The sequence below is a fragment of the Copadichromis virginalis genome, linkage group LG7 (assembly GCF_057382275.1).
Source record: "Copadichromis virginalis isolate Kocher_CV1m ecotype Utaka linkage group LG7, C_Virginalis_male_GT1.1, whole genome shotgun sequence".
In the NCBI taxonomy this organism is placed as follows: Eukaryota; Metazoa; Chordata; class Actinopteri; order Cichliformes; family Cichlidae; genus Copadichromis; species Copadichromis virginalis.
This window is the reverse complement of record NC_140624.1, coordinates 61446825-61698895: the sequence shown is the minus strand read 5'-3', so window position 1 is coordinate 61698895 and position 252071 is coordinate 61446825. Positions and strand designations below refer to the sequence as shown.

At 39.9% G+C, this 252071-nt stretch overlaps 6 protein-coding genes and 3 long non-coding RNA genes across 13 annotated transcripts; 4 read left to right on the top strand and 5 right to left on the bottom strand.

Annotated features, from left to right (window-relative positions):
* The first annotated feature begins 1359 nt into the window (after nucleotides 1–1359).
* LOC146706437 (uncharacterized) lies at nucleotides 1360–3731 on the top strand. 2 transcript variants are annotated; one of them, XR_014921547.1, is made up of 4 exons: nucleotides 1360–1674; nucleotides 2538–2586; nucleotides 2755–2818; nucleotides 3220–3731. It is a non-coding gene; the product is annotated as an uncharacterized LOC146706437 (long non-coding RNA). The 2 variants fall into 2 exon arrangements; XR_014921546.1 differs by lacking the exon at nucleotides 1360–1674 and having other exon boundaries at nucleotides 2083–2586.
* An 8238-nt stretch (nucleotides 3732–11969) lies between these two features.
* On the bottom strand, nucleotides 11970–24146 carry LOC146706436 (uncharacterized). Of its 2 annotated transcripts, XR_014921545.1 has the most exons (5): nucleotides 18689–24146; nucleotides 14223–14336; nucleotides 13002–13552; nucleotides 12619–12942; nucleotides 11970–12519 (listed from the first exon to the last, which is right to left on the bottom strand). It is a non-coding gene; the product is annotated as an uncharacterized LOC146706436 (long non-coding RNA). The 2 variants fall into 2 exon arrangements; XR_014921544.1 differs by having other exon boundaries at nucleotides 12619–13552.
* A 20865-nt stretch (nucleotides 24147–45011) lies between these two features.
* LOC146706435 (uncharacterized) lies at nucleotides 45012–46894 on the top strand. The gene is made up of 3 exons (XR_014921543.1): nucleotides 45012–45387; nucleotides 46253–46301; nucleotides 46459–46894. It is a non-coding gene; the product is annotated as an uncharacterized LOC146706435 (long non-coding RNA).
* A 45899-nt stretch (nucleotides 46895–92793) lies between these two features.
* st3gal2 (ST3 beta-galactoside alpha-2,3-sialyltransferase 2) lies at nucleotides 92794–113983 on the top strand. 2 transcript variants are annotated; one of them, XM_085464599.1, is made up of 8 exons: nucleotides 92794–92826; nucleotides 94690–95376; nucleotides 101733–101792; nucleotides 102228–102361; nucleotides 104027–104206; nucleotides 104520–104565; nucleotides 105406–105525; nucleotides 105612–113983. In XM_085464599.1, exons 2-8 carry the CDS (start codon nucleotides 94978–94980, stop codon nucleotides 105783–105785), a joined length of 1113 nt encoding a protein of 370 aa, XP_085320725.1. In that variant the 5' UTR covers nucleotides 92794–92826; nucleotides 94690–94977; the 3' UTR covers nucleotides 105786–113983. The 2 variants fall into 2 exon arrangements, 1 of the variants encoding a protein (XP_085320725.1); XR_014921542.1 differs by lacking the exon at nucleotides 92794–92826 and having other exon boundaries at nucleotides 94907–95376; nucleotides 105612–108512; nucleotides 109354–113983.
* Nucleotides 113984–114485: 502 nt separating this feature from the next.
* aars1 (alanyl-tRNA synthetase 1) lies at nucleotides 114486–138212 on the bottom strand. Its single transcript, XM_085464596.1, has 20 exons — nucleotides 138134–138212; nucleotides 135594–135749; nucleotides 135227–135415; nucleotides 134452–134597; nucleotides 131199–131390; nucleotides 126249–126393; nucleotides 125828–125973; nucleotides 125589–125697; nucleotides 124871–125021; nucleotides 124024–124148; nucleotides 122434–122578; nucleotides 122171–122349; nucleotides 121347–121460; nucleotides 121004–121210; nucleotides 120716–120900; nucleotides 117093–117201; nucleotides 116530–116643; nucleotides 116220–116426; nucleotides 115698–115811; nucleotides 114486–115603 (listed from the first exon to the last, which is right to left on the bottom strand). Exons 2-20 carry the CDS (start codon nucleotides 135735–135737, stop codon nucleotides 115424–115426), a joined length of 2901 nt encoding a protein of 966 aa, XP_085320722.1. The 5' UTR covers nucleotides 135738–135749; nucleotides 138134–138212; the 3' UTR covers nucleotides 114486–115423.
* Nucleotides 138213–138311: 99 nt separating this feature from the next.
* exosc6 (exosome component 6) lies at nucleotides 138312–140698 on the top strand. 2 transcript variants are annotated; one of them, XM_085464598.1, is made up of 3 exons: nucleotides 138312–138444; nucleotides 138720–139045; nucleotides 140029–140698. In XM_085464598.1, the coding sequence occupies exons 2-3, from the start codon at nucleotides 138768–138770 to the stop codon at nucleotides 140573–140575; spliced, it is 825 nt and encodes a 274-aa protein (XP_085320724.1). In that variant the 5' UTR covers nucleotides 138312–138444; nucleotides 138720–138767; the 3' UTR covers nucleotides 140576–140698. The 2 variants fall into 2 exon arrangements, with proteins under 2 accessions (XP_085320724.1, XP_085320723.1); XM_085464597.1 differs by having other exon boundaries at nucleotides 138312–139045.
* Nucleotides 140699–141928: 1230 nt separating this feature from the next.
* psme3ip1 (proteasome activator subunit 3 interacting protein 1) lies at nucleotides 141929–147109 on the bottom strand. Its single transcript, XM_085464595.1, has 7 exons — nucleotides 147033–147109; nucleotides 145161–145292; nucleotides 144971–145069; nucleotides 143825–143946; nucleotides 143356–143489; nucleotides 143134–143219; nucleotides 141929–142939 (listed from the first exon to the last, which is right to left on the bottom strand). Exons 2-7 carry the CDS (start codon nucleotides 145285–145287, stop codon nucleotides 142692–142694), a joined length of 816 nt encoding a protein of 271 aa, XP_085320721.1. The 5' UTR covers nucleotides 145288–145292; nucleotides 147033–147109; the 3' UTR covers nucleotides 141929–142691.
* Nucleotides 147110–155515: 8406 nt separating this feature from the next.
* Nucleotides 155516–210671, bottom strand: cpne2 (copine II). Its single transcript, XM_085464594.1, has 16 exons — nucleotides 210415–210671; nucleotides 204497–204690; nucleotides 195805–195984; nucleotides 195543–195617; nucleotides 194790–194861; nucleotides 193364–193447; nucleotides 193100–193189; nucleotides 192701–192799; nucleotides 190815–190901; nucleotides 186992–187051; nucleotides 172029–172162; nucleotides 170806–170860; nucleotides 170334–170385; nucleotides 166803–166936; nucleotides 158434–158670; nucleotides 155516–156863 (listed from the first exon to the last, which is right to left on the bottom strand). The coding sequence occupies exons 2-16, from the start codon at nucleotides 204671–204673 to the stop codon at nucleotides 156756–156758; spliced, it is 1644 nt and encodes a 547-aa protein (XP_085320720.1). The 5' UTR covers nucleotides 204674–204690; nucleotides 210415–210671; the 3' UTR covers nucleotides 155516–156755.
* Nucleotides 210672–211775: 1104 nt separating this feature from the next.
* Nucleotides 211776–249846, bottom strand: nlrc5 (NLR family, CARD domain containing 5). The gene is made up of 56 exons (XM_085464593.1): nucleotides 249785–249846; nucleotides 248659–249008; nucleotides 247451–247501; nucleotides 244968–245036; nucleotides 242489–242674; nucleotides 242135–242289; nucleotides 241477–241608; nucleotides 240825–241140; nucleotides 239587–240055; nucleotides 239252–239414; nucleotides 238851–238981; nucleotides 236572–236797; nucleotides 236254–236495; nucleotides 233549–233632; nucleotides 233368–233451; nucleotides 233165–233248; nucleotides 232979–233068; nucleotides 232657–232707; nucleotides 232544–232573; nucleotides 232074–232157; nucleotides 231747–231830; nucleotides 231542–231631; nucleotides 231321–231401; nucleotides 230992–231075; nucleotides 230271–230354; nucleotides 228163–228252; nucleotides 227220–227267; nucleotides 227085–227114; nucleotides 226908–226991; nucleotides 226730–226813; nucleotides 225634–225723; nucleotides 225412–225471; nucleotides 224885–224968; nucleotides 224664–224747; nucleotides 224171–224260; nucleotides 223989–224054; nucleotides 222551–222634; nucleotides 221907–221984; nucleotides 221667–221753; nucleotides 221477–221530; nucleotides 221265–221312; nucleotides 220908–220991; nucleotides 220728–220811; nucleotides 220568–220651; nucleotides 218409–218483; nucleotides 218184–218261; nucleotides 217986–218069; nucleotides 217403–217492; nucleotides 217203–217286; nucleotides 215796–215879; nucleotides 215439–215522; nucleotides 215258–215341; nucleotides 215086–215163; nucleotides 214046–214129; nucleotides 213811–213894; nucleotides 211776–213705 (listed from the first exon to the last, which is right to left on the bottom strand). Exons 2-56 carry the CDS (start codon nucleotides 248990–248992, stop codon nucleotides 213624–213626), a joined length of 5808 nt encoding a protein of 1935 aa, XP_085320719.1. The 5' UTR covers nucleotides 248993–249008; nucleotides 249785–249846; the 3' UTR covers nucleotides 211776–213623.
* Nucleotides 249847–252071: the final 2225 nt, after the last annotated feature.

The window sequence follows — 252071 nt, the reverse complement described above, 5'->3', positions numbered from 1 at the left end:
TCACACTTATCAGTGGCTCATGGTTGCTTAAGGCCTATGTCTGTACTTGACCACAGAGGCAGAGCATCATTCAACCTCAGTTCAAATATTATTCCTTAAAACTTGCATAGATCACCAATTATGAATGACGATTGATTAAATATTAAGTGGTGTATGGATTGCAACAATAATAGCGAGTGTGTAGATTATATTACCTTTCCTCAGTTTATCACATTAAATCTCAGCTTACTAGTGACCCAGCATTTTTCTAAGTACAGAAGTGCTAAACAACATCATTTTTTCAAGTAATATAAAAATCATCTTTATATATTACCTTTTTAAACATCCCATTTTTCTTTCTAATGTCATTAAAACAATTTTGCACATTTGAATAACAGTAGTCAGACCTCCAGATCTTTTAAGCTTTCAGTTTTTTTCTCAGTGTCACACATGGATTAGTTTTCGTCTCTTTCAATAAGAAAGTCAAATCTTCAAACCCTAAAGCAATCTTTGTTTCTTTCAATCATTCCAATATTTTTCATCTTCTGTTATATAATTGCAGTTAACCAGGGCTTAGCTACTCTGATCTACAGCAATTTTGGGGGTGTGGATACCCATTTTCTTTTTTTCACAGGTGCGGAGCCTTTTTCTACAAAATTACGAATAAACTGCATTTTTTAAAATTACCTTTAACATAAATGTAGACTGACAAGTAACTCAACCTTTAACACAGTGATCAGTAGAGAAGAAAGAAAATAACCCATTTCAAAATTTGTAGTTCAGATCAAAATTATTGTTCTGATTAAGGAAACAGTAAATCTGGCCACATTATTGTCCCGATCCTCCAATTTTCCCTTTCCAATGTGACTAAATTAAATTAAATTTTTTTTAAATAAAAGCAGTTGCACACCCAGATATTTCTTACAGTAAAAATCCTCCAACAACCTTTCAAAAGAAATTTTTTTGTCTTTCCTCAATTTTGAGACCAACTGAACCCACAAACCTGAAGCTGCAGACCCCAAACTAACCAAATTTAATGTTTCCTTAATCAGGACAGTAATTTTTAAGTTTTTATGTGTTATGTTTACTCACAGTTTTGATGCTTGCTTCTTCGACTTGACCCACGATTAGCTCTGCACCATCGCTCTGCTGTTTTCTCTCTCCTCATGCTTCTCCTTCGTGCGTCCTGTCCTCAAATATAATCCAACCTGCCTCCTTGTTTCCTCCTTGACTTGTATTCGCAAAATTTCCAGTTAAATTAAGAGTAATCCAGAAAAGTTTTCCTGCTTCAAAAGCTCTTCCAGTTGCCTGTCTTCTTGTCCTCCTTCAAATGTGCATTTTATGAATTTGTATTTATTTGACTTCATATTGCCATGACAACATAACACAGAGCATCATGGTAGATTAAAGCAGGTGGTTCTGTCCGCTACAGAAATGCTGATAAACTCAATTTATTTGAGTTGTCTTAACTTAGAAAAACTAAGTAAGATGGAAGTTTTTCTTCTCAGTGTGGAAGGATGAAAGATGTGTTTTGAAAATGCCACGTCACTACCGTCCTCCTCCCTAGCACGGATCAGTCCGCATGTTCATGGTGCCAGCATTTTTTATGGAATATGTTGAGCAAACCTAGAAAAGCGTCAGCTCAAGGGATTATTGTTGTCATTGCTGTGGATCTTTACCTGATACACTGACTTGGTGAGTAAATGTTTACTCTTATTCAAACTGATTTTGTGGCTTCTCTTAGTTTAGAACCAGGTTTATAATCGTGCTAGCTAGTTAGTGTTAGCCTAGCGTTGCTGCTGCGGCTAGGCTCATGTTACTTAAAAATTAACACCACAGCCTTAAAAACCTTATATAAAAATATGTCTGTGAAATTTTCTGTTGATTGTTTGAAATAAAAAAGTGAGATAAGAGCCCAGACAAAATTCTTCGGGGGTGTGAAAACAATAAGCCAAGAGTTAGCTGTGCTCGCGGACTCTTATCAAGCCTTGACCTCCCGGTCAGCTGGGTAACAGAGCTCTCCGAAAACGTGGAAGCACTTTTGCAAATATGTGATATTTTGATAAATTAAGTAGATATTTGAGCATTACACAGCTACATTCTCCGCTGAAAATATCTTAAAAGGTTATTTTGTGACCCAGAAAGGGTAATCTAGGGGAAAGGAGGATCGCATATGTCGGCCACGGTTGTCGGAGCCTGTGCGTACTTGTAAGCGCGGAGGAGCGCGGCTAAAAAACTTAGTACTTTTTCTGGGTCACAAAATCAACTTTTAAGATATTTTCAGGCGAGAATGTAGCTGTCGAAAGTTCAAATATCTGCTCGATTTATCAAGACATCACATATTTGCAAAAATGCCCCGACGTTTTCCGAGATGTCCATTTTTTCATGCTTTGTGGCACCTTGAACATCTGTGGCATCTATTAATGTCAAATCTAGCCTTTATTTAACAACATAAGCAAACTCTATGTTACAATGATTGCACAGCCATTAAGGATCAAATCGGTTTCTGAAAAATGTTCTGTTTTTTCTCCCTCTGCTTGCTTCATACTGTCTTTGAGGCTCGGGACCAGCACTCCTGCTGTTGGACAGAAAGACATCAACTCAGTGGTAAGTATTTTGGTTTTCCAATATATTAGCAACTGTCAGTGACATTTATATTATTCAGGCTGAACTTTAAGCATACTTTAGATCAGCCTGTTTTACTTATTGTTTTATTTGTTTTTTGGTTTGGGGAAGTTGTTTCTTTACTGATCTTTTCCTGTCTTCTGTTATTAGACTTGAGATATGACTGCACTAGGCTGTTGCTGGTGACTCCAGTTAATTCTACAAGACATGCTGTGTAAGTAAACAAACAACAACAGTTTGGTCTGCATTTCTTGAAAGATCACATCCCCCAAACTTAGTTTAGAGGGTCTACACTGAATATAGTGAAGTCTGCAAGTTTTCTAACAGCAAAATTTGTTTTGTGCCCAAATCATTTTGCACATCATTAGAATGAAAGTTATTGGCCATGTTTGCATAGCCCTTTTTAAAATGATGCTTTCATGACATTATTGTGTGTCGGGTGGGGGTCAGGGCTATCCAGACTGACAATTGGGACATTGAATGTCACCTCTCCAGTGGGGAGGGAGCCTGAGATTGTCCAAATTGGAGTCTGTTTTATACCAAATGCAGAAAAAAATGTTTTAAGAAAGCAATTCAGCAGTTCATGTTCCAAAAAATATGATTGTTTGCTTGTAGGACACCAGGAGAGATGAGTCCTCCGTCACAGATGGTGTGGTCAGTGAAGATGGTCGCCTGCAGGTTCAAGCTCATTGCATCTCCAACCCACATCCACTGCCACTGTACTTAAGGGAAGTTAAAGACTTTCTTCTGCACCTACATTTGGATCACCTCGATCCATGATAGTCATTCAGGCAGTAATGCCTGGACTGGAAACAAGCCATCCTTAAAACATTACAACATTCCAGCTCATGTGTTGGAATGCAAAACAAATGTGTTGTTTAAATTAGAGACTGCACTTGTGACAGAACAACAAATATTTTATTTTGATTATATAAGTAATGTAAGTACAAAACAAAGTTGTGGTAGGCCTAAACTTATTTTCAGAATAATTACATCTGCGACCTTGTTTCATTGTAAGATTATAACAGTGATGGCAATATAATTGTTTGTTGTTCAGCAGAACAGTGTCCAGTATGTTGGCTGTTATACTTTGTGTTTGAAAATAAAAGTTGGTCTGATTTTAACATCATGACAAAAAGTGTTGTTAATTATTTTTAATCATATTCAGGTTACCACAAATTGTTTTTTCATTTAGTTGAACTTGAAATGTTTGTCAGTAAGTAAACAATTAGCACTGTACAGTCAGAAATATCAAGTTATTCTTAATACTGCAGACTTGCACTGTATAAGTTGTCCTAACAGGCATCTTAAGTAAGCTTTACTTAGTTTTTTTGAGGCAATGAGTTTCCTTAATTTTTTTGAGTTCTGGGAACTAACAAGGCTTTACAGTGTACTCAAAATGAGTAAGTTGCCCTAACTTGGTCAACTTACATAAACTTGATCCAATTTTCTTGAGTTCTGGGAACAAATGAGCTTGTACAGAGTACTCAAAATAAATAAGTTGTCCTAATTTAGTCATTTTTAGCTAAGCTTTACTCAATTTTTTTGAGTTCTAACTAATTCGATTTTACAGTGTGTAAGAGCAGGAATTTAACTACAAACTCTCATAGTTCCCATCAGTATCATTCATTCTGCTCTGCCTCAATGGTCACAGTGGCTAGTTTAAGTACGTTTGCCCCATAGAAATCCACTGATGTTCAGTGAGTCCCTTTGATACATGTTTAGACCTTCATAATTTTCAGGGTGCATGAGTGTTATATCTCCATCTCATCCTAAACATTTTACCAACATGTAAAAGGCATACGTCCACAAGATTTTGATTTTTTTTAATTGAAACTTGTTTTATTCTGAATAAATGTGTGAGATGGCCCTCGGGCCTCTAAATCCACGTCCAGGTTTGGGTGACTACTTGGATTAGGGGAGTATTATTTAGAGCAATGTTTGTCACTTTGGTTAATTGCTAAACTCAGGCCGTTTTTGTTCAGTCTTTTTCTAACTGAGCTTTCACATTTAACATGCTAACTGAAGCCTGTAGAGTCTGAGCTGTAGCTCTTTTATTTTCTGTATTGTACAGTCTGACTTAGGGGTGGATTTGCTGGGATTGGTGACTGCGTTGCATGTTTTGAATAATCTTCTTCAGAGTAGACTTTTGGTGTAAGCTGATAGTGAATGAAAAAAGCTATAAAAAGCTGCTGTGGTTTTAATTTTCCAAGAGAGGTAATGCACATAATGCAGAGACGAGCGCACGGGGGATATCCAAATTCTAGGAAGGCAGCCTGCTGCTGTACACAGGCGGATTCTTCTCAGTCAGAGTTCTTAACAACTTGACTGTTTTCTCAAACCCCACACAGAGTGCTGTTTCCATTCTGGGAAGTCTACTCATTGGTGTAGGCAGCTCTTCAAATTATAAGTAGCTATATATGAGCAGCTATATTAGCTTTGACTTATCATGTGTTAAATATTATACTTTCCTGGTTTAAAATTTATGATGGCTCAAAATTCAAACCTTACAAATTAAAACCCTGAATCATCACCACCTGTGTGAACTACAAGGGTGCCATCCTTTTTCTTTTCAATCCATTAAGTACCACATTTTACACACTGAGCAAGAAAGGAAGTGAGCTCTTCATGGTGACCCCAGAAATGTTAATGTATCACTTTCTAGCATACTACTGACACTGCTCGACATCTTTTTCTTTTTTTTGCGTGTCCCGTTTGGTTCTTTTGCCATCAGAATTATTGTGTAAAGACAAAGAAAGATGCCCAACAGATTTACTTTACCAAATGGACCATCCCAGCCTTGCCTTAATGATCTATTTGATTCACCTTTGCTTTTGTTGTTTATTTTGTTTTATTTTCACTTGCTAAACATGGGACAGATTTGACTGCGGGAAAGAAAACGGAGAAAGAAAGAGGAAAGGAAAAACAGCAGGGAAGAGGAACGTGATAAAGGACAAAAAAGAAAAACAAACAGACAAAAAAATACATATATCAATCACCTGGATCACCTGTCAGGAAAGAAAAAAGAGAAAACGAGCAAAAAAAAAAGAGAGCAATATAATAAATAACATCATCGCGATGATCTATGTGAATATAACAGTAAATACTAAATATTGAATATTATTGTGCAGCACGTAAGATCGACAGCACACAGTGTGCTTTGAGGTAGGAGCCAGAGTGACAGGGGGGGTCACTGCTCGACATCTCACAGTACAGTATAAGAGTCCCGCCACAAGGAGACACAAAAGGCTTTCAAACCAACAGTTTCTGCTTCCAAAGTGGCGCCAGCCGTCACCACTGATCATCGTACTTATGTAACATAGACTGTGGATGCATGTTTAAGTTGATACATCACTTAAAGCCACCACTGTTCAGGCATCACATCTGTCCATTAGGTTTCCCTTTCATACTCAACATTTTTATCCCTGGGTACTAACTTTTTTGTTTTTGCTGACTGTTTATTTATTTGTTTGTTTGTCTAATGCTCTTGTTGCACTGCTAAATAGGCAGTAGCCAATATGATTTATAAAGGGATTATAAAATCTAAGAAATTACTGCATTATTTTACTCTTATTAAACTCACTTTCCTAAAAACTGATTGCAGCTTCTACTTTGTGATGTCAATGTTATGTCTCTAAATTATTTCATATCATTCATGGGAGATATGCTTGATAAATGATAAGTTAACAAGTCACTGCTACCAGCCTAATCAATTCATTGGGGCGACCTGCGTGTTATGTTGCATTGTCTGATTTGGTCATAGTGTGTAAACACCTCTAGAGGCCACTGTTGTATAGCTGCTGCAAACTGAACGTGCCCGTACCAGAGGTTATACTTAAAATGGCAGCTGCCAGGAAGTCTCTTTGGAAATTTGTGTTCGCCCTTTATGAAATAGATATGTTGTATTACAAGGTACTAATGCACCCTTGCATTGGTAAAATAAATTCTACTAGAATAGCTGATACTCCCTTACAGAAGATTTATTTTGACCTTTCTAAAGCCTTCTTTAAAAATTAGAAAATAAAATGAAAACAGGCATATCAAAAAAAGCCTACTAGAAATACTTCTCTGCATTACATCCTAACACTTGGCTAAATCCTAATATGTAATTCTGGTTTAATAGTTTATTTCACTAAATGTGATTATGCACTGAAAAAAAACATGTTGGTTTAGATAATTCAATAGTGGACACTGGTTGCACACAGATGTTTTGCTTTGGCACGAACTTAAACTATTGAGGTGAATTAACACAAGTTATTCATATTCAATAAACCTGTGCAATTTGTGTTGATAAAATATGATTGAAACATGTTTTGGTGAAGTAATTTGAGCTCCTGGATATTTTAATCCTTCACAATTTTCACACTTTATTCCAACACTATTCAGTAACTTTTACCCAAATACTATTTGGTCACTGAAATACTATATGTTATCTTGTCTGTGAAGGTTCTCAGTCATCCAGGTCATCGTAGTCAAAGGAGCTTGCAACTTCTTTAAGTTACGTCTTCAAGTAACTTAAAGAAGTCCAGATGCTTTTCTTTGCAAGCTTCTTTAACTACATGTTATCTTCAAATTACATGTTGGTATTACATTCCAAATATTTTCCAGTGAAAGCCTTATAACAGATTGTATTGTTCTCTTCCAAGATTGTTGCCAGCATCCCCTAGTAACCTTTCAAAACAAAAACGCTAATATCACTGCAGTGACAGTAGGTAAACCAGGGGTCTCAAACTCACGGCTCAGGGGCCACCTGCGGCCCACGTCACCCCTACTTGCCACCCTTACTGTTGACGTGAAGAAAGGAAATGCAATTTGGCCCTTGAAGTTAGTTTTTGTTACGGGGGATTTTGTGGAAATTGAAAATAAGTTGTTTAAAAAGCAAAAATGTTTTAAAATGAGGGCAATATGAGCAGAGAGTAAAAACATGTTGAGGGATTGGCTGTATTAGTTCAGTGAGAGAGTTATATGTAAAGAAAACAATTTTCACTAGCAGTCAAAAACTAATGTGTTCACTTATGTCTGCATTTTTATTTTGTTAAATATGGACAAAACTATTGTAGAAATGCTTCCACGTGTCTGGCCAGAAAGAGAGTATCTTTCCTTTTTATTTGTTAGTTCAATAACAAGGTTTCAGTTAGTTAAGAGTGAGAAGTTTTTTGCATTCACATTTGCAGTTTTGTTATACAATATTTGAAACTTAAAACAAACAAACAAAACACTACATTTTCTGAAAGATTTGTGGGTGTTTTCTTGTTTGTTTGTTTTTGTACTACTTGAACACTAAAGTGGCCCTCCAATGACATGACAGTACCAGCAGTGGCCCACAGCTCATTTAAGATTGACACCCCTGCTTTAAGGTGTTATTATGTGGATATGTTGGTTTTATTTAGTTGCTGTCAACAAGTGGAAGGTAACCTAATGAAGCCTGTTATTTCTTTCTGTGGCTCAGAAGTTGGAAATTTCAATAACAGTGCGTTATCCAATTACTCAGATTGTCAGAGGAGTTCACATTTCCCTATATACTCGATTAAAATACCCCATCTTCGATCCATCCCATACAGGTCACCCTGACAACACTGAGCAGTCCCTTCAGTGACAGGCTGCTGCTGCTGTCAGACTGTACACTGCACAACAGCAGTGAATGTACACCACATATGAACACACTGGGGTCTTTACATATATCAGTGTGCAATACTAAATACCTGCTACTATTAACACCCAAACACTGCACTATGTTTCATTCTTCTTCTACTAGTAATCTGTATAATTGCATCATATATGTGTATATATGTATGTCTGTATATGTATGTGTGTGTATTTGTGTGTGTGTGTGTGTACGTGTGTGTGTGTATGTGTAGATAGATAGATAGATAGATAGATAGATAGATAGAGTGATTTACATATACAAGTACATATCTATTCATTGTACCTGCATAGTCTATATTTCTTCTATTTTTGCAAAGCATTATTGCTGTTAGGTATGCTGCATGTGTTCATTTGTTCCTGCCTTGTGTACTCTGCTGCAGTAACAATTTGAATTTCCCAACTTATCTGAACTGTATCTAAACCCAGCTGATATCTGGCTACATTTTCTGCTGAGCATCCAAATCACACTGGACTGAAGTTTACACTGTATAATGCCTGATTTCTTGTAAATATTTAACGAAATCTATCTTGATAAAATGCTTAACAGGCCACAGTGAACAATGGAAAATAAAATTTAAATAAATAATTAAAAACACTCAAAAATATATATTTTTTAGAGATGTCTTAACCTGGTTATGATGTACCATCCAGATGAAGTCGTGAGCCAAAGATCCTTTAAGTTTCATCAATGAACTTACCTTTTCCTACATATGAGAAATGATCTGGTGTGAAGTAAATCGGGTTTGTATATATGTAGCCTCAGATGAGCATGAAACTTCATTTTTGACCTGCTTAATAGCAGTCTCAAATATTAAAGTCTATTAAATCAATTAACCAATGCAGCAGCTAAAATATGACACCAAAGGCCACTCTTTTTTTTTTTTTTTTTTGTGTCCCGTTTGGATCTTTAGCCATCAGAATTGTTGTCTTAAGGCCAAGAGAGATGCCAAGCGGATTTATTTTACCAAGTGGATCATCATGGCCTTGCCATATTGGTCCATTTGATTGACCTTTATTATAATTATGAATTTATTTTATTTTCGGTTGCTACAAACGGGACAGACATGACTGGGGGATAGGACAGGGAGAAAGAATGAAAGAAAGAGAGGGAGAGAAAGAAAACCAAAGGGGAGAAGAGAGGGTGAGAAGGGGGGGAAGAAAGAAAAAAAAAAACAAAAAACAAAAAAACAAACAAAGCACCTGGGTCACCTGTATGGAGAAAAAAAACAGAAGAGAAAGCAAACAGCAAAGAGCAACATAATAAAAAAAACGGCACAATCACAATAAACTAGCTAGCAGTAGATATCAGTAGATACTAAATAATAAACGATATTGTGCAGCACGCAAGATAGACAGCGCACAATGTGCTTTGAGGCAGCAGCCAAGAAAGCTGTAGTCCGCGTCTGTGAATACCCGTGTGTACACCTGTGTGGATCAGCATGCTTGTATTCCAAAGGTTTCTCCATGTAACGATCTGCTAGGGAGTGTGGGGAGCCACAGCCCCGTCCTCCAGGGCATGAAGCAGGTATGGAGGAGATCAAAACTCCAGACATCCAGAGGCCCCCAGAACACAAGAGACTATGGAAGACCAACAGAGGGGCAGCCGCGCCACTGTCCCAGTAAGAGCTGAGGAGAGTCCCAGATGAGGGTTCACCGAGCAGCCGCGGAGCAGAAGCCAGGGGGAGTTGCAGTGACGCGCCCGTGAGCTCCGCCGGCAGCCAGCTGTGCCTGAGTGACCGAGCCCCAGGCCGAGAGGCCGGGGGCACCCCACCTCCGAAGTGGCCCAAGCGAGCCCCAGGCCCCAGGCCCCGATAAGCGGCCGCCAAGGAGTGAGCCGGCGTGTACCTGGACGCCCATCCCCAGACACAAAGAACCACCAACGCACCGATGTCTGAGGGAGTCCGCCACTGGCAGGGGAAGTGGTGGTGGGGGGAGATAGGCCTCCAAACCTTGGAGGGCCTGAGATGTCCCCAGAGAGGTGGCGTCTGATACCCAACCTGACATATAGACACAGACATACAGGCACACACAGACACAAACATCCATTCCCCCCCTCATGCTCTCATATGCACTTACTCCACACTCAACCAACGTGGAGACAGACATAAAGAGACGCTGTACACACGATCACACTCCCCAAGCGTACTCTACGAACCGGGTCTAGGTACCCTTGCCCCTGGAGGGGGGAACTGCACCCAGATCCAGGTGGTGTTACCCTTTTCCCTGCGGTGGGGAGAGGCAGACTGCCCCGACTCCGTAGCAGCAGGGAGGCCCCACACTCCAGACCGCAGTCGGACGGCCAACTCCTCCTAGCCCTCCCACTCCAGCAGGCCGCAGAGAATGGGGGTGGGAGAAGACTCCAAACCTCCCTCCACCCGCTCATTGTAGTGTTGATGCATGTGTGTTCTAAGGTGCATTTAAAACCCAGGAGGGCATGGAGCTACCTGCCAGAGAGCAGCAGGTAAGCGCATAGTCCCTCCTGATAGCCCTCAATGTCTACGTGTATTTAAAATTGAGAGGTGGGCAACGACGCCAGGGGTGAGGTGTACACCCTGATGGTAATTTGGACTCCGTGTATCGTGCCCACCCCCAAGATCCTATATGTATGTGTAATGAGAGTGTGAGTAATGTGAATGTCTAAGTTGTGGGATAAAATTGAGGCAGAGGCAGCCAGAAGGGGACAGAGGGGGGGGGGTAGCCTCCTCTGCACCCTGGTGACATACCCCTACTCCAAGGCCCTGCATGTGTGGGTGGTTGTGGTGGAGCGGGAAGAGGGAGGCAGCTGGAGATGGGGAGGGAAGGAAGGGAGGGGCAGGTAACCCCTCCCTGGGGCCAGCTCCCCCGCTGACCCCAGTAGGCACTCCCACACTCCGCGACCCGCCAGGGAAAGGGGGCCCAGGCCCATCCAGACCGGGGCCCAGTGCAGCAGCGCCTCCCGGCCCCACAGAGCCCGGGACAGTCCACCCAACCCCACCACAGAGAAAACTGCACCCACCCCACCATCCACTCATCTTCCAGACTACATAAGACAATAAACGCCCAGGCTGAGATCTTCCTCCACCTCTCCTGTATCTCCCCCTCCTGCAGAGAGAGTTCCTGAAGAGAGGAAAGCTCCTGCAAGATGTGACTATCTCCCCCACCAGTTGAAGAGCCCCCCAGGTGGCTCGACGCACCGGCGGCACCCTGCTCCAGGGCTGGGCCCCCATGCACCCACCCGCCCACAACCCCGGCAACACACCAACCAGGACCCAAGCCCCCGAGGCCCGGCCCGGGCCCCAGCCCAGAGACGGAGCGCCCCCAGAACCTCACGCCCATCCCGGACCCACCCAGGGGCAGCAAAGGCCACTCTTAATACAGACAGAAGTCAGGTAGTCAAAAATCTCTTATTCTGCTTTTTGTATTCTGAACTTCTTGAGTGGACAGCCAACAATCCTACAAATAGACTAGAGGATGTGCCTGAAATGTTTGTTAAAACAAATAACTGGACCTTAGTTGTTAAGCTCAATGTTCTGACTGTCACATGGAGTCTTTCAGGTTGTTTTACGTTTACTATCACAAATGAATGTTTTTTCCCCTAATGAATATACATTTTAGGTCTAAAGTGTCTAAAATCTGCAGTTTTGGAATTTTTCATGTGGATAACAAAATTAAAAAACAAAGAAAAAAAAACACTCCAAAAAAACAAGTGATACATGTGATGAAGGACTGACATAATTTGATTCATAAGACTTTATTTGATATTCACATACTGTAAGCAGAAAACAGCTTTAACAAAGCAAACTTGATGGAAAGGACTAACACCAAGCTTATCCATCGTTAAAACTGAAAAATCAAACCAAAGTAATAAATTACAGATCTCCCTTAAATGTAAAGTGAACTTTCTAATAGGCTCTTCTGGCCTTTGTCTGCAGTCATAAAACATGGCACGCAAGGTACCCACAGCTGTTTTGTCCCCGTACAGTTCTTTAAGTTGAAGAAAGATCTTATCTGGCGTATCCCGCTCCACTTGCTCCAAAATAAGAATTTCACGTTGTGGTTCTCCTAATGCACTCAGCACAAAATCACACTGCTGTTCTATAGACCACTTTTGAGCATGGAGCATTGCACTAATCTGGCTCTCCCGGTCTTCGTAATTCGTGTTAAGCCACAAAATTCTGGTACACAGGGTGCACCAATAAAAAATGGTGACACCATATTAACGGTTTCAGATAGTTCATCAGCCATATTGATCAGTCTAAGGCAGGTGGTTTTGTATGCTGGTCAAAAATCCTGTCGACAAACGTCAAATGTTACGTATGGTTCACAATGACTCCCGTACAAGAACGTAGTAAGGTCTAATATTGACCAGTAAGAAACTACCACACTCACACTGCAATGGGGTCCACAAGATTTAGTTTTCTTCCTCCAAGTCAGACTACAGGCTGAGGACACAACTCCGGCCTGGAATCCAAGGCCCAAAGCCATGAACTTCTTCTTTTTGCATGTTGTTGTAAGTTAAAATCCTAATAAAACATCTAATTATATATTTACCTGCTGACTGCAAAACAGCCACCACACCTCCGGCTGTCACTTCTCCTCCATTAGAAGCTGCAGCAGACGACATCATGCCTGCAGCGCAGGAGCCTGCAGCTATTCCAGCTGAGTTGAAACCTGCAACTCCCAGAAGAGCAGGAGCAGTGACTACAGCACCTACTGCAGGAAGACAAGACATGTATCAGACATGGATTGGGCTTTGATTCAAATTAGCTTACTTGCTCCTGCAGCAGTACACACAGCTGTCACTATAACACAACATAAGAACACACATTAACATCTAACTGGGCCATAGCTCAGCACACAGCTGATCAAGGATTTAGATCAAGTAACTGAGCTACAGAGAAGACGGGGAGGCTCTACGCTACGATGGAGTATTAGAGCCACAAGAAAAAAGTTGTTGATATGGACATTACTGTCCCACAACAAACTGCTATAATTACTGTTTCTGCTACAAAATTCCTTATTTAGATGAGTTAGTGAAACAAATTGATCAGCCATTGTGTGATACAACATTCAACCTCTTTATTACACGAGGATGTAACCATCGATAACCTTGCATCTGTCCATTAGATCGTGGCTCAAGACTTGGCAGTTTGTCTTGTAATTGGAAGGTTGCCGGTTCAAGCCGCGGCTCGGACAGTCTTGGTCGTTGTGTCCTTGGGCAAGACACTTCACCTACCGCCTACTAGTGGAGGCCAGAGGGCCCGATGGCGTGATATGGCAGCCTCGCTTCTGTCGGCCTGCCTCAGGGCAGCTGTGGCTACAACTGTAAAAAAAAGCGCTATATAAATGCAATCCATTATTATTATTACCAGCCCTTTTTTTGGTACAACCTAATACTTATCACCACACTGTGTTTATGAGCTAAAACCAGGGAGTTTTAGCTCATGAGCTAAAACTCCTGGTGAAAAGCATTTTAAAGTTGTGTTCTGGTTATTTTAGCTCATGTTTCCTTCTTGCTAAAACCAATTCTGAAGTACGATTTCACCAACTCAGATGATATACAGTAGCAACCATGGCAGCTTGCCTTGAGACAGCTGTAATCTCCACATTTTGACTTTATTCTCAAAATGATCGATAATACCTTTCTTAACTTTGCCCTAATACTACATCGTATTATCCTCACTGCAGCACAGTTACATGTAATTGTTTCAGGAAGAAACACTTGGTTACTGATCATCAGGATGCTTCACAATGAATACATGTATTGATATGTATTTACCTATGAGTTTTAGAGATAAAATAAAAATACATAAATAAGCAAATAGGTTTGTTAAATGCCCGGCTGTGATGGCTAAGGCTGTCACTGAAACACAAGAAAGAAAACTAAAGATCTCACCACAGCTCAGTCTGGAAATATTAAGACATTTTCTGTAATGCTAGAATCATCAACTCATATAATGTAGAGATGATCTGAAAAAGGCAGCTGTACTCACATAGACCCATTGTTCCACTCAGGATGAGAAACCTAAGATTGGACTGTGTCTTAAACAGAAGTGAGCATCAGCTGTTATTTCCTGGATAATGAAACTGAATGGGCGTCACTGGGTCTGTGAAGTAAATAAACTTCCTTTAGTCGTCATAGAACAAGTGATTGTGAGGCTGGATCTCAGGAGGTTTGACATATTTATTTATTTTATGTTTTTTATTATGTATTTCACACATGTGTTATTTCAAGGATTGTTCTTTCTATTTTAATCCTTATGTTAAATCAACTGCTTAAAATAAACACAAACAAAAAGGAGGTTATGATACGGAGCGTGTTTGAATGTTATTTGGGTCACTGAAAATGTGTCTGCATTATGTGTGCCCTTTCTTTGGGGTGTGGTATGTAACATAAGAAAGACCGCAGGTACCAATTAGTGTAGAATTTCCTCACATACTTGAGTCATACCTTGATTCTGGTTTAATGTTGTTAAGAAAAATAGTGAGAAACAGAAATGGAAATAAAATGGGTGAGTATAAAAGGCTTATCACAGCAGACACAAGAGCAGAAGGTGAGAGGAGTTATAAAAACAACCAACGTCTGAGAAGCCCTGGACAGGAGATCCTATGAAATGGCAGCACTGGAGATCATGACAAGACACACGTTCAGGAAAGTTTATTACACTGCATTTAATCCCAGTCATTTTCAGAGAGAGATTAAAGGTTGAAGACTGATTTATAACAAGTCCCCACACAAACATAGATAAAGCACTAAAAGTGCCTCACTGACGAGCAAGAAGTGCAATAAATAAATGAGAAGTGATACATGCTGTATGGGCGTCGCACATATGACGAGTTAGGAGTGAGAACGTGTTGATCTGCAGGGAAGCAGGAGACTGTTGTTATAGAGTGGATTGAGGATTTTTATTCTTTATTTCTATTTTTCAAGACTTTGTGAATTGTCTTTTTTTAAATAACTTGGCTTACCCTTTTTGGTTTTGTTAATATTGGCAATAGTGTGAAGTACTATTGTTGGGTTCGAATATATTTATTATATAGGTCATCCAGTTAAGGTAAATGTCATGTTTTGAATTGTTAGAATCTGATGAGCATTATTTTATTTTATTTTTTGTTGTTTTGTTTTTCTGTTTTCCCCCTGAGAGATTACCACCTTAACGTGGTCAGGCGGTGTGATGGCTGCAGTTACAGCCACACAGTGGTAATATCAGTGTAGAGGCTTACACACAACACTGCATCCACATTGGTCTTTCTTTAAATATAAGGTTTAATTTACAGGATAATAAATAACTGGTTTTGGTCTCAGTTAGGTTTTTGTGTGCTTTACCCCTTTTTGTGATTTTTGTGGGCTGATCAGCCACTATTTAAGTTTCCCCCGTTGTCTTCTTTAGTGAGGTCAGTTTGTTTGAGGTATCAGTATTGGTTGTTGTTAACTTTGAGTAGAGTTCTGTTATTTTGACCTCTTTTATGGGCACATATGATTTTTTTTGTATAATTTAACCAACTATGTTGTTGGGTTAAATAAATAAAAAAATGGGGGGGGGGGGGGGGGGGGGGCTGTACTGCAGTGGCCCTGAGAGGCCAAACGCAAACCATCAAAAAGGAAAGTTATGAGTTTAATGTTAAAATACGAGAGCGTTTCTCTCGTATCTGTCCTGATACTGCTATTTCATCTGCTATAAACAATAACCATACACTATTATTGCAATCTATACTACAGCTCAAAAGTCTGTAGAGAATTAAAAATGTCTTATTTTCTGACAACAGTAAAAATCGTTTAGAAGTTTTACTAAATTAATCAGAAGCGTAAAGAAATATAAATGATTAATGGTAACATTTATCATAAATCACAAATGAGATTTAGTGGAATATCTACTTAGTGTTGTTGAGACGTCGGTCTCTCCGATTCTTTTTGTCTCAGTAGAGATCACGCAGAGATGTTTCCAAATTTCACACAATCCTTTTATTACCCATTTTCCTTACAGATGCATCTGGAGATCAGCACACTGCATCCTGTGCAGTCCTACTCTAAAGGCTGATCTGAAGAGTTTCACACAACAGCTACAGTTATAGTCTCTGGTCTCCAATTTCTACAGTAAATCCCCCACAATGGAAAAACACTGGTAAAGTGGCCTGGGGTGCTGACACCCTGACCCCCATCTCCTTTTAAGGTAATGTACATTGGCAATTGTCTGCCCCTCACCCTCAGTAAATCTTGCTACTGTCCTGTGTTTGGGGTTAATTGCCCCACTTCCCTGCACCCCAGTTCTTTGTTCCCATCCCAGGACTATTTTCTATTTTCTAATCTTAAATCCTATAAACAACAAAATCATACTACGACACACACTAATAAACTACATTCACTATGACCTCAATACCTATTAGACAGTCCATTATTTCTACAGTGTACTGTTATGAAAACAACAGAATGATGATGAGACACTGTGGTAAAGTCTTACAGGTATATTTGCAGATAGTTATCAATACAGGATAAACACTGTGGGCTCCAGGAGACGGGGCAGAGGTAGGGAAGGTTGTCTGGAGGCACACTCAGACACTGTCACAGAAGGTCATGGAGATCCGTAACACTTAAACGTCTGCACAGAAACAAAGAGTGAGCAACCCATCTTGCCTCAATGATTACCGCCCAGTAGCACTCACCCCCATCATCACTAAGTGCTTAGAGCGACTGGTCCTAGCACACTTCAAATCCTGTCTCCCCCCCACCCTGGACCCCCACCAATTCGCATACCGCCGGAACAGGAGCACAGAGGATGCAGTCTCCATCGCAATGCACTCTGTCCTCTCACACCTGGACAACAACAACACCTACGCCAGAATGCTGTTTATAGACTTCAGTTCAGCATTCAATACAATCCACCCCTCACAACTCATCAGGAAACTGACAGACCTGGGTATCAGTTCCCTCATCTGCAAATGGTTACTGGACTTCCTGACCAACCGCCCCCAACATGTCCGGCTGGATAACCGCTGCTCATCTACCATCACAATGAACACCGGTGTACCACAAGGCTGTGTGATGAGCCCTTTCCTCTACTCCCTCTTCACCCACGACTGCAGACCTGCTGATGGTTCCAACACCATCATTAAGTTTGCAGATGACACCACGGTGATTGGCCTCATCAGTGACAACGATGAGGCCGCCTACAGGGAGGAGGTGGATCGTCTGGCTGAGTGGTGCGACAGAAACAACCTGCTGCTTAACACCGAGAAGACCAAGGAGCTCATCGTGGACTACAGGAGGAATGCTGACCCACATCCACCCATCCACATTAAGGGGACGGCTGTGGAGCGTGTGAGCAGCTTCAAGTTCCTGGGAGTCCACATCTCCGAGGATCTCACCTGGACGACCAACTGCTCCAAGCTGGTCAAGAAGGCTCACCAGCGCCTCTTCTTCTTGAGGACTCTGAGGAAGAACCACCTGTCCTCAGACATCCTGGTGAACTTCTATCGCTGCACCATCGAGAGCATCCTGACCAACTGTATAACAGTCTGGTACGGGAACTGCTCTGCCTCGGACCGGAAGGCGTTGCAGAGGGTCGTGAAAACTGCCCAGCGCATCGCCGGAGCACCACTTCCTGCCATAAAAGACATCTACAGGAAGCGGTGTCTGAAAAGGGCTGGGAAAATCATCAAAGACCCCAGTCACCCATCACATGGACTCTTCACCCTCCTGCCCTCTGGGAGGCGCCACAGGAGCCTCCGGACTAAGACCACCAGGTACCGGAACAGCTTCTTCCCCACAGCTGTCAGACTCCTGAACTCTGCCTCCTGACATCTGACCCACGTTAAACTCATGGACTGAACATACACACACCCACAATGGACAACTGTACCCTCAAACACAATAATAACATGGACTGAACCACCACTCACAACCACTAGCACTTTATACAGCCTCTGTAGAAACTATCTACACCCTCACTTATCTTAACTGCACTACTGTATAGCTCTGTGTAAATAATCATTCTGTACATTCGATAATTTTTAATCCTACAACTGTTTACAACTTGCATAGTTCCCATTTCTGTATAGCTGTATATCCCAGATTCTGTAAAGTTATTTATTTCATATTCTGTATAGTTTTTCATATTTATATCCTGTTCATATCCTGTACATAGCTTGTACTCACTACAGCCTGTACATACTTATAGTTATAGAATATTCACAACCTACTTCATACCGTGTACATTATAACATACCATAATAGACCCATTTCTGTAATATACTCACATATCTATATTATTGCTAATATATATTGTAATATATCTATATCACTAAAGCACTTCTGGATGGATGCAAACTGCATTTCGTTGCCCTGTACCTGTGCATGTGCAATGACAATAAAGTTGAATTCTATTCTATTCTATTCTATTCTATTCAATTCAAAGGCAAGAACTGATGGAAAATGTGACATGACTGTGGCATAATACGTTACCTTGGTACTGCAATGATCTGGTTGTTTAGAAGCCAGCATGAAGACCTCGCGAGGAACAGGCGAGTAATCAGCTGATTGTTCACAAGTGACTGAGGGACGGGAAGATGGAGGAGCATCCCCTAAAAAAGACAAGCACACGGACAACAACACAGGCATACACCGAAAGAGGAGAGAGAAAGAAGCAGGCCAGCAAAAGAGAGCAAGGGAACCATGACATCTACTGAGGCCCATTTTTATTTGGTACATCGTATCACCAGATGTCAGTTTGTGATGTTAGATCCCAACTTGTCAGTGAAGAAATCTTTTTCCAAAGATATCAGCACAAACCAAAATCATTGTGTGGATTAAAAAGAGCAAATTGTTGAAGTTTGTGATGGATCATTCCATTTTCTGTTTGCACTTGTCAGATGTGTTGCAGGTATATAACCATGTGATCAGTCCATACAGCAGTGATCGTTACTACAAATGGGCCCATGTATAAGTGTGTAGATATTTCCTAATACATCATGGGTGATTTAACATAAATGATTCATTAAACACACATCTGTGAAAACATTTCTGATAAATTTCATGTAATATTATGTTAAAGTAAATGTAAATTATTAATTAAAAGACGACTGTTTCAATCTGACCACAAACCTTTGAGCAGTAGTGTCACGCTTATCAGTGGCTCATGGTTGCTTAAGGCCTATGTCTGTACTTGACCACAGAGGCAGAGCATCATTCAACCTGCCAGCTGCCTATCTTGGGAGCTTTTCAAGGATGACAGACTCCACTTTCTCTGCAGCAAGACAGCTCATAACTTTTTTACAGTGTCTCCCTGTCCTCAGACTTCTATATATTCTTCTGTAATACATAACTATACACTATCATTGCAATCCACACTACAGCTCAAACGTTTGAAGTCAATTTTCACCTGGTTTATAACCATGTGATCTGTCCACACAGGAGTGATTGTTTCTAAAATTTGGCGCACGTATAAGTGTGTAGACATTTCCTAATGCATCATGGGTGATTTAACTTCAATGATTAATTAAACAAACATCTGTGAAAACATTTATGATCATTTTCATGTAATATTATGTTAAAAGTAAATGTAAATTATTAATTAAAAGACAACTGTTTGAAACTGACCACAAACTTTTGAGCAGTAGTGTGTGTTGTATGCATGTGTCTGTCTGTATCTGATCAGGATTTTGTCATCAGTTTCAACAAGACGCTCATTTTTTAGCTGTTTCTGTCATCAAAATTGAGTTGGAGTGTTTTAACTCTGATGGCAATCTCTCCCTAACAAGTCCACTTTATTGCGTGCTCATTTTCTCCTATTAGTTGCTCATACGTATATAATTAGGAAACATGCATTAAGTCAGTGGTCCTCAACCTTTTTTGCGCCACGGACCGGTTTATGCCCAACAATATTTTCACGGACCGGCCTTTAAGGTGTCGCGGATAAATACAACAAAATAAAACTAGTACCGGTACCGGAAAAAAAGAAGATTTATTTATGACACACTTGAAAAGACCCAGGGACACCGAGTTAACGATAAAAACGATAACAAAATAACGCTGAAAACCGATAAAAACCCTGAAAACCATACATTTCACACCTGAGCCTCAACTCTCGCGGCCCGGTACCAAACGACTCACGGACCGGCACCTTTCCGAGGCCCGGGGGTTGGGGACCGCTGCATTAAGTGCACTAATTTCTCACACTTATCAGTGGCTCATGGTTGCTTAAGGCCTATGTCTGTACTTGACCACAGAGGCAGAGCATCATTCAACCTGCCAGCTGCCTATCTTGGGAGCTTTTCAAGGATGACAGACTCCACTTTCTCTGCAGCAAGACAGCTCATAACTTTTTTACAGTGTCTCCCTGTCCACAGACTTCTATATATTCTTCTGTAATAGATAACGATACACTATCATTGCAATCTACACTACAGCTCAAACGTTTGAAGTCAATTTTCACCTGGTTTATAACCATGTGATCTGTCCACACAGCAGTGATGGCTACTAAAAATGGGCCCATGTATAAGTGTGTAGACATTTCCTAATGCATCATGGGTGATTTAACATAAATGATTCATTAAACACACATCTGTGAAAACATTTCTGATCATTTTCATGTAATATTATGTTAAAAGTAAATGTAAATTATTAATTAAAAAGACGACAGTTTGAATCTGACCACAAACCTTTGAGCAGTAGTGTGTGTTGTATGCATGTGTCTGTCTGTATCTGATCAGGATTTTGTCATCAGTGTCAACAAAACGCTCATTTTTTTTAGCTGTTCCTATCATCAAAAATTGAGTTGGAGTGTTTTAACTCTGATGGCAATCTCTCCCTAACAAGTCCACTTTATTGCGTGCTCATTTTCTCCTATTAGTAGTTCATAGGAGTCTAACTAATGAACTGTATGCATGTTTCCTAATCTGTCACACTTATCAGTGGCTCATGGTTGCTTAAGGCCTATGTCTGTACTTGATAACAGAGGCAGAGCATCATTCAACCTGCCAGCTGCCTATCTTGGGAGCTTTTCAAGGATGACAGACTCCAATTTCTCTGCAGCAAGACAGCTCATAACTTTTTTACAGTGTCTCCCTGTCCTCATACTTCTATATATTCTTCTGTAATAGATAACTATACACTATCATTGCAATCAAGCTATACTACAGCTCAAAGGTTTGAAGTCAAATTTCACCTGGTTTATAACCATGTGATCTGTCCACACAGCAGTGATTGTTTCTAAAAATGGGCCCATGTATAAGTGTGTAGACATTTCCTAATGCATCATGGGTGATTTAACATAAATGATTCATTAAACACACATCTGTGAAAACATTTCTGATAAACTTTGCCTAATTTTATGTTATAGCAAATATAATTTTAAAATTAAGACAAGAATGTTTGAATCTGACCACAAACTTTTGAGCAGTAGTGTGTGTTGTTTGCATGTGTCTGTCTGTATCTGATCAGGATTTTGTCATCAGTTTCAACAAAACGCTCATTTTTTAGCTGTTTCTGTCATCAAAATTGAGTTGGAGTGTTTTAACTCTGGTGGCAATCTCTCCCTAACAAGTCCACTTTATTGCGTGCTCATTTTCTCCTATTAGTGGCTCATACGTATATAATTAGGAAACATGCATTAAGTCAGTGGTCCTCAACCTTTTTTGCGCCACGGACCGGTTTATGCCCGACAATATTTTCACGGACCGGCCTTTAAGGTGTCGCGGATAAATACAACAAAATAAAACTAGTACCGGTACCGAAAAAAAGAAGATTTATTCATAACACACTTGAAAAGACCCAGGGACACCGAGTTAACGATAAAAACGATAACAAAATAACGCTGAATACCGATAAAAACCCTGAAAACCATACATTTCACAACTGAGCCTCAACTCTCGCGGCCCGGTACCAAACGACTCACGGACCGACACCGGTCCGAGGCCCGGGGGTTGGGGACCGCTGCATTAAGTGCACTAATTTCTCACACTTATCAGTGGCTCATGGTTGCTTAAGGCCTATGTCTGTACTTGACCACAGAGGCAGAGCATCATTCAACCTGCCAGCTGCCTATCTTGGGAGCTTTTCAAGGATGACAGACTCCACTTTCTCTGCAGCAAGACAGCTCATAACTTTTTTACAGTGTCTCCCTGTCCTCAGACTTCTATATATTCTTCTGTAATAGATAACTATACACTATCATTGCAATCTACACTACAGCTCAAAAGTTTGATGTCAATTTTCACCTGTTTATAACCATGTGATCTGTCCACACAGCAGTGATGGTTACTAAAAATGGGCCCATGTATAAGTGTGTAGACATTTCCTAATGCATCATGGGTGATTTAACATAAATGATTCATTAAACACACATCTGTGAAAACATTTCTGATAATTTTCATGTAATATTATGTTAAAAGTAAATGTAAATTATTAATTAAAAAGACGACAGTTTGAATCTGACCACAAACTTTTGAGCAGTAGTGTGTGTTGTATGCATGTGTCTGTCTGTATCTGATCAGGATTTTGTCATCAGTGTCAACAAAACGCTCATTTTTTTTAGCTGTTTCTGTCATCAAAATTGAGTTGGAGTGTTTTAACTCTGATGGCAATCTCTCCCTAACAAGTCCACTTTATTGCGTGCTCATTTTCTCCTATTAGTGGCTCATACGTATATAATTAGGAAACATGCATTAAGTCAGCGGTCCTCAACCTTTTTTGCGCCACGGACCGGTTTATGCCCGACAATATTTTCACAGACCGGCCTTTAAGGTGTCGCGGATAAATACAACAAAATAAAACTAGTACCGGTACCGAAAAAAAGAAGATTTATTCATAACACACTTGAAAAGACCCAGGGACACCGAGTTAACGATAAAAACGATAACAAAATAACGCTGAAAACCGATAAAAACCCTGAAAACCATACATTTCACACCTGAGCCTCATCTCTCGCGGCCCGGTACCAAACGACTCACGGACCGGTATCGGTCCGAGGCCCGGGGGTTGGGGACCGCTGCATTAAGTGCACTAATTTCTCACACTTATCAGTGGCTCATGGTTGCTTAAGGCCTATGTCTGTACTTGACCACAGAGGCAGAGCATCATTCAACCTGCCAGCTGCCTATCTTGGGAGCTTTTCAAGGATGACAGACTCCACTTTCTCTGCAGCAAGACAGCTCATAACTTTTTTACAGTGTCTCCCTGTCCTCAGACTTCTATATATTCTTCTGTAATAGATAACTATACACTATCATTGCAATCTACACTACAGCTCAAAAGTTTGATGTCAATTTTCACCTGTTTATAACCATGTGATCTGTCCACACAGCAGTGATGGTTACTAAAAATGGGCCCATGTATAAGTGTGTAGACATTTCCTAATGCATCATGGGTGATTTAACATAAATGATTCATTAAACAAACATCTGTGAAAACATTTCTGATAATTTTCATGTAATATTATGTTAAAGTAAATGTAAATTATTAATTAAAAGACAACTGTTTGAAACTGACCACAAACTTTTGAGCAGTAGTGTGTGTTGTATGCATGTGTCTGTCTGTATCTGATCAGGATTTTGTCATCAGTGTCAACAAAACGCTCATTTTTTTTAGCTGTTTCTATCATCAAAATTGAGTTGGAGTGTTTTAACTCTGATGGCAATCTCTCCCTAACAAGTCCACTTTATTGCGTGCTCATTTTCTCCTATTAGTGGCTCATACGTATATAATTAGGAAACATGCATTAAGTCAGCGGTCCTCAACCTTTTTTGCGCCACGGACCGGTTTATGCCCGACAATATTTTCACAGACCGGCCTTTAAGGTGTCGCGGATAAATACAACAAAATAAAACTAGTACCGGTACCGAAAAAAAGAAGATTTATTCATAACACACTTGAAAAGACCCAGGGACACCGAGTTAACGATAAAAACGATAACAAAATAACGCTGAATACCGATAAAAACCGTGAAAACCATACATTTCACACCTGAGCCTCAACTCTCGCGGCCCGGTACCAAACGACTCACGGACCGGCACCGGTCCGAGGCCCGGGGGTTGGGGACCGCTGCATTAAGTGCACTAATTTCTCACACTTATCAGTGGCTCATGGTTGCTTAAGGCCTATGTCTGTACTTGACCACAGAGGCAGAGCATCATTCAACCTGCCAGCTGCCTATCTTGGGAGCTTTTCAAGGATGACAGACTCCACTTTCTCTGCAGCAAGACAGCTCATAACTTTTTTACAGTGTCTCCCTGTCCTCAGACTTCTATATATTCTTCTGTAATAGATAACTATACACTATCATTGCAATCTACACTACAGCTCAAAAGTTTGAAGTCAATTTTCACCTGTTTATAACCATGTGATCTGTCCACACAGCAGTGATGGTTACTAAAAATGGGCCCATGTATAAGTGTGTAGACATTTCCTAATGCATCATGGGTGATTTAACATAAATGATTCATTAAACACACATCTGTGAAAACATTTCTGATAAACTTTGCCTAATTTTATGTTATAGCAAATATAATTTTAAAATTAAGACAAGAATGTTTGAATCTGACCACAAACTTTTGAGCAGTAGTGTGTGTTGTATGCATGTGTCTGTCTGTATCTGATCAGGATTTTGTCATCAGTTTCAACAAAACGCTCATTTTTTAGCTGTTTCTGTCATCAAAATTGAGTTGGAGTGTTTTAACTCTGATGGCAATCTCTCCCTAACAAGTCCACTTTATTGCGTGCTCATTTTCTCCTATTAGTGGCTCATACGTATATAATTAGGAAACATGCATTAAGTCAGTGGTCCTCAACCTTTTTTGCGCCACGGACCGGTTTATGCCCGACAATATTTTCACGGACCGGCCTTTAAGGTGTCGCGGATAAATACAACAAAATAAAACTAGTACCGTTACCGAAAAAAAGAAGATTTATTCATAACACACTTGAAAAGACCCAGGGACACCGAGTTAACGATAAAAACGATAACAAAATAACGCTGAAAACCGATAAAAACCCTGAAAACCATACATTTCACACCTGAGCCTCAACTCTCGCGGCCCGGTACCAAACGACTCACGGACCGGTACCGGTCCGAGGCCCGGGGGTTGGGGACCGCTGCATTAAGTGCACTAATTTCTCACACTTATCAGTGGCTCATGGTTGCTTAAGGCCTATGTCTGTACTTGACCACAGAGGCAGAGCATCATTCAACCTGCCAGCTGCCTATCTTGGGAGCTTTTCAAGGATGACAGACTCCACTTTCTCTGCAGCAAGACAGCTCATAACTTTTTTACAGTGTCTCCCTGTCCTCATACTTCTATATGTTCTTCTGTAATAGATAACTATACACTATCATTGCAGTCAATCTACACTACAGCTCAAAAGTTTGAAGTTAATTTTCACCAGTTTATAACCATGTGATCGGTCCACACAGCAGTAATGGTTACTAAAAATGGGCCCATGTATAAGTGTGTAGACATTTCCTAATGCATCATGGGTGATTTAACATAAATGATTCATTAAACACACATCTGTGAAAACATTTCTGATAATTTTCATGTAATATTATGTTAAAAGTAAATGTAAATTATTAATTAAAAGACAACTGTTTGAAACTGACCACAAACTTTTGAGCAGTAGTGTGTGTTGTATGCATGTGTCTGTCTGTATCTGATCAGGATTTTGTCATCAGTGTCAACAAAACGCTCATTTTTTTAGCTGTTTCTGTCATCAAAATTGAGTTGGAGTGTTTTAACTCTGATGGCAATCTCTCCCTAACAAGTCCACTTTATTGCGTGCTCATTTTCTCCTATTAGTGGCTCATACGTACATAATTAGGAAACATGCATTAAGTCAGCGGTCCTCAACCTTTTTTGCGCAACGGACCGGTTTATGCCCGAAAATATTTTCACATACCGCCCTTTAAGGTGTCGCGGATAAATACAACAAAATAAAACTAGTACCGGTACCGAAAAAAAGAAGATTTATTCATAACACACTTGAAAAGACCCAGGGACACCGAGTTAACGATAAAAACGATAACAAAATAACGCTGAAAACCGATAAAAACCCTGAAAACCATACATTTCACACCTGAGCCTCAACTCTCGCGGCCCGGTACCAAACGACTCACGGACCGGTACCGGTCCGAGGCCCGGGGGTTGGGGACCGCTGCATTAAGTGCACTAATTTCTCACACTTATCAGTGGCTCATGGTTGCTTAAGGCCTATGTCTGTACTTGACCACAGAGGCAGAGCATCATTCAACCTGCCAGCTGCCTATCTTGGGAGCTTTTCAAGGATGACAGACTCCACTTTCTCTGCAGCAAGACAGCTCATAACTTTTTTACAGTGTCTCCCTGTCCTCAGACTTCTATATATTCTTCTGTAATAGATAACTATACACTATCATTGCAATCTACACTACAGCTCAAAAGTTTGATGTCAATTTACACCTGTTTATAACCATGTGATCTGTCCACACAGCAGTGATGGTTACTAAAAATGGGCCAATGTATAAGTGTGTTGACATTTCCTAATGCATCATGGTTGATTTAACAGAAATTACACACATCTGTGAAAACATTACTGATAAATATTATGAAAAATTATTTTAAAGTAAATGTAAATTATTAATTAAAAGACGACAGTTTGAATCTGACCACAAACTTTTGAGCAGTAGTGTGTGTTGTTTGCATGTGTCTGTCTGTATCTGACCAGAATTTTGTCATCAGTGTCAACAAAACGCTCATTTTTTAGCTGTTTCTGTCATCAAAATTGAGTTGGAGTGTTTTAACTCTGATGGCAATCTCTCCCTAACAAGTCCACTTTATTGCGTGCTCATTTTCTCCTATTAGTGGCTCATACGTACATAATTAGGAAACATGCATTAAGTCAGCGGTCCTCAACCTTTTTTGCGCCACGGACCGGTTTATGCCCGACAATATTTTCACAGACCGGCCTTTAAGGTGTCGCGGATAAATACAACAAAATAAAACTAGTACCGGTACTGAAAAAAAGAAGATTTATTCATAACACACTTGAAAAGACCCAGGGACACCGAGTTAACGATAAAAACGATAACAAAATAACGCTGAAAACCGATAAAAACCCTGAAAACCATACATTTCACACCTGAGCCTCAACTCTCGCGGCCCGGTACCAAACGACTCACGGACCGGTATCGGTCCGAGGCCCGGTCCGAGGCCCGGGGGTTGGGGACCGCTGCATTAAGTGCACTAATTTCTCACACTTATCAGTTGCTCATGGTTGCTTAAGGCCTATGTCTGTACTTGACCACAGAGGCAAAGCATCATTCAACCTGCCAGCTGCCTATCTTGGGAGCTTTTCAAGGATGACAGACTCCACTTTCTCTGCAGCAAGACAGCTCATAACTTTTTTACAGTGTCTCCCTGTCCACAGACTTCTATATATTCTTCTGTAATAGATAACTATACGCTATCATTGCAATCTACACTACAGCTCAAAAGTTTGAAGTCAATTTTCACCTGTTTATAACCATGTGATCTGTCCACACAGCAGTGATGGTTACTAAAAATGGGCCCATGTATAAGTGTGTAGACATTTCCTAATGCATCATGGGTGATTTAACATAAATGATTCATTAAACACACATCTGTGAAAACATTTCTGATAATTTTCATGTAATATTATGTTAAAAGTAAATGTAAATTATTAATTAAAAGACAACTGTTTGAAACTGACCACAAACTTTTGAGCAGTAGTGTGTGTTGTATGCATGTGTCTGTCTGTATCTGATCAGGATTTTGTCATCAGTGTCAACAAAACGCTCATTTTTTTTAGCTGTTTCTATCATCAAAATTGAGTTGGAGTGTTTTAACTCTGATGGCAATCTCTCCCTAACAAGTCCACTTTATTGCGTGCTCATTTTCTCCTATTAGTGGCTCATACGTATATAATTAGGAAACATGCATTAAGTCAGCGGTCCTCAACCTTTTTTGCGCCACGGACCGGTTTATGCCCGACAATATTTTCACAGACCGGCCTTTAAGGTGTCGCGGATAAATACAACAAAATAAAACTAGTACCGGTACCGAAAAAAAGAAGATTTATTCATAACACACTTGAAAAGACCCAGGGACACCGAGTTAACGATAAAAACGATAACAAAATAACGCTGAAAACCGATAAAAACCCTGAAAACCATACATTTCACACCTGAGCCTCAACTCTCGCGGCCCGGTACCAAAAGACTCACGGACCGGTACCGGTCCGAGGCCCGGGGGTTGGGGACCGCTGCATTAAGTGCACTAATTTCTCACACTTATCAGTGGCTCATGGTTGCTTAAGGCCTATGTCTGTACTTGACCACAGAGGCAGAGCATCATTCAACCTGCCAGCTGCCTATCTTGGGAGCTTTTCAAGGATGACAGACTCCACTTTCTCTGCAGCAAGACAGCTCATAACTTTTTTACAGTGTCTCCCTGTCCTCATACTTCTATATATTCTTCTGTAATAGATAACTATACACTATCATTGCAATCTACACTACAGCTCAAAAGTTTGAAGTCAATTTTCACCTGGTTTATAACCATGTGATCGGTCCACACAGCAGTGATTGTTTCTAAAAATGGGCCCATGTATAAGTGTGTAGACATTTCCTAATGCATCATGGGTGATTTAACATTAATGATTCATTAAACACACATCTGTGAAAACATTTCTGATAATTTTCATGTAATATTATGTTAAAAGTAAATGTAAATTATTAATTAAAAGACAACTGTTTGAAACTGACCACAAACTTTTGAGCAGTAGTGTGTGTTGTATGCATGTGTCTGTCTGTATCTGATCAGGATTTTGTCATCAGTTTCAACAAAACGCTCATTTTTTAGCTGTTTCTGTCATCAAAATTGAGTTGGAGTGTTTTAACTCTGGTGGCAATCTCTCCCTAACAAGTCCACTTTATTGCGTGCTCATTTTCTCCTATTAGTGGCTCATACGTATATAATTAGGAAACATGCATTAAGTCAGTGGTCCTCAACCTTTTTTGCGCCACGGACCGGTTTATGCCCGACAATATTTTCACGGACCGGCCTTTAAGGTGTCGCGGATAAATACAACAAAATAAAACTAGTACCGGTACCGAAAAAAAGAAGATTTATTCATAACACACTTGAAAAGACCCAGGGACACCGAGTTAACGATAAAAACGATAACAAAATAACTCTGAATACCGATAAAAACCCTGAAAACCATACATTTCACACCTGAGCCTCAACTCTCGCGGCCCGGTACCAAACGACTCACGGACCGGCACCGGTCCGAGGCCCGGGGGTTGGGGACCGCTGCATTAAGTGCACTAATTTCTCACACTTATCAGTGGCTCATGGTTGCTTAAGGCCTATGTCTGTACTTGACCACAGAGGCAGAGCATCATTCAACCTGCCAGCTGCCTATCTTGGGAGCTTTTCAAGGATGACAGACTCCACTTTCTCTGCAGCAAGACAGCTCATAACTTTTTTACAGTGTCTCCCTGTCCTCAGACTTCTATATATTCTTCTGTAATAGATAACTATACACTATCATTGCAATCTACACTACAGCTCAAAAGTTTGAAGTCAATTTTCACCTGTTTATAACCATGTGATCGGTCCACACAGCAGTGATGGTTACTAAAAATGGGCCCATGTATAAGTGTGTAGACATTTCCTAATGCATCATGGGTGATTTAACATAAATGATTCATTAAACACACATCTGTGAAAACATTTCTGATAATTTTCATGTAATATTATGTTAAAAGTAAATGTAAATTATTAATTAAAAGACAACTGTTTGAAACTGACCACAAACTTTTGAGCAGTAGTGTGTGTTGTATGCATGTGTCTGTCTGTATCTGATCAGGATTTTGTCATCAGTGTCAACAAAACGCTCATTTTTTTAGCTGTTTCTATCATCAAAATTGAGTTGGAGTGTTTTAACTCTGATGGCAATCTCTCCCTAACAAGTCCACTTTATTGCGTGCTCATTTTCTCCTATTAGTGGCTCATACGTATATAATTAGGAAACATGCATTAAGTCAGTAGTCCTCAAACTTTTTTGCGCCACGGACCAGTTTATGCCCAACAATATTTTCACGGACCGGCCTTTAAGGTGTCGCGGATAAATACAACAAAATAAAACTAGTACCGGTACCGGAAAAAAAGAAGATTTATTTATGACACACTTGAAAAGACCCAGGGACACCGAGTTAACGATAAAAACGATAACAAAATAACGCTGAATACCGATAAAAACCCTGAAAACCATACATTTCACACCTGAGCCTCAACTCTCGCGGCCCGGTACCAAACGACTCACGGACCGGCACCGGTCCGAGGCCCGGGGGTTGGGGACCGCTGCATTAAGTGCACTAATTTCTCACACTTATCAGTGGCTCATGGTTGCTTAAGGCCTATGTCTGTACTTGACCACAGAGGCAGAGCATCATTCAACCTGCCAGCTGCCTATCTTGGGAGCTTTTCAGGGATGACAGACTCCACTTTCTCTGCAGCAAGACAGCTCATAACTTTTTTACAGTGTCTCCCTGTCCTCAGACTTCTATATATTCTTCTGTAATAGATAACTATACACTATCATTGCAATCTACACTACAGCTCAAAAGTTTGAAGTCAATTTTCACCTGGTTTATAACCATGTGATCTGTCCACACAGCAGTGATGGTTACTAAAAATGGGCCCATGTATAAGTGTGTAGACATTTCCTAATGCATCATGGGTGATTTAACATAAATGATTCATTAAACACACATCTGTGAAAACATTTCTGATAAACTTTGCCTAATTTTATGTTATAGCAAATATAATTTTAAAATTAAGACAAGAATGTTTGAATCTGACCACAAACTTTTGAGCAGTAGTGTGTGTTGTATGCATGTGTCTGTCTGTATCTGATCAGGATTTTGTCATCAGTTTCAACAAAACGCTCATTTTTTAGCTGTTTCTGTCATCAAAATTGAGTTGGAGTGTTTTATCTCTGGTGGCAATCTCTCCCTAACAAGTCCACTTTATTGCGTGCTCATTTTCTCCTATTAGTGGCTCATACGTATATAATTAGGAAACATGCATTAAGTCAGTGGTCCTCAACCTTTTTTGCGCCACGGACCGGTTTATGCCCGACAATATTTTCACGGACCGGCCTTTAAGGTGTCGCGGATAAATACAACAAAATAAAACTAGTACCGGTACCGAAAAAAAGAAGATTTATTCATAACACACTTGAAAAGACCCAGGGACACCGAGTTAACGATAAAAACGATAACAAAATAACTCTGAATACCGATAAAAACCCTGAAAACCATACATTTCACACCTGAGCCTCAACTCTCGCGGCCCGGTACCAAACGACTCACGGACCGGCACCGGTCCGAGGCCCGGGGGTTGGGGACCGCTGCATTAAGTGCACTAATTTCTCACACTTATCAGTGGCTCATGGTTGCTTAAGGCCTATGTCTGTACTTGACCACAGAGGCAGAGCATCATTCAACCTGCCAGCTGCCTATCTTGGGAGCTTTTCAAGGATGACAGACTCCACTTTCTCTGCAGCAAGACAGCTCATAACTTTTTTACAGTGTCTCCCTGTCCTCAGACTTCTATATATTCTTCTGTAATAGATAACTATACACTATCATTGCAATCTACACTACAGCTCAAAAGTTTGAAGTCAATTTTCACCTGTTTATAACCATGTGATCGGTCCACACAGCAGTGATGGTTACTAAAAATGGGCCCATGTATAAGTGTGTAGACATTTCCTAATGCATCATGGGTGATTTAACATAAATGATTCATTAAACACACATCTGTGAAAACATTTCTGATAAACTTTGCCTAATTTTATGTTATAGCAAATATAATTTTAAAATTAAGACAAGAATGTTTGAATCTGACCACAAACGTTTGAGCAGTAGTGTGTGTTGTATGCATGTGTCTGTCTGTATCTGATCAGGATTTTGTCATCAGTTTCAACAAAACGCTCATTTTTTAGCTGTTTCTGTCATCAAAATTGAGTTGGAGTGTTTTAACTCTGATGGCAATCTCTCCCTAACAAGTCCACTTTATTGCGCGCTCATTTTCTCCTATTAGTTGCTCATACGTATATAATTAGGAAACATGCATTAAGTCAGTGGTCCTCAACCTTTTTTGCGCCACGGACCGGTTTATGCCCGACAATATTTTCACGGACCGGCCTTTAAGGTGTCGCGGATAAATACAACAAAATAAAACTAGTACCGTTACCGAAAAAAAGAAGATTTATTCATAACACACTTGAAAAGACCCAGGGACACCGAGTTAACGATAAAAACGATAACAAAATAACGCTGAAAACCGATAAAAACCCTGAAAACCATACATTTCACACCTGAGCCTCAACTCTCGCGGCCCGGTACCAAACGACTCACGGACCGGTACCGGTCCGAGGCCCGGGGGTTGGGGACCGCTGCATTAAGTGCACTAATTTCTCACACTTATCAGTGGCTCATGGTTGCTTAAGGCCTATGTCTGTACTTGACCACAGAGGCAGAGCATCATTCAACCTGCCAGCTGCCTATCTTGGGAGCTTTTCAAGGATGACAGACTCCACTTTCTCTGCAGCAAGACAGCTCATAACTTTTTTACAGTGTCTCCCTGTCCTCAGACTTCTATATATTCTTCTGTAATAGATAACTATACACTATCATTGCAATCTACACTACAGCTCAAAAGTTTGAAGTCAATTTTCACCTGTTTATAACCATGTGATCGGTCCACACAGCAGTGATGGTTACTAAAAATGGGCCCATGTATAAGTGTGTAGACATTTCCTAATGCATCATGGGTGATTTAACATAAATGATTCATTAAACACACATCTGTGAAAACATTTCTGATCATTTTCATGTAATATTATGTTAAAAGTAAATGTAAATTATTAATTAAAAAGACGACAGTTTGAATCTGACCACAAACCTTTGAGCAGTAGTGTGTGTTGTATGCATGTGTCTGTCTGTATCTGATCAGGATTTTGTCATCAGTTTCAACAAAACGCTCATTTTTTTTTAGCTGTTTCTGTCATCAAAATTGAGTTGGAGTGTTTTAACTCTGATGGCAATCTCTCCCTAACAAGTCCACTTTATTGCGTGCTCATTTTCTCCTATTAGTGGTTCATAGGAGTCTAACTAATGAACTGTATGCATGTTTCCTAATCTGTCACACTTATCAGTGGCTCATGGTTGCTTAAGGCCTATGTCTGTACTTGACCACAGAGGCAGAGCATCATTCAACCTAGCAGCTGCCTATCTTGGGAGCTTTTCAAGGATGACAGACTCCACTTTCTCTGCAGCAAGACAGCTCATAACTTTTTTACAGTGTCTCCCTGTCCTCAGACTTCTATATATTCTTCTGTAATAGATAACTATACACTATCATTGCAATCTACACTACAGCTCAAAAGTTTGAAGTCAATTTTCACCTGGTTTATAACCATGTGATCTGTCCACACAGCAGTGATGGTTACTAAAAATGGGCCCATGTATAAGTGTGTAGACATTTCCTAATGCATCATGGGTGATTTAACATAAATGATTCATTAAACACACATCTGTGAAAACATTTCTGATAAACTTTGCCTAATTTTATGTTATAGCAAATATAATTTTAAAATTAAGACAAGAATGTTTGAATCTGACCACAAACTTTTGAGCAGTAGTGTGTGTTGTATGCATGTGTCTGTCTGTATCTGATCAGGATTTTGTCATCAGTGTCAACAAAACGCTCATTTTTTTTAGCTGTTTCTGTCATCAAAATTGAGTTGGAGTGTTTTAACTCTGATGGCAATCTCTCCCTAACAAGTCCACTTTATTGCGTGCTCATTTTCTCCTATTACTGGCTCATACGTATATAATTAGGAAACATGCATTAAGTCAGCGGTCCTCAACCTTTTTTGCGCCACGGACCGGTTTATGCCCGACAATATTTTCACAGACCGGCCTTTAAGGTGTCGCGGATAAATACAACAAAATAAAACTAGTACCGGTACCGAAAAAAAGAAGATTTATTCATAACACACTTGAAAAGACCCAGGGACACCGAGTTAACGATAAAAACGATAACAAAATAACGCTGAATACCGATAAAAACCCTGAAAACCATACATTTCACACCTGAGCCTCAACTCTCGCGGCCCGGTACCAAACGACTCACGGACCGGTACCGGTCCGAGACCCGGGGGTTGGGGACCGCTGCATTAAGTGCACTAATTTCTCACACTTATCAGTGGCTCATGGTTGCTTAAGGCCTATGTCTGTACTTGACCACAGAGGCAGAGCATCATTCAACCTGCCAGCTGCCTATCTTGGGAGCTTTTCAAGGATGACAGACTCCACTTTCTCTGCAGCAAGACAGCTCATAACTTTTTTACAGTGTCTCCCTGTCCACAGACTTCTATATATTCTTCTGTAATAGATAACTATACACTATCATTGCAACCTACACTACAGCTCAAAAGTTTGAAGTCAATTTTCACCTGGTTTATAACCATGTGATCTGTCCACACAGCAGTGATGGTTACTAAAAATGGGCCCATGTATAAGTGTGTAGACATTTCCTAATGCATCATGGGTGATTTAACATTAATGATTCATTAAACACACATCTGTGAAAACATTTCTGATAATTTTCATGTAATATTATGTTAAAAGTAAATGTAAATTATTAATTAAAAGACAACTGTTTGAAACTGACCACAAACTTTTGAGCAGTAGTGTGTGTTGTATGCATGTGTCTGTCTGTATCTGATCAGGATTTTGTCATCAGTGTCAACAAAACGCTCATTTTTTTTAGCTGTTTCTGTCATCAAAATTGAGTTGGAGTGTTTTAACTCTGATGGCAATCTCTCCCTAACAAGTCCACTTTATTGCGTGCTCATTTTCTCCTATTAGTGGCTCATACGTATATAATTAGGAAACATGCATTAAGTCAGCGGTCCTCAACCTTTTTTGCGCCACGGACCGGTTTATGCCCGACAATATTTTCACAGACCGGCCTTTAAGGTGTCGCGGATAAATACAACAAAATAAAACTAGTACCGGTACCGAAAAAAAGAAGATTTATTCATAACACACTTGAAAAGACCCAGGGACACCGAGTTAACGATAAAAACGATAACAAAATAACGCTGAATACCGATAAAAACCCTGAAAACCATACATTTCACACCTGAGCCTCATCTCTCGCGGCCCGGTACCAAACGACTCACGGACCGGTATCGGTCCGAGGCCCGGGGGTTGGGGACCGCTGCATTAAGTGCACTAATTTCTCACACTTATCAGTGGCTCATGGTTGCTTAAGGCCTATGTCTGTACTTGACCACAGAGGCAGAGCATCATTCAACCTGCCAGCTGCCTATCTTGGGAGCTTTTCAAGGATGACAGACTCCACTTTCTCTGCAGCAAGACAGCTCATAACTTTTTTACAGTGTCTCCCTGTCCACAGACTTCTATATATTCTTCTGTAATAGATAACTATACGCTATCATTGCAATCTACACTACAGCTCAAAAGTTTGAAGTCAATTTTCACCTGTTTATAACCATGTGATCTGTCCACACAGCAGTGATGGTTACTAAAAATGGGCCCATGTATAAGTGTGTAGACATTTCCTAATGCATCATGGGTGATTTAACATAAATGATTCATTAAACACACATCTGTGAAAACATTTCTGATAAACTTTGCCTAATTTTATGTTATAGCAAATATAATTTTAAAATTAAGACAAGAATGTTTGAATCTGACCACAAACTTTTGAGCAGTAGTGTGTGTTGTATGCATGTGTCTGTCTGTATCTGATCAGGATTTTGTCATCAGTGTCAACAAAACGCTCATTTTTTTTAGCTGTTTCTGTCATCAAAATTGAGTTGGAGTGTTTTAACTCTGATGGCAATCTCTCCCTAACAAGTCCACTTTATTGCGTGCTCATTTTCTCCTATTACTGGCTCATACGTATATAATTAGGAAACATGCATTAAGTCAGCGGTCCTCAACCTTTTTTGCGCCACGGACCGGTTTATGCCCGACAATATTTTCACAGACCGGCCTTTAAGGTGTCGCGGATAAATACAACAAAATAAAACTAGTACCGGTACCGAAAAAAAGAAGATTTATTCATAACACACTTGAAAAGACCCAGGGACACCGAGTTAACGATAAAAACGATAACAAAATAACGCTGAATACCGATAAAAACCCTGAAAACCATACATTTCACACCTGAGCCTCAACTCTCGCGGCCCGGTACCAAACGACTCACGGACCGGTACCGGTCCGAGACCCGGGGGTTGGGGACCGCTGCATTAAGTGCACTAATTTCTCACACTTATCAGTGGCTCATGGTTGCTTAAGGCCTATGTCTGTACTTGACCACAGAGGCAGAGCATCATTCAACCTGCCAGCTGCCTATCTTGGGAGCTTTTCAAGGATGACAGACTCCACTTTCTCTGCAGCAAGACAGCTCATAACTTTTTTACAGTGTCTCCCTGTCCACAGACTTCTATATATTCTTCTGTAATAGATAACTATACACTATCATTGCAACCTACACTACAGCTCAAAAGTTTGAAGTCAATTTTCACCTGGTTTATAACCATGTGATCTGTCCACACAGCAGTGATGGTTACTAAAAATGGGCCCATGTATAAGTGTGTAGACATTTCCTAATGCATCATGGGTGATTTAACATTAATGATTCATTAAACACACATCTGTGAAAACATTTCTGATAATTTTCATGTAATATTATGTTAAAAGTAAATGTAAATTATTAATTAAAAGACAACTGTTTGAAACTGACCACAAACTTTTGAGCAGTAGTGTGTGTTGTATGCATGTGTCTGTCTGTATCTGATCAGGATTTTGTCATCAGTGTCAACAAAACGCTCATTTTTTTTAGCTGTTTCTGTCATCAAAATTGAGTTGGAGTGTTTTAACTCTGATGGCAATCTCTCCCTAACAAGTCCACTTTATTGCGTGCTCATTTTCTCCTATTAGTGGCTCATACGTATATAATTAGGAAACATGCATTAAGTCAGCGGTCCTCAACCTTTTTTGCGCCACGGACCGGTTTATGCCCGACAATATTTTCACAGACCGGCCTTTAAGGTGTCGCGGATAAATACAACAAAATAAAACTAGTACCGGTACCGGAGAAAAGAAGATTTATTCATAACACACTTGAAAAGACCCAGGGACACCGAGTTAACGATAAAAACGATAACAAAATAACGCTGAATACCGATAAAAACCCTGAAAACCATACATTTCACACCTGAGCCTCATCTCTCGCGGCCCGGTACCAAACGACTCACGGACCGGTATCGGTCCGAGGCCCGGGGGTTGGGGACCGCTGCATTAAGTGCACTAATTTCTCACACTTATCAGTGGCTCATGGTTGCTTAAGGCCTATGTCTGTACTTGACCACAGAGGCAGAGCATCATTCAACCTGCCAGCTGCCTATCTTGGGAGCTTTTCAAGGATGACAGACTCCACTTTCTCTGCAGCAAGACAGCTCATAACTTTTTTACAGTGTCTCCCTGTCCACAGACTTCTATATATTCTTCTGTAATAGATAACTATACGCTATCATTGCAATCTACACTACAGCTCAAAAGTTTGAAGTCAATTTTCACCTGTTTATAACCATGTGATCTGTCCACACAGCAGTGATGGTTACTAAAAATGGGCCCATGTATAAGTGTGTAGACATTTCCTAATGCATCATGGGTGATTTAACATAAATGATTCATTAAACACACATCTGTGAAAACATTTCTGATAAACTTTGCCTAATTTTATGTTATAGCAAATATAATTTTAAAATTAAGACAAGAATGTTTGAATCTGACCACAAACTTTTGAGCAGTAGTGTGTGTTGTATGCATGTGTCTGTCTGTATCTGATCAGGATTTTGTCATCAGTTTCAACAAAACGCTCATTTTTTAGCTGTTTCTGTCATCAAAATTGAGTTGGAGTGTTTTAACTCTGATGGCAATCTCTCCCTAACAAGTCCACTTTATTGCGTGCTCATTTTCTCCTATTAGTGGCTCATACGTATATAATTAGGAAACATGCATTAAGTCAGTGGTCCTCAACCTTTTTTGCGCCACGGACCGGTTTATGCCCGACAATATTTTCACGGACCGGCCTTTAAGGTGTCGCGGATAAATACAACAAAATAAAACTAGTACCGGTACCGAAAAAAAGAAGATTTATTCATAACACACTTGAAAAGACCCAGGGACACCGAGTTAACGATAAAAACGATAACAAAATAACGCTGAAAACCGATAAAAACCCTGAAAACCATACATTTCACACCTGAGCCTCAACTCTCGCGGCCCGGTACCAAACGACTCACGGACCGGTACCGGTCCGAGGCCCGGGGGTTGGGGACCGCTGCATTAAGTGCACTAATTTCTCACACTTATCAGTGGCTCATGGTTGCTTAAGGCCTATGTCTGTACTTGACCACAGAGGCAGAGCATCATTCAACCTGCCAGCTGCCTATCTTGGGAGCTTTTCAAGGATGACAGACTCCACTTTCTCTGCAGCAAGACAGCTCATAACTTTTTTACAGTGTCTCCCTGTCCTCAGACTTCTATATATTCTTCTGTAATAGATAACTATACACTATCATTGCAATCTACACTACAGCTCAAAAGTTTGAAGTCAATTTTCACCTGTTTATAACCATGTGATCGGTCCACACAGCAGTGATTGTTTCTAAAAATGGGCCCATGTATAAGTGTGTAGACATTTCCTAATGCATCATGGGTGATTTAACATAAATGATTCATTAAACACACATCTGTGAAAACATTTCTGATCATTTTCATGTAATATTATGTTAAAAGTAAATGTAAATTATTAATTAAAAAGACGACAGTTTGAATCTGACCACAAACCTTTGAGCAGTAGTGTGTGTTGTATGCATGTGTCTGTCTGTATCTGATCAGGATTTTGTCATCAGTTTCAACAAAACGCTCATTTTTTTTAGCTGTTTCTGTCATCAAAATTGAGTTGGAGTGTTTTAACTCTGATGGCAATCTCTCCCTAACAAGTCCACTTTATTGCGTGCTCATTTTCTCCTATTAGTGGCTCATAGGAGTCTAACTAATGAACTGTATGCATGTTTCCTAATCTGTCACGCTTATCAGTGGCTCATGGTTGCTTAAGGCCTATGTCTGTACTTGACCACAGAGGCAGAGCATCATTCAACCTGCCAGCTGCCTATCTTGGGAGCTTTTCAAGGATGACAGACTCCACTTTCTCTGCAGCAAGACAGCTCATAACTTTTTTACAGTGTCTCCCTGTCCTCAGACTTCTATATATTCTTCTGTAATAGATAACTATACACTATCATTGCAATCTACACTACAGCTCAAACGTTTGAAGTCAATTTTCACCTGGTTTATAACCATGTGATCGGTCCACACAGCAGTGATGGTTACTAAAAATGGGCCCATGTATAAGTGTGTAGACATTTCCTAATGCATCATGGGTGATTTAACATTAATGATTCATTTAACACACATCTGTGAAAACATTTCTGATAATTTTCATGTAATATTATGTTAAAAGTAAATGTAAATTATTAATTAAAAGACAACTGTTTGAAACTGACCACAAACTTTTGAGCAGTAGTGTGTGTTGTATGCATGTGTCTGTCTGTATCTGATCAGGATTTTGTCATCAGTGTCAACAAGACGCTCATTTTTTAGCTGTTTCTGTCATCAAAATTGAGTTGGAGTGTTTTAACTCTGATGGCAATCTCTCCCTAACAAGTCCACTTTATTGCGTGCTCATTTTCTCCTATTAGTGGCTCATACGTATATAATTAGGAAACATGCATTAAGTCAGCGGTCCTCAACCTTTTTTGCGCCACGGACCGGTTTATGCCCGACAATATTTTCACAGACCGGCCTTTAAGGTGTCGCGGATAAATACAACAAAATAAAACTAGTACCGGTACCGAAAAAAAGAAGATTTATTCATAACACACTTGAAAAGACCCAGGGACACCGAGTTAACGATAAAAACGATAACAAAATAACGCTGAAAACCGATAAAAACCCTGAAAACCATACATTTCACACCTGAGCCTCAACTCTCGCGGCCCGGTACCAAACGACTCACGGACCGGTATCGGTCCGAGGCCCGGTCCGAGGCCCGGGGGTTGGGGACCGCTGCATTAAGTGCACTAATTTCTCACACTTATCAGTGGCTCATGGTTGCTTAAGGCCTATGTCTGTACTTGACCACAGAGGCAGAGCATCATTCAACCTGCCAGCTGCCATCTTGGGAGCTTTTCAAGGATGACAGACTCCACTTTCTCTGCAGCAAGACAGCTCATAACTTTTTTACAGTGTCTCCCTGTCCTCATACTTCTATATATTCTTCTGTAATAGATAACTATACACTATCATTGCAGTCAATCTACACTACAGCTCAAAAGTTTGAAGTCAATTTTCACCTGTTTATAACCATGTGATCTGTCCACACAGCAGTGATTGTTACTAAAAATGGGCCCATGTATAAATGTGTTGACATTTCCTAATGCATCATGGTTGATTTAACAGAAATTACACACATCTGTGAAAACATTACTGATAAATATTATGAAAAATTATTTTAAAGTAAATGTAAATTATTAATTAAAAGACGACAGTTTGAATCTGACCACAAACTTTTGAGCAGTAGTGTGTGTTGTATGCATGTGTCTGTCTGTATCTGATCAGGATTTTGTCATCAGTGTCAACAAAACGCTCAATTTTTTTAGCTGTTTCTGTCATCAAAATTGAGTTGGAGTGTTTTAACTCTGATGGCAATCTCTCCCTAACAAGTCCACTTTATTGCGTGCTCATTTTCTCCTATTAGTAGTTCATAGGAGTCTAACTAATGAACTGTATGCATGTTTCCTAATCTGTCACACTTATCAGTGGCTCATGGTTGCTTAAGGCCTATGTCTGTACTTGACCACAGAGGCAGAGCATCATTCAACCTGCCAGCTGCCTATCTTGGGAGCTTTTCAAGGATGACAGACTCCAATTTCTCTGCAGCAAGACAGCTCATAACTTTTTTACAGTGTCTCCCTGTCCTCATACTTCTATATGTTCTTCTGTAATAGATAACTATACACTATCATTGCAATCTACACTACAGCTCAAACGTTTGAAGTCAATTTTCACCTGGTTTATAACCATGTGATCTGTCCACACAGGAGTGATGGTTACTAAAAATGGGCCCATGTATAAGTGTGTAGACATTTACTAATGCATCATGGGTGATTTAACATAAATGATTCATTAAACACACATCTGTGAAAACATTTCTGATAAACTTTGCCTAATTTTATGTTATAGCAAATATAATTTTAAAATTAAGACAAGAATGTTTGAATCTGACCACAAACTTTTGAGCAGTAGTGTGTGTTGTATGCATGTGTCTGTCTGTATCTGATCAGGATTTTGTCATCAGTTTCAACAAAACGCTCATTTTTTAGCTGTTTCTGTCATCAAAATTGAGTTGGAGTGTTTTAACTCTGGTGGCAATCTCTCCCTAACAAGTCCACTTTATTGCGTGCTCATTTTCTCCTATTAGTGGCTCATACGTATATAATTAGGAAACATGCATTAAGTCAGTGGTCCTCAACCTTTTTTGCGCCACGGACCGGTTTATGCCCGACAATATTTTCACGGACCGGCCTTTAAGGTGTCGCGGATAAATACAACAAAATAAAACTAGTACCGGTACCGAAAAAAAGAAGATTTATTCATAACACACTTGAAAAGACCCAGGGACACCGAGTTAACGATAAAAACGATAACAAAATAACGCTGAAAACCGATAAAAACCCTGAAAACCATACATTTCACACCTGAGCCTCAACTCTCGCGGACCGGCACCTTTCCGAGGCCCGGGGGTTGGGGACCGCTGCATTAAGTGCACTAATTTCTCACACTTATCAGTGGCTCATGGTTGCTTAAGGCCTATGTCTGTACTTGACCACAGAGGCAGAGCATCATTCAACCTGCCAGCTGCCTATCTTGGGAGCTTTTCAAGGATGACAGACTCCACTTTCTCTGCAGCAAGACAGCTCATAACTTTTTTACAGTGTCTCCCTGTCGTCAGACTTCTATATATTCTTCTGTAATAGATAACTATACACTATCATTGCAATCTATACTACAGCTCAAACGTTTGAAGTCATTTTTCACCTGGTTTAAAACCATGTGATCGGTCCACACAGGAGTGATTGTTTCTAAAATTTGGCGCACGTAGAAGTGTGTTGACATTTCCTAATGCATCATGGGTGATTTAACATAAATGATTCATTAAACACACATCTGTGAAAACATTTCTGATAAACTTTGCCTAATTTTATGTTATAGCAAATATAATTTTAAAATTAAAACAAGAATGTTTGAATCTGACCACAAACTTTTGAGCAGTAGTGTGTGTTGTATGCATGTGTCTGTCTGTATCTGATCAGGATTTTGTCATCAGTTTCAACAAAACGCTCAATTTTTTAGCTGTTTCTGTCATCAAAGTTGAGTTGGAGTGTTTTAACTCTGATGGCATTCTCTCCCTAACAAGTCCACTTTATTGCGTGCTCATTTTCTCCTATTAGTGGCTCATAGGAGTCTAACTAATGAACTGTATGCATGTTTCCTAATCTGTCACACTTATCAGTGGCTCATGGTTGCTTAAGGCCTATGTCTGTACTTGACCACAGAGGCAGAGCATCATTCAACCTGCCAGCTGCCTATCTTGGGAGCTTTTCAAGGATGACAGACTCCACTTTCTCTGCAGCAAGACAGCTCATAACTTTTTTACAGTGTCTCCCTGTCCTCAGACTTCTATATGTTCTTCTGTAATAGATAACTATACACTATCATTGCAATCACGCTATACTACAGCTCAAAGGTTTGAAGTCAATTTTCACCTGGTTTATAACCATGTGATCGGTCCACACAGCAGTGATTGTTTCTAAAAATGGGCCCATGTATAAGTGTGTAGACATTTCCTAATGCATCATGGGTGATTTAACATAAATGATTCATTAAACACACATCTGTGAATACATTTCTGATAAACTTTCCCTAATTTTATGTTATAGCAAATATAATTTTAAAATTAAGACAAGAATGTTTGAATCTGACCACAAACTTTTGAGCAGTAGTGTGTGTTGTATGCATGTGTCTGTCTGTATCTGATCAGGATTTTGTCATCAGTTTCAACAAAACGCTCATTTTTTAGCTGTTTCTATCATCAAAATTGAGTTGGAGTGTTTTAACTCTGATGGCAATCTCTCCCTAACAAGTCCACTTTATTGCGTGCTCATTTTCTCCTATTAGTGGCTCATACGTATATAAATAGGAATCATGCATTAAGTCAGTGGTCCTCAACCTTTTTTGCGCCACGGACCGGTTTATGCCCGACAATATTTTCACGGACCGGCCTTTAAGGTGTCGCGGATAAATACAACAAAATAAAACCACAGAGGCAGAGCATCATTCAACCTCAATTCAAATATTATTCCTTAAAACTTGCATAGATCACCAATTATGAATGACGATTGATTAAATATTAACTGGTGTATGGATTGCAACAATAATAGCGAGTGTGTAGATTATATTACCTTTCCTCAGTTTATCACATTAAATCTCAGCTTACTAGTGACCCAGCATTTTTCTAAGTACAGAAGCGCTAAACAACATCATTTTTTCAAGTAATATAAAAATCATCTTTATATATTACCTTTTTACACATCCCATTTTTCTTTCTAATGTCATTAAAACAATTTTGCACATTTGAATAACAGTAGTCAGACCTCCAGATCTTTTAAGCTTTCAGTTTTTTTCTCAGTGTCACACATGGATTAGTTTTCGTCTCTTTCAATAAGAAAGTCAAATCTTCAAACCCTAAAGCAATCTTTGTTTCTTTCAATCATTCCAATATTTTTCATCTTCTGTTATATAATTGCAGTTAACCAGGGCTTAGCTACTCTGATCTACAGCAATTTTGGGGGTGTGGATACCCATTTTCTTTTTTTCACAGGTGCGGAGCCTTTTTCTACAAAATTACGAATAAACTGCATTTTTTAAAATTACCTTTAACATAAATGTAGACTGACAAGTAACTCAACCTTTAACACAGTGATCAGTAGAGAAGAAAGAAAATAACCCATTTCAAAATTTCTAGTTCAGATCAAAATTATTGTTCTGATTAAGGAAACAGTAAATCTGGCCACATTATTGTCCCGATCCTCCAATTTTCCCTTTCCAATGTGACTAAATAAAATGCAACTTTTTTTTTAAATAAAAGCAGTTGCACACCCAGATATTTCTTACAGTAAAAATCCTCCAACAACCTTTCAAAAGAAATTTTTTTGTCTTTCCTCAATTTTGAGACCAACTGAACCCACAAACCTGAAGCTGCAGACCCCAAACTAACCAAATTTAATGTTTCCTTAATCAGCACAGTAATTTTTAAGTCTTTATGTGTTATGTTTACTCACAGTTTTGATGCTTGCTTCTTCGACTTGACCCACGATTAGCTCTGCACCATCGCTCTGCTGTTTCCTCTCTCCTCATGCTTCTCCTTCATGTGTCCTGTCCTCAAATATAATCCAACCTGCCTCCTTGTTTCCTCCTTGACTTGTATTCGCAAAATTTCCAGTTAAATTAAGAGTAATCCAGAAAAGTTTTCCTGCTTCAAAAGCTCTTCCAGTTGCCTGTCTTCTTGTCCTCCTTCAAATGTGCATTTTATGAATTTGTATTTATTTGACTTCATATTGCCATGACAACATAACACAGAGCATCATGGTAGATTAAAGCAGGTGGTTCTGTCCGCTACAGAAATGCTGATAAACTCAATTTATTTGAGTTGTCTTAACTTAGAAAAACTAAGTAAGATGGAAGTTTTTCTTCTCAGTGTGGAAGGATGAAAGATGTGTTTTGAAAATGCCACGTCACTACCGTCCTCCTCCCTAGCACGGATCAGTCCGCATGTTCATGGTGCCAGCATTTTTTATGAGCAAACCTAGAAAAGCGTCAGCTCAAGGGATTATTGTTGTCATTGCTGTGGATCTTTACCTGATACACTGACTTGGTGAGTAAATGTTTACTCTTATTCAAACTGATTTTGTGGCTTCTCTTAGTTTAGCACCAGGTTTATAATCGTGCTAGCTAGTTAGTGTTAGCCTAGCGTTGCTGCTGCGGCTAGGCTCATGTTACTTAAAAATTAACACCACAGCCTTAAAAACCTTATATAAAAATATGTCTGTGAAATTTTCTGTTGATTGTTTGAAATAAAAAAGTGAGATAAGAGCCCAGACAAAATTCTTCGGGGGTGTGAAAACAATAAGCCAAGAGTTAGCTGTGCTTGCGGACTCTTATCAAGCCTTGACCTCCCGGTCAGCTGGGTAACAGAGCTCTCCGAAAACGTGGAAGCACTTTTGCAAATATGTGATATTTTGATAAATTAAGTAGATATTTGAGCATTACACAGCTACATTCTCCGCTGAAAATATCTCAAAAGGTTATTTTGTGACCCAGAAAGGGTAATCTAGGGGAAAGGAGGATCGCATATGTCGGCCACGGTTGTCGGAGCCTGTGCGTACTTGTAAGCGCGGAGGAGCGCGGCTAAAAAACTTAGTACTTTTTCTGGGTCACAAAATCAACTTTTAAGATATTTTCAGGCGAGAATGTAGCTGTCGAAAGTTCAAATATCTGCTCGATTTATCAAGACATCACATATTTGCAAAAATGCCCCGACGTTTTCCGAGATGTCCATTTTTTCATGCTTTGTGGCACCTTGAACATCTGCGGCATCTATTAATGTCAAATCTAGCCTTTATTTAACAACATAAGCAAACTCTATGTTACAATGATTGCACAGCCATTAAGGATCAAATCGGTTTCTGAAAAATGTTCTGTGTTTTTTCTCCCTCTGCTTGCTTCATACTGTCTTTGAGGCTCGGGACCAGCACTCCTGCTGTTGGACAGAAAGACATCAACTCAGTGGTAAGTATTTTGGTTTTCCAATATATTAGCAACTGTCAGTGACATTTATATTAATCAGGCTGAACTTTAGATCAGCCTGTTTTACTTATTGTTTTATTTGTTTTTTGGTTTGGGGAAGTTGTTTCTTTACTGATCTTTTCCTGTCTTCTGTTATTAGACTTGAGATATGACTGCACTAGGCTGTTGCTGGTGACTCCAGTTAATTCTACAAGACATGCTGTGTAAGTAAACAAACAACAACAGTTTGGTCTGCATTTCTTGAAAGATCACATCCCCCAAACTTAGTTTAGAGGGTCTACACTGAATATAGTGAAGTCTGCAAATTTTCTAACAGCAAAATTTGTTTTGTGCCCAAATCATTTTGCACAACAAATATTTTTATTTTGATTATATAAGTAATGTAAGTACAAAACAAAGTTGTGGTAGGCCTAAACTTATTTTTAGAATAACTACATCTGCGACTTTGTTTCATTGTAAGATTATAACAGTGATGGCAATATAATTGTTTGTTGTTCAGCAGAACAGTGTCCAGTATGTTGGCTGTTATACTTTGTTGTGTTTGAAAATAAAAGTTGGTCTGATTTTAACATCCTTACAAAAAGTGTTGTTAATTATTTTTAATCTTATTCAGGTTACCACAAATTGTTTTTTCATTTAGTTGAACTTGAAATGTTTGTCAGTAAGTAAACAATTAGCACTGTACAGTCAGAAATATCAAGTTATTCTTAATACTGCAGACTTGCAATATTAGTCATCTTAAGTAAGCTTTACTTAGTTTTTTTGAGGCAACGAGTTCTGGGAACTAACAAGGCTGTACGGTGTACTCAAAATGAGTAAGTTGCCCTAACTTGGTCATCTTACGTAAACTTGATCCAGTTTTTTTGAGTTCTGGGAACAAATGAGCTTGTACAGAGTACTCAAAATAAATAAGTTGTCCTAATTTAGTCATTTTAAGATGAGCTTTACTCAATTTTTTTGAGGCAATGAGTTTCCTCAATTTTTTTGAGTTCTGGGAACTAATTACATTTTACAGTGTATGTTAATAATCTTTAAACAGACACTCCCTGATCCTGTAAGAGCAGGAATTTAACTACAAACTCTCATAGTTCCCATCAGTATCATTCATTCTGCTCTGCCTCAATGGTCACAGTGGCTAGTTTAAGTACGTTTGCCCCATAGAAATCCACTGATGTTCAGTGAGTCCCTTTGATACATGTTTAGACCTTCATAATTTTCAGGGTGCATGAGTGTTATATCTCCATCTCATCCTAAACATTTTACCAACATGTAAAAGGCATACGTCCACAAGATTTTGATTTTTTTAATTTTAATTGAAACTTGTTTTTTTCTGAATAAATGTGTGAGATGGCCCTCAGGCCTCTAAATCCACGTCCAGGTTTGGGTGACTACTTGGATTAGGGGAGTATTATTTAGAGCAATGTTTGTCACTTTGGTTAATTGCTAAACTCAGGCCGTTTTTGTTCAGTCTTTTTCTAACTGAACTTTCACATTTAACATGCTAACTGAAGCCTGTAGAGTCTGAGCTGTAGCTCTTTTATTTTCTGTATTGTACAGTCTGACTTAGGGGTGGATTTGCTGGGATTGGTGACTGTGTTGCATGTTTTGAATAATCTTCTTCAGAGTAGACTTTTGGTGTAAGTTGATAGTGAATGAAGAAAACTATAAAAAGCTGCTGCGGTTTTAATTTTCCAAGAGAGGTAATGCACATAATGCAGAGACGAGCGCACGGGGGATATCCAAATTCTAGGAAGGCAGCCTGCTGCTGTACACAGGCGGATTCTTCTCAGTCAGAGTTCTTAACAACTTGAGTGTTTTCTCCAACCTCACAAAGAGTGCTGTTTCCATTCTGGGAAGTCTACTCATTGGTGTAGGTAGTTCTTCAAATTACCTATATATGAGCAGCTATATTAGCTTTGACTTAATATATGGTGTGTGTGTGTGTGTGTGTGTGTGTTTGTTTGTGTGTGTGTGTGTGTGTGTGTGTGTGTGTGTGTATAAATAGTATAAATAGTATACTTTCCTGTTTTAAAATTTATGATGGCTCAAACCTTACAAATTATAACTCATCGCCACTTGTGTGAACTACAAGGGTGTCATCTTTTTTCTTTTCAATCCATTAAGTACCACATTTTACACACTGAGCAAGAAAGGAAGTGAGCTCTTCATGGTGACCCCAGAAATGTTAATGTATCACTTTCTAGCATACACTTGACATTGCTCTACATTTTACAGTGCAGTATAAGAGTCCCGCCACAAGGAGACACTAAGGGATTTCAAGTCAACTGTTTCTGCTTCCAAAGCGGCGCCAACCGTCACCACCGATGATCGTACTTATATAACATAGACTGTGGATGCATGTTTGAGTTGATACATCACTTAAAGCCACCACTGTTCAGGCATGACATTATAGGGGTTGAAAAAAATGCAGTCTTTTATTGTAGAAGTGCTGGACTCAACCTGGTGGTGGTGTGATTGTGATAGATAGATAGATAGGTGTGTGTGTGTGTGTGTGTGTGTGTGTGTGTGTGTGTGTTATTGGGAATGCAAGAACACCAAACAATCGCATTTTTGTTATATATTGCTTAACAAATATATCAGACCACCATGCACGAATTTCCAAATGTGCTATTTTAGAAAAAAATTGGAAAAAATAGTAAAGCATATTATTGTTTTTTTGTGAGAATGACATCTTACATTTGATTGAGCTACCTTCAAACTTTAAAGTAAACATTTCAATGTTACAATGAAATCCTATGCTGCTACTACCTATAAAAACAGAGGAAATATCTACCTATATCATCTGCCCGTTAGGTTTCTTTTTGATACACAACATTTTCATCCCTGGGTACTAACGTTTTTTGTTGTTGTTGACAGTTCTCAGGAGGGACCTACAAGAAATAAGGGGTCAGTTATGAAAACTTCACTGGACATGGAAAGCGCAGCGTATATAAGCTACTTATAGAACAACGTGATTTATGGGAGGTAGGGTAACGGGTGTCAAACAAAGGGCCCAGGGGACAGACGCGACCCACAAAAGGTCTAATTTGTCTCATTGGATGGCTCAGCATGTGACAACTACAGTGAAGTAATTAATAAATCTATGCTGCAAACCCAGGTTTGCTGATCTAAGTTCAAAGTCTTTTTAGAAAGACTATTTGGGCTGTTCTTCCATTTTGTAGAAACAATACTTTCTGTTGTGTGGCAACATTGTTTTTCACTTAGGAACAGCATTTTAAAAAAATCTTATGGTTCACGTGACACAGAGCTGTTTTTATTTACTTGTCTGGAACACTTGAGATGCAATCGAGCTATATTTAGCCCTTGATAAGATGTGCTTCATATCCCTTGTGCGTAGAAAACGGGAATCTCTCTTCAAGGGGAAAAGTGGGATTAGTAGGTGGGGTGGTCCTAATGGTAAAATTAGTAAATTCAATACAAATAAAGTAAGAAATGGTATATGAGATAGTAAGAGCAAAAGAACATGAGGACATAAACATGCAATTATTTTGCAAACTTGTTTCTGAAAAAATCAAATCAAATAAAAACAGCTTCTTCTTTTCTTAACCACCCATCCAAAGTTTTGTCTAACTAACTTAAAATGAAATGGAGAAAAGCCCAACTTTTGAGATAATAACATGAAATTTTGAGTTATAGACACAAATAAATAATGTATTTTTAAAAAGGTTTTTATCAATGGCGGAAGCAAGCTTTCATGTTTTTGATCTTAATTTATGAGTCAAAATAAAATGCATAAAAAGCAAAACAAAACAAAAAATAAATAAAGTGAAGTTCATGAAAAATAATACAGCTTTTAAATATTTTGCTTCCCTGGGAACTCACTAAACCCTTTATCTAGTCTTAAACCTAAAAGAAACGTTTCCATACCTTTTATTTTAATTTGTTTTCATGTATGTTTTACTTAAAGTCAGCTAGTCCCCGTAATGTGCGCTAATCCCCCAAATAATCCCTTAAAATCCAACGCAGTGTTTAATTGTGAAAAGCTGGAACAGGAAGTTGTAGATTTATGCTGGTTAGCGTAACAGCGGTTGCCGCCGGGGTCTACGGGACCGTCCCTCCCAGGAAGACAGAACCCGACACCGCCTCCTGCTCCTCCTGCCTCCGTCGTTGAGGGCCGTCCTGGAGAGCGGTCCGCCGTCTCTTCTTCGTATTGGACACTGTGTCATCACTCATTTTTATTCAGCGAGCTGGTTAGCAGGTATTAGCCACCCAAACCAAAGACTGTGTCAACATCTGGTTGCTTCTGCAAAGCTAAGCATAAACCGCTAATCTTTTTTTTCTTTTTCTTTCTTTTTTTTCTTTGTTTCAGCCTTCTCTGTCTAATTCAGTTGCTTGTTTTGGCTTTTAGCCAGAGAGTGTGTGAGGGACACATTTAGATTCAGACAACGTGACTGCATGCTACGAGCGACAAGAAATAACGGAAAGCAGGAGCAGCGAGAAAGCCTGAAAAGGACCGATTGTTGATTTCACCAAGATAAACAACTGGCACAACAAGGTGAGCCTCGGAAAACAACATTTGCATTCAGCTACATGATCACAGATTGATTAAACATTCATTTTGCTGTGGCATCATTCCCATCGAGTGTCAGATGCTGATGTCGGAGGCCATCGGCTATTTGCATTTCTCTGTGCTCGGCAGGAGATTCATTGTAGCTGCTGACCTGCCTGACAGTGTTTCATCTTTTGTTGTTGGTTTTTTGTTTGTTTGTTTGTTTGTTTGTTTTTACCGGCCTGATGGGAATCAGTTGAGTAAAACAATAGGCGTACACTTTGGCTGACTCAAGCTTTGATTTCCTTTGAGTTGAACTTTATTACAATACCAGGAGAAAAGTTGCAGTCAGATATGCTACATTATATCATGAAGATCATATTCAGGAAATACCCAGGGCAGGCAACCTTTTTTTTTTTTTTTTTTTTAATAACTGCACTCTGAATTTTCCAAGAAATACACTCAGGGTGTAGGCAACGCATGTTAGTATTGTTCAACATTTGCTCTACTTTATGATACACAATGACATTTAATAGAGTGACTTTCAGTACAGCTTGACATTCAAGCATCTTTTCCTCTATCTTCATCCTATCTTCCCTTTCTCTTTCCCTTCCCTTTATTTTCCTCCAGTCCACCTACATCTCCTCCTTCCCTACATGTCCACTCCACCTCCTCTTCTCCGTTTCTTTATGCACTTGACACCCCCTTTTGCCCTTGTCCACATTTCTCCACCTCCCCTTCTGTCCTCTCAACCCCTCATTCATCTCTATGGCTCTCTCTTTTCCCCTTCATTGATTTGCCCGGTGGCGTTGCTAAGAGACGACCGCAGTCGGAGCGCTGCGAAGGATAGAGTAGATGACAGACAGTTTTACCTGCTCAGAAAAGGAAGTGAAGATTGAAACAGGAGATTCTCTGTCAGATATCATGTGGCTTTGGTATGTAATAGTTGAAGCTGGCTGGTTGTGTAAGAAAGTTGCACCAGTAGTTTACAAAGAAACACGTGAGTTTGTGGAGGTTTTTTATTCAGTTTTATTTGAACATGACTGCAGTTAAGGATTATTGATTAATGTGCTTTTATGATTACCTTTTTATATGAAACTGAGAAAATGGAAGGAAATGTCTGTAACTGATTGTCTGGAGTCTAAAATAAGCTTTTCAAATGTTTCATATTGTAGAGCTGAATCTGAAAATTTGACAGCTCTATTGCTTTTTTTATAGTATAGTTTAAAAAAAAAAGTGTCCTGCAACTAGATTTGTCAAAAAAAATTGATACTCTGATACAAAAAAATTGTATTGAATTAATAGTCATTTGTAAAAGTACCAACAGTGCCATCATTCAGACAACTATAATCAGTTGTCTAATAGACAAATTAGCTTTCTGTTAAAGTAAGAAAAGTTTAGCAGCAGCTAGACAGAAACAGTGGAAACGTGCACTACAGACTCTGTTTGATCAGCAGTGAAAACATGGAGCCAAATCACTAAAGCACTGCTCTACCTCAGACGTCTTAAATCATTGTTGTTACAAAGAAACCAAACACTGCCTGGTGTGAGTTTTTTTTATTTTCTTTGCTACCTACGAGAAACTTAAAATATTTGTCCTATTAGTTTTTAATTATATGATATAAATTTATATTATTTTTTGTATTGCTCTGGTGTTTTTCTTTTCTTTTTTAATGCCTCTTTATTGTTTGTAATTTCTTTTCCCTGTGGCATCAAAAATGGCATTGAGTAATGGGTATTTTCCTTGGTGTCAGTATTATGTTTGAAATTTCAGTATCATGACAACCCTACTTACAGGTGCAACTTACTAAGTTTTGACTTAATGCAATGTTGGCATAAAGCCATTCCGGGTCATGTTAAAATCTTAAGATGAAAATTTATATTATTCTGTCTTATTTTGGTATTTATTTATTTATTTTGCCCAACTTCTTATGTGGAAGTGTCTACAGGACTGGTAGTTTTAAACTTGAATAACCTGAATATACTGCTACTACTAATAATAATAATATGGATAATTATAGTAATAACAATTGATAGCAGTGAACAGAAATTTTCATTCACATTTCCAACATAAAAATATGTATAATAATAGATTTCAATCAGGGAAAAAAGCAGAAAGGAAAAAAAAAACCTCTTAACGCTGTTCTTTTTTTAGCAGCAAACACTGTGCCCATTGGAGCACAACAAGACTTTGTCTTCTAAGAACACATAGGGCTTAAGTATAAGCTGGGATGTAGCCTTTCAATCTGTGGTGAGAGGTGAAAAAGTTACAGGCTGGCCTCTTATTGTGTAACCAATTAACTGTTAAACAGAGGTGTCCGGAGATAGTCACTCAGAGCATTAAAACCTAAAGCTAACAGTGGCATTGGTATCTGAACACTACACTACTACAGAGAAACATAAAACCTCAGCCACACCCTGCCGACACCACTTTTTTATTAACTTTTTTCCTATATTACGAGATAAATCTAAACCCCCCGCTTGCATCTTATATATTCTTTTAGGATACAATTTTTAAGCTTTTTTTGTTTTTGTTTTAAATTGGTGTTTTTAATAATGAATGTATGAGTTACCGCACACCATGTGGCTCCTGTGCATTGGGCATGATTGTTAAATTCCCATTTTTTTCCTTGTTTTAAAAGACATGTATGAAGTCTTTCATAATTTTAAACATCTTTGAAGAAGTCTCTGCTTGTTAATGTAGAAACTAGGAATTCTAAAAGTTCTTAGAAACCCCTTTGTGGGGTAATTTACAGTAATTGGTAAAACAATAGTATTAAAAATACAAAACTTGCACATTCGGGCCACAGGAGTGTCCCAACACCCACTCACTCTTTTAATACTTTTCTCACTGTACAATGGGACTTTTCAGACGTTACCCAGTGTAACTCCAGCAGTGTTGCCAGCTGTTCACCATTCTGCTCTTCCTTGGTCCCCACACACAGTACTGCATAAATAAGAGAGGCAGAATTAGAAAATATTCACCAGCTGTGCCAGCCAGCATCTCCCTGGCACAGCCCTATGAAACCTTCACTCCACCTTTCCCGCTGCAGCTGAGCCACAACCTCATCCCATCACAACCTCGTACACAGTAACACATTACTTATAACATATAACATTATAGAAATACTTTTACATTAGCAGAATGAAGAACTGATTGGGGTAAAAATGGAACCAAACAAGGCAAAATAAAGCCCAGGGCAAAAAAAAAAAAAATGGCATTAGTTAGCTCTCAACTGCATGAAGTGTACACACACAATAACAAATATCAAAAAGAACTAAAAGAAGTTTACTGGACAGTATCCTTGGCCACACACCAGTGAATACCAGTAACTGGGCACAGTAGAGTCTGAGGTCGTTTGGAGGGTCATTGGACACTAATAGAAACCATATGTTAAAAATGTTTGACATGTGTAATTTTATATTGTATTTCTTCAAAGGCACACAAAAAGTATAAAAACATGTAGTTCACTTTGGATGTCTTAATTAAACTTTTAATTTTTTTGTATCATTTAGTAACAGTGATGTTGAATTTCACTGACTTTTGAGTCTAACAGTATTGCAGTGTTTGTAGCTGAGTAACCAGTAAAAAGGTTTTCCTTTCTATCTGTTGCCTCAGATTCTTTGAAAGCTTGCAGAAGTTTAAAGTGCTATCATTGGCTGTGCAGTTTAAAAAAAGCTTACAGAACTGTATCAATCAGCAAAATAGCTACACAAAAAAACAAGACCTAAACAACCGATGTACATAGCAGACTTATAAATATTTAGTTATATTTAATATTTAAAGATTTTTTATATGCAAGCACAGTAAATGTATCCCTAGAATTGGGATAAGTCCATATACTATGAAAACACGGTACTTGGTAATTGCATTTTTGCATTTGAGGCACATTTTTCATCTGTCATGTGGTGCAACAGACTAGCAGACTTTGTATTTTAAAATGATTTACTTCAAATGAAAGCTGTGAGTAGTTCTTTTAATCTTTAGTTCTGTACATGCTACAATACTTTATCTACACAAAGCCTATCATGCAGTTAATACAACCTTTGACAAGTGAATAAAATAACCACTATTACAATGCAAAGCTTTTAATGTGTCAGTGGTAATAAAATTTGAAAGGGTCTACATGTAAACATGTCACACCACAAAACATGAAAAAGCCCCAGTGACCTTGGAGATCCAACAAAGTGCCACGTAATGAAAATAATTGTTACTTAAAACCTTCTTGATGTGTCACTTGTTACTTTACCATTTGCAGTGTTTCATCACAACCTATCCAGAGAAAATGTATTCAGTCAGAGCAAACACTGGTTTGTTGTTATGAAGCGCCTTGAGGCGACTTTTGTTGTGATTTGGCGCTATATAAATAAAATTGAATTGAATTGTTATTATGTACAGACTTTAGAACCAGAGTAATGGAGGTGCACCATACAAAAAAGGCTTCACTAATGGTCAAGTTATAGTAGTAGTTATGCCAAGTTATTGGACTAGTTACTACTAGTTAATGCAGTCACAGACTGTTTACAAATGAGATCAAGTCTGCAGCGCTTCCAAACTAAGTAAAGATACAAGTGCAGTTTTTACCCAAGGATCATGAGATCTGTACACTTAAGCTGGTAAACTTAAGTGTACAGCAAGGAAGTTGCTAATAGGATTGTTACCTTTAAACCATGTGTTAACACACACACTTGCCCTCTCTCCCTCCTCATCACTACATTCTCAGAATAACAAGAACAGATTTGAAATGTAAATCCCTTCTGCTGAATGCCATCTCAGGGTCTGTGACCAGCCAGCCACATCAGCACCGACAGTGTCATTGCTAAAAGTACTGTTAATGTGTTAAGTACATAATAAAAGGGATTCACTTACAAACAATAGTTGATGGATTTATCCATCCATCCATTCGCTTCCGCTTGTCCTTTTCAGGGTCGCGGGGGGTGCTGGAGCCTATCCCAGCTGTCATAGGGCGAGAGGCGGGGTACACCCTGGACAGGTCGCCAGTCTGTCGCAGGGCCAACACACAGGGACAGACAACCATTCGCACTCACATTAATTCGCACATTCACACCTAGTAACAATTTGGATTATCCAATTAACCTATCCCCACAAGCTGCATGTCTTTGGACGGTGGGAGGAAGCCGGAGTACCCGGATGGATTTATAGTAAGATTTTTTTAAGTTTTGTTTTTTATTACCCGTCAGGCATAAAAGGCTGATGGGGTATTGTTGTCAGGGCTGGCGGGCCACGTGGGCACCCATGTTTATGAATGTGAGGAGACATAGGAGGAGAAGTAGGAGCTTCAAATTGATACCATGAGTGCATCTACTAAAAATCTTAGATGAGTTCAGAGGACGTTTTCTGAAAACTTTGTGAATGTGATAACTTGAGGACAAGACGAGGTAAGATTTTGAAATTGATACTATAGGTGTCTCTACTAGGGAGCTAAGAGGTAGTTCTGATGGTTGCCGGTATTTTTAATAGTATTATTTTATAGTTTTTAGTTGTGCGTTATGACCAAAAATTTGGGTAACTGTATTTTTTTTAACTTTTTTTTTTTCAAAACACAGTATAGTATTTTATTAGTGTTTAGACTTGATTATGAATTTTTCACAAGTGGCACTTTTTTTTAGGTTTTCAATGGCTTTCTCTTCCATCAGGAGTGTATAGAAAAGGAAAATAAAATACTCATAAGCTCTACTAACCTAAAGTAATTCAATTCAATTCAATTTTATTTATATAGCGCCAAATCACAACATAAGTCGCCTCAAGGCACTTCATAGATACAGAGAAAAACACAACAATCATATGACCCCCTATGAGCAAGCACTTTGGCAACAGTGGGAAGGAAAAACTCCCTTTTAACAGGAAGAAACCTCCGGCAGAACCAGGCTCAGGGAGGGGCGGCCATCTGCTGCGACCGGTTGGGGTGAGAGAAGGAAGACAGGATAAAAGACATGCTGTGGAAGAGAGACAGAGGTTAATAACAGATATTATTATAAGTAAATATTAGACACAGGAACTCAGTCTTTAACAGGCTGCATATTCTGATTTGAGGTTGCATAAGATCCACCTTTTTAATGTTCATTTGCATCTCTCTGCTAATTAATGTTTCCACCGGAGCATTTTGGAAGCAAACACCATTTGGAATTGTTCTTCCAAGCTTTGTGGTTTAGAGTACTCTGTTTTCATGAAAAAGCCTGAGTTTCATCTTTTTTTTTTGTCTCACCTGGTTCCCTGCTGCTGTGCTCGGAAATGACTAGAAATAAAGTAAAATGAGCCTCATTCTTTAAAACACAAAAAGCTCCTCTTTCAGTCAACACTTTTTAATGAATTTGATCACCTAGTAGTTGACTGATGATTTCCTATCCATCCTCTGAGTGGAATATTTCTGTTTACCAACAAATAATTCAAGGTTTTAAGATGAACAAATTTTAAACCGCAAAACATCATCATCAAAGATTTCTTAAGGCAGTGTGCTGGTAGAAATCTGTCTGTGTCAGCAAATTTAGTGCTTAATGAGGCTAAAAAACTGTAGGATCTGTGTTCAGTTCAAACACCACCTTCAAGCTAATGGCCTCTGGTGAACTTCAGTTTATGTGCCTATATGAAACACATCCTTTTGCATCAGGCTAATTTCAGGTGATGGTGGGGGGTAAAGTGAAAGTTCTCCAGGTTCTGAAACTACATTGTTGATGTTGAAAGCATAGATGTTTACACACACACACACACACACACACACACACACACACACACCTACAGACACAGACACATGCACATGCACATACACACATTCATACATGCGGATAAATTCACACAGATAATCCCATCATCTTAAACTACTTACAGTAACTGTATTTCTTTCTCTCTGCCATACACATGTGTACACTTACTCTATCCAATCACTGTAAACCACTTAACTTTATCACACATGCTTAATTCCTTTATTTACACAGTTAAATGAATTAACTGTGTAAAAAAAGCCCTACTGAGTATAAAAGCAAAGATGGTCTTAAACTTTGCAGGGTACTGCACTCTTACTGTATTTATATATATTACTGGAAATCAATCGACTCTCACTTTAGTGTTAATCTTTGTTTGGCAAATCATCAAGGGTTGTCTGGTATTGCGGTTTGTCTCTAATTATTTCTCCAATAGAAATCACATAGCTGCTTAGACCATCCAATGAGATAACACAGCCTGTGTCAGTCCATTTGTTTCCACTCTGTTTGTCTAGTTACTAATCAATGTTTTGTGTAACTGCTGACAAAAGTACACATAATCATCACTGAAGGTCAGAGAAGGATAATAATGGTCTTCGCTCCATTTAATTACTATCTAAGTCAAATCAATGTCACAGTTAAATTGCATTAAGCCCAAAACTGCCCCACTTTTTAAACATTTGATATGATCAAATGTTTAAACTGAGAAAATGTACCATTTAAAAAATAGCTTATTTGGAATTGATCACAGCAACACATTTATAAAAATAATTTGGGGGCAATAAATGGCTGGAAAAGTAAGAGTAGTAAAAAATAAACATAGGAAATTTTGCAGCTAATTCAGTTTATTGGTAACAGGTTGGTAACATCATTTAGTATGAAAAGAACTTCTTACAGAGGCAAAGGTAAAGATTGGCAGAACTATAAATTGTGAAACAATTTCAGAATAATGAAATTGTTCTCAGTGTAAAAATCCAAAAACTGTTTAATATCTCGTTATCTACAGTAAATAATATAATTAAAAAGATTTGGGGACTATGGAGAAATCTCTGTCCTTAAAAATCAATAATGGATACCTGTCATCTTTGGGCCCCCAGGAAGTACTGCATTAAAAAGGCATGAAAAGGCAAGATTTTGTCTTGGAATTCACTGCACAGTTTGCTGTGCCATTCACAAATGTAGGTTGAAGCTCGAGAATGCAAAGCAGAAGTCATATGTGAACATGGTCCAGAAATACTATCATCTTCCCTAGGCCAAAGCTCATTTAAAATGGACTGAGGCAAAGTGGAAACCTGTTCTGTGCTGAGATAAATCAAAATTTAAAATTCTTTCTTGGAAACACGGATGCAACATCCTCTGGACTAAAGAGGTGAGGGACATCTCATTTCAGAAGTCTGCATCCCTTAGGGTAGCTATGGAAATGGTAGCTTGCACATTTAGAAAGGCACCATTGGTGTTGAAAAGTATATACAGGAACCGGGGAAAGGCCTTGCATATTTTAGCAAGACAGTGCTAAAATATGCATGCTGCATATTGCAGATTTTACATCAGTCCAGGTGTTGAAATGGCCTGTTTGAAGTCCTCACCTCTCACCATTTGAAATTTCAACATTCCTCTCCTAAAAGTCTAGCAGCTGGTCTCCTCCATTGCCAAACTATTGTTAAAAGAAGAGGGGATGTTAAACAGTGGTAAACATAGCTCTCTCCCAACTTCTTTGAGACATGTTGCTACCATCAAATTGACAGCAAAATGTCTCAATTGTCACCAACTATTTATCATTGGAAATAAGCTGTGACTATGTACACATAGAGTAGAGCCTTTGGCATCATTTTTTTTTTTTTTTGCTGCACTTGTCCTGCACAAATAAAGAATTAATCAAGTTAACAATAATAAAAATGAATCAATAAAGTTGTTAAAAGATTTTTCTGCTACATCTCACAGTATTTACTTGTGCTTAAAGCCACATAGAATATAATTATAAAAATTTAGATAGACGTAGATCACATTACGTGTTCATAATATAAGGGACCAGAGCTGACATCAAACTCTGTGCTTCAAGTAAGTGAAGGTTGACGGCATGTCACACTGTGTGAGACGGGTCTAATAAAATCTAGGTCTCAATCTGTGTCATGCTGTACGCCATTAAGGTATGTCATACTGTGAGAGTGTGTGGTGTATGATGTTGCGACGGTGAAGGGAATAAAGCACATGATGGCAGAGATGCATCATCAGCTTGTGTCATCCTTGCATCTGTTCCACTCTTAGGCTTTAAAAAGTACAGCTTCATAAGATTGGCAGATTCTTACAATCTCTCAAGTGTCCCCTCTCATCCTCTACATCTCTCTCTCATTCTCCCTCTTTCTTGGCTTTTTAAAAGTAGACTGGAGCCAACTGAAATGGTTACCCTCTGATGGATTTTATGAAGGTTTCAAGGAAAGATGTAGACTAAAAGCATCATTATATACCATTAAAATGTGGACAGTTTTCAGCTGCCAAGACCAGACTACGAAAGCACGATGAGGAGAAAACAACGCAAAAAGCATACTGCCGTCTTGATGAAATCACTGCCCAAACAGCAGATTATCTTTCACAGCAGTCAAAAGCTTTGCTTTGCTTTGAGCCGAGGGTACTTTAGAACTTGGGCTCAGCCAAATAATATAATTATAGATCACTCCTCTGCTCACACACCCTATTCTAAGGCTGCAGCCGATGATCTTCATCATATCATTAAAAATCTGCAGTGGCAGGACTCAGAAGCCTTTTCCAATCATGTCTAATTAACTCATCAGGAAAAGCTTCAAATAGGTTAATCTATATACCTAGGGAGCAGACATAGTTTTAACACAGCATCACAAACCTAACTGGGTTCTCTTCTCTTCTCCTCTCTACATCATACCTTTAGCATGAAAACAGTTTATTATTGGATGAAATTCTTTTCTTTTTTCATTTTCTGCATGGGTTCCGTACTCTTCTTAAATCCTATCCACGTATTTTAATGAATCAGTCTCTTGTATCTTGTTTTTTTCCACAGGGACTTCGAACTGGGTTAGCACAGAGGTTATGCTGTTGATATAGCCTCAAATAAGGTTACTCTTCGTTCTCATTCTGCCCCTCTCCAAATGCATTACTCACAAACGGGGATTGCTCAATTGCACAAGACACTCACAGGCCGTGTTCACAGAATAAATAAGTAGACACACGGCATTGAGGTGTCAAACTGCTGTTTTGTTTTCCTGGGAGGAAAGCTTTGGTGACAGTCCTGGTAGATAGAGAACAGATGGGATTGGTAACAAATGCACTAGTTTCCAATGAAGAATAATGTGTTCAGAAGCACTATTATACAGCTTAAATATTTGATTTGCAGATGACCAAGGTGTAGCCTACCAAGTGTATGCTTGCCTATGTGAGAGAAAATCTCTTAAATTGGTTCAGTAAAGGAACCAGGTTAAGATTTGATGTACATAATAAAATGGGGTTGGCAAATCATTGGACAGCAATTGGCTTGGAGTGATTTGACTTTTATCTGCATTCATGAACAAATCCTGAAAGATCAAAACAGATTAAAACTGAAATCTTAAAATCTTAACCCAGTATTTGCATTTTGTTGCCAACACAAAACAAAAGAGCATTACAAGTTGAGTTGATGGTAAGTTAGAGGTATTGATCAAATCTCCAGTAAGACTTTTAATTGTGATTAAAGCTTTTTATTTAAACTTTTTATTGGTCAACAAAAGTCATTGCTAGCCTTAATAGTGCATTGCTTATGTTGCAAACAAAGCCATTGCATAGTTTGCTAATAAAAGACTTTTTAATAAGAACCAGCATCAGTAGGAAATGAAGGAAGATGTCATGTAAAACAACCTAGATATGGCTGGAGGAAAGTATTAAAACCCGATTCTTTTATCCCCATGATAGAACAGAGAAAACCCGACTCATAGTGGTCAAAACATTTATATTGTGTGTGTCACGTCGTGACACTCCTCCTTGAATCGCAACCTTATCGTGGTGGAGGGGTTTGTGTGTCCCAGGGATCCCAGGGGCTATGTTGTCTGGGGGCTTTTGCCCCCTGGTAGGGTCTCCCATGGCAAATTGGTCCTGGGTGAGGGACCAGACAAAGAGCGATTCAGAAGACCCTTATGAAAAGAATATCAAGGGAACAGTTTACCCTGCCCGGGATAGGGTTACCGGGGCCCCGCCCTGGAGCCAGGCCCAGGGAGGGTGCCCGAGGGCGAGCGTCTGGTGGCCGGGCCTTAGTCCATGGGGCCCGGCCGGGCACAGCCCGGAGAGGAGACATGGGCTCATCCTCCTGCAGGCCCACCACCCGCAGGAGGCACCATAGGGGTCGGGTGCATTGTGTGCCGGGTGGCAGCCAGGAGCGGAAGCCCTGGCGGACTGACCCCCGGCTGCCAAGACTGGCAGTAGGGACATGGAATGTCACCTCTCTGGTGGGGAAGGAGCCTGAGTTAGTGCGTGAGGTTGAGAGGTACTGGCTAGATATAGTCGGGCTCACCTCTACACATGGCTTGGGCTCTGGAACCAGTCTCCTGGAGAGGGGCTGGACTCTGTCTCAGTCTGGAGTTGCCCCTGGTGAGAGGCGGCGGGCTGGGGTGGGTATTCTAATATCTCCTCGGCTTGCTGCCAGTACGTTGGGGTTTTTCCCGGTGGACGAGAGGGTTTGTTCCCTGCGCCTTAGGTTCGGGGAACGGGTCCTGACTGTCATCTGCGCTTATGCGCCGAGTGGCAGTTCGGAGTACCCAGCCTTCTTAGAGTCCCTGGGGGGGGGGGGTGCTGGAAGGTGCTCCACCTGGAGACTCTGTTGTCCTGCTGGGAGACTTCAATGGTCACGACAGCGAGACCTGGAGGGGCGTGATTGGGAGAAACGGCCTCCCTGATCTGAACCCGAGCGGTGCTTTGTTTTTGGACTTCTGTGCTAATCACAGTTTGGCCATAACGAACACCCTGTTTGAACATAAGAGTGTCCATAAGTGCACGTGGCACCAGGACACTCTAGGCCGTAGGTCGATGATCGATTTTGTAATCGTATCACCAGACCTGCGACCATATGTTCTGGACACTCGGGTAAAGAGAGGGGCTGAGCTGTCAACTGATCACCACCTGGTGGTGAGTTGGATCAGGTGGCGGGGGAGGACGCTGGACAGACCTCGTGCACCTAAACGCGTAGTGAGGGTGTGCTGGGAACGTCTAGCAGAGGCCCCAGTCCGCGAGATCTTCAACGCACGCCTCCGGCAGAGCTTCAACAGCATTCCGAGGGAGACTGGGGACATTGAGTCCGAATGGACCATGTTCAGCGTCTCCATTGCCGAAGCTGCTGCATTGAGCTGCGGCCGCAAGGTGGTTGGTGCCTGCCGTGGTGGTAATCCCCGAACCAAATGGTGGACACCAGAGGTGAAGGGAGCCACCAGGCTGAAGAAGGAGTCCTATCGGGCTTGGTTAGCCTGTGGGACTCCGGAGGCAGCCGACAGGTATCGACAGGCCAAGCGGAATGCGGCTCGGGCAGTGGCTGAAGCAAAAACTCGGGTGTGGGAGGAGTTCGGAGAGGCCATGGAAAAAGACTTTCGGACTGCCTCGAAGAGATTCTGGCAAACCGTCAGGCGTCTCAGGAGGGGAAAGCGGTGCTCTACCTGCACTGTGTATAGTGCCGGCGGAGCGCTGCTGACGTCGACTGAGAAAATTGTCAGGCGGTGGAAGGAATACTTTGAGGACCTCCTTAAACCCACTGACACGTCTTCCGAGGAGGAAGCAGAGTCTGCGGATGAGGGGAATGACCCGCCAATTTCCGGGGGCGAGGTCACTGAGGCAGTTAAACAACTCCATCCATCCATCCATCTTCATCCGCTTTATCCGAGGCCGGGTCGCGGGGGCAGCAGCCTAACCACTTCAGCTAAATACTTCTAATTTATTTTCCCAAACCACCCGGAGCCGCAAAATAAAGACTAAAGAGCCGCGGGTTGCCGACCCCTGGCCTAGGGTATAACATAAGTAATTATGCTAAACAGAACGAAACCTTTCAATTGCCCAACCCTATCTGTCCCCTCAACGGGTTGTATGTTTTCAATGTTTCCTTATTATTTTGTCATAATTACTTCTATCCACAACAAATAAATCAAACTCTAAGACAGCACCTGTGAAATGTACTAAATCTACTTCCTACACCCCCTTTTCACCCAGTTAAATTTTCTTTCAATCCCAGTTTAAAACCTGACTTCCCTCAGTGCTCACTGTAAACTCCAAACAGATACAATTAGCTTTTCTGGTAGAAGGTCCTAGATTATTTTGTCAATCTTTGGAAACATCCTCTATAGAGTTAACCTGTTTCATCTTTAAAACCTAGTCCTGGTTTCTTCGCCCCATATTGGGCATTTTCATAGGCTAGAAATCCTTCAAACTATTGCTAAAGTCCCTCTCATCACACTTAGAATCACCCAAAACATACTTGTGATAGACTATTTTCATCAAACCTGCTGTTTAGAATCAGAAAGAGGCAGTAGACCGCACCCTGTTAAGTGCGCATACGACCTCAAACTGAAAGAAAAACAATTAAAACCTCTAATAAATTTTCACATTACACACCAACAGGTTCAGCGATGTTCACAACAATATATTTATAGAATCACCAATGATTAAAGGATTTCACAACATGCACACTTTCATTTCAACACACACTCTCAGCATTCTTTCAGCCTTTAAATCACTGTTAAATTGCAAAGTTCTTTTAAATGCCAAAAATACTTATTTTATATTACAAAGACGTCTTACAATTTTACAACAAACAGATGGATCCCTGACAAACTCAACACAAGAACCTAACCAATTTTGACAAATTTAATAAGCGTCCAGCCCTAAGGTCCAACCTTTTTGTGATCAGTTAACCAGTATCATTTCCAAACTGTGCCTGGCCCGATTTCTAAACACCGTATTTGAATTTTTAAAAGTGTCCAACGCCCGAGGTCCAACCTCTGCTGCCCAAAAAAGTGCAGATACCATTCCAAATGGCAAAGTGATCCAATCACTGGCGATTTTAAACCAAGGCCCCAAGTCTTGGCAGGTGCCACCTGGAGTAATCCTCCTAGAGGGTCTTTTTACACGTCTGTAAAAAGCGAGAGGTCTCCACCTCTGAGCTTGTGCACTTCTTAGAAGTCCCAGACTTCTGTTCTACAGTAATTTTATTATAATTTGAAACAACCAAAAGTCCACCAGAACTATTTGACCGATGCAGGTCCAACCTTATGATCAATAGGGACTCAAACCCATAAAAATGATCAATTACCTAATATCCTAAACACACATTACTTCTTTTTCTCTTTTACCATGAAATACCATAGTCCTTTTAACTCAGTACTGTCATTCTCAACGTGTCATTATCATTATTTCAAAGCTTTACTTTATTCTCAAGAATTTAGTTTTACCACTAATGAGCCAATTTAATAGTTAAGATTGTCAACTCAGCGAACAGATAATTTAGAATTCATCCAATATGCATAGATTTGCTTTTTCTTTGAACAGGTTTGTACCTACCTTTAAATCTTTTTAGACCGGTCTCCTGTTCGCCTCATATCAGATCCAACCTTTGGCCACATTTGTTATCTCTGTTGCAAAGGGAACCGGACAGAAACACCAAATATTAAAACCCAATTCTTTTATCCCCATGATAGAACAGAGAAAACCTGACTCAAAGCTATGACAACAAACTTAGATTAGATCAGATTTAATGCCAGAGAATGTGGTTCAAAATATTAAACATATCAGTTTATCAGCATTTTCCTGCGAACCTGATACGTCGAAGGTTCTGCATTGGTGTCTTTTGAGAATCATCCCTTTAGCTTTACTAGCAGATGTTGGTATACTGTTCAATAAGAAAAAAGAAATCATCAGTTTCAGAAATCCTAGAATTTCCATAGCCGTCAGAGGTAGTGGTCCCAACTTTGGACTCGGTCTTTTTGCTGGTGCCAGATTTTGAGTGTTTGTTTGATGAAACTCAGTGGAACTGGCTCGGCTCTGGCCTTTTTGCTGAAAAAGGAGGAATTCATGAGCATATATCTTGGTTTTTAGTTGATAAAGAACTTGATAAAGACTTGCAAGGCCACAAATCTGTATTGGTTTATGTGTCATGTATTTTCTGTTACTCTATTACCATATTTGTGTAAAGCCATACATCAAAGAAAGAGGAAAACTTCTCTTGTCAGCATGAAGACTGTCTATATCTAGCCACTTAAATCTTGTATTTCCTGCCTTCCCTCCAGGTACCCCCTGAGCAAGAGCAGCTACCAATAGTATAGTAACATCTAGCTTTTTTATTTAATATAGTGCCATATGCCACTGCAATTATATTTAAAAAAAAAAAAAGCAATTCTAGAGTTAGTCTTGGTGATGAATTATGACAGACACTGTTTAGTCTGTCCAATATAAGAAGCTGTGCCTCAAGTAATTTATGACTGGTTTGGAAAAGTCCTTGTGAAATGCAGCTCATTGATTGCTGTAGTGTATTTCCTTGCTTATCTATATTATGTCTGTGATTGAATGAACTGATAATTTTTCAATTTGCACATCAGTTCATCAGTGGCCTGTTCTATGTGAAATTACATGGCACTCTTGGGATCTACATTTTTTTCAAGTGTGTGTGTGTGTGTGTGTGTGTGTGTGTGTGTGTGTGTGTGTGTGCTTGTGTGTAACCAATGAGTCAAACAGCTTTTGTGTTCATATGTCACACTTACTATGTCTCCAATCCCTACCCCACACCTGTTCCAAATAGGAAGGTAGACAGAACCATCGGTCAAAGCAGCTCATTTGCCATCTGAAGGTTTTGTTCTCTGAGGATTATTGAACCTTCTTTAAATGTCCCGTCTTTACCTGTGAGCCCACGACAGCCTGTGTCTCACCTTGTATGCAGGTTAACATTTCCATACTGTTTTGGCGATAGCTCCATATCCATAATAAATACTGGTAAAATTAAACTGATCTTAGTCAGCTTGAACACCACCACCAGAAATGCTCATGTCACAGATTATCACGCCTCCCTCTCCAGCATTTTCCAGTTAATGTGACTTGAAAAGAATAAGCTGCCGGCTGTGTTCCTCAAGTTTAGAGAAAGCAAGTTTCTTTTCTTTCTGCCTGTCTTTCTTTTGTATGGCAGCACAGACGGGAGGAGTTCCCAGGGCTGATGTCTGTCAAGCGTTCACTTCATCTCATCTGTCTCCCAGAAATCTTCTCATCTTCTTTGTCTCTCCTCATCCTCACATCTCTCTATGCAGTGTGAAAGAAGCACCCAAGGGAGAGAGTGAGCAGGAGCAAAGGAATCCCTTCAGCTCTCTTTTCAAGAAATTTGTAGGTCTGTGGCCCAGTTAATCGACTTCCCCCTAAAACTGTAGACTGATCCCTCCAAACTGCTACCTGACTTGAATTTAAGATGTGCATATTATTTCCCTGTGGTTTTGTAAGCAGGACATGAAAGCTGTTGTTATTTAAACAATGTTTTATGTAAGCGGCGTCATATGAGATCAGTCAAACCCCACCTTTGGATTTCAAAAAATTCTTTTAAAGAAATTTTGCAAATCAAGATCAAAACTGTGATTGATTCACATAACTGATTTTAAGATTATTGTCATGGCAACAGATTCTCTCACAGTAAGGTTTTAATGAACTCCAGTATTGTGTCATTAGAGGCCTTAGGGGATATGTGTTTACTATTGTCAGCATTTCCTAGACACAGATTTTTCATGTCCACCCAGGTATATTTATACCTGCCGGCTCTTTTTTGATATTTTTTATTTTTATTCCCTTTAAGAGAATGACACCAACTGCAGTTACATTACTACTGGACAAACCTCTGTCTTATTTTGACAGTTCATTTGCAGCTAAATAGCTCATGTTCCTGTCTTAAGTTTGCTTATAGTTGGTTCTCAATATTATTCAGCTCCTTCTTCTAAGGGTCTTTCACCCAGACTGCTCATTGCTTTGTATCCTGCAATTGGTTGTGTGTTTTGGCTACCCACTCATCCCTTTAAAGTGCGAACCATGAAATAATTGCCAGAAAATCGTAGTTAGTTTTTTTTTTTTTTGAAGGTGTTTATTGAACCATCTGACCAAAAAAAAGTTTATTTGCATATATTTGTGCATATATTTGTGTTAATTTGAATCATATTTGCTACATCTGACATTTTTCTTTTGTAATTTATTGTTTAAAATGTTCTGTGCAGTTTATTTTACAGAGTCTCAAAAACTCTGAAAAAGTCATGAATCAAACATGAAACACTTGGCTTTAAAGGGTTTTTTGTGTATTCACAACATCATGTCAGTGAATTGTAATCTTTGAGATAAGATGAGTTTAACTAGCTATGGTTATTTCTGTCATTGCTGAGTTTTATTAACATCCCATAGTCTTTGGTCAACACATTGCTCCTAGTCTTTTCTTGTGTGGACATCTGTTGGGAATGATGAGTCTAAGGAGTTTGGCTGCAAAAAAGGAGCAGGTCAAGAGGTGATCATGTGCTGCAGCTGAATATGGAGCATTGGTGCTTACTGGTTTCAAAGATAGCACAGCTGAAGTCTGACCACGGACAAAATATATTGTGGTGTGCGTGTGTGTGTATTTGCTTTTACTTAAACTTTTATCTGATAACATTTAATATTTCGTTAACAAAGTATGTCTCCTTTTGCACAAAGATACCCCTCCTCCCCCAGCCCATCTCCCCAACACTGTTATCTTTTTTAAAGCTTGTTGCTTTCAGTCTTTATCTTTGCAACAGTGACATAAATGGAATGTTTGTTGTGGTGGGTTTTTTTTCCTCTGATGAAGCTTTTGCAAAATGACGCCAGACGCGTGTCTCAGTATTTTACTTCAGTTGTTGCTGAGGCTAAAATTGCTATAGACTAATTCTGTTCCATGGACACGGGCCTTTGAAAACAAAACAAACACTGTTCAGTCTGTTCATCCAAACCACAAATGATTAACTATGCTCTCCAAATTTATGTTGGAATGCATTTTCCCACAGGCTGACACTGCTTCTGGCACAGAGCTCATTCTTTGTAATTACTACTGCTAATCTAAAGCTTCTTTTCCCGTCTCACATCTGTTTAGTTTTGATTGAACTGACATGACACTGTGTTGGTTCAGTTTCTGTTAAAGAATGCAACTTTTACTTTGTGCTTTGTCTAAAGGTGATTAATAAACTATAATTTATGGAAGATCATCCAAGTTACTTAAACATTTTAGGGGGGGGGGGGTGTCTTTTCAGCCCTTATTGCGAGAAGACAGTGAAGAAAAACAGGGAGAAAGACACTCGGTAAATGGTCCTATGGTGGATTCAAACTTGGGCCTCTGCATTATAGGTCACCTGCTCAACCCAGTGAGCAAAACCAGTTCCCAATTTAGGTCTTTTTAATTAAAGGAAGTCATTGTTTCATTAATGTTTAGTTGTCTCCTTGTTAGTCATAATTATACACCCAGGTTTTTGGTAGTATATGCATCATGATAAACCAGACACAAACAACAGTCAGGCTGCTGTTTATCTTGTCATTGTCATAGATGAATGATAATTGCTGAGGCCTCATTTACTCCTAAAGTTGTGGTTCTCAATATTGTTGGAGCCAGCTCTCCCCACATCTATTCAACATGTCCTAAGCTACCCTGTCTAGTAAAATGCAGACTAATTGACCTCCCTGAATTTTAATGTTAATTTGGGTGAGGTTTTTTATATGTTCATGAGTGTATTTCTTCTTCTTCTTGGTATTATTTTGTATTATTCTTTAAATATTTTTATTTGGCAATTTTAAGAATATTGTATCAGTGGTCAGAAGCAACAGCCAGTCAATGAGAGAAGCCATCCAAGAAAAGAAATCTAAATCTTCTAGAGTGGAAGAAAAGGAGAAGGTTTTTTCTTAACTTTCAAAGATATAAAGTTAAACTGGTTAGTATAAACCTGCACTTGTGCAGAGCTGCTGTCAGGTGTATTGCGCCCAAGGATCAGAAATTCCAAGTGATAGGAGTGCTATAACTTGTCTAACATTTATTTACATTGCTAAAGCATGTATTTTGTCATTTATATTCCACAGAGAATGGGAAAAGAACCTCCTTCTCAGCTGGAATCACTGCATTGTTGCTGTGACTCCAGCAGTATCCCAGGTGGCAGATGCCCAGTTTTAAAGCAGTGCCTAATTTGTAAATCAGCATGGTTCCAAACACAGGGAGGATGCTGTTTTAGCTCCATAACAGAAGTATGAGGATTAAAGTGTGTCTAATAACTTCCCGAGACTATGAAGGTGACAAGGAGCTGCCTCAGAGCACACTTCAAGAGCTGTTGTTTGGAAATCTTTTTTTTTTTTCTTTTTGTACAGTTGCATTCTTCTAGAAGGATGGTGCAGGCCACCGTCTTTTCACCTGAACATCTCAAAGCTTCTATCTCATCCTTCAACTTTCTTTGGCCTCCACTTGCTAAAATCAAGCCAGCACTGGCTGTCTAGAATATTCCTCTACTGTTACACAGCTTGACAATGCTGCTGTCCCACCCATAGCATTGATTGGATATTGTTTGTCTTCCCTGTTGCTCAGTAGATGGGTTATTTAAGTGAGAAACTGTTTATTTCGCTTTGCACGATCAGATAGCTCAATGGAGTGAACATATTAAACTCTATGGACCCAGAAAAAAGTGCTACAGATCTGCCTGCTAGACACTATAAGTGCATTGGTGCAGTGTCCCTTTTATTTGCATATACTTACACTGAAGGGTAACATTGTATTAGGTGCCCACATGTTTTAATCTCCAATGTGTTGTGCTTTACAGGTGGCCTAGATTCATGTCTTGGTTTAACGGACTCTGATACACTAACTTTATGAAGTATACTGCAGGAGAAGTTTAGTGTGCTGAAGTTTTATGTGGTTGAATGTAGCTTTAAATTATTGCCTCTGAAGTTGAAATCTCGGCCTCTCTTACACCATTATCACTTTTTAAGTAACTGTTATGTTTCATCTTATATTGTCGTCGTAATTGTAGTCTACAGTCCATATAGTAATGTGTCATTAAATGGAGGGAAGATAAGAAGACTGCCTGCCATCTGTGTACATACCAGATAAGAGATGGCTATGCTTGTAATGGTAACATTGTTCACAGAGCGTAGGCTTGGGTGACTTATGTTATCACTACTGGGACAGAGCTTCATATAGCACACAGGCAGCCCAGGGGTCTTCTGAGGCAGCCTTGCCGACAGAGTTTGTATCAAGGGCTGAATTCCAAAACAGTGTCATCCCCGCCTTCCTGTGTTTGGATGGATAGTCTCTGCAGCAGTAGCAGCTGGCACCGGGCCTCGGGACGGAGGACTATCCTCCTCGTCTTCCCTTTATTATTCCTCTCGCCTCTCTGAAGACTCAAGACTAATGGAAAGAAAAGGAAGGCAGGGGAGTGGAGGAAAAGCCCAGAGACACAGAGGTACCAGAGACATGAGAGGGGGAGAGAAAAACGGTGCGTTACATTTAGAGGTGTTTCTAATGTCTCCCTTACATACACAAAGAGAAAAAAGATTACACTAGACTTTTTGCAGTGCACAGTACACTGACCTCAGTATTAAAGCATAAAATATTATTAGGCTATTTCTCAGTACTGAGTATTATAAGCATCAATGTAGACACAAAAAAGGCTCTCCAACAGCCGGGTGAACCGGGTGAAGGGTGTATCTAACAGTTTAGCCACAGCATGTATTTTAAAACGGTGTGTTTTACAGGTAATAGTACAAGTAAACATTCAGCAAATGTAAACTATCTCACCAGGCTTGAATGAGACTTCTGGAGTGTAAGTTGCATAGCTGGGCAAAGACGTGTTCTTGACCTTAAAAGTAAAAGCGGCTACTATACATATACATTTAAAACAAGACTTAAACCTTTTTTCGTTTTTTTTAAGTGGCCTATGACTTCAGCAGCTTCCCCTTTATCTCAATGTTTAACCCTTTATTAAACCATTTTCGTCTTTTTAAACTGATTTGTTTTCATAAAAAGCAATTTTCTATTTTAAATTGTTTTTGCAATTCTAAGGGGTTTTTTCCCCCCCTAATGTCACATGTTTTAATTTATCTTGATAATAATTTTTTTTGTGCCATCTGTTCTTGTTAAGTGGGGTTAGAGTCCTCAGAATTCAATTTTCTTGAATTCTTGGGAGGCTTGATGAGATCGGAACGAGGTTTGTAATGCATTTTTTTTCTTTTCTTTTCTATGCACTCTGAATTGCTTTTTGTCTCAGTAGTGCTAAACAAATAAGCTTGCCTTGTCTTACCTCGGCTGTTGCAGATAATCACATTTTAATCAGTACCTTGAGTTTGGTAAGGCACACCATGTACAACATTCATAATTTAGTTAGAAAGATGACTAACAACTGAATTGGAAAAGAGAAATCTTTGGAACAGCTAAAGATTAATAATAAATAATTTAAAAATTACAGAATTTATTTAAGAATTAAAATGAGTGGGGGATTAGCCAGTGGTTTAAATACAGTAGTATATAGCCAACTGATGTGTTTGGCACAACAAAGAACAGATTCAGATAGCTGCATGTAAGCATAAAGTACATAAAGTCCCCATGTTTTCTAGCTTTACATGATGCCCCGAGCAAAATAATCTTTATTTATCTTATATTGAGCTCCTTAGTTCATCCACTGTCTGAAAAAAGTTGTTTTTTTTCCTTCTTTCTCATTAAAACCAACTTCCCTTTAAACCAGTTTTTTTCTGATTGGCTGTTGCTCGCAAACAGACTATTTTAACAGCAGGGGGTTGGTCCTTTGTGCTCCTGTGCCTGAGATGATCATATTAAGCATATCACCTCACTTTCACACCATACAGCTACAAGGGTAGAAAAAATGTCTGAAACTGAGCATTTAGAGCTGCCTCAAGGAGGAAATTCTGACTCATGTGGATTGATTGTACATAAAGGACAGAAAATAAGAAAAGGCACAGTAGGTTCACTGTAAAGTTGTCCCATAACCTTTCATCTTAAAAAGGGTTTTTTTCAGCTGAGCAGCATATCATCTTGGACTTTAGGGATGTTTACTAGAGATGTTGATGTACCAAATGCTTAACAGTCACCTAATATCACCAGATGGGAGTTCACACAGTGAAGTATAGTCTCTGCCAATATAGCAGAACTTGTCTTTGACAGATGAAAGCTGTGAACAACAGGTGACTTTGAAAGGAAGAGCAGTGCTCAGTGTTGTTGGAAGGTGCATCTAGGTCGAGGAGCACTCACCTAAATGCAAATTACAGAGCAATGCAGCATGGTGCAAAGATTAAAACCTCAGAGGCAGTGTTAGAGCATCTCTGCATGGCAGCAGGAGTTTTGATTGATAGAAGACTAAAAAAAAAAGTTTTTCTGATGCAGGGAGAAATTTAGACTTTTATCTGAGGAAGAATGCCAGACATGATTTGAGATTTTGACTGTGTGTTGGCACAACAAAAAGCATGTGTGACAGGGTGATAGAAGATTGTGAAGTTGAACAGTGTTGTAACAAATAATCAAGATCCAAAGAAACTTGTGACACAGAAGTGAAATTGAAAGCAGCAAGAGGTGAAACCGGAGGTGATAAAAGTTTGAAAGAATGATAGGAGAGGGAAGCTATAGATTTTTAAGAGTCACACTGTTGAATAGGAACTCTGCAGGAAACCGTTTGAAAGAAATTACTCATTTTAAACTTCTGGTGGCATGACTGAATAGAATTTACCTTTTCTTAAAAGAGAATTTAATATCAAACCCTTCCTCGTAGAGTGTCTTCAGAGTAAAAGACAGTAAAAATAGTGGGATTATAAGGAGCCAGAAAGAAATGCAAGGAAAATGGTTTGGTGGGGTCGGGGGGTAGGGGGGTTGAGCTGGGAGATGAAAACAAGAAAAAAAGAGATTCTTTTTAGCGATAGACCTCTTCGCCGCTACCTAGCTATTCAGCTGTCAGAGAAGAATTATTGTTAAGTGCTCTTTAAGTGTGCCTATTTTTTCCAGTGATTGGACAAATGCGATGCTATCCAATACAGAAACAATGTGTAACGACTCATAAATCCGAAAGGAGAAGGTGGAGGGAAAAGGGAAGGCCATGTTCTTTGACTTGAGAGCGATGACTCAGTGGTCAAGTATGTCTGTGCTATCAGATTTAAGATCGTAAAGTAGTAGTTGTCCAATGGAGGGAAAGATAAAAATGAATTATAGGACAAATACAAAATGGAAGGTGGTGGTGGGAAAGAGGAGAAGAGGCAGTCAGACAAATTGCAGTTTTGTGGAAACTTTTAGGACAGAGTGAGGGATTAGTATTGATCACTGGTTACAGGAGAAGCTGACCATTGCATAAGACGGGAAGAGATGGGTGTGTATGAAGCAGAAGATGCATAGAAATAAGGTTTGATGTAAAATGAATCAAGCATTTTTAAATCCATTCGTTTAAGCCACATGGCTTTTTCAGATTGCCATGTTTCATTTTGGGGTGTGAAAACAAAGCTATTAATGCTTCTGGATCAAAATCCAAATTCTTTATTACTTCTTTTAGTTATTGATTTCAGAGAAAATTAGATCTAAACAGGTTTTTCTGCATTAACTCATCTGCCCCGAGGACAGTGTTGAAATAGTAAATAAAAGACTTCCATTCATTGTAGTGATGAACACAAAACTATGCCACAACCCCTAGAATGTATATAAAAGATGCGCAATGCCTATCTGGCATCACCTATTGGTTAAAGAAGATCCGATGTGAAGCCTCAAGCTGAGCGTTTTGGCTATCGCCATCAAGTTTAGGTGTTTTAAAACTGAATCTGACAAGCGCGCATGCCTGAGAAACCAAGTGACTGCACATTCACGGGCTAGTGACTTTCATCCATCACAAGCACCTGCTTTAGTATCCTTTTTCACTTTAATGGGAGCCATATTTTACAAAATCAACATCGGATTGTATAAATAACAAAATAAAACTGGCATTTCATTCCATAATCTGACTCAGAAAGGGTTTCAGAAGGCTAGAGAGCATTTTTTTTAAACAAAGCTTTTGTTATGGCTTTATGTTTCAGACAGGTGCACATCTGCTACAAAGTACCTTTAAAAGAATTTCTGTTCCTGTAGTTTTGGCAAAAACAATCGTTAGCATGACTGTTTACTAATAGTAGAAAATCAGATTATAATTTTTTGATTGTGTTGAGCAGTTTTCCGAAATTGTTTCCATTCACAGAAATAAAGAACTTGCGACATGCGGTGATACCTTAAATGAACAGTCAGAGGTGGTTTGTTGCAGCATGTTGTGTGTACGTTAAAGAATTCTTTAGAAAACAGTCAAATTAAAGCACAATTAGAACCGTCATGGCATGATTTTGAATATACATCCCTAAATAAAACCTAGGAGTCCACCAAAGAGGATTGCTAGTTAAATATTTGGATTTTTACTTGTACTTGAAATATTTTTGGTTCCAGGGACAAAACCTATTAATACACGCATTTTCAGTGACGTATATAGCAGTTCAGCTGTATATTGTATCCTCAACATGTCGAATAAGCTAGTAACACACTTACAGAATCAGAGGTTGTAAGAAAAGTGATGTATTTAAGTATTACTGAGTCTGGTTTGTTATCTTTTCTGGGTTGAATGAGATGCTCCATTAGTTCTGCTGCTTTTTACCCTAACTCATTATCATTTTAATAACTAATGTAACTCAACTGTACAACATTCTCTTAATAACAGAAACTGATCAATTGCACAACAGGGAAAAGAGCATTAGTTTAACTTATTAAGTAAATTTGTTGTTTGTGTTTTGTTGCATTTGATGAGGCGTGCAGGAGGAGTCATGATGCAGTTGTTTATAAATTCCCAGCAACAATTTATTTGAAAGCATTACTTCACTTAGTAAACTATGAATATTTTAGCATCCTACTTACTTAAATCAGCGGTGTATAATTAGACCTGATTCAGTAAAAATTGCAAAGGGGAGATTGGTACAGTGGGACCTAAGAACCTGCAGTTGTTGTCACATAGACCAACAGATTGAATATCCGTGATAAAATTACCCACACTAGATAATACAAGGGTTTCACAGGATGCTGACAGAAACGGACACATGAAAAGGAAAATTGCCATGCCATTGCCGGTGGAAAAGGGTTCACGTCATGCTGATGGTCAGTGTGAGCTGAAAGAATGTGAGTTTGGCAGAGTCTCAACACAGCTGTGGTGTGACAGGGTCAGCCGGTGGAGTTGCAGCTTTGCAGTATGCTTCGTATCTGGGATAAGAAGTAAAACATTTCCCCTGTTTTAAATGAACATCTTCTCTTGCGAACAAAGGATGTCTTGTCAGGTGCTACCTCGTGATAATAACTCATTTTACAGAGTGGCCATTGTTCTGGCATTAAGTTGTAAATTAGGTCCAGGAAATGGGACGTGTATCTCACAGTTTTGTGGCATAAATGAACAGAGAATTAACATCTTACTGGCCTTTCTGTGGTTGTGTGTCTGCAGTTGTATTACGCATGTTTTGGGAATGCAAATCTATTCATCCAATGTGTGGGTGCTCATTTAGCTTTTGGGTAATCTCACGGCATGGTGGCACATGGTGTGGAGTTTGCATGCTCTCCCCATGTTTGCGTGGGTTCCCCTGGGTACCCCGGCTTCCTTCCACAGTCCAAAGACATCCAGTTAGTGGGGATAGGTTAATTGGAAACACTAAATTGCCCATAGGTGTGAATGCGGGAGTGAATGTGAGTGCCATTGGTTGTCTCTGTCTATGTGTTAGCCCTGCTGCAGACTGGGCCCTGAAAAAGGGAAGCGGAAGCTAAAGGATGGACTTTAATTTAGGCTAAGACTTACCCTGTGCATTATTTTAACTCAGGGGTGGTTTAGCAATTGTCCGTTTTTTATGCTACATCTCATTAACTTGAGTCTTCGGAGGTGATAGTAACACAACTGCGATAGTCACAGTTCTAAAACTAAGATGCAATCCAGAAACGTTTATGGTTTTGTGTCAGGGTTCTGGTTTCCAGTTGTCTTTCAGGAGCTGTAGCTGTTAAAACCTGTCATTCTTATTTGTATTAAAATAATATCCAAGACTATATTTCCTGTGCATTAAGAATGATTTTTCATGCATATTTAGGCAGACACCTCACCCATCCCTAACACAACACATTCCTGTTAATAATAAAAAGGCTAACAGAGGTGATTGAACCATCTTTTCTAATGTCTTCTTGGAGTTAAGATGTTTAGCATAGTTCATGAGTTGGTTCAGGAATTAGGCCCTTAGAAGAAAAATATATATTTGTATATTTGTATTTGGCACCCTCTAGCAGAACAGTATTGGAGTGAACATTCATCACTACATCCAGTCACTTCAATCCTTCAATATTTAGATGACACGTTTATTCTCACTTGCCTTGTTTTTTTCTGCCTGTCTCACACAAACAAAATGACACAATATCAGAGTCACACACATTAAGAGTTGAACATTACTCATTTGATTTCCTCCAGCAGCTCTCTCTCTCTCTCCTTCCCTGTGTCGTTTTTTTCTCTCTGTCTCTGTTTCATCCTCCATCCCCACACATCTACATTCCTTTAGCCCCCCTTTGCTGCTGCCTGACAGCTGATTAAACTTGCTGAAAACAATGATTGATAGCCCAGACTCACTAGGACTGTCATGTACAGCGAATCCAAAGAGGCAGAATTATTTTCTGGGGTTATTTTTACATCACACTTTCCTTTTCAAATATTTGACCTTTAATAGTTGTTTTTAGAAAAACTGAAATATTGCATTTGGATTTATTTTCTTTGTTGTGGTCCAAGGTGTAGTCCCGCTGGAACACGTTCTGCTCTAAGTGAAGAAAATTGGTTTTTAGCATTATGCTGCTGAATTTGAATCATCATTAAAGTATATTTCGTGTGAGAAAGCAAGGAAAGGCAAACTCAAAGCTGGTCAAAGCTGCCATAATGAATGAAATAAAATATTTAAATGAAGATAAAACATCAAATTTACTGTGTTTTCTCTAGTTATGTTAATTAGCTAAGATTAAATACTGGTCATAGCTTTGTGATTTGTACTCCTACATTACTAAAAGTTTAAAGTGCCTTTAGGCAGCAGTTGTTTTAGTTCACGGCTATACAAAAGAAATTGATTTGAAATGAATTAAAAAGCATAAATTGTACAGGTGCAATGCACAGACAAATGTCAGCTAATTAAAGGGGTAATTAAACACCAGACTTTTAGTCACCAACACTCAAGCACACATATCTTGGATGGTTTGTACTACACAGCAATCAATACTAGTCACATAAAATTAAAAATACTCCAAAAGGAACTAACAGCAAACACACAGGTAAACCCTTACAAGGAATAAGTCCCGATGAGCAGACACTTTGCAGTGGTAGGGAGGAAAAACTTCCTTTTAACAGGATCTGGGATTGAACCATTGACCTTCTGATTAGTGGCTGACCTGCTCTGCCACCTGAGCTACAGCCACCCCAGAAAGTCCCCTCCTCTGAGTTGTTATGAAGTGGGAAACTATCTCTAGAGCTTTTTGTACCAGGCTATGCTTTTCAAACCTTTAATTTTGTACATTTTATCATGGGGTATGTGGGAATTGTCCTTCTTAGAGACAGCCTCAAGTGGCTTCTAGAAGAACTGCAGTCTTTGCCACGTGCATTTGGCTTCGTTTTTCAGCTCTGGAGGTCACTCCTTGGTGTTTGCTTACCCTTAGAATTGAGCCACAACTCAAAGCCTAATCTACTCAGCACAGGATACACAACACTTCAACCCTGCCAAGCTGCCTGCCTCTTTGAATAAAGGTCAGGTTTGTTCTTGAGAGATTTTATGCAGCTTTGCTCAACAATGTCTGGGAATTGTACATATAAAACCAACCATGTTCCTGCATGTGAAGGTGTCATGTCCTGTGTGGGAGGATACGCATAATTCACATTTATTATGCTTTTAGCAACAAGGTAATAACAGTAATTAATTAATATCAATGGTTCAGTGGGCAACACAAACAAAAACACATTTTAACCACCCACAGTGAATGTTCTTTTGACCCCTGTTATAAAATGTCGTTGACAGTCTCGTTACCATATGTCCTCAACATCCTTCAGTTTGCCTTCCCTGCTGAATCCGTGAACTTTGTGTTGTTCCTTAGGATGCAAATTCCCATCTGGCGTGATTATCTCTGTGACTCGTTGTCAGGTTCTGAGTCCTCTGGGGAGACTAGAGCTGCTGCATTTATTTCCAGAGCAAAAAACTTTTAGCCTACCTCGTTAACCTCAGTGTCCGTAATTGCACACTCATACTTAGCAGCTCAGCTTAATTGTAAATTGTAATTTAAAGTATCAGCATATGTCTCTGCTTCAATATGTATGTGTAAAATGATACCAGAGATGTCAGAATATTTATGTGAGTCATTAAATTTAGCATTGCTCAAAAAGTAGCATCTATAGTTCATTAATATAAGCAGAAATATATGATGATGTGATACTTAAAGAGTTTTTTGTGACATTGTTGGAAATGTAAAAACCATCCAGTGACAAACATTAGGTTGTAGTTATAGGTGTTTTTGAATTTGACAGCATTATTTTGGCAGCTGCTGGCCATTTTTTATCATCCCTATTTATATGTATGTGATTGGCCAAATTATAGAACCAGCTCTCAGCATAAAACAATCTGTACCACAGCAAAAAGCACAGTTTTATCTGCATCTTCTACCACTTGCTTTATCATAAAAACTGTATCAGAATAGCCGTATTTGTTCACATTACACTATACAGGTTTTTCTAAGGTGACATTGAACATGTAGCAAAACTAACTGTCCAAGGATTGTAAATCCAGTCGCGCTGTCTACATTTTTTACAGGTCAGGAGACTTTATTCTGAAATTATCCTTTGCCACAGGAGCCAGGCTCATCTAATTATAGACATGCTGACAGTACTAAAGTAAGAAATTGCACTCAGCAAAAGCAGAGCTTGGAATTATTCAAAATGTTGCTGGTGTGGTCTTGGCAAAGACAAAAATAAGAATCTACATACTGCACACAGTACTCTATTTGATTTATACTGACTTCTTGTGTCTCCTCGACATTATTCAACATAATTTTCTGTAAAGATTTAAAAAGAATAAGTTCCTTTAAAGTTTTCTGACTGCTAGGGACTTTAGCTCTACTTCTGGTTGTATCACACTTTGAATGCAAAACTTGGAGCGATCTCTCTTTTAGGCATTAAAGTACAAAGTAGAGACTAAGAAAGGTGGTACATGGGGATCATATTGTGTTTATTTATAGATGTCATTTGAGAGGTTCTGTTGGAAAGCACTTTCTTTGAGAAAAAAGAAAAGTGTCAAGTATTGACATCACAAAAAACTTATGATTAAAGGGCGACCATACCCTGTCAGAAACACTCAGATGGTTAGGTGGATTCAGAGCCCCCTATCCCCCACCACTTTACTCATGTCTAAACTAAAAGCACTGCATCAAACATTCCTGTAACTTTTAGAAACCAACAGTCTGATATCATCTTTCTAGTCTGTTTTTTATCATTTGTTCCAACTCTGTTTGTGGCACTTTTCATTTAAAAGATGCCAGCGAAACACTATGAATGTGTTACAGAGGCTGTCAAAGAATTTGTAGTGTGCCTGTCTAATGTCTGTCATAGCTCTCCTCTTTTTTTAACGCCTGGGTAACTTTAGTTTTAAGGTTTGTGCTTTTTAAACTCAGATATAACCACTTTTGGTACATTTGTCTGCTTCCAAGAGAATGTTACGTTATAGCTCGAACTACTAAAGTACAAAACTGCATTTTCCATAATAAGATAAATAACAGTCAAAAATCATGCCTCCTTGCAAAGTCATCTATGTGCACAGGAAATATACACATTTCAACAAGAACTGTATTACAAAAGTCAGTATGATTGGTGAAAAATAAATCCTGAGTTTCAGTCCTGATAAATTAATGATTTGAGATGGGTCACATCAGTCTGCACTAAATGTTATAGCCAACATGACATTTATAAAAAATACTTTTGCAATTTTAAAATGTACCAACTGCATTTTAAAGAGCAGGTCTTTGGTCATTTTGTGTAATCAGAATGGTTCAGTGACACAATTAACTGAAGGCAGGAGTGAAAAAATAATCTCTTTTCAAAGGATATAGATAGTGGGTTTCCATGGCTACAGCCCAGTTGCAGAGCAGGGCTTTCTGCTTGCATTTATCAAAATGGAGAGAATTTTGAATTTTGCGATAAATAACCCTTTATCTTCTTTTCAGATTAGCCAATCCTTGACTGTGTATGAGATTTTCTTTTCCCATTGTTATTTCAGTTATTCTGTGTTTTCACTTTGTTTCTTTTTGCTTAAGGCTGGTCATGATTTCTTCTATTTCCAGATTGGCAGTGCTGTCGCAGTGTTAGATGTGGAGACACAAAAATAGTCACAAAGATCTAGGTTGTTGCTAAAGGTTTTTTGTGTTCTTTAGGACAAAATATGAAAGGTGTGTATGTTAAGAAGATGGAAAGAGGAGCTCACAAATGAGAGAGAGAGGAGGACATATAGGGGAAAGTTATGAGAATGAATTTTGAAGTTATGAGAATGATTATTACGGAGCAAAGGACAGCTGTGAAGATGATGAAGAGTAGAAATACCTGTGGAAGTATAGAGATGTCTAGGAGAGATGCAGCAGACTGTTTAACCAGATTGCTTAACACGATCCTGGAGAATGAGAGGATGCCTTAAGAATCGAGAAGTATAATAGTACAAGTATGCAAGAACAATGGTGATGTGCAGAGCTATAGCAACTGCAGAGGGATAAAGTTGACTAACCATACCATGAAGCTATAGGAAAGAATTGTTCACGTTAGGGTGAGAAAAGTGGTGATGATCGGCAGGCAGCGTGTTTAACTAACTGAGGTCAACCATGCAAAAGATAAAAGACTGAGCACAAGAGAGTTGAAGCAGTAGTGCAGGGAGGGTAGAGTGGGATAGACAAGATTAGAAATGAGTATGTAAGAGGGACAGCTCAGGCTGAAGACACAAGAGACACAAAAGGTTGAGATGGTTTGGACATGTGCACATAAAAAGGTAGATGATCCACTGTAGCAATCCCTAAAGAGATTAGGTGAAAGAAGAGGAGCATATCCAGGAAGATATTCAATGCAGATGCAAAAACAAAAAATGTGCAAAAGTAAAAGAAAAACAAAAAGAGAATTAAGCGGCACAGCTGTGCAAGTGGATGAAGGATTTTGTAACAGAAGTATGCATTAGGTTCTTCTAAATTTGTCAGCTGAAATCTAAATATAATGAAGAAATGTATTTCTTTTAGATTTTATGTTGATGGTGGCCTCTTGTAATGAAATTGCAGTGAAGCATTATTATTGGAAACAAAGGGGAGAGACAAAAGGTGAGGGAAGGGGGTCATACAGAGAGACAAAAGGGGAAAGAATGGTCCGTGACCATGAGAGGCAGGGGAGGTATATGAGACACCTGTAATAAACAGAATGGCTGATTTTTATTGTTTCTGACTCATGCCATTTGCGGCTGTGATTGAAACCGAAAGACAGAGTGAGGTTGATGGAGGGTAACGGTAAAAAACAATGACAAATGAGACATCCAGCAAGGGTGAGAGAGACAAAAAAGGGAAAAAAAACTGTGATGGAAAATTATTAAAACCTTTTGGACCTCAATCACGTGAACTGCTAATGACAGCTGCCTCCAATGGGAGGATGGAAAGTGGAGTAGAACCATGATGGAGATGAAGATAATGACAGCATCAATCTTTCATTGTCATAAACACAGTCAAACTGCAGACATAATTGCAGAAGATAGAGATGAATGAGCGGGCTGGATAATAATAAGAAACTAATGGTAAAAGATGAGGAGACAGACTAAAAGTGGGTGGTTGGAGAGCCTATTATGAGAAGATGATTGGCAAAGATAATTGAAAATGGTTGGATAACAGCTGCTAATAACATGTTTTTGCTAAGGGATATTTTCCTCTTTTCCTCGCGAGGATTGATTGACCAAGAACAGATATCCAGATAGGTTAATGGCAGGCAGGCAACAACAGTCCTAGTGACAGCACCAGTTAAGGCAAGTAATTAAAGATGGTAATTAAACCTGGAAGGGGACTCATCCAGATGAAGTCGTATAATACACGCTGGCTAACACAGCAAGTTGTTTTGTTGGACACTGAACAGCACCAGACAATTAAAAGCAGCATCGACATAGGCAAGGTGATGTTGTTACTAGATGTGAAGTTAGCTGTAAATGGTTCCTCAGTTCATGCAGCATTATATTTGTTGCGAAATCGATCAATGCAGAGCAGTGTCACAAACCACGGAGGCCCCAGAAAAGTGCAATCAAACGTTGCGTTTATTAACAGCCTGGAGAAAACATCAACATGTGTCTTCTGACCAAAATACATGTTGTGGACACTTATAAAGCAGTGGGGTACACGCCCCCCTATGGCGTCAATGACAGATTAAAATAGGTTCCAGACCTTAGTCACAGTTAATCGTACATCTTGTACATCTTTAATAGCTATAAACAGACATAGAACTTCTCATTTTGATAACACCTTCCATACAAGGTAATAATCTTAAGCCCTCAGGGTCTCTGAGGCTAATTCTTGACTCTGCTCATCTGTTACCAAGTAGAATTAAATGCAACAGGTTTGCAACAAGAAGCTGGAAACATTTGGGCCTCTGCTGAGGCCTATTCCTAGATTATATGTATTATATGTACTGTAAGCATGCATTGCAGTTATCCTTCTATGTTCTAGTTTCCCTCAGCATGTATCACCTGGACAGTCATGCCAGTGAAGCTTAAAACCCTTAATGAACTGAACATCAACTCAAAATAGGCACAGATATGCAATATGTATAAAATACTTCTAACCGTACTTGTAATAAAAGTTAACATAATGGAAGGATCCTCAAATGGACATCTTCAATAAACAACTGTAATGCAGTATCAATACTGTGAGAAATATTATTAGATGAAATAATGCTGTAAAGAATGTTATTAATGCAGGTATAATGATGCAGATTATATGGCAGCAATAAAAGAATTTCTGTATCTCCACATATTATATACATGATTTCATCTATGCAGTGTCATGAGGTGAAGAGTCACTAGTTTACATGTCGAAAGCTTCAAGTGGCTGCTGTTATGCTCAGCCAATACTTTATGACATCGGGATGATGATATTTGTGCAAAATGTACAGCTTCAGTTTACTTCAACATTAAATCTCCCACTCTCAGCCGGAGGAATAAATCTATTTCTTGCTAAAGATATCTCCTCATTTGGTCTTTGGATCAAGGTGGTGGAGAGCACTGTCTGACACATCAGTCTAAAATCTCCTATCATTGAACTCTGCTGGAGTACTAATGCATATGATTCACATCATTTCCGTCTTGTCAAACAGTTCAGTGATTCTCGTGCCTTATGAAAAGAGCTCCTCCTATTAGGACAGAAAATGTTTCTATATTATAAAGGTGATTAACCAGAATAACATGCACTGATCAGAAGTAATTTTTCTCTATTAAGGGACCAGTGCACTTAAACAATGCCATGAAAAATGCCCCCACAGCATAACAAAGCCACCAGATCACCTCTCTGCAGGGGTTCATGTTTTGATTTAATGTGTCGCACATCTGTGCCTACCTTTAAATTTTCAAGAGGGAGTGTTCAGCATATCAATTAAAGAATAAAGCTGGGGATATTTAACATTTTCCCATGGCTAATACAAAATTGATAATATTTTAGTCCACACACCAACATTTTCTGATATTCCTAACAGTCTGTGGCCCATTTATTTCCTGTGAAGATGCAAACCTCTGAAAATTACATCAGAGCTCTGTAATTTCAAACAGGACTAAATAATGAATTTGGTGAGTAGTTGCCATGGATGCACACTTAGTTTGGTATTCATAAAAAATTTGATGAGGCTGAATTTTCATCTCTCGCTGCCAAGTTCTTAAGTTTATAACATTCTTCCCCTTCAGACACAGACATACCTTTAGTGTGAATTAACAATTGTTAACTGTGTGCCGTTTGGCTGCTCCTTCTGTGCCTGCATGCCTTAAGTAGACATGCATGTTAGATTATGGTGGTGATCTAAATGGGCCATAGCTGTGAGATAAAAAGCTTAAAGTGTGTAGAATAAAACTTGTTTTGCATGTGTGGTTCAAGTGCAAATACATTATAGAAGTTTGTGCTTCATTTATGGTGCATGAAATTCTAGTATTGTATTTGTCGGTTACTGAGCACTATTAAGCTGATGTGTGTGTCTATGCATTGCGGTCATACAGTTTATGAATACAGCTTGCTAACAAAACTTGCTAGTATTAGTTGACAAATGAGCCCTCCACAGTCTATAAAAGATAACTTCAACTGCCAAAATCTTGATGTCGAAACTCCAAAACAAAGAGTCCCAAACTAATGTGTCACGTCACAGTGGCTATCCCTGTGTTAAGTATGTAAATTTCATTTGCGCACATAAGCAGCAGTGCTGTGATTGCAGGTTACCTTAAGTCAAAAGGGTCTGCGGGTCAGATTTAAGCCTTCAGGTTCTGTTTTGTTAGATGTAGGGCATACATTACTATTCAAAAGTCTTGAGCTACCTCTCTTCTTTGTACTTTATCTTCAAGAAATGACTTTCTTGAGACTTTATAAAAGTAATAATAGAGACAATAGTTTCCAGGCTTTCTGAAGATCTTTCAAAGTTTGTCTTTGGACATTTGCATTCATTTTCAGTCCCATCCTTGCAATTAATTATTTCTGGAGGAATTATTTGTTTCCTAAACCACTTGGTACTGACAGTCATTCAAACATAAAAAGGCTCTTAAGTGAAAAGATTAATCAGTGTTGCGTCTAGACATAACAGACCAAGTAGCAAATGACCTATTTTAAATTATATCTTTAGGAACCTTTATTACTAGCAGTCTGTTGCAAAAAGAAAGAAAAAAATAAATATTTGTCTGTTTGTTTTCCATGTGAATCTATGAAAATTGCCAAAGACAGTTTGACAGGCATAAAATTCTTTTTTTTGCTCAAACAAGGTGATTCCCAAAGAGCTATTAGCTACAAATGTGGCATATCTTGTAATTCATTTGAAAGCCTGATGCTTAACCTTGTCCACCCCAGCTGTGAAACTCAGAAACCAGTCTTACTTGTTATCATCTATCGTCCACCTGGGCCTTACACAGAGTTCTGTCTGATTTCTCAGACTTTTTATCTGATTTGGTTCTCAGCTCAGATAAAATAATTATTGTGGGTGATTTTAACATCCATGTAGATGCTAAAAATGACATCCTCAACATGGCATTTAATCTGTTATTAGACTCAATTGGCTTCACTCAAAATATAAAAGAACCCACCCACCACTTTAATCACACTCTAGATCTTGTTTTAACATATGGCATAGAAACTGAACATTTAACAGTGTTTCCTGAAAACCCTCTCCTGTCTGATCATTTCCCGATAACATTTACATTTACAATAATTGATTACACAGCAGTGGAGAGTCGACTTTATCACAGTAGATGTCTTTTTGAAAGCGCTGTAACTAAGTTTCATGAAGAAGGGAAACAGGAAGAAAAGGTTGAGGTACATTAAATTACACAACAGTGTAATTTTAACAGTTCCTTCATTTTCAGCACGACAATGATCCCAAATATGCTGACAGCACAGTAAAAGCACAACTGGATATAAAAAACACACAGTGGAACAGTACCGAGCATGAATCTCATGGTCTTCAGTATTATTGAAGCAGTGTGGGATCATCATGACAGAGAATAGTACAAAAAGGCAGCCGACGTTCAAAGAAGAGCTTTGATTGGTCTTCAAGAAGTCTGGAGAAGTATATCTGAAGACTGCGTAAAAAAAATTACAAGAAAGCTTGACTAAGAGAGTTCAGGCTGTGCTAAAGAATCAAGGACTCAGAACTGACTTTCAAGTTTATTAGAATTGTATAAACTGTGTTTGTGCACCACATACTCTAGTTGCATTATGTTTGCATCAAGAACAATGCAAGAACTATGGTGATGTGCAGAGCTATAGCAACTACAGAGGGATAAATAAAGAATAAAAGAATTGTTGAAGTTAGGGTGATGATCAGCGAGCAGCATGTTTAATTACCTGGGGTCAACCATGCAAAAGATAAAAGACTGAGCACAAGAGAGTTGAAGCAGTAGTGCAGAGAGGGTAGAGTGGGATAGACACGATTAGAAATGAGTATGTAAGAGGGACAGCTCAGGCTGAAGACACAAGAGACACAAAAGGTTGAGATGGTTTGGACATGTGCACATAAAAAGGTAGCTGATCCACTGTAGCAATCCCTAAAGAGATTAGGTGAAAGAAGAGGAGCATATCCAGGAAGATATTCAATGCAGATGCAAAAACAAAAAATGTGCAAAAGTAAAAGAAAAACAAAAAGAGAATTAAGCGGCACAGCTGTGCAAGTGGATGAAGGATTTTGTAACAGAAGTATGCATTAGGTTCTTCTAAATTTGTCAGCTGAAATCTAAATATAATGAAGAAATGTATTTCTTTTAGATTTTATGTTGATGGTGGCCTCTTGTAATGAAATTGCAGTGACGCATTATCAAATCAAATCAAAATCAAATCACTTTTATTGTCACATCACATGTGCAGGTACATTGGTACAGCACATGTGAGTGAAATTCTTGTGTGCGAGCTTCACAAGCAACAGAGTTGTGCAAAATACAATAATGTAAACAAGCAAAATACAAGAATGGCTACATCTGAAACTAATAAATATATGTACAATATATAATAGTATATGCATTTCTGGATGTGTATACTAAATATTTTTCTACGTGTGTGTGTGTGTGTGTGTGTGTGTGTAAACATATTTTACAAATTAAATAGAGTAAACAATAAGTAGAATATTTAAAATAAATAAAATAAAATATACAGAGTGAGACATGTGCAAAACAGTGGCATTACTGTACAGTATGGAGTGCATAATGTTAAAGTTCCAGTAGTGAAGCTGAGGTGTCTATGAAGTGTTCAGCAGTCTGATGGCCTGGTGGAAAAAGCTGTCTCTCAGTCTGCTGGTACGGGACCGGATGCTGCAGAACCTCCTTCCTGATGGAAGCAGTCTGAACAGTTTATGGCTGGGGTGACTGGAGTCCTTGATGATCCTCCCCGCTTTCCTCAGGCACCGCTTCCTGTAGATGTCTTGGAGGGAGGGAAGCTCACCTCCAATTATCCGTTCAGAGCACCGCACTACTCGCTGGAGAGCTTTGCAGTTGTAGGCGGTGCTGTTGCCATACCAGGTGGTGATGCATCCAGTGAGGATGCTCTCAATGGCACAGCGATAGAAGGTCCTGAGGATGCGGGGGCTCATGCCGAATCTTTTCAGTCTCCTGAGAAAGAAGAGGCGCTGCTGCGCCTTCTTCACTGTTTTGTTTATGTGTACTGACCACGTAAGATCCTCAGCCAGGTGTACGCCAAGGAACCGGAAGCTGCTCACTCTCTCCACAGCAGCGCCGCTGATGGTGATGGGGGTGTGTACTTCTCTGCACCTCCGGAAGTCCACTATCAACTCCTTTGTCTTTGCGACGTTGAGGGTGAGATGGTTGTCTTGACACCAGTGGGTCAGGGCGCTGACCTCCTCCCTGTAAGCTGTCTCATCACTGTTGGTGATAAGACCCACCACTGTAGTGTCGTCCGCAAACTTCACAATGATGTTGGTATTTGTTAGTGGCTGTGCAGTCATAGGTGTAGAGTGAGTACAGGAGAGGGCTCAGTACACACCCCTGTGGAGCACCAGTGTTCAGTGTGACGGGGGATGAGGTGATGCTGCCCAGTCTGACCACTTGGCGTCTGTCAGACAGGAAGCTAAGGATCCAGCTGCAGAGGGAGCTGCTCAGTCCTAGATCCTGCAGTTTCCTGTCCAGCTTCGAGGGAACGATGGTATTGAATGCTGAGCTGTAATCTACAAACAGCATTCTCACATACTCTTCTCCAGGTGTGACAGGGCAGTGTGTAGTGTCAGGGCTATGGCATCATCAGTGGACCTGTTGTGGCGGTATGCGAGCTGTAGAGGGTCCAGTGAGTCGGGTAGTGCAGAGCAGATGAAGTCCCTGACCAGCTTCTCGAAGCATTTGCTTACGATGGGGGTCAGGGCTACAGGTCGCCAGTCGTTCAATGAGGAGATGGTGGAGGATTTGGGTACAGGGACGATGGTGGCCATTTTGAAGCAGGCTGGGACTACAGACAGAGAGACTACAGACATTATTATTGGCAAGAAAGGAGAGATGCAAAAGGTGAGGGAAGGGGGTCATACAGAGAGACAAAAGGGGAAAGAATGGTCCGTGACCATGAGAAGCAGGGGAGGTATATGAATTCAATTCAATTTTATTTATATAGTGCCAAATCACAACAACAGCCGTCTCAAGGCACTTTGTGAGATAAGGTAGACCCTACAATAATACATACAGAGAACAATCCAACAATCAAATGGCCCCCTATGACCAAGCACTTTGGCGACAGTGGGAAGGAAAAAGTCCCTTTTAACAGGAAGAAACCTCCGGCAGAACCAGGCTCAGGGCGGGGCAGGGCCATCTGCTATGACTGGTTGGGGTGACAGAAAGAAGACAGGATAGAAGGCATGCTGTAGAAGAGAGACCGAGATTAATAACAAGTATGATTCACTGAAAATATGAGACACCTGTAATAAACAAAATGGAGAACGGAGAAGTATTTCTGAAGACTACTTAAAAAAATTACAAGAAAGCTTGACTAAGAGAGTTCAGGCTGTGCTGAAGAATCAAGGACTTGGAATTGACTTTCAAGCTTATTAGAATTGTACAAACTCTGTTTTTGCACCGCATACTGTAGTTGCATATATGTTTGCATCAATTTTCCATTTTCCATGATTGGTGATTCAAGACTTTTGCACATCACCATAATCTGCATTAATATATACCTAAAGAATTTGTGAATGAAGCAACTTTTAAAAAAAATTGTCACATTTTCAGTTAATACAGATCTTGAACAGAGCTGTCAGTTTCTTGGGGCACATATTCAGTGTTAATACTAATGATTATGCTCATATTCACTGTTCTTAAGTAGTCCACTGAAATGTGACATGAAGCTGCTGCCAGGACATAGAGAACTGTCTGCCACTTACATGGACTGTGGAGCATCTGTGCTCAGCTTTGAACAATAAATCTCTAAAATCTATTTGCAAGGGCGTAGATTTGTTTTTGTGTTAGTCATTATTTTCTTCAATCTTTGGACAACTTCACCTAGGAAATAAACAAGATTGACTAGACCCAGGGTATCATAGGTTAGCGTGCTGAACAGGAGGCAGTGTAAGAGAAAAACACTGAAATTTTCTGACACCTGTTCACAGCCTTTGCTACAGAAAGAAGGGTGACTGGAGGTATCGGGTGATAATTGCTAGCTGTAAAACTGAGATGGCATCAGACTTGCAGGAATTTGACAGGGAAATTGCTGTGCCAAAAGCAGAAAATAGAGAGAACGAAGGTGGGGGACGTGGGAGAGGTGATTGACAGTTGAAAGTGGTGTGCTCTTATTAAAGCTGGACTGAAATCAATGCAACAGAAGTGTTAGCATTCAGAAAGCAGGGCAGTGTACAAAAACTGGACAGCATACAAATCACAGAAGTCAAGTTCACATCCTGAAAGCTGCTCCTCAGGTGTATAAATGTATTAACACTCAGACAGGTGATGTGTCTGTGCACATAAAAACGTAACATTTGAGCTGCAGCATGAGCAGGACTCTGTGGCATCAATGTTTCATACATTAACCGTGTTGTCTTGCGTAGCGATAAGCGGCGATAACTGAGGAGAAACATGCATTTGTTTAGTGAAAACTGGATGCAGTGAATCATTTAACAGGCGATTTCATTGACAGCTGTGTGGACTCTAAAGGACAGTATAGATAACCGTGGGAAATCCAGTGGAAAATCCTGACAGCTGTTTCACTAACAGCTGCCACGGTGGAGCTCTTTCTGCATTTGTCCTTCCCTCTCTCTCCGAAATGAGTAATAGATACAATAAAGAATGCTCTTGGTTGCATTGGCAGAATTTCCCATTAAAGCCAAAGGGGCAGAGGCGAGCTTCATGCTCAAATTAATTGTTTCCCTTGGCTTTCAGTGACAAATGGAAGGAATTCTAACAAGAATTTATAGGGGAACCTGAAAAATGAATTCGAACAAGTGTGGAAAAGCCGACCAGCTACACCATACTGTAAACGTGCAGCTTGTTGGGATGTTAGAACCTGTGCCAGCTCTATACAGCTGCATATGTGTGTTGTTTATTAATGCACTTTTCCAACAAGTGGGTGTGCAGTTAAAATAAAAAGACCAAGTTATAAAATAAGATGAAAAAGTTCTAGCACAGAAGCATGTGGACGTATACAGCAAATATAGAAATGCAACTTAACAAGAAAGAAAAATTATGTCAACTGGAACCAAAGTCTGCCCTAGTTCTCTTGCACTGATTAGACGGGTCAAGGTTGGGGACTGGTTTGTGTTGCTGTAACAACTCTGCATCACTTGCTGGCTGCCATGGCAATGCATCAAAAATAGAGTAGTGGAAAATGATCGTTGGCTGCTCGGTGGGTGTGTTGGTAGGTTGATGGCACAAAAGAGAAGCAGACACACATCACATCATATAATTACTTCAGTCAGACTGCTCATAACCTCAAATGATTCAGTTATTACAGCAGAAGTAGTCAGATATCGGTGTCTAGGCTCCGAGCTCATCTCTCCTCGCACATGTTACACATAAGATTGGGGAGAGATGAGTAAATGTCCCCCCTGAAGCCGACAAATGGATGCTGGGGCAGTGGAGGGGTTGAAACAGCAGGCAGAGATGAAGGGAGAGGTGGGAAGTGTGCAGCTTAAATAGACAGCCAAATTGGGAGGTTGTGTTTGGTATATTATGTGACTAGAGTGAGCAGGTTAAATGTGCAAGCTTTGCTCCATTTATCACATCCTTATAATTAAAGGTGACAAAGAGGAGAGCATTCCACTACACAACTACATATTGGGATATGCAATAAGAATTTGCAGCCCTTCGTTTCCCAAATGATGTCCCTCCTTATTTATAATGAACCGCTATAAGGTTTGGCTTTGAGAAAATGCAAGAGAGGGGCTTCAGCTACCACTTGCCGATTACACTGCTGATTATTTTAGATTTTTTAATCCACTGAAGGCTTAGCGTGTGAAATGGCAGAAAATGAACACGACAACAATACGACAGATGTGATGTGGCTTCCGTTCTGATTTCCTTCTTAAATTGCATTCTTGCCTTAATTTAAAGTACTCATCTGGAAGTCCAGTCCAGTGTCTTTTAATTATCATTTTCAATATTATTATCATTGTTGTTTACAGCAAGAATCAACTCAAGAGTTTAAAAGCTTAACCAAAATCCCCCACAGTGATTATTCAGTTGCTAATCTTTCTTTAGAGCCAATGACGTTAGGCAGTTTAACTCACATTTCCTCATGCAGCCGCCTTCTTACAGGACGAATAAACATTGCAGTTCTAAAAATATTTTTGTTTAACCAATCCGCCAGCAAGAAACACTTTCTATTGTGCTTTTTTTGTGTCATTTCCCAGACACGGGCGAAATGTGTCCAAACACCCCACTGAGTTTAAACCTTAATGAGCAGGACTTAATTAGTCTGTAGCCTCAGTTGTCTCTCTCTCAGTCATCTACACTGAAATATTGCTGTGATGCAAAATTGTGCAACCTGACATTTTATATTGAGCTTAGTAAATGTGCCACAGATGCGCGATCATCCAGTACAGCAGCAATAAACACAGAAGACAGCCGATATGACAGGAGTTTGTTTATATGAGGGGCCTGTTTCTCTGCTTAGTATTCTGCCCCCGCTCTTTCAATCTGTATGCTGTCAGTCTGTTTCAGCATTTCCAGTTCAGCATAGTGACATTTTGAAATGTATTCACTTCCAATCAAGACACTCAGAAACAGGGGACACCAAGTCTTTCGTCCCCCCCTTCCCCAAATGTTCGCCCTTGTCTGTAGTGAGTGAATGTCTGAAAGACAAATTACGAAAGAAGAGCAGAATCAAAGTAAGAATGAAAAGAAAGGGAGAAGAGAAAGCAGAAATAAGGAAGAGGTTAAATGAGATGGCTTGAAGTGAGTGGATCAAAGAGGAAGATTAAAGATATCGATGCGGTTAATGAGACTAATGGCGTTCTTTTATCCCTATTTCTCTGTTTCTCCAGGTCTTCCAGCTGAAGAGGAAGTGAAACTTCTTGTTGGACATGGGAGCTAAAAGTTATGAAACACTGCACAAAACCAGATACGGACATTTGATCATGAAATAACCAGTTTCGTAGCTTTGCTGGAACCAATGATTTGCAGTTTAAAGATCCAGAGACACTTAGACATTAACATCTGCTTTTTAGAAATACAGAAGCATAACTTTCTCTGCAGGTGAGCAAAGCAGGTGTTTTTAGGGCATCTAACGAACATGAGCAGGGCAGACAGCTGGCATAAAGTGGGCGCTGCAGGGGTCCTAACCTTAGATTACAGTTTAACAGATTAGAGCTAAGCAGCAACCACCTTAAGCTCACCAGCCCCATGAAACTCACGCTTCTAGCCAACAGAGCATGCACAAAAACATCTGCACACAAACACACACTCACTGGCACAGCTGTAGAACACAATTAAATTAGTGCATTTGGCAGACGGTGTGCAAACCTAGCTTTGCACCATACACACATTAAATCACAGGCATAAAGATGTGCACATACACACATAGTCTGGGGTAGAGGACAGATGCTACGCCCTCCCCTCCTCCCGTCATCCTCTCAAAGCCAGCTGGAGAGAAGATGAGATTTGGGGCTGATTGGTTTTGTCTATTTTTCCATCACGCCCTGTGCGCCTCACTCCATCCACCACTTTCGCCTTTCCACGGCGCAGCCTCATCCATGGACAAATAGTCATCATAAAAATCTGACATCTGTACCAGTTTGAAATGAACAGTGACAGGACTTCTTGACTGATTTTTATTTCTGAACTGTGGATGCCAAATTGGTGAAACATCAGCGAGGTGATAGAAGGAAATGCTGTATTCCTTTACAGCGTGTGATGAAAACTATCGCAAAGGGTTCTTTTTTATACACTTCTTTTTCATTACAATTTCATCATAACACACAAAGAACTGAAACTTTCTATACTAACTTTTAAGACGTTGTGTTTGAGGAGAGCGTAAAGAAGAGCCACATCAGAGGAGAGCTTTAATCTTAACGCAGTTGTTCTCAGTCAAGTAGCTCAGCGTTCCTCAGTGGCAGATTCAGACAATGGAGTGAAAAAGGTAAAAGAAAAAAAGGAGAGACCTTGAAAGAGGGTGACACTGGGCGAGGTGAAACTTGATAGAAAGACAAAAGGAAGAAAATAAAGGAAAAACTGGATTTTTTTTTTTTATTGTCAAGGGTGGCTAGAGCAGTGATGGAACACCCTTCAGGGCAGACCACCTCCCTTCTGCTGCTCCTCCTTCCTTCTTCCCTCCCTCTCTCCACCGCTCTCGACTAGTCTGCTGGCTGTCTTTGGCTACGTCGCTTCAGTGCAAACAGAGAGACGGAGGGAGAGAGAAAGCACAGCGCTGCGGCCAAGCTCAACATTCACACAGATGGCAGAGGAAACGAGAAAGACCTGCCGCATCCAGCTGTTGGATTTCACTGACGATGGATACTGCAGTTAATCAAATAAAAAGAGGCAGGGAAAAGTGACAGAGATCCAGACAGAGGAAGCCAGGAAAGGGAAAGTTATAAAGTTCAAAAGAGGAGGGAGTGGACGAAAGATACAAAGGTGCAAATACGCTGGGATTGTACTCGAAGCTGAAAGAGAGATCACCTCACACTGAAAACAAAGGACCTCTGAAGCAGTCTGGCTCCAGTTGTGTGTGATTCAGCGGCGACTCCTGTGTGTGTGTGTGTGTGTGTGTGTTCGTGTCTGTTCAGGCGCTTCAGTGTGTGAGAGAAGTGCATGGCTGTGGAGCAGTTAGAGAGAGAATCCAGCGGGAGACATAGAGAAAGCGTAGGAGCTCCGGTGAGCGAACAGCTTGACTGTGAGACAGATCGACTCTGACACTATCCTTTGTATTTTTGTGTGTGTGTTTGTGCGTGTCTTTGACAGACCGATAAAGGGAGTGATTGTGTGGTCCATACTGGCAGCCAGGGGCTCGTCCCAGTCACTGTGACCAGACCGTGGTGGTTGCTTAGTGGAGGCACAGGAGGAAGAGGAGGAGGTAGTTGTGGGCTGGGGACAGTGGCAGGCCCAGGGGTGGGGACATGGCCTTGGGGGGGCCGCATACCGTCCTCCACCCTGCACCGGGACAGACGCTGGGGCTGGGGGTCCTGGAGCGGGGGCGCATCCAGGGGAGCTCCCAGAATCTCAGAGCTCAGGCCTTGGTTAAGTGGAGGGATGGTTACAGGTGGAGGTAGTACTGGGGTAGGAGGTGGAGCAGAGAAAGGAGGCAGAGTGAGATGTTCCCGCAGAATCTGGGTTCTCCTCGGCTCCCTGGTTCTCATCTTTCTCACTTCCCTATTCTTGTCCGTGTCCCTTCGCGGGGGCGTCGGATTCAGCTACCTGGAACCACCCGGGTGGGAAGAGTCACGGCGTGTGAAGCTCGTGCCCAGCTACATGGGTGCGCACCGCCTGTCATCACCTGATGCCCCACAGCAGAAGACGTGTGCCTGTCAGCGCTGTGTCGGGGATCCTGGAGTTTCTGATTGGTTCGATGAAAACTACGACCCGGATATCTCTCCTGTTTGGACAAGAGACAACATGCAGTTACCCTCTGATGTCTACTACTGGTGGGTGGTAAGTAACTTTAATCTCTAAAGTTATGTAAGTTAGTAACAGTCTGGAGTGTTTTTCTTTTGTTTTGTTTTTTTCACATCAGCTAAAGCAGTAAATTATTGTAACATATCTCAAAGTCTGGAAAATTAATAACCTCCACAACCAGGGCTCCTACATCTTTGTAAATCTGTACTATATTAGGTGTGGTGACGCATTATTACATGTGCAAGTTTGTTTTGTTCCTGACATCTGTTTGATTTTTTTTCTCAATATTCGAATAAAGCAAAGAGCCTATGCCCTCAATATACTACAAGTTTAATAGCTTAGCTTCTTTGCATATATACTTATTGCTCCTAATCGGTAAATATTAAGCTCTATCCAAGAGCGTGTCAGCTTAGCACAAAGACTGGAAGGCTGGAGACAGCATGGCATTTCCAAAGTAAACAAAATCTTCTTAGCAGTTCTTCTAAAGCTCACTGATTAACAGGTGTTATCGTGTTAGTTTGTTTGCCCCCTTCTAAGTGACAGCACATAATCCCTTGTAAAACCATTATAGAATAAACATGCAAGATATAAGATTAAGATTAATGAACTTTTAGTTGAATTTTGAACACAGCCTGCGTAGTTGATTCCACTGCTTCCTGTTGTTATGTTAAGTGTCTGGCTTTATAATTAACATACAAACAGAATAGTTTGTCCATACGTGATTGATACAATGTGATGTTAATATTAGCAGGGTTTGTGCCTGCCAGAGCTAAATCTCACACTGCTCCTAAGCACTAGAACAAATGCTACAGCTGTTAAGTTAGTTAATGTGTCTTATTAGCATACCGTTCTTGTTTTCACACATGTAAAAATACTTTAAATGATTGTTTTTTAAAAACGTAGTCATAAGGAACCAGAAAGAAATGTTATGAAGTCATACTTTGTCCATTCTTGAGCTATTCGTTCACTTGTGTTCATTAAAATGCCGACTTATCCCTCCACGAGTTACAGCAGCCACAGTTTTCCTGGCAGAAACCCTCAGTGTCATACAGTCTTTAAAACAACTTCATTAGGTAAACTTATAATGTTTACAATGGTTTCATATTTACATGTGAGCAATTAAATAATTTAAAGCCAGGATCTGAATTCACTTTCATAATTATTCATGGAAAAATCCAGCAATAGTAAGGGCAATAAGTTCTCCACCGCCTGTCTGAGCTCTTAGCCCTTTATCTCAGTGTTCCAGGGTCAGATGTCCCTGACTGGAAGGGAAATTGGTATCCAGTGCATGCTACCACAAGTTCATGCAAATTGTAGAAGTTTCCAAATCAGAAATTTAAAGTTCTACTTATAAATGCTATGCTGCGTTTTTTGTATATGTGGTTTAGTTACTTGTTTTGGAGTAAAACACCTGGTTTGCATACTTCACACTAAATCTGCAGACTGCGTTTGGGTGATTTAATGTTTCTAACTTCATAAAGCGAAACACAATAATAAGATCATGTATTATACTACAGCATATAGCATCATTCTCCTCTGAACCACAGTAAACAAAAATAACTTTGTGCCACTGTCTGGAGCACTATCAAGCACTTTCTATTTATGTATATAGAGAGCGTGGGGAGCTGCAAGTTACATGGAAGACATAAGTTTATAGAACACTAACACAGGGGGAGTAACACATAATAATCTTGTCCTCCTCATCCTGCCTCATCTCTGAGCCAACCAATCCCCCTCTTACAAGTCCTACATGCTTCTCAAGTATCCCTGCCAGTCATATGTGATGGTATTTGTGGAAAAGTGGAACAAATAAACAAGGTTGGCCTCTGGGTTTTCCTTAAAATGTTTTATAGTAATGTGTAAAAAACAAACAAACAAACCCCAGAATGAGTTTTTTTTTTTAGTCAAGTGTGAGACACAGGAAGCACTTTAAAGGATCATTATGTAAATGCCTCCTTTTAGTTTGATTTGTAACTATTTACGTACATGCGTTGTCTCTCTATGTCCACTCAAATCTAAGTGCAAATGTGTTTGTGTGCATCTGCAGTAAGTGTCATCCAGTTTAGTGTCCTTCAGTGGCCGGGTTAGACTCTTATTTCAAAGCCGAATCCTCAGCTAAGCTCTGAAATGGCAAAAAACTGCAAACACAGGCCAACAGCTGCCAAGTCATTAGGTCACACAGGGTAACAGGGTGGTGATGAACTGGCGTGGGGGGGGGGAGTGGATAGGAAAGGAATGGGCAGATCTAAAATACATTTATATTAAATTATATTAATTTAATTATATCAAATGTGGTTTCTGAATTTAATTAGTCCAGAAATGTAATCATCTGCTTTTAATGGACTTCCAATAAGTCACATTGCTTGACCACTGTAGGCAGTCATTTTAATGAACGACTTGTGTTGGTTACACCACGTATGTAATGTTGTTATTGCTTGATTTCTAATATATAGCATATACCTTGTGTGTTTGTTTGGCACCATGAACTCCTGACCTTGAAGACCCCTTAACTTGAGGTCTGGAGTGTAGTTTTGGCAGATATGTTAAAATCATTGCTAATGCTAATGGGGAGGACTCTACCTATCTTAAAATACCTTAACATTTAAATTTGGAAACTTCATAGAGAGTTTCCATATTTTTCTCTAAATTTAGAATGTTCCTTAAAATATTGTAAGAATGAACATAATGTAAATTATATTTATTAGCCTCCTATGAAGGCAAAGACAACTCACCAGGCTTTGGAGAGATAAGTGTTGTAGACAGGCAGCTGTCCTTGTTTCTGAATTACTGCAGACACAGTGAAAAGTGCCAGTTTACGTGTTGTCTGCATAAATTTAGAGTAGAAAAATGTCACAGCACCCTGAATGAAGCTTAACAATTTGCCCAGAGTGATCACAAGGCATGTAAATAATTACATTCAAATTCATGCGGCCTCTCCTGCAGAGGGTACTGCGGAGAATAAAAACTTGACTAGAACTTAATTAGAATATTATATCTGTTTGAAAAGAGAAACCCTGCATATCACAGTCAAGAATTGTTGGACTGCTGGAATTAGTTGTGCGGAAATTTGCTGAGAATTACAATCGCAGACATACTCCAGAGTCTTTAATTGAGTCATGCGTGAATTCTGACTTTTTCAAAAGAATTGACATCAAACCTAAAAGGCAAGCCTTATTTAGCAACTACACAATATTTATTCTCTCACACTGCAGTCAGCAGATTTCCACTCTCTAATCAATACATCCATTTTAACTTAACAGGAATTAATGGATGGCTGGGTGGAGAATGGAGAGAGGAATGGCCACAGACCTCAAGAGTAATAATGGCTTGCTGTCTAGTGTCTTGCCTGCTGTTTATATGGTTGTGTTTCGAGCTAGTATTATCTTTGAGCGCTGTAATGTAAAGTAAGGATGACTTACAGTCCTTGCATTTGGGAATCAGAAAACAGAAAAAGACATTGTTTCCTGGTAAAGACTTTTATGAGGCAGACTTCAGCAATTCACAGTAGGGATCATCTTTGTAGCTGCTCCCTAGTCAGTTACCTCCTTTTATTTCTTCTGAGAGAACCTCTTCAGTCCAAAAGTGATTTGTTATGGGAAGTCTATGCACCCGATGCAACCAGTGAAAAAAAACACTTCTCCTTTGTTATTTGATTTGTTTGTTTTTAGTATTGGTCGACTTTCTTTTATTCCCAAATCCAATAGCAGCGCTATAAAGAAATGAAAACAAGCGATTAATGCGTATTCGTGATTGGACCTCTTCAATCAAACCTAATGTGCAAATGTGTACTCCTGCCTCAGGAGAGGCACAATGCAAGCACGCAGTGAAAGAAACATTTTAAGCATTTCAGTCTGTTGCTGTAGACACAAACTCTCCAATGTTATAATTGTACTTTTTAAGGTAATTTTACAATTTCTTTTAAAATTTGCACACTGGGCATCTGTCTCTAATTTTATAACAGGGCTAATTTTGAATATCTAATGTGGCTTCTGGAAACAGCAGTGAAATCTTGTTTCAATGGAAAAAGAAAAATTAGAGTTCCTTGGATGCAGTTGCCAGGAAACTTTGGGAGTCAGAAGACGGCTGACATGAAGGAAGCTCGACAGCATCCAGCTATGCTGCCAGAAAACAAACGCCAAAAATTAGTAGCCCCTGAACAACAGCGGTATCGAATGCCAAGCTGGCTCTGGCATCATATATGCAGTCAGAGACCGAGGAAGGCAAAGGGATGCATGGATCAAGGAGGATTGAAAAAACAGAGACAAAGACACAATAGCAGAGAGGCAACAGCAAGAGAAACAAAGTCAGAAGGTGTGAAAGAAAGATTAGTGGACTCTGATCAGGGCTTATGATCTGCCTCGTGCACAAGCAACCCAGAGAGAAAAGGAGATGAAGATAGACAAGAGGAGCAGCAGTAAGGCAGAGCGGAAAGGGGAAGTTAAAGAGCAGGAGTTAGACATGCGGGCAAAAAGGCTGATAGAGAAGATGCATGAATGAAAATCTTGAAGACTGAGATCTGTGTTGGAAGAAGCGAATTAAGGGCACTGGTGGGTGCAAAGGAAGGGGTGACAAAGGAGTGTGAAAATGAAGATTGCTGTGTGTGGGAGAGACAGAGAAAAGATGGTTATGGATAGGAGGAGCCATGCTTCAGCTGCCAATACCCCGATGGATATCCATAGGATGCCATAAGCTGCATTCTTTGTTTATAGGTTGTTGTTTTGTTTTGTTTTTTTACATTTGTGCAGGTGCTTGTTTTATCTTTTCACGCATGATTGCACATTTGCCTGTGTGGTTTGGCAGATGCTCAAATGAGCCAGGATTTATTTTTTGCCTCTTAATTGGACAACTTCTGTTTGTTAGTTGGTAAGCATCATCATACCACAAAAGGGCACTCAAACCGTGATCCAGAGAAATGAAAAACACTCTTACTGACATGAATAAAGCAAACAATTTTTTTTTCTTAACTGTAAACATGTGGCTTCAATATACTTCATGCCCTTTAAGATCACTTGTCGATGTAAAGCGACTGGTGCCTGCCCAAGAAAGCTTTGAAGTTAAAGGATAAGTTAAAAAACGGGCATTTCGTGAGTTAAAGCTTTAAAAATGAAGGGTGCCTCCATGCTAGCAACACTGAGAGGCTATAATTAGGCACAGCAATGCTTTGAGCTAAATGCTAATGTCACGATGCTAACATGCTGGAAGCGATTAACATTTTAAAATTACCATTAAACCAAAGCAGAGCTGAGGTTGATGAAAATCTGGTTAGTGTTTGGAGGGGCGTTTTTTGTTTTTAAGTATTTGATTAAGTGAAATTTACCAAAACATTTACCAAGAAATTAATATTTTCACATGTGGCAGGTGACACCCAGATTGTTCTGCTGGTGCTGCTGTCACTTTTTTCGCCTATAGATGAAACTAGTTTGCACGCTCAAGGACTCAAGAAGTAGTCACGCCCATGGTCTCTTACCATAGTCTCATGTGTTGAAATGCCATAATTTATTATGAGGACAAACATGCCAAGACGGTTTAAGCGCTTTTTAAAGTTCACCGGTTTAAAAGCTATTAAGGCTTCACATTAAAACGGCTTCAAAAGTCAGCAGCCACAGGTCAGAGGGTAGACTGATACTTCTGTGCTCATTTCAAATGTGCCCTGTAAAATGGTGGAGCTTTTAAGTATGGTAATTTTGTGAGGTGCCGTGCTTTATTTTTTTTCTAAGTGACCTTCCTCATTAAAATTATAATGGACTCTGTTTAAGCTAAAGCGCTTAGATTATTATTCATGTTTTCTGACAAGCTGATGAACAATGCATTAAACCCATTTTCACAGTAGCCAAAGGCAGGAACTTAATCTGAGGGTGTTTTTTTTTCAATGTAAAACACCAGTAGCTTCACATTTATGGTGTTATTTATCCATTAATCCTCTGACAGACAGCTAGCTTAAGAGCGACCTATTGTATCACTCTCCTCCTCTCTTCATCTTTCTCTGAGCTATGTTTAGATCTTATTTTTCCTCTTCTGTGCACCTTTACATTTACCAAATCTTTTTTTTTAATAATTTACTCTGAAACAACCTTTGCTTTCTTTTCTTTTTAAAAAAGATTTTCTCACTCCGCTTGTTTTTGACATGTGGACGGCAATGCCTCAGCTCCTTTGACCACAGTCTGACTGCATCCTGTCAGTCTGACACGTAGCTGTTACCTAAACACACACGCACACACTTAGGCACAAGCATCTGCTTATTTTCTCTTGAATGCAGGCGAGTGCATGCATACACATGCACACGGGCACACAGAATGTAACTAAATTTAAAGTCTCTTGTCAGATATGATTTGTCTGCAGAGGAGAAACTACACATCCTAACTATCTCTCTCTCTCTCTTGTTCTCTCTCTAGATGTTACAGCCCCAGTTTAAACCCCACAGCATCCAGCAGGTGCTGCTGAGGTTGTTCCAGGTATTTTATATTATTAATTCATCTTTCCTTTGCCGTAGTGCTTTCATATCAGCCAAGTCATTCATTCAGACTTCCGTCCAAAGACTGAGTGGAGGGGGAGCAGATTGTCTTTATTTGACATTTGGTTTATCTCAAACCTGGCTCATTCCTCACCAGCGCGTCCGTATGACTTTTTTATATTCAGACTCTCAAAGCACTTAAAGTGCTTTCCCATAAGGATGTAGGTTTAGTCTGGCTCCCTTAGGGCTGAAGTGGTTCATGTATTTTTCATGGAGATTCTCATAAAGAATTCACCCCAATATTGAGAGCTGCATGTATTTTCACAGTCAGGTCTGAGCTGCAGTTTAGGTCGTTTTATGTGTATTTGTGATGTATTTAATTTCCTCCGTAGCTTCGGTCCAGTCTGCTTGATTTAATCATGGTTGTTTATCACAGGTGATTCCCGGAAGGTCGCCGTACGGCTCGTGGGATCCGGGACGCTGCCTGCGCTGCGCTGTGGTGGGGAACTCCGGGAACCTTCGCGGGGCCAGATATGGCGCAACCATTGATGATCACAACTACATTATGAGGTGAGAGAGACGGCTGCAACGGATAGATGAGCAGAGCAAGACAAAACAGAGTGGATGCAGGGCACTATTAGATAAAAGCACGACTCAAAGAAGTAAAATTATGCTGTAAGACCAAAGCTTGGAGGTGAAGGAGGGAGAGGAGAGGAGGGAGACAGCTGGAGGGAAGAAGAAAAAAGAGTTTATGTGGGGATTACACTGTATTCTCACTCCGCTCAGTATGTGCCATTAAAGTTCCATCATCATAGCCATCTAGATTGTGTGTGCATGTGTGTACAGGATGGGGAGGTGTACTTACAAAGAAGCAAACAGCAGATATGTGTGCGATAGCAAAAGTAATCCCAGCGTTTGTGTCCCGAGACATTTGAACTTATAGGCTGCGTCTCTGTCTCACACACACGCCCATGCACAGAGGCACATAAATCCTTTTGTGTCAGTCTGCTCCCCAGCTGTTTCCGAGCCGCATTGACGGATCACAAAGCCTGATTGTTCTTAAACAATCCAGCTCATGAGCACAGCTATATGTAGTTTCCTGCACTGCGCGCGAGTTAGTGTCGAGGACACATGCCGGTGCCATGAAACACTCAGCAGGAGTGACTGATATAATGTGTTTTTGCCTGCCATAGGCAATGGAATCCATTAGAGCTGCATTCTCAATAGACCCGTGTGGGCAGCCTGCAACTTCCATCTCCTGCTACGATTTCTTAATGCTGTGCTTTGATTTTCATTTGTTTTTCAACCAGCTTGACCCACAAAAGTCCCCCTCACTATCACCACCCACCGCCTGTCTGCGTGCTTTTTAACTCCTGCTGTGTGAACAACATCTGTTTTGTTCACTGGCATATGGTAAGGTGAAGTCAGTAGCCACCTTTTTAATTCCAAGTGCAACCAACTGTTTACATAAACGGATCACTCCTCCAGACAGTGAGTCACAGCTACTGTAAATACAATGAATGGCTCAAACGCAGCTGAGCGATTAGTTACTGTCTGACTGATTTTCCTGCATATAATATACATTACTGTATACTCTGCATATGTGTACTTGATACAGTGTGACTGTGATAAACGTAAAGTGTTTTCACTGCTATGGGAGCTGTGCTATGATGTAGAGAACAAGTAAACAAACAGTCGCTGAGAACAGCGCTCTATAGGTGAAGAACTTGTTTGTGTGACCTTGAATCAAACTGCATTCAGCAGCAAAACACTGAAACACTGAAATCACCTCAGCTGTAAAGTGTGACAAACTGAGCCCATTTTCTTTTATGACATGCTTTATTTTTACTTTATTTAAGTTAAGCACATTTTAAACAACTGTATTGTTTGCTCTCAAACTTATTTTATCAGTTACAAAATTGCTGAATAACACGCAAGCTGATATCTGTATACCAATATATCTGCCATAGACCCATAATAGCCTAAATTAGTATCTATATTGAGCTCTATGAGGTCATGAAGTCATTCTTCAAGAAATTGATTCCAGCAACATGAGCAGGAATTGCATCAGGAATTTGGCAAGTCAGTGTGAAATTAAATCCATGTGAAGGTACTCTGGCACCAGTTTGAGTCCAGCTGGAGGTAAAACCCAAGGCCTCACACACCAATTTCTAACAGCCTGTGACCTGATGATGTTCATCTCTCACGCTGTTCCCCCGTCACACTCTCTCCTAGGATAAATCTGGCACCCACAGTGGGCTACGAGGAAGACGCGGGCAGCCACACCACTCACCACTTCATGTACCCAGAGAGTGCCAAAAACCTGGCAGCCAACGTCAGCTTCGTGCTCGTTCCCTTCAAAACACTGGATCTGGTCTGGATCACCAGCGCTCTGTCCACGGGCCAGATTCGATTGTAAGACGAGACACGTGCACGCAGATATGCATAAGCATGGATTAAGACATGTCAAATACTGCTTGCAGCACAGGGATGTTGAAACTTGCCATTTGACTTCAGGGCACACAGACACACAGAAGAGTATCTTTGGGGAATAAATAAAATTTTCTTAACACACATGCACTGACACGTGGAGTGGAGATGTGAGAAGCCAGAGAGTTTTTGAGGTGGAACAATCTGCCAGCTGTCAATCATCCAGAATTCATAGCTCCAGCAATCACATAAAGTGCTGATTGAATGTAGTCAATCAATTTCTCTCTCTCCCTCTCAGTACTTACGCTCCAGTGAAGCAGTTCCTCCGAGTAGATAAAGACAAGGTATGTATTTTCATTGAGTGCAATTAATTTTGGCCATTTTCTCACACACACACACACACACACACACACACACACACAAAGAGGGAACCTGGTCTGCTACAACTGTTTCGCCCCATTCCCATTGTTGATGAAGGATTACAGTTGGATTATAAACCCTTCCTTTGTTTTCACTAATCTGCTCGTTTTTGGGTATTTTTAATCCGTGAAAATAAATAAACTCAGACTAATCCCTGTCATGTGAAGACTTGGCAAATATCTTCGCCTGGTCAGAGACTCAGTTTTAATTTATTTAAAAAAATTTTTTTACAGCATCTTTGTGGCCGACCCAAAATTATAGATTTAAAAGACTTACTCCCCCACTGTGGGTGGGGGAGTAAATGGGGTTCTAAGCAGCCTCTCTAAGCCCAGTTTGTTGCAGACTTGAGTATCACCTAGAGGTAGATGATAAATTTCTAATTACTATTCATTCCCTTAAGAAGTCCTTGAATCTTTCACAGTGATCAGAACTGCAGGGAGTATTAAAATTTAACTTGTTCTGTGGGACCGGTGGAATATGCAGCGTCTATAATATGCACGGGGTTATCTTCCCTGTGTTAAAGTGCAAACATCTGTTTAACAACCTTCATTTTGATGAGGAATGACCTTGAATTTTACTCAAGTTGGAACGATGTGGCTTTGTAGTTGAAGCAGAGGTCTGCAGGTCTCGCTGCCCGAGGCGGTGCTTTTAAATAAACAAGAAATTCCACAGTTTTCTTGTAGGACTTTTGCTTTGATTTCACAGTGAATAAGACTTTATCTTATGGTATCTTCCCTTTCTCTACATGTCCCTCCATGACCCAGGTCCAGATCTTCAACCCAGCATTCTTTAAATACATCCACGACCGCTGGACTAGACATCATGGCCGCTACCCCTCCACTGGGATGCTAGTGCTGTTCTTTGCTCTGCACGTCTGTGATGAGGTCTGTTCTTCTTCTTTCTCTCTCTGCATTTGCATCAACGTGGCACTTGTGTCCTATGTCTTGTTTTAACTTCTGCTCTCCTCTAGGTGAACGTGTTTGGTTTCGGTGCAGACAGCCGTGGAAACTGGCACCACTACTGGGAACAGAACCGCTACTCCGGAGAATTCAGGAAGACCGGCGTCCACGACGCAGACTACGAAGCCCAGATCATTGAGCGGTTGGCCAAAGCCGGCAAAATCACAGTCTTTCCTGGAAAATAACCAGCAAACCAGCCTGCATATATCTAAAGTTTAGTGTTAGAGGGCTGGTTCAGCAAACAGACACTATACAGGCTGCTTACATCATGTTTTTGCTTTCACTTGCCTGCACAAATTTAGGTTCTCAGCTGAAATAAAACCAAATGGCTACGGAAGACGAGACAAAGTGATCACAGTTGGTACTCAACACTTTACTCCGTTCACTTTCCCCTCATATTAAATGAATGCCCTCTGTTGAGCTGCAGGTCGCATCTGTTAAGTAGCTACGAACAACTATTGTGTAGATCCAACGTGACTCTTTTCGCTGCTCTAAAAGTGGGAGTTGAGACTCAAATTAGAAGCAAAAGGCTCAGGATTTCACGTGGGCTGCGTTTGGACTGAAAGTCAAGGCAAAGGACAGTACAAACACAGGTATGAGGGCCCATGGAGGAAAACCTAACCAATGACAATAAATACTGACTTTGTTTGCAGCGTGGAGGATGCTGGAGAAGGAAACGGAGGAAAAACATGTCCCACTTTTGGACTAAATCCAGAGGAAATATTCACCTTGGATGACAACCTAATCCTCAATAAATAACAGAGACACGCCATCATATGTACTGAAAAGACGACAGAAGCTGAACGGTCAGCGTCTAGAGAAATGTTGTTCTACATCGTTTGTTGTTCCCCTTGTTAGGTACAGACCTTCAGAAAAGGCTGAGGTTGCAGACGCAAAAGTGTAATGTTGGACATTTAAAGGACGCCAGAACTTAAAAGGCCACTTCATAAACAGTTGTTCTTCTCAAATCTTGACAATTTTCACTGTAAACTCATATTTATGTGGTTTCTACTGGAGAAGACAGTGTTATAAGGACTTTGTCTGACAGTGATGGGTTGTAAAATGGTTCCTTAAAAGACAGTGTGTGATTGCTCTGGGTTTATAGCATATGACTGTCCTCTAAAGTCCCCAGAGTCCTTACAGTCTCAGCAAGGCATTAGCACCATGCAGCTGACCCACAGAAGCACAATGGAGACTTTTGCCTTTCAGCCATTCTGACTCAGAAAGATTACTGCAGCACTAGCACCGCATCCTGCTTTTAAATGCCACAACAACCACAGGCCCCTGCTACAGCCTTTATTCACATTCAGACTCGGAGAGGAAATGTTCTGGGAGAATGACGCTTTGACTGTGGTGAGGCCAAAAGCCCATCTCCGGGGATTTTATGTTTGGATGGAGGCATGCTGGTGTCTGGGCCCCGAGTTTAATCCTCATGTGGTCTGTCCAGGTCTAATTTGGGAGAAGAGGACTAAAAACAAAGAGCTGGGGCTTGTAGAAACAGACTGACAAAGCCGGCATGAGAAGCAGAAAACGAAGAAGGCGTCGCGTCGCTGCTGTTTATGTGCAGCCGCTTGCACAGTGCTACTCAAACTCACCGCTCTGGTTTGGAAAAGATGGAGAAGCTAAGACTTCTGGCAACCTCCCACACCTCAGTGGAGTTAGAAACTGTTCGGAGCACTTCATCCCAAATTAAGGCCCATTTAATGGAGTGAAAGAAACCTCCACCAGATATTAGAGTTATTAACTCATAAGTAGCTCAGCATCATTAACCACTAGCTCCAGTCCCTCTTCAACCAATTAAAACTTTCAGCTGTGTCTGGAGGGGGCGGAGCTACCAGTCGCCTTACACTTGACCTCTCTGCCATAAAACTGCACATCCTGTCCCGTTGTTTTCATCGTGATGACATCCCACCCCCCCGCAGAACGCAGAGTTCATGCTTAGCTTTGTTTGATTTGAGGGATTTACAGGATCACCTTAGAAAAAAAATGTGTTTCTGTCACCATCAAGTAGTAGTGATTTACTTGTGATATTCGCCATTGTTAGTTGATATGTCTTTAACAAGAAAACAAGCAAATGATAGTTTAGGATGTGCTGCTAGACCATTTCTAGAGGAGAGGTAGATGGGCGAAAGTATTTGGTTTAAGCTGAGGTTGTAAATTCATCCTTGGAGATGTGGTCATAAAGAGGTGGAGGCTGAAAATGAAAGGTACTCAGGGTTCCTACGCAGGTCTGTAAAACATGAAGAAAAACTGGCAGAGTGAACTCAACTCGCTCTTCACTCGCACCTAATGCAGTTATACTGATTTGAATCATTATCGTAAACGCAGCATTTGTACTGAGAGCTGTGGCTTTGAAACTTTATGTGCTTTTCTTTGTTTTCTTTCATATATATAATGTTACAAATATGGATGCCCATATTAAATATTGCCAAATTTTCAAGTAATAAGGTAAGCTTCTATAAAAGTAACTGCTGTGAGCTCTAATCCCAGATGTTACACAGTTCTAAAGGCTTAGTTTAATGTTTTTTTCTGCTCTTGTGTCAATCTGATGTCAGCTTGGTGCATATTTCCTTATATGGTCAGCCACAGCTCTGGCTTTCCTACAATCCGGATGTTCAGTCTGACGTCACTAGCCGTGTCTGGGCCTAAACTCCGCTGCAGGTCCATATATCAAATGATCACTATGGCATTACTGAGAGTTGAAAAACTGTCTAAAGTCTTTCATCTTTAATAAAATGATCAGCGTTCTGCTCTACCAGGTGTAACAATTGAGTTTAACATCCAGGCATCCATGAAAACGGAATTTATGACATTTAACGGAGTTAGAAGTTAGCAGGGAGTTAGCTCGCTAGCTTCTATCTAAATACAATATAGCATGTCCTGACTGCGGGGTTTTGGAAACAAATTAAAACGTACAGCTCTGCTATCACTTCCAGCATAAATGAAGACAGAAAACTAGACAGCAGTGACGTTTGTAGGGTTACTGAAGTTTGGCTAGCTGGTATATAATGATGTGCTACGTGACCGCTAGCAACACAGCTATGTTAGCATAATATAAACAAGCTAACTTTTTTTCCACTCGATAAAAGTTAACGTGAGTGTTCTCGGTGGTCAGGAACAAATGTAATTGCATGGCAGGATGCTGTAAAAGGACCAAACTTCAGCCAGGAGAACAACTGAGATAATCCATCCACAATACGAAGTTAGTCATTCATATACTGCTGCATGGGCTGGGCTGTAGTTACATCCTAAGGTTTTAAAAACTGAGCTTAAATAAATGATTAGTGGTAATAAAAGCCGAGGGAGGTCAACAGTGATCACTGACTGTTTTAGGAGCTTTTTGAGATCAAATAGAAGAAAATACATAACATTAAACATGTTAACAACACAAAAGCCATATTAAACGCAGACTACTTTAGACCCGGAAGTAGGATTCGTCGCGTCATCACTGAACAACCAGATAAGAAGGCAAGGGTGCAAGACAGCCAATCACAACAAAGAGGCCAGAATGTTTCATTTAGATGATGCGCTGGGTGGCTATTTAAGATAAGATAAGATAAGATAGAACTTTATTAATCCCTCGGGTGGGTTCCTCTGGGAAATTCGAAATATTTAAAGGGCCAGTATAAGGTAAATTATTGAAAACATTTTTTAAACTGCTAATCAAGCAGAAACCACAACAGAAAATGAGCATTAATGGCCCCTTTTAACATTTTCTTTAAATTTCTTTGATAATATTTCTGTCAGTCACAGGCTCGATTCAGTGGTGAGTTGTCAAACTGTAAGTCATAAATTACTTAAAGGGTCTAAACACTTAGTTTCAAATTTACATATTTCAAAAATAGTATTAAATATTTATGAGGAAACCAACAACATTCAGAGTTAAAGGCATCCTGTGGAGTTTTTGACCACTGGCAAGATTATGGAGCAGCGTGTCCTGTTTTCATACATCTAAAATTAGAAAATGTAGTAATATAATGGTTTTCCCTGCTGATGGCTTTTAGTTTTTTTGTTTTGTTTTGTGTTTAAATCAGCTTTGTTAATGTTTTACGAATAGGAAAAAGCATTGAGCTGGGCTGTTAGATCTGCAGGATATGCTTACAGAGAAACAAAACCTCTGCAGGCCCTGTCGCCGCTGTTGCTCTATGAGGTTCCCAAAATTCACCAGCAGTGTTTTTATGTTTTTTGTTTTGTTTCATCTCACATTTTTCCACATCCGGCCTTCCTATTTTAACCCAGGGCAAACAGCACAGACAGACTCATAGAGCATGCTGCTCTGTGAGAAAAGTGCTAGGTACAGCTTGAATATTTTTCTTTATGAGTCAGCGTGTATTTAGTGACTCATAATGTGGCATGCGCTGAGTTAAAATACCAAATCTGACACCCCCCTAAAAATGGTTATGAAGATTTGTCAATAGAAGCTGCGTAGGAACTGTGAGCGCCAACTTCTGCAGCACCTGCTTCATCCATGTGAAATAAGACCTGTGTGAGAGAACAATCACATCTCTCCGAGATTGTTGTTATAACTTCGGGGATATCATCCCCTGACATTATTACTGAGGTATGTTCTTATTAGCTGTTTTACATTTTACATGTACTTTAACCAACATTCTTACTGAGAACGATTAAAGAGTATCCATTATGCTTTACCTAATTTTCTGTCATATATATATATATATATACTGTTACAGAAGTGGATGCTCATATCAAACATGGCCAAAATTTCAAGCACTGAGGTGAAAAAGGCTTCAGCCTGCTCTAATCACCCAGTTTCAGACAGTTATGGGGGGGTCTGTGCCTAATTTGTTCGTCTCAGCTAATCAGAAGAAAGCTGGCTTAAAGGGAAAAGAGCCAACACTGGTTGTTTTCAGTGGCAAGCTGAAGACCCAGTATATGATAAATAAAGATTACTTTGAGCTATAAATCATTAAAGGCTATTGTGAGAGCCCAAGAATAAAAACACAACAAACATGGAGCTGGAAATGAGCACAAGAAGTCCACTTTAAGCTGTGCCTGTGCTTCTGATATGAGCTCCGTTGGTGTATTACTGTATTGTCATTGTACTTGATTTCAGTGTTTTTCTTCTTCTTTGCACATAACAGATTTTACAGGATGTTTTGGTGTTGCTGTGGCTGATTCTGGACACTCTTTATCTCTCTCTCTCTCTCTCTCTCTCTCTCTCTCTCTCTCTCTCTCTCTCTCTCTCTCTCACACACACACACACACACACACACGTGTACACTCATGCTTTCGTGCCTTGTCCTGCTGCTGGACATCCTCTCGCCTACAGCTGCTCCATCGGCAACACACACCTGCTACCATTTGCCATTTTTTCCCACAAACACGTGCACACAAAAGCACACACATGCACATCTTCTGGCTGAGAACTGTGCCTTCTGAGCTGTACATGCACACACCTTCATGAAACACGCTCTTCTGCCTTCTGGTCACGGTACAAAAGTCCCCTGGTGTTCACTCCTTACTGTCATTGTTTTCTAAAGATGGCTGAGGGAGAGATGTAAACTCGTGATGCAGCGTGACTCACGGTGAATTCATATTGGGCCCTTTGCTTCTTTTTGGGACACAGGGTAGATACTCGTGAGGCAAGATAGACGGCAGACGGAGAGAGCTTGAATCTGCTTTATTCAAGTCCGCGACTCTGCGGGTACCTGTCCTGTTCTTGTCTGTTTTGAAGCACGCCGCGAGTGTAAAACAGCAGATGCAGATGATAACAAAGCAGCTAAAATCGTAGATGTATCACTGTACTGCTTCTGTGGTGAACTTGAGCCTGGTTCGGTGTTTTCTTAAAATCGTCAGCTGCCACATTCAGAATGAATGTGTAAATTGTTTTGGAGATAATGTGGCTTTTATGCAGACATTATTTATGTTGCTCTCCGGTAGCAGTGTAACACATTCCTATCAAAAGCCGTAACTGTAACCCCCCCCCCCACAAACAGACCAGATCTTGTTCTGACATTGAAACAGTTTTCAGCTTCCTGGCTCACAGCTGTAGACCTGAACATCGTGATAGAAAGAGATAAGTGGCAGGGCGATCCCTTTCGGGTGTACCAGCCTAGATTAGTGTGGAGTTTTTCCCTCCACCTACATGACACAGATCTAAAGTAGGTCTTTTCTCTGACCCAATACACTCATTTTTCTTTTCTCCTGGAGAACCAGTTTTCTGGTTAGGTTCTGTGTTGTAACTTTGTAGGAAACAACTGACAGCATTTCAGTTAAATTTGTGCTTGTGTGCTTGTGCTAGGCTGTGAAATTTGATTGCGTGGCTCACTGAGGCTGACTTACAGAAAATGCTGAGTTTAAACTGGACTGATTTAATACAATTATACAATAATTTTAGATCGGACTACCCCGACCATCCCTGTGCTAAAAGCTGATTTGTTCGTGCTGTCAGTGGAATCCAGGTCCCCGATACATCCAGGACTATTTTTACTCAGTTTTGTCTCACGTGTCATGTGCTGCTGCTCGGTGAAGCCACAAACATCACCCAATTACTGATCGCCTGAAACTATGTTATCGAGCTTTGTGACGCTGCACGGGGAGTTTACCACACTTTCCATTTTCGTGGATAGAAACAGAGGCACATTAAACGAATTGGCTGCATTGTTTATGGGGTAATCAAAAAGAATGAGTGAAGGGAACTAAGACCATTTCAAAACACCAGATCAGCGAAAAAAAGGAAGCTGGACAATAATGTTTATAGCGTCACATACAGAAATTTTAAAGGGAAAATCAGAAAACTCTACCAAAACCTACCAAACTGTAGGTTAATGTTTGAGTTATAATGATTTTAATTGTGGACTGACCTGCTTTCACCAACATGGATTAGGAGATTTGGCTCCCATGCAGCAATACGGCAAATTGTTGCCGGGCACTGAACCGAAAACTAATGAAGCTAACATAATGCAGACTGGTGCTTTTGAGTGCTTTGTTTTAGTGTTACACATTTAGTAAGAAAACTGTTTTTCCCTGAAAGATGGAATCTGAACCCCTTTGTGCTCCACGTATTTTCTACCCATTAATATGAACAGACAGTTTGGAAGCGGGACCAGTGGAGGAAATTCAGGTGGGGTGGAACCCAAAGACTGTTTATAGAAGAAAGAAGTAGCCACTGTGACATCACTCATTTGTTAGTGAATGAGATGAGCGTTTTTGAAACCAGCAGTTTTAAGAGCAGGCCATATCTGGTGGACACTGCTCGTTGGTTCACCACGTGTCCGTTGCACAGGAGATAAACACCGCTTCATCATTATTCTGGAAACTAATTTGAACCATAATTTGCAAAATGAACATTATGTTTTCAGCTAACAGTTAAGACCATTGACTCACAATAAAGGTACTTAAAAATGTGATAAATTTAACATATTTATCCATTGGTGCTCTCTTTAAACCTGAAGCTATGCCCATCTTTTATATACAGTCTATGTTCCCATAGACAGGTTTTAGTCTTTAATGATAAACAAACAAGATGCAGCATGTTAATAAATGAGCTTTAGAGGCACTGGTATGAGGACAGATGAAGCATTTTGAGTTTTTGTCAAAAAAAAATAAATCTTAAATCATTACTTAATTTGACAGGAACAAATAAAATTGGATCAATTTGTGGTTGTCTAGCAGAGGTAAATGATAGATAACCTGTGCCGGATTAATAGTTTAATTCATTTGCCTCGTTCTGTTTCTTTCCATTTGCTGTGGTTGAATCTCTGTGTCACTCTGAAGTAATGGAGAATAGCTTTGTGCAGTAGGGACAGACATTGCACTGGCTGTTTGAAAAAGAGTTTGTAGGAACAAATACATCATGATCAAAACACTGCCAGTGCTGGCTGTCGGCATCGTTACATCGCCGGCTCCTCCTGCCAGCCTGCTGAGGTGGGAACAGCCACAAGCTGCTCCTTCCTCATCAGTTCACTGGTCTGCACTGAACAGAAACGGCTCTTTAGCAGCAGCAGCAACAGTCAGTGAGCTGCAGACAGCCCATGTCAGACTGTCTCTGTGGATTGTAACGCCAACACTCATACATACCTCCGTTAGCTGTTGTCCCAGTACTCTACAGTGAGCTAGACAAAACACCAGTCTTATAAAGTAGGCTTAAAGGCTGCTTAGTGAATGCATCTGTCGCAACAACAAAACGAGTAGTCAGATATTTAAACACTAACGTTTGGAGGGTTAAGACCTCTCCATGTGGACGGTTTCCCGTTATTGCTGTATGGATTTGTCATTGTCTAGTCCGGCTTTAATGTCTCATTCCTTGGTAGGAATACCTTTTGGACAACATGTATTTACTGCACTCAAACATCTGTATGATATGTGAACAGACTCTTTGTATCTTATGGCATTGTACAAATAAAAGCTTCATGAAAGATGAGGTTAAGGCCTGATGCTGTGTTTGTGATGCCAAATGGTCAAAGGATTTGTAATGATAATAAATCAGTGCTGATATAGTGTAAACAACAAAAGCTTGTACAAGGTATGCAACTCTCACTTCTTTTAACAGGTCATATTGGGTCACATTTTTGTTTAGTAGCTGATTGTGTCAGTATCAATAGACTATAAGAGATAACCTCAATTTGAGTTTTGGCTGTCACACTCTTATCTTTTTTAATCCAGTGAGAGCTGGATTTGAATGTGAAGCTCATACATTAGCAACTGTTCAATCATAAAGGGCCGTTTTCCTGCAGATTTCTACACAACCACAGGAGTCGCCCCCTGCTGGTCATTAGACACTGAGACGTGGAAGCTACAGCCATCTTTTACGTACAGTTTATGAACAGTGCTTGGCGTTTAGATCAATCTCAAATCCATAACAGTCCATCTGAAATGAATAACCCAAAGTTCATCACAGATCTACCAGGAATGACACAGACATGTGGCATTTGTCAGCTGTATTTATTCCATCCCATAGCGTGACATTTCAGTGACAGGAAGCAGATACAATAACAAAACTTTCTGCATTTAATTAATCAATATTAAATGTCAGCAGCATGAAATTGCAAAGATTAGTTACTAGAAATGTTCGTGATCATTTTACAGTTAGTGAATTCTTAATTTACTAAATTAAACCCATTATTTTATTACATGTCAGAAAATGGCTTGTTATTTGAAGACTATAATACAGCTACTGCATGTACTGTACAACTTAAGTCCAGCTAATCACAGGAGAGCACACAGGCTTTTGTCATACACATGGACGGAGCCAAACTGCTTTCTGCCAATAAAGGATAAACATTATTTATACTGTGTCCAAGCTGGGTCAACTTTACTGTTATTCCTGAGCCCAAGTGGTACAGGAAGCCAAAAGAAGGACAAAGTGCCTTGGGGGCTTGTTTCTAAACAAACAGGACTACAGTGAGATGAAACTAAACATGGAGGCAGGATGGTGGTATGTCGAAAGCCCACTTTGTGCTCCAAGGTGGGAATTTTTTGTCAATTTATCTGAGCTGCACAGTACTTGTAGGAGGCTACATCAAATGTATGTCCCTTTTCTTTTCCTCTGCATGCAAAAATGAGTTGGAAACAGGAAAGTAGAAATCATCTGCCATCCTCCAGTTATGAGTGGATCTTATGTGTTCAAGTTATTCCCAGAGAGACGAGTTTTAACAGGGCAAAGCAGAAAGTAAAGACGAGTGGCTCATTTATTGCTGGCTGAGCATCAGTGGTTGAGTTTTGCTAGTTTTCCAGCCTTTCTAAGTCTAAAAGAGGAGAGGAAAACTAGGACAGGATGTTTGAAGATTTCAGACTAATTTCCACTTCACTCCCCGATATGTTTGTAACCGCACCTCCCACACAGACCCCACCCTCGCGCCTCTTAGTTCTCCCCCAGTTTGAGCCGTGCAAACTCGTTGGCCATCTGGAGCGCCTCCTGCAGGCACTGTGTGTTCCTGCCCGTGGCCTGTGCAGACATGTCTTTGCCGCCTCCCTTGCCGTCCAGCAGGGGACACAGCTCCTGAACCCATTGGCTGGCCTTCAGGCCACGGTTAGCCACATCCTGCAGAGAAGAAAGGTGGAGGGTGGAAAGCGGAGGGTTAAATTCATGGAAAATGCTCAGAGCAAGGCTTCTAGCATATGTCACTGAACGATACCTGTGGGACTTGACACAAACAGGTGATCTTGCCAGCATCTGGGTCTACAGTGAAGAGCATCGCAGCTGTCTGAGGGGACTGCGACTTCAGCAGCTTCAGTGACTCATTCAGAGCCTGAGAGAGGAAGAAGGAAAGAGGGATGTAAAGAGGGGTAAAAGGAAGTAGGAAGAGAAGAATAAAAAACATCTCCTAAGCAGCACTATTGATGTCTCAAGGTCACAACTAATGGGCCACAGAGCTGATTTAGTCCCGTGGCAATAACACAGTGAGATAAGCTAAGTGAGCCTGAGAAAATGTGCAGAGATAAAGTGAATTTTAATACTGTTTGCACTCCTAATTTATTTCTGTACAGGATGCTGATGAAGTCTCGGGGATTGGATTATAAATTTGCTCTCTCTTTATGCTCTGTATATCCAACAAGGACATGGTTCTTTTATGGAATAACACGTAAAGAGATTTATAAGAATTCTGCTACTGATTTTTAGACTTGCCTTCCCAAAAATATTCTGTCTTGACTCTCACCTTTGCTGAGGCTCCAGTCTCCATCTCCATGATGAGCAGCGGCTGGTTTGGGTTGCTTTCAATCACCTCCTTCGTCTTCTCCAGAACCCTCTTCTGGATGTCAGCCTTGTAGTTGCGGTCCAAGTCATCCATGGTCTTTTTCAGGCCCTTCAGGGTTTCCCTCATCTCATCCTTTTGCCACTGAGAGATTACAGCGGTGCCTATCGACTGCAGAGGAGACGGAAATGTTACCACAGCGCAATTTGCAATTTTTTCACAATTTTTTTTTATTTGCCTCAGAACGTCTCTCTAAACCAAACATCCCATTTACCTCAGTCATGTCAGCAATCTCTTTCTGTATGTCCTTGTTTGGGCTTGTCTGCTGCTTCACCTTGTCTCCGAGGGCAGACAGAGACTGGCGCAGGGCATCGGCTTTCCTTTGAGCCTGATGGATATGCGACACAGCAGAGTGAGGCAGGGGCAAAGATCAAAAAGGGCAAAGAAACACGAGGAGGAAGAATGAGAAGAGAAGACGACTGGTGGAAAAGATGAAAGACTAATTGTCTAAAAATAGTAAATTTGTCCTGTGGGCCTGAAGAGAGAGGGGTGCTACATTCTTCTTTCTACTACAGTGTTCACCCCAACATTCATTCAAGTTTCATCACAGAAACCCAAAGGTCGCTTTGTCTGGGACAAATTTTCCTTTAATCAGTCGTGTTTGTAGTTACCAGTGTGAACATTTCACCATCAAAACACCCCCGCCCCTCTGTGGGGCTACCGTCTTTAAAATGTTGTCTAAACCCTTCTCTGTATGTGGGGGTGGAAGTGAGTACATGAGTGTAACGCTTTGAGCGAGTACATCAGTAAGTGTAAGCTGTGTGTGTGTGTCCTGACCTTCTGGGCCTCTGTTCCTGTCACTGCAACGATGCGGCGGATGCCCTTAGCGATGGCCTCCTCTGAGACGATGACGAACGGCGCGGCGTGACCCGAGTTCTGCAGATGGCTGTGGATAACAGAAAACAAAAACGTTACACAACTGCGGGAGGCAGATGAGAAGTAGGAGAGGGGCGAGCAGGAGCAAAGGATGAGGAGCAGAGGGAGAGGAAAACATTACCAAACAACAGCAGCAGGAATGAGAGGCTCTTTGAAGTGGCTGCAGATTAAAACAACATCAAAGACAGCATCAAGAAGCACACCAACAGTTTACTGAAACCTGAAGCAGCTTGAGATGGAAGGATGTGCAATTAAAACCAAAAAAAGAAGATAGAATGGGCTTAATGCAAATGTCTTTTGCGGTGCTTAAAATCTGAACCGACCCTCGCAGCCTTTGCATCAAATGTAGCTCGGAATATTGGCTCCTGCAGCACAAAATGGCATAAAAAGCCAGGCTATAACACAACGTGTGAAAGAGCGGAGATGTCTGGGCATTCAGGTGAATTTTACAGCCAGGAGCAGACACTGTACGAGTCAGTGGAGCAAGTCTAATCAGTGGATTGAGCTTGACGAAATGTTCCAGGCCTCTGTCTGCACAGGGACACGCTCGTCTCACCATAAAGATGCACAAATCCAATTAACGCTTTCCACTTTACACACCGCCCCTGGGCTGGTCTGAAAACTATCGGCCCAATGCAAATGCGCGTATTTGGACTTTTGTACACTGATGTGTTCACGCTGCACACTTGATTCCACTCAGGGCGCACACACAGTAATGGCACGGCAAACACACTTGAATCAATGCAGCATATCAAATTAAGAAAAATGTTAGCATGCTTGGATTTTTCATCCTGCCACATGTTGTCGTTCTGCTCATTTTCCCCCCCGTGCATTTTCCCAAACATCACTAACATCTGTGAAATACACTGTTAAACAAATAGGCATTGTCACCATTCATTATCACAACATGATAATGAATGAAGCAGCTCTCCAAACTAAAGGAGTGAAGCTGAGAAAAACTGGTTTGAGGTTTTTAGGCAAACACTAACAGAAGGCCATTTTCTCTGTTTGAGAAACTGTTGAGAAACTGACAATTAGAGTCCATTATTCATGGGGAACGGCTGCAACTGATTTAAATCACAGACAAGAAACCCATCAATAACATAGTTAGCGATAGAACCTGAGATCCAGCACCAAACTGTACAATCTGAGGTTGAAGGGTCCAAGCCATAAACCGTATATTAAACACAGCTATACAGTGGGGCAAAAAAGTAGTCAGCCACCGATTGTGCAAGTTCCCCCACTTAAAATGATGACAGAGGTCAGTAATTTGCACCAGAGGTACACTTCAACTGTGAGAGACAGAATGTGAAAAAAAAAAAAAATCCATGAATCCACATGGTAGGATTTGTAAAGAATTTATTCGTAAATTAGGGTGGAAAATAAGTATTTGGTCACCTCAAACAAGGAAAATCTCTGGCTCTCACAGACCTGTAACGTCTCCTGTAAGAAGCTTTTCTGTCCCCCACTCGTTACCTGTATGAATGGCACCTGTTTGAACTCATCATCTGTATAAAAGACACCTGTCCACAGCCTCAAACAGTCAGACTCCAAACTCCGCCATGGCCAAGACCAAAGAGCTTTCGAAGGACACCAGGAAAAGTATTGTAGACCTGCACCAGACTGGGAAGAGTGAATCTACAATAGGCAAGCAGCTTGGTGTGAAAAAATCAACTGTGGGAGCAATCATGAGAAAATGGAAGACATACAAGACCACTGATAATCTCCCTCGATCTGGGGCTCCACGCAAGATCTCATCCCGTGGGGTCAAAATGATCATGAGAACGGTGAGCAAAGATCCCAGAACCACACGGGGGGACCTGGTGAATGACCTGCAGAGAGCTGGGACCAAAGTAACAAAGGTCACCATCAGTAACACACTACAACGGCAGGGAATCAAATCCCGCAGTGCCAGACGTGTTCCGCTGCTGAAGCCAGTGCATGTCCAGGCCCGTCTGAAGTTTGCCAGAGAGCACATGGATGATACAGCAGAGGATTGGGAGAATGTCATGTGGTCAGATGAAACCAAAGTAGAACTTTTTGGTATAAACTCAACTCGTCGTGTTTGGAGGAAGAAGAATACTGAGTTGCATCCCAAGAACACCATACCTACTGTGAAGCATGGGGGTGGAAACATCATGCTATGGGGCTGTTTTTCTGCCAAGGGGACAGGACGACTGATCCGTGTTAAGGACAGAATGAATGGGGCCATGTATCGTGAGATTTTGAGCCAAAACCTCCTTCCATCAGTGAGAACTTTGAAGATGAAACGAGGCTGGGTCTTCCAACATGACAATGATCCAAAACACACCGCCCGGGCAACAAAGGAGTGGCTCCGTAAGAAGCATTTGAAAGTCCTGGAGTGGCCTAGCCAGTCTCCAGACCTCAACCCCATAGAAAATCTGTGGCGGGAGTTGAAAGTCCGTGTTGCTCGGCGACAGCCCCAAAACATCACTGCTCTCGAGAAGATCTGCATGGAGGAATGGGCCAAAATACCAGCTACTGTGTGTGCAAACCTGGTAAAGACCTATAGTAAATGTTTGACCTCTGTTATTGCCAACAAAGGTTATGTTACAAAGTATTGAGTTGTATTTTTGTTATTGACCAAATACTTATTTTCCACCCTGATTTACGAATAAATTCTTTACAAATCCTACCATGTGGATTCATGGATTTTTTTTTCACATTCTGTCTCTCACAATTGAAGTGTACCTCTGGTGCAAATTACTGACCTCTGTCATCATTTTAAGTGGGGGAACTTGCACAATCGGTGGCTGACTAAATACTTTTTTGCCCCACTGTAGCTATTACTCTATCTACCACTGGAGTTCACATTTTAAAGTCTAAACATTAGTGTGTTGGTCCCTACCATAGCAAGCTTAGCGAGCTTCTTTTTCTTTTTTCTTTTTTTTAAAGAATGGGGGACAACGCACAGATACAGATACCCTGCTAATAACAGGCATAAAAAATAATACTATAATTATAACTTGTTGGAAGACTGTACCACAAAAAACAGCCATATTATTTTTCATATAGATCCATTATCAGAAACGCAGTCTTCAGTTCAGCTCAGGCTGAAGCCTAGTAGGTACAGCTGTCTCTGCTGACACAGTTGCCCCTAAATGTAAGACTTAAAATCCAAATGGTTGAATAATAAAAGAAAAACAAAATAATACTGAAAAAAAATCTGATGAATTTAAACAATTGGCTCAAATTAAGCACTTTAATACATAAGTCTAAAGGGTGTTTGACATATCCACACCGCTAACTCGAAATTTCAAGTTACTTTTCTCGAAACGTATTAACTCGAAATTTTGAGAAAATAATTCAAAATTTCGAGAAAGAGTTACTTTTTTTTAGTGGTGGAAACGGGCTTCCTTAGACCCATCACATATAAAAACTTTTTGTTAAGAGGAAACCACGCTGAGTTGACCCAACAACGTTAACAGCCATGTGGTTGATTTGCATTCCCCGTCAAGTGTGAGCAGAAATGCACAAAGACTGAAAACAAGTGTCATACTCACGTTCCACCACAAAACTCGATGGAGGTGAGGGAGCCAGCAGCACTGTTGGGGTCGGCCAGCAGTTCTGGGACAGGAATGCCAACAGACACGACACGGACCGGGTCGGGGTATGTCTCATCGAATACAGCGCGCAGACCCTGAATCGCTTTGGCTTCTGCGAGGGTTGCTTCCATTGCGTACACAGGCTGGAAAGTTCAAATCCAATATTAATATTAAATAAAAGTCTGTGAGGATCAACATTTTTTTCTCTTCAAAAAACTGGCTGGTGATTTCACTCCATCCACTGACCTTAGCATCTTTTATCATGGTACAAGCGATCTCCTCAGTCCGGTGGATCTCATCCGTGCTGAGAGCACCTTTAGCAGTGAAGTCAAAGCGCAGGCGATCGGGGGCAACCAGGGAGCCCCTCTGGTCTGCCTCCCCTAGCACCCCACGCAGGGCAAAGTTCAAGATGTGTGTGGCAGTGTGGTTGCTCATGATGGGTCTACGGCGAGCCTGGAAAGTGTGTGTGGATAGATAAAGCTCTACATAAAGCTCAACCTACCTAGAATCTCTTTTACTTAGCTGGCTTTTTTTTGTTTGTTTGTTTGTTTTTAAAAAATAGGGTCAATATCCCGGTTTCAATTCTCACCTCATCTACGTGTAAGGTGACACGGTCTCCAACTTTCAGTGTGCCATAGACTGTACCCACATGGAGAACGTAACCTCCTCGAACCTGCGTATTCTTCACCGAGAACTCCATGCGCTGCAAAAAGCAGAAGAGTACATTAAAACAAAAGTTTTCATAGGCAAAAAGAAAAACTGAAGGCAGTCTGATGGTTTGTGTGTCTATGAGATTAAATATTTTGGAGAACATGATGACTTAATAAGTTAAAAGCTCTTTATAGAAAGTTCCCACATTCTCAGCAAATATGAGAATTACGAGAAGAATACATAAAGACATACAAAAGAAATGAAGTGCTGGCATTTGAATGGACCCCCCCCACAGATGTTCTGCTAAAACTGATATGAATGTTTTCATGCCATTCAAGTTCTCAGTTATGGACGAGAGACAAGAACAATTTATTATCTTTTGTCCATTCTTCTGTAAGAACTATGATAATTCATTTCGCAGGCTTTTTCGCCAAGCAGATGGGCTGTTTGCTCACGGCCATGATTTCCAGCAGCTATCAGATCCAGAAGTGCTAATTGAACAAATGTGTTAGCTCTGAAGATAGACTGTGCAATTCTCATCCGCCCAGTTAAAAGTTGACAAAAGGTAAAGCTCGATTTCTCTGTACCTGCAATGTGTTCGGGAGGAAAAACAAACTCCAACTGTGACAATTACCCTAATGAAGGGAAACTATCAAAGCTCTTTTTTACAACGCAAACAGGATTAACAGAGCTCATTACAGAAGTGTAAAAAGCACATGAACCTAGGTGTTGTTTCCCTCAATTTATTTTTATTGCACTTACATCCTCTGTACTGTCATCCTCTCTGAGCATGTAGCCTTCATCAAACGTCTGTCCACCCTGCTCTGCGTAGAAGGACGTCTGGTCCAGCACCACGCCGCACTCCTGACCCGTGGTCACCTCATCGCAGAAGGCGCGGTCGTGACGGAGGGCAAGCACTGTAGCTGAGGTTTGCTGGAACTCTGGGTACAATAATAGGATACAGATCAGTTGACTTTAAAAGGTAAATGGACTTGTTATATAGTGCTTTTCTATGCATCACTTACGGTAGTTGCCGTTTTCATCTGAGGTATAATTGTATTTGGGAGAGTCATCTGTGGCGGGTATCTGCTTGTTTCTCAGCTCTTCGATGGCGTAGATGTCCAACATGATGTGGTCCTCATCTCCCGCGCCCTTACCCTGGGACTTCAACTACACACACACAAACACAGACTTATGCTCAGTCATAACCCCCAAAATACAGAAACATTTACAATTAAAATGTTACATAATTACAGAATGACTGATAGCAAAGACAATCACAATTTGCCTGGTATAATCATTCAATAAAGATTAGACATTTGTTAAATAATGACTGTGCAAGATTGTGCATAATTCATGCATTCAATCAGTTCCCAGAACTGTAGCAGATATGAGTTAAATTCCTGTACATTTACATCAATATCTAATAATTTTAAGCGTTCTACATTTATATCAGTGTGGAAGATGGAGTGACTTTGCGGGAGTGCTACAGAGATGGCACAAAATCAGACCCAAGCAGCACTTTCAGAGTTCTCTTTCCTTTTCTTTACAAGATTATAAGCTCTCTCACTTTCTTACAGACAGGTTTCAAAGATGCATATGTTGATTTCTAGCCAACATAAATGTTAATCAACTCAGAAAAACAAAAGGAAACAGCAACAAGTGAGGGGACAGCCACAAGACAAATTTCAGGTAAACTGGCTCAGACTGCATCCATTGCTTAAGCACATAACAGTTAAATGAGCAATTGGATTTGTAAAACATGTAGTGCTTTAGTGCAGAATGGATGCAGCTCAGTAAGATGAGGGGAAAAGAATAAAGGGAGAAGAAATTACAGCCATGACGAAGCAAAATCTGGGGGAAAGAGAGGACAATGCAGTATAGTTGTAGAAACCCAGAAGTGTAGAAATCCCACTTATGAGATATTTTGCAAGTTTCTTTTTCTGTATATTTATTCAATTCAGTTTTATTTATTTAGCACCAATTCACAACAACAGTTGCCTCAAGGCACTTTATATTGCAATGTAATGAGATATTTTCTGGATAATGCAAGTTTCACATGTTAAAGACCACTGAGAACATTTGAAGTTTGCAATGTTCCTAAATTTGTTCTCCTTCTTCAAGACACACTTGAATAATAAATAAGTACTTATGTGATACTATTTCTTTAAAACGCTGAGAAAAACTGGTTTGAGGCTTCACATGTGTATCTAATAAACTGGTAACTCTATATAAGGTTAAGGAGATATTGTAGAGTGATTGTGTTCTGTGTGAAACTCTCCCAAGTGGGAATGAGGAGAATTGCAGTATTGGTATGAGACTCGTACAAAATCGATGAAATGTGTGGGATAGAAATCAGAGGTTGCAGTTTTACGGAAAGCAAATCAATCTTTTGGCTTAATCAAACAACAAGGGGTTCACACCGGGCTGTAAAGTAAATGTAGGCTTATTTAAACAGCAGGTGCATGACTCCTGATTCTGACTTACAGTGCAGTACTGGAGAATGCTGACACAAAGCAAAACAGTGCACCCATAGGAGTGGCACAGTAGGGTAGTTAGCGAGACTCAGTAGAGTCAGGACGGTCAAGGCCATTTTCAAACAATCATCTGCTCACCTGTGCAGCCTTCTTCTCCTCCTCGAAGCCAGCCAGGTCAACCTCCATGCCTTTCTCCTCAGCAATAAGGGAGGTGAGGTCCAGAGGGAAACCGTATGTGTCATACAGCAACCATGCTGTGTCACCTGTGTGCACGGAGAGAGGGAGAAAAGATAGAAGTGTGAGTGTCTGAAACAACACTGCTTAAACACTTATGTCCTTGAGTCAGACAATAAAAAAAAATATTGATGGACTGGAGGCATTGTTTGGATAAGTAAAAGCATGAAAAGAACAAATAAACTGCTTTGTAGCAGCTTATGTTTGCAGGGTGCAGTAATGATTTGGACACACTTTGTGACAATGAAGAAATATTAGTTTGCCTGAGGTATACAACTTTTGAAAAAAATCCATTACAGTGTACACCAACAACCCTGGAGGGTTACGTTTATAAGCAAAGCTGAATGTGCATCAATTTTTATGTCGCTTGAATTTATAGTGTGAAACATCAACTGATGAATTTTTAGCTTTTCAAACTAATTCCTTCCCTTTAGTGAGTATTTTTGTACTGATCTGAGAAGCTCTGAGGCATTGAGAATGACAATCAGACAAAAAGATGAAGGGAGAGACTGAACCATAATGCCAACAAATTCTGATGGGATTAAAAGCGGGAAAACAAAGCAACTGAAGGAGGGAAGAAATGACAGAAAAATTAGCCAAGAAAAGAAGAAGTCATGTGGGTGGTGAAGACAGATGAAAGGTGAAGAAAGGATAAAATGACGAGGATAATTCAGGGAGGATGTAACAAAAACAGAGCAGTGAACTTCTCAAAAGAAAGTTACACACATTACACTAAACACCGCACTCTCACCTGGGATTGTCTTTGTGTCAGCCAGACTCATTATCTTCCTATCCAGGATACGGCGCCCTCTGCTGAGGGTTTTAAGGAACTGCGCCTCTTCCTCGTTAATAATATCCTTCACCATTTCTGGGTCTTTCTTCAACTCTGGGAATGCTTCACCCTGGAAAATGCAGTCAAAGTAGACAGATGGAGATGTAGACAGAGAGGGGGGAAGAAAGAAAGAAACGGAAAAGGAGGAGTAAAAAAAAAAAAAAAGAGACACATCATTTAGAGTTTATTAAGTGTTATATATTAACTAATACTAAACACCAAGATTTTTTGAAACAGTCATGTTTTTTCACAACACTGAAAAATACAAAATACACACCTCACAATTAAGAATATATAAAACAAAATCTCATGTGAAATCTAATATTAATAATAAGGATGCTTCCTGCAGTGAATTCTATTCACTGCTGTCATCCAGTAAATGCAATTAAGCATTAAAAGAAAAATGGAATTAAACTAGTTTTGGTAGAAAAGAACAAATGTTTTTTTGGCTTCTAAAGTAGGAAATGCTTTTTAAAAACGCAAGAGGAAAACTGTCTTCAACATTAACCCAGTCACACTACAAGATCAGAGAATAAAACAGCTAAAAATTAACGTAACCCTCATGACAATAACCCAAACAACAGCAAGTTGTGTGTCTGTAATGCCTACGTGGACTACAAAGGAAAGAAAATCTCACCAGGGAATCGACCACTACATCCACGAGAGAGGCAAAGAAGCCTCTCTGAGCGCCCAGCTTCTCATGAGAATATCTGACCGCACGGCGCAGGATCCTCCTTAACACGTAGCTAAATATGGTGGAAACAACAAAATATTTTAATGATGTGTAAAAAAGGCTCCACAAAACTTTTCATTTGCAGCAATCATGTTACTTACTGTTAAGTCTGTTGAGTATTTAAACAATTAACAATGTCTTACCCTCTTCCTGTGTTGTCAGGCCGACCGCCATCTGATAAGGCGATGGTGATGGTGCGGGCGTGGTCAGCAAGCACACGGTAAGCCATGTCGATACCATCAGCGTCCTCAGCACCTACTTTTCCTGTGTAAGGTCGAGCACCCGTACCCTGAAATAGATCATATTCTTAATGTTAGATATGTGGGCCCCAAACGTCTTCCTCTAATGTAAATAAACACGTTGATAAATGCTGCTGTTAAGGCAACTTTGTGTGGATTCATACTACCAGATTAATTTATAGGAATAAGTTTTGATATTTTGATTCAGTAGCTATTACTATTTACTGGATCTTGCCCAATCTAATCATAATTTCTCTTTCATTGAACTGTCAAGTAAAGGATAGATCGTCTCTCTCTTTCGCACAAATCCTTGACACTTCTGTACCTTCTGAATGGCTTCAAAGTACGGTATGAAAAGGTCAGTGTCATAGTTGGACATCTTGTTCTGCAGTACAGACACAAGGCGCTCCAGACCCATCCCTGTGTCAATGCTCTTCTTAGGCAGCGGCTTCAGCTCCGTCTCGGACTCTCTGGAAACAACAGTTAAAAAACACAGATTCACTGATCAGTAAAAAGATTTAAGACCTCTTGGCAGTGCTGTTTTGTTATAGAGGTGCACACATGTTATTCTTAAAACATACATGTATATGTAATTTATATGCAACTATTGATCTTCTTATTTACCATTGTAGTTTGCAGTTTATAAAAAAATAAAAAAAGACTACTGCTACCCTGTATTTAATTTACGCTCTTCCATAAAAATAGGCCCACTGGTGAGAATTACTTTTATAAGAGAAAATAAATAAATTTTAAAAAATCCGCGACAGTAAATTTCTTGGAATGCGTAAACAAAAGATTTAGTTTTAAGTGGTGTGGAAAGTGGGAGTGTGCATCTGATTTACTAGCTTGAACATTCTGTCCAAAACAGATAGAGGTGTGTCCAAATTCCAGCCCGTGTTCCTTGTATAGATTCATGTAAGGGTGTGCTGCTGCCACAAAGGTTCATTTTAGTTTATTTTTGTCACCTGCTGAACAAGTAACAAGGCTCAGGTGAATCTGAAACCCATTTAAGCACACGGCTGCTGTTGTGTTGATAATTACTGTCAGTGATAACTTTTCACTGTTGTTTGGTTCAAATATGGTGGGAAATTAGAGGTGGGGGAAAAAATCGATACAGCGTAGTATCGCGATATTTTGTTTGCTAATAATGTATCGATACAGGGACAGCAGATATCGATATTTTGTTCCAAAAACTTCCAGTCCACCAGATGGTACGGTTGAGCTTTTTCTCTAGTGAGGTCAGCAGAGGTTAGGTCAGCACATGGGAAAATAGATCAAACAAAGATGGAGGAAGAAAAAGAGATCAGGAAAGCGCCATCTGCGTTTAAATCAAATGTCTGGACGTACTTTGGATTTTTTAACAAGGATGGAACAAATGAGATGGATATGACACACGGGATTTGCAAGGTGTGTCGTATGAAAATAAAGTACTCTGGGAATACTACGAACATGAGGGCCCATCTTACACGGCACCATCCAAAAATAGCATTAACCGCGGACGGGAAAGCTAGCTCTGAATCAGCTCCACTGAAAAATCAACCAACGCTGGACACTCTTAGCTTAGCAAAGCTATCTCCCAATTCAGAGCGAGCTAAGAAAATAACACAATCTATCACGTACTTCATCTGCAAAGACCTGCGTCCTTACAACATTGTGGAAAACGAGGGCTTTTCTTACATGATCAAGACGCTGGAACCCAGGTATGTGATACCATCACGACGTTTTTTTGCGGACACAGCCGTACCCAATCTCTACATAGATGTGAAGCGTAAAGTTGAGGAAAGTTTGAGCACAGCAGAAAGGGTTGCATTAACTTGCGACGCATGGACCTCGCGGGCTGTGGATTCATATGTGACTATAACAGCGCATTATCTCACAGCGGACTGGCAACTGCTGTCTTACGTTCTCCAAACTCGAACATTACATGAAAGTCACACTGGAGCGAACATTGCAAATCTCCTGCAAAATGCAGCACAGGAATGGGGGATTGCCGACAAAAATCTGGTGGTTGTCACCGACAATGCTTCTAATATGACAATTGCCACTCAGCTAGCGGGATACCTGCATGTGAAGTGTTTCGCCCATACGCTCAATCTGGCATCACAACGAGCCTTAAACCTGCCTGCAGTAGCCAGGGTCTTGGGAAGAGTGCGGCGCATAACTGGGTTTTTCAATAGAAGCACAGTGGCAAACCACGCTCTGGAGCAAAAACGGAAAATGTTACAGCTCCCGACTCACAAGCTCAAGACCGACGTCTGCACGAGATGGAACAGTGCTTATGACATGCTCCAGCGTTTCCTTGAACAACAACCTGCGATTTGTGCAGCGCTGCTGTCTCCCGAAGTCAGAAAGAGTAGCACAGATATCTTTACTCTAAACGAGACGGATATTGGGAACACTGAAGAAATTGTCCGGGCCTTGAAGTCAATGCAAGTCGCGACTACTGTGATGTCTGAGGAAAAGAATCCTACTCTGTCTCTCGTAGCACCGCTGCTAGCACAGCTGTTGCACGACACCCAAGACAACATTGGTGACACAGCGCTGGTCAGAAACATCAAGCAAAGTATCAGTCAAGATCTTAAGAAGAGATATGCCAGCACAGTCGAGAGGAACACCCTCTACACAGCATCAGCTCTCGACCCACGCTTTAAAACCCTGCCGTTCCTGTCACTGGAGGAAAGACAGGAAACCTATGCCAGAGTGGTTGCTGAGGCTTTAACCCTTCAGGTAAGCAAACATTCTGGTGTTATAATTTAAATAACTTACTTACAATATTAGTAGATCGGTGATATTTTTGTCATATTGGTAATATTCTATTTAACAATTAAATACATTAATTATAATTTGCTAACATATTACTGCATACTAAAAGATATGAAATATTTATTTTCTTCCTACAGGAAGTTTTCTACAGGAAGAAAAGAGGTAGCAGCCCATCTGTGAGCCAGAAGCCCATGAACATCATGAGAAACCTGACGAGACTGAACAAAATCTCAGACCCCCTCTCATACCAGCCAAGATGAGGAAGTCTTGTGGGTTAACAGACTTGCTTGGTCAGACTTATGGTGATGTTGGAGCCCCACCAAAATCATTATCTGCCACAGCTGAGGAGGAGGTGAAAAGATACCAGGAGGTCACGTCACTGGCACTCACAGAAGACCCACTAAGCTGGTGGAAATCCCATGAGGAAGTCTATCCTTTCCTGGCCACACTGGCAAAAAGATACCTTTGTATCCCAGGTACTAGTGTCTCGGCTGAAAGAGTCTTCTCAACCGCTGGAGACATCGTCACAGCAAAACGGAGCACTCTGACTTCAGAGCATGTTGATCAGCTCCTTTTTCTGAGCAAGAATGCTGACATTGCTTCACTGTCCAAATGTGTTTAACTTTAGGGCAGCAACAAACAGGACAGTTTACTTATTTTAATTTAAGAAATGTTTTATTTTATTTAAATTTAAAACTTTTTTATTTAATGTAAAATTATATTTTGTTTTAAGCTATAATTGTACCGGATAGTTACGTTCAGTTAAGTTGGTTACTAGACTGTTATACAAACCGTTCACTTTGTCAGCTGTGATGGCTGCACTTACAGCCACACAGTGGTAATATCACCATGTTAGTGTAGAGGCTTATAAGTAATATTGCATTCACATTTCTTTCTTTAAATATAGGAATTTATTTACAGAACAATAAATAACTGGTTTTGGTTTAGAATTCATTCACATATCCACATAACACTGCATTCTAAAATAAGTGCGCACATTTTAGTTTACACTGTTATGTATGATTAATCTTTTGTTTTCTGAGTTACCTTAGTTGCAGCTGTTCCAGTCCCTTGATTAAGGAGCCAAGAGGTGGAAAAGGGGCGGAGCGAGCTTTAAAGGAAGAATACAAATTGGTTCACGCCATAACTCGGGACCATGGGGGGGAATTGGAGTTCATTATGTTTGGTTTAGTTAGGTTTTGTGTGTTTTACCCCTTTTCCTGTTTTTGTGGGCTGATCAGCCACTATTTAAGTTTCCCCTTTGTCTCGTTAAGTTAGGTCAGTTTGTTTGAGTTACCAGTTGTGTTGTCAACTTTGAGTAGAGTTTTGTTAGTTTGACCTCTTTTATGGGCCCAAGATTTTGATTCTTTTTGCATGAGTTAACCAATTATGTTTTTTGGGTTAAATAAAAAATCATTTTTTGGACTTTAACCTGTGCCTAAGTTTCCTTCACTGCTCGGTCCATCACATCAGCAATAAAACTGACTGACATGAGAGAAAGACTGAGTGTGAGACTTTATTATTAGATAAAATGAATATTGATAACGTTTACCTTTATGGACAAAATCTGCAGTAGAAAAAAATATGTGATAAATCACAAAATATCGTATTGCAATACCCAGAATATTGCAAATATATATATATATATTAAAAAAAAAAAAAAAAAAAAAAAAAATCGCAATAATATCGTATCGTGAGTTAAGTATTGTGATAATATCGTATCGTGGGGTGTATGGTGATTCCCACCTCTATGGGAAATACTACAAAACATCAGAATGAAAATGCCTACATACCACATGTACATGTGAATACAGTCTTTCCCTGTTTGTTCAGAACATGGAAATATATTAAGTTAATATAAGGTGCACCGAGCTTTTACAGGTCACTGTATTCCAGCAGTTCCTCCAGTGCATTTCATTCTGCTTATACCTGTTATCAGTATTTCTAAATACCCCCCCCCCCCCAAAATGAGCTTTTATACACAGCAGAAGACATAAACGCATAACAAACATTACATTGTTGCAACAGGATCTAATTTCACTACTGGATCGATGTTGAGTGCAAGTTCAAAAGGCTGGGTGCTTAAGTTTTGTGAACACAGACTAGAAAAAGAACTTAACAACATATCACTTTTTTCTTTAGCTCACACCAAACGAGCACAACTATGGATGTGAAAGCAAACCCGAGCCCTGCTGGAACTGAGGACAAAGCAACACTATGGATTAGTGTAGCCCAGCAGCCTTGACAGGACTAATCCTGGAAGTCATTTTCAAAACACCACAAGGTGTAAACGAATGCAATGAACCAAGAAGATTTTACACTGCCTCATAAGGCATGAGAATAAATTACTCTTTTAACACAGCATGTGATGGTGTGTGAAAAAAAATGTGTGAATTTAATGCAAAAGCATTATTCCTTCAATAAATTATTTTGCTTCATGGATGCAATCATCGATTCATAAAGTCCTCTTAGTAAGATCATTTTTCACTGTGTGTGTGTGTGAGTGTGTTACCTGTTGAACTGGATAAACACCAGGTTCCAGATCTCCAACACATCGGGATCATCCATGTTCACCAAGTGAGAGGCGTCTCGCCCTCCAATGCGGTCGTAGTGGATCTCACTGCAAGGGCCACAGGGGCCGGTATCTCCCATCTCCCAGAAGTTATCCTTCATACTGCCCGGCAGGATGCGAGCCTCATCCACGCTAAACCAAACAAAGAAACAGAGAGAGGCAGAAGTTGAATCAACTCCCTTAAGATGAGAAAGACTTTCATCATTAATTTAACATTCACATTAGGGCTGGGCCATATTATACCGTTCACGGTAATACCGGTATAATGTTAGGCAACGATAGGAAAATGAAATATCGCGATAGAATGGGAGTAAAACGCGCATGCGCAGTGCCTTTGTTTTCATACGCACATGGCCGATTGTTGAGTGAAACAGATGAACCAGAATTGGTTTGTAAAAATGGTGCAACTTCAGTGATGTGGAACTGATTTGGTGTTTGTCCGTCAGATACACGACAAAGCACATTTTTTTGCAGAACATGCAAGCGGCCGTCGTTATTGTCGTATTTGTCGGACTAAGATGCTCTTAAATCTGGGAGTAATCTGGGTCCTAAACTCCGTATGCTTCAGGTCAAACAACACTGCAGCATCACTGAGAGTTAAAAACTGTCTCAATTCTTTCATCTTTAATAAAACGATCAGCATTGCTGCTTTACCAGGTGTAACTATAAAGTTTAACTTCCAGGCATCCATGAAAACAAAAGTTATTACATTTAACGGAGTTAGAAGTTAGCAGGAAGCTAGCGGAAGTTAGCTCGCTAGTTTTGCTAGTTACCTAAGCATGATATTGCATGTTCTGACTGAGAGATTTCTGAAAAAAATCAAACGTACAGCTCTGCTATCACTTCCAACATAAATGAAGACAGGAAACTAAACAGCAGTGACGTTTGTAGGGTTACTGAAGTTGGGCTAGCTGGTATATAATGATGTGCTACGTGATCGCTAGCGACACAGCTATATTAGCATAACATAAACAGTGAAGCTGGAGGACGAACACTAACACTTTTCCACTTATAAAAGTTAACGTTAAGGTTCTTCATGGTTAGAGACAAATGCAATCGCATGGCAGGATGCTGTAAACGGACCAAACTTCAGTCAGGAGAACAACTGAGATAATCCATCCACAATACGAGGTTAGTCATTAATATACTGCAACATGGGAATAGAGCAGCTGCCAGAGAATTCAACATTAATGAATCAATGGTACAGAAGTGGAGGAAGCAAGAAGAATGAGTTTAATCAAGTTTGATTTATCTGACTGCTTTGTTTCGCTTAATGTGCCTTATAATCCTGTGCACCTTATGGTCCGAAAAATGCGTACTGCACACTGCAGTTTAATGTTGCAAAGCACCTCTTTTTAACTTCAGTGGATATTATACATGGTTATGCTCAGGATATGTCAGCCCATTTCTACTGGAAATGCCTTTTGGTTAAACTTTCAGCAAGGAATTTGCATTTGCACTGTTACATTTTTATAAAGCTTTAATGTACATAAAAACCAGCTTCTTGTTTAAGTGAAAATAAATGGAAGGTTGTCTTTTTGCGCTAGTAATGTTGTGGAGTTGTATTTTGTCTCGCATCAATTATATCGTCGGTTATATCGTTATCGCAAATTTTCAAATATATATCGTGATAAATATTTTTGGCCATATCGCCCTGCTCTAATTCACATCATGCAAAAATGTTTTTCCTACAGACAAAATTCTGTCCTCTGATGAGGTTTTGGAATTTGACCAAAGGGAGATCACCAGGATTGTAATGCATACTTTTGAACTACTGTTTTGTTTTTTTATTTTAAGGTGTAGTATTAGGGCTGTGCGATATGACTAAAATCTCATATCTCGATATAAGACATCTATCATCCCGATAACGATATAAAATCACAAAAATTTAACATTTTCTGTGAATCTCGGGCAGCTCGACTTGCGTGAAGTGTTTCCAGCTGGGTGTATGTATGTATGTATGTATGTATTAGGGGTGCAACAATACTCGTATCGATATTGAACCGTTCGATACAGTGCTTTCGGTTCGGTACGCATATGTATCGAACAATACAACATTTTTAATTTATTTTATCAACTTTTCTTCTGACGATGCTGTCTGTGTTGAGCGCTCAGTGGATCTGCGCTCGACAGTGCAGCCTAGGCGGAGTAGTCGAGCGCAGATTCACTGAGCGCAGGGAAAACTAGCGAGACAGAAGTTAAGCTCTCCTTGCAACATGGCAAATTGAACCTCTCCCACCCTCATTCAGATCTGGCGTTTGGAACTATTTTGGTTTTCATGTGACGCATGACCCTGAAGGTAAGCGGACAAGAGTAAAACAGTATGTTGGATGTGCCACGCAATGCTCAATTACATTGGTGGGAACTAGTGTGTTAGCGCAGTTTGCTCTTTAACATGTTGACGCTGTCCAGCCCCATGCACGGGGAGATCCGCGGTAGCTCGTTAACGGAGATTTGCCATGTTATGGCGTTAACATCATTTCAATGAGATTAACGCTGACAGCACTAGTGGGAACACAATGAATATGACTGCACATTTACGCCGACATCATCCGAGTGCAAAGACAAGTGGAAGCAGACAAAAACAACAAGCACGCATGCTACAAACTTTACCCGAGTCATTTAGACAGCCGTTAGCACATGATTCTCCTTATGGGGACCTGATATGTTTAATATGCTGCTGAGAATATAGCCCAGAAGAAGCGTATAGTATAGCTTTTATTTTGGAAAGAGCCATTTCTCTGTAATAAACTCTCTTTTCCAAAGATGAGCGATTTCTCGATCAGATAGATTAATTTTTTTATTACTTTGTTGTTTCAGCAACATTCAATTTAAAAACTGTACTTTTGAGTTAAAATATATATTTATAATTTTAATAAATGACAAATTAAAAAAGCATGAACATTTTTTTTGTATCAAAAAAGTATCGAACCGAACCGTGAATTTTGTGTATCGTTGCACCCCTAGTGTGTGTGTGTGTGTGTGTGTGTGTGTGTGTGTGTGTGTGTGTGTGTGTGTATATATATATATATATATCAGATTATAGCTCATTTTGATTGTACAGAAATGTCGCTGCCTCTTTCTTGCCATTAAAAAGATTGGAAGTGCCTTAAACCTGCAAACTCGTTTCACTTTTTGTATCACAAGCTTTATCTATTTTTACATACAGTCAATGCTCCCAAGGCTCACTCACCCCAAGTCCATCCAGATCTGTTTGCACTCCAGGTCAGGCTCCAGGCCTGCATCCTCATTACCTCCAAAGTAGGTGACATACAGGCGCTCTAAAGCAATACCAAACTCCTGAGTCAGCAGCTCCAAGGCCATCTTACAGGCTAATTCCTGGAGAGCAAAAATGATGCAATAACAATTTAGAGCTGTTTAGGCAATGTCTTATCCATTAATAATGATAATGAATATGTCATTGTAATATAACAAGCAACATTGACAAAAAGGAGAGAACAGCCAGATTCTCACATAGATCAACTTTAACCACTTCAACCGAAAATATAAAAAGAATTAGATGAGCCCCAGGCTCATATGTTCAAGCATTTTTGTATTAGAATTATCTCCTTTTCTCTACTTACCTAAGATAATGACACTATGTATGTTTTTACTAGTGGACAATCCCCTCACTCTTATTTTGAAAGTGCCTTTTTCCTGTGCCTTTACAATGAGCTCACCAATGCTACAGAGCTGAACAGCTACTGCTAGCTGCTGTCCAAGGCAAAGAAGTTGGTAGAGTCACTTGAGAGGGACCAGATTATATTGCCTAGTTATACATTTATCACAAAGTACTTGGCAAACAAAATGTTTGCAGAGGAAAAATTTATAAATGGTGAAAGGTCCTACAGCAATATGTGTGTGTGTGTACTCGAGCACTGTTCAACAAACAGGATTTAAATCTGTGGGACTAAAAATACAAGTAACAAAAAAGTGAAACTGATGTGAAGGATGAGAAAATGTAATACCTTAAAGTAGTCCCCAAAGGACCAGGAGCCCAGCATCTCAAAGAAGGTGTGGTGGTAGACATCTTTACCCACATCGTCCAGATCATTGTGTTTGCCTCCTGCACGAATACACTTCTGGGTGTTGGCAGCACGACGCAGCCTGGCCATGGGATGTGATGGATCAATAGTGTTGAGGAAGATGGGCTTGAACTAAAGAAAATGAGGTGCAAAAAAAAGAAAAATCTTGAGAAAAAAAAATGTTTGGTTTTTTTTTCAAGAAAGTTTGCTAGATCTGATTTCCGAGCTTATTCTAAAAGTTGTGAATCAGTGGGAACATAAAGAAGAGCCATGGTGTAGGAAGCAGTGTTGGGAAAGACATTGTGTGTACCTGGTTCATGCCGGCATTGGCAAAAAGCAGCGTGGGGTCATCCAGGGGGATGGTAGATGAAGAGTGAACGTACGGGTGCTCATAGCGACAGAAAAAGTCAATGAACTTCTGGCGAATTTGAGCTGCATTCAAGGAGGAGCCCATTCTGAAGAAGCTCTGTGAACAAAATTACACACAGAGAAAAGAAACACTTTAGCTATCAAGCACATTTAGAATCAGAATCAGAATGGGGTTTATTGCCAAATGTTGAGCAGGTTTACAACATTAGGAAATTGCTGCGGTGCTTCAGTGCAAACATGCTGTCATAAATAGCACTTAAATAGACATGGAAAAAAATAAAAGTAGGGATAAGAATTAAAAGTGCTACGTGGAAAGATATGTGCATGAGATATACATGAGATATATACATGAGAATAAGAATTAAGAGTGCTACGTTGAAAGATATATACATGAGTGCAGGTGGTGATCAGTGCCAAACATAGAATGATGCAGTGACACAGCGTAGGGTCATGTGTTAGTGGCGGGTACAGTCATATGGTTATTGTTCATGTGTCCAACAGCAGAGGGGAAGAAACTGTTCTTATGGCGAGAGGTTCTGGTGCGAATGGACCGGAGCCTCCTGCCTGAGGGGAGCAGGTCAAACAGACTGTGTCCAGGGTGAGAAGGGTCAGCTGAGATCCGAGCTGCACGCCGCAGTGTCCTGGAGGTGTACAGGTCCTGCAAAGATGGGAGTCTGCAGCCAATCACCTTCTCAGCAGAGCGCACAACACGCTGCAGTCTCTGTTTGTCCCTGATAGTGGCTCCAGCGTACCACACGGTGATGGAGGAGGTGAGGATGGACTTAAAGAGGTCTTGTATGCAGCCAGTGATTTTTTTAAGTTAATTCTTGGTCCAATTAAATTTTTCCAGGTCACAGAAAGACGAATAATTTAACTCACAGAAACTGGTCCCATTTAGAGAGGTGGATGATTATTTGGTCTGAGTAACAGCAACTTTACTACCGAGTTATTAGAACACAATTAAGGCCTGCTCTTCCCTTTCAGGCAGTAGTCCCCTTAAGGGTACACTCTCAGTGCTCGTGCCCAAATACTAATTTAGCAAGTACAGAAGAGGTGTGTGTGTGTGTGTGTGTGTGTGTGTGTGTGTGTGTGTGTGTGTGTGTGTGTGTGTCACATCTTGGGTAAAGCTTTTTAAACAGCTGTTTAAAACACTGGCTTACCATCAATTAACAGCATCAGCAATTTCCCATGGGTTTCTCTTCCTGTCATGACTGCGCAACTAGCGAGAGCTCTGGCAAGGCTGGTGCATAAGGGGTTGTACAAACCACCTTGTTGTTTTCACCGTAAGAAGCAACAATTTTCTTTCATATTTTATATGCAAGTGCTGTACTTTGTTGGAAGCTGTTGGAGTAGCTCCTTTTTATGTACTAAAATGTCATTCAAGGCAATCCCATTTAATTAAAAAAAAAAAAGAATTATACATTTGTCAGTGCTTTTAAAGGCCGGTTAAAGAACTGTCCAGTGTTGGTCCGAAAATACATTTTTTTGTCCATAAAGTATCAAAACATTATGAAATTGTTTATCGGTCATTATAGTAATTGTGCATGTTTTGATTTTACCACTCCACACCAAAAGCTTAAAGTTAAGTCTGTTTGTAGGGTGTGGATGTTAACCTAGCTGCAGCTAATTGGCCTGACGCTCTTCTCATAAACAACAGCAGCTCAGGAATCCATTGAGACAGGTGAGGCACACAATGCTGCGATCTTAAATATGAAGTCAGATGCAATTTTAGATAAGAATGGAAACAAAAGCAACTTACAATTGATTTGTAAGCACTTTGTGGATTTTTGGAGTACACATATTTCATTAAAATGTGATACCATATATAATTAAAAGGCAGCAGAGCTCAATTCCCAATGGTGAAAACTGACTGCCAAAGCAAACCTCAGCTGGTGTTTTCAGCTTTCTGGGTAACAAATAGCCCATGTCCCCGTCCTGACAACAAAGCATTTAGCGGGCAGACAGAGAAAGAAGAGACGTGGGAAGTATTAGCCCAGTGGTTTTGAGAAATAAATAATGGTCCATTTTCAAGACAAAATAAGGACATTTATAATCATAGAACAGGTAGACGGAGACCAGGTTGATGATAAATATTGGACCCATCTTTCAGGTTAGTAACAGGAACAGCCCTGTTCTCTGTCTCCATGGCACAAAATCAGTGAACTTAATCTCGCAAGCCTAACATAAACTTCCAGACCACACAAATTTGTGACAGTCATGTGATACAACATATTTCCTCTTAAAGTTCTACCAAAAACCGACAGTCTTCAATATAAGTTAGTCAGCTGACTATAATTGTTATTGTAGGCAGAGGCACTAGCTTGATCTGACGTTAGCAGGCTAATGTGTTAGCTAGTTAACTCAAGCTACCTCCCTGCGCTCATCCTGAGATAGACAGTTCGGCACACTGCTCTAATTGAAAGGCTATTCTGCTGAACAGTACAATAAAGATAACTTATTTAAACACATGAAAATACTCACAGAAGCCGCTATTCCCGCAGAATGAATCAGGTACTTCTCCTTCACTCCACGCTGCTCAAACTGAAGGAAAGCACAAGCAGCGGGCACGCCTACGACAGCCTCCAACTGGTCCGGCTACACAGAAAAGTCAAGAATTCTGGATTCTTATTGGACAAATCTACTGTCCTTCTTAACCGAGCCCGCCACGGCAGCGACACGAACCTCTGTGCTTTGGCTGATGCAACTTAAACGGTGTCAGCTCAGATTTTTGTTGTCGTTTTTAAATATGTTAGTTGATGTAGAGAAATGTGAGAAAAGTCCGCAAGCCCAATGTATGCCAGCTTTTGTTTTAAGTACTCTAACTTTTTAAACTAATGTTATTATTTATCTATTTACATTTTTTTTAAAAGAAATGATTTTATTCTGTCCTTGATTAATAACATGTATCACTTTTTTGTGACTGTTATTTTATGGCATACGAACTGACTAGTAATAATGATGAAATATTGATGCATCCGTACGTACTCGATATTTCGCATTTCTGATGTAATATCCTTCAGTGTACGTATATTAGCGGAAGAATTTCTCCAGCATGCTATGTTTCTAGGGGAAGAGATTTCGTGCGGGACCGGTTGCTTGGTTCATTTACTTCAACATGCCGACTGACACCAAACGTGTTCGTGGTCCAGAAGTGTCTCAGAGCCCGTCTCTCTTTTCGTGCGATCCGGCGGCGGTTCTGCCCTCGAAGGGGCCCAGAGCGGACGGTCGGCGACGGGATCAGGTCGACGTGCGGCCCGTTTTCGTCCGCTGTGGCCTGGTGAGCCAAGCTAAAGGCTCCGCGTACTTGGAGGCTGGAAACACCAAGCTGATGTGCTGCGTTTACGGCCCCAGAGAAACAGACCGGAAGGATGAGACGAATATGAAATGTGGAAGGTATGGAGTTTGTTTGTTTAAATCTTTAAGCATATTGACTGTTCTAACAACACAACAAACAAAGAAATCGTTTTCTGCTGATTAAACTGTGAAGTCATAATAAAAATACAGCCTGCTGTGTCTTACATGGATAGCAGAATTTTTGGACTTTTTTATTATTTCCCCCACTGTTCTGAACTACACATGCGTGAAAACTAGTCTAAACTTTAATAAACCACATAAACAATTGAAATGCAACAGAATTTTAACTTTTGCCCAAAACAATTGCTGGAGACATTATTGACTTAATCCAAATGCAGCACTTTTTTGTTGTTGTTGGGGGGTTTTTTTTGTTTGTTTTTTTAAAGGGATTAAAACGCTTTTTGACATATCCACCCATCCATTCGCTTCCGCTTATTCTTTTCAGGGTCGCGGGGGGCGCTGGAGCCTATCCCAGCTGTCATAGGGCGAGAGGCGGGGTACACCCTGGACAGGTCGCCAGTCTGTCGCAGGGCTAACACATAGGGACAGACAACAATTCGCGCTCACATTCACTCGCACATTCACACCTAATGGCAATTTGGATTTTCCAATTAACCTATCCCCTCAAGCTGCATGTCTTTGGACGGTGGGAGGAAGCCGGAGTACCCGGAGGGAACCCACGCAAACACGGGGAGAACATGCAAACTCCACACAGAAAGACCCCGGCCTGATGTTGGAATTGAACTCAGGACCTTCTTGCTGTGCAGCAACAGTGCTAACCACCGTGCTGCCTTTTTGACATATCCATAAGTCATAAATGTGCACAAAGAGGCAACTCCTTGTGTTTGAAAAGAGTTTTTGTATTACTTCTCACTGTGAACTATTATTTAGTACCATAGTTAGTTTGAAAACTGAGCTTATGTGGGTATACCAATAAAGCATTCAGTTTGAAGTGGACACTGATATCTGTGACAGTTTAGAAAAAAAAAGACTCAACCACAACTGTTTTTCTCTGTGTCCAGATTGACTACCGACATGCGCTTTGCTCCATTTTCCTGCCCGGAGAGGGGCTCCTGGATTCAAGGGAGTCAGGACAAGGACTTTTCCCTGATGTTACATGAGAGCCTGCAGCCTGCCATATGTCTCCACAAATACCCTCGCTCTCAGATCGAGGTCAACGTGATGGTTCTTGAGAACAGCGGTTCAGTTCTGGCCCATGCCGTCACATGCGCCTCTCTTGCGCTTGCAGATGCGGGGATCGAAATGTATGATCTGGTCCTCGGTTGCTCCATGCGCCAGGATGGCACCTCCTATGTGGTTGACCCCTCCTACATGGAGGAAAACTGCTGGAACTCGGTAAGCTGTGAGAACCAGGGTGGTCTGACTGTCGCATTCCTCCCAAGCCTGAACCAGATTTCTGGACTACAGTCTGATGGAGAAATGACTGAAGAGACTCTAACCGCTGGAGTGAGGACCTGCATTGAGGGATGCTATAAACTGTACCCAGTTATCCAGCATGCCCTGACAAAGGCTGTGCGCAAAGCTGCGCCATCACAATCAGAGAGCTGAGTGAACCACGAACTCCTCCGTTTATAGTCTTTCCTGTAGATCATTTCCAATCGTTACTAAAGAACTTGATCTATTTTTCCATGTGTGGTATTAGTTCATATATTAAAAGAAAAAATGAACTGAGACTCGCCTCTTTGCATTTCCTCATTAAATTATTTAACGGACTATATTTAATGTATATTCTTCCCAGGATTTGAAACTAAATGCTTCCCACAACACTGGAGAGAAATTGTTCAACTGGTATATTTTTAGTAGGTGCACTCTGGCAGTGCAAATAGCCTCATAAAAGCAATATATGCAATATAATTACAGATGGATTTGGTCACAAAAAGTTTGTCAACACCTTCTGTCACAAACAGAATTACACAACCATTAATTACACAATTATACAACCCTCTTTTATTTTGGTTTTCATTGATGAACCCTAAATCATGTCCACGGGTCATACCCAGGGCCACAATCCCGAGTACCAAACTTTGTGTTATTTTTTTGGCACCAAGAGAGCGTTTGCCAAAAAGAGCTTAGTTATTGCAGGGCATCATAGAGACCTATCTCTGCCTTCTACATGCAGAAGTTGTCACATGTTGCTGGCTTAAAATGTAAGAAACAAAGTTACGTTTGGTGACACAGATATGGTAATCATCTACAATACAGAATAAAAATAGAAAACACTTTATTGAAAAAGCTAGAGCCTCATAGATTTACATTAGATTATTCCCTGCCTGTCAAACTAATCAATTGTTAAATATGCATGTTATTTTAGACCACCTCTTTCATGCACTGTATTGCCAAAAGTATTAGCTTGTCTGCCTTCACATGCATGAACTTTGGTGACATCCCATTCATAACAGACTGAAACAATGTAAAGCATGTTTCTCCTTTCTCCTCGCAAAATTCTTACTTTAACTTTGGAAAATTCTGGTCAACATTATCGACCCTTTGATTCATATTTGATAACTAGTGTCCACCCTTAAACTGGTGTGTTATATTCATTATTTATTCAGAATTATTCTTAGTCACTGCAACAGGTCATTCCACTAGTTAAGCTGCTTTGGAAGTTAAAATTGTTATGTGTACCCAACTGTTAAATGTGAAGAGAGTTGCTTACCATTAATATTAATATTATGCATGATATTGTGACTGGGGCTGAGGCCCCCAAAACATCAAATCTAGATGAATCCCTGTCTCTTTTCCTATAACCTCTCAGAAAAACAGACATTTACACTCTTTAGAGGCACCAAATTAAAAGGAATAATCATGCCCATTTCCTAAACGTGAGCCATTTTTTAAAACTTCCTGTAAATATAATGTTTCTGTTGTACTCTCAGAAACTCCAAAGTAAAACACGGCACAACACAGGGAAATCTCTTTATTTATTTCTTCTCAGACGCCCCAAAGTCTGAGACAGCAATAAACAGTCCAGTATCTTCCCAGAATAACGCAACTTTTAAACAAACATACATTACTTCACACAAATAAAAACAGAATTTTTCAATCCAAACAGACTCGGCATTCAACCCAAACGCAGTCCTGCTCTCACTCCTCTGCTGCAGATAGCTAAAAGGTGTGAGTCATGTGACAGTCTAAAGCAGTCTCTTCCTTGCTCCACAGCTGTCAATCACTGTTCCCTCAGCCAATAGCACAGCTTGCAGCCGTTGCGGCTTGGGTTGGGAAGGGAGTGTAGGGGGGGCAGGATGTCATCAGGGTAGGCAGTGCGGGATTGGTTGCTCGGCTTAAACTGCGTGACATGCAATTGAGGGAAGGAAGGGTGGAGGCGTCATGTTTGGGTGCCACAATTGCAAAACAACACAAATAGATACACAGATTTAGCTCATAATAGAGTTTAAAGTTGGTTTATTAGGGTTGTATCACTGGGCTGAACTTTGATGACGAAGAGCAACAGTTAAACTCACAGCTGTGAAAACAACAGGAATTCATAAAATGTTTGCTTGCTGTGTATTGCAGGTGTACGACTTACTTGACAATAACTCCTGTTACCTGCAGATACGCCTCTATAAATGACTTTAATCAGTTTGTGTGTGCATGTGTTATGTGAGGTCACCTTTTCTAATTGCTGCCAACATGCGTCAGTTTGTGTGTGGATGCTGCTGTATGTCTATCTGTAGGCCCTGTTGTGCCGTGGGTACGGCGACATAATTGCGTCCACGCTACCTTCGCTGTCCGAGCTGCTGTCAGAGTCGCTGCTGCCGGAATAAACGCAGAGTCCTGGTAAAACACCGACACACACGGCCGCCGACGGCAAGTGTAGTACGCCTTGGCCGGAGCTCAAGGCGGCTGAGGGCGGCTTTGCAGTGACGCCAGGGACGGTCTGTTGATCTTTGGCTCCTGCTCCGCCCCCCTCTTCTGGAAAGCATAACTTAAGTGTAAGACCTTGTGCCAACATACAACAGTCACAGTGATTTGAACTGTAGGAAAGAGAGTAAGAGTGGTCCACTGAATCTGCATCCATTTCCACTTTTTAACAGGCTCACAGGGAACAAACTCCACTGTATATTATATGAGCTGCATATTAATGTGTTTTTCTGGCTGCTGCCCACCTGTGTGTTTTTCTCCATTTCCTGTCGTTGCTGTTGTTGCCGTGATTTCCACTTTCTGTTTCTTACTGCTGTCTGATTGTGAGGAACTTGGAGAGAGAACAAAGAGATTAGAAAAACAAGACTTAAAGCTGATCCAATTAATATTTTTATATCAGCAATTTTGTGAAATTCCTGAGTGTGGCAATTATCAACAAACTCTGTCGGTCATGTTCATGTGCATACTTGCGTCTCTTTACAGCTCCAACTAATAAATGGGCCTGTGACAGGTGGCTGGTCCTGTGCTCCACCCCTTTAGGTGCCACCTTCTTTTCAGGCTCTTTGCGGCTCTCTGCAGATGCTTGCTTCACTAGAGCGCTGTGAAGCTACACAGTTAAGGTGAAAAAAAAAAAAAAAAAAACTCCTTATGGGGTCCTAGCGTGGAAAAGTGGGGGATTAAAAACTGAAGGGAGACACCAGAGAGCAGACTGGAAAGCTTTACTCAAACTAGTAAGAATATGAATGTAAAACTCAACCTCAGAAGTAGAAATCTTGCTGTGGAGGCAGTTCGTATTTGAATGAGAGTTCGAATTGCTATTGATTTTAATATAACGCAAACTTAAATGCAACTCTCATTCTGGTTTTATGTTTGCATGCTGGCTTCTACGACTCCAATCTCAACCGTGCAAGTGCCCTGTTTGAATATGAAGGATATTCTGTATTCCAACAGCTCCTTTTTCTCCTCGTCCCTGCGTTGTTTCTCCACCAGACACTGTTGCCGGGAGACCTCGTCCAAGAAACTGCTCTCATCCTCATCCAATCCCCTCACCATGTTCTCTGTTACCATAGAAACATACTCTCAAACACATGACAAGAGAGTGACTGCATTTCCCCGAAAACAAACCAGAGACAATCTGCCATAAAAACTGCACAAACACACAAAGTAGCGTCATCTGAGGAAGCACTGAAAACAAAAATCTAACATCACTTGCAAAAATGTTGAATATGGAATTATAAATGAAAAAACTGAAGAGAGCTTTTCCAAATAAGCTCTACGTAAAAACTGGGGGTAAGTTGTCTGATACTCGAAGCAGGAGAATAAATTTCAATGTTTCCCTTAATGTAATCATTGCTTCCAAGTTGTGAAGACATTTTTGAAATCTTGAATTTCATCAGAATTAAAAGCACCAAATTATGGGAGTAGTTATTCCCATTATTTTGTTGGGAGAAGAACCTCAATTCCCAACCTGACATACAGTGGTGTGAAAGAGTTTTCCTGAATTTCCTTGGATCACAGTGTGATGTCTGGCTTTTAAGGATCCTTTGATCTACTCCACTTTAATCTCCTTTTCCACACAGGTCAATGTAGGTTTGGATTTTTGCCCCCCTAATAATAAACACCTTCATTTAAAAACTGCATTTTGTGTTTACTTGTGTTATCTTTGTCTAATATTTCAATTTGTTTAATGATCTGAAACATTTACGAGTGACAAACGTACAAGAAAATCAGGAAGGGGCACAAAGTTTCACACCACTGGAACTCTGATAAACTCTTCAAGATTAAATCTACAGACTTTACAAAGTTTCCTCAAGAGCCAAAGACAATTTTAAGGCTGATTCGGACTTGGATTAATAAGTGGACCTTAATGATGTCTAAAAATGGTGGCTTGTGCTCTAAAAAGCTTAAGTTACATTTGCTATGAAGCTGTTCAAAAACAACCTTTAGAAACTGAATATTAAAGTGTACTGACACATACTGCTGATAATACATTATTCATTATCTCTTACATCACAGAATTACAGAAGAAAAGTGTTCATTCAAACCCTAATGAAAAGTGGAGCAACACCCACAAAGACCTACTGAATTTAAACTGCTCCTCATATTCTTCTTGTTTCTTGTCTTTCTGTTCCTGCAGCCGCTCAAAGAGGGAGCGTGGGTCATACTCCTCCTCTGGGACCTCTGAGAAGTACAAAGGACAAATATAAAGGGGTTACATGCACAGTGGGACATCCTTTAGAGGTTTTGTATAGTTTTGGATATGTGTTCTTACCCTCTGGGTCGTCAGGTTTTCTGATTTTCTCCCATTCCTCCTGTCTCTTTTTCCTCCTCTCATCAAGCTCTGCTTCAGACACAAACTTCCTGCTGAGGTCGACACCTGTTCCTTCTGCTCCTTCCATTACAACTGCGCAACATAAAACACAGAAATTGGCCGACTCTTATATTGCGCTTTTCTACTCTGAGCACTCAAAGTGCTTTCTGTGTAACATTCACACTCCAATGGACGCATTGGAGAGCAATTCTCGGTTAGTGTCTTGCCCTAGAATTTTGGTATGCAGACTGGAGCAGTCGGGGATCGAACCACCAACCTTCAGATTAGACGACCTGCTCTACAGCCACACAGAAGCTCTGAATACCATTCTAAAATGTGTTGTCCCATCTCCGCACTGGACACAGACCATTTACAAGTGACTGCTCAATCAGTACCTCTGGGTTTTCCTCAAAGAACACAGAATATTAATTGATTCTTGACATAGCTCAGCAAAAAATAAGTCTATTCCATTAAAATAAGCAAAACCCTTAAAAGACTTTGTAGCTGACTACTGCGTATTCCCAATACTTACAAGTGTTAATTGTTTACAACCACCTGAGGTTACAGTCTGCTGAATAAATGTGACATGGTACTGTACAACACAATGGCATCACTAGAACAGGTTTCTGATGAAATGTCCATCTCTGCATTAAAAAAATAAAACAAAAACAATTACTACTTGTTCCAGCTGTGCCCTTTAGGGGTCGCCACATCAGATCATATGCCTCCCACTCACCCTATGCTTTGCAACCTCTTCTGTCACACTAACCCTGTGCATGTTCTCCTTCATGAAATCCATGAATCTTCTCTGTGCCCTTCCTCTTTCCCTCCTGCCTGGCAGCTCTATCGTCAACATCTTTTGAAAATATGCACTTTCCCTCCTCTGCATATGTAAAAACCATCCAAGTCTTGTTTGCCCAGCTAACTTAGTCTCCAAACCGCTCAGCCTGATCGATCCCTCGGACATACTCATTTCTAATCCTGTCCCTCATGGTCACTCCCAGTAAAAATATTAACATCTTCAACTCTGCCACATCCAGCACTGCCTCCTGTGTTTTTGTTGTCGACATCTCCAAACCACGTGTCATAACAGGTCTCACGATAGTTTATTTTGCCACGTTTCCTGACAAATCAATTTACTGGCTTGCACACTTCCTGCAAAATATTTTGGTGACTTTAAAAATAAGGTACAAAAGATGAAAACGGCCATCACGTGACAGCTTTCATTGGTTGGCATTACAGCAGATAGTATTAAGCCTGTTATTTTTATCAGTTCATCACATACAAAGCAATAATAACAAGTGCAACAGCTGGACAACACCACTGCACAATATTTCGACTAAGCTGTACCGATCTGCGTGGTTTTATTTAGCCCTCTGATGAATATGAAGATTGAAGCCATTTTAAAACTTTAACTGACGTGAAATAAGGTGACGAGTGAATTAAGTGAGAGATCTGCTTAACTGACCGAAGCATTTGGTTTATAATGGGCCCTGATGATTCACTCACTGTTACACACAACAGCGAGAACAACGCCAGCCGCTACACAAAGTTAGTCCCTTAAAGCTGTGGACACACAAAGATGAAAGGAAACACTCACACGCCTGACCTCTTGCCTATATAGCAGAGCAGCAAACTCTGAACTCGCAGATGCCTTGTGCGTTGCAAAGCCGCGGCTAACGTTAGCTTCGTTAGCGTTAAAAATAATCTTTAAGAGCAACAGAACATCATGTCAAGTCTGAAAAGAAACATTTTCAGATGCATGACCAAGAAGTCTTTAGTTTAGGACTGCCTCGTATCAAGATTAAAGACCTGTATGTGGATAAACCTTACCAAGATCCAGGCTTCTCGCTAAATTAGCGCTCCAGTTTAATGATCTTTGTGTCACGCTGAAGACGGCTCGTCGCGAAATACGGCGTTCGAATTAAGTTCCGACTCACTTTTTTGTTGTTAAACGCACGCTGCTCTGTTTTCATTATGTTAATAGATTATTTCTATTTATTTTTTAACAGAAAAGGCCTACCGAATATTACCGATGACCTAGATTTATTAGTAGACACAGTTGTTGTCAATTATTAATTATATCTACATCGTGTGCTTCTTGCGCGTATAATTAAAGAGTCCCTTAATTATACGCACCATTTGTAGTTCCATTTTCCAGAAAAAATAAACAAACCAAAACCTCAAATAAATAGAGGTCTAAACAAACAATACTCAAAACAAGACGGAATAAACATGAAAATAACAAAAGACTAAAGCTTTTCAAATAAATTACATTTGCAGATAAAACCGTGAATATACAGTACAAAGTTGTATATATTCGACCTTCCCTGTAAGTTTGCCTTCTCAGATTAACTAATGAGTATAAGTAAACCCATAAAAATAAGATTGTAAGCAGTTACTAAATTGATCACAAGATGGCGCCTAAAATCCATTAATGAGGTCCAAAGGTATCTCTGGAGGACTGTTCAGCTACATTTTAAGGGTAGATGGTAATTTATTTTACTCGTTCGTCTTGTTCACGATGACCTCTTGAAGTGCCTTTTCGATTTAAGTGACAGATTCCAGATGATGGAATGTGTACGTTTAGCAAGCGGCGCCCACAGGCTACAGCCTCCTGTGTTGCTAAAGCAAAGTCCAGTTTAAAGAAAAATGATCCTCCACTCACTTAATTCTTTCCCTCTGCAAACACTTTCTTGGCTAGTTTAAAGTTTCACGGATAGTTTCAAGTGTTGCTGGACAAATGTAGGAAACATGTAGTTTCATTTGTAATAAATGGTTCCCATTTTTGTCCAGAAGCATGTTATGCTTTACGGATTGGCAAGTTGCTATCACATGACTGTACAGTGCCATGAAGTAACCTTCAGTTTCACAGTCAGATCCAACCCGTTCTTGTGACATCTGCTTTCAAAAAGCAAAAAGGATGATAAGTATAACACGAGGTTTGCAGCTTCTTACACGTGACTTCAAAAGCCAGTGGATGACATCACTGGCCTCACATCATGCAAACACAATTTTTCAAGCATAACTTATTTTTAGAATCACTTTTATATTTTGAAAATTTGTTCCGGTTTAATAGTCCAACCACTGACAGCCTAACCTGCTGCAGTAAGTGTTTGCCCGTCGCTGAGCCTGGTTTTCCTAGAAGTCAGTTGCTTTTAAAAGGAAGTTCTTCCTTCCAGCCATATCAAGTGCTTAATCAGGGGGATCATGCGATTGTTGGAGTTTTATCTCTAATAAAGTAGGGCATTTACTTTAAGATCTCTAAGCTCCTTAAGGGCACTGATGTTGTATATTGGTGCTATATAAATAAAACCTAAAGAAAGAAAAGAAAACCATTCCAATGGTTTTATTCAGCTGAGGGTTACATTATATCGAAGTTAAGTCAGATATTATAAATGATTCCTCATTTAATGATGCACTACGACCAAAATAGTAACTATTGATGATTGCTAAGCTGAAAAACTGAAATTACAAGACAATATATTCTGTCCCAGTCCAATGAAAGTAATGGCCTCAGCCATAGTGTCTCTAAAATAACTGTTGTTTGTTCAAAACGCATGCACATAACTGAAACCCAAATGTTCTTGTGGGTTGATTAGTCAGTCTGATGTGCTGTTTTTACCAATCAGCTGGGGAGTGAGCCTTTCAGTGCCTTTTAGTAATTATACATGCTTCCACAAATGCAGCGAGGTTATTATTTATTTATATTATCAACATGTTGTCAGGTCCTGTGATAAAATGCATTGCACCATGGAGATTAATGCTAAAAGCTCAGTCATATTTTAAAGGAACAGTTCACCACTTATGGGTGTTGGGATTTGTATCAGTTTTGATGTTTCGACTGCAACGATAAGGCAGCAGCTAGTAAACGTATGCAAGCATGAAAAAAAAGAAAAAGATTTTGTACAGACTAAATAAAAGTAGGGCTGCCCAATTATTTGTATTTTAATTTGGCCTTCCGCTATTTAACGAGCATCGCTCCGACTGTTAAAACTCAAAACAACAGGAAATCAGACGCTCCCTAAAATCAATGTAGCACCACGTGTGTACATGTACCGATCGCCGCTGTTCCCTGCAGCACGCAGCTTCAAGTTTCTTAGATGCAGTCTGGACACAAATATACAACGAAATTTAAATGCCACTACAGAAAGTCACTGCAGAGGATGAAGAGCTTGCCCCTCAAAGCGGATCAACATCTAAATTACGGAAAGTAATAAAGAAGAAATCAAATGCAACGAGTGCCGTGTGTTTGCAACACAAAGCAACACAATGTATTCAAACTGCACAAATTACAGCAGAATTAATTCATGAATGCGAAGAAAAACAATGAAATGCTAACGTGAATCATCCAGCATCAACTCAGGCGTCCATAATAGCGAGCCTGTAGGCTACAGCGCGCGTCTGTGTATCCGTCCACATCACAAAGACGCACTGAAATCACCAATGCAATTGCATTTCATTCGGTGTCCAGTGAGCACGGCGAGTAACGAATCCTTTGAGAAAATGGTCCGCCTGATAGACAACAGATATGTTATCATTCCACCAAAGTGGCAATACCTGTGTGTATTTTCCCAGCTGGAGCAAAAGACTTTATGTTATTTATCTGCCACTTTTAATTTATTAAATGTATTGAAAGATTTTTACAGATGTAAAAGTAAAATTCTGTTTACATTACAGTAGATTTGGCATCAGATCAATATTGATATTAATACTTGTATGCATAATAATCTGTGTAGGCTTTAAAAAAATCCAGTAGTTCTAAATACAGTAAAAGGAATTAAAGGAAAAAGAAGAACATCTGACCCCTGCAGTGAGGGCATGTGGTGGCCCTGTTATGCTGTGGTTTGGATCCACTTGTGTTTGGGAAGGGTCACTGCAGGTCAATACACAGCTGTAGGGAGAGATAACCTTTTCCCTAAGATGAAACATTCATATCTTGTTGAGAGTGGTTTGATGAGTATCCAAATGATGTGAATCACACGCTGTGGTCTTGATAGTCACCTGAATCCAACCCAACAAAATATCTGTATTTTGAAGTCTCCATCACCAGGTGAAAGAATATGTGTTGCATGATTGTTGTTTATCTCTCCAGTAGAGTTCTAGAGAATGCCAAATTCCAGTGAAGCCACCAACAGCTATGACACTTTCTGTTGTTTTCTTTTACTCATTCCCCATCTGCATCTGTGAATAATTTCATTTTTTATTTTACATAAACAAATAACATAATACAAACTTGACTCTGATCCTTCAGATTTGCAGAGACAACAACATAACCACGCTGTTTCCCATCCACATCCAGGGCCAATCAGTTACTGATCAGCCTGACTTTCAAATAAATAAATAAATGAATAAATAAATAAATAAAATACAAACACACTCACTGGGAGAACATGCAGACTCCGAACAGAAAGGCCCCAGCTGACCAGAAGCAACAGTGCCAATCTCTGCATCATGCCCTTGTTGGCTGTCTGTTTCTGTACAAATGTTAGACATTAGTTTAGATTTATAACTCAAGAGCCAGATCCTATGCCACCAGAGCTCGGCGGTGTGCGTACACCTGAAATAGCTTTAGAAATGTTTACTTTCCCGATGTGGCTGGTCTCTGAGCATTGCAGCCTCACTGTCACCCTCTCTCTTCGTCTTTGGAGACACACATGTTTCTAACCGAAAGGTTCTCTGCAGATGAAGAAGAGGATGGGTTGTCGTGGAAACTGAATCATAGGCTGGTAGCTACGGTGACAATTGCATACAGTCATTTGCTGCTGTGAACACAAAGTGCACACAGAAACAGAGGTGCAGACCTAAACTAATGCTGTGGAAAATCAGGAAGATTCTATAGTTTGCATATACACACTGGCCAACTGTGTGTCCACTGCTCAACCTTTGTGCACCTCTGTCTCCATGTTCTTCTGTCTCTGCATCGTGACCCTATTTCACGTCTCCTGAGCTCTGTCCATCTCCTGTTCTTGTTTTAGTCTCTTTATCTATGTCACCCTCTCTCCCTCGCTCTGCCTCTCTGCCTGAGTGCTTTTCTTAGCCCATCAGAATTGTGTCACTTTCTCCAGCACGGTAATGTAGAGATGTAATGGCTGCCCCTAAAGGGAGCACAGAACCTGTTGAATATTCTGCCTTTCTACCTGCACCTGAGCCCTGCTCTTTGCTCCCTCTCCAGGGCTCCATTATGGATTATTCACCTTAAAATTGGATTTTTGCCATTGCAGCTAACATTCTCAGAAAGTGTTGCTGAAAGCTGGAGCTTCATGGAAAAGGAAAACCTGTAATTACACTTTTTGTTCATATTGTACCCACTGGAGGAGCAATACAGTTTTCTCCACACTGGTAACCCGAAAGGCTGAAAATTAAGCAGAAAAAGTGGAAAAGTCAGAAAATGAAGTTCATCTGATGAACATATTTAGAGCCTTGTACAAAAAAGGGTTTAAGTATTTTTACTTAAGGTTAATAACAACCGTCTTGGGGTGAATCTTACTTATAACTCACTTATTTGGATTGTATTAAAGTTTTTTGGAATGGTTCCTGTAGCCTTCAGTTGTCTTCTGGGACTCGTTTTGTGGTGTTCTTACCTTTTAGTGCATTTATAATGGAGGTATTTAAAAAATAATATGGCCTGCGTGAAGTACGGTGAAGTACAAATGGTCCAAGAAGTCTAGTATTTTTTAAAATCTGTTGCTTAACAATAATTAGCTCTCTGTGTGTGTTGGAAAGGTTGGAAATTGAAAACAACAATCCTGGTTCTGTCCAGAAGTAACAAAATCTACCTAGCAGTGATTGTAAAATGTAAAAGTACATGCAGAATTCTTGTGACTCTCTTGTCAAGCGCACAGAAGACAAAGAAAATGCCTTTGCATTTCATCAGCAAATCTCACTCTTCAAGACGTTTCAGTTAAAGGGTCAGATAAAAGTCATTAAAAAAGGAAGTAGTGTAGGCTTCCACTCTCAGGTGCTCAGATGGGCAAGAAAATATGTAAGCGTGCACAAGAAACAATAATAACAGGTAGACTACAGATTGTAGTCATCTGATTTTACCCCTCCCAGTTCAAGCGCATAATCCAACAGCTCTGGCTCCCATTAATCGATATTGACTGTATACATCACTCGAGCCTAACAATAAGTAATTTTACATGTTTTTTTGTTTTTTGTTTTAAAGCCCCGTATTCATTCAGGTAGATGAGGCTTGAAGTGAGGAGGATGAGGGTTCATTTGTGTTTTCACGTCTTTGTTGAAGGTAACCCTTATAAAATGGTACGATCCTTCACATCTCAAGTCAGTAAGTGCAGACAAAAGTTAAAATTTGCCTCCATGACACACGAACATACGAGTTCTCTACTCATTCATCTTTGTCCTACCACAGATTAAGTGGCTGGTCTCTACCCACACACATTAAATATGATTTGGCAGAATGACAATATCCATCTCAGCCACTGTATTCAAGATAGTGGGATAACATGGTAGCTTCCACAAACTCTCACCCACTCCTGCCTATTTTAAATTGATTAATTCCAAGTTTGTTTGTTTTTTGAGAAAATCAGTTTGTTGGAAGATGTAATTACACTCTCAATGTACCTTTAAGGGTACTTCAAGTTAACAAGTGATGGTTAAGAAGAAAATTAATTACAAAATGAAGATCTAGAACTAAACTAGAGAAATCATTTTCACTACACACCTTCTGTTATATTTCTAACAATGCAGTTTGGTGACAGTTCCGACAGCTTTGAGATGTTTTGTGTTACCACTCTGACTTAAAAAAAAAAAAGCGAAAAAGTCCCTGTTGTTCTAGGTAGACTTTGTGCACAGTTTTCCAAGAATCTTAGCAGGTTGCTTCTTCCAAGTATCTTGTCGCACGAGTCTTTTGTGGATTCAAGCTGTTTCCGTGTCTTCAGTATCTTCCTTGAAATCCGGACTGACTTCAGGAAGTTGACATCAGTGCTCTGTGGGGATCAAAACCCTCTGTTGTCGGACTTCTTGTTCTTCTTGTCACCGCAGGTGGTTCTTTATGACTGTATATGAAAGGGCCTGTTATCTGTCTGCACAATACTGTGGCTCAGAATCAGACTGACATGGGCGTTGAATTTAATGCACAAAATTGGACTAGATCAAAATTAATTTGGTTAATTGGATTGTGGGATGTGTATTCAGTTCTCATTAAGATCTTGGCAGGAGAACTGTACATCTGGAGCTGAGCTCAGCTGGCTGACTTGAGATTGAAAAACAGGGTGACAGTCAAGGTGTGAAGATAACATTTAAATTCTCCCAGTGTGTTAATAAGCTAAACATTTAACATAGAATTTTTCAATTCTCTTTAATGGATTAAATCTTTGCTGCTCAAATAAGAGACTCAATCTCAAAGCCTTTAGAAACATAGTTTGTCAAATGGGACTAGAAGGTGATTTGATCTTGTGATGATGGTCAGAAACAAGTGTTTCAGTCCATCTGAGCTCAGTTCACTGGCATCATTAAGGATGGCATGGGTGTCTTAGTTTAGTGTGGTGCCGCTGTAAAAAGCGTTGCTATGACAACCTGACAGACAAATAATATACGAAAATGTCAATAAGTAATTTGCATTTTGAGGCAAACCACACACACCCAGGAGCAACATTGTTTTTTAATCTGGCAATTATTACATACAGTGTGTCCAAGGTAGTTTGTATCAAAGTCAGAGGTGTTAAACCACAGGACTATAAAATCCACAGTCTGTCCACAGAGGTTCAAGAAGTTTCTTTTCCTCTCTGTAGTATTTCATGTTTCTAAGCTGCCAAATTTTATGTAAGCTGAAATTAGTCTCCTTAGTCTGTTTAATAGCGGCAAGCTGTAATTCATGATCTCTTGAGTCTAAGCAAAACCAATGGGAAAAATCAGAGGTGAGTCATGTGGAGTTAAAGTATATAAGTGTCCACCACCCACATCTCTGTGTCTGTAAAATTTGCTCTTATGTATAGAGGCAGGTGTAGAAGCTTGGGGTGAGTGAACATCTATTTGTATTTATTTGTTTCTATGTGGTTGCTTTAAAGGTTGCATTTCCTCTTCTGTAGTAATTTTGTAACTCTTCATAGTCACCCTGCATCACTGGTGTTAAACGTCTTATTGTGGTCCCTTTACATTGCGTTGTAGCTGTTTCTATGTTGCATAGCTTCAGATAATTTTGTATCTCTTTGTGGGTGTTTGTTTTTAGTTTTGTTGCATCATTTTGTGGCTACTTTTTTGTGGTTATTTTGAGAATATTCATACAGCGTTATTTCCAAAAGCTGTAGATAAAAACACAATGCCATCCAGCTTTCCTCTTATCCAGTCATGTGGGTCATGTGAGTTTATCTCTGCTGTTATTGGGCAAGAAGCAGGGTACACCCTGGAAAAGTTGCCAAACTGCTGCAGGGCTAACACATGGAGACAGACAACCCAGGACCTTTGCTGTGAGCCAAACGTGCTAATCAATGCACCACCTGCAAAAACGACTACCACTGCTGCCCCAAAATTTACTGTGATTTTTGCACATTAAAGTTGATGAAATTTTATTACTAAAAAAAACCATTTCAACAACACTGGAAACAAGGCCCTGCGACAAACTGGCGACCTGTCCAGGGTGTACCCTAGCTCTCGCCCTATAACAGCTGGGATAGGCTCCAGCGCCCCCCGCGACCCTGAAAAGGATAAGCGGAAGTGAATGGATGGATGGATACAATTCTGAAAAACACACCGGATCGAGCATTTTACATCTAATTTGGTTAACGGACAAAAGTCAGCAACATGAGTATAAAAAGAGCAACTCCGAGAGGCAGGGGTATCAGTGGGCAGGGTTCACTTCTCTGTTAAAACCACATTGTTAAAGACCACAGGTCACATTTGCATTCAGAGAATCTGGAGAATTTTTCAATATATAAGTCAGAAGGATCCAGATAAATGCTGAATGGCTGTGATCTTTAGGTTCTTAGATGGTAGTGCTTTAAAAAAAAATTCAGAGACTTATAAGTGCACAGCCTAGACTAGTGCACAGATCTTTGGTAACTTGCAATGTTTGAAGACATCGTTAATTCTGTACCAAGTGTTATAGCAACATGTGCTGCTGTCCCGACATCATTTTCAGGGAAGTCAATGTTCTCCACATTATCAGAGTGTGGCTCGGTCCTACAGTTCAGAGCCGCCATTCAATGAAAAATTTAATGGACTATAAAACAAAGAGAATGCAACTAAAATCATAGATCAACCAGGATAACACGTGGTTTCAAAGTTACAGCATCATACTGCTAGTCTCATAAGTACTCAATGGAAGTTGTGCAATAGGCATTGCACAGAGGCCAAGAGACTTTTCCTTTACTTTATTATCCTGAGTGTGGACATAGACACAACTTTATAAAATTAATAGCAACACATTTAGTACAAAGATGCACAGCAATACACATTTCAGTTTAATTACACGATTCAGCACTGCATAAAAAGTACATTAAAAACATGGCATAAACATTGGCTTCTTATAACATAAACAGTGTCATAGAAATATACATTCGATATATGCATATCAGAACCTTCTCTGCTCTCTCTGCCCTCTCCAGTTGTTAAGGCTGTGACAGCTGCAGCCTCTGTCTTTATCACGTAATACTTTCTTTGCAACAGAATCTCATAAAATATTTACAAAATCTGGTAAGTACATAATTTGAGGAAAAAAACCCATCATGCATTTGTGATCATCAGTTTGTAAACAGTGAGTAGATACTGGCAACATGCAGGATGAACTTAAGTCATAAGTAAAATACACGGATTTTTTAAAAGCTAGCAAAACGGCCTACTGAATACACTCAGTGTCCAACATCTGTCCTGTGGTAGTGCTACAGCTGCCAGTATGCCTCATTCTTCTCTGGTTATGTCCTCTTTACTTCACCAAGGATAGTGGAGCATTAAATCTGCCTCCCAGATAACTGCTGATCAAAACTTTTAAACAGAACCCTTCCCCCTGGAGGGTTAAATAAATGCTGCTCTGTTGAGACTCAGTGTATGAGTCCATCACACATGAGCACAAAAGCAAACAGCTTTCATCTGATATGCTACCTGAAAAGGTACAAGAATAAAGAGGAATCAACCACTGATACAGTTCAGCTTAAAGAGGACTTCACACAAAGGAGTTGTATGTATCACATGGTATCAATCACAAGACACATACACATGCAAAAAGCAAAAGAAAAAAAATACATCCTGATAAGTTAATTTATTTTCCCCTAAACAGGCCAGTGTTTCACCTGCATTTTATCTGCACATTTTGGACATGCAAGGTACTCTACACATTATCATCACTGATCTGTGTGCTGGAAAGACTGAAGAAAGAAAGAGTATCACTTCAGATGGGTTTACACTGAAAACTGACCAAACATTCTTTAATCAGTGAAAACTTAGAGATGTCTTCAACGTTGGATTTTTTTTTCCACAACTAATTTTTGTCTACTGCTGACATATACTGTACAGTTTCGTTCTGTTTTGTTTGCCATTAACAAAAAGGAGGGGTTTCGTCAAGCTCTTGTATCTCATGTGGGCTCTCGTCTTCGGGGCGTCTCACTCTGGTGCTGGGTTAATGGGCGGTAGATTCCGCTGTTTAAAGTACTGGGTGACCTGCTGAGGCAGCTCAGCCAGAACTGACTTTGCAAGGGTTTCCTTGGGCGCCTGAGAGGAAGAGAAAAAAACAACACAATGCGTTTTAGATTGAATAAAGTGAAAGATTTAAAATGAGACATTTTCACTCTCGTACAGAAACCTTGGCCTTTTTAATACACTCACTGTGAAATTGTGTGTGGAGTGTGTTCAAAACAGTCGGCTTGTGCATTAGCCATTTACCCTGTCACTTACCAAGTGCAATATGTGTACAGCGTCCATATGAGTGAAGGCAGAATTCTTAAATTAACCATAAATGCATAATAACTACTCTTACGTTTTATACTACTAAGTGTTGAGGTATTGTAGACAAGTTACCACTAAGCACATTAACTTGTTCACCAGTGTGTGACAATCGTGATGACAATGTAGGATCAAGTGAATAATGCCCCAGTCTCAAAGGCTTAGAGACCAGTCTATGACCATCTGACGACCACTGGTTGTGAGAGGATAAATGAATATTCCCTGAGTGACTGCAAGTGGTCGCTAGAGGTTGATGGCATTCGCTGGGAAAAATAACAATTTGATAAATAAAACTGAGCTAAACTGAATTCAGTGTGTCAATGATGTCATGTGGTAAAGCTCAGTATTTTAAAGCTAATGCTTTGACTGCTTTCACCTTACTTATAAATGTTTAATCCTTTTCCTTATTTCCTGTCATCTCTAAACAGGTACAGTGACAGATGCTCTTAAGTAAAAAGGTTGCTAAGTAATATCTTTATACCAAAAGCTGTACAGCAGCCTTCATAAAGCTCTAAACACTCTGTTTCATAGATTTTCTACTGTTAATATGGTCATCTCTGCCCAAACCCCTGAGGTACAGCTAATCAAACTGGGAAACAACACTACCTTAGTGGAGCCCAGGACCCATCATACTTAGCTTGAACCGAGCATCAAGTCCCATTTTAACTTGTTAAAAAAAACTGTTAACTTTCAAAGTAGCACTATACAACCCTAATGATAATAATTAGTACAAAAGAATCTACCCTCCCAGCACAGCTTATCAATCAGGTCACTCTAATTTCCACATTTCCTCTCTGTCTTAGGCTTCATTTCTCTCTCTTCCTCTCTGTTCAGTCAGTTGCTGTCTCTTAACCTCCCACCAACAATCTGGAATGAAGCCAGTAAACACTGTCTGTTCCTCCCACTACAGAGGAAATCAACTCGCCCACCATCAGCCCACACACACACACACACACACACACACACACACACACACACACACACACACACACACACACACACACAGACAAAAAATAAACACATAAAAAGACGATGACAAAACCCAAAATGCCCTAATGAGCCCTCCTGTGCACAGCCTGAAAATGTGCACACACTAATTAACCAGTGTGCTGACCTGCAGCAAGCATGTATGAAGCCTCATTAAAATGAACACATTTCAGCCTTGTGTATTATGTGAAATCTGCAACATTATGAGAAGAAACTGAATTCTTTTTATGTAAACAGAAAGAATTTCGTGTTACATGTATTCGAGGGCAGCATCAGCCAATTTGGAGAATAAGAACATATCAGACTGGGTGTTTATACATATTTGTGTGTATCTACTGAAACCAATACTTACGTTGCGGAAATCCCTGAAAGGGACAAACTGCACAATATCCCGAACAGCCTCCTCTCCTGTGCTGGACCTCAAAACGCTGGCGTCCCCATCCAGGAACTCCATGGCGGCAAAGTCGGCATTGCCCACGCCAATGATGATGATGGACATGGGTAGCTTCGATGCCTGCACAATAGCGTCGCGCGTCTCATCCATATCGCTGATGACACCGTCTGTTATAATGAGCAGTGTAAAGTACTGCTGCAGAGGGGAAGAAGGATGGTGCGAGAAAAAATGAGAAGAATTAGCAAACAACAAAAAGTTATTTTTAGTTGAGCTCTTGAAGATGAATCTACAACTACAAAAAGACTTGAAACACAAATTCAGTAATGATCATTATGCTGTGAATAATGGTAAACAGAGTCGCATATTGCGGATGAAGAGGAAAAAGAGTGCTAGAAAAACAAAACAAAACAGATATTATTACGAGTGATGGTGAAGAAGAGTCAAATACAACGCAGAAATAAAGCCTTTCTGCATTTCATCAAGCTGAACTCCATCTGAACTCCATTTGTGCCAATGAAAAGAAAAAATCATGACAAAATAATGGAAGTGAAAGATAAATGGCTGGATTTATTGTAACTTAGTTTCGGCGTTAAAGTAAATTCAGATCACTTCAAGATTATTTCTATAGCATCACAAACACAGTTGCCTTAAGGCACTCCAAGATAAAGACTACCGTATTATTGAGACCCCAATAAGCAAACACCTGGCAACAGTGAAAAGAAAAAACTGAGTTCTAAAAGAGTAAGAAAACTACAAAACAAGAAAAAAGTAGTCAAACAGATGAGAACAAGACTTGTGGATGAGCATAAAATTATTTGCATTGTAGTTGCCTCCCAGGATGCTCCCAGGAGACCTTCATGCTAACTTCTAGTCAACTTTAACAAAATTCATAATTCAAATGTTCACCCTCTATCAAAATATAGATATGAATGTAGCTGAGGACCCCTGGCTGACCAAAGCACCTTTGAAAAATGGTGGGGGGTGGTGTTACGAGTCCAGCATGTATGGGTGCAAATGTGTCTTTGCTGACAGAAGAAAAACAATAAGGATGCAGCAAAACTCAGTGGACGACATTTCCTCACTGAGCAGGATGCAGAATGTGTTTAAAAAGCTACATCTCCAATAGTTCTTTCTGTGTTCTGATGCAAATGTATTTAAAAAGAAGAAGAAGCTAAGACTACATGCTTTAATGTGGGATTATTTTATAACAAAAAACCCAAATAAAACTGTCCAAATACATAACTGCTGGACTATATCTCTCTCTGGCACAAAATAGCATGCATCAATTCTGCATAATGAAATGCAAATGGTTGTCCTACGATAAGAACAGACAAAGTGACGATGCACACTGACTTTTCTTGGAAGAAAATCGCACTTCCACGTGACACGCAAACAGTCACACACGCGAGGACGACTCTGAAGCCTGTCTCTTTAATGTGCTAACAGCAGCGCTCATTAGAGAATCATTATCACACAGACAGACAGGGTCGCTCACACACTGAGGCACGCACAGACTGCGCTGGCCTGCAGCCTGGGTGTGTACGCGTGTCACTGGCAGGAGCGTGATCATACACACTCGCACAGTCTGCAGTCGCAGGTTCTCTCATTATCTGAGAAACAGAAACGCCAAGGCTGAGGAGTAGCTGATTTGTGAAGCCTACCCACTGACTTTCTCCAACACACACCAGTCTAACCAGTAACTCAGCGTGTAGCCTGTGCGCACGCACGCGCATTTGTGCTGCAGCTGTTACATCCTCATTGTCTGTCATTCCTTCCTAATTTCAACCCGTGTTTGAACTCGCTGTAATATAAGACAAGAAAAGGGTCTGCAATCATTTCCTTACAGAAACAAAAGGATTCTGGCGCACAACACACAGACGAGTACAAGCCTTTGTGTATTCTGCTCATGTATTTTTTCTCCACAGGGTGACAGGGTACAATTAGGGACAAAAAGCACCGTGGGAGCATAATGATACCCAGCCACTACACTCTCGTCACATATAGGCAGTAGAAATGCCAGTGGATATGTACAGGAGAAGGACATGTATATGTTTAAAGTTTGTAGATCCCAAACTTCAGCGAGTGCTGCACATCTATATACTCATACCAATGACAACATCACGTGGAGCCTTATGCATGAGAACACTGTCTCTGCTCCGGTGCTTTTTGTTTGTTTTTGTACACTCTATAGTGTTTATAAAGCAGCAGAAGAGCAACGTGGCATAATTCTGTTTTTGACACAAAGATAAATATCATAAAAGGAAGTTACGATAAATCATAAGAATGTGTCGGCCCCGGTGTTCGAGGAACACTACCAAGAAACGCTGCCAAAATAGAACGTCTTTTTTGGATGTGTCATAGAGCCTTAGGGTTGCTCTTATTTTGGGTTTTAGGTGTTAGCTTCACTGACATATAATAAGCCACTGGAAGTACAGCATGTTGCAGTTCAGTCGTTTTTTTGCATGAAAGCCAATTCAGATCAGGCAAGCTCAGCTGAAATATGCTATTCATGACTTTTTCTGCTGCTAAAGGTGTTTGGGATGTATATGTGTCTCGAAAGTACCCAGCATTACAGTAGAACTGCTGCAAGCACAACTGCGCTTATGATAAGATCGCTCAGGCTATCTAAAATGAACTAAAAATAAAAGATAAATAAAATAAATAATAAATAAAATTTTATTTATATAGCACCTTTCTAGACAGAAATCACAAAGTGCTGCACATAGGATAACAAATAATAAAAGGGTAAAACAGACAATATAAAACAGGCAGAAATTGAACCAAAAACAGTTTTAAAAAGGTGAGTTTTGAGTTGTTTTTTGAAAACAACTACCGAGTCCGGAAATGTAGGGAGATGCCAGTCCATGCAAGGCTCTAAATGTCAAGACCAGGATCTTAAAATGTACTCTAAATTCAACAGGAAGCCAGTATAGCTGAAATAGCAATGGTGTCACATGTGACTACTTGGAGGATTTTGTCAACAGTCTACCTGCAGCGTTTTGCACAACCTGCAGACGATCCAGAGAACCTTTGCTTAGACACATAAACAAAGAGCTACAATAGTCCAAGCGTGAGGAAATAAATGCATGTATAGCAATCTCCAGTTCAGGGCGAGATAAAATAGGGCTTAACTTAGCCACATTTCTTAAATGATAAAAACAAGACTGAACCAGAGATTTCACATGCCCATCCAATGTAAGAGTCGAGTCAAAAGTGACACCTAAATTCCTGATAGAGGATTTAACATACACAGAAAGAGGACCAAGGGCTTTCACTATCTGGGATACAAATCTGTCCGGAGCACATATGAGGACTTCAGTTTTCCCCTCGTTGAGTTGGAGGAAATTTACAGCCATCCAATGTTTGATACAATCTAAGCAGTCATTTAAAAGCTGAAGCTTAGATAAATCCTGGGGCTTAAAAGAGATGTACAACTGAATATCATCAGAATAACAGTGATAAGAGATGTCCTCAAAAGAGCCCATTAAATGCTGGAATGGGAGAAGATATATTAAGAACATTAAAGGCCCCAAAACCGAACCCTGAGGGACATCACAAGTAAGGGAGGTAGAAGATGACCTAAAATCGGGGACCACCACAGAAAAAGATCGGTTATGTAGATATGAGGAGAACCACTCCAAGGCAGTACCCGATACACCAACCCAATGTTTAAGCCTTTCGAGGAGGATGTGGTGGTCAACAGTGTCAAAAGCCGATGATCACAGACAAACTTTAAACAAGTCCATCCAGCAGCGACTGATTGAGTCCTACCCAGAACCGAGCCACTGGCACGAGAATGAAAAAACAAGAAGCCTCCCTGGTCAGTGTCTCAGCTGCAATGAGGTGTAAGATAGAAGAAGCTAGGACAGACGTCGTCACTCCAGTCTGCCACCTTCCTTCCTGACACGCTGATCTACATACCAGGAGACCGAGCCAACAGATGCACACACTTGTTAGCTCCGTCAGCCATCAGTGTAGATAAATTGTGAGTATCAACTTCCCTGACAGGCATTCCCTGTCGACTATTACTGGTTAGTAAATAAATATTAGTGTAATGTTTGCATTTCTCTGGTGTGAGATATGACATATGTATACATATGGCTACTAAATTGAATGAAGGGAAACTTACTAACTGCACGCCATAAAGGGCAGAGCACCATCGAACAGCAAAAGCAGAAAAATGACAAAAACTGAGATTGAATCAAAAAAGAGCCTAAATACCTGTGACACAGAATCACAATAAAACATAAGGTGAAAGAAGGCATCAGTCAGTCAACGCCCACAGACTCCCATGTTTGGCCTATATAGATAGTTTACAGACTTTCTAAGGTGAATGTTTATTTTTTTATAACTCAGTGTGTCCTTAAAAAATGTGAGGAAACTGGGTAAATGGAGGCCCAAATAAGAAGTGGCAGGCCTACAAACTATCTATGGCAGATTAACTGTATTTAAAAGTCATGTACAAGAAACAGGAAAAATCCAGTAAGCCAGATCTGACACAGTACCTGAGAGATTCATCTGGCCCTTCGACTAATCCGTCTACTGCTCATTAGGTTTAGAGGGCGATTAATAGGACCAGGTAGATTTGGGTTTTTTAACTCTCAAGATATTTCAGTGCAAACCAAATGAGTTTGTAATCACTAAAAGTAAATAAATAAATTCAACTTTTCCATAAAGTATGAAGCTATAAAATATCAAAGTGAATGAGCGCCTTCCAGCACAGTCCTAATTTGATTCTTGGCATCCAATCAGAAATGTCTCTTTTTTTACATTTACTTTTAAAAACTATCAAAATTAACTTTGATTTAACTTTAATTTCATCGGTGTCTTGGGCATAAAAACCTGCATATAAAGAATCGCTGATCAAATCTAAATTGTAAAATGAAGTTTTAAGAAGTTTTTGCTTTTTTTTGTTGAAGTAGAATTTTTATTGAGTAAAATAATTGTCTGTTTCCAGGAATATACAGTAACATAACGTGCTTCATCCTATGGTTCTGCTTACACTTTAGCTTTTATGTTTTAATCCACAACTACTACTAATCAGACTGCAATGGACTTGAATGGGAATAAAGAAAATACTCAAACAATTGATCAAAGAAATCACAACATATATACATATAACATGCAATCTGTTGGGTATATGGTCTCTCTGGATTAGCAGAGAATCACACAAGCAAAAATAATTTCCATCCCAAGTCAAAGGATTACCTAATACCTGGATCCTCTATTATAATCTTTCAAAATATGAATTAATTCACAGGTAGAGAGGGGACCTTTTGACACTCATGAATAATACAGACCTGATGTATTTTGTACTTTGCATGAACAACAACTGAAACTGACATTCTAATTTCAAGCATACAAATGCAAAACATGAACAAAAACCCACAAACATCACGCTAACATGAGATTCAAAATAATTCATTGAATAATTTCACATTAAATCAAAGTTTTATTTTATATTTTGATAATCCCTTGCAACGTTATCATAGGTTTGGAGACAAATGACTGGAGGGAGCTCTTTAGAGTGCTTGGGAAACGTTCAGTTTTAAAGAGAAAGAAAATTATTTAAATGGAATGTCACAAAAATTGCATTTATAAGTTTTTAAAATGGAAATGACAAGATTGAAATTTATACAATATTACATTTCATTATAATTAAAGACAAAAAAGGCAACCAGCCCCCTCAAAAAAAAGGTACAAACTCAAGCTAAAATAAGACTTCTAATGTCCTTAATCAAAATCAATTAAATTAGGTACCACTTCCATTAGAGGGAACCCTGCTTGACCTTTGCCTTCATTAAAAAAGCTTAACAATCAGAAAGAAATCGAATTAGGTTTCCGAGTAGCCTGAAATTTTCAGTCAGTGTTTAATTTCCCCAGACGACGACATGTATTGATTTAACTGTTTATGTGACCTTTCCTCTCTTTGTTCCTTAATTTCCTTTATAAACTAAACTGGGTAGCATCACAGAGAGTACATGTGTATTTCTGCAGCTGTTAAGGGCAGCACAGGTGTAGACATTCCCTCTGTGCTTTGGGCAATGTCAGCTCTAAGCTGTGCTAGCTGCACTAACTCAGGGTTCGTTCACATTTGAAGGAAAATTAAAACCTTTAATTGTCACACCTGAGCTGATTTTAACAGATTTGATCTCCTTCTGGTGTAGTTACACAATGCTATAAACACGACAGTGTTGGAATTTCCACGTTCTTGAGAATGCAAGGGTCTGCTTAGATCCAAGGGAAGTAAGGGCTCTGCGTGCCTGCCCATGTGGCAGCAATTTTTTCATGACAGGCACTACACGGGAACTGACTAACTGAATAGCCCCCAAGAAAAAGTAAAAAGTATAATAGAGCAGCAGCAGCGTCTGCGTCCACGTCCGCAAGCAAGTATAATCCTGGCCTCAGAAAATCATTGTCAACACTTCCTATTTCTTTTTCTGTCGTGAGCTGTCCTATGTTGTTGTCACTCTGTGCAGCCACAGCTGTAGCGAAGTCGCTGTCCATCACTACAGATGCTCCCCTCTCAAGGTCGAGGCACATCGGTCCTTGTTGGATGACGTAAAACATCACTACCTGTGGTCCTGCATAGAAATGTCACTCCAGATCCCTAATGTAAAACTCTGGTATACCGTGAAATAGGGACAATACCTGGGACTAGCGGGCTAATTCAGCACTGTATGCGGTCCTTCATAAAGGGCTTGAATGATTCAATGTAGGAATCCAGTTTAGGAATTTATCTGCTGTGTGTGGTGGCTGAAAATTCAAATATAGAAAAGAGTAGTTTTTTTTTTTTAGAATGATTTCTTTGTTTCCTTAGGTTGTGAGAGATACCATCCATCCAACCACTGTCTTCCACTTATCCCATTCAGGGTTGCAGGGGGGCTGGAGCCTATCTCAGCTACTATAGGTAACATAGATAACAACAGAAAAAAACAGCTGCAAGATATTGAGATATTCTAAAGCTAAATCTTTCAACATTTTTACTTTAGATTTTTAATGTAACACTCATACACTCCAGCTTTAAAATGTGCTGTCTTTACTTAAAGTAGAATTGGTAATAATAACGGATTGCATTTATATAGCGCTTTACAATTCCACTATTCTTTCACACACTGATGGAGGCGAGCTACAGTTGTAGCCACAGCTGCCCTGGCTACAACAGAAGCGAGGCTACCATATCGCGCCATCGTCCCTCTGGCCAACACCGGTAAGTGGCACGGTCACCCGTGGTTCAGGGGGGAGAGGCTATATACAACAAAATTGACATAAATGGTACTTCTGTTTTATAACTGTTGTATATAATGACAGCTGGGATAGGTGAAAGCATGCCTCTACCCCCCTCCCCTGTATAGAAAAAGGCCAGAAAAATAGACAATAGTGAGCAGCAGTTCTCTGGGCAAAAATGGCTTGTTTATGCCAGAGGTCTTTGAATGGCCAGACTATTAAGAGCTGATAGGAAGGCAGCGGGAACTTAAATAACCACGTGTTACAATGAAGTGCAGAAGAGCATCTCTGAATGCACAACACTGGAGACCAAAACAAGTGTCCCTCCTGTCAGCTAAGAGCAGGAAACTGAGGCTCACCAGAACTGAACAGACTCAGAATCCTGCATAAGCATTCGCTCCTCATGACGAAGGGGATATTTCCTTGGCACATTACGCAGAACCTCAGTATCAACTGTATGATAAACACCGCAGCATACCTCCATTCCTCGTCTTAATACAATGAGTTCACTGTAATCAGATGCCCTCCACCAGATCTCAACCCATTAGAGCCCCTCTGGGATGCTGAACAGGAGATTCAGATCATCAATGTGCAGCAGCTGCAAATTCAATCATGTCAATATGGACCAAAAGCTCTGAGGAATGTTTCCAGCACATTGTTAAATCTATGACTAGGAGAACTAAGGCCGTTCTGAAGGTAAAAGAGGATCCTGCCTGGTATAATAAGATGTAACTAAGTGAGCAGTGATATATATAAAGTTACCAAACTCAGTATGTATATGTAACCTACAGCCTTGATGGACAGGTGTGCCAAAAGAAGAGAGCGTTCTGACAGATTGCAGTGAAAGTCTGGTTGTGTTTAAGCTTGGATTTGCAGTGGTTACAGTTAGAATCAGCATCTGCGTTTGGGAATACACAAACTCCTCTCTGGCAACACAGTCAACCTCTCAAACAAGATAGAAAAGTCAAGCTGATTGTGGACTACAGCCTGCTTTTATATATAAATAGTTTTATCTGTGGAGTACAGTGTCTTGAGAGGTTTAACTAAAGAACAACTAAGAGTGTAAAAAGCAGGTAAATAGGTAAGTTGTAGCCACCCACCGCTGCTTTCTCCTGTTGAAGGGCCTGAGAAGCAAAACGTGCTACATGGTTGATGATTGGAGCAAAGTTTGTCGGACCGTAGAAACGAATGTGAGGGAGACACGCAGAGTAGGCCTGGGCAATGCCCTCCACACCTAAAGATGCAGAAAGGCAGAGAGAAACAATTTAGACTCAAATACACTTTAAATGTGAAGATGAGCTGGAAATAGTGAGGGCAGGAAAGAAACAGAGAGAAAAGCAAGAGGGAGAGAGGTTTGTAAAGTCCTGGGAGAGATGGGAAAAAGTTTATATAGAGTATTTCAAGGTCAAAATTGAAAACTAGACATAAGTCTAGACACAAGTCCTACATCATTAGTGCTTATTCATATATATAGCTTATTCATATATATATATATATATATATATATATATATATATATATATATATATATATATATATATATATATATATATATATATACATATATATATATATACACCCAGCACGCCCCTGCGGGCGGTTTATCCTTCAAGCTCGGGTCCTCTACCAGAGGCCTGGGAGCTTGAGGGTCCTGCGCAGTGTCTTAGCTGTTCCCAGGACTGCGCTCTTCTGGACAGAGATCTCCGATGTTATTCCCGGGATCTGCTGGAGCCACTCGCCTAGCTTGGGAGTCACCGCACCTAGTGCTCCGATTACCACGGGGACCACCGTTACCTTCACCTTCCACATCCTCTCGAGCTCTTCTCTGAGCCCTTGGTATTTCTCCAGCTTCTCGTGTTCCTTCTTCCTGATATTGCTGTCATTCGGAACCGCTACATCGATCACTATGGCCGTCTTCTTCTGTTTGTCTACCACCACTATGTCCGGTTGGTTAGCCACCACCATTTTGTCCGTCTGTATCTGGAAGTCCCACAGGATCTTAGCTCGGTCATTCTCCACCACCCTTGGGGGCATCTCCCATTTTGACCTCGGGAGTTCCAGGTTATACTCGGCACAGATGTTCCTGTACACTATGCCGGCCACTTGGTTATGGCGTTCCATGTATGCCTTGCCTGCTAGCATCTTGCACCCTGCTGTTATGTGCTGGATTGTCTCTGGGGCATCTTTACACAGCCTGCACCTGGGGTCTTGCCTGGTGTGATAGACCCCAGCCTCTATGGATCTTGTACTCAGAGCTTGTTCTTGTGCTGCCATGATTAGTGCCTCTGTGCTGTCTTTCAGTCCAGCTTTGTCCAGCCACTGGTAGGATTTCTGGATATCAGCCACCTCCTCTATCTGCCGGTGGTACATACCGTGCAGGGGCCTGTCCTTCCATGATGGTTCCTCGTCTCCCTCCTCTTTCTTGGGTTTCTGCTGCCTGAGGTATTCACTGAGCACTCGGTCAGTTGGGGCCATCTTCCCAATGTATTCTTGGATGTTCGTTGTCTCATCCTGGACTGTGGTGCTGACACTCACCAGTCCCCGGCCCCCTTCCTTCCGCTTAGCGTACAGCCTCAGGGTGCTGGACTTGGGGTGAAACCCTCCATGCATGGTAAGGAGCTTTCTTGTCTTTATGTCAGTGGCTTCTATCTCCTCCTTTGGCCAGCCTATTACCCCAGCAGGGTACCTGATCACGGGCAGGGCGTACGTGTTGATGGCCCGGATCTTGTTCTTACCATTCAGCTGACTCCTCAGGACTTGCCTGACCCTCTGCAGGTACTTGGTGGTTGCAGCCTTTCTAGCGGCCTCTTCATGGTTCCCATTTGCCTGCGGGATCCCCAGGTACAAAATGGGAACCATGAAGAGGCCGCTAGAAAGAAGAGAAGAGCTCTCTGTGTATATATATATGTATGTGTATACACATATATATACATATATATATGTATGTATGTATATATATATATATATATATATATATATATATATATATATGTATGTGTATATATACACACACACACACACACATATATATATATATATATATATATATATATATATATATATATATATATATATGTATGTATGTATGTATGTATAATTCATATATTCATATATATATATATGAATATATGAATTATACATACATATAAAAACTTGTGTTCCCTTCACTCGCATCTTCATAAAGATATACACATTCAGAGAAAAACATGCCGCACAAATGTGCACTTATTCAAAACATTGCACACCGATAGTTGAGAACATAAAACCATTCTGTTATCAGGACAGCTGCATATTGCAGTTTCAAGAATAAAGTTTTGCATAACAGCTGAAGTCTTTTTTTCCCTTTGGCCTAGAATTTTTCATTTCAGAGTGCACTGGAGGCTGTATTGGCCCAGAAAATAAGCTAACCCTAAAAAGAAAAGGGCATTTGCAGAGGCAGTTTTTTTTTTTAAATAAACACAAGCTGAACTTCATGTTCTGACGCGGGCCTTTTTCAGCACAGGGGTGAGTATAAATGGAGTTATTTAACATAACCTCTTTGCCTCAGTCAGGCTAAAACGTGTGTTACACAATCACAATTTTTTTTTCTGGGTCTCACAGATGTGCTTTTAGCAGTTGGCACTCAATTGATTTGCAATTGTCAATAAATACGTTTGCATCCTACACATTTCAAACGTGTTAGCAGATGCAAGCTCAGTGTAGTAAAAGGAGAGCTTACTATGAGGTTATTACAGCGAGGTGCTGACAATTTATGAATCTTTTCAAGTCATCTTTGTGCGATGAAGGTGAGGGTATGCACTTACTCTTACTCAGAAACAAGGATCTGCAGCCATGCAAGCAGCTCTGTAAGGCTTTGCTCGGGTATGGTGCTTTATACTCAATAAACACACTCAAGTTGAAGTCCAGTGTTTAAAGCGTAAGTGTAGCCACGGCTAATAGTAAAAACTACTCTTTTTTATGTTATTTTTTTTGTTCAGAAGCCTGAGTGTTGTAACATTTAATCAATCTGTGTAAAGATTCCCAGAGTCAGAGTTGTTAGACACTGTTACTTTAATATTTAAATGTGAAGGAATGGACTGTTTTCACTGCTCTGAACTGTTTGGTGTCATAATGTGCATTAGCGTTCATACTTCTAATTTAGACGAGCATCCAAAGTAGCAAGTGTAGGTGATGTGTTAAGGAGTTATTTACTCAGCAAGGCACTTAGAGAGGAGTGCACCACCTGCTGCGGTCACATGATCTGGAGTTGGCATGTTTTTTTTTATTAGTGGTTTCTTTTAATCACACAGTGTTTTTTCTGCCATAACCTTAATTATATAGCTATCTGTAAATGACAGGTTTTACACCTATTAACTAGTTAGTGGCTTTATTTTTTGCATCCAAAAACATGACAACATCCTATAAGTGTAAACATATCAAAGTATGTTTTTATGGTATGGGTTTATGTTGAAAAATAACTAATATCATGTATGAAAGGCCAAAAATGTAAATGGGGTATCTAGACTTCTAGACTAGACAGAACTCAGATGGGGTAAATAAAAAAATGAATGAAAATGAGAACTATTTGTAAATACTTATAAGGTTGCCGCAAAGGTCTAGATGACATCATAACCTCCTGTGTGGTAACTCACCTGAACAGAAAGGGTTTGTTGGGTTAAAGTTGATGGCAAATTCATGTGACACCTGAGGAGAAAAGAAATGAATGAATCGAATGATAATCCTTCACTACGCTGTACAATATTGTTAAGAAATTGCGTCCATTTCTCCCACCTTCTCCCTCCCACCCTCTCTCCATCCCTCTGTGTGCTGCTCTCTCTTCTTTGTCCTTTTCATCAGCTCAGTGCCATGGCAACACAGATGGGTTGACAGTTGCGTAATCATGTGAATATGCATCTATAATGCTTATAGTTTTATTTGTGTGTCTCCCTGTGTGTCTGTGTGTAAAATAATACATCTCGGCTTTAACTGTAAGTCCGCTGATGACAACCCACCCTCCTCTCTCTTTGCCACATGCATATACATGTATCACCTACGTTTGTGTTTGGAACACACACACATACGCGCACAACAACAACAACAACAACACCATCAACACACACATACCTTCCAGTCTGGTGGGAGTTGGGCTCCAAATCCCAGAGCTGGAAACATTTTGTCACTGAGGAGGAAACCATGACAACAGATTGGAACATTAGTTAAACCTTCTTTTTTTTTTTTTCCCTTTTTTTTTGCATACAAATTCAAAAAGCTGGATTTAGATAGCAGGAAAAATCCTGTTACCTTGTTCACATAGAAACACATTCAAAGACATTTACAGAAAAGCAAGAAGAGAACTGGTGGTAAAATGATGCAGTGAGGAAAAATGTCTTCTCACAAAGAAAAACATTAAAGACAGGACAGGACAGAAAATCAGACATACTGATGTACAATTATTTACTGAAAGAGGAGGAATAGCAGTCGATAGATGCTATTGGTGTTTATACTGTCTTATTTTTAACACAAAATGTAAAAGAACAAATAGATGTTTGTGTGTTTAAAGTCCAAAAGCGATGCCCATGCTACAGCTCTGTGCAGTGGCGCTTGTGTAGATGATGGGATTAAGATGGGTATTAGGGAACTGATAAACCTGTTTAGTTCTTTCCACAAAGCCTCAACTGCTCGAAGCTCAAACTTCAAAACTGGAATATGTAAATGTCTTCGTCAAAATGCTCTGAAACCAATGCATCATTGTTGTTCTTTTAAGGACCCCAGTCACTCTCTTTGTGGTTCACAAGTTAATATGATTAGCATAGTCTGTATATAAACATGGCATAGTCTGAAAAGTCAATGCGCAGCTACTCTAAACTCTTATTTTTTTGATGAACCGCTGGGAGCAGAGTTTGAATGCTCCATGATAAAATGACATCACTGCTTACTTTAATTTTGACTTCGTAATGAGTTTGTGGTCTTAATCAGCAGTTTCAAGTTTTTCTTCAGTGCAACATGATAATTAGTTTATAAATTCTGGGGCTGTTTAGAGTAAAATATATGATAAAGCAGGGTATAATTTTGGGTAGGCCTGCCTTTTTATTGAGAGATTCCTATAAAGGCTCAACGCTTCAGCAAGGCAGTAAAAATATATAAAAATGAGGATACAGAGACTAAGTCCATCTTATCTGTACAGTTTATGGATCTCAGCAGTGAAACGATAAACCTTTACATCAACTAGCCTCACTCATCTCTTACTGCGACCTTTCTTTGCAAGAAACGTATGCAAAATGTAAATGTTTGCACTAAACTGACTAAAAACATTGCACCACCCCACAGGATTTGATTTAAATACTCACGTATCATAGTCCTGTATGATTTGTCCAACAGCTAAAATGGCAGCGAGGTACTCGTTGCTGCCCAGTGGGTTGATGTAGTGGAGGGAGGACGGTTCTCGGGGGTTCCCATTGGATGCCGTGAAGTCTATACCGACCTATTAAAATACAAAGAGGTGACAGATCAGTAGTTATCACATTGCATTCGTTTCCAAATCATGTGCAGGGAGGAGGACAATGGTGGAGGGTCTGAAACTTCTGAGGAATGGCGATTACTTTGGCATTACTTTTATTTTTCTTTCATTAACGAACAAGAAGGAAATAGTGAAATGCAACATGTGTCCAGGACAGAATTACCTGCATCATACTGCTAACATAACATCAGCTCTTTGCAAGCACCTGCAGACAGCATGCACGCACACAGCTAGCCAGAGTGATGTTTTAGCTGTGTGAATGGCGAATCCCAACCCTGCAACCACTGGACAAAACCAGTGAACAGCAGCTAGGCTTGTAGCATTGTAGCCTTCATTTCCACCTGTACATGTTCCTAAAGTAAAATCACTGTGGTGTTCGTTTCGAAGTCTCTCTGGGCTGGATTTTAACTTTACTTTGTGTTGTTGGATTTGTGTTCAAACTTAAACACTAAAAGAAACATTGTGCGTGTTTCCTTATTAGACAGGAATTTGTGTTAGCGTGTGAGACTGTAACCCCAGGTTTATACAGCTAACTGATATTTATGTAATTTGTAATAGAGACGTGAAAGTACATTTGGAGCCTCGAGGATATGTACAGTGAATTCTAGTCAGTAAAACTGAAGGTAAATGCAGTTCCACAGTATATGTTTTGGGGTAAATAGAGACAAATAAAAATCATGCGATGACCCCGAAATCATATGGAGATTTTTTTTCTTTTAACACAGATTACCACAGGGTGACGTACAGGAGACACATATATGAGCACACACAGACACTTTCCACATGCAGCAAACACACACACACTGGAAAACACAAACGCAGGGAAGTGCAGCCAAACCCAATATGAGATTAAGAGTGACAGGCTTTTCCTCAGGCAGTGAATAGTGGTTTGTGTGCTGACAAGAACCCGACCCACAATCTCCGCCTCCCTCCTATCAGCTTAAACATAGTCTAAAACGATCTTCTTCTTCTGTCTTTCGTTTGGTGTATTATAAGACAACAATGTTCTAGTTCAGTAAGGACAAGGACCGAGAAAAGATATAACGGAGAAGGGAGCAAAGGTGGGGGGTGAGTGAGTACAAGGGAGAAAATTGGGAAAATGAGGTAAGGAGTGGTAGGGCAAGGAGAGGAAAGAGTTTAAAGAGCAACAGGAGAAGCAGGAGTGACGGGTACAGAAATGCAGGGTGACAGAATTAGGGTGCTGCTGTGTTTTGTATTGTGGGCATGTGACAACAACATACAGAATTGTGCAGAAGTTTTAGGCACAGATTTTTTCGTTCTTATCCATCGCACTCAAATCAGTGAGGCCTCTGATCATATTGGTTTCGTTCTGCAGCAGAAAAACAAGCCTAAACACCCACAAGCATTTGGTCTACTATCCATTTACGTTGTTTCTTTTCATTACTTTTTCTCAATTAGATGAAATCCACTAATTCAACTGTTTTTGAAAGCATCCTTCCTTTACTTTTAGCTGTTAAAATTGTTCCTTGGCACTCTGTGTAAAAACCGCACTTCAGGGTGTTAAGCGAACAAATACGTTTTATGAGGCCATTATCTGTAAACCCATAGCTAACACGGAAACCAAGCAACAGGACACAAGAACATCCATTCATCTTTTGGCTCAGAAACACACTTTTGCATCAGCAACATTACCGAGTGAAGGAGTTTCATTTCAGCAGAGTTGAGTCAGTCATTGGATTTGCTTCCAGAGGGAAAGTAAAATTTACCTGAAGCGTTATTATCTTCCAATTCTGACCGCTACACCTGAATTTTCACAGCTTACTAAATCCTCGTAGAGATTGCCCTGATTAAGCCTGAATTTAGCCTTGAACTGTTGCCCCTGGTTAATTTTAGAATAATTTCTTCCAGATGACACATATACTTTCAGATCAACCAATCGATGCCTCACCATACAAAAATCTGCCCCCAAAAGCTGGTGCCAGCTGGAATTTTAGCAGGTCAAATTTATTATTGAGATTTATTATTTATTATTGAAGCTGCAATATAAAACTGACTGTCACCGGAGAACAGTCAGACGAGAGCAGTCTCCACATAATACTGGCTTTCTCCTTCGTCTCCGAGAAGGAAAAAAAAAGATATTTTTTCTACTTCTTGCAAAATCATTATTAGAATTCTAAATAGGCAATTCAGCCTGGAGATCTGTTCATTATGAGTTACTCATTACAGCCATTCGAGTTATCTGCACTGTGTACAAATCTAAATAGTGCAGGTCCAGGCCATTACAAAAGACAGATTAAAACAAAGTGACAACCTCTGGGTCTGAAAATGAAGAGTGAACGGTGCCAAAAGCTGCAGTTCCTCTGAAGGCCACTTGAGGCTGCCCCCAGAACAGCACGTCCAAAAAGTGTGTGCTTCAGTTTTAGTAAGTGAAAGCTGAGTATTTTATTTTTCTGTGACTTGATGCTAAATAGGTGTCTGAGCATTGCAAACAGAGAGTATATATATGGATGCAGCTTGGCATTCATCTTTACATGTGATGTGTCTAAAATGTAGAAAAGAGAAGACAGTTGATCAGGTTAACGAAAAAATAAAAAAGAACGTGCTGGTGTCTCTTTCCCAGTCTCTCGTGTGTCTCGACAGTCAAACTCAGTAGGAGCTCTGAAGTCTCCCAGCAGGACTTCCAAGAAGCCTCATCTTCACTTCTCCCACATTCTCCTATAGGCCTCTAAACTGACACAATGTGTTGGTTTTTCACTCCTTTCATCAACACAATACACATATGGAAAAAGGAAAAAAATATTATATATTCTTTTGTCTTTAACAGTACATGTTTATTTTTTCATGCAAGTCTCACAAGACTACGATTTACTCATCATCAAAGTGGACTCTTTTGCATTCTTCTCAAATATATAATGTTTACTTGAGTCACACTTAATCCTTATAATTATGTTGCATGAGGGGCAGCATGGTGGTATAGTGATTAGCACTGTTGACTCACAGCAAAAGGAGTTGGCCGGGGCCTTTTTGTGTGAAGTAATGGTTTGCATAGGATTCCGCTCTAGCTTCCTCCCACAGTCTAAAGACATGCATGTTAGGTTAATTGGGGAGTGTAAATCAGCTGTGTGTGTGGATGTGAAAGCGTGTGGTTGTCTGTCTTACTAGATGTGAAAGTGGCAAGTTTCATGAATAATCTATGAGACATACAGCACGTGCAAAAATAAAGTTCTGCTTCTTTTTCATATGGATATAGCTGAGAATACAGGGAGTGCAGAATTATTAGGCAAATGAGTATTTTGTCCACATCATCCTCTTCATGCATGTTGTCTTACTCCAAGCTGTATAGGCTCGAAAGCCTACTACCAATTAAGCATATTAGGTGATGTGCATCTCTGTAATGAGAATGGGTGTGGTCTAATGACATCAACACCCTATATCAGGTGTGCATAATTATTAGGCAACGTCCTTTCCTTTGGCAAAATGGGTCAAAAGAAGGACTTGACAGGCTCAGAAAAGTCAAAAATAGTGAGATATCTTGCAGAGGGATGCAGCAGTCTCAAAATTGCAAAGCTTCTGAAGCGTGATCATCGAACAATCAAGCGTTTCATTCAAAATAGTCAACAGGGTCGCAAGAAGCGTGTGGAAAAACCAAGGCGCAAAATAACTGCCCATGAACTGAGAAAAGTCAAGCGTGCAGCTGCCAAGATGCCACTTGCCACCAGTTTGGCCATATTTCAGAGCTGCAACATCACTGGAGTGCCCAAAAGCACAAGGTGTGCAATACTCAGAGACATGGCCAAGGTAAGAAAGGCTGAAAGACGACCACCACTGAACAAGACACACAAGCTGAAACGTCAAGACTGGGCCAAGAAATATCTCAAGACTGGTTTTTCTAAGGTTTTATGGACTGATGAAATGAGAGTGAGTCTTGATGGGCCAGATGGATGGGCCCGTGGCTGGATTGGTAAAGGGCAGAGAGCTCCAGTCCGACTCAGACGCCAGCAAGGTGGAGGTGGAGTACTGGTTTGGGCTGGTATCATCAAAGATGAGCTTGTGGGGCCTTTTCGGGTTGAGGATGGAGTCAAGCTCAACTCCCAGTCCTACTGCCAGTTTCTGGAAGACACCTTCTTCAAGCAGTGGTACAGGAAGAAGTCTGCGTCCTTCAAGAAAAACATGATTTTCATGCAGGACAATGCTCCATCACACGCGTCCAAGTACTCCACAGCGTGGCTGGCAAGAAAGGGTATAAAAGAAGAAAAACTAATGACATGGCCACCTTGTTCACCTGATCTGAACCCCATTGAGAACCTGTGGTCCATCATCAAATGTGAGATTTACAAGGAGGGAAAACAGTACACCTCTCTGAACAGTGTCTGGGAGGCTGTGGTTGCTGCTGCACGCAATGTTGATGGTGAACAGATCAAAACACTGACAGAATCCATGGATGGCAGGCTTTTGAGTGTCCTTGCAAAGAAAGGTGGCTATATTGGTCGCTGATTTGTTTTTGTTTTTGAATGTCAGAAATGTATATTTGTGAATGTGGAGATGTTATATTGGTTTCACTGGTAAAAATAAATAATTGAAATGGGTATATATTTGTTTTTTGTTAAGTTGCCTAATAATTATGCACAGTAATAGTCACCTGCACACACAGATATCCCCCTAAAATAGCTAAAACTAAAAACAAACTAAAAACTACTTCCAAAAACATTCAGCTTTGATATTAATGAGTTTTTTGGGTTCATTGAGAACATGGTTGTTGTTCAAGAATAAAATTAGGGTTAAATACAACTTGCCTAATAATTCTGCACTCCCTGTATGTTCCTGAAGGTCTCGCAGCTTCAAAAAGCCTGGCTCAGGGCTGCCCAGGTCAAGTGTTTTAGAATCTCTCACTGCTGGTATCATAGCCAAGATCAGATTTTTGCTAACATATTAGTTTTTCTATTTGGTCTGCTTACGATTTGTGATAGCACGGATGACTGCATCACTGTGCAAAGCCTCTCCACATTTCTTAATGTTTTGCTAGGAAGATGGAAAACAGGTGGAGTACTTTATTGAAACATAAATTCATGTAAGTACATTATATAAGGGAAAATAGAGTTTGTACAATTCCAATGAGGTTCAAAGTCAACATTTTTTATGACCACCTTCATACTTCAACAAAGCCTGAACTCTTTCAAGCAAGCTTTCCTTTGGAATTTCTTTAAGTAGTTATCAGGAATAGTTCTCCAGGTTTCTTTAAGACATTCAAACCTCTTCTTTGGATCCTGGCTGCCTTTTGTTCAGTTCTCTGTTACTATGAACCCTCAAGGCTTCAGCAATGTTGTTTTGCCTGGGAGGCCAATCCATGACTGACCATTGTGTGTTTTTCTATCCAAGTATGCTTTTACTGAATTATCAGAGTATTTGGGATCATTGTCATGCTAAAGAATGAAGCTGTTCCCATTCAGATGCCATCTCAATGCTATTGCATGGCAGATCAAAATATGACGGTACTTTTCTGCACTCATAATTCCACTGATTTTCAGTTCAGTTCATGTGTAATTTGGCGTACATCAGCCTTTTGTCCACTTTCCCCTTCATTAAGAATGACTTCAACAAAAAGAAGACGTACCAATTGAAGGGCCAGATGGATCTTAAGTCTTGTGGGACTTTTTTATTCATATTTCTTAAGGACATGACTTAAATACACTGTTGATCTGCTGTAGATATTTTCTTTTTCCAAGATACACCAAGGTTTCAGCTAATAGCTCAGGGAATCACCTTGTTGGTGGAAAACGACTATTTTATGCCTATGAAACTGTTATTTTTGGCATTTTTGTAAGTAAAGAAATGGGAGAAAAGTGCTAGTAACAAAACATTTTCTGTTATGTGAGTTACGTACTTTGAAAGACCTTCAGAAAATCTATTAAATAAATTACAGAATAGCTCATTGGAAGCAAAGAAATAACAAAATTAGAGGCAGCCTAAGACTTAAGCACAGTACTGCAGGTACACCACTAAGCAGAAAAAGAAAAGGTTTATTGTATAGTAGGCTTTTTGTTTCCCTCATGTAGTACATATTTTCCCCCTCTGGTGTCATTTATTTTGTCTTACTATGAAGCTGAAAATATGTACGCCAAATTGATGGCATAAGATCATCCCTAAACTGTTACAGCATCTTTCCTCCAGTGGCCTCTCCCGTGACAGATGCTATTAGTTTGATGGCTGTGTATTTGATGACAGTAGGAGATGACACCATTCTGTTTCCAACTTATTCCTCGCCTCAAGCTATTGGTAATTGCGAACACACAAGCAGACTAAACACACCATGACAAACACACAGTTTTAACAAGCAAGTACAAGAATTAAAATGATCATGGGGTGACGGAGGAGCATTTCATTACTGGATATTTTAGCGCAGCAATGTGGCAGAAAACGTCTGTGACCGCATTACATAGATGGATTCGACTACTGCCAAATTACTGTCAAATAACAGACATGCTGACAATCACGCTGGAGTTTTCTCAGCTGCACCCTGTCGAGTACTGATGAGCCAGTTCTCGTGCCAGAACCTCTCAGGCTCATTTGCAGTTAAACAGTCACATAGATGGATGGAGGGATGGATGAATGTGTTAGAGCCTGTGTGAACATCTTCTGGAGTTGTTCTCTGTCTCACTCTGAGGCGATAAAGAGACAGTGACAAGCAGAAGCTGCAGCCCACTGTGGGAAAGCCTGCTCTTGGTTCATATTTGTCTTGTTGGTTGTGGTTGTATATTTTTGCTTTTGTGAGGTACACAGGAGCCACTGGATGCTTTTTAAAGAAAACAATAAAAATCACAGCAGTGCCAAGTATCTAATGATGAATGACTCAGTGCTTGTAGGCAAACTGCTATGATATGTACAACAATGTGGGGTTTTTTAAAACTACTTTTTGTGTCTTTAGTGGAGTGAATCAATTACAATCAATTACCACTTGCCCGTAACTTGGTAGCTGACACATAGACAGCATATAAAAGAAAGGTTTAACCACTGTGATGTCACACATTGGTTTGTGAAGACTGTGAATTAAGCATTTTGGCCATCACCATTATCACAGTCAGTTTATGAGCAAAGGTTGTAACTGAATGAGAAGTTAAGGAATCCTGCACGCTCATACGGCAGTGACTTGGCCACAAAGTAGGTCTGCCTGAAGCACAACTTGTGTTATCTATTTCACTTTATTTTTCCTTTATTTTAGAATAATTTTGAAAATAAATATCAAATTGCATTCAACAAGAAAGTGATTTCTATACAATCTGACTTTTTTCTACCAGGAGTCATCTTGTGCTGACAAGATGGCAACAAGAAGCGCAGCTAGAAGTGGCAGAGATGAAAATGTTAAGATTTTCTCTGAGAGTGACCAGGATGGACAGGATTAGGAATGAGTATATCAGAGGGACAGCTCGGGTTGAGCGATTTGGAGTCAAAGCAGGAGAGGCAAGGCTGAAATGCTTTGGACACGTGCCGAGGAGGGATAGTGGATGTACTGGACAAAGGATGATGAAGCCGAAGCTGCCAGGCAGGAGGAAAAGATAAAGACCAAAGAAGATTCATGGATGTGTGAAGGAGCACATGCAGATGGCTTGAGTAACACAAAAGGATGCAAGGCACCGTGGCAACCTCTAAATGTGTGTGTGTGTGTGTGGTGGTGGGGGGGGAGAAACGACGACACCCCTGCAGCACAGCACAAAGACCCAAAAGCTATGTCAGTCTTTTATAAACAGTATTTTCGAGTTATCTTTCCTATCAAGCTGCCGACTTTACTGACATTTTAGTGTCCACATTGCTGCTAGTCACACACACTGTTTGTGTTTCTTATATGTCATGATTTGTTCACCAGTTCTGTTCTATTTTGTTTTTATCGACACACTAATTATTCCACCTCGGCAGAGACTAAAAACTTTGAAATAAAATTACATGCTATCCACGCTGATGCTTTTTTAGATAAACAAAATAAAAGCATGGATAAAAAAAGAGGAGAGGAAAAAAAATGACTAGCTCTAAAGACATAATCGCCCTTTTACATGTGAAATGTGATGCAACTGCAGGAAATCACTTTCACCGACTTTGGACTAGCCCAAAAAAGGTATAGTAGAACAGATTGTAGCATCCGACTTTCTCTTTGATTCGGTGTCATTCTGCAGCAGCACAGCAGCTGTTATTAACATGACATTCTGTTCATTTTTTCAGCCGAGGTAGTCACGATAAGAAAATGATGAAAATATATTTGTGAGAATAACTATGTTGTAAATTCTGTAAATTCTGAAAGGCAGAATGTGTAACTGAATGGAGGTTGACTCCTTCCATCGTCTACGTCTCTCTATCATTTTTTTTTTAAATTTTGAAATGTTTGATCAAAAGGGGTTATGAGTCACCTGTCAAAATAAAATGAGTTTAAATGAATTCACGAGACAATTTCAGCTTAAGAGATGTGAACCAGTTAAAAATAATCAAAAATAGATCCACTGCAAAAAGATAACCGTGATAAGAGGATTTAAATTTGGGAGCCTACTTACTTGAGTCGAGTAATCATCGTTATTATTGCTGGCAATCTGAATATCAGCAGGGAAAGGAAAGTGGCGATCGATCATCTTTATTTTAATCATCACAGTAGATTTGATTGCTACACTTGCATTTAACAACATAAAGCTGACAAAATCTTGAAAAGAGAAGCTGCGTAAGATGCTGTTGGCATTAGGATTTGTGAAAAGTTTGAATCCAAAAGAAAAATGAGTAAACTGTATTTTTTAAATTACGTTTACTAAGAGTAATTCCACTAATGCTGCTTTAGTTAGTTTAGTGGGGCGACTAAACTAACTAAGTGGTTGGGAAGCGTATCTGTAACCGGAAGGTCACTGGTTCGATCCCTGGGCTCTCTGTCCTGGTCGTTGTGTCCTTGGGCAAGACACTTTACCCTACTGGTGTTGGCCAGAGGGGCCGATGGCACGATATGGCAGCCTCGCTTCTGTCAGTCTGCCCCAGGGCAGCTGTGGCTACAACCGTAGCTTGCCTCCACCAGTGTATGAATGTGAGAGTGAATGAATAGTGGCATTGTAAAGCGCTTTGGGTGCCTTGAAAAGCGCTATATAAATCCAATCCATTATTATTAGTTCCGATGAACATTAATGTCTCAATCGTGTTTTTCCCTTCTAAGAAAAAAAAGACAAGTGATTGACCAGAACAAACAATCAGATCTCCATAAAAGGTAAAGAAACAACAAGCAAAACCTACTACCATCCTTGAAAGCTCTTCACTTCCTTACAGATGCAAAACAGGCCGGCGTGGCATTAGATCCCTAATGCTGCTAGTGGCTGCAATGCATTTGCACTCTGAATCGCTATGATTAAGATGAAGAGTGCAAATGTTTAAGACCACCTGCTTGATCATGTTCAAAGCGAGTATCAGAATGGGGGAAAAAGGCGACTGAACGTGGTGTGCTTGTTGGTGCTAGACAGGCTGGTCTGAGTATTTCAGAAACTGCTGATCTACTGAGATCTTCCCACACAAGCATCTCTAGGGTTTACAGAGAATGGTCTGAAAAAGAGAAAACAGCCAGCGAGCGGCAGTTCTCTGGCCAGATTAGCTCTGAGAAGAACGGCCAGACTGCTGGTAACAGGAACTCAAATAAGCCAAGCCATGTCGATGCACAACGTGCCAACCCTTGAAGCAGATGAGCTACAGCAGTAGAGGACCACACTGGGTGCCACCACTCTCAACTAAAAACAGCAAACTGAGGCTACGATTTGCACTAGCTCAGTCACGATTTCTGCTGTTTGGTGTAAACAACATGAAAGCATTGATCCATTGTATCATTGGTTCGGGCTGCTGGTGTAATAGTGTGGGTGATGTTTTTTTGGCACACTTTTTTTAAAACGATGGTGAATCCACTATACCCAGATGGCCTCCACAGTCACCAGATCTCAATCCAATAGGTGGAACGGGACATGATGCATGACGGATGTGCAGTGGACAAATCTGCTGCAACTATGCGATGGTGTCATATGGACCAAACTCCCTGAGGAATGTTTCCATCACCTTGTTGAATCTATGCCACAAATCATCATAAATAAAGGCAGTTCTGAAAGCAAAGGGGAGTTCAACCTACTACTGGCAATAGATACCTAATAAAATGGTCTTTAAGGTAGAAAAGAACACATTGAAATGAACTGGAATTTTCCTTAACACGGAAGCTAAGCAATGACTCTCCTCATGAACACTAATGGATTTGACCATTACAGCGGTTACTAATATGAGTTTCAGCTTATACTGCAGGAAGTGGTTTCTTTCACTGTGGTATAATATACACACAATATACACAAGCTACAGATACTCTCTAAGAGTCTGCTTTTGATCCTTGAAAATCCATTAGGTTAATTGTTCTCTATATGGCCCCTGAATGATATCAAACATATGATATTAATAATATCTTAATTTAGTAAAAATGTTTCATAAACAGCCTATCAGCAGTAGCAGGCTGTCTCTTTGTGTTGGAGTGTGTAACCGAAATGCGGCTCTCTCCTCAACCTCCTGCAGCCCAGAGGAGAGACTTCCCCTTCGCGGAGATTAGGATTATAGCCATACTAAGTCTGATTGAACACCGGAGAACAGCTCTTTCTGCATGTGTGTGTGACTGTGAGGATGGGCTTTTTTGTACACGACCGCTTCCCCGCGTACGTGAGAACACAGAAAGAGAGCGAGGTCCTAAAATCCGAGCATATAAATGCCAGTGTGTACGTGAGGAGAACTCTTTGGTAATTGAGAATCTGCGCGAGATTATACATGTCTGAATCAGTCAGCGTGCATAAAAAGGTGAGGTGTAATGTTTGTGTACGTGTGCATGTACACCTACGCCACGGTTGTTCAGAGCGCAGTAGGAAAACGTCTGTATGAACACAGATAGTGAGTTTTGAACTTGTGCTTTGTGTGTGTGTGTCATGACTTACCCATGGAATCTGCATTTAAAATCAATTTTAGTGTTTAGTGTGAAGTATGGAGTGTGGAGGATATACGTTTGTGCTCACGTGTGTGAAGTAAATGCGCCTGTAAGCAGGAGAAGGTAAAATATCTCTGCGTATGTGTGTGTGTAACTCAGTGAAAGAGCTGCAGGTTTGTGACAAACGCCAAAAGATTAGGAGGGAGCAGGGAGGATTTAAGTTACCAACCACTATTGCAGGAAAATGTTCCCATTGCACTGAAATTCAACACATTCCAGAAGAGCAGAGCCTTGAGTGAGGAACTGATTAAAAAGTATTTAAGCAATTCTGTGAGTCAGAACCTGTTTGCAAATTCCAGTAATTATTATATTTCAACACATTGTGTTGGATGTTTGCATTTTCAGTAACGCTGAAACATTGCCATGGCTGAGAGCTGTCCAACCTTTTGTTGGGGCACTTGACTGCTGGCTGATTACCTGGGGATGAGTGTTTCACCTTCACGGTAGCCATTGAAAAGAGAGAAGGCTGGACATAGAGCGTCCTAATGGCCCTAAACCTCAAGGCCTATCACAGCTGGACGACTCAGAAATCCAACTTCTAGTTTTAACAGGTTGTCAATTGCCGAGTAGAGTATATACAAGAGGAATTATGTGCTACTGAGGCCCATTTAGCATTCAATAAATACTAGAATTATCAAAAATTCAGCAATGAAATAGGATCTGCATTGCATCCTTTGGAGGCTACAGCATGATTATATAATGCCTCTGTTTTAACGGCTTCATCGGCTGTAATTTTTGTTCAGTGATTACAAACAAAGTGGGTAAAATCAGCTTCTCTTTCTACAGTAAGTAGCTACTTATGTAACCACTTGTTCCATTATACTCTAGTTAGCTGGACAAACTAAAATCTAGCAAGTCTAAAAACATCTTAGTTACTGAGAAAAATTAAAAACAAAATTCTTTAAAATCTGTGTTTTGCTCTCATCACAGCACCACATACTGTTGAGCATGTAGCAGCATGTAATGGACACTGTTTGAAAAGTTGGACATTTTAGACCAAAAATAATGACAAATTAAATGAAACTGAGAAACATATGTTCACTTAAATTGTACATCATATTGTAAATATGTAGTCAAGTGTCTAACTATTTGTTTTTCTTTTAAAGCCTCATTTCCACCAATAAGCTCAGGTGTAAATAGCAGGTTGACACTGGAGGTTATCATTGTTATTAGCAGCTTTAGCAGCTAACTGCTTCAGACAAAATGTAGTCCTCAACAGCTCAGTGCACAACAACAGCTTTCTTGAGACCAGAAAAATAGTCAACACTGCCTTCTATCACAGAAGGAAGCTACTCTGAAACTCCGAAACTACTCTGCAGTGTCGACATGTTGCAAATAATGAAAACAGATTCCTGGGTGGATAATGATGACATTTCCATATCTATTTAACATTTAAGTAGTAATTTACAGGTATTCACGCATCACATTGTTCCGATGGTTTATTACTGTGTGTGTATGTAGCTTGTGAAAGTGCATTATTGTGAGGGGCTATGCAGATATTTTGTGCTGTGAGCTTTGGGTGCTCTAATTGTATGAACTTTCGTACGATCCCTTGCACCATGCACACACATGCCTTCTTGCTAAATAGATACTAGGTATAGTAGATAAAACAGGATACTTCTATGTATGTGTCCACTTGGGAAACATTAGAGCCTTGAGGCAAAACTGCTTCTTGTCCTCCTAAATACACAGAGTTTATGTCAAAAAGGTAATCAGCATATATATAAACTCGTTGACTGAGCACAAACTCCTACGCATTTCAATTTCGACTGATAAATTCAGCATACTGCCCATTCCCACAACACTAATTTTCTCACAACATGTGTTCACATGTGGGTTTTCCCTGAAAGATGTTAGGATTTCATTAATTTGGTTATGAATAGCACTAACCTCCAGTGACTGCAAATGAAAATTAGCCTATATGGCTAAATCTAGCAAATTTACATGATGGACCTAAGTGCACGTGTTAATATTTAAACCTTTTCCTTCTTAAATAGAATAAACATAATGGAAATCAACTGTTATGCCAGATGCTTTGCATTAAAAATGTAATATCGCCTTTCCTGTCTTGGCTGGTTTAATATGTAGAGCTACATCGATTTAATTAAATACTTCTTTTCCTGACTTCACATTGTATGAGTTATTGTTGTGAGTACAGGTTATATCTCTCCAGCACTAGTGGTTATGTATTTTCTCTCTGCCGTTTTTTTGAATACCAACATTTGCAATCATGTAACAGCGACTTTTTCAAAAACTCATCCACCCCATGATTCAGTAGGTTGTAGAGCCACTTTCAGTAATAACTTGGAGAAACTGTTTTCTGATTTTCTGTATCAGTCTCTCAGATCATTGTGGAGGAATTGTAGCCCCCTCTTATTTACAGTGTTGCTTCAGTTCATTAAGGTTTGCAGGCGTTGATTTTAACGCACAGCTATCTTAAGGTCCGACCACAGCACTTCATGCTGAAGCCTGGGTCAATGAAACACCATGATTTTTTTCTTTATCAGACATTCTGCTGTAGTGTTGCTGGGATCATCGTCCTGTGGCATCAACTAATCTGAGTCAAATTTTAGATATCGGCCTCACATTTGACTCTGCAATACTTTGTTGTTCAAAGGAGTTCACGGTTTACTTAGTGGCTAAACATCTCCACTTTGGTCTTGTCTGTCCATTGTTGTCAGATACAACTTTGCAAACTTAACCCATGCTGACATGTGGGTGGGGGTTTTTGGGATTATTGTGTTTTCTTTCTTCCAGGCAACCCTTCCTAAACAAGTCATTCTTATTCAGTGTCTTTTCTAATTGTACCATCATAAACTTTAACATTTACTGAGATTTTTTTGCAGATTTTCTGAGCATCGCACAACACGAGATTAAAGTGAATTTGGCTGGCATTGTGTTAACATACACATGAATGCTCCAGGCTAGCAAAATGACAAAACATATACTTTTACAGAGGTGCTCAGACTGTAAGGGTGTACTTTTTTTTTTTTTACATTACTCTGTATGAGTACTCAAAGTATTTTTTTCCAGCATTAGAGAATAAAACCAAAGTGCATGGAGGATATTTAAACTATCCATTATATTTTATATAATCAGAAACGATCAACTCTCCTGCAGTACATCTGTAGAGAAAACATGAATCTTGACAAATATAGCTGTACAATGTGGAGCACAGATGTCCAATCTGAGAACACACTTTACAAGAAATACCACAAAATGTAAGGAACTATGTTATCTTCATTCTGCTACATCTGGAGCCTGGTTCTAGCTCACAAAGCTGGAAAATTGTTGGAGAGATAGAGAAGGAGGGGGAAAGGGTTGTTGTGTACATGCAGTGAAGTGCATGTGTGTATATGTGTGTACTCTCTCATTGCATGAGTGCTATAGGAAATATATTAATAAAACAACTCAATGTGTGGCAGCGATTGCGCCTGGCTACTATAAAAGAGGACTCTTTCTCTCTCATTCACTGAGTTGCACAAAAAGGTGTGACATCATCGGGGACACACAAGAGTTTCTACTAACAAGAGACTAAAATAGACCATGACGCCTCTCTGTCTCTCCCCCTCCCTCTGGTAAAATATCTTCTTGTTGTTTATCTTTCTCCCTTTCTTTCCTCATTTGTCTCATTCATTTTCCATTTCAACCATTTCAACATTTCACGATACCCAATTTCTCCTCTTTACAACAATCAGTACCACCTTTCTGTTTTTAACCCTTTTTCTTTTGGTTTATAAAAGACAGGGTTAGAGTTGGATCGATATCCCATTATAACATTACTGCAGAGATATAAACATGCAAGCTAATATTGTACTTACTGTAAACATGAGCTGGCATCCTCCCAGTATGTAATCCAGAAAAGTGTAGTCCCTTGTAATCTAGAGACACGGGAAAAAAGCAAGAAATCAGGAAAATAAGTGTGCAAGTGAGAACTGATCTGCTGAAGATCAGATCTATAGATGAAATTATATTTTCTATCATTCACCATTAAGTTTGCTGCAAACATAAACACAGACATTATTCTTTTTAAATTTTTTAAACAAACCTGACATATGTTTTTCGTGACATAATGTGCAACCAGAAGAGCACCACTTATCTTGTTTGAGCACTCCAATTACAATGAATATTTAGCATGGATTTTACCGTCATTAGTCTAATCCCTGCTGCCAGCCAACAAATATAATTACTATATTAGCCATTTTCTTCATGCGCTGTGCCCTATGTGTGTCTCTGTACAAAGGCTTGTTCATGATTGTGTGTAAGAAAAAAAAAGATGGAAAGAAGGAAAGGAATCAATTATGAAAGCTTGTCATTGCACGCACACAGCTTTAATGTTATTCCAACAGGCATCTAAAGACTCCATGGTTCAGCTTAATGTGTCCTCTGTGGGGCTCTGAGCCATCGTACTAATTAGCTATTCAAGTGGAGTTATGAACGCCCAGTTAGAAGTGCGTCAGTTGATCAAAACTGAAATTCACTGAGTCGAGTGTTAAGATGATCATTAAGACGTGATGAGAGGCCGGATAATTTATTTGATTTGCTACTGTAGGTGAGTTATTTTTGTTGCTCCTGCTTAGACTGCTAATGGATCAAACTTCTTGAGCTAATATTTAACCCTTGTGTGGTGTTCGTATTTTTGTTACTCAGCCAGTGTTCATGGGTCTGGTGGACCCGCTAGAGTTTTGGCTTTCCAAATTAACACTATCAAACAATTTTATGTTAAATTACTCAACAGATGTTTACTTCATCCCAATTACAAGACATATGAACAGCAAACATGGTTAATTTTTTCCCTTTACCTTTGTTAGATCACATTTATGAATTAATGTGCTTCTCGTTTTTCTTTTATATAAAATGTTATAAATAAATCAGTTATAATCAAGTGGAGTGAGTGGAAAGACACAACACATTTACACGTGAAAAAATAATTAATTGTTTAATTTTTCTTTTGAAAAAAACTGAACACGGGTCTCACAGACCCGAACACCATACAAGGGTTAAAACAAAAGTTTGATATACCAGTGGTATTATCAAACTTTACTCAATTGTGCTGCTGAATTCATTGTGAAATATCTGTGTTGCTCTGTGTGGACGGGTTTAGTTCATTACTGCAGGAATTACTGCAGAACTTTCCGGTGAAGCCTCATGGTTCACTTATAAATCCTGGCGCAAAGATATGCAAGGTGGTTCGCACAAAATATCAGAAAGTTAAAGTATACAAGCGGCTGGTAAAGATGTAGCAGCTAAATGGAGAGCATTTCCTTCCGAAGCTGGAGCAACTAAAACACAAATACAGTGGGGCAAAAAAGTATTTAGTCAGCCACCGATTGTGCAAGTTCCCCCACCTAAAATGATGACAGAGGTCAGTAATTTGCACCAGAGGTACACTTCAACTGTGAGAGACAGAATGTGAAAAAAAAATCCATGAATTCACATGGTAGTATTTGTAAAGAATTTATTCGTAAATTAGGGTGGAAAATAAGTATTTGGTCACCTCAAACAAGGAAAATCTCTGGCTCTCACAGACCTGTAACGTCTTCTGTAAGAAGCTTTTCTGTCCCCCACTCGTTACCTGTATGAATGGCACCTGTTTGAACTCATCATCTGTATAAAAGACACCTGTCCACAGCCTCAAACAGTCAGACTCCAAACTCCGCCATGGCCAAGACCAAAGAGCTTTCGAAGGACATCAGGAAAAGTATTGTAGACCTGCACCAGACTGGGAAGAGTGAATCTACAATAGGCAAGCAGCTTGGTGTGAAAAAATCAACTGTGGGAGCAATCATCAGAAAATGGAAGACATACAAGACCACTGATAATCTCCCTCGATCTGGGGCTCCACGCAAGATCTCATCCCGTGGGGTCACAATGATCATGAGAACGGTGAGCAAAGATCCCAGAACCACACGGGGGGACCTGGTGAATGACCTGCAGAGAGCTGGGACCAAAGTAACAAAGGTCACCATCAGTAACACACTACAACGGCAGGGAATCAAATCCCACAGTGCCAGACGTGTTCCGCTGCTGAAGCCAGTGCATGTCCAGGCCCGTCTGAAGTTTGCCAGAGAGCACATGGATGATACAGCAGAGGATTGGGAGAATGTCATGTGGTCAGATAAAACCAAAGTAGAACTTCTTGGTATAAACTCAACTCGTCGTGTTTGGAGGAAGGAGAATACTGAGTTGCATCCCAAGAACACCATACCTACTGTGAAGCATGGGGGTGGAAACATCATGCTATGGGGCTGTTTTTCTGCCAAGGGGACAGGACGACTGATCCGTGTTAAGGACAGAATGAATGGGGCCATGTATCGTGAGATTTTGAGCCAAAACCTCCTTCCATCAGTGAGAACTTTGAAGATGAAACGAGGCTGGGTCTTCCAACATGACAATGATCCAAAACACACCGCCCGGGCAACAAAGGAGTGGCTCCGTAAGAAGCATTTGAAAGTCCTGGAGTGGCCTAGCCAGTCTCCAGACCTCAACCCCATAGAAAATCTGTGGCGGGAGTTGAAAGTCCGTGTTGCTCGGCGACAGCCCCAAAACATCACTGCTCTCGAGAAGATCTGCATGGAGGAATGGGCCAAAATACCAGCTACTGTGTGTGCAAACCTGGTAAAGACCTATAGTAAACGTTTGACCTCTGTTATTGCCAACAAAGGTTATGTTACAAAGTATTGAGTTGTATTTTTGTTATTGACCAAATACTTATTTTCCACCCTGATTTACGAATAAATTCTTTACAAATCCTACCATGTGGATTCATGGATTTTTTTTTCACATTCTGTCTCTCACAGTTGACGTGTACCTCTGGTGCAAATTACTGACCTCTGTCATCATTTTAAGTGGGGGAACTTGCACAATCGGTGGCTGACTAAATACTTTTTTGCCCCACTGTAAGTGGAACTGTAGAAAAACATCACTGCTCTGTTTCTTCTGCCCCCTTCCTAAAAACTTTTCAGGGGACTTTAACTGTTTGTTAACACAAATTTCAATCATCAACACGGTAGCGATCTAGTGCATGTGGCCATGCAGAAGTTCAAAGTGAGCATCGATGTGCAGCTGACAAAGATTCAGCAGCTGTGTGAAGCCATCATGTCACCATGGACCAGCATCTCTGAGCAATGTTCCCAGCAGCTTGTATGCTATGAAGAATTAAGGCAGTTATAAAGGCAACAAGGGGCTCCGAACCACGACTAGCAAAATTTACTTAATAACAGTAACAATCACAGTGTTTTATTTTATTAAAGTTTTTTTTATCTACTATAAACTTAGCACCTGTATAAGAGCTATAAGCTTTCAGTTAAAACCAACATTAAACCATATGGAAACATCAGAACATGACAACTAATAATGATGAATGCTTGAGCATGTAAAACCAAAATATTGCTTTCATTCTTTTAAAATATCACTCAATTTCCTGACTGAGTACAGATTCCCCAGTTTACAACAAAGCTGTATATGCCAGGTAATCTAAAAATATTGATCTGATTTTAGATTTGGAAACACGTTTGATATGTGAAGCCACAAGTTGAATGTGTCGGTGACAGCAGTAAGAAAAAGAATACATCTACTGCAATTCTACTAAATTTATATGCAACCGAAGATTAAGATTGCTAAGAAACCTCCATCCGTCCTCACCTTGCAGGACTTGACAATGATAACTCCAGAATTTTTATAATTCTTCTTCTTTTTCTGTTTCTTGGGATTAATGCAGTCAAACTCCACCTGCAGATACAGGAACGGGTAAGAGGAATGTGTCACTATCAGTAACAGAGGAGTGGGTTTAGCAGGGACAATACAAGGAGAGGAAAAGCTGAGATGACAGCAGAGTTGAAAAGAGTTGGTGTGAAATGGGAAAATGATCAGAGAGGCAGACGATCGAAAGACTGCGACTTGGATTCACAGCTTCCCCATAATGATGAGAGCAGGTTCACCTTGACTGTCAAACTATAGTGATATAGTACCATTAATACAGTGAAAATGAAAACAATACAGTGTTAAAAAACAGAAAGATTTAATTTTATGTGATGCTGTTGAAAGAAAAGTGAAGGACAGGATGGCTGCTAATACTGTAAGTCACACAGACACACTCTTAGGTGGCAATGTCTGATCAAAACAGACATTTTAGTCAGTCAGCGATTCATATGACAGGTAACTCTAAATGCCTTGTCATGTTACTAAGGCTCGGCTAAGGGATATTTTACATCTCAAAAGCACTTCTCTTTTTATCCATTCCATTCTCGCTCTGCTTACACCCCCCCACCTCTCCATCCTGCCTCTTATCTTTATTTCCTTGCTATTTCCCCCACCCAACATCATTACCACACATGATGAGACTCAGTGGGAGAACAAGTCATGAGGCCGCTTTGGCACATGCATGCATGCAGTTTCACTAGCAACACACACGCGCGCGCACACACAGACCTGCTAATGAATGACCTACGTTCTTATCAGTGCATCATACATCTTTGACAGATCAGGAACTCACATGCGAAAAGAATAAATCTCAATAAAATTAGAAACAATACCAATGTATAAATGAATGCTTCTAAACTATAAATCAAGCCACAACAGGCAGAAATACAGACATGTGGTAAGAAATGAATTATAGCACTTCACATTACAAGTTAACCCTTGGGCTCATAAGTTGATATCAGTTGATAAATATCATGAAATTACCAAAGTAAAACCCAATCACAAGTTTGTTACTGTGTCGCATAAGACAAAGTCTAACCTAAGATATACCCATGTGTACTCTTACTACCAAGCAATTGCACAGTTATAAGTCTAGTAATTACATTGTATTTACTTAAATAATGTCTCTTTATTATTATCTAATTACCTTACTACTAAACTCTGTACACACTGGAAACGATTCACTAGTTGCACACTGCTGTACGATGCCTGGTTGCTTGTAGACATTCCAAGTTCTGGTTGCTTAGATGACCCTCTAATGTGTTCACATCCAGGTCATATGTCATATATACAGGTCCTGTCTAGAAATTGCGTCAAGTTTATCTTGGGCCCTGCCCACTTTTGATCACCAGCTTTTATTTCGCCCGTATTGGCTCAAAGTCGCTGAATGTGATTCACTTTCTTTAGTTTCTTGTTGCAATGTTGGCCCAATTGCTTCCAGTGTGTACACAGCTTGACACTGCATTACAAAAGGATTCAAATGCTTAAACTCATTAGCTTTAATTTTATGTATGCTGCACGTACTGCCTTCCTGGCTTGCACACCTATTTGTTAGCATTTCTGCGGCCCACCCTGCATCCCCCTACTCTCGCCTCTTTCATATGTGTAACAGCGATATCCTAAACCTGGGAGGCACCGCTTATCCTGAATAAGCTCTTTCTCGAGCCGCAACCTCTGACCTAGATCATTTTCTTCTCATGAGCCTGTCACCTTTATTATCAATAAACAGTGTTAAATCATGTTTGAGTTGTGTTATCTGCTAGCGAATAGCATGCTAACATGCCACCTGCTAAAATGGAGCCACAAGCACAATCATGTCAGTGTTTTACCTCCACTGAGTTCTGGGCTTCACTCATCTTTGCAACTGTGGTCTGAAACTCTCCAATGAAGTCATGTCCTCCATCATTATCGTAGTCATAACACAGCACCTGTAATTGTGCAGAATGCATCACATCATGCTAGTCTTTTCTTTCACATGGGCAGCTTATAAATAAAAGTGGAAACTCAAGCGGTTATGTGGTTTCTGGTATCTGTGTCCTACTTTCACTTCTGTACTGACTCTTCACTTCCTTTTTAATTTTTTTCAAGTTTGACATTCTAGCCAAAGGACACGATAAAATTATTTTTTATTTTTTTCACAGTGGATCTCACCTGTTAGATTCAGTGAAGATTACATTAGATACTAAACATGTCTTCTAATAGAGAAAGTAAAAATTCTTACTACTAACCTTGATGCTTCTGTCCACGTCTCCATTGCACAAAGAAATGAGAGGCACGGTAAAAGGTTTCCACACTGGATCTAAAGTGTTCTTTATGACCTGAAGTCACAGACACAAAAATAGGCAGCGGAGCAGATGTATGATGCAATTACCTGAACTTATGTCTGTAATTAAAGTTGTACCACTTTGTGTGAGGCCAAGTTTAGCTGAAAATGACAGTGAACGATAATAACAGTCAGATGAAGGTAAGTTTAACCTCTGCCAATGACTCACCTCTGTCCTGTGCACAAGCATCCATTTACCATCTTCTCCCTGTTTGTGAAACTCCAGGTAAGGGTCTGACTTCCCAAAGAAGTCCTGCACAAACAAACACACGGTGAATTTGCCCTCATGTCTTTTTTTGTCTGTTTACATCTCTTATCTCTTTCACAAAACTGCAACCACTAACCACTGTATGACAACTGCAAAACTACAGGTGATTTCTAAAAAAAAAAGTTTCTTCGAACACTTAAAAGATCAGATTGATTAATTAATTCACTGGAGTTTTAACTACAGCATACAGCAGGTACACAGCTTGAGCTTGAATCCTACTCACAGTTATGATGTTTCTGAGTTGCAGTATATCAAAGCTGCTTAAACGGCGATATTTAATATGTAACAATTTTATAATATCAACAATTTTTAAAATTGTCCTTCAATCGGAAATAACACCACATGATAGTGTTTAAAAGGTACATATGTGTACTGTAGTACACAGTGCATTGTACCATAGGCCAAAACACCTTGTAATGTTACATAAAGGTAGCACCTATTATGGCAGCTGAGTCATTGTGCGCACTTAATTTTTAATATTTCAGGGTTTAGAAACATGTTGCTGTTACAAACCCACCGGATACTTCAAACCCCTTTCCATACCTGTTTTAACATCCCAGAATCACTAGCATCATACACAATACACACAATACACTTTCAGTTCAATCATGCCCGCAGTACATATGGCCCAAATGTGCGTTTCCTGTAAATGTTGTTTGTCCTGGTTCCTGGTTTCACCCAGTGATTTTAGTCTGATATAAACAGGCTTTGGGAATGTAATTTTTCCTTAATGTGGTTTCAAACAAAGTGTTGTTAGGGACAATTTTATTGAATAAATTTCTTTGAAAAATTATTTTTGTTATAGTCTTTGTTATCAGCGACCTTATGCAGTAAGGTTTAATTGACACTGGGAGATTATACAGTGGTTTTTTTGTTTTTTATTTTACTATAATCTTATGATATTTATACTCAACTAAAACTAAACTGAAATCAAAAGAATTTAAATGTCGAAATTATGACTGAAGCCATTTTATGCTTTAGTCAAAAGGCTACGACTAGAACTAAATCAAAATTATCTGCCAATACTAAATGCTGCAGGAATGACTGTTGGAGGTTGCAGTTGTTTCAGCAAACATCCCAAAATACATATTTAATGTGTCAAAACAACAGTTTTAATTCCAGCTACCCCAGCACCTGATAGCCTGTTGTTTGGCAGACAAAGGTGAAGACTATGAAAGCATTTAAATCTCGTCTGTGTGGGCTGTATTTGTGTGACCTAAAGTGGTATGCATGCTCAAATATATCTGAGTGTGTGTGTATGTGTGTGTTTGGATTTGCACCCTGAGTGTGTGTACGTGTGTGAGCATGCGGGGGTCTAACTGCCTACCTTCTTATCCAGTTTACGCCCACTCAGGGTCAAAGTGATGATTCTGTTGTCAGACAACTCCTGCGCTGTTATCTAAAATAAGAGCACCGCACAACATTAGCGGCAGCAGAAGCACTCACAAATATTAACATTTACATCAACAACAGCAACAGGAACCGTTGGCAAACACGGTAACGGCAGCAGCCTCGATGACATCAAGATCAGCGACTGTAGCCATACCGTTCACGTAAACATCACAGACAACAGCAAGTTTAGGTGACACAGCACAGTGTGCATTTTTTACATTTGTCTTGTAACTCATTAAGTGCATTGAGACATTGACACCTTTCAATCAGGTGCATGGCCAGGTCACCAGGTTAGTGACTTCCATATATTCCTTATACAGCACTATTAGATTGCTGACTACCCTTTAAACAGATCCTCAGAGGGTCTGAGGGCTGTTTATGATGGCGGTCATGCTCTGAGTCTCTTACTTCTAATTAGATCTGGGGGCAACATGGCGACCTGTCACACCCCAGTTTAAGGAAAATACTAACGCTAATAAGCTTGGGGTGTCTTTACTTAATTTATTTAAACCAACATAACTGACGATCCAACGGGAACTTACCCTTAAATAATCTGGTCTCTTCTCGGGACCATTCCTATTTTATTTTTGTAAATAAAGTTTTTAAAAAACAAATAAGTTCATAATATTCATAATATTCAGTTCATAGTTCATAATATTTTCTTTTAAGAGACAGTAGACATTCTTACTGTAATGGATCCTTTGCCAGCTTGCTTCCCATTGGCTAAGATCAGGGGTCTGTGAAGTTTCTTATTGGACACAATCTATTGGATCAGGACAACAATTATTTATTTTTGAAATTGAGCAAAAATCCACTTTAAAATACAGTCTGCATCTAATTGTAAGAATAAATTCCATCTAGTTCAGTTTATCCTATCCCTTCTTCTCTAGACTATACCTGTAGTTATAAAGAATATACTTCAAACCAAAGAAGAAGAAATCATTCAGTACCACTCCCAGTGTGCAAACAAATGCTCCCAGGAAGTCGTGCTCGTCGAGCTGTGTGGCACACTTGTCTTCATCGAACATGGCAAAGCGAAGTTTCTGGATTTCTTCAAAGTGGTAGTCCACCTGGAACTTCACCCCAAACACTGGATTCAAGTTGTTCACAGCTGTTTCAGTGCGTCCCAGCTAAAGGTCAAGAAACAAGGAGAGAAAAATGCTGTAAAAATTAAATAATTCCACTATTGTCCCTTTTAACGATTCACAAGCGTGTCATAGTCCTGGTCCTGAACTATCGAGCTCTGTCCAGCGCTTGTTTTTAATTGATCATGACCTAGGTTATTCCTTCCTCAACAGAATGCTCTTGTGTCCTGTTGTCAGGTCTTCATCTCTCTGCTAAGTTGGTTTCTATTTTATTTTGGCAGTCCTCTGTGTTTTATCCTTAGTTTTACTTCCTTTGTTTTGTTATACCTCATTAGCCTCACCTCTTGTACCCAGTTGTTCCCTGTTATCCTGATTAGTCTTAGTGTGTCAGTTTGTAGAAAGAGCTTTGGTTGTCCTTTGTTGTGATATCTGTTATGATTTCCTGTGTGTCCTCTACCAGTTCGAGTCTTGAGTTTGGACCTTTTTTCCTTGTTCCTGTGTTTTGGATTGCTTTCTACCACCATTAACAAAGAGCTTTTTTTAATCCTGCCTGTAGAGTCTGGTTTTGTGTAGACACTACATTACCAAAATAGCTGCTCACCTGCATCTAACAGTCTCAAAGTCACCACAAAATCTAAGCTCCGTCCCTTCCAGCAAAACACAAGTGGCTAGTTTTTCCCTTGGTTTTCTGTCCATGTTCCTTAAACAAGACTTGAATGCCAAAATAATAGGTTAAAGTAACTGTGACTCTTCTGTTGTGGAAAACTGCAAGACTGGGTAGAATCTGCAATCTTGCAACATGTGGCAATTTATACGGAAGGTTTGTAAATTCTTAATGAAAGCTTAAAAGACTAAAAATAAATGACTAGAAACATAATAATGAATTGAATTATTAGTATGAATACATGTAAATACTATCATACATAATCATCAATTTAACTTTTGAGTATTTAGTTGCAAAAGTTTAAATTATTAAAATTAAAATTAAAATTGGATTTTATTTTGGAATTTTACAAAGCTGCAAAAACCAAACAAGTTTTTATATAGTATATAAATATTACTGTTTGTGTTTACAAAAAGCAAAGCATGTACATGCATACAGTATGCAATTTAATAAAGTGATACTGATATGTATCTGGCAACTGTAACGCACCAAACGACTGTAAAATAGTTTGAGTCGCTACATATGCGTGTCTGTGTTTCTCCAATCTTTTTTACTCTAGAAATTCCAAGAGAATGATGTGTAGTCTTAACATTAGTTTTGACACACACTTCTCTAAAAACATTTAATACTGAATGCATTAAACAAGAATCAGCCTCGGGCAACTCTTCAGCATCCCTGATTGTGACACCAGCATGTCGTAAAGTCTGTGGCGCCCACTCGAAGCCAGGATTCCCCCCGATAACAAGATGCAGCTAAAAAAACAAAACAAACTTGGCCAGTGATGATCAAATCTGTGGGAGTGTGTTAGACAGAGACCCAACAATGTGCCTCCTACCTGCCATCCCCAGAATTACTATAGATTCCTATAAATATTAAACCTTTGTCTGACGTTGGGTTGATAAAGAACAGCAGATTTATCTGAACTTTTAAAGTAGCCTGCTGCGGTGGTTTGTAGTAAATGTATCCTTAAACCAAAACAAAGTCCTAAAAAGCTGCAGCCGTCTGACAGCACTTTATCCAATTTAAGGGCCCTTTCCCCTAAAGCCATTGTTTTTGATGTTTCTCAATGCGCTGTGTTCTCATGGCCCCAGAGAGCAGTCCAGACAGCAGACAGATAAGATGGTGTGGGTGCCTGAAAAGAGTGCTGTGAGAGTCATGTTCTTTGCTCTGACTCTTCTAAACCAGGTAGTTGACTGGCTCATCCCACTACTCTCCAGCCTGACTCACCCACGACACGTACAATCATTAAACGAGGTCACATATACTCAGCCTGTCACCACTGAATATAAAAGGCCTTAAAAAAGTTCAGCTCATTCCTATAACGGAGACGGGAGGGATGAAATGCAAACCACTGGATGTCTAGAATTTCAATCTGGAGAATTTAAATTAAACTAACTGAACTTTGATACACACCAAAAAAGTGAAATTCTTTTTGAAAGGAAAACTCTTATTGATGATCTCCAAACCTATGGGACCTTTGGTGTCAAACACAAAGCCCAGGGGCCAAAATCAGCCTCCAATAACTCCAATCTGTCTCACTGAACGGATTTTGAAAATGTGAAGGAGGGCGTAAATTTTACACTTGTACAGTAGACGTATTTTCATAGGCTAATCTGTTCAATAATTGTATGCTGTTGTAATGCTGCTCCTTTGACATAAAGAGTCAGATACCATCACATATTTGATTTGGCAGTTTTAAACCAGATACCCCTCCTGATACAACCCAAAAGGGGATTTGTGTCTCTAGCTGGAACTCAAACAGTGACCTTTAGTTTGCCAAGCAAATATGTCAACCATCAAACTATGGAGCCATCACTATTGCCCTATAGTGTCTAAGACCAGCCAAACATCGAACAGTTTTTTTCTTGAGCCCATTTCCCAACATCTAACACTTTTATTCATAGTAACATTTACTGAAGGCACATCTAGACAGTTTATTAACCTTAAACAAATCTCCAATTCTGCAGAATCCTGGTATATTTTCTATTCACCAGTCTTTACTCAAAAACCCCTGCAGCAAACAGCAGTACCGCCATCTATTACTTAGCTGTTCTTATGCAAGTGGTTGCATACGATCTTCCAATGTTCATATATATTGTATATACTCCTTTCACTATTCTTGTTTGCTATTTATTCCTGATGTCTTTACTATTTACATTTTATTTATATTTATATTTTATTTTAATTCTGTCCAGTACATGTACAATAACAATAAAGGGCTATTCTATTCTATTCTATTCTATTCTATTCTATTCTGTTCTATAAAATGTACCTTTCTCGTGCCTCTGTGAATGCTTTTATCTAAGATACATTTCTCTCTGACTGTAGGTAATGATATTAGTACAGAACTGAGATACTCCAGCAGGAAAAAGGTTTTAACTTCACCCTGCTACCGGTGCTTGCAGCACTTATCCATCTGTCTGACTCATGGGAAGGGAGCAGTGGAGAATGGCTGCACTTCGTAGCTTAAAAACTCAAATTATTGGGACATCACAGCACGCCAGCAGGCTAAAATCTCATAGCAGTGCCTCTGTGGATTTGATCCTGGTTCACTGAGCTTTAGAAATGAATCAGATCCCTCTGGCGCTTCATGCCTCCTTTCGTTTCTTATCTGTTTATGTTTACTACTAGATAAAAAAGAAAAACAACAATACAGGTCACTGAGATTACTTCAGATAGAGGCACTGCCCGCTGCAGGAAAAATTAAGCTGTAGAACTGCAGCTGGAGGAAACAGGTACAGGAAGAAAAGTACAGGTACTGATAGGGTTATGATAGATAAATAAATAGACTTTTAACAAAACAAATGCAATGGATGTGCATCCCGCAGCTTAATTTATAGTGAGTTAAAGGAATTTAGAAGCAATCTGTTATAAGTGTTCGTGCCTTAGATTTGAGCGGACACTTTTATTTTTTTCATTCAGCAGACAGGGAGAACCTCCCCCAACAACCCGCACCCCATAACATAACAAGGACACTTCAGCCCAACAGCTCAATACCAAGATGTTGAATCAATGAAACAAACCAAAGCGGCTCTAAAGACATCGGTGATGATGTTGCTAATAAATAATCACTAGGACCAGCCTACAGCACCAAAACAATCTCTGCTAAACACTGACAACTGGCAGGTGCAAAAATGTACCAGTGAAAGTGTGCTTTGGCTTTACAGTTTAAATTTAATGTGTTATAACCATAAAAAATGCAACACAGTGGCTGTCAGCAAAAGTTACTTATTTAGTCATCAGCTACAACAATTTTAATATAATTTGTGTCTTCTTTGTGTCCCGAATCATGTCCAAAGTTCACTTTCCTTTAAGCTTCAGTCTATTTACCACCATTTACTGAGGCTTCTAAATATCCCGTGTTTATTGTGCACTCACTAACTTTGTTGTATGTTATGGGTTACTGAGCTGAAAGTCTGAGTTTTCAGTGTCTCTTTGAACATGGATTGATCACCATGGTAACTTGTGCTTACTGCATAACCCGATCTGGAGCAGATTATGTTCAGCTTCAGTTTAAAATAGTCTGGCGCACAACATTTTCAGTCATTCAGTCTATTTACAGATGATACGAAGGAGCCTTTACCGCCACTGAAATAATATTCTAGCAATGAGTGTTTTCATGTTATGCAAAAGAGAAAAAAAAAGAAAAAAATCTAATTTTCTGCTCTTACTTTTGATATGTGTAATTACATATCAAATATTCTGGGGAGTCCTTAATCATTTACGAGTGGAAAATTCAAAACAATACTCTGGTGTGGAAAGTTTTAAACCTAATATTAATCATACACTTGTATGAACTGACTGTCCGTGTGCTGAATTTCTATTCTTTTGATCGAACAGCTAAATTTAATAACGTAGGAATTTAAATTACTGGAAACTTGGAACTCTGGGGACTAATCGTAGAGCTTTGAACTTGTGATAAATGTAGAGGTGTGTTTATTTTTTAAGACACATTTTTTAATATTCTTATAACGTATTTAAAGATGAAAATTACTACAAAATGTCAGTTATATGGGGCTTAATGTGAACCATGCATAGGCCAGTTTACATTGGAATGAATTATAACAAAACTTACTGTTGAGTATCATTTAGTATCACAAATGTAGATCTAATAAATAAGGCTGCATTTACTGCGGAGGACTGTTAGATTTTTAAACCCTCTGGTTTGAATATGCCACTGCCTGTGAGTTCTCACTTACAGTGTTACAGGCTTATATCTCGGTTTATAACACGTGTTGAGATTAGTATTGGGATTTGGAGTTGGAAGCTCGGAGAAAAAAAATCCTTGGATTTAGAAAATAGCCTCGGTAGTGTGATACTTGGGTGCCACATCATTTACATAGCTGAGATCCATATTTCTGTAGACCTATCACATTCTTCAAAGACTTTCTAACACTAACTTTGGCTGCTATCTCCCATTTATGGCTACAGTCATTCACTTTCTTTTGCCTTCTTCTTGTTCTGTCACTCATTCATGTCATCACCTCGCTGTCTTTCCCTCCTCCTCCTCCTCATCCTCCTGTCTTTCTCTGGATAATTTCCCCCTCGCCTTCTGCTGCACCCTTTTCTCATCTCCCTCTCTCGCACCTCCTCGTTCTCACACTCTTACCCTTTCGTACCCACTTTTTCTCTCTTTCCCCTCCCCGATGGACCCAGCTGCTTCTCACACCTCTAGCTCACAAGACAGACGAAGATAGACAAGAGACTGAGACACGGAGACCTAGAGAGGGGAAGGCTGGCGACAGGAACGAGAAAGACAATCAGAGAAAAAAACTGAAAGGAACAGGAGGAGATCAGAGAAGTGAGAAAGCTGAGTGTGAGTAAAACAGCGAGCTGTGGATAATATCCGCGAAAAGGTTCGGGCCTCATTTCGCCTCCTCCATCGTTGCCTCACTCTAGGAGCACTAAGCTTTTGTTTCCCTTCCCGTTGCTATGGTAACTGTTGGCAATTTCACATCGGAGCCACATGCCCTGCTGACCGACAGCTAGCTGCAACCCGAGGCACTCGCCTACACACAAACACACAAACACACAAACACACATACACACACACACACACACACACACACACACACACACACACACACACACACACACACACACACACACACACACAAAAAAAAACCCAGATTGCTCTGTTGACCAGCTGTTAGCTGCAGAAGATTCGAAGGAGGAGCCTGCACACACCAAAGCTTCATCACCGTCTTCCTCTTGAGCATCTTCAACTTGTTTCCTCAGTGGGTCTACATGGATAGACCATGTATGATCAGGACACATGACAGCCACTTCCTAGCAGTGAATGCACAAAATATTAACAGTGCTGTTCCGACATAATATGGACTTTGAGCAAGTGGGCTGGTAGTTTAAACGTCATCAAATGTCCGTTCCAACTGCGACGGTCAGTCGTCTCCATCACATGCACCACGTTTCTGGAAATCTTCAAAACAGATGTTTGCTAAGCTGCTCTGTTTAGAAATATAGTAGCTGGCAATGATTCTGCCTATTGATTTTCGTGAGCAGTGTGCTGGAGTCTTGAAAATGGCCTCATGATTATTACCATCTTCTCATGTTGGACCTCTGCACCGACGCTTCAAACCTGACTCAAGCTCACAGCAACAGTCGACGTGCACTGTGTACTTTTACTGCGCCTCAAGTGCGCTTAAAGTGAATTAGTAATGGCAAAAAGATGACTTCACAAAGCTGGATGAAGCGTTTGAAGACCTGTTAATATAAACTAACCCAAGAAAAATACATAATTACTGTGAACTGAGAACTATATAAAAATAGCTAACAAACAGCAAAACCAACTGACCAAGATCTGATACAAACTGGAATTTAGCAACAGAGTTGCTGCACTTCAACCTATTACCCCAGTTGTTGCTATTTGCAGGAAACAACCCAAACGAGCCAGGCTTGCCCTAATCACAATCATACTACTGTTCTAATAATGCTCTCCTAGCATTTTGTTTGCCTTAGCAAACCATCTCAATGAGCTTTTGGGAAAACGTATTTACACATATTTGTACCATTAACTCCTTCCCCTCATTCAGCGGGTACTGCGGCAGATAAATTAAAGGTGCATCAAAGCTACTGAGCTAAGATCTGTTTCTTCTGCTTTGGACTCTCCAGCTGTCCATAAAGCCGAAGCAGAGAAGAAGAATTAGCAGCTGATTTCAAACCAGTAACTTTCTGCTTTGAGTCATGAGCACACATCAGTGAGAGCCTCTACTGACCAGAAAGGATTTCAGTACAGCTGTTGTTTACTTCTCTGTTAGTTTTCTTGTCAACGGTAAAAACCAACAACAACAAAAACGAAGGTATAATCACTTCTTTATGCTGTCTGGACCTGTGCTCTGGTTTAAAGAGAATAAAGTGACGTTTTATGCCATTCAACTAGACTTCAGTGCCATCTTGTAATGGATACAAGGAACAGGTGAGTGAATGAGAGTCAACACAGTCAAAATGATTAAAACCACCTGAGTGGCTTTATCCCCGATGGGCATTTCTCATCACTGGTATGGACCACCAAGCCACTATACACATAGTTACCAGTTTCTGACTTATAAATGTCAAAAAAATAACGCTAAAGGCCTTAAAATCCAATGAACAGCTAATGCAGCAGCCAAAGGCATTCGTTTTCCACTGCCTGTTCAATAAAGATACACGTAGCCACCATGATACCACGCGCTGGTTGGTAAAGGTCACAGTAAAGTCTCAACCTAAGCATTTTCAAAATCAATACCTCAGCTTTATGAAATCTGACTATGAAACTTAGGGCAGTGACTGACAAGTAGTTAGCCTGGCAAGGAGCAAAGGAGCTGATGGATGTTTTCCTGTAAATTTCTACACAACTGGATGTCATTAGAAAGAATGCGTCACTTTTTTACAGCTAAATGCTTTTCTAGTTAATTTTTGATTATCTCAAAGCATTTTTAATCCTCAACTTCCCAGTTATTGAGTGTTAAAGTGAAGTAAGCTTGTCAAATTGTAAAAATTTCTCTTATATTCTGTGAACACATTCCTTTTCCATTCCAGGCAATTCAAATGCAGCAACAGAAAGCCACACTTCTAATTGGAAATATGGCTTTCACTTCAGTTTAACCCTGCACCTTTAAGAGAAATGTCATCAGTAGCAGCTTTTGGTGTTTCCCCTTATTTGGTGCTTTTCCAAAGTTTAAATCAGAAAAAAAATTTTGTTTAACATGATGATGCATCCTCGTGAAACCTGAGATTTTATGGCAATGATTTAAAAATGTCAAACATGTATTACTGACTCTCTTTCCGGTTTTTGTGCCTTTGCCCGAGTCTACACTACTTGTCTTAGATTGGAATGCCGCTCATAAATCTTGCAACATCCTATTGGGCTCAGCATGCCATGGCTGATGCCAGATGGTCAAGACATCATGACTTTGGATCTGACTCACAACCTATAGGCTCTTCCTGCAGAGTATCATAGACTACAAACAAAACCTTCTGGTTCCCTTTCCTCGAGGAGCCAGCATGGTGGATGTAACCTTAAAAGCACTTCTTAGAATTATTCAAATTTTCCATCCTCCCCTCAATCTTTTTATTTCTGCACTTTAATCTTCTCTCTCCACCTCCCAGGAGTCGCTATACACAGTGTGAAGAAGCGCCAACATGGGTTTGACTACTTATGATCTTAACAGTAATATATCAACTCTCTGTTCGGCCTTTCCTCTTCAGTCTGCCATTCCATTCTCCATTGATTCTGCACCATTAAAACAAAACAATCCTCTCATTTCTCGTGTCATTTTCTGTAGTCTTTCTCATCACTTGTTCATAAAGGTGTGGGAAACAAATTTCCCACACGTGGGACTAATAAAGGTTATCTTATCTTATAAAGGATGTATGTCTCTCCATCCTTTACTGTACCTCCACCCAGTTTCCATCCACTTCGTGGAAGAGAACGCAGAATGGATCCGACTTGGAGGCTACATCTCGATCGAGCAGGCTGGACGCAGTGACAGACAACTCCACCCGTGTGACACAGTGCTGAGGTCCGACACTGCGCTTCTGGCCATCAGTGGCCAAGCCCAGTGTGTAGGCCATGGTCACACCTGATCACCCTGAAGGAAAGCAAACAGGCAGAAGTAGGCAGAAAGACTTTTAGTTTCATACTTCTTGACACTTAACCAAATATGTCATCCTGTCGATTGACAAAAATAAGATAAAACAGAGCTGCTGTGATTATTAATAACAAATCTCAGCACATTCTCAGCTTGTGCAATGAGAATATGTGCAGTGATATCATGACAGTGAACTAAAACTCTCTGCATTACGTGCAGTTAGCTGGTGGAAACATTACACCTGAAGATGCTACCTTTGGCTCTGTGAAGTGGTGAGGGTTATTTTTTCACAGACTAAATGAATTTATCCTCTGCAGAGTACCATCATAGCAGAGCTGTTACAGCCTGCATCACAGCATAGGCGCACATTCACTCACATTCCTATAAACACCTTCTTCTGTACTTTTTTGCATAAGTGTTCACTCACTGTGTGATGGGAGCATCAGAGAGCAACCAAAGGATATCTGGCATATCAACCACCAACCTTTTGGTTTCTAGATGACCTGCTATACCTCCTGAGCTGCAGCCACCCGGAATAGAACATAGAAAATATATCATATGTTTAAAATGAGAAAATGTACTATTTTAAGACAGCATTAAGGTCATTATGAAATTGCTGACAGCAACACAACAGTGTATAAATGTCTGGGAACTGAGGAGACCTGCTGCTGGACTTTTGGGAGAGGCAAGCCATCCCATTTTTGTTTGATATAGGATTCTAGCTGCTCAGCAGCACTGGATCTCTGTTGTATGTTTTCTTTGCACTAAATTTTTCCAACAGCTAAATGGTCTGGACTGTAGGCAGGTCAGTTTAACACCCGAGCTCTTATACTGTGCTGTTGGAGTAGCTGTGGTTGGGCTTTATCTTGCTGAAATATGCAAGGCCTTGCCTGAAAAAGGGGTCGACTGGATGCAGCCATATGTTGATCTAAAACCTGTATACATCTTTCAGCATGGGCACATTGCTAACTCCATAGGCACTAATGCACCACCCTAACATACAAGATACAGGCTTTTGACTCGAGTTGGTCCAAGGTGCAAGCTTGATGATCCCTCTCCTCTTTGGTCCATGTTTTCCAAACAGAATTTCTGTGTTAACAGGCAGCGATTCCTGGAAGTGTTCCCGAGCCCTTTAGATGATTTCCATGACAGAATGGTGCCCACTTTACAGTGGGGCAAAAAAGTATTTAGTCAGCCACCGATTGTGCAAGTTCCCCCACTTAAAATGATGACAGAGGTCAGTAATTTGCACCAGAGGTACACTTCAACTGTGAGAGACAGAATGTGAAAAAAAAATCCATGAATTCACATGGTAGGATTTGTAAAGAATTTATTCATAAATCAGGGTGGAAAATAAGTATTTGGTCAATAACAAAAATACAACTCAATACTTTGTAACATAACCTTTGTTGGCAATAACAGAGGTCAAACGTTTACTATAGGTCTTTACCAGGTTTGCACACACAGTAGCTGGTATTTTGGCCCATTCCTCCATGCAGATCTTCTCGAGAGCAGTGATGTTTTGGGGCTGTCGCCGAGCAACACGGACTTCCAACTCCCGCCACAGATTTTCTATGGGGTTGAGGTCTGGAGACTGGCTAGGCCACTCCAGGACTTTCAAATGCTTCTTACGGAGCCACTCCTTTGTTGCCCGGGCGGTGTGTTTTGGATCATTGTCATGTTGGAAGACCCAGCCTCGTTTCATCTTCAAAGTTCTCACTGATGGAAGGAGGTTTTGGCTCAAAATTTCACGATACATGGCCCCATTCATTCTGTCCTTAACACGGATCAGTCGTCCTGTCCCCTTGGCAGAAAAACAGCCCCATAGCATGATGTTTCCACCCCCATGCTTCACAGTAGGTATGGTGTTCTTGGGATGCAACTCAGTATTCTTCTTCCTCCAAACACGACGAGTTGAGTTTATACCAAAAAGTTCTACTTTGGTTTCATCTGACCACATGACATTCTCCCAATCCTCTGCTGTATCATCCATGTGCTCTCTGGCAAACTTCAGACGGGCCTGGACATGCACTGGCTTCAGCAGCGGAACACGTCTGGCACTGCGGGATTTGATTCCCTGCCGTTGTAGTGTGTTACTGATGGTGACCTTTGTTACTTTGGTCCCAGCTCTCTGCAGGTCATTCACCAGGTCCCCCCGTGTGGTTCTGGGATCTTTGCTCACCGTTCTCATGATCATTTTGACCCCACGGGATGAGATCTTGCGTGGAGCCCCAGATCGAGGGAGATTATCAGTGGTCTTGTATGTCTTCCATTTTCTGATGATTGCTCCTACAGTTGATTTTTTCACACCAAGCTGCTTGCCTATTATAGATTCACTCTTCCCAGTCTGGTGCAGGTCTACAATACTTTTCCTGGTGTCCTTCGAAAGCTCTTTGGTCTTGGCCATGGCGGAGTTTGGAGTCTGACTGTTTGAGGCTGTGGACAGGTGTCTTTTATACAGATGATGAGTTCAAACAGGCGCCATCCATACAGGTAACGAGTGGGGGACAGAAAAGCTTCTTACAGAAGACGTTACAGGTCTGTGAGAGCCAGAGATTTTCCTTGTTTGAGGTGACCAAATACTTATTTTCCACCCTAATTTACGAATAAATTCTTTACAAATCCTACCATGTGAATTCATGGATTTTTTTTCACATTCTGTCTCTCACAGTTGAAGTGTACCTCTGGTGCAAATTACTGACCTCTGTCATCATTTTAAGTGGGGGAACTTGCACAATCGGTGGCTGACTAAATACTTTTTTGCCCCACTGTAAATGCAGTACCAGAGGATTACAGGCATTAAATAATGTTTTCCAGACTTGTGCACAGAGATTTCTCTAGATTCTCTTTTGATGATATTAAGTACTGTAGGTGAGGAGATATTCAAAGTCTTTGTAGTTTTATATTGATTCTGAAAAATGCTGAAAATTGTTCCACAATTTGTGAAGATAGTTTTTTGCAGATTGTTGAACCTTGTCCCATCGTTACTTGTTCTTTTTATACCCCATCATCTTACTGACCTGTTGCCACTTAACCCAATTAGTCACAAAATGTTCCTCCAGCTGTTTCTTTTTAGTGCCACTTACTTTAACGGCCTTTTGTTTTTTTTAAATGTGTTGCTGTCATCCAATTCAAAGTCATCTTAAAATGACACATTTTCTCAGTTTAAACATTTGATGTTTTCTACATGCAACTGTGAATAAAACACGTGTTTATGAGCTTAACACCGGTGAACACAGGTATATCTGATAAAACTAAGTTATGGTCCTGTTCTATTTAGCATGTTGATGCCATTCTTGTCAGTGAACATACACAATGCCAGCACCTCATCCAAATGGAACAGAGCCATAATTAGAGTTATTAATTACACCTGTGTTTACCCTGAGCCAAAATGGCTGCTCAGTAAATGGACAATTAATTAGACCAAACTAAAACAGAGTGCAGGTACAGAAACTGGCTGAAACATTACCGAGGCTTAAAATGACAGAAACAGATGTGCAGAGATTTTCCTGTTAGGCTGTCATGAAAAAAAGATAAACAGCCAATATCAATATTATTCATAACCTATGGTCACCATCAGCTCAAAAGTGTCTGCCAGTGCCACGAAGAGTGAGTAAATAAATGAGCTACTCTCATGTAATGTAAATGTAAAACTGTAGGTTGCTGTTACATACACACAGATGGCTGGTGTCCAGGATAAACCGCAGTTTCCTTGACGTAACTCTAACAGACAAGCATGTGCATGTGCTCATCTTACGCTGTATCCAACCAAATCCTAAATTACTGGAGACACCGCTGAGGAGAGAACACGAGATGCTCCCAACACCCTGGGTGTCTGTATCTGTTGCCACGCAGAGAGCACAATTACAGAAATCAGTGTTTGACATTTGTCGAATGGAAGTAACATTTTAATGTCACAGTTTGTTTGTTTTTTTAAGTTGTTTGACATATGTGATATCTAACGAAATGAGTGGAAGTTTACCCAGATAACAGAATTAGTAAATCCCCATTACATCAGATCACCTTGAGAATTCGGCTTAATCACACAAATGGTTCTGGTTGGCTAAAAATACCCAATGAGTACAAATAAAACAACACTGGTGTAAAAAAAAATCCACTGGGGGCATTATGAGAGTCATAGTTACCCTGTGATAAACCCAATGATACCCAGGATTAAGCACTGCAAAGACACACACACACACACACACACGCTGCCCTGAGCCCAGATCAAAGCCATTACCTCTAAACTAAAGAAGCCTCAGGCTAGGAACGGAAAAAACAGAAAGAGGGAATACACACACACACACACACACACACACACACACACACACATCTTGAAACAATTGCTGATTTTAGTAAAAAATGTTGTGAATATATTCTCAGTGGTATTGCATTTGAAATAATTCCCAGGTGGCTTTAAGGACAATACAAACAGCACCGCACCCGTGTCCAGATCAGTGGTTTTGTTCTCACAGCGGCATGCTAAAAGGATGCTGTCTGTTGCTAAGATACTAATGTGTCATAAGCAGCGTGCTCCTCCCGCTCAGCTCCACTGTGATGTCAAACTGGTAGTGGTGATGCACTGAAAATACCAGTGCAACATTTTCATTCACTCGCTTTATCATTCATAGGTGGAGAAAAGCGTGTTTTGACTGGCTCAACTACTTTTACTCACTCGCTCCTTGTTTATGGTCTCAGTGGCAGTCTCCTGTATTTATAGATGCTATTAACAACTCCAGTGAGAGAAGGAGCAGAGAGTGGGATAAATCCAGCTTTAAGCTGACACCTGCTCTATCCCTTATATAGAAGTCTGAATGATTAAGAATAAAAAGACATCACAGATTGCCAAATAGCATTATCAAAGAAAACATGGCTTCATGAAGTATGCTACAATGCACCAGAGCAGCTTTAAAAGGTGTGCAGTATATTGCTCAAGTGAACTGTGCTGCACTTTAACTGGATTCAGGATAGGTCCGCAATATTTGAGACATGGGGGGGGGGGGGGGGGGGGGTGAGCAGGATGAATGTTTTCTAAAAGCAACTGAACCTCACAAAACTGCATGTTTCTTGTACTGTGGCTCTAAAAGACCTAGAGCTGCTATTGCATCATTTTTGGCTACATGATGCACTTTGTGTATGAGTGCACTGTAGAAAGAAAACACAAACAAAATCCAGGTCCAGGTGCAGGCCTCTGACTGTACTGACCGTGCCAAAAAGCTTCACACCTGCTCACACCTGCAGGATGGGCAGGCAGCTTAAAGTGACTGACTGAGGCGGAAAAAGCATGGAAGCAGATGCCAACTTGTTAATACTAGCGGAAGGATCAGCACGCTTTAAGTGTAATTACAAGACCGGTGAGCCATATTGGTGCCAAAGTGGCCAACATCAGTGAAGAGTAGACTCCAGATCTGAATGAAGGAGAGAGATGTGCCAACTTGACCATTAAAACTCTCTTTCACACACACAAACACAACACCTGTCTATTCTGTACCATATTTCCTGTGATATTTTTTTGGTCCTACATGAAAGGTGCTCGTCAAAACATGACATCTTCCCCACATCCTTCCGTAATTAACCTCCAAGAGAAGCACACCGACTGTACATTTTGGCTGCAAGGGTTATTTTTGCGTCTTAGAAGCTCCCCGGTTCCCCTTTGACTCGGGAGCTGCTGTCAGATCTCTTCTTCTAATGTAAACCCAACAGGAAAATGTGAAACCGACTCACCTCGGTAAATGACGAACAACTTCTCCGCCGCTTTTCACTTAAAAAAATCTTTAAGTGCTGCGCACAGTAAAGAGAGAGGAAAAGCAGAGCCAATTTTCCTATAAAGGAGTGAAAGCTGAGGTTAACATTTTTTTTATTATTAATTTTTTTTTTTAACCGGAGTATCCTGGAAGGCGCAACAGTGTGTGAACACAAACCATCCTCGTAGCCTGGACTGTGCTCTCTGCGCCCGGCCACTGAAGGACGGAGTTTAATAAAGCCAACAGTGGTGGCCTCACAGCGGAAGTACGACAAACCCACTCCCAAAACAAAAGCGGAAGAGTCAAGCAGAAAAAACTACTTCCGGTTAGTCATTCATGAGCGATCAGTGTCTATGTTTTCCATAAAATTACAGAACAGGGAAAAGATGCATATTTTTATACCCTAGTTAATACGGGGAATGCATTTATTCCACATTTAAAACATTTATTATTTTGATTTTTTTTTTATTTACTAAGTACTTAGTTTATCTCTAAAACATGAATTTAATCTTCTTCCTTGTGAATAGTACAGACACCAGGCCCCAAGTTTGTTAACTTTCTTTTAACACTACAGCCACATTAGATGTAAAATAAGGCTATTTACAGTACTCAAAAGCACGAAAGAATCAGCACTTTAAAGCATTATTTTGAAAGTATTTTTTGCTTCTGCTAAACGCAGCAAAGCCAAAGCATGTACATCTGCATGCGCAGTATTTTATGTGTTATGTATTCAGTCTTATTTTAGTTTCCATTGTTATTTAGTTGAATTTCAATAAAATGTAAATTACCCTTGTAAAACTTGACATCTTTAGTCACATTTGCATGTTTTTATGTGCTGCGTGTAAGCACGCCCACAGTTTCAGAGTCTCGTTGATCCTGGGGTATACACAACATTTTTCTGATAATTTCATATGAACATTGTGCAAGAATAGCAAGCAAAGCAAATCCATCTTCTACGGAGAGAAATTTGCCTCCAAAGGGTTGCAAATGCGTACGATATGATCCACAAGCGTAAACTAACCTTCATAAATGTTTACAATGATTTGTGTCTAACTTTTTAAGGACTCACGAGTGCTTCAATCCACACACAAACACCTGAAGTAAAAGGACCCAAGTTTTGGTAATCCTCATGCAGCCCATTCTGCAGTACCACTGTTAACCACAAGAGGGCGGAAAGCGAACATAAATGATAACATTTCACTGACGTCCACAGCTGCGAACGCAGCTGCTGGTGCCGCTGACAAGGAAACAGGAGAGGTATAAATTGTGCTTTCCACAATGAGCAGGACGTAAGATGACCTAATCTACACCAAAACGATGTAAAGACAAAGCATAAAGCAATCAGGTATCAACTTTTAATTGTTGACATTGAGAACAAACCAGAATTTTTTTAAGTTGTATATTATAGTTGAGGTGCATATTTTTGTATTAGACTTTATTTAACTGGCATGTATTGCTAGAGCAGATTTTGCTGAGTTTGTGTCTTGTTGACCTGTTTAAATTTAACATCATACTTTATAAAACCGCTGACATAACAAAAAATAGAAACTCAATTTAAAGTTTTCTAATTAGCAGGTCACATCTTAATGCAACTCATAGTCAGGGAATATCAAAAGTATCTGCAATTTTTCTGTCAAGCACAACCTGCACACAAACCTTTCAAAAACTATATTTAACAAATAAGCAATTTTAAATCCTTTCAGTAAGAGCCAGTGTTGCTCCAAAAATCAAAGGAAAAATAAACAAAACAAAACAAAAAAACGGACAATTACACACAGGAAAAGAGAAAGGAATAAGGTGCATTACATTCAGAAATCAAAGCATCAACATGACTTTAGAAAGTCAGAAATACAACTGGTGCGACCTGCAAAAATTACAGTATCTTCTTTTGGTCACAAAGCAAATACATTCCTATAAAAATGTTTCTTTTTAAAAATTTTAACCCTGATTCAATCACAGCTCAATAAATACATACAATTTCTTGTGTCCTCCTATGATAAACAGCAGAAATAAATACGCACATTGGATAGAGACCACGACCTAGAGTCACCATAGGAGCAGGTAACTCTTCTTTTACTGTGACTTTGTGATTTCTTGTGTTTTCAGTAATGTGGCCTCTAATTATTGTAAACATTCCACAATGCAAATTGACTCCTCGTATCAGAGTCTGCAAAGATATATTCATCATTTCCTCACAGGAAAATAACACAGTGTGGCCTTTATTTTCACAGCAGTTTGGGAGCTCAGTGGTGTGCTACTGAAAGGCGGGGCTCAACACAGGTTTAGTGATTTCACACTTTTTTAAGTGCATACATAAGTTAGTGTAATCTTTTTTTTAAAAGCCATCTTTAATGTACTTTGTGATTTTTTCTAATTTTATTGTAACAAGTTTGAAATGATCATGTCATATGGGAAATACTGTAGTCCCGTTATAACAGTAAAATATTATCTGTTCAATTCAGTAGGGAAGAATTTAGTCATGAGTGTGATACATTAGTTAAAAGTGAACAGGCGGGACCTGCTTTGTTTATGTGTGTGTTTTTCCTTTCTCCCAGGAATTCAATGATAAAACAGGAAGCAGCTGGCCAGTCTCTCAGCATCACTCACTTGGGTGTCCTCGCCCACCTACTCGCCTGCCTGGGAAGGTGATGACAGTATACCCTCTGCCGTAAAAAAAACTAATTCTACTGCTGATTATTACGACTGATTACAAAAGTAAGTGTGTTATTTCAGTGGCTTTGAAGAAAACACTTTTTGTTCAAAATCTAGTGTGGTGTTCTACTGATCAGCTGAGCGTGCCACCTCTCCCAATTTGTGTCCATAAACCTCTTTGTGTGCTCCCCTGTTAATCTGACAGCAGCTTTTGAAAAAAAGGTTTCAGTGGCTTCCACCCGTCTCCTGCTTTGTGAAACCAAAGGCCAATCAGTGCAAAGTCAGGGATTTAAATAGTTTCAAAAATACATTATTTCTTCTTGTTCTAACAAACTTATTTCAACTGTACAGCCGTGTTTCAATAGAGCAGCACTTAGAAAAAAAACCCCCAAAACACTTCAAGCAAAAAAAAAAATAAAATAAAATTCTCACAGATTTTTAAGTCAGTGTTGGCAGAAAAAGTACTGGACTGTTCGTCTGCACTGGTGCTGATGAACTGGAATTGTGCTTCTCAACTGTCAAGCAGTGCAGATCATATCAGGTGGAAGAGAAATTCATCCTTCTGTCCCTTAGACCGAGCCTATGGACATCACCGTCAGAGATTTTGTTCTTCCAGAGTCTGAAACCAAGTTCAATAACTTATAAAGGCCAGAACATTACCACAACATTAGAAATTAATAAGGTTTCCTTGGATAATGCAGGTCTAGCAGTGCAGGAAGTTTACCTGATGAGTTGCAGAGCAGGGCAGAACCTTAAGGCCTTAAGCAGGGCCTCCGCTCCAGAAACACTCAAGCTGTTGCACTCGAGACTGTGAGAAATAAACACTTAATCTCTCATGTACTGAGACAAGAGTTGTTTTCCTTATTGGTTTTATAAATATAAGAAAGCCTAAATGAAAAGTGGAATGAAAAAAGCAAAACTCTTGCAGTTGCGGGTCTTTATGTGTGTGTTTTACTCACTCTATCTGAGTCAGCGTATGACAGAAAGGCAAAACCCTGGCCACTTCCAGTGCCACTTCATCACGACAGTTATTCCAACCCAGACTAGACAGACACCAAGACATAGAGAGAGAGAGGTTTGATGAACAGAAGCTGAAGCATCACGCAAAAATGTTATCCTAAGATGCGAATATCATAAATTACTTTTAATTAAAAACTAGAGTGTTATGTACAACAATACCTTGAATAATTAAATAATCAATTCCTTAAAACGTGTGGTGCTGTGTAAAATTTAGGCAAAAACAGAATGAAATAATCTGCAGAGTTCAATCCATATTCTGTTCATAAGCGGCAATAGAAAACATCCAGTGTTTAAACTGAGAAAAATATTTACTCATTTTGTATTTGATGGGTTCACAGTGTCTCAGCTGGGACAAGGGCAACAAAAGGGTGGAAAAGAAAGTGGCATTATAAAGAAACATGTGGACACCATTTAGCAAATAATTAGGTTAAAATGCAATGGGTTGGTCACATAGTGGGGTATAAAAAGAAGCAGTGATGGACAGAGGCTGAACAATCTGCAATAAAAAAAACCCTGAATATCTTCTCATACAGTGCATGACATCATCAGAAAGATTGAGTAGATTTGGAGAAATCCCTGTGTGCAAGGGACAAGGTCAAACATCAGTATTGGATGCCTGTGATCTTTGTTCCCTCGGATGGAAATGCATTAAAAACAGGCATGCTTCTCTCACAGAACTCCCTCAGGAATACTTCCAGAAATCACTGTTTGTGATTCATCTACAAGTGCAAGTTAGTGCATGTAAAGAAGAAGCCATATGTGATCATAGTAACTTTAAAAGGAGCTAATATTTTTCTTAAATGCTACATTTCAGTTAAAACCTTTGATGTGTTTTCTATTGTGAATAAAACATGAGTTTACAAGATTGACAAATCACTACATACAGTGTGTGCCAACTCTTATAGAACTGACATGTCCATGAGTAGAACACAGAACAGCACCAGATTATTAAATGTTTGATCACTTTGCTTTATCTTACCCAACTTCCTGTATGAGGGGACAGTGAGCCAGACTGGCTACAACAGGACGCAGCTCTGAAGTCCCAACAGAGGTCAGGCTGAATTATTGTGCAAAAGACAAAAAACAATCAGTAAGTGTAGTCATCTGTGTGAGCTGTGATTCTGAAAATAATCAAAGCAAATGAGTCTTACTTAATCTTTTTGAGGTTCTTCATGCACATTATGGCTTTGGAAAGGCTATTGGAGCCTTCATGGTCAATGTGGTTGAGCGAAATGCTATAAATGACACAGAAATACAGAAGAACAAAAAGGCTGAATAAGTGAGGGGAGAAACACATATCAATAAGAACATGTAACACTGTGTGAGACTTACTCTAACACACTGAGGTGTGTCAGTGATGGGAAAATGAGGGCCATCCTGGCAGCAGTGAGGATTCCCAGTTTGTTATCGGACAGACTGGAAGAGTGCACAAAAAGACATATAAATATGTACATTTTAAAACAATCTTTGAGTTGCTTGAGTTAAATGCCAATTAATGATATAGCCAAATATATAAAACTCAGCTTTTCCAAGGAAAATAAACAATTTTGAAGATTAAAATGTTCACTCAAAAGTTTTGAGGGCTTATTTTGTGCACTTCTTTAGCCAAATGCATGCACATGCAAACTCTTGCACAGTGTTGCAATCAAATGCCAAAAGCACATTTACAGGAATGAAACGCATTCTCACCAGAGCTCCTCCAGGTGGCTGCAGGCTTTCAAAGCCTCAAGCAGCTTCTCTCCTGATTGGTCACTGATAAGGTTCTTTGACAGCCTGGAGGATAAACACACACAGCAAGAAAAGCAAATTTACTCATTTTTAATAACTGTTAATGGACCATGTAAAGTGTTCTGTCAATAGTTTGTTTTTTTGATTATTCCACTTGATGGCGCCAAACCTAACTCAAACTTTACTTTTAAATTATATGGATAATAGACACCCTACACATTACAGTGGATTGATATAGCTCAATTAAATCTTCTCTATAGGTAACTGGAAACCCTTTTGAAACTGTGCCATAAACTACTTAAACGCTTCAACTTTGCAATAATATCATTTACAACTGATCACGGAATATTTAGGACCAAAGAAATTTCACAAGCTGACTTGACTTGTTCTTTCACAACTGTTTGCAAAGACATACTGCATGGTTGGGTGCTTGATTTGATTGATTGATTTGATGTGTGGCAAATGGACTGAAAACACCTGAATTCAAAGATTACGAGATTTGGCCCAGTACTTTTGTCCTTATGGCATAGATTGCATTAGTTACTGGAAGAACTTTGGATTGAATTTAATCTGGGTCATTGTTTCTGGCTATGCAACCTCAGATTCAGAATTCCTTCAGTTTACTTGATGTGTATAGGTTTACTGCCTGCCACAACAATTATTCATTGGGATCTACAAATAAAAGTGGAAGGAAGTAGAGACAGTGAGCCCAGTGGAGGCAACAAAGTTGCAAATTTCTTCATCAAATTTTGGGAAGCTTTCATTCAAGCCAAAGAGTTTAACTTGTGCACATTTAAATGAGTACTTCAGGGGTTCAAACTGGAGCTGGATATGTAAATATGAAGTATAAGCATAAAAAGACCATTCTCTTTAAAAAAAATAAGCATAAAAGCATAAGGGACGGTAATATGAAAAACATCTTGAGCCTGTAGACATTTTGTGGCTGTCAGTCAAACACACTTGGAAGGACGAACCTGCTGCATAGTGCAAACAGTTGGTCCCCATAAAGGAACGATAAAATTGCTGTAACATTCTGAATGACTTGCACGTCTCAACCTGTGGTTCTGATTTATGGCCCAGCATGTACTAATATTTTTATTATTGGATTGTTTACAAAAAAGGCAAAGAAACTACTTCACACTCATGTTGTATATGACAGGATAAATGGAACTCGGCATGAGTATAATCTACAGAAGATTGGTCATGTGACATAAACAAAGTATTTTAAAGCATTAATAAAAATATTACTATTTCTCTTGGGGTGAAGGTGAACATATCCTGGAGAAAACATGTTGGAAATGCAGCTAAAGGGTTTTGGAGATCAGTAAAATACAAACTTTCTATGTTTTCCACCCCCTGTGTACATACTTTATCTTCCTGAGCTCTTTCCAGTTCGGAATGAGCCTGTTCAGCTCTTCTATTCCTCTGCAAGCCATCCTCCAGCCCCCCAACCTGAGAAAGAGCAAATCCAACATTCTCAAAGCCAAGCTTCTTCTTTTTTTAATGACAGACTGACAGAAGGTGAATGGTAATGTCCAGTGAGCGCTAGGTATGAATGAAAGACTCACTCTATCTGCTCTAAATGTGCGTGTCCCTTCGTGGCAGCCAGGAGATCCAGAACGCTGAGATTGTCCATTGCTGTGACAATCTCATTCAGCCTGGTACACACACACAAAATGTATTAGTTATGTTAGGTAGATGTGTATTTTGATGAGGATTTATAGCCATGGGAATATGATCTGTATGTTAGAAATGCATAAAAGGCTTTGACATATGCTGACCAGGCACCTTGCCAGCTACATTTTACAGCTTAGCGCTATGAGAGAACTGGGAACGATAAGGGACAAATTTGTCCCTGCGGTGGGGGGATTAGTAGGATCAGATCCTACTAATTAATTACGAGGTTCATAAGAGCCTGATGACATGCTGGTATGACAAACAGCACCAACATTGGCCAACAAAAAGCATCATGTGCATTATAGTGTAAATGCAGAGTGAAGTGCACTGTGGTGAAAACAGCAAAGATGTCTGCCTGGAAGAGTTTTGATCTCTGTTCAATAAATCCTGAAGACTATGTGGTAAAGAACAAACCAAGATTTACTTTAGCTCTTGGATTCTGACTACTGCAAAGAAACAGAGAGTGTTTCTTACCTGAGACGGCGAATAGAGTTGATATGTTTTAGAGCTCGTGCCAGACACATCCTGCTCTCCTCATTCAGTGCCACAGAATCCAAACTTAGGGTGCACAGAAAACACAGAAAAAAACTGACATTTTTTAACAGCTTCTTTATTTTATCCAACAGAAAAAACAGCTGTATTGTTGTATCTGTGTGTGTGTGCATGCCTTACCAAAGGTCTTCAAGAATAACACACTGTCCCAGTGCTTCAATGAGCTGCAGTCCTCCAGGCAAAACACAGTGGGAAAGACTACAGCAGAAAAGTTCCATTGTGAACAAATGTTTATTCACTGTGTGTAACATTTTACAGCAGCCTAAATATAAGTTCATATTCTAGACATTATTTTTCACACAGTCATGTACATCCACACTCATCTTATATATCATAAATGCTTACTTAAGTGATCGTAGACAGGGCAGAAACCTGGTCATATTCTGAGCTGCCGTCTCACTAATCTGATGACCCGACAGACTGGAAGAAACAGAGGATGGTTAGAGCCCCCCAGTGCTCGGTGTAACACATTCTGAAGTAACTCTTACTGTAATCACATTACATTTTTCAGTAATATATTACTACTATATTACTAAATTTAGTATTACATTACATTTACTTATGTTGCTACTTGCATTACAAAGGCTCAATAGGCCAGACAGACAAAAAGGAAAAAAACAAAAAACATCTAACAAGCCTTTATTTTTCTTGTGTTTGTGCTACAATCAGCTGGTAGACGATCACTTTTTGGCACAACACCTGGAGCTAAGGGGGCAAAACAATCGCATGAGTGCTGCTGTTTGACTGAGGAAGAATAAAGTAGTCGTGGTAAGCCAATCACATGACCACTTAAAGATGACAAAGCAACAAGGTGATATATACCAGTTTTTAAATTGTGTTGATGGGCCACGTAAAACCAGAGTCATGATAAACAATATATACGCCTGTTTTTTCCTCAATAGTTTCGTCACGTTTACTGTCTAAGGACAGCGCAGCGAGCACTCTCTGCTTATGAGCAAAAAAATTAAAACAAAAAACAGCCTGTTCGTGTTGGTGGAAAAATGTACCATGTTGACCGATCAAAAAATGATATGGCAACATGACATGTGGTTGTTTAGGAAGAGGGGGAAGTTTTAGGAGTGACGGCGAGAGGGAGAGAGACAGCAGAAAAAGAGAGAGAGCGAGTTTTGAGATGTGAGAAATTTGCGACGTTTAGCATGCTTGGAGCGTCTAGTTCATGTGTTGTCTTGTGTAGTTAGTGTAGTGGTGTGGATAGTTTTGTGTTGTGTGTCAGAACAATGAGGTGACTGCTGAATGAAAACAGGAGGAGTGATACACCTGCTGCTGTCAGACCTGCAGGTATCAGGCTGTGATGTTCTCCTTCATAGTGGACAGAAATATTTGGAGTGGCACAAATAATTTGTGTGACATCTTATTGAATGCAGAACAGCTGATTGTTCTGTAAATAGTTTGAAATGGTTATTAAAAAAAGGGTAAAATGTAAATGGCTGCAAATAACTTTGTTGTTTGCAAAACTTTAGGATAGGATTTTAAGATTGACAATTTATTTTTGCATTTAAAGTTATGAAATATGTTTCATTAAACATGTTTGTGGTTGTTACAGTAAAAAATATCACTTTTTCTACTCTGATTTGATGTTTTTTGTTTGATTTTAGCTCAATTGTGTTAACACAGTATGTCAAAATGAAAACATAACTGTAAATTCAGACACGTGAGGTTGTGCTGAAAAGGATGATACCAAACAAGGCAAAGCAAATAGTTTTTAAAGGTGAAATGTAGAGGAAACATCAAAAGTAGTTAAAATGGCCAATTCTACCCTGGACCCCAGAGGGATAAACATTTTTTTAAAGTAACGCAATAGTTACTTTTCAAGTAGTTAATTACTTTTAGAATCTTGTAACTTAGTTACTAACTTTTTTGAAGAAGTAACTAGTAACTATAATAAATTATGCTCCAGGCTGCTAGTAATGAAAATAGTTCTTTGCCAAGTTTTATGTGTAGGCACAGCACTGGTTCAACTTGAGTGTCTTTTCTGCGTTTGAACAATCCATGAGTCAGTGTTAAATGGCTGAATAAAAAACACTCCTATAAAAACGTTCAGGTACAAGAAAATCTGGTTTGCTGGAAACATATTACAAAGAAATAAAGGGTGGCTCATTACTTTTGCACAGCACTATAGGTAGCGCTGTGGAGCAGTCATTAGCAGTACTGATGGTGACCGAACAAAGGGAAACAGAGGAAAGTGTTATAATTCCTCCTTAAATTGGGAACATTATAAAATCCTAACAGCAGTTATGACAATCTGAGATATGGCCACCTTTTCAAGGTTTTGGAATCATGCAATCCACAGCTGCTTTTTTATATTATTATCATTATTATTTTTATGAATGCTCTAATTTCCCAGATATCCTGAATGGAGCATTGGCCATGTAGGTATTTGTAATGTCCAGTGGAAGAGTGTTGCTAAATGAATGAATCAATAGGGGAATTGAAAATTAATGTTCTAAAAATGCTTCGGACAAGTTCTAAAATGTGTTGCTCACTTTAAGTGCTGAATTGTGTTAGGCTGCAGGAAGACCTGTGACAATGTCTCGAGCACAGTCACATCACTCTCTTTGGAAGCAATATTGTGGATGACAGAGAAAATAGTTGTTATAGGAGATCTTTAAAAGTCAGGTTGGTCAAATTTGAAAAGGTTCTGACCTGAGTGAAGTGAGATTGGGCAACCGGGGAAGAACAGAACAGAGAAACTCAGCTCCCTCTACACCGAGGCTGTTGTGGGAAAACCTGAATGGGAACAAACATTTTTTTTTTTACTAATTTATTTCCCTTGAGTACTACAGAGCACATGCCAATGTTAAATACTGAAATGTGACTACTTACTCCAGTTCTGTCAGAAATGGACAACTGAGGATGACGCTCTCTATGGCTGCAAGCTGATACACATTTACTGCACAGTCCACAAGGCTAAAGCAGAGAGATAAGAGGAATTCGTTTTTCCTTTATACTGTCTTTACTTTCAAAGGAATTCAGCCAGAGTGTGGTGTAAATTAATACAATTTACTAGAAAAAAAGAACAACCTTTACAACAGTGGGCTTTTTCTTTTTTCCTGCAAGGAAAGCTAAATATATAGCATATACACTGAGTAATATAGCAGTGCGTGGAGGCTGTAATCAAAGTGTGCATTTCTTGCAGGTATCATGAAAATGTAAAATATAATGTATAAAATAAAAAAGCACCCAATTTTCTTTATGGCACTCGATTGAGCTGCATTTCCAGAGAGATCACTGCAAACAAACAAGCAAAAGACACAAATCAAAAATCGGAATCATTTGATTTCTAGAAACATTAAATTCAAAATAACTGTTATTTTATATTTACACTTTAATCAATAAACTCCCGAAGAGTACAGCTGCTGTCTATATAACAATCATTAAACAATAATCATTACCTATCTGTCGTCAGTCCAGTGGAACTGGTCAGGTGGAGTGTGTTTTGATGAATCCTGGAAAATGAATATAGTTCACAGCTTTGACACACATACTGTATCTTTATTTGGGGAATGTTACAATATGTTTGATTTGTTTAAAAGGAGCATTTCCTGACATCTGTGTTCATTTGCATCTATATGCATATCTTACCTGACAGTTTGAATATTGCTATTGAGTTGCAAACAGTGGAGCATTAATCCAACCGCTTTCTCAGCGCTGATCCAACGCTCCTCAATACTGAGTAGAAAAGCACGTGTAATACACTCATTATAATTCAATGCTTTAACAGCCGTTCACTGAACAGCCATGACTGATTTGGATAAGTTGTAGTTTGAAAAAAGCCTGAAAACATTGACAGAAGAGATAATAGTAAAGATTCTTTTGTCTCACCTGAAAACACATCCACTTTGACTGAAGCTCAGCAGCTGTAGGAAATGTTCAGTCTGCTCCAGTAAGCTGTGGTTTAATCTGCAGATGAACCACAGACATATCACTATGTACTTTCTGATCATGGTTAGATAATGGAGGCCAGAAAGGAAGGTTAAACCCTGAATACCCTGAGACTCTTAGCATAAAGAGACTTTTAATAAATAATAGATGCATTTCTAATCAGTTCCTTGCTGTCTTAATGCATGCTCAATCATCCTGGTAAGAAAATCCCAAAAAGGTTCATCTTAGCGTTTTAAGTGGGAGAAACGTTTCGTCACTCATCCAAGTGACTTCTTCAATCTTAGCTGACTGCAGGTTTTTCCAACCTTATAAACAGTACATTTGCACAATATCTGAAACTAGCACCACTGAATGAGCAATGGGCTGTGAGGTCAGTGACTTGATCATTAATCAGGCAATTTCTTGCTGGTAGTTTCAAATCTAAAATGTTAACAAAGAAATATGGCCTTGTTGTGATCTTTCCATATTTTACAAGAAGTCAGTTTATGAACCAGTTTTATTAAGTGTAATAACTAATTAAAAAGAGGCCATTGTTTTTATCTGATGAAACCCAAAAATTTGTCTTAAGATTGAGGGATACTTACTCCACTTTGGCCAGATGGGGACAACTGGACACAATCTCTGCTAATCGGATCAGATGTTCATGCTTCAAACTACCTTCCCTGATTCTGATGGAGAAATAAAGCAGAGAAGGCAAAAAAAAAGCATAAAGAAATTTAGATTTTTGCAAAGTTAGTGCCAAATCCAAAATGTACTAAAATCTTTAAAAGGCCTTAACCTCTACTAAGCCCCCAAATTACATTGTAATAGTATTATATACTGGACGTTTATTGAGAGCTGGAGGACGCTGAACCCTTGTTACTGTGAGTGCTAGAGTTAAGGAAGGTACTTTCAGAGCTGCTAAAATCGATCAGACACCAGAAACTAATTATGTCTTCGAATATTTACAACCACATTCTAAGGTTCACTGCTATGCTCAGCTCTACTTCTGACATGCAAAGTCAGTTCCTTGTCGCCCACAGTGTGCAAGCTGGATTTAGAAGTTTTCAGCCGTTCATCTTTGCTGATGCAGTCAGTCAGTTTACCGACTCAGTGCATGAACCTTCAGATGTAGAGAGAGTTCACATATCTGTGCATACCGGTGAGATGTTTCCTGTGCTGCTCACGCAGGAAAAATTACAAAGCCAAAGGAGAGAGTCTGTTTTTTTTTCACAATGACACTTTGTTACTTTGAATACATCAGCTGTTGACTTATACAATCAGACCACATGTAAGTTTCCTTTTGTTCTTTTCTGTCTGCACACTAGTGCTGCATGGAGCTCTGCACGTCTGCATTAGTTCACGCCTCCTCTCAACATTTTAACACTCTTCAAATTTCCTGTCTACGTTGCCCTAAGTGGTGACTTTCACCACTTAGGGCTATTGTGCTTTAGCACTAAACTTTAGTGCTAAAGTTTCATGAGTGTTAATGAGTTCATCAGCTCATTTTTTTTTTTTTTACTTTATCTGAAATGAAAATGTTTAAAATTTTTACTGGTTTCTTTTTTGCTGTATACAGCAAAAAACCAGTAGGTGTGAATTCTGTGTTTTTACTCGAGTCACTGTGCTCACCTCATCAAAGTGACTCAGTGGTTGTAGCTCAGGTGGCAGAGCAGGTGAGCCACTAATCAGAAGGTCGGTGGTTCGATCCCAGGCTGCTTCCTGGCTGCATGCCAAATATCCTTGGGCAAGATACTAACCCCATGTTTGCCTACTGGTGGTGGTCAGAGGGCCCGGTGGCGCCAGTGTCCGGCAGCCTCGCCTCTGTCAGTGCGCCCCAGGGCAGCTGTGGCTACGATGTAGCTTGCTATCGCCAGTGTGTGAATGTGTGTGTGAATGGGTGAATGACTGAATGTAGTGTGAAGCGCTTTGGGGTCCTATGGACTAGAAAAGTGCTATACAAATGCAGGCCATTTACCATTTAATACGGGCACCGTTTCAGGATCAGAGTCAGTGTTTTGAAATTTTGGATGGAACTCCTACCTCAGAGTTTTTTCCCGAGTTTCATTTTGTCTGAACCAGATGAGGCATCGCTCTTCTTCTCCTAAGCTACCAGCAGACATCAGAAAGTAGAGTCCATGGACAAAGAGAGAGACATGGACAAATATTTCATTATAGATTACTTAGAAGAATTCCATTAACTTCTTTCCTTTGTGCAGACTTACCTCACTTCCACACCAGAGACATTAGCACAGGTACACAATGTGCTGGCCACAGCCAGCAGCCCCTGCTGGGTCAGTCTGTTGTTACTGAGACTGCACATGAAGATTCAGAAAAGAATTAGTCTATATTTTACTCATTAACTACAATACACATCATTTCTAAATATTGTAGCTTCATACTCTCAGTCTACCTGAGGTTTAATTTATTATATATTCAGCAGACAATATATTAGGTACACCTAGCCATGTTCAGAATCACTTAAATCACCTTTTTTATTAACCCATTCAGATGTTCACTTTGAACTGCATTAGGGCATCTTCACCTTATATACATGCCTAAATACATGTTGCTGTCATGTCACTGACTGATTAGATATTTGTGTCAACAAGCATTTAAACAGGTTAACTAATAAAGTCGGTGGTGCGTGTACATTTAAGTATTTTTTACTCTTCTGCTCTATATTTAATATAGAACTTAATATGTTTAAAGTCTTACTTGACATAGGTGCTGATTTTTAGCCTTGGTAGGGAATGCACAAAAGAGCCCACGTCTTCATCTTCCAGCTGGTTACTTGACAAACTGTGATGAAAGAAAAGCAGAGCTGAGCATCCTTACTGGATAAAAGCTCAGGAAGAAAACACTGGACTATCCATGGCTCCATGGGTGTGTGGTTATGATTCTAAGATTGTGTGTCTAAATGTTTGTGTGGCTCATACTCAAGATCTGAAAGCTGGGGACCCTGCTGCAGGATCTCAAGAAGTTTCTTCAAGTGGTCACCCTTCAGGCAAAAATGAGTTAACCTGTGTTACACACAATCAGGGAGACAAAAAAAAAAACATAGCACATGAAGTTGATTAATTACTAGTTATAGTAATTATTGTAAGATGCCCTCTTTTACCTGAACTTTCTAATTCTGCGGTGATTAAACTGGCAGATTGTAAAATACAGGACACCCAATGTGCTTCACACTATATAATATTGTCTTTTTCAATGAGTACCATAAAATCTTTAATTAAACTGCGCATTTCTACAGTTCTATGTATAAAACAGAAAATGACAACATATATTTTCAGTCAAATTCTAAAATAAACACAGCTTGAAATGCAGTTTAAAATGAGCAGCTAAAACTGCTATAGTGCATGAGCCGTGAATACTTGGGTAAGTGACAAAGTGAGCGGTCTGAAAACACCTACAAATGTTGTTAAGTCATCAGTAAGCAGTGAAAATGTTGCGGATCACAGACCTGCAGCTCACTTGTTCCACTTTCACTGTATCAAAATTGATGAAGGAGTCACCCCGAAGGCTAAAGAAGAGATCAAAGCAGCAATTAACCAAAACAGGTCAGTTAGAGAATTAAAGTAATTGCAGCTACAACTAAAAAGTGTGGTAGGGAAAGGAGCATCACATGAACACTCAAATATGGCATGGTGTGTTGTGATGAGTGCCACAAAAGTATTCACTGTACCTGAGCTCAACCGACGTCACTCGCTGACTGTGATTCAAACAGCTGACCAGCTCGAGTGCATCGGTTGCAGATGTGATGCTCTGTCTGACACTATTAGGAATACAGAATGAATATAGTATATTTCATTTGATGAGGTTCTTAGTATCTTACACAGTCTGAAAATAATTTCCAAACATAGTTCATAGAATAGCCACAATTTGCTTTGCCAGATTTAGCCATACAGGCTAAACTTCATCTGTAGTCTCTGGTAGGTTGATAGCGTTAATGAATAATAAAGACACCAAATGCACAAAGGCAAAATATGTAAGTGACAGAAGCATATATATGGTAAAAGAAAAACATACTGATATTATGTATTAAACATCAAAGTTTTTAATTTATAAATATCTGCAAATCTATTTTTTTGTTCTTAAAGTCATTAAATTTTAAATACTTCAGTATAAAAATAAAGACAAAAATGAATCAATATAAATAATTCATCTATAGACTGAATAAAAAGGACCAAGAATTACACCTAAAGGCATTTCAAAGTTATTGTTAACTATTTGCAGGGTTTAATTATACATTTTCATTGATGTTGTTGATGTTTTTTATCTGTAAGAGGATTTTCTCCAGTTAACTACAAGGTAATTACATAATGTCACAAACTATATATAATAAAATTAAATGAATATGTCTAGAGAAAAATTATACACTTCTAATATCACACTTCCAATTAGAGTCGACAGCATAAAGTGAAATTACAACAGAATTTCTGCAAATCTCCTTGCAGTGTAGATGAGATTGCAACGTTCTGCAATCTCCTATAACAATAGTGATCTTCCATAATTTTTTTGTTTTATGGACCTAACATATACCCTGTGATAGGAATAGCATAGATACCCATTAGTTAAAAATAACTACACTTAAAATCACCTTCCAAATATTCAAATTTTGTGCTCAGTAATCTCAGTAGGGTGTCCTTTAAAAAGTACTCAGCAGCTTTTTTCCATATCTTCACATCTTTTCCCTACTGCACATCCGCATAATCTGACTGTCTATTGCAGGTTGTAATCCAGTGTTATTATTAATACTTGCATTAGTGTGTATGCCTTACTTGAGTCTCTGCAGTGACGTCATCTCTGGCAACACTTTGAGAAGATTCTTGATGGCTTTGTCGGTAAGTGAACACTGAGATAACCTGACAGAACACATTAGTGCATGAACATGAACGTGTTCAGTCACTACTTTAAATACTGTTGAATAATTTGCAGATATACAATAATAAAGCTTACTCTAACTCCCAATGGAAGCGACTCTGGACCAATTTTCTACATACTTTGGTTATATCAGATGGTAGGATGCTGCTGTCCTTTACTCTAGAAAGAAAAATAAAAGGGGATCATTCTTTTGTATTCATAGTCAGAGGTCAGATTTGTACTTTTCTGCATGTCTTTATTTGCTCACTGTACCGGAACATCTTCAGCTGCTGCTTGTCATCACTGACATAGAAATACAGTAGAGAGTTAGATTATTAAACAGAAAAACTAAACGGAGACAACAAGAATCAGACTGTGTGAACGTTTGCATAGATGCAGGTCTTCTACCTTTCATCTGGGCAGAACTTTAGATTGACTTCCTCTTTGCCTCCGCCACTGTAAAACCAACAGAGCACAACAGCCAATTATAATTAACCTGACTGATTACTGTAAAACTATATGACCAGTGTTGGGCAAGTTACTTTGAAAAAGTAATTAGTTATAGTTACTAGTTACTTCTTCAACAAAGTAACCGAGTTAGTAACTGAGTCACAATATTATAAAAGCAACTAATTACGAGGAAAAGTAACAATTGCGTTACTTTAAAAAAATGTTTAAATATGTATAAGAATCCCCTCTTAATGGAACTTACTAAAATACAAACATATAAATAGCTAAACATACTTGAAAATACTAAAATATATATTCAGCTGTTTGTTATAAAACTGAAAATATAATTGAAATAAATGGGCAGTTAACAGAAGGAACTAATAAGAAACATTGTACACTAATCTAAACTATTCAAATGTTACTTTATGAAAATATGAAATAAAACACCAATCAGATAAACTCTAGATAGAACAATACAACACACTATGACTACCATGACTACCTTACTCTTCCTCAGCCAATCAGCAGCACTCGTGTGATTGTTTCGCACCCCTAGCCCCCGGTAAGATGACATAAGCGTCAACCATCTGTGTGTTTAAAAATAGTAACACACCCACACCGCTTTTTTTTCTTAGTAATGGTAACAGTGTTTTAACGATAGTAAAAGTAATTCGTTAGATTATCTGTTACTGAAATAAGTAACAGCGTTAGTAACGCTGTTTATTTTAATGCAGTTATTCCCATCACTGTATATGACATGTAGTATTGTATGTAATTATGTATTTATAGTATTTTTCAAACAGATAGATTTTTTAAACCCAGACCGGGATAAGAGGCACAAACAGTTGGGTAAAGCAGCTCTTGGTATCATTAAATAGCTACAATGTAAAACAAAGATTACCTGATGTGAATTTCTGTTAAGGTGTTATACGAGCATAGAGCTGCAGCCAGCATTACCACCCCTTCCATGTTGATGTCATTTTTACTGGCACTGGAAAAACCAAAAGCAATTAGCACAAGGAAGTTGGTGTTGGCTGTTTGGAACCTGTTTGGTGAGAAAACAGCTGACCATTTGCCTACCTACTTTGTATATCTCAATGTAAAAAACAAAGAGTCATCTTTCTATTGAAATACTCGCAAATTACTAGAGAGGCAATAGAGGGAAATTCCACCACCAGGGTCACTTACAATATAGTTGTTGGTATCTTTAGCTACAGTGGGGCAAACAAGTATTTAGTCAGCCACCGATTGTGCAAGTTCCCCCACTTAAAATGATGACAGAGGTCAGTAATTTGCACCAGAGGTACACTTCAACTGTGAGAGACAGAATGTGAAAAAATAAATCCATGAATCCACATGGTAGGATTTGTAAAGAATTTATTCGTAAATTAGGGTGGAAAATAAGTATTTGGTCACCTCAAACAAGGAAAATCTCTGGCTCTCACAGACCTGTAACGTCTTCTGTAAGAAGCTTTTCTGTCCCCCACTCGTTACCTGTATGAATGGCACCTGTTTGAACTCATCATCTGTATAAAAGACACCTGTCCACAGCCTCAAACAGTCAGACTCCAAACTCCGCCATGGCCAAGACCAAAGAGCTTTCGAAGGACACCAGGAAAAGTATTGTAGACCTGCACCAGACTGGGAAGAGTGAATCTACAATAGGCAAGCAGCTTGGTGTGAAAAAATCAACTGTGGGAGCAATCATCAGAAAATGGAAGACATACAAGACCACTGATAATCTCCCTCGATCTGGGGCTCCACACAAGATCTCATCCCGTGGGGTCAAAATGATCATGAGAACGGTGAGCAAAGATCCCAGAACCACACGGGGGGACCTGGTGAATGACCTGCAGAGAGCTGGGACCAAAGTAACAAAGGTCACCATCAGTAACACACTACAACGGCAGGGAATCAAATCCCGCAGTGCCAGACGTGTTCCGCTGCTGAAGCCAGTGCATGTCCAGGCCCGTCTGAAGTTTGCCAGAGAGCACATGGATGATACAGCAGAGGATTGGGAGAATGTCATGTGGTCAGATGAAACCAAAGTAGAACTTTTTGGTATAAACTCAACTCGTCGTGTTTGGAGGAAGAAGAATACTGAGTTGCATCCCAAGAACACCATACCTACTGTGAAGCATGGGGATGGAAACATCATGCTATGGGGCTGTTTTTCTGCCAAGGGGACAGGACGACTGATCCGTGTTAAGGACAGAATGAATGGGGCCATGTATCGTGAGATTTTGAGCCAAAACCTCCTCCATCAGTGAGAACTTTGAAGATGAAACGAGGCTGGGTCTTCCAACATGACAATGATCCAAAACACACCGCCCGGGCAACAAAGGAGTGTCTCCGTAAGAAGCATTTGAAAGTCCTGGAGTGGCCTAGCCAGTCTCCAGACCTCAACCCCATAGAAAATCTGTGGCGGGAGTTGAAAGTCCGTGTTGCTCGGCGACAGCCCCAAAACATCACTGCTCTCGAGAAGATCTGCATGGAGGAATGGGCCAAAATACCAGCTACTGTGTGTGCAAACCTGGTAAAGACCTATAGTAAACGTTTGACCTCTGTTATTGCCAACAAAGGTTATGTTACAAAGTATTGAGTTGTATTTTTGTTATTGACCAAATACTTATTTGCCACCCTGATTTACGAATAAATTCTTTACAAATCCTACCATGTGGATTCATGGATTTTTTTTTCACATTCTGTCTCTCACAGTTGAAGTGTACCTCTGGTGCAAATTACTGACCTCTGTCTTTATTTTAGGTGGGGGAACTTGCACAATCGGTGGCTGACTAAATACTTTTTTGCCCCACTGTATAAATATCTCAAGGAAAGCTTTAAAAGAGGTAGAATTATTAATTAATTATTAGTTATAATGATTGTGTGTGAGCATTGTGACAGACTAGCAGCCTGTCCAAATATCTACCCCCCTACAGACACCCTATGCCACCCTATGACAAGCTCCAGCCTCGGTCAGAGAGAATAAATGCATGCGTGTGAGCTTACTTAATTTCCTGGATTTTGCTAAGACGAGGCAGGAAATCCAACAACTTCTTCAGACCCTTGTTGCCTAAACAGTTACTGGACAAACTGAAAAGAAAGGTTAAAAATGCTTTACAACTCAGTGTTTGTACATTTATCAAGAGAACATGACAAAAATGAGTCAGTATATCAATATCAGTAGTGCACACACACCTGAAATGTGTAATGAGTGTGAACAGTGGTCTCTTTTTCCTCTAAATGTGATACATTTGTTGAGATCTTTCTATTAATACTACAAATTACAGTTATTTACAATATTTATATATAATTAAATATGCGTGTGTGACATGCATAATAAATTTGTTAAGCACTGTATAAGCTATCTAATGGTTACCTGTAAGCAAAAACCATGATGGTGCATCATTTAAGAGGTGGTTTAGGATGATGCTCAGTTTACTTCATAAACTGAGCATACACTGTCATTTTTAGAATAATGTCCAAGACATCAGTTTTTAACACAAATGTGTAGTAGAAAGTTTTTTTTGATTGCCCGACACACTTTGTAAATATCTTTCCTTTCTTTGCACCATTATCTTCGTAATTGTAGACACTTGTATTCATACGGCTCCCCCTGAAAACTTTCTAGGCTTTTTACACATAAATTTATTATCTACTAATTAGAAATGGTCCTATTTTTATTATCTGTCCATGGTGTGTGCACTTTCATGGTTCTTGCTCATCTTACTCCAGCATAGTGAGATCAGAAGAGGTTCCCAGACATCTCAACACACTTTCCAGATCAGCAGGATACAGATTGCAGAAGCTGAGGCTGAAAGACACAAAAGCTGAATGATTATCATTAATACTGATGACATATCATTATTGGACAAAGGATACACCTGAACAACCCATTATAACAATTAAAACATTAAAACTTTTTGCTAGATAACTGATGGTCTGTTGGTTACCAGCTTAAAATGATCGCTTTACTCATTCTAAATGCTACCCTACTATTGTTCTGCAACATCAAATATATTGTTGTTGTAAGCTTGTGTTACAGAAGCATTAACATACCAGAGAGATTTGGATATTCCGCTTGCAGGTTTTTCCCTTCCCCTAGCAAACACAATAGACACCTTAACAGGAACCTGTAATCTGCAACATAAAGAAACATTCAGATACAGAGCAGAGATGACAGCAATAACTCTAACATAAATCTAATTTTGCATTTCCTGGTACAGTATGTCTAGAAGTTCCTGCAACTATGGTTGCTAAGATTAAATGCGTGTTTGTACCTGACATGAAGCTCCATCACAGGAGGATAATCAGACAGTAGAGCAGTCAGAACCACCAAACCCTCCACTGATGAGCAGCTGTCATTAATGCTGAGAAAAGATTGTAAAACATCAGCTAAATGCTGCTGGGTTTTATGTGCAGGTATAGCAAAGTGCACAGCAAGCACAACACAAACAATTGATTTCTTTTAAAACCTAGTCTTACATGAGCTTGTCAGTAATGCTGAACTTTGGCAAAAACTCAGTCAGTGTCCTTAAAATGTCTTCATCCCACTGGCCTCCAGACAGACTAGAGTGCAAAGACATACAGTAAAACAGCCACACACATTGACAGGCCTTTGGCTAGCATTCATTTACCAATGTAATATGCACACAGTGTAGTTTGCAGATTGTTCAACTACTTTAGCAGAGGGAAAACAGTAAGTCAATAACTAGTGCATTGTTGCTATTCTATTCATTACTGATGTTGTCTGTGTCATCTGCTCTGAATAGGTTTTTCTAATTATGAAGGTGTGTACTTATGAAATCTTACTCTAGGACAGACAGCGCAGGGCATCGAGCCAAGGATTCAGCAAGTTTCTGCATCTCCGACTTGTTCCAATTCTGGTTCAGCAAGCTGGAGAAAAATGACACCATCATAATGCAAACGTCCATGATACAAAAAACCTCAAAAATACTAAACTGTGACATTTAGAGTCACATTTAAATCAACATCCATTGTGGACTTGCTACATGTATATCTTTGTACTACATTGTTGATGCTCAATAAACATTTAAAAAAAAAAAAATTAAAACTAAAAAAATAAATCAACATCCACATAAACGTCCTTTCTAGTCACGATCTTTTGAAGCCAAAAAAAAACAAACAAACAAAAGAAAACAGTAAAGGTGAATGCACAGTTGGCTGACACCCATTTAAAGGTGCAAAGTTCATCAAGGAAACTGGCAAATCTCTGTGGTAAGGCAGTTACGGTAAACTGACTTGTTTGTTTCATATCTTACCTGATTGTTGATTCAAGTATAGATTTATGGCTGTAGAGCGGAAAATATAAATATATCAGAATTTTACTATGTTCATTTTATTGCTTTATTTAGTTTATAAGCATAAAAGTCACCTGTTCATATCTGACTTTTGGAAGAAAGTTACTGTCAAGTCTTTGATCCCCCTGCAAAGAAAAAGAACCTGGACTGGAGTACACGTTTATGACACACTTATGTTTACCTGGTCTTGTCATTATAACTTCATCAATAGCAATCAGCTACTTTGAATTTCAGGAATCTCAAATCTCTATGACTGAGAAAATATTAATAGTGCAGTGAGCATTACTGACAAAAGCGAGTTAAAATGTGTGTAATTTTTATTTCTTTTAAACAACAATCCGTGTGCCATAACTGTGCCTTAACCGCCACTTCGTGTGCATGTGTGTGTGGTCTTACTCTGCATGAACATGTTGGATGTTCAAACATGAAGACATCGTTTTAATAAGACAGTCGACTGCATTCAGGGTTGTGCTGTTTCGTCCCAGCCTACAAAGAAGCACACACACACATATGATCACCACACAAAGTCTTCTGCATTGTTAAGTACAGACGAGTCTTTGCATTAGAAATGTGAGAACTTACGCTACATTCGAAAGGTTTTGTAGTTTGGTAAAAATCTCTGCAATGCGACTGATTCCTTCATCCCTCAAATTGTTGTCACTTACGCTGAAAAAACCCCCCCAGAAGAAAAATGAGCAGAAACTTTAAGCTCAGCATTATTAAAAGCATCTGGATAATCGAGCAGTAAGCTAATCGTGCACTATATTGAACAACAGAAGATATACTTGATATCAGTGATGTGTGGACACTCCTGAAGACCAGAGGCCAAACTAGCTGCTCCAGTAGCAGTCAGGCTGGCACCAGAAAACCTTGTGAACACAAACGCAAACAGGTAATTATTGTCGTTAAGGGACAATTACCTTTAATATATTTTTCGCAGGAATAAAGCAACGATATAAAACATACTCTAGTTTTCGCAGGGATGTGAATTTAGGCAAAACAGACGACAACTTCTCAGCAAACTTGTCCCCATATTTGCGGCTGTGAAAACTGTAAGGACACATAGTGAATTATTCATAAGGAAGCATCAGATTAGAAACTGCAAAAAGAAAAACAATCAGTTCAAAGCCTCAATTTAAAACAAACAAACTGCTTTTTACCAGCATCTCTATAGTTGATAGAATATTTCTTGATGCTGCTATGTTTTTAATTACAAATTATTATCTAAGCCGCCAGGTGGGAAATTCCAATGCTTAATCTTTTCTTGAATGTAGTATTTTAATTAAAGAGGATAAAACAGACTCGGATTCCCAGAATCATAATATGAGATGAGATCTATTTGTTTAAATGTCAGTGTGAATGTCTGAACATAACTAAATAAGGAGGCATTCAAATATATAAAAAATGGTAACTCTTTCTTAAAGAGGTGGTGACAGAGACAGATTTCTGTGACGCAGGGAATCAAACTAGATTCACAGACTACAAACTGAAAGCCAAAGTAAGGTTTATAGGAGCTTTGGAGTTGTAACCTGTAATCTCTTTTAACCCTGTATAATATTTGATACATGAGATTTTGAGACCTCTATATCATCAGCATGTTTCTAAAAAAAAATAAAAAATGAAACCTCATACATGGAAACTGTTATTTATTGATTTTTTTAATTGTCAGCATTTGTCCAATTTGTCAAATTAAAAGAAAATCAAATGTCTGGCATTAATCCATGCTTCAGGCTTTACAGGGTTAATAATTCACTCTATGTAATCCAGAATAAACTGGAACTAAATCCCCGTGACAGAGGTAATTTGATGAGATTGAACACCGGTTATATCATGTTTGCTTTACTTGTATAATTTGTACAGGGTTTGGGGGTTTACAGCAGTTTTCTGAATTATAATTTTCACATTTCTAAATCATATAATGACGGATAGTTTATTACATGTACCAACAGTATTGTTAGTGTTTTACATGTGGATGATAACAACTTTTTTTTCACTCAATAGTCTTTTCATTGGCTGCCTTCCAGGTGGCTTTTCTTGCACATGCTTTCTCTCACACTGTATACTCTCTGGTGTTTGGAGCCCATCTGGTTCTATGTATGGGTGGTCTCTATTTGTCATGTCCAAAATGAAATAAGAAATATGTGCCGGTATTCTTTTTGTTTTCATATTTGTCAAGATCAAGAACCGGGTACTGGGTTTAGGATTAAGAGTTGGATGACTGCCCAAATAAAAAATCTAGTTTAATAGCTTACTTGTGCCTGGGTGAGATAAAGTATACACATGAAATAATTATGGTGTAACTATGTGAGAACTGTAGAGAACAGCTGATAAGTTCTGCTTGCACCCTTGACTGTTCACTAGTTCTAGTCTGCACAGGAGGATCGAACCACTGTCAGTAAAACAACATTTTCTGCTCACCACAGCTGTAAATATCTATTTCAGGTACCTTCTGCATCTTGTCAACAAGATATTTTCTGTGTATAGAGTTCCTACGCTGCTGTTCTGAACATACTTATAGACTGCTGTGTACAGTCACATTTTTCCTCATTCTAATTTTCCAAGTTATCATTACAGTTTATGACTTGTATACTTATATACTGGTTCTCTTTATAACCACAAGCAGATGTACTGGTGTTCGTAATAAAATTGAGGTTTCGGTTTGTTTTACACACACATTAATGAGCTATCACTGCAGCACTTTTTCAGACACTGTCTCGCTTTACTTTTAATGTCTGAGCTGAAATCTTTATGGTCAATGCAACTTTATTTGATACCAAGATATCTTAGTTTCACAATATGTACGGGTTACGCTATATTTGTCATTAAATTCTTGTTTCGGATAAGGAAAACATCAGGAAGAGCAACTAAGGAGGGATAGCTTTCCCGCTAGACAGACATTAGATGTTAGTGTGCATAATTATATAAAATTAACAATAAAGATGTTTCAACTTTCAGAATTAGGCAGTATAAACAGATGACTAACACAATGTGACATGACAACGTGCAGCTTACAGATTTCGCTAAACAGATAGGCCCCGTCCCACCCACTCTTCAAGACATGCAAGTGCAAACTTGTGTGGAAAAACATTCTTTTTCGAGTTGATAAAGAAATACTTTCAAAGAATCAGTGGTTGTGTTTTTGCAGTTGAGTCCAGACTATTTTCTGTCTTCTTGTAACAAGAATACTGAGCTCATTCACTGTCACTGTATGACAGGTGGCCAGTCAGCTGAGGAATGTCAAAGGCAAAGCTGCAGCTCTATTAACAACAACATTCACTGCTGCTGTGTGACTAGTCCTCTCTCTGCATGTCCGTGGGCTAAACATGGGTTTTATAATTTCTGACAGATCAACACCGTCCATTTCAACACTCTCATGTGTCACAATGATGGCTTTCCAATGGTCCTATAGTGCATTCCCACAAATATCATATTAATAACCCTGTGAAACCTTTTCAAATAAATGCTGACCTGTAAGATTTAACATATCCAGGATGGTACAGTAATATAATAAAAACCCTTGTCTCAAAATCAAAATAAACTTTTGTATTCTAATTAATAGTTTATTTTTGCTAGTTTTATTTAGGTTAGCTAAAAAAAATTACACGTAGGTTTCTGGAGGGTTTTTGTTACTTTTTAACTACTGTAACTCGTAAACATCTGTGTAGCCTCACCTGAGGTTATGAATGCCCTGACACCTGGCCAGAACTATTAAACACTCCAGCTCCATGGAGCACGCTCCGAAGTCCAGACCGATGTCATTATGATCGGCTGAATTAACTACGAAAGCCAGAGCTTCGATATCATTCGGTAACAGCCAGATGTTGCGCAGCTCCAGTTTGGGTCTCACACCAAAAACCTGCTTGGCGAGTTGGTGGTTCTGGCTCTCCTGAACACTGTGGCAAAGCTGGAGTATCTGGCAAAATATAGCAAAGAAAAGATCAGTAACAAAGAGACAGAAAATAAAATCTGTTTCCTGTTTTTCATTCTACCTTTGGTCCGGTCAGAGTGTTACTGTTACACATGGTTTTGAGCAATGTCAGAACAAGGTCTTGCCGTTTCTGGACCCAACTTTGGGCTCTGCCAGAAACCTTGGCTAACTCAACCAGGGCTGGAGTGCATTCTGAGGAAGCCAGACCGCAAACATAGAGGTACAGTGAGTCAGTGAAGACCGTCTTCTGGTCTGATTTGGTTGTCCAGCGAGTTTTCAGACTGAATCTGAGGATATAATGAGAGGAAAGTCAACTTCTGAATTATGATGCAAATTAAAGCATGTTACAACACTGTCCAGATGATAGTTTCAACACTCTTCTGGGAGATGTGAATAATAATAATATGACCTGGCATACTTTGAAATACAATAAATAATATTATTTTAAGATTTAACAGGTAGGACAAAAACAAACAACTTCTACAGTGCAGCCTACAAAGCAAACAGAGTGGGAAGAAAGCACAGTACACCAGTTTGAATGGTTTGCATCTTTTCTTCTGTTCAGGTGCATTAATTTTACTACATTCCCCAAATGCTCACGGAATGAAACACAACAAAACGTCAAAGCCAGAACTGAACTAGTCATTTTGCAGCTGCCTGACTGATTTCAAACCAGACGCCTCCAGAACCTCACTCAGAAACATGTGAAATCAAAGGGTTAAATGAGGAAGTGTGAGCAAACAGACCTGTTATCTAATCATTTAAGGAACTGGGTATGGGTGAGGTCCTTTTTGCAATCCACCTTGTCAACTAAATATGATTAAAGTGTGAACAAATCCATATCACACATCAAAAAAATGTAGTGATTCTTTAGGGGAAACAATGTGAGATTTATTAAAATACAGCTGTATGAATAGATTTCATGGTGCTGTAAACCTGAGTGCTGCAGCAATTAAAAAAGCAATTAATTAATTAAAATTTAAGTCATTAATGAATGCGTGCCCCCTGTTTAAATACTCTAAAGCACAAGTTACTGTGTCGTGGCTGCAGTTATTTAAAAAAGTCCTAGAGAAGGAGCTTCAAGTCTATATATGTTTGGACATATGAGAATGGATCTGAAGCTGAAAAGGGGATGGAAGATGAGCTCTATAAGGGAAGGGTGCAATTTGGATGTCAGAGGGTGGAGCTTAGCATCTGTGGGCTCTGATGCAATTAAATTCCTGCTTTTAAAATGACTCGTGATAAAAACAACATCCTTTCACAAAAGAATAAATAAATCCATGAAGCTGCATTGTCATTTTTAGAGGAAGCAGTAGCATGTGGTGGAGTACAACCCGGGGTTGTGATATATGTTAAACTACATGTAGCCACACACAAGAGGCCTCTTAGCGAGTGACTGTGGTCGCCTGCTGCTTAGTTATGTCAGCTGTGCCATATTTCAATTTCAGTGCCCCCACCTTTGCACAGTCTCACAGACTCTCGCAGTGTGATTTGAGCCGTCACTTTATGCCTACATCAGTGTTTTCTGATGTAAGGACTAAGGACAAATATGTCTCGTACTGTAGCGTGCTTAACTCGCACAGCTCAGGTTGCTTCCATGGCAGAGTTATTCCTGGTATACCGTGTGACTTTACATAGTCAAATTCCATCTTGCTTTCTTCCACATATTCTAAATGAGATTCATTAATTAACTGTTGAATCTTTAAATATATTCATCATGATTCTGCTGTGTATGTGAGCTTCTCTTTTAGCTTAGGCGACAAACTTTTGTTTCCACAGCTTTTCAAACACTCCATCACACACTAGTGTCTACCTGATCTGAAAGGAACTTATCTATTTCGGGACCAGGCAGAGACTGCCCAGCACCAAGTTGGGAGGACAGGTGTACACAGAAGCGTCATTCAGCTAGGGCAGCAACAAGAAAGGTGACCGTATTTAGGACATTTTGTTCATTTGGTTAATTAACAAAATTGTTTCCAGGATGTAAATTTGCGGATAATTTAATCAATCAATGTGTAATAATGTCGTGAATGTTATACTGTTATCTGTCATTTGAATTTGTCCCTCACCAGTGAGAGAGTAAAGTGCAGGGGTTACTGTGTATGTGCCGGTAGACTAAAATAGTATCTGGCTATTTTATTAGGTACACCTTCCCAATTCTGATACTTGGTCAGAACTTCAGCAGGTCATCTTGACCGTGTTTTGATGCCAAAAGTAGAGAGCTTCTGCCGTGTGACTCCGTAGTTTCTCCATCAGGTGGGCTATATAACCTAAACAGGTCTTAACACTGCAATCATCTTAAAAATTACACCCATATTTCTCTCCATTTGGCTTCCTTACCTCTTCTTAAGCTGTGCGTCATTAACATCATTACTAGTCATGATTCTCAGTGCAGCTAAAAACTCCTGCACTGTCAGATGAATGAAGCAGTAGGCATTGGCAAGTATCCCGTCCTGACGTCTGAGCTCCACCTAACAGCAGGTAAGTAATTATGTTATTATTAATAATATCTTACAAACATGACAAGTCATCTAAAGGGACAACCTTTATCTACCCTTACTCTGTTTACTACACACAGCCCTATCTATGCCCACTGTAAGGAAACACAAATAACTTTTGCCCACTAAGCAAATCTATTAATAGTATCAATAGTATAAATAGCATGCAAACACTCGACAACAAGGATTTTGTGGACATTCACAGATATGAGGAGGACATTAATGCATGCATTCATGTCTGACCTGTGATAAGAGTCCTATTTTCAATGAAAACTTTAAAACCTCCTGTGGAATCTCTTCTTTCAAAAAGAGTATCTTGCTTTCCTCTAAGCCTCTCCAAGCCAGCTGGCTCAGCTCACACAGCTCCGATTGATACTGACTCAGAATGGTCAGTGTGGTGACAGCACTGCACGGAAAGACAGAAAACAGAGATAATCCATAAACTGAAGCATGACGCGTTTTTTGCTACACTGGTGCTTTCTTTTCTAAATAGTCATTTTTTAAATTACTTTATATTTTTTGAAATATAATGTTCAAGATGGTGATACACTAGAGTGAGTTCACAGCTCCGTCTCTACCTGTGAGGAAATCTTTTAGTTTTTGGCTTGCCATCTCCTCCGTGGTTAGGGGCTCGGCTAAGAAATGAGGCCAGAACAGTGAGGTAGACCTGAGTTAGGGTGGCGGGGACTTGGAGTGAAGTGGGAGTCAGCTGAGGTCTGCCATTTGTTCCATCCATTATTACATCTTTGCTCCCTTTTCTTTTTCCATCCTCTTGTTTCCTTTGTGCAGGGTTTCCTCTTCTATTGCCCTCCTCCCCTCTGGCTTCTCTTGACATCTGTGCTCCTTCTGCTTCCTGAGCATCTGTCCTTGCCTTACTTCCTTTTTCGTCAGGCATCGGTGCTCCTCCTGTGTCTTTATCTCTACACTGCAGCAGTAAATGCTCAAGACAGATGCAGCAGATGTTGCATAGGGCAGGAATGGAAGACATGGCGAGGAGGTGTCGACTGGAGAGAAGGAGCTGTGCTGCCTGCTCTCTAAGAGCTACATCTGCTGGGTGTAAATGATGATTAAACTAGTTAAAGACAACATACATTTAAGATAGATGTGCACAAGAATTTTATTTATTATTTTTACACCAATTTTTTCATGTTAGTAATGCAGCTATTACGCATGAGGTCCTGTTTTATGTGGAAATTACTCATTTCTACTAGTTTGAAAGTCTAAATTTTAGCAATTTGCCAGTTATACCTGGATACAGGTGCTGGTTTGCAGGTCTAAATGAGCAAATATAGCACTGCAAAAAATGTAGATAATCCCAGATTAGGGTTATTTACATAAGATACTGCCAACAAGTAAAATAAACATGCAAGTTCAAACTTGGCTGATATTTATGTGAGTCTTGAAACCCACAGCAACCATAACTGAAGAGAAAATAAAAAATGCAGACAAGTGTCAAGTAAGAGTCAAAGAGAAAGCGAGAAAAAATATCAGAGACAACTTTGGCTGTGGGGAAAGAGAGAGTTAGATGTTTTCAAGAAATGAATATGCAGCAAAAATCTGATGTCCAGAAAACCATATTTTATCAGTTAATACAAAAAAGTAGTAATAAGTGAATTATTCCTTTTTTTTCTAACTTGATATAATTGTATTGCCTTGATTATATATACTAAGCACCAACTTCCACAGAGAAAAATTAAGTTAATACAGAAGAGCCAAAAACAACACTTCCTCAAAGCTTTACAGAAATAAATAAAACAAATAAAATAATTAAATAAAGCCCAACAACAATGTAAATACAAGTAAATAAAGTTTTCACCTTTTGCACCAAAGAAGTTGTCTACATACTCCTTGATCTCATCCTGGTCCCAGCCCAGCAGCTGGCCTACTTTATCTGAAATGCCATCCAAATCTATAAGATCCCGTACACGACAGGTGACCAGCACAGTGCTTCCTGGAAGAATCTGGCGATTTAGCAACCCTGAGATGAGGTCTGCGACAGGCAGAGGATCTTCTAAGTGCAGCGGTTTCCTCTGCACTTCTTGTCTGCTGAGTTTGCCGTGAAACTCATCATAGCCATCCAGTACCCAACAGCTTTGCTCTGGATTAGTAAGGAGGTAGTCGATAATGGCTCTCTGTTCAAATGAAGAATACGTTTAGAAGCAGTTGAATTTCACACCTGTAGTTTGTTTACTCTGGCCCAAATCAGCTGATGAGTTCATAAAACTGTAGCCCTTTTCCCATGGATTCATTTTTTTTCTTACACAAACACAACTCTGATCTTCAATTTACATTCATTTTACCACTAATATGATATGATATTCTGTCACATCCCAGAGTGCAAAGCATAACTAACTATGTGAAGGGGTTTAGCTCAAACCAGATTTTGATTTAAATGAAATGCATCCCTATGTTTAGTATCACAAATGTACTGTTTTATAACAAGTATTACTCAAGCATTACGTGCGTACCTTTGCATCTTCTCCCCCAGTTGGAGGGAGGTAGTACTGGAAAAGCAGCTCTGATAGTGAAAGAGGGTGTGACAGTAGGTTGAGCTGACGAAACTCCAGCAGGACAAACACAAAGGATGAAGGGATAGGACCCTGGATGAGATGGAGAGGAGAACAATTGGCAGAGGAAAAAAGTCATATCAAATTCTGTTTGCACAGCTTAGGTAGTTTCACAAATGTGAAAGTTGTAAAACGCATTCATTGGCTCCAGAAGAAACGTGTTTGCAGTGGAAAAATGGCTGAACAAGTAGCTGCCTGATAGTAGCAGGAGTATCTTTACTTTTATTCTTAATGCACCAAATTGATAATTTATTGATTAGGTTTTTCCAGTAAACAATGAGAATGCAGAGTTTGGATCATCTGCAACTTCTGCAAGGTCAGTGATGGTTCCTAAGCCTACAGCATACTCTAATAATGATAACCACAGTAAATACAGTATGGATACAGTATGGAAATAAAGCTGCTCTATGTTTTTATAACACTAGCATGCAAATTCTGGGACAATGGCTCTTCCTTTATTCCTCTGAATACAAATAAGACCAGCACTAGCCATACAGATGAACATAGAACATGTCTGATAACGCAAATAATTATAAATGTTGACAAAAAGTGAACTTACTAATCCACTAGCCCACTGCTGTCCTAAACAGGATGTTAGCAGAGTTTTTCCTGATCCAGTCTGGCCCACCAGAACTGTCACTTTACCCATACATCCCTGGAGGAACGTCTCCAACGTCACTCTGGACTCCAAATACCCGTAATCCCCATCGGGCTCTGAGTTTGGTGAGAAAGATGTGAGGTGTGCAGCAGACTTCAAATATTCATGATTAGGTAAGTTTACATGAAAAGCTTAGAACATACAAAACTGCTATGATTTTATTTCTTTGTGCACCACAAGATACTTTTAAAAAATCCCTTTATTTAAAAAAAAGCCCAATCATCAACTGGTACAATTAGAGGAAGTCTTGCTGACCTGGTGTTCTGCCCCCTCTGTCTGCTGAGCCAGGGGTTTGATCAGGTCTGTCTCTGCTTCTGTTTGCCGCTCTTGGGCTGACCCATACATTCTCCAGCTGGACCTCCCTCACCAGGCCAGCTGTGAGTCGCTCCCATCTCTTCAGCAGGAATTTCTTCACTTCACTGATGTACTGCTCCCAGTGATCTGTGGGTGGAACCCATTATAAAAGTTAGAAGTGAATAACACAGATAATCTCTTTACAGTGCGATTGTATTGCTTAAAAATGTCAGCCCTGGGTTTCAGGTTGATCTTATTTTGATATCTAAGACATAGGCCCGCTCTGATGACATCAGCTTCCCGCAGTGTACAATAATTGCTCAACTACATGAAGCAGCACAACTAAATGCTAAACTAAAGACTTCCTCATCAATTTCAACTGATTATCTGTGGGATGATGTGTAACACTCATCCACGTAAGCCCAATTTCCCTATCCCCTACATACAACATAAAAACAATTCGCCACCAACACAGTGATGCTAGATACCACAGAGTTCATACAGGGAGTGCAGAATTATTAGGCAAGTTGTATTTTTGAGGAATAATTTTATTATTGAACAACAACCATGTTCTCAATGAACCCAAAAAACTCATTAATATCAAAGCTGAATGTTTTTGGAAGTAGTTTTAGTTTGTTTTTAGTTTTAGCTATTTTAGGGGGATATCTGTGTGTGCAGGTGACTATTACTGTGCATAATTATTAGGCAGCTTAACAAAAAACAAATATATACCCATTTCAATTATTTATTTTTACCAGTGAAACCAATATAACATCTCCACATTCACAAATATACATTTCTGACATTCAAAAACAAAACAAAAACAAATCAGCGACCAATATAGCCACCTTTCTTTGCAAGGACACTCAAAAGCCTGCCATCCATGGGTTCTGTCAGTGTTTTGATCTGTTCACCGTCAACATTGCGTGCAGCAGCAACCACAGCCTCCCAGACACTGTTCAGAGAGGTGTACTGTTTTCCCTCCTTGTAAATCTCACATTTGATGATGGACCACAGGTTCTCAATGGGGTTCAGATCAGGTGAACAAGGTGGCCATGTCATTAGTTTTTCTTCTTTTATACCCTTTCTTGCCAGCCACGCTGTGGAGTACTTGGACGTGTGTGATGGAGCATTGTCCTGCATGAAAATCATGTTTTTCTTGAAGGATGCAGACTTCTTCCTGTACCACTGCTTGAAGAAGGTGTCTTCCAGAAACTGGCAGTAGGACTGGGAGTTGAGCTTGACTCCATCCTCAACCCGAAAAGGCCCCACAAGCTCATCTTTGATGATACCAGCCCAAACCAGTACTCCACCTCCACCTTGCTGGCGTCTGAGTCGGACTGGAGCTCTCTGCCCTTTACCAATCCAGCCACGGGCCCATCCATCTGGCCCATCAAGACTCACTCTCATTTCATCAGTCCATAAAACCTTAGAAAAACCAGTCTTGAGATATTTCTTGGCCCAGTCTTGACGTTTCAGCTTGTGTGTCTTGTTCAGTGGTGGTCGTCTTTCAGCCTTTCTTACCTTGGCCATGTCTCTGAGTATTGCACACCTTGTGCTTTTGGGCACTCCAGTGATGTTGCAGCTCTGAAATATGGCCAAACTGGTGGCAAGTGGCATCTTGGCAGCTGCACGCTCGACTTTTCTCAGTTCATGGGCAGTTATTTTGCGCCTTGGTTTTTCCACACGCTTCTTGCGACCCTGTTGACTATTTTGAATGAAACGCTTGATTGTTCGATGATCACGCTTCAGAAGCTTTGCAATTTTGAGACTGCTGCATCCCTCTGCAAGATATCTCACTATTTTTGACTTTTCTGAGCCTGTCAAGTCCTTCTTTTGACCCATTTTGCCAAAGAAAACGACGTTGCCTAATAATTATGCACACCTGATATAGGGTGTTGATGTCATTAGACCACACCCCTTCTCATTACAGAGATGCATATCACCTAATATGCTTAATTGGTAGTAGGCTTTCGAGCCTATACAGCTTGGAGTAAGACAACATGCATGAAGAGGATGATGTGGACAAAATACTCATTTGCCTAATAATTCTGCACTCCCTGTAGGTCCATGTGTCAAAGGGGCAGAGCTTTTTTGGCAGCACAGGCTTTACTGCCAAGATAAGGCAAAGGGTTTGAGTGCTAAAAAAGTGATAAGTCCTTTAAAACTTTAACCTAAATTAGCAATACCACCATGCTGGATTAATTATTGTGAGAACTAGATAGGTACTGGAAATTTTCCAAGATGGATCCCAGTCTTTCCACTGTCAGCTGCACACTTACTGTATTGTGTTTTAACTCTTCCTAGTTTCTTATCATAAACTCTTGTTTTTGTTTTTATTAATAAATCAATGAATTAAATATTTCTCTTTGTTGGTTTGTGTGATGGTCTGAATGTAGCTGTAACGCATGAATAATTAAAAGTCACATGTGTATCCTACCGATCCGTGGGCGCTTGATGAGCCGCTGCTCTAAAGATGTTACAGCAGGCCTAGAACTTTCACAACCGTCTGCAATACAGAAGCCACAGAAAACATACAGTGCATGAAAACCCTGCAGAAAAGTATAACATGCCAAAAAAATGAATGCAATAAAGTGTGTTGCAAGACGTTCAAATATTCTGTAGCTACACCTCTTAAACCTTCCTATCAGTTTTGAAATGATCTACACACCAATAACGCAAAAAAATAAAATGCTGGGGGAATCCCAAAGTGAAACGAACGAATAAGTCACGTACATTTTTTGATACATGCAAACCTATTTACAACAATCTTAAGCTTTTGGTTTCACTTTTCCCCTGAGTGTGTTTTCTTTGAGCCTTTACTGTAAACTAAACTGAGCTAATACAAGTGATTGCTGAAATAAATGAGAAAAATTAAAAAACTAATTTAAGCTTTTCTAAAAAGAGAAAGAAAGAGGCATAACTATTGAGTGGCTGTAGAATGGTTATAGTGGTATTGTCACCATCAGGGTAGTAGAGGTGGGAATCACCATACATCCCACAACACGATATTATCACAATACTTAACGCACGATATGATATTATTGCAATTTTTAAAAAAGATTTCTGATATTCAGATTCTGTACATAAAGGTAAACCTTATCAATATTCATTTTATCTAATATCAAAGTCTCACACTCAGTCTTTCTCTCATGTCAGTCAGTTTTATTGTTGACAAACTGAACGGTTTGTACTACAGTCTAGTCCAACTTAACTGAATGCAACCATCTGGTACAATTATAGCTATTCTGAACTATGCAATTTATGAAAACTATGCAGCCCATTCAGCAACTGAAGAATTTGAAAGTAAATTAAAACAAAATATAATTTTACATTAAATAAAAAAAGTTTTAAACTTAATTAAAATAAAACATGTCTTAAATTAAAATAAGTAAACTGTCATGTTTATTGCTGCCAAAAAAAAAGTTAAACACATTTGGACAGTGTCAGGATTCTTGCTCAGAAAAAGGATCAACATGCTCTGAAGTCAGAGCATGTTCCAGTCCACAAAAACTTTTTTTGTAACAAAATATCGATTTCTGCTGTCCCTGTATCGATACATTATTAGCAAACAAAATATCACGATACTACACAGTATCGATTTCCCCCCCCCACCCCTACAGGGTAGTGATGGTTGTTTTGCAGCCGTGGGTGATAAATGAAGACTATACTGCTCAAAAATGAAGGGAACACAGGTAAATATCAGTACAAACCATTGTGAACCTATTTCACCTGCTTTGGTGTAAAACACCAGTGAGGGGGAACCGGAGCAGCAACAACTAGGGAATGGTTTTGCAGGTGATGGAGAAACTACTGCTCTCTCCTTATCCCTCCTGACTGATTTTCCTCTAGCTCTGCTTTTTGCTGTTGAACTTGTCACTGCTGATTACCTGAGACAGTACCTGCATCCCATTAAGGTTCACAGGTCATCACAAAAAGGTTTGTCACCCAGCACAGTTATAAAACTGTGAGGAGATACCAGGAGACGGGCCATTAGAAGAGTAGAGCAGGACAGGGCACTAGAAGGCCATCAACCCAACAGCAGTAGCAGGAGGAACACAGCTAGACCCCTAAAAAATAACCTCCATGGACCAAACTGTCAGAAACAGACTCCACAAGATAGGCATCACCTCTACTATCTTGAGACGGGGCTGGAAGGCACAGCAAACTTTTTTGTGATAGCACATTGACATGGCACACTGGAGGAGCAAAAGTAACTCTTACAACCTGCATGGGCTGCAGGTGCTATCTCATGCTTCCAGCAAAGACAACGACACCAGCTAAAAGAGTCAGTCAAGAAGTATAAGGAGACAACAATGGTCTGCAAAACCACTTGCGAAACTATTTCCTCTTCTGAGATCATCTTGCTGTTGCCACTCCAGTGCACCTCATGTCACTTTCAATTACACTAAAGCAGCTAAAATGGATTCACAATAGTTGAACCTTCCAAAATGGGCAGATTGGTATCCCCGAAATTTAACTGACTTTGTGTTATACTACTGTGATTACATTTTACTTTTACTTTATTTTTACTTAGAAAAATAAAGCGTATGAGAATTCAAAAACATTAACATCTGATGAATTTCTTTTAGTGCCTCATTTTGGGTTTCATTATCATTTAATCTTGGCTCCTGATCTTATGGCTGAGCCACATTTTATTTGGAAGATGCTTTGGGTGTGCTCAGTAAACACCCAAAACAAGCCAGAGAAATGTGACCCAATGTGGTCAGTCTGATGTAAAACCAAAAAAGAAAACACCAAATTATGGAAAATCACCTGCAGACTGCAAATATGTGCATTTATAGTAAGCTTAGAGGTTAGGTCAAGCACAAATAAAACTACAAATCTTTACATGCACATACACATCCACACAATTATTCTGTACACACAGATATGAGACAGTGGCAAACAGAGGTGGTCTACCTGTGTTTGCTAGAGACACGTCCTCTGTGGCTGGAGATGGTACATCATCAGCTAAACATTCAAGCACAAAGTCACACTGTTAGCCATGCAGATAAGCACAACTATAGTTACATTTGTAATTACTATGGTTAAATATATTTTATGTATTATTCAACTTCATGCTGTGAAAACATGACAACAAATGTCTCTATGGCTTTATGTAAATGTCATCTAAGTGACAACTTAGGGATACTAGAAAGGCTAAATGTAGTCCATCATGCCAACTACAAAAGAACCTCAAATAATGCAGCTCCTAAAAAATTTGTGACCCCAAAATAAGACCATTATATTCATAAAAAATGCTTGAAGCAACACCAAAACTATAGTAATAGTATTTAAAATACTCCAGTTATAATCTGTACAATAAAAAGGGATTCTGATGTCTGTGCCCCACATTTATAGTTGTGGTCAAAAGTTTACATACACTCATCATGGGAATAAGTGTATTAGCATTGGAATAAATAAAGTCGGCTAAGTGGAATTGCTTTCCTAAACCCTGCCCTCAACCCTACTGCAAATTTGTGGACTACACTTAAAAGCTGGTTCCATACCAGGACACCAACCTATTTAATATAAATCTGCCCAGTGGTCAAATATATACGAACCTCTATGTATACATTTGCTACTGTGTGGATTACAGAAGAGCAACCATAAATTAAAACCTCTGCCCCTAATTCTTTTTTTAAAACTTGACTAAATATAACAGATTAAGAGCTGAGCACACCAACCCTTATTCAACAGAAATTAGTGACCATTTATACTAAATTTGGTGATTCAACAAGTTTGTTAATACAGTAAAAGTTAGTTCATGCTGTCATAGTGTGTTACTTTGAAGAAAACTGCTGATGCTGTGGGTACTGTGGGGTTGATTTTTGGGTTCTTTCCGTATACAGTCAAATAAATGTAACCACTTCCATGTCAACCTCAGTGCTTATACCCTATTCTCCTCAGCAGGCAAACCTTTAACTGGTACTGTATGCATGAAACACGTATATTATGCATTTGCTCACCAAACAAAACTCTATTTTTAAGACTGCTTTAAATGATCTTTCACTTTGTTCTACTGTTTTGACAGAACAGAGGACCCAGACAAGTAAAGTAAACCTCAAAGTGAAAGTCACTGAGGATTGCAGTGCTTTGGTCCGGGACAAACACCAGTTTATACTCACTGTTGTCATATCCTGCCACTGACATGAGCCTCGACTCCAGAAGCATGGGAATGTTCTCACACGAGAAGCACACGCTCTGAAGGAAGTTACGGCATTTTCGAGCACTGGCTGACCTGAAGTAATCCAACATGGTTTTGATGAGTTCTGGCCTTCCTGCTGCAGAAGAGCTTGAGGGGTCAAGCTGATATTGGCGCCAAGCTTCACTGGGCATCATTTGACACAGCTCCATTATGACTGAGTGCGACTGACTGCTGAGGATGTGGAACAATTCAATGGAGTCCTGAGCCAAGACTGAGTTCACATTTTCATGGTCAGGGTTGACCTCCTCATCCATGGTCAGACTCCATCGGCTGATACAAATAAAGAGGGGGAGACACAAATAAAGTCACAATCTTACCTGTGAAATGCAGCTTTGACTGAAGGAAGCAAGTAGCAAACATGCAAATCATACATTCATATCGTCGTACATCAATATAGTAGTCGATGCTTCAAACCCAACACTGTGAGCATTAACATTATAATCACACAGAAAGCCACAAAGCAAAACGATCGTCCATTGCATTTGCAGGAGACCACGTGCTCCGCACTTTATTCACTGAAAGTGAGGCACACATGGACAAAAAACCATGAAACTTTTTAACACGCCCTTGATAAACCAGTAAAACATACTTCTATGTGTCCATCGACCTCACAGATTTACACTTTAAACAACTAAAAGTGCTCCAATAAGTAAACAGCGTTAACTGTGCTCTAATTTAGGTGAATTTCGCTCATTATTAACGAAAAAAAGCGATTTTGAGGGACGTTTGAATCATTAGGAATCATTTGTGTGAGTGTGCGCTTTTTATACGTTTATTATTATTATTTTATGTAGACACGTCATACCGACATTCATTTCTTTTTTCTCGTCATTAAACTTTTATGTAAAAAAAATATCGACGTCCACTGCGTTGTCTCGAGCCTGTCCTCAAACGGCTTCGAGGCGAGGTCGTTTAAGGTAACGCGCATCAAAGACTGCGTCATTGTGTACAGCTCAGCAAAGCTAACAAACTCAGGCTGCGCGGACAAGCAAAAGTCTGCGACACAGGGTTACAGTATAATGTTCAGAAATAAAATAAAGACTCACCAATAATACTTGGCGCAGATTGCAACTCAGTGCGGCCAGCCAGTGTCTCTATCATTTTAAACCGAAACTCATGGAATGGCTGGCTACATAGTTTTTGTTTCGTTTTCGTGTAACGCTCCACCAAAATGGCAAAGTCAGTGGCATACGCTGGCCTCCTCCAGATGAACAAAGGAGATATAAAATAGTAGGGTTCTGGAGGAATGATGTATTTGGGTATTTAAACGACTGCGTGACCAGGCAGAAATTTGTGTTAAAGCAAATTTCATGGGTTCCCAAGACATCTGATGGCAAGCGAATGACCATACCACAGGAAATGCCATGGGTTTAATAGTGCGATATCCCGTGTATTAGATGCGGGCAGGCCGGTGGGTGAGTACTGCTTGCTTTGCGCATCAAAATCAGGTTTAGTTTATTGGATTATTCCAGTTCCGAACCCGTTTCTTACTTACAGAAGAGCTAGAGCTTTGGAGCGCGTGTTGCTGGCGGTTCGCCATTCTATTCCGTGTTTTCCCAAAGAGTCTCAGTCTGGACAAGATGCTTTTGACATATTGTAGGAGCTTCTTAAACAAAGGCAAAATGTTGTAGCTGCTGCTATTTCTCTTTATCCCACAAATAATATATAAAAATGAATATGGACTGATAGTGCGTTTATTTTACATCATCCAAAACACACTGGTGCCTGTTATAATACATGAGTATCAGATATTTTGTATTTTGTTATATCTCTGTTGTGAAGCTCTACAACGTCAAAAACGTCACAGTTTAAGTTTAGCGCCTCATAAGCGGACTTAGATGCGATAACATGTCTACTCATTTCCAGGCTTACGAGCTGCAGTCACCCACCTTTTTTCAGACGAAGTATTGCAGTTTTACTTCTTTAAGTACTTTGGTGATTCGGTTTTAAAGGAACTTCAACAGCCATCTCGTCCTTCAAAATCTCCACCCTGACCACATTTCCTGATCTTTGACCTCCCAGTCGGCACTCTTTCATTTCATTTTCTTTATTTGTCAAAGACCATACACAAAAAAAAAAAAAATGAACTAAGAAAAATTTCATTGTACCAAACATGATTAAAACTATTAACTGTGCCACAAAGGATCCATACATACACACTGTATACTCGTGTTTTATTTTTTATTACTTTTCACGATCGCTCTGTACAGCTTTTCAGTTGGCTTGTTCTTGGCATAGTGTTCTCCTCCGGTCCCAGCTGGCAGCTGAAATAGCAGGACTGATCACCCAAATTAGTCCCAACTGCTCTACCAGCCTTCAGGCACTGCCCACCAAACCTACTGCCCCACCACTTCTCTGCAGCAGAGCAGACCACACCCCTGCCACATACTGCCATTGCCTGACTGAGGCCAGGGAGCCATCCGGCAGAGCCTATCCCCCACGCCAGTGGGAGAGGAAATCCCCCATGATCATCTGCGCCCCCGACCACCTTTAACTTCAAAGGTGAGAGCCAGATACTACTGCGTGATCTTGCCATTGGCATCCTTGGTAAATGGTAAATGGCCTGTATTTGTATAGCGCTTTTATAGTCCCTAAGGACCCCAAGCGTTTTACACAACCAGTAATCGACCCATTAACACACACATTTACACACTGGTGATGACAAGCTACATTGTAGCCACAGCCACCCTGGGGCGCACTGACAGAGGCGAGGCTGCCGGACACTGGCGCCATCGGGCCCTCTGACCACCTTCATGCAGTGGAGCCATTGCAGCTGGGCATGGTCTGAACAGAGGGTGAATGACTGTCCCAGGATGTAATAGTGAAACGAGTCAACCGCCCACCGGATGGCCAGACATTCCTTCTTTATCTGGCCTCTCTTTCTAACACTTCACAGCTGATGTATACAACCGGGCAGTTGACCCCCCTTACAAGCTGGGACAAAACAGCTCCCACTCTTCTGTTTGAGGCATCAGTCTGCAGAATTAAAGGGTGTGAAAAGGGTCTCCCCACAGAGAGCCTTCATCACATGCACAAATCCTGCTCAGTTCACTGGACCAGATCTGGCACCCCCTTTCGGGTGACATTGGTTAAGGGCTGGTCAGCTCCTCAAAGTTTGGCACAAATAGTTGGTAATAACCAGTCAACCCCAAGAACCATCTCACCTCTTTTTTGGTCTTGGAATGCGGGCAGGATGTGATGGTTGTAGTTCTCTCCAAATGCGGGTGCAACTGCTTGACTCCTAAGTGGTACCCGAGATACTGTACCTCCCTCTGTGGAACTGCATACTTTTTTGGGTTGGCTGTGAGCTTGCCTGCCTTAGAGACGCCAGGA

Coding starts and splice junctions, on each gene's coding strand:
- st3gal2 (XM_085464599.1), top strand. CDS start 94,978: ATGGTTACAGGTGGAGGTAGTACTGGGGTAGGAGGTGGAGCAGAGAAA. Junction 101,793..102,227: donor TGCTGCTGAGGTTGTTCCAG/GTATTTTATATT, acceptor TGTTTATCACAG/GTGATTCCCGGAAGGTCGCC. Junction 104,566..105,405: donor TCCGAGTAGATAAAGACAAG/GTATGTATTTTC, acceptor TCCATGACCCAG/GTCCAGATCTTCAACCCAGC.
- aars1 (XM_085464596.1), bottom strand. CDS start 135,737: ATGGGCTCCTCCTTGAATGCAGCTCAAATTCGCCAGAAGTTCATTGAC. Junction 124,149..124,870: donor TGACACAAAGACAATCCCAG/GTGAGAGTGCGG, acceptor CCGTGCACACAG/GTGACACAGCATGGTTGCTG. Junction 115,604..115,697: donor GTTTGTGTCAAGTCCCACAG/GTATCGTTCAGT, acceptor TCTTCTCTGCAG/GATGTGGCTAACCGTGGCCT.
- exosc6 (XM_085464598.1), top strand. CDS start 138,768: ATGCCGACTGACACCAAACGTGTTCGTGGTCCAGAAGTGTCTCAGAGC. Junction 139,046..140,028: donor ACGAATATGAAATGTGGAAG/GTATGGAGTTTG, acceptor CTCTGTGTCCAG/ATTGACTACCGACATGCGCT.
- psme3ip1 (XM_085464595.1), bottom strand. CDS start 145,287: ATGGAAGGAGCAGAAGGAACAGGTGTCGACCTCAGCAGGAAGTTTGTG. Junction 143,947..144,970: donor TGAGGAGCAGTTTAAATTCA/GTAGGTCTTTGT, acceptor CTATGGTAACAG/AGAACATGGTGAGGGGATTG. Junction 142,940..143,133: donor AAATGGAGAAAAACACACAG/GTGGGCAGCAGC, acceptor TATGCTTTCCAG/AAGAGGGGGGCGGAGCAGGA.
- cpne2 (XM_085464594.1), bottom strand. CDS start 204,673: ATGGCCTACACACTGGGCTTGGCCACTGATGGCCAGAAGCGCAGTGTC. Junction 195,618..195,804: donor TTGTTTGCACACTGGGAGTG/GTACTGAATGAT, acceptor CTGATCCAATAG/ATTGTGTCCAATAAGAAACT. Junction 158,671..166,802: donor TTCAACAGGAGAAAGCAGCG/GTGGGTGGCTAC, acceptor TCCCCTCTGCAG/CAGTACTTTACACTGCTCAT.
- nlrc5 (XM_085464593.1), bottom strand. CDS start 248,992: ATGGATGAGGAGGTCAACCCTGACCATGAAAATGTGAACTCAGTCTTG. Junction 227,268..228,162: donor TTAACAGAAATTCACATCAG/GTAATCTTTGTT, acceptor TTGGTTTTACAG/TGGCGGAGGCAAAGAGGAAG. Junction 227,115..227,219: donor AAGTTCTGCCCAGATGAAAG/GTAGAAGACCTG, acceptor TTTCTATGTCAG/TGATGACAAGCAGCAGCTGA.